Genomic DNA, 234328 nt, shown 5'->3' with positions numbered 1-234328 from the left:
AAAATCATTCTTGATTTTCAGTCAAGGTAACTGTGACTAGAAATCTATCCCATTAAACCATGGAGATGGTGCATAAGCAGTACCTTATTGACAACGGTTCAGCGGAGTGGTAGATGGCAGCTTAATGAATTAATGTATATATTTTTATACATTTCCACATATGCAAGTGCATATGCATGTTTTTTCCTACATAAAATGAAATATCTTGCCCACAGATGGCTCTTGGGATTAAAAGGATTGGAAGTAATAACACATTTTTGTTTTCAATGAATAAACCTGTTTTGCAGTTATCCCAGTCGGCAACATCCATCTGTTGAACATTACTTGGGCGCTGCCCCCTACAAGAGAAAACTTACAGGTGAAAAGATGTTTAGACTGTGTCATTACATTAATTAATTATCATTAATTTTCATTATATGTCGGTTTCATGCTGTTTATAAAACAGTTTGTGTAGAGAATTCAATAAATGATCAAGACTTAATCTCCTCATAATACCACAGAAAAGGCTAATATGAAGGAATATATTTTATGCTTCTGATTCTTAGAGAATAGCATGCAAAATGGTGTCAGTATTAGGTGTAATATCTCAATGTTGGCATAATAGATACAATATCCTATAAACACATCTCACTTTTAACGGTCTTCATTGTACAGGCCATGAACTGACATTGTGTGTTACAGGATCCTGAGGAGATGCAGAGCTGGTTTGGATGGCTGGTCATACCCCAGCCTTCATTGCTTTTGGCCTCTGGGCCCCTTGCCCAAATACCCACTCTGGTTTCAGCACCAGCCTTTGTGGCTTGCTAGCCTGTGGGGTCTTCGACCCAGCTTTGAGGGAGATGTTACAGAGCTCTTCTTCTACAGAAGCTCCTGTGTTGAGGTTAGGAGAGGTGTGCACATTCTTCCCCTCTATGGTGGCACAAAACTCTGATTTAGGAGGAACAAAAGGGTTTAAGTGCTTGCCCAATCACTTTGCATCCTGCAGTGGAATAAGAAAGGTCAGGCAATAACTTATGCTCTAAAAGAAGACTTCAGTAGAATGGATTTAGTTTATTTAATAGTAAAGAGAAGGTCATGTCTTTTGTTCTTTTATTCTCACATAAATTGATTTTGTAAAGTTGAAGTTATGAAGAACACATAACCATTTATGTTCTATGGCTTTGTTATTTTGCTACTGGAGAAAAGGTCATCATCTCGGTGGGTACCTTATACTCCATGGTCCATTAAAATGGCATTATTTCTGCTGATGCTGAAGCTCTTTTTTTTCTTGCATTTGTTTTCTCTTTTCTGCTTTTTCCCCCTAACTTCACCTGTCCCAAGTCAACCCAGCTCCAACTGGGTACTTTGTCGTGCAGTCTAGTATATCAGAGGTGCTTGCATGTGATTATATCTTTGTTTTATTTGGGTTATAGCAACTTGAATGTCTTGGCTGTGCTAGCCCGATATGCCACTTAGATTCACATAGATGTTTTTCATGTTTTGTTCACTGTGCAAGAGCTCAAAGAGATTTCCACTGTAGTGTCTTTCCTTAGGGGAATGAGTTGCATTATCTGTCTCAAAATGAAGTGTCAGTAGAAGGCAGTGACCAAGAATTGGCATTCTTACTTTTTCATTGACCTCTAACTTCTCAATATGAGGCTTCTCCAAGAACTGAAAGCCTTTCTAACAACTCAGTCTATTCCCTCTTTTTTTTTTTTTTTTTTTTTAATACTCCCACACACACCCTGCCGATTTCTACTAGAGCTCTAACTAAGAAAATATGAGGGCATCTCAGGAGTGAAAGCATCTGAGAGGAAGGAACCAGTTTGGGGGCTTGCAATTCAGCATGCTGAAAAAAAGCAAACCAAAAAAGTTGGGAACCCCAACCCAAAATCTCACAACCCTTCCATCTCCTCTAACATTCATGTTTCTCTGTATACTCAGAAAATACTACCTGGAATCACAGACCCAAAATACAAAATAAAACTATATTACCATTATTAGCATAATGATATTCAGTAGGATGACACTTTAGTTCTTATTGAGAAGCTTTTTAATGTAGCATTTATATACTGGAAGAGGATTTGTTGTTATTGTTTTAGAGGCCTTTTTATTGCTTTAGACATAGAGGGGTAATACTAACATCTATAAAAATAATGGCAACAGATAAAGACATTATGCCAGTCTTGAGCAGTTTACAAACTGAATAAACATTAAATCTTTTTTCACCAGAAGGGTGGCTTTTTCTGTTCTTAATGCAAAGTGACTACAATTCCAAGTTCTCTTTAATTTTAGATGTAGTTCAAAGTATAAAAATTGGTGAAAAAACAGTACAATCTAGAGGAAAATTATTTGCATACTGCAGTTGAAGCTGATAGTGTTTCTGCAGTCCTTCCCTTTCCCCTTTCTTTTTTTCTTTTCCCTTCATTCTCTCTCCCTGGCCACCCCTCCCCCCCCCTCCCCCTCCTGCCTCAGTTTATATACATTTCTGCTTGATTTCTTTACAGGTCTGCAAAGAGGTAAGTATCTATAATCTGCCTCGCAGACCAAGACAGAAAATTAAGTCTTTGATAAAGTAATAGCAATTAAAATGTCCAGTGCAGGTTAAAATAAAGTCTTCCTTTCTTTCATTTAATTTTCTCTGTATCTTAGTAGTTATCTTTTGAAGAGGTAGGAGATGGCATATTTTTGCGGACAAAGGAAATGCATACTAGGTGTTTGTGCAGCTGGCTCAATATGAACGTAACTTATAACCCTTATGGTAATCAGAATAATCTGCTAGAACAGAAGGCTGTCAAAGCCTCTGCTGGAATGGGCCATCAACTGTGGGCAGCACATTCTACAACCAGGGATCTCTGGTGTGTAGCCATAGAAGAAACTGATACAGACCAGCAGTAAAGTCTGTGTATATTACACAGTCTTCTGCTTGTAACTCTATGAATATATTACATCCCCCTCCATGTAGCATGTCCACTAACCTTTGATCAAGACTGTCTGTTGTAAAAGGTAGTAGTTATATTATAAGATTACTTAAGAGCGTCATGAAATAGAGAATAATTTATTTGAAGTATCTTTAAAAGCCTATATTTCACTACGTTTTAACAGTACAGGTTTTGAATTTTTGATAGAAATGCAGGATTTTAGTACTCTGGGGCATTTCACAATTTTTAACCATCATGAAATGTTTCTTAAAGTGATAAAAGGCATTTATACGTATTTTGGCCTTATCATGGCCACTTCCATTTCAGATAAAGCCATGAAACTTCCAAATGTCTTCTGTGCACCTACCTTTAACAGATTTTTTTTCAGCTTTGTTAATATACAGTAAATGTATTTTACTGAGAGGTAACATAGTCCTTGAGAATTCATTCTTTATTCAAGGTAGGTGTTACCCCTGCATTCTTGTGAGAATGCTGCAGGTAATCATACACTGATAGTTTTTATTTTTAATTATTATTATTCCTCTGGCATACAGGGTTTCTAAATCTCATGCCAAAGAAACTAGAAGACATCCTTGTGTATCCTCTGAATTAAAAAAATAATTCCTAACCAGGTGTTTGAAGGTCTTAGCATGAACAACTTCTTGTTCTCAGAGCTGTTGACTTGAATGTTTCATTTCTGTGTTGATTCCCACTATAATATCCTTTTTCATTAATGTAGTGTAGCGCTTATAGACACTTTCGTAAGCATCCTTTCTCTGAATCTATCAGAACCAGCATATGGAGCTGATACTGCTAAACTGGAGTATGAACCAATGGCTGGAGAGCATGGTTTGGTCATTAGAGTGAAAGGATTAAATCATAAGACAGCTGTAAGTACAAACAGCGCGTCATCCTTAATAGAGCTCAACAAATCATATGCTGAATATTATATTCTACATTAACCAGGAGCCTGAAATGCTTAGGTTTACATTGCAACTCGTTAACTTATAGTTTTACATGGTTTTAAAGACTACAGAGGGGTAATGGTTTTGCATATAATAAAGAATCATGTGCATTTTTTGCTGAGCACCTCAAAAGCTGTAAGGTTAGTGAGGTATAGAGTTATGGTTTAGGGCGGAGATTTTATGACATGAATTGCAAAAAGAAAGTGTGGAGTAAAGAAGGCTAAGTACAAAGCAATTGGTCTTTGACTCAGACAATATTTTTTGCATGAAGTAAGAAAGAAAATAAAAGGAAAATGTTTAAAAATACTGAGGCCTGACATGAAATTTGTGATGTAACTCTTCTGCTAAGGAAACAGCATTTTCTTTACAGCCAGCTCATCATTGGCCATTTGTCTGACTTCAGTTTTACTCCAGCAGTCTTTGAGATGATTAAAGAGAAACTAAAAAAAGACTTCAATATGCTCATCAAACCAGAGGTGTTAGCCAAATGAGTGTCAGTGGGGAAAGGCTTAATTTTAGGGTAGTGGTAGAAAAGAAAGCAATCATCTTTGTGCTTCCTGTGTTGTCATAGTAGCATAAAACAGTGGCTTGAGGAGTTGCCTGTCTTTTTATCAGAAATTACCATGCAGTTCTTTGCATAGTTGTCTTGAATGTAGTGAATGCCAGCACCATAATTACGTGTGAGCACAATTTTCAAACTGCCAAATATTTTTGCTGTGTACCAAGTACAAGTACTAGTGATCAGGTGCTAAAGGCTGACATGAATTCACATATAAAAAGTTATCCTGTGAATTTTTCTCTTTGAGGTGCTTCAGTTTCCTCTGTCAGCAGCACCTGTGTGTATGCACTTTGAGGTTAAAAATCCTTGTGAGGGGATTATCAAATCTTCTGAATAAGTGTCAGCTGGGGTCACTCCCCTCCCAGATCCAGCCCAGTTGTTCTCCATTTCTTTCTAATTGCCACTGGTCTCAGGTCACTCACGTTTCATGCTTTTTCCGTATCAGTTCCTCTCATCCTCTCTGGAAGCAGACTTTATTTATACTTTGGTTATCATTTAGGTATCATCATTGGTTATAATTTAGTTTTTATTTCCTTTCTTTTAAAAGTTTTGGTGAAGAGATACATGATACTTGCTGCTGCAGAGATGGGGGTAAGTAGACAAAACGCGTTGCATAAGACCGGTGTCAGCCAGCAAAACTTCTGCTTGATTTGGAAAGGGTAGCTTCCTGGGGTCAGAGCTTCTCTGAAGCCCTGAAGAGCGAGAGATACCTATGATCTTCAATAGATTAAGGGAAACCATATTGCTAAGTCTCTCTTGAAAAAGCAGTAGCTAGTACTTTATGAATATAATCTGACATTTTACTTGATATTTATTGGATCTGATGACATAAATATTCTGATAGCACTGTGTGTTTATTTTTCTCAAAGGAGAAAATGTTAATCAAAATAATACATGGCTGTAGACTTCTGATCTGCAGGAGCAGCTAGAGATTATTGCTCTTTGGCCTTGTTTTTGTTATGAAGGTAGAGAGTGCTCTAAAAGGGAGATATTAAATCAATGGTCAGCATATTCTGTAGCCTTCATAGCACTAATAGCCATTAACACTACAAATCATGTTGTCTTCATTAGGATTTTGCCTTGAATCGGCTCACTGAAATGAAAAGGCTTCCATATACCTGCCGGTTAGAAGGTGTTGCTCCAGTGTTGATTGAATTGAGCCTTTTGTAGCCTGTCTGTATAGGCAGCACAGACAGTGTGTGGGTCCCTCAGGAAAGAGGGAGATAACTGCATCAAATATATACGTATACGCTAATACCTATTTGTGTTTTGGTTATGGTGTGAGCAGATGCTGGACACTTTGCTGTGTGTCCGCCCTTCAGAAAGCTCCAGTTCGCTCCCCTGGCCCATCCCTGCCCTGTTCAGTTCTGGGTGGTGGATTTGCCAAACTCCCATCTGCTGTGCAAGGTGAAAGCTCTTAACAGATGCCAACTCTGAAGTGACAGCATATTATCGAGTAAGGTACTAGAGATTTGTGTGTAGTTGTTCATATTACCTGTAGTAGTTTGCTGTACGGTCACAATTTAAAGCGAGATCCACGCAGAACTGGTCTGCATAGTCACTGTGCAGGCAATGTGAATGGAATGATAGTGACTTTGTCAGCATGGTTCCCGTGCACAAGACTTGCTAAAATCTTTGATGAAATTACAGTTTATATTATTTTGTGTGTGATTATTGTGGATATATATTTGTTGCTTTCCCAAATGCCAGCCACTGCTGTCTTGCTTTTGTCACCTCATCTTTCTTGCTGGTTGATGATTTCCCCCCCCCGCTTCAGTTAATTCAAGATAGGCTTCCCACCCATGCGGTAGATGCCAAATGAGACCATTTGCTTTCTGCTTTGAAGGCACAGTGGGAAAACAGAAATTGTCAGCTTGTTGTATTGAATGGTGACTTACTGAGCATGTTAACGCTGACATCCATCCAGGCTGGGTTTATTTGTTTTTGGCTGGAGTGAGTTTAAGAGAACGTGTTCTTATGGCTTTGCTTTTGGTAAATTTGACCATTCCTTGAGTGCTTATTAGTGTGTGTGTAGGCTGCATTTACATATTATGCAGTGCTTGGGACTTGGGAAGATAATGGTTAATGTTTAAATTGGTCATAACTCTGATGATGTGTACTTGTTATAGCTTACTTGCACTTTTATGGTGTAAGTACCTGTGACTGCCCTGGGGTGGTACTTCAAACCATGCATTGTTTCACTTAAGAATTAACGACCAAACATTTTTTTACTATGAATTATAAGTGCATGTGAAGGTTAATCTGTCTTATCCTGTTGCAGAGACATAGATTTACCTGTGTTCATTTCTTCCTAAATCAGTAAGGCTAGGGGAATCTAGGAGAAAGTTTAGTGGGTTTAGTCCATTCTTCCTTGATTTGACCAGGCTTTGTTGCAGGGTCTGAGGCAGCGTGGGTAAGGTAAAACACCTGCTGCTGTGAACAGGAGTACATTTTGACTAAATTCAAGCTGTGTTTCAGATGCATATGGGGAAGCCTTGCTTCAGTTTCTTGAAAACCAGGGAAAAGCTTGGGTAAGCTCACTGTGCGGAGCTATAGCTCCCGCTCAGCTGTTTTTTCCTGAACAATTAGCCCCATATACCTTGTGGCTATGGGGAGCCTTAACTGTAACGAATTCCTAGGATAGTGTAGCTGAAAGTCCGTCCAGAGTCATGTACTACAAACAAAAGCAACAGCACTGCCAGGTGCTTCTGTCACAGCTTCTCAGTTAACCTGTCTAAGTCTACAGGTGTGCCCACATCTTGTCTTTGGTTGCATATAAATCAGGCTTGGGGTGCATCCCTATCTGTGTAAATTTGTATTATTTTATATTCAGGTTCTCTGAATCTAAGCCAGTGATCATACTTTGAATATCATACCTTTCCTAATGTCATTGTTTTTCTGCCTTATATATTGTAGTTATATGACCTTTTGTAAACTGATAACATGACTGAAGAAAAAACCAAAATGTTCTGTATTTAGTGGCTGTCCAGGTAAGTTGTGATGCTTAGAACATCACTGTTCATTTGTAGTTATGTCCTGAGCAAAGAGTGAAAGCTAAGGCAAAGGAACAATCTTAACTGTAGTTTGGGATTGTGAGCCAAAGCCCTGTGGTTTTGTCTCTTAGTCTGCAAGAGTATTCATGGTCAGAGTCACTGATGGTTCTGAATGGGTTGTTCTTAAATAGACAAAAAAAAAAAAAAAAAAAAAGGAAGAAACAGAGAGGTGTAGTTTGGAGAGTTCATGCCTCACCACACTGCGATGGAGCTCAGTCTACTTAACCCCAAAAGGGCAAAAGGATTTGAGATTTGGCGTTTTCCTGCAAAAAGATCAGTGTTCATAAATGAGTTTGTTGAGGCATCTCATGTGGTTGAAAAACAAACTTATTCTCAGAGTGAACTTGCTCAGCTAGCTGAACTATTTAAAATTTCTTGTTCTTACAGTGCTTGTATTTATGGTACAGTGGTACAGATCTTGGAAGCTCATGTTTATCTGTCAGTTTTGGAAATGAAAATAATTGTACACAGTTCTTTAAAATCTTTGCTGTGCATGCTCAACCATGTTTTGTAATGTTGAGATTGCAAAGACACTGTCTCTTCTATTCCTTTGAGTAAATAATGTTCTTTTTTTCTCAGGTCCATTGCCCTTAAAACTCAGTTGTTCCCCTTTGCTCTGTTAAGAATCTAGTATTGATAATAAAAAGGCCTGTGTGAACAACAAAACCCTCTAAAATACCTATTTTGAAATTATTAACACTGATTAGTTTAAAAAAAAACACTCTTTGTTTGTTAGGCACTGTCAGTCTTAATGCCTGAGCAACTCTGCATATGTCTTTTTGGGTGATGATGCTTCTGTTTTGAAGACTGCTGCTACTTCTTTTGCAGTTTGATAGGACTGTCTTAAAAGTTCAACATCCCGGCCAGAGTTTCTTTCTCATTCAGCTCATAGGGGTATGATTAACAATCCTGTGTGGTCAAAGCAACTCTACTGAATGTTGCCTTTTAAACAAAGCATATTAAGTATTTATTGGAGAAACGTGCTCCAAAAGAACCACAGGAGGCAACTGTGAGGAACAGAAAGGCAGGCACAGGTGTAGAAGTGCTACTGTGATCTCAATGGCAGTATGGAGGTAAAAGACTTTTGCTCAGGTGTTGCCTGAAAAAGGTAAACTGTGAAGGTTTTCCTTCTCCTGTAAATGTTAAGGAATAAAGGAAGGAAAGGTGTGTAACTGTCTGGTGTGGCTCTGCATGAAACCAGAGCTGCCCTTGAGGTCCATGAACTGCTTTGTTCATATGGACAATATGTCTGATAAGCTTCAGTTATTGTATTTTTTATAATTTTACCATGTCCTATAGTAAGGAAGGCAATGGTTAAAAAAGAAAGAAAAGCAAATATGAGAAACTACTAATCTGATAATCAGGAGTGTCATATGGATCAGACTAATTCCACTTGCCCCATCTCCTATCTGATAGTATCTAGTAATGGATACTTAGAAGAATAATTACATCCTAGTGCTTTTTCTGCACCATTAATTATTTTATATATAGATATTGTACATCTTCTCAGTTGTGTCCTTCTGAGTTGAAGCTTTGAAAAATGTAGAATTTTCCTCAATTACCCTTATTGACCTTCTCAGTGTCTTTTCTAGCTGTGTTAGGCCTTTTTTCAGATGGGAAGATCAAGGTTGTATGCAAAATTAAAAATATGTATTCACCACAAGTTTCCTCTCCAGTAATAGAGGTCAGGCTTTAAATGCAGCACACATTTTGGATATTGCTAATATTATTGGAAATTTACATTAAATTATTTTCATGTAAGTTTTTCATTATTACAGGGAGTCTAAAAGTCAACTTAGCCTTTGTAAGAAAATTCTTGTCGTCAAAACGTAGACCTAAACATTACTTCTCATGTACTGTTCATCTTCTCAGCATTACTGCAAGGTGTACTCTTTGCTTAGATCTTATTTAGGTCTGTGCCTTATTATCAAAGTACATAGATTCAGGCATTTTTCTTGAATGTTTGGTCATAAGTCTTTCCATTACCCTTTATGTGTAACAGCTTGAATTAAATGAATGTATGTGCTTTCAGCTAAGTCCCAGTGGGGGAATATATGCACGAAGATAAATTACTACAATTTGAACTAATTAATTCCTGATTGGCGGACTCAGCAGATAAAATCCTGAATAATGTGAAATGTCTTCATTATTTAGTCTCAATTGTACCTGGCCAAGACCTGTAGTTATAAACCTCTCCTCTTTCACCTGACTTTGTTACCTGCACGCAAGGACTGAAGAACTGAACTGGCTGCTCATGGCTTGGGTGGGTGTACACTACTCTGGGTTAAAAGCTGGCTGAATGACCAAGCCCAAAGAGTGGTAGTAGATGGAGTTACACCTGGCTGGCAACGGGTCACAGGTGGTTCCCCCCGGCTCAGTATTTGGTGCAGTTTTATTTAATATCTTTATTGACAATCTGGATGAGGGGATCAAATGCCTTTTCAGTCAGTTTGCAGACAACACCAAGTTCAGCAGGCGTGTGGATCTGTGGAGGGCAGGAGGCTCTGCAGAGGGATCTGGGCAGGCTGGATCGATGGGCTGAGGCCAGTGGTGTGAGGGTCTTCAAGTCTCAGTGCTGGGTCCTGCACTGGGGTCACACCAGCCCCACCAGTGCTACAGGCTGGGCAGAGCGGCTAGGAAGCTGCCTGGTGGGAAAGGGCCTGGGGGTGCTGGTCAACAGCCAGCTGAACATGAGCCAGCAGTGTGCCCAGGTGGCCAAGAAGGCCGATCATGTCCTGGCTTTCCAAAAGAGCGTGACTAGCAGATTCAGGGCAGTGACCATCCCCCTGTACTCAGCACTGGTGAGGCTGCACCTTGAATACTGTGTTTGGTTTTGGGCCCCTCACTTACAAGAGGGATGTAAAGGGGCTGGAGCGTGTCTAGAAACAGGCAACAGGGCTGGTGAAGGGTCTGGAGCTTCATATTGATTTATGAGGAGCAGCTGAGGGCACTGGGAGTGTTTAGCCTGGAGAAAAGGAGGCTCAGGGGGGATCTTCTCGTGCTCTACAGCTGCCTGACAGGAGGCTGTAGGCAGGTGGGGGTTGGTCTCTTCTCCCACGTAACTAGTGACGGGGCAAGAGGAAATGACCTCAAGATACGCCAGGGGAAGTTTAGACTGGGTATCAGCAAACATTTCTTTGCCAAAAGGGCTGTCAAGCATTGGAACAGGCTGCCCAGGGAAGTGATGGAGTCACCATCCCCGGAAGTGTTTAAATACAAGAGATGCCATGCTTGGGGATGTGGTTTAGTGGTGGACTTGACAATCTCAAAGATCTTTTCCAACCTAAATGATTCTATGATGTGAAGACAAAAAATACTAGTATCGGTTCAGCCTTTGCTTTGCTGTAATCCTGTGTCGGCCACCCGTGTCACCAGGCTAGGGCCCATCGAAGTATTGGGGAGATTTGTTTGTTACACTTAGCACAACTTCTGCCTCACTGCTAAGATGGCTGCCTTATGGCTGACCACGTAACAAAGGTTTCCTTAACAGTGTGGAGGATTTAGCAGGCAGCTGTGGCTAAACCCTTAAGAAAATGTTCTTCCACTGAGGTACACAGTAAAATTTGAATACTGCAAATAATTTGAAAGAGATTATTTTTTTTTAATTGTGTTAATTCTTATTCTGCATGTTGATGCACAGGTTCAGATACAAGTTAGCATACTAACCTCCTGTTAGAGCTAAGAATGTAGCCTCAACTGGTGCTTGTTGGTTTCTTCTGGTAGATGCTACCACTGTGAGTAGCACAGGGAGAGATTACACAGCAATTACTGTCACAGGTGAAACAGACTCAACTCGTGAAAAGTAATTTATTACCGAATCTACATCAGAGAAGGGTGATGAGAAATAAACCCCAACGTTAGAACACCTTTCCCCACTGCTCCTCTCTTCCTGGGCCAGACCTCACTCCCGGTGTCTCTTCTGCCTCTCCCCCAACAGGGCTGGGATGGGGCTGTGGCCAGTCCATCACCTGCTGTCCCTGCTGCTCCTGCCTTCGATGTTTCCCCATGGGCTCTGTGGGCTGTGGGGACAGGCTGCCTGGCTGTGGGGACAGGCTGCCTGGCTGTGGGGACAGGCTGCCTGGCTGTGGGCTTCCCCACGGGCTGCTGGGATCTCTCTGCTCCATGCTGGGAGCAGCTCCTGCCCTCCTGCACTGAGCTGGGTGCCTGCAGGGCTGTTCCTCTCCCCAGCTGTAGTTGCTGTTGTGCAGGGTTTTTTCCCCTTATTAAATATATTACCCCAGAGTCACTAAACCCAGTACACAGGGACTTCAGATTATTTACTTAAATGCGTGGCTCTGCATATTTTTGTCCTGTGACTGGGATGACCGGTGTGTGCTGTTCCTCCATCTCATTGCAGATTAGGGTTCAGTCTTGCTCTTTACACGCAGGAGCTCACGGTCCTGTCCCTGGCACAGACTTTGAGAGCTCTGGTTCACCCCGGATTTACCACATTGTGCCTCGTCATGAAATGACAGTCTTGGCTAGGACATGCCTGCTGCCATGCCATAGGAATGATCGTTTGCAAGCTGTTGCAGAAACACACTGCTGCAAACCTGCAGCCCCAGTTTTTGTCATCAGGACAATCCACAAGAAGCCCAAAACTACAACTGGAAACAGCTCTGTCACCTGGGACTGCACAGATACAGTCATCAACCAGGGTGCTGTTCCCAGGGCACCCTCAGCCAGCACAAAAAGTGCTCCTGTTACAGCTGTCTGGGTGGAGGGCACCAGGACCTGCAAAGAGCGAGGGAGTGTGCGAGTGTGGGTCTTTTGTTAATTAGTGTTTTGAGCTGGCCACTGAATACCTAGCATGTTAATGTGCAAATGGATTGCGGCTTGAATCTAAAAGGTGGCTTATGTATCCTGTATCTAAATTCCCTGTCTCTCTTGCTGTCGTTCTCCCTTTGAATCCTTCCAATGCTGATGCTGTGCGTGTAGGAGACGACCAAAATTGGCACTACTCCTGCACCGAAGCAGTGAATGCTTGCAATAGCCCATGGCTGTAGCTCCTTTCATGAAGGCAAGGATGTAAGTTAGGAAGGCAGGATTAAGCTGTTTCAGAAAGTTAAAGGGCTGATTTGATGAAGAACAAACACAGTGTCAGGAAATGATGCACACATACTCCTGCAGAAGGCAGAAAGGTAACAGAGTTACAAAGGAATTTAGGAGTATGTGTAGTTGTACAGCATTTTAATGAAAGCAGGCAGAAGAGTATTACTAGGGATAATCTCATACAGTCACTATGTTTAAAAAGTGAAAAAAGTACAATTTTACTGCTAATACAGCATAGAGTTAAAAAAAAAAAGGGGGGGGGGGGGCAGGAGCGGGAGATAGCTGTTTTGGCAGGCATGCCTCAATGCCCTGGGCAGGTTTGGGACTCTCTTATGATGCTCTTTCACATCTTTTCATTTGTGCTGTCCTCTCCGTTTGGACCTGGAGGTACTGTTGTTGTTGTCAGCAATTTCTCTATTTGCTACTGTATCACTCTGCTAAAATTTTTAACTGCAATGGAGAAATATTTTGGAGTAAGAAAAACTTTTTTTTCAGTTAAATAGAAAAGTAAACCACCGGTATTACCAGTACCGAAGTCTACATTAGTTTGGTAATAACTATTTGTGTCTGAAGTGTTCGCTGTTTGGCAGGGTTCCTTTAGGGACAAAAATAGACTGAAAGTTACTTTCAATAAATACACTGCTTCCCAGGGCTTTGTGACACTACGTGACAGTGAAAGGTTGCCTTGGCTTCGGTGCTCTGGTTGTTAATGCTTCTTTGAGTATATCCTGCAAATTACCTAGGAAAGAGAACGGTCATTCAATACACAATTGTATTGTCTTGGTTTTCAAGAGGTACATAGCAGTGGATACTGGTATTTATGGCCACTTTATTCCCTTGGTGCTGGTAACTTGAATTTTAAGTGAAGTTGTGCAGTAGATGTCCCACAGAGACAGACCAAAGGGGATGTACAGCCATACCTAAACGAGGAAAAGTCTTTCAAGCATTCACATGCCTGCTCAGGCTTCTCTCTGCACAGGGAAATGCCGTATGTAAGTTCATATTGGACCCAAACCAGTCAGTCATGTCAGAAAATGGTGCCAGTCGTCCCTCATTGTTCACAATATCCTTGTTTCTTATCTAGAATTTATTTTTTACAAGAGAAGGGGCAGAGAGAGCAAGCTCACTGCACGTGTACTTCTGACTCGCTTGTGTCTCCAGCTAAAGATATCATTGTACTTCTAGTACAGCGGATCTCATTTTGGCTTTGTGTCCAGAGGGGATTGTATGTTTAAAAACCCCAAAAGGCTGCCTGCTGCGATTCCAAGAACAGCAGTATTTCTGCCTTTCTTTCAGTATGGCAGAAGAGTGCATGTTTGGTTGTAACAAGTTTTTCAGCTTCTGTAGATATGCTTTACCAAAAGCTGTATTAAGAAACAGTAGTTTGCAACTAGTTGTTGAATAGTCTAACATGTAATAGTTCAGGTTAAAAACTATACCAGCTTTGTTGTATGCACCGTTGAGACAATATTTTCTCACAGGGGGTAAGGATCAGAGGACTTGTAACTAAAATAAGCGAGTAAAACTTCCAGTGACACATCAGTGATGCAGTTGTTCAGCTCAAGGAAATAACGAACCCTGGACGGTTCTCAGTGTGATTTGAAGGTGACCAAAAGCAAAGTGGCAGAGAAAGCCAATTCAGAACAGAACCCTCTGTTCATTCACAGAGAATGAATATGAGAATGTGAACTGGTTTTGGTGTTGCTACTGTAAAGCTGCAGCTGAACAGCTGCACTACACAACAGCATTCCCAAATCCCACTTTTGGGTTTGGACAATGAAGAGTTAAAGAAAACTCAGATCAAAATATGATTCAGTCCCAGGTCTAGGACAGTATTTTAGGCACTATGAAGTAACTACTTCAGTAGTCCCAGATAAAAAAAATTTAATCTTTCTATAGAAACTGTGCAGTGTTTTACAAATGCGTTTCATTTGGTTTTCAGTAATCCTTATTGATGTCAGTACAGCAAGTGTTACACAGAGCAGATCCCCCCCCGCCCCTCCCTGGTCCTTTTGTCCATAACATAAAAACTTAAACACAAAAGGCACCAAGCAAGAACTTACTCTAACAGAACTTCAGTATGACAAGACAGAGATCAGAAGTGATTACAATGTTAAATATCATCCTAACAATCTGAACCATTATTTAAAATAATTAATTTCTTAAAAAAACAAATTTGGTGTTTGACTTCTCAGTAGTTATTTATAAATCTGTAAAGGCTGAAATCAGCCCTGCACATTGAGTTCATTTACAATAGTTTGGAAAAAAACTGTAGCCTTTTATACGTGGTTTATACAGGTTTGTTTGTGTGTGTTCTTAAAAAAGTATCAAAACTGTAGAACTTTCAAATATATTTACATTCGTCTGTTAGTTACAGTGTTATCACATACAGCCTTTTCCTCAGTTTTTTTCTTCATGCACACAGTGCATGGATTTGTACAAAGAGCTTCATACCTTAAACCAATAATTGGACATCTTATTTTTTTGCGGCCTTAAAAGCTAAAATTTGCGTAGAAGGATGCTTGATTATTTATGCATTGTCTGTGCAGGCCATTTTGAGAGCATGTATTACGTTTGTAAAGCATACTCAGTCTTTAGACACTTTCTTCCTTTTCTTAGTCAAGAATCAACTTCCAGCTCACATCACACCGAATTTATTTGGAAAAAATCCCAAACCTACTCAGGCTGCGTTGCTTCTACTCACTTGAATACAAAAGCTTGGACTGGTGTAAGAACACCAAGAAGATTTCCCTAGGTTTTGGTACAGTTCAGGGAGGTACTAGTCCATTACGCAGTGGGAGGTTAGGTGTATTTGCTTCCCATAGAATCCACTGGGAATCTTACAGAATGAGATGAGAAAAAAGAAAGTGGTTTTTTTCTGCAAGGTGGAGGATGACCCAGCCAAAGATACTGAAAAAGCTCTGAATTTTTCACCTCCTCTAACCTCCTTGCCTAGTTGCTCTGTGGCACGGGAGATTTGCCGTAGTGCAGGCTGCTCTGTTGGCAGTAACGTGGAAAGGAACTGCTGCACTTCAAAGAATTCTACATACTGAATCAAGACGCTGCCCCACAGCATCTCCTAAATTTGGACTCTTAATCAGTATGAGTAGGCGAAAAGGGCAAGGAGGGAAGGAATTAACCTTTGTTATTGTGTTGAGTTTTTCCTGATGAACCGGGTGACAAGGCTGATTTTGGGTGTATAGAAGTTTACAGCTAAATCTTTGTTTCTACTAATTCTAAGCTAATTTGACAGGTGCAAGATTCCCAGTGGCAAAAAGCATTTATATTTACATTTAGAAACAAATGAAAAACCTCAATCAAATTTGTACCAAGCTGTAAAAAGCAATAATGTAAGACAAAAAATAATGGGGTGCTGTAGGAGTTTCTCCTGACTGAAATGCTGTAAGCCTTAGCTCTTCAGAGCACTGCAGATGAATCTTTCTGGAAAATTTAAAAGCGACCACATGAGCCAGTCTGGAAAGGAGCTCTGTTCGTTACTGCAGTGCTTTATCTGTCAGCTGTCTTACCTACAGCTTGTTCTTATGTAGTGTCTTTAGATTTCAAAGCAAACTTCTCAAACATCCTGTAAAAATTCAATTATCCCTAATTTTCATAAATGTCGGCTAGTAGTTTTAAAATATATGTATATATTTTTATATATGTATATATTTATATGCCTATATATCTATCTAGACTAGATAGATATATACACAGATAATCTATGCACAGCAAGCCAAACATACAAAAAATAAATACTCTCACCCCTCTACTATATTTACAGAACAGATCTTATAATCCAGATTTTGTTAATAAATATTTCTAAACTGCCTGTACAGAATTTGTTTTACTTATGTTGATGGATAGCCACAAAGCATATTCAACATATTTACAAAATATCTATAAATATAGTCTTAAAATAAAGCAATAGCTACTGAACCTTCAGTCTGGCTGGTTATGTACACAGAGTTAGTAGCTCAGCTGTCGCTTATTCACTATCACAAATGGGTAGTGCAACAAGTTAAAATGTGTATAAAAGATTATACATACAAAACTCTCACATCCTTTGGATGTTTGCAGTTCATTATAACTTTGTGGTTACCCTTCTGCAACATAAATAACCATCAAAAAGAGGAAGCAGGTTCTGTGATCCAAACCAAATTTGTTCAGTGTATTGTTTGGAGCAGGAACTTCATCCTCATGGCAACCCGTCATCTTCTAAGCTTAATGCTACACGCTGTGAAGGGAAAAAAAAGCACACTTGAGAAAATTTGTGACTTGTGATACTGTTGCTAACTTGTATTTCTTGTTAAAAATCTCATGGTTTTTCCTAGTGTATTTGTGACAAATCTCTTTTATGCACTGCTCTCCCCCACCCCGGGGTCACTCACTCAAATGTGGAAAAGAAGAGGTGTTGGAAAGTTATTTCACTTGTGTATTAGATAAAGTTCCTTGTAAGGGATGACACCTTTTCTAGTGTGATCTTTAGCAGGATCTTTAGATAATATAGGACATTACCTACATGCCTGCCTATAGAAGCTATATCGCCTTCACTCATTACTTACGGATCTTTATGCTCTCTTTAAAAACACAATGCTGTTTTAACTGCCAGTGCTGCATCTCACCAGGGCTGCTGCTTTCAAGGAGGCTCCTTTGCAGACAAACTGCCACGCAGAACAGGTTCTCTCTCTTCTGCATACACAGGGCTTGCTACCCAATGTTTGCTTTCTGTAAAGCTTAATATTGCCGAGGCAAATTTCCTGAACTCCATACTGAACCCTATTCACGCCTCCTTGTGAGGGATCTGACTCTTCTAATATGGACCCTGGTTTGCAGAGAAACGCAAGTTATCCTTAAGACAGTTTAGACACTTGGTAGCAGTCCAACCTCAGATACAATGGAATCCAGTGGAGGATCTGCTGTCACATACTGAGCTCTTGAGGTAGCATTACACTTGCCAGCTTACTAGGTATGTTGATAAGGACACTTGTTCTTCATTTGAACAGAGTATTTTATTATATGGACTACTCTATTCTAAGACAACTTCATAAGCCATCTAGAAGTTTAGGCTTCTGCCTAGTCAATGATTATTAAAGTAAGTTCTAGTTTTTGTCATTATATGGCAAATAACCAACACTAACCAGCTGGAGATAATTCTGCGTCTAACCTCGCAACAAAATTTATCTTCTCTGTCAGCACTTTCCTCAGATACTTACTGCTGGGTAGACATGTCCAATTTGGGCAGTCCGCCCAATGTGGATTTCATCTTCATCTTCCTCTTCTGTGGTCTTCCTATACACTGGATTATCAAAATTCATGCTTTTAGTATTCTTCCGTTTCCAGTTTCTCCAGATGAGGTATCCCCCCATGCACAGCAGGCCAATGACCACTGAGGAAAGGGGAAAGAATGGCCTGTTAGCCAGGCATGAATCTGCTGGGGTGTTCCCATGTAAATATCCAACCTTGTACAATTTCTCAAAGCCAGGCTGCTCTTCCCTGTCTCAGCAGTTCCTGTACTCATCTGCACCCCCAACCCTGAAAACCAGAGGAGTGTATTTACACGAGCACTTTGGTATGATCTCCCTCAAAGGTTAAATCAAATCAGCTTACCTACAGGTATGACAATTCCAATAACAGCTGCTGTCACAGTGGAATCAAAGCCTTGGTCGTTATTTGCATCTGTAATTACAGAAATAATTCTGATCATTTAACTCATTTGCTGGTTTCAAAGCCACACATAAAGAATTTTTATATTAGTAACTATGCTGTTCTGCCCATCAGAAAGCTTTTGTAATCCAAGAGTCTATGAAAAGTTTTGTGATAAAATTATTATGGAGAAGATAAAAAGTGTATACACACAAAACTGGGCTAGGCTGAGCTGCTACTTCTTAGGAAGGATAAACAGCCCGGCCAGGAAGCGCTGCTGCCCTTGCGGAATGACAACTACACGCCAGGAGAGTGCGGCTGCCGAAGGGAAGGGCTCAGTACAGTGTTAACCAGGTAGAGAAGCTCTAACCAGATATGAGTAAGTGACTGTACACGTGTCTCTTAATTTTCAAGCATAAAAAAAGAGACCAGTTTTAAAAAAACATGAAATTTAATGGAAATTCCATGCATGGATCAGGGGATGGTGAAGAGTGCTCTTAAAAATCCACAGAAGAACACTTCCTAGTACTGACACAATTAATGATTTATTTAGCTGTCAGAAAAAGAATGTACTTCAAAGCCATCTGCACAGCTTTTCTTTTTAATTATTTTTTTTTATTTATTTACAGCTAAGGAGCTAGTCAACACATATATCACTCATCGCTGCAGTCTGCCTCAGCATGCAGAAGTAACCCAAAAACTCAATATTGTACTTACCAACAGAAAAAAACAATTCTAGGGAAAATAATTCTAAAAAAATTTAAATCAATATCCCTTTCATGTTATATACTTAAAAATGTTTGCTCTGAGGTCTTATAATAGAGGATCAGCAAAAAAAATATTTTTGCTAAAATATCAGGAACTGAGAGAGGAGGAACTAACTGTAGTTTTACTACTGCCGTTCTACTACCAATTTTGCTACAAGGCAATTTATCTTTTTAAGTATCTCCCTGTGGCAAGTTGTTCTATTACAGAGTTATTTACTTAATAAGCCAGACTATTTAATATGTGGACAAAAGAACCTTGCTTCCATGGCTTATTAAAAAGTTAATCATTGCGTTTGAAAGAAATTTGCACAAAAAGAACTCACAAGAATGAATTTTAGAAATCAAACTCCGCTTTCCCACCTGCAGTACGGATGTGCTGCATCACTATTCCTACAAACAGGCACCCCAGTCAAACAGGGATGGTTTAGTTTTGCTTTCCAGATACAATGGAAACTGCCTATTCTGCTCACTGAAACATTTATGGGAAAAAAAGTATTTTACTGTTTTTAAAGCAATGTAGATCCGTTTGAGGTCTTGAATGGTGACAGTCCTGAAGAATAAGGTCTTCTCTCTGGACTAGATTTTTTTTTTTTTTTTTTTTTCTGAAAGGCAGTTCAGCTTTTCTGCTTTACCTTGGCAGTATGATCTGAAGGGACTACCTGTTAGCACTAGAGGGTAGGGTGGTGTTCCATTACTCACTCACACAGGGTGAACTTGAGGAGAGCCTGTTAGCGCTCTCTGTTGGGATACTTTCCTGATATGCAGTGCAACTTCCCACGTAAGTCACAGATCAGGCCACGTTAATGTGCAGAGCACAGCCATGGAGAACAGATGCAGCTTGTTTGGGGCCACAGCGATTCCAAACGTCCAGCAGGGCTAAAGCTGGACAGGAGGCATTTTTCACCAACAACTTCTGCTGGATCACATTAATCATTAAACAACTAAAATAGGTGAAGCACCTGTAGAATCATCCATCCTATGGTATGCAGTACTACCGACAGCACTGAAGCTGGGATGAACTAGTGTTAGAGGCCCAAGGCATGGACTTGGGTGAACTCTCAGGGCCTTATCTCTAGGGTCCATTTCATGTATGTTGGACGAAGACCTGACATAAGTTCCTCAACATCCTGAGTGACTAGAATCACATCAGCTATCGTAACACGTCTGTTATGTCTGCAGAAAGCGTACCTGATGTAGTGATGGACATGGCAGCCCTGCGTTAACAGCTGCACTTGATAATCTCAAAGGTCTTGTCCAACCTAAATGATTCTGTGTCTCCTGCTGTGCAACAGGACATGCCTGCATCTGACCTGTTCGTAACTCAGCTGTTAGGTCAGCTGCCCCACCAGTGCATGAGTGTTTGTGATACAGTACATACAGAAAAAGGAGAGAGGAAGGTAATTCACTTACAGTGCTGTGATAAATTGCTGTTTCCAGTGGTCATCTCAGAATCTATCAGGATGGATGTGGTGGAAGGTAAATGAAAACTCGGGGTGGTAATTGTAGCTTCTGATACAGCTTTGGGGACGACTTCAGTAGTGTTGCTGGCACTGCCAAGTACAGTTGCAATGGTTGTGGTACCAGCAGTACGGGATGCTATGGTTGTAGAAACTAGTACGGTAGTTGAAGTAGTTGGAAAATCTGAAAAGCAAGAGCAACAGTGAAATTTGTTTAAAGTACACAAAGCAAATCATAAATGGTGATGTAAATCGGGGGAGGATGATGTTGAATGGTTACAAGTAGAAACCAAATTCCAATTCTATTTACCAGGTAGTCAGACTATCTCAATAGTTCTCTGCCTAAAGCTACAGAAATAATTTGGAGAAGTCAAGCTTAATTTATTAATAGTAATAAAACACTCTGGATGGAAGGTAGTTAAGAAGTTCAAAAACTTGTGTGTTTTTTCAGTACCGCAGAGGATACTGAATTTGTAGCAGGAACTATTTGCATGTTAGGGAAAACTACATTGAAACCACTCATCTCTTCAGGATACTATCAGCAATGAGTGTGCCTCTCCAGGTCCAGTAACTGTAGGGCAATAATGTGGCAAGTTTTAATGGCCTATTGACTGTTCACACTTCTAGTGCTGGGCCTTACTCCCTTTTCCCCCTTTCTGCTCCATTTCTGGTTATGCTTTCAAAAATAAGCATGCTTTCAATAAAGGACACCACAGTGCTGCGTTCAGAAGGCAGCAACTAGTGGAATACAAAAGCTAGCGTTTATGTTCCGCCCTCAGGAAATGTATCCACTGTACGTATGGTTTTGTTGGAATAGTGAAACACTGATGTGATTGTGTTTACCTTTGTAGCATTTTTTCATGTCAGGACCCAGCCACATGTTGTCAGGACAGGCACATGTATACTTGGGAGAATGGGGAGAGATCTGAGGTGCAGGAAGACACAAATACTCACAGCCTCCGTTTGGCTGGGGGCTGAGCTCGCAGGAATCTGGAGCTACCCGAGGACAGAAGAAAAGACAAGTTGTTTTTTAAATTAGTTCTTTGCCAAGAACCACTAATAATAAATATCAGGTCCTCTAAGAAGATGCTCTTGCATGCTGTACCTCCATTAATCGGGCTGCTTAGCATCTTTACAGTTTGGAGTGAAACCTTACACACTACTATAAAAACTGCCCAAATACAAAACAAATGGCAAGCATCACAGTGACGAGAGTAACTCACTGTTATCAAAGATGCTAATTAGCTATTAAATTGCAGGCTTTCAGTAAGTGTTGCTACTGAATTAATTATGCAGGAACTTCAAACAGTAGGCATTGATTCCACTTTATTACCTGTGTGTTCTCTCTCATCAAGAACCATCAGGAAGCATTTCATTTACTAGCTCAAATAAGCTCGGTTTAGGGCCATGACACCCTGAGGACATCTTACCTTTGGGCTGCTTTAGTTCATGAAATACCACGATGTCATGAGGATTATTGAGATTTTCTGCCAAAATGGAGATGTCCAAGCCATTCAGCCTGTTTGCGCTGAAGATTGCTTCGTTCTCCAGGTCAGTCCAGAACACTCTGTCCTGCAGGAAATGCACAGAATTTCTGACCTGGCCCTGCTCAAATCCAGCTCAAGTTGGATTAAATTCCAGTAGCTGCAAAGTCAATGCACTGCGTTCCTACTTTTTTCCTTTTTTTGGACACTATCATTCCTAATGTTCAAAAGCACAGCAATCTTACACGCTTCTAAAGGGTTTAGTAATTCTGAGTAGCTATGAGACCGAGAAGCAGAAATTTGGTTAAGTGCAGAAGAGTAGCATCCATTCTGTTTCTGAACCATTTTTTTTAAAAATTTATTTTTTTTTAAAGACTGGGTGGATCATAAGCAGAACCAAAGGACCACACTAGAAACTTTTGTTATCTCTGCTGATTATTTCTCCTTTCCAAAAATAAGACCTGCATTAAACAGGTATCTACGGAGAGGCCAGTACCTAGAGCACACCTGGAAGATGAGTATCTATTTATTAATGTCATTTGCCTGGCATACTATGATTGAAGAAGCAAAATAACTGGTCAAAGAGGTACACAGGAACTGCAGTTACCGGTCATCGTTGCTCAGTCAGCTATGCATGCTGCTGCCTGCTAAAAACCACATGTAGTTCAGTGAGGAAAGTCACACTGCTGGACAACAAGGGCAAATTATCAAAAGCAAAAGGGCTGTCTGTTTTTCTAACCAGCCACTCAGATAAGGAAGGCTGTACAGAGGTGAAATAACCCAAGACATCCTTCCAAACACTGCTGATGAGGATAAAACTAAAAAGCAGCCATGTCTTGGGGAAACTCGGGCCCAAAGTTAGATGTCTTGATATCACACACGTTGCATGGGAGGAATAAGGGTTTTGCTGAGTCAAAAGCCAACCTAGTTAAGTGAAATGAAGAGAAAAGAAAGGAGCCTGACACATACCTTGTCAGGGAGCCAGCCAGACACCTTTCTCTGCTATAGCTTACCTAGAGCGAGGTGCCAAATTTGAAGCTTTTGTTCCCATAAGCTTTAAAATAATCACAGAAAGGAGCTTAGCTACAAAAGAGAAGACTTTGCTGCCCCAGGCTAGTGACGCTTGGAAATCCTCTAACAGGGGAGGAAGAGCAGAAGAGCTGGATTGTCTCTCTGCTTCCACCCAGGCCAAGGAGGGATTTGAATTATGTCTTCCACACCCCTGGAGTACTCCTGAGCTCGGATGAGGAACACAGTTTTGAACACGTCTTTTTAGATCTTAAGCATGAGAAACAAACTGCAAGGAAGCTGTTAGCCCTGGGCCCTGCCGCTGGGTAGCTGTGTAAAAACTAATGGCAGAAACGTGGATGCCCATTTAAATAGTAATTTCTGCAGATCTCAGCTGGCCTTAGTTCTTCCTTCATGACAGCTGAGGGTCCGAACTGTACTATTTAATGAATTACTGCACTGCTTTTAGTAAGGCTGCAGCGTGACACTGAATGGTACGTGAGTACTGAATCTATAAGACTAATTGGGTTTTCAATGGAACATACTCAAGTACGAGTTTGAAGCCTTTGTGAAAATAGCCTTATGTCTTTGTAGGATCAGAGCTGTAATTCTGGGGACAGGGAAGTTTCTCTGACGTGTGTCATAACTGGAGCAGTTCAGCCTGAAAGAGAATTATCCGACCCTTTCAGAACTGGGTGAACAAGCACCTTTGTACTGCCAAGTCCCCAGCCTCAGCAATGCCGTGGTACACACCGACTGCAGGGGGAGTCCTGCCGGTGCCTTGCTGCCACAGCTATTCCCAGCTGAAGCCTTGACTCCTGAGACAGGTGAAAAAGTCGCTGAGGGTGCTTCTGCAGGTGCTGGGAGAGGCAACAGAAACAACTAGCCAATGCACCAAAATTTAAGGGGCCTTCCTCTCCTGAGGGTTCTGTTGGCACCAGAAAATGCAACACAGCTATGCAAAGATGGTACGAAATGAAGCTGCTGAGTGCAGCAGAGTGCTCAGCTGCAGGCTGAGAGGCTGGCTGAGTCCTGGAAGCTCCCCTCAAGGTCTGACTTTCAAAAGATAAAGAGACATCCTGAAGTGTCACTCGGGCAGTTCCGCCTGCTGATCACGGTAAGTGGCTTCTCCCTTCCCTTGATAATGGTTTTGGCCTTTGGGCAGTTGGCTTAATTCAAAACAAGGAAAACCCATTACCCGTTTTCCAGTTCTGTGGGAGGTGTTATGCTGGGCACCACCAGAGCCGCATGGCTGCACTGGTACATAAGGTAAAAGCACGAGACAGTGCACTGCTCCTGACTAAAGGGCTTTAGAAAACAATTTTCCCTGCTGAACCCACACCAGGTTAATCGGTTTCTATAGCAGCGAACGCCCTCGCTGAGCTTTCCGTGCTATGCAAAAGGCAGAGCTTTTAATCAAAAAGAGCTCTGAGACCTCTTGCAGTCTCCAGTCTGTTCTGCATCCGTTTTTGACTCTTACCTCAAACACTGCTAAGCCGAAAGGATGGCTCAGATCATCAACAGAAGAGATCAGAACTTTTCTGTTGCTGCCATTGAAATCAATGCAGGACAGCGAATGCAATTTGGAGTCTACCCAGTACAGACGCTGATTCAGCAAATCTGAGAAGTGAAACACAATGAAGCAAAATTACACACAGCTCCTGCAACTCTTTTTCTCTTGCCCAGCATGTTTTTCCTGCTGGCAGCATGACTAATCTCTTTATTATTGGCCCCCTTTTACACTAGTTCTAATTTTGAATCAGTGCCCAGATATGCTGGGATAAGACCCTATAAAATAAGATTAAAAAGGAAGAACATTCTGTGTGTGTGTGTGTGTGTGTGTGTGGGGAACGCCTGACTGACAGCTTTGTACGATGAGGTTTTTTTGTTACCAGGAGGAGCAGGCCAGCAGCAGTTTGGGCTTCCCAGAATCACTCCATCAGTGCCTGCGCGAGAAGCTTCATCCCTGTCAAGGCTATTCAGTCCTGGGCCTTTTGCTGGAGAACAACAACTGTGATTCAAATGAAACACCTCTCTGAAGGAGCTGTGTGATCTACACATTTTCAGCGAAGAAGAATCCTGGGTCCAGAAACCCTTCTTGTGCTGCTGGCCAGGTTTTGCGGGGGTGCAGGCAAGTGGAAGGGAAGGATCCAATGTTATTTAGAACGCTAAGCACTGACTTTCTCTTCCTGGAGTAAGTTATCTCATTTTGGATGAGATTCACTGAACAGAATGCAAGTGGATGAGTGCCAACACAAAACAAATTCTGTAATTAAACAAGTCATTAATTAGTTTCTTAATTACTAAAGGATAACATTATTTGTTCACAGCAGTAGCACTTCAACACTATGCAATGGTAGCAGGATTTTCTCCTATGTCCTTGTCAGGGCCAGAATTTTCACATATAAAACCCACCAGAGAACCTCCCATCTGCAGGGCGTTAGAGCAGATACAGCTGTAACTCCCGAGGAGGGTGTCCCCTGCTGCTCCCTGAGGGCAGGAAACCTCCTTCCTGCTCCTGCAATTTGGTGTGGCAGTGAGGAGGACCACAGCCCTCTCTGGGCCTGCAGGATGCAGGATATGAGCCAAGATGGTTTCCATCTTGCTACCCCCTCCCGGAGCAGCTGGGCAGGCTGTGTCTCATTCCTTGACGTACCGTGCATTGATCAGCCCAATGAAGTATCCTGAGACAGGTCCAGGTTCAGACACCGGCATCAAGGACTCTCTGATGCTTCCTGGACTTCCAGAGGGTTGCTGCAGCTCTGCATCCTCCCCCAGAATTTCCCTGTGCTTTCGGGCATACCTAAAAGCAACTCAAAGCTGCTGCAGTATGAAGTTCTGACTGTGGCAAGACTTACTGCCTGTGCTTGCTACTGAAATCAAATTGCTTGTGCTGGTGAGCAGTAAGTGACGGAGGCTTTTTGTATGCAGGTGCCTTTGCGCATTTACAATTTAGTTAACGATAAAAATAAATTTACATCAGTCACAGTGGATGCTGTAGCTTTAACCTGGGCACTTACCGAGTGTGATGCCATTTGGCCACTCAATGTTGTCAGTCACTAGCACTTGCCGCCCCACGCCATTCAGGCCAGCTTTCTCAATCTTAGCTTTGTCTCCCCAGTCAGACCAGTACATGAACCTGAAAGAAAACAGTAAATTGGACTCGAGGCTAAGCAATCTGCACTACTAATTAGAGTAGGAGGTGCCTTTTTCTCGCCTTAGTATAGCAAAGCCCCTCAGCCACTTCAGTTAACTCTGATACGCACCCAGAGGAGCCACGTACTGTCCCATGGGGTACTCTGCCACAAAACGTGCACCAGAATGCAAAATCTCACCTTAGTAACCCCATGCAAACTATCTCCTGGTGTGTCTGCTAGGTACGTGGACTTCGCTTATCCAAGCGGCCCATACATATCCAACAGGCGACCTCGGTTCCCAGAACAACCTATATGCCTGGACCAGCTCAGGCCCACTGAACACACGGCCTGAGCATTCCTTTCAGAACTTTAACAGCAGTGGCCTTGCAAACAGTTGAACCATCTCAGCAGTCCCATTTAAGTTCAATGGATCTATCTATCCTGAAAGGTATCTCAAGTCTTGATGAGAACCACCCACAAGTTCGTAAGAGAGACAGAGATGACTGGAACGTCTCTGTTGGCAAAGGGAAGTGTTTGTGGTCTTTACACCTACCTCCGTGTAGGATCAACAGCAATGGCTCTTGGCTCGCTGAGGTCACTGTTGAAAAGTGTCCTCCTCCTGCTTCCATCTGCAGTGGCCACCGAGATGGTCTTGTTTCCAGAATCCGTCCAGTAGATATTCTTATGAACCCAGTCTATTGCCAGTCCTTCAGGAGAGTTCAGCTGGCTGTCTATCAGAATCACCTGCTCAGCTGTGTCACTCGCTTTGTCAATGTAGGCACTGCAAAGACAGGGCTGGTCACTGGACTGGCACACGGCACAGGGAGGGCCGCGCACATGTGCGTGGGGTTGGAATGCAGCCAGCTGAATGCCAGGCAGCACCACTGCATCCCCACAGAAAGAAAGTGCACGTGTGGCAGCATGATTGACATAGAAACCCTTATGGCTGCAACCTTCCACTTTCTCCTACAACTTGCTCTTATTTCCCTGTATCTGGATGGCAGGCATTTCCGGAAGAGGGAACTGTCATTTTATTTTGCTACCTGCTTCCTGCTATAACTGCACAATTCAGCAAAACATTTGACTTCAGGCATGTTAACTTCAATAGCATCGCTTCATGGGATTTATGGACATCAGAAATATAATCTCCAGTGCTCTGCTGAACAGAGTTGAACTCAGTATGCAAATAAATGTGCTTAAATGTATTGCAGAATTAGGACCTGTGTAACTAATCATGATTCATCAAAGGAATTCATGGAGCTGTACTAATTTGGCAAGTGATCTCGTTAGATACAAAGAAAATGTTCACTAAATATCAGTGGCAGCCTCAAAATCTTTCAAAATGCTAATGAAAGGCAGCAAACTCTACATCATGTTTCATAAATAACTCAATGTGGCCCCTACAAGCACACAGGCTGATTCTGGTCTTTTGCCCCTGCATCAATATCTGTTGCAATGCATGGACTGAGATGGAGTTACTCTGAGTTTGCATAGGCGTTTCCAAGAGCTTAGTCTGGCTCATAGAATAACTCGGTACATCCTAAAAAGTTATACAACAGCAGAAAGTTTTGCACAGCTCAGTCTGCAGAAAAAGTGGGACTTGTAACAAAGCTAATGGAAGCAGGACTAAGAAAGAGAAAACTTCTGCTGTTTGGAAGAAGCAAAAGGCTTGGTATAGCCGTGTTCAGGATATGAAACTGTATCCCCAGCATCCCAGGGCACTCACTGTCAGAGAGCTGCAGAAGGAGCCGTGTGTCTTGAGTACTTCTCTGTGCATGAACACGAAGCCCTTACCTACTCCTGCCTGTGCCTGCAGTGAAAGCAGCTTAACACTCAGCCCAGCCTGGGCAAACCTCCCTGCCGATGGCACGGGAGCCACCACAGCCTGCAGAAACCTTGGCTTGGCTCCCACACACTGAAACTAATCAACCTTTGCCTGGTCATTAGCTAAAACCCAGAACAAATCACTGTAGAAGCTGCAATAGGGTGCAATAGCTATGCAAATCAGAATATACATGGGGGATTTTCAGCGCATAAATTAAATGTATTTTTGACCGGGCACACTCACAAGCCCCAGTACATACTGCGATGGATGCCATAAAAACAGCTGAAGGAGAAGGGAGAATGAGAATCACAGAACGTGTACCGTGGTCAAGTGCTGTGAATTGAAATCCAGTCTACCAGAGATGACAGTGGGCAGCTACTCCAGTGGGTATCTGTGTTGCTACCTCCTTGCTCCCACCCACCATTTGCCTCCTGTGTGCTTTCAGATGCCAAGTCCTTTCTTGATTTATGAGCAGCAAGCACACAACGCAGCAGCAGTCTCGCTAAGCATCGCTCAGCAACGCTGATGATGATTTAGTGTGAATCATTATTATGACTCAGTAAACGAGTCTAAGTATAATCAGTATAAAAAACCCAAATGCAGCAGCATCTATTATTGACGAAAAGCCTTCCTGTATTATCAAAGCAGGTAACTGCACAAGCTCCTGATTTATCAATTCCTAAAAAAGCTTACAAAGTCTGGGGCACAACAGGTAATCCAGTCAGGGAAGGAAAGCCCTCAGGTTCGCTGTCCCCTGCACTCCTCTCTACAGACTGTCCTTATGGGGTACAGGTTGAGCCACAGCTTTGGAAAGACATCAAACACACCCCCTTTCTTGCCCCCTACCTGTAGATTTTTCGGTAGAACAAATCACACCAATATATTCTGTTTGTTGACACCTCCACATCCAGCGCCACGACGTTCTTCAGCATGGGAATGATGCGAGAGTAGTCCCTTTTCACCAGGTCTATCTTACGAACCTCATGGCGATTGGTGAAAATCAGGTACGGACTCTTGCCTACCACAGAAAATCAGCGCATTTGTCATTTTAGCAGCTGACCCAAGGGCTGGATTCAGCTTTCATTTCTCAGACAACAACAGAGCCATCAGTTGCTGCTAGTTCTGCTTTGCAAGGGAGCTTTACACCGCACCAGAAGCAAGTGTAAACCGCTCCCAGAGGCAGTGCTGTCACATGCGGACAGGGAGGACCGCAGCACCGCTGTGGTCGCCAGATGCACACTGGCTGCTGGTCTCCCTATTCCACTAAGCCACAAGCAAAACTCCGGGGAATGTCCTCACCTCCAGTTACACATTTTAGATACAAAATACACGGGCCGGATTTTGGTGACTCGTGACCAGGACAGGGAAGAGACAGCCCTCTGGGCTGGCTGGAGGGAAGGGAGGCAGCCAGACTTGAGGCATGATAAAACCACACTGAATCCAGCAAAGCCAGGACTGGTTGCCAGGGAGGAGTTTCAGACTGTCACATACATGCAGAGCTCTCACAGTCCACTTGAGCACTCGGGCTCAGGCAGTTCACATCTCTGTTTGCAGGGCCAGAGCCTGCAGCCTGGGTGCTGGCGATACTGCTACTGCAGTCATGTTCTCAGGCCAGTGCCTCTCAAGCAGCATAAAGTAGACCGGGACACATAGAAACCACACAGTTATTTTGCTTAGAAGACCACAGGCACCAACTTGGTCTCCACAGTTACTCGCTGTGGGCCCTGTGGAGGCCGGTTTCCTACGGGAGGAGGCAGACACCTGTGTCTCTAGGCTCAGACCAAGAGGTGCCTGTCCTTGCCCTTTGCAGGTAGCACAGCATGTGATTCTCTGTGTTCTTAAGTGTCACTAAAATCAGCTCTGAGTCAAACAGCTAAAGCTTTAGTTTGCTTTTTGGGCACCTTCCTGTCTGAGGCAGGGACAGGATGGGACGCTCAGAACGAGTTTTAGTGGGTTAGACTGGTTTGTCTCCAACAGTGGCCAGTAGAAGGTACTAGCGAAGAGGGTCTTTCCATTGGGAAGGACAGAAGGGTATTGAGGAACATGATACTGAAAGGAAAGAGCTGGGAATAAGGTTCTAGCTCTGGAACACACTGTGCTGCAGGGCTCCCAGCACAGACTCTGGAGCACAAGAGAATTTTCTGATGAACAAGCAGATCAGTGTCCCAGGATTCGGGTCAGTCCTAACTCACTGCAGGTGTGAGACCAACAGTCTTTATGAGGACAGCAGGACACTGTGCATACCATATAGAACCTGAGAAGAAAGAGGCCATGTGGATGCGCAGGATAACACTGGAGAAGCAATTCTGTGTTGCAGGTAACTCGTCCTTCCCCAAGAGACCCACTATGTCCATTAAAGAAACCCCTGGCCGCCTAATGCTCAGCCTTGCACAGTTCAACTTTCTGTGCCTCTGACATTAACCTTCATCTTACAATAAGGTCGAGCAAACTGCTGCTGTTCATGTTGGTATCTGCGTGGGAGGGTGGAGAGGTGGCTAACCTACCATGTTTTAATCAGGATGTTTTCTTCCTTTTGTTACTTCTACCACTAAATGTTTTTGCTGCACTGTTTTTAAAAACACCTGTCAAGAGACTTTCTTTTCTAGTTTCAGCTTCAAACAGCCAACTAGTGACTGTAATCTTGCTCTGTACACTGTTAAAATATTCTGATCTGCGTGATCAGTAGTTCTTGCCTACAGACGCATCTGCTATCACTGCACCAGTTCCGTGCTGCTCCAAATGAGATGTCTTCGCTTGCTTGCTTTGCTAGTTTCCTTTTGTTTCTGTCCCCCTGGCCTCAGCCCTGCAAGCATGTTTTCTTATCAGAGTTGTGATGTTGAGCAAGCAGCGCTGAAGTGCCCGTGGTGGTGTCTTACCTACAGCTTTGCAGTTCTTGGACAGGGTGTCCATCTCATATCCCTCGTAGCACTCGCATTTGTAGTCTCCCTTGTAATTAATGCAGATCTGGCTACAAGCGTCTGGATTCTCACATTCATCTATGTCTGAAAAGAGTGTTTGAAACCCATCAATAACTTGAAATCAAACCATCTGTGATGGAGCAATGCTGAAGTGAATATAATCACGTCTCTGTATGGTGAAACACAAGGGACTGCTGTTTGCATGTAAATTACCTCCACACGTTTTTTTATCCAGAAGCTTGTATCCGGGCGGGCATTCACATTCGTAACCAATCTTCAAGTCTTTGCATATGTGTGAGCAACCACCGTTGTTCATAGAGCATTCATTAATACCTGGAAGGGGTATACAGATTATCCATGACAAAGCAGGGCTTTCAGTCGTAAGATTGAATAAAATTAAAGAGATGTCCTCAGAATTTTTTCCCCCATATCAGCTTTTGGTAGCCAGAAGCTGGCCGCAGAGACCATAAGTGACTTCACAGCTAGGAAGCCACCACCATATCACTTTCTTGCACTTTATTATTCCAAACCAACACTGTAGGATTGTTTGGACTGAAAGCTAGTGGCTAAATGAACAGGGAGCCCTGGGGACACGGCGTATGTGAATCTCTGCATCTCATCCCATCAGAGAGCTGCTGCTCTGAGCATGTTCTGCCACATGTGAGAAACTTCAAGGGACCTAAGGGCTCTCTCCAGGAGACTCCTCCTTCCCTATGCGCTGGTTCATGTTGACTTTTCTGAACAGTCTCTCTGAGCTTTAATAATTCATGCTGGGGGAGTCTCATCTCTCAGGGGCCAGCTATTTTGAAATACTGTACTATTTTCCCATCTAGTTCCAAGGAACCATCTATGTGAAAATTCCAGAAAACACCAAAGCACAGTCTGTCCGAGAATCTCCATTAGCACTGAGATACGGTCCTCCCACAAACGGATCCCACGTGACAGTCTCTGCTGGCAGCCTGCATCAGCCCAAGTGTGCAATTTATGAAGCAACAGCCCCCATCCTCTCCTGGATCCCTGTTTAATCCAAGGCCATCGCTCTGATCCTGCTTTCAAGTGCTGAAATGAAAAACAGACTAAATGGATCCTTGTAACTAGAACTGAATGAGAGGCTGAGGAAAGCTACTTTCCTGTTTCTTGTTGTAATTAACCTACACAAGGTGAGAGAAAGTCCTCTAAGTAAGACTGCTGAACAGGGAGTTCAGCAGAACAGAAGCTGTGGGATTTCAGGGATAGTGGGCTCACTAGAACAAGTGAAACTGATTTGCTTCAATCTATAATGGAATTAAAAGGCAAATTTTTCATTTATCTTTTACTAATTGCTTCCTTGCACACTGCAGGTGAGCAGTACAGCAGAGCCATTAAACCAGTGCTCTTGGAAGAAAACAAAAACAACCACAAGCCAGTTAAGTCAGTGAGACTAGGAAAATACCATGCCAGAAGGAATCCCATCTCAGCTCTGGGATGCTTTCGCCTTCCTATCAAAGACACATACCCATAGATGTCAATACATTATTAATAAAGCAGGTTCACTAGGCTCCAACAAGGTGTCCACAGAATTGCACTGTGCGTTGTCACTGTTCAGTGATGTTTATTAATAGTATCACCGGTTCCGAACGTGCAGAGGCCTCTAGCAAACTGGGTCACAAACATGCACAACTGCTCTCTGCAAAACACTACAAAGGCTGTTGCAGCTAACAAGCAAACCCTCACCTCAGATGAGTCCAATGGTTTCAAAAGTGCTTTGCGGAATGGATTTAGAGACTGTAAGTCAAGTGCTGGTTCACTTGCTGCACTTCTCAATAGCAGCTGAGGAGAAGCCAGGCACGTTAGTAACTGTTAGCCTGTTCTCTTTCTGCTGGGCAGCTGCTGCCCATTACCCAGACTTCGGCAGTATGTTCACTGCCCGCCTAAAATAAGACAAGTGATGTTCTGTCTTCTGCCATGCTTTTTTGGGGGAATCTTGGAGGGCACTGCAGTGTCTAGCACACAGCTAGACAGACACACCAAGATGAGGAACATGCCCTGCACCTCCTGCCTTCTGCATGGATTACTTGTGCGTGGGCATTACGTTCGCAGCAATCCACATCATTCTGCACTCTTAAAGAAACGTGTTTCCTTGGGGGTTATTCTCTGCTCAGCTTCCTAACTCAAACAACACTTCGCTGCCCGCCTGGGCCTGCACCAAGTCAGCCACGGCATCACTGTAAGGTTAAGCATCAAGCCCAGCTGTACCGTGTCACTGCCCAGTCTCCTAAGACAAACTGGGCTGCCAGCGTTGTTAGGAGACCTCCACAGACAGACAAGTTGCAACACCCACTCAGAAAAACAGGGAGATGGGGATTAGTGTGGAAGCAAGCAAGGGTATACTGAAAGCACAAGTTAAAGGCATCCTCGCTAGGCGTGCACACACGCTTCTTGTCTTCATACAGAAGGAGAGACCGACAGTTCTTCCTGAATGTGAGTTATCTAAGAGGCAGGCACTGAGCTCCACGCTACTGGTGCTCCATGATGTCATGGAAAAGGATGCTTGCCCGAGGCACTTCTGCACTGGGGAAAAAACCAACTGTGTTTGAGTAATGCTCCGGTTTGGGGCGGGTGCCCACAATGCCTGCTGGGAGAGGTGGGAGAGGGGCTGCCCTAGGGAGAGCGGCGCAGCTCTCTGGCCCGGGCTTTCCCTTCTGCTGACCCTGACAGTCCCGGTGCAGACCCGGCTCTCATGACTTGCGCATGCTCGCTAGCCCAGAGCTGGCAGGACGCTGTCAGAGAGCAACCTGCTGTCATTCTAAGGGAAGCAGCAGCAAGATTTCAACCCCAGAAATGGCTGAAGTAATCTCTCGGTGATTGCTGCCACCCTCTGTGTTTACACCTTCAAAGCATGTTCCCAATACAAAATTTTTATGATGCTATCATCATCTTACAATTGAAAGATAATTTGGGCAATGAGGCTAAATAAACTGGTCTGTGCTGTGGAGGACATGAGTAGCTGGGGAGAGGGGGAATTCCTGGTTCCTAGTCCCGTGCTCAGTTCATATATCCCCCTCCAAGAATAAAAGCTGAGCTGAGAAGGGCACAGTTCAAACGTACAGATGATCAGATTAGGCTACTAATTATATTCATATGAAGGGTGATGAGAGAATAAAGGCAAGGAAAGAGGAGAAGAGTGAGAAATAGCATTAGCAGCTACATGTGGTTACACTCAAAGCTGTGAGCACCAGATGGAGGAGAGGGGAAGCAGTTACAACAGGAGCAACACGTAGAAGGCAAGTACTGTACCACATTCTTTCAGAGGCTCGTCAGACCAGTCCCTGCAGTCTCTATGTGAATCGCACACTTTGCCTCCGTCAATGCACTCTCCACTCTTACACTGAAACTTGCTGGGACTTTCACATGCTGACTCTGTCGTGTTGGGCAAGAGAGGAAAGCAACTAAGTTAGACGAGACTCATGACAACAAAAAGCCTGACATAAAGCTTCAAGAGGGTGTCGTTAGCAGAAATGGGATGGGATTAAGAACATGAACATTAAGTCTGAGTATCATGCGAGGAACTTCTCAAGCCATGCAGTCTGCCTGATCAGCACAGTCATCACTCCCAAGCAACCCCGCTGCCAACAGCTTAAACCCCTGCAGGAAGCAGCCTGCCATGGCCTAGAGGAGCAGCACAGGCCTCTTCCCTTTCCAATGGCCACGCAGCTCTTGCAGGCTTACGCCAGGGAGCGCGAGGAGCGCAGAGTGGTCTGTACCTACCTTGGACGCAGCCTGCCTCGTCACTGTTGTCAGGACAGTCATGCACCTTGTCACACTGCTTTGCTCCATGGATACAGGTCCCATCGCCACACTGGAATTCATCCGGCCGGCAGGTCACCAGAGCTTTAAGACAACATTCAAGCATTAGCCACAGAGGACGTGAATCTTTTGTGTAGCACCTTTTACCCACGTACCTCTGACACTACTGGAATTTTGCACCCTCTGTCAGCAAATGTCACAGAGCACTGGCGGCTTCCATTGCAACAGAGGCATCAGCTGCCTCAGCCACTGTCCTCCTGTGCCGCTCTGCCATCCCAGATCACCCTCTATGTCGTTAGGAAAAGAACCCCAGAGCCCGTATGAGCAGATCTAGTCAAAACAGAATCAGTGCGGGCAGTGAAACTTCTCAGGTGAGACACAAGAAAGCAAGCAGGCAGCAGAACTACCGGCAGTGGAGCCCCTCTGTGAGAGGCCAGGCTGCTTTCCAACTATGAGTGCAGAGTAGCACTGGGTAGGCAAAGGCAGCTGCTCCTCAGCTCTCCTTCCTTCAGAAAAAAAATGTATTTAAGATATATTTCAAAACGTGCTCAGGCTAAGGGCACGGGCAAGAGACATGTATTGACTGTCTCTGCCAAAGCCAGCGCGGTCACACTAGCGATGAAGCTAGCCACACAGCCACCATCATGAGGGTGGGTTACGAGATGCCCATGAGCCGAGAGACCACTGGAAGGCAGAAGAGCTCCACTATGCTGTAGCTTGGTGTTTCTTGGGGTTACAGGCCAAAACCATCTCCACAGTGTCAGGCCACATTTCAAGTCTGAAGCTCATTTGCCCAGGTCAAATTATTACAGACTCAGAACAGATCTGATGAACAGCAAAGCTGGAGAAAAAAGGAAACGGGCAGCTGCACTGACCATACTAAAAGCAGTCGTATTTCCCTCCCCAGGGTTACACCAAGTGAGAGACCTCTCTAGCTGGGACCAGACTCGTGCTGACAAAGGGTACAGGCACTCACCAGCCAGCGAAGGGCTGCAGCCTGTAGTTCACTAGCAGAACAGCTCCTCATTCCCAGGACATGGTCTGTAGCTTGCTTCTGAGGGGCCTGTCTTACAGATGTTTTCTTAAAATCCTATTAAGGCAGCGTACCCTGGAGAGCTCTTGATTCTAGCCTTTCCATCTTGCTGATTGCGTCCTGGTATCATATGACAGAAAATTACTGCCTCTGAGTAGCTAGAGGAGGCCAGCACTGATGTTACTACGTGGGAGGTGAAAGCTATGTGGCAGACCTTCCCTGACAATTTGAAAAACTAGTCCTAATACAAAAATTACTACTTTCAGATAACCCAGGAAGAGCCACAGACATGAAGTGAGCTAGCATCGATACCCTGAAGTATTAGTTGCACAAAGGCTCAGCATTAGTGGTGACTGCATCCCACAGGATGCAGGATCCAGATTCATGCCTGCTTCACTGGACTTAGCTCTAGCGCATCTTCAGTCAGAGAAGGGCACAAGAGACAGGAAAAGCCACAACTGCAGGGCTGGTAGAAGGGAGAAATCCTGCCTTTAGAAATATACAGTATTCACATGAGGGAAGTTTGGAAATAGCACTGCTTCTTGGAGAGGGAAGCCATATGCACTATATTCACAAAAAGCTGCAAAGCAAGAAAAAAATCCCAAGCAATAAGCATAGTTATGGGACCAGCTGTGTCACCACATTTCAGCTAATAAACTCAGGCTCAGAAATGGAGAACCTCAGTGGGATATCTGGGACAGCAGCTCCAAAGTAAGCATGCGGGAACTGCTGCTCTAAAGGGAGAAAAATGAAGGAAAGGAAGAAACAAAGTCGTGGCCTGGGAGAATCACAGACCACAGATCTGGAAGTGGCACTGAAAGCTCCTGCAGGGAGGCAGAGACACTCCTGCTCGAACCATTCCTGCCAAGTACAACCACCTGCCTGGAGAAGCCCTGACAACGGAGAGACCACTTTGCCCCTAGGCAATCCTGGCTTGTCCAAGCTAAACCTTGGCCATTGCAAAGCTTTTCCTACTGGCTATCTGAAAATCCCCTTGCCACAATTATTTCTCATCTTCACCCCCAACATGTGAAGCATGTTTACTTCACCTTTTCTGTAGCAACTTCTATACGTGGAAAGGATGGTCCTCCATTGCTGACTGTAATTATTAACCCCCTACAAATGTGTAACACATAATTAAAGCCACTGGGGGCCCTGTCTTTCCTGGAGCAGGAACAGGTCTCCAGTTCATCAAGTAAATCTGCATGACAACAGCTACAGATTTGGAAGGCAGCTGTTATAAAACCTACTAAATGTCCTCAACTGTAAAAGCTCTTCCAAAAAGCAGTTATAGCTAGATGCTAAGAATAGAAATGTTTCTAATCGTAAAACAAATTAAAATGAAGGATAATTTTGCAGGAATTGCAAAGACACAAGCACAAGCATCACAAGACAGAGAAAAATGACAGCACAGCCTCTTAGCTGGGTGGCTACAGGGACTGCAACACACAGACGTGGGACTGTACAAGATTTCTGCACAGAGCTTTTGCTTCAAAAAGAAGAGACAGAAGTTTGGAGACCAGGCTTGGTTTCCTGGCTGAATTCTCATTCCAGCAGAGCTGTGGAAGTTCAGACCTTTGAGGAATGGCCCCTGAGCCTCCTAACAGACATCTAAAAAGAGCAGATACTGTAAGAACTCTTACTAATCACAAAGATATTCAAATACATATACAGCATTTCTATTTTCTGGTGTGTTTTTCAGTAGGAGGAGAGAGAATGCTATATTTATACCTGGCCTGGAGAACATAGTTTGAGGGGAGTGGGCCAGGAACTTTGCTATCCTGAAGCTGGGACACAAACCCATCTCAGCACCACTGTCAAGAGTTGACAGCAGTTTGCCATCGGGGCCCTTCCCAAAGCAGAGCAATATCCCAAGAAGAGGGAAGAGCTGTGCTGTTTATTTGCAGAAGATGTTCAGAAAATTGCTATGCTATTTTGGAGGATTTAAATCAGTGAAATCTCAGCAGTATTATAGCCACCTCTTCTGCTCCACAAATCAAATATGAAACAATTTACCAAAGCTCTGCTAAATTAACAGGTGCACTCAGACACGCTTCCCATTTGCAAATACTGGGCACAAAGCTGTATTGCTCAGATTCAGCAGATATATTCTAGAATACAAGTCTGAACGTGTGTTTCTTCTGTTGTTCCCCCACCCCAAATGAACTTAATCTCAAGAAAACCCCATCATTTGCAAAATGCATCAATCCCATTTTATAGGTGGGGAGACAGAGGCACAGAAGTGTGAGGTCAGGTCTCAAGGGATCTATTTTCTAGCTGTCAATTGTAAGCATTATTTAGTCTCCCTCCCGGATGCCCTAATGTGAGTTGCAAAGGACATTTTAAAATATAACCATTCCAGATTTGGAGACTAATAAATCTAACCCAATGTTCATTTTATAAATATATATACATATTTGAATATATATGCTAGGGAAAAAAACCCAACCACTCAATGTTCTCACACAGCTTTCCTGAAATGACTCATTCCCTCCTATTTATTTGCTGTCTCGCTGCCAAAACCTGTTCACCAATTGTCACCCTTCATTTCTGCTCTGCTCGTTCTTTCCCCCCAAAATGCTTATAACAAACGACTGGTGATGGCCTCATGACTTTTTTTTTTTTTTAAAGCATTAGCTCCCATCCCTCAATTTTGTACAATGCAAGCCCCATATGATTCCCCTTTCCTCCAAGAGAAGATGTAGTGCTGGAATCTGCAGTTTTAAATAAGTCAAACCCAGTGGTACTTGTGCCACCCCTGTTGCTAAGAGAATAGAGCAGTGTCATACACCTGTAACTCCCTGTGTGCCACGCGATACTGATCTCAAAGTAAGAATTCCTGGAGAGGAAAATAATAAAGGTCAATCCCTGAACTCTTCAGTCCAACAGATGGACACTGATGCTGAGTTTCCAGAGCTCTCAAATGTCACTTTCTTACTGCAGGCTTGTGCATCCAAGCAGCGGCTGCATTTAGGATGGGGAAGCAACATCGGTTTTCACTCTGGCCCAGTCGACCCATCAGCTACACAAGCACCCAGTGCTGCAAGTCCTCTCCTGGCTACTACTACTTTGGAGACTTCCCTCCTCGCGGCGTGAACAGCAGCCGGCTTGTGCGCCTCTGTGGCACTGGGGTGACTCCTGGTTTGCCTGGTCTAAAGGGCAGAACCAGGCACGCCGTACGGAGGAGCACTGCAGCAGCTGAACCATGGGGCTTTGAATCCCGCTGTTGCCTGGCCCACAGGGCTGTGCGCAGCAGCAGCAGCAGCTGCTTACGGGCTCGTTTCTCCTGGGGAGATAAGCTTTACGTTGCGCTGTACAGAGACTTACTGGAGAAAACCTCGGGTGCTAAACCTCCACTAGTCAGAGAGATATAATTGTCCCAAGTCACTTCTGCCACATTTCCTCCTTCCTCCACTGGTTGTCAGCACCGTGCTGCGCTGCGTCCTCTGCCCCAGGGAGGCTGCCCTTGGCACATCTGGAGGTGCTACTAGATGAAGCCGCTCTGTAGCCAAGGGATGCTGTCAGAGCTGTGCTCCTTTTGGGCCTCGCTTCTCGGCAGTTTGAGCTCGTTAGTTTGAGTTTCATTACATCATCAGCTGGATATTGCTGGTGTCTCCGAGATCAAGGAAATAAGCTGGGGAACAGAGTGCTCCTTCTGACTTGGCAGGGTACATGGGCACAATCCTGCTCCCCTCACCCAGCACAGTGTCCAAGTAAATGGTGCCTGTGGACTTAAAACAACTCCTTTCAAGGAGACAACAGGGACTGAAATTTTAGACATTTCATTGGAAAGCACCACCGGTAAGGTGCTCCCCTCTTTCACCACTCGAAAATAGAAGGGGGCTCGCCTTTCCCTCTCCTGAGCTGTCTAAACTCAGCCATCCTGCCAGGCTGCCATCACTGCAGGGAATGCAGCCTGTGGGACAGGTACCAGTTCTTCTGGGAGCCTCCTGTGCCAGACACCAGTTCTTCACCTGTGTTTGTCACGTGGGCCTAGCCACTGCCTCCTGAGTCAGAAGGGACAGAAGTACAGCATTGTCTGCAGGAGGTCTCAGAATAAAATCAGGCACCAAACAACACAGGCTGTCCCAGCCAGCGGTGCACATCTCCACTGGATGTGCTCCTGCCTGGCTTTCTTACAGTCACTTCGTACTGCAATGGATGCCAGGAACAAGCTTTGTCTCCTGACTCCACTGTCCCTGTGATGCTTCAGACCCTGGCAGCACTGCCTGGGTACCTGCTGCCCAAGAGCTTTGTCAGCTCCTGTACCACCTTCTTGGAGACGAAGAAGAAGACATTTTACCTCATCCGTCCCTACTTGGAAGGGGGTTGACAGTGATGACATACTTGTACCCAGTGGTCAAGGTTACTCTCTTCCTAACAAAATATTTGGCTTCTCCTATTCTGCTGTCACCTCTCTCTTTAGGAGTCCTTGGCTCTTTTAAAGGCACAGCAGCTTGAGGGTTACCCGTGGCTCATCTCCCTGCTCTTGCAGTGTAAACAGTGGTGTCCAGGACTTACTACATCACCCTCCTCTTGTTAAAGAAGCCACTGAATTTACATCTGTCTCTCTCTGCCCGGGAGAGAGTCTGATCCCCTGCTCCTTGAAGGGCTCTCCCACATAGCTGCTCTGAGCTCACCAGCCTGGACTCAAGTGTTGTCATGGTTATGAAAAGATGGTGCTGGCAAAAGCAGTAAATTTTCTTAGGTACCTTTGCAAAAATGTCTGGTTTCTGCAGCTGGTTGCTGCCTTCCTCCCCAGAGGTGGCCCAGTGTCAGAGCTGCTAAATATATACAGCTATGTAAATATTTTATTTTATTTCAATCTTGTCATTATGAATATTTTAGAAAAACATTTTGCTCTTATTTTCTTGTCTCTCTCTCTTCTTCCTCAGGTAAGTGACCAGCTTGAACAGTTTAGTGGCTAAAAATGGATGAAACATTCGAAATACCATGCACACCAACACCATGTTAAATGCATAAAGCCAGCTGAAAAGACATCCATTATTTATTAGCTCTGTGCCTTTATCAAGCCAAGCTCAAAGTGCATTTCAGAGGTACTGCTCTTGACTGCCTTGTTCAGTATACTCTAACTTCAGAGGCAGAAAATTAATTATTTTTTTTTCTGGTGATCATATATTCCCTTTAGCATTGTGGCTTCTAACCTCCAGGCTGTGACCCCACCATGCAGCCTGAGGGCTTTGAACATTTTTCCCATTTTCCATTCCCTGTCTTTCTAGTGAAACAAATCTCTTCAGAAGCACAGTACCATCTAACAGCTCCTGCACCTCCTCTCTGAATCCTCAAGGAAAAAGCATAAAAGGAATCTAGAATACACCTGACCCTGCTGGGCTGGGCACCCAGCCATGCCATCTGGGACACAAACGCTCCTTGTCAGGCACACAGTTGCTGCACAGACATCAAAGACTTGCCTTAGAACATGGCCCACAGCAGCCCTCTGGCCCCTCTCCCCCACAAAGAGAAGCCCTCGGCCCTGCCCTACCCCTGCAGACACTTACGGCAATCCTGCTCATCAGACTTGTCCTTGCAGTCTTCGTCCCCGTCACACTTCCAGTTCAGGTGGATGCATTCCCCATTGCCACACTGGAACTCATGAGCCGCGCAGGTGTTGAGGGCCTTGGCATCATAGCCACACTTCTCAACGGACTCGTCCGACTGATCCTCGCAGTCCGGCTGGTTATCACAGACCCACAGCTCTGGGATGCACACGCTGTTGTTGCACTGGAACTCATTGGGGTTGCAGGTGAGAGGGGAGCATTTTCTCTCATCGCTGCCATCCCCGCAGTCATCGTCGCCGTCACACACGAAGATGATGGAGATACACGATTTGTTGCTGCACTGGAACTCATTGGGAGAACAGGCTTGGGAATAAAAACAAACAGGTGAGCTGTGAGGTCTCCAACCTACCCCTCTCCACTGTGCTAGCTTTAGTCAAGAATGTCTGAGACAAGGGGGAGGGCGAGGGCACAAAAGCATTACCTTGCCTGTCCTAACCCAAAACGTTTTTCCCAATGGCAACCTACATGGCAAGGAGCAGGTGAGGATGCATCTCCCCAGCTGTGCCATCGGGCGAGTCCTCTATGGGCCATGGGCAGCCCTGAAGGAGAAGGGGCAGCAGGGCTGAGAGAACTGCAGGTAGAAGCTGGAGGGGTGCGCAGCTGCAGCGCTGCTCTGGTGTTGAGGCAAGAGCAGCCAGGCAAGCCCCAGCGGACGGGGTGACAGCACAGAAGGAGCAGGGAGACTGCAGGGCAGGCTGGGGGTGTACTGGCACACACTGGTGGACTCGCACAGCGCTTCGCTTTGTTCCGCACTGACATTGCCAGCTTCCTGACTTTCAGAAGCACAGAATCAGGTTTCAGGATTTCACAGTGTGCCTGGTTTTGGACATATTAAGTGGGATGTGTAGGGTAAATATTTAGTGAGTTGAGCATCAATTTAGCTGCAATCTGCCAGTAAGGCCCTTTACAACACACTGAATGTCTTCCCTGAAAATCACAACTCAACATTAACATACAAATGAGGCGTTTGTCAGATAGGAAGCTGAGTGGAGTACTCTCCTCTGCAAGCTTAATGGACAGCTGAACCAGAGAAGCCTGCTGAAATTAAACTTTCAGGTACTCCAACAATGTGCACTTCACAGTCACTTTATTTCATCACAGTGTGGGGGAACCAAAACCCTGGAAGAAATTTTCTGTATGTACTTTTAGGTAGTTACTTAAAAAAAAAAAGAGTTCTGTTTCTGCAGTTTCAGTCATCTACAGGAAAGTTATGGCTTTAATAAATTACAAGTACAATGAATATATACAAATAAATTACAAGAAAACTTTTTTTTTTTTTTTACATTGCACTTGGGAGTCTTTTTGTCTTCAGATGCAGAACTATTTACTGTCATATCTGCAGAGCCCCTATGATAAACCACACAGTTCAGCTGGCACAGATCACTGCGATGGCGAGTGCATCTGGAAAGCAGCAGAATCTCTGTAAGGCACTTGTCATTACCCAGCTTTCATCCAACGACAGGAACCTAGTGGCATTCTACTGAAATATTATGTCTGAAATACATGTTTTATCATAGAATCATTGAATGATTTGGGTTGGAAGGGACCTTAAAGACCATCCTTAAAGTTCCAACCTTCCTGCCATGGGCAGGGACACCTCCCGCTAGACCAGGTTGGTCTTACACCTGGGAATGAAACTCTATCTAGCAGTTACGTATCTAGCATGTTCATTTGTACATGGACACTTACTTACATTCTCGCTTGCAAACCTGCTGGGCTCTGTCTGTTAACCTAAGCAGCCTGTAGTTTTACAGCACAGCGTGACAATATATATACTTTTCCCCGCCTGTCCTGTGCTCTGTCCTGTTTAGTCCCAGGTTTCCCAGATGTTACTGTGTCTACCAGAGTACCAATCTGCCTAATTAAAAGAGGTTTGTCTTCCCTGGTGCAATACTACCATGCACCGACCATGACCCAAGCTCCTTCCAACAGAGGTAAATGTTACAAGAGAATCTCAGCTGCACACTGCTGTGTGCCTAACTTGACATCAATAATTAAATGCAAGAGCGTGGTCACCAAAGGAGCACCTAGTGTTAGACACTGAAGTATCATCTAGTCCATTGCTCAAGCTCCTTCTGTACTCGGTAGGGTATTTTGGATACAGAGAGATGCCCTGAACAGGCAACTCCTGGCACCTACCTTGTGATAGAACTGTCCTTTGGAGGGGCTAATATTTCTCCTCTCCAAAGAGAGGGAACTGGGATCAGACCATTAATATTAGCAGATAAATCCCTCTCGTAAGGACCCAAAATATGAGCACAGTCTGGCAGAGAAGCATCTGAAAAAAATCCAAATCTCTTTCGCATGGCAGAATTGAGACCATTAAAATGCTCCGCTTTTCACCCACATTCTGCTCTTTTTCTTCACTGAGCATACTTTTCTATCCTTACCCCATAACTAGAAATAATTAACCTCACCAATCAGTACACAGCTGTATAAACTAGCACTCTCTTTAGATGATGCATAATATGGAACTGCCAAGTGGAAATTTAAGGTAACAGTTATAATCTTACTAATCTATTCAAAAAAGGAAGCAAGAAACAGCAATATTTCTAGGGCTATGTACAATTTCTGTAATAGATCAAGGCTGAGAAGAAGAAATGCTTTTCTGGCATTATTTTGATGAATCTCAGAAACAGATCAGTGAGCAAAATTTTGCACAGTCCTTTGATCCCTAATTTTTGGCCAAGGTTGTAATGATTTGCACACTCCAAATGTGCATTAATTTCCTTTCCCCCAGCTGTAATGAGCCCATCTTTTTTCCCTTGCTGTTTTCCTGGTCCCACCTCTACCCCTCCTTGTGTCTCTATGCATTTCCCTTCAGAAATCTGCTGCATTGGCAAATTAGCAACTGATAAACATGTGTGGGATACAGACAATGGAAGTTTGCACAAAAGCTCCTCCTCTGCACCTACAAATCCCAGTACAGATATAAAATTACCGATAATCACAGCCAGAAAACAGAAGCAGTTCAGCTTTTGTAACCTCTCATGAGGACTTTCTCAGTGAAGCTTGTGAATTACTAGCTAGAAATATGGCATGGTCATGATTATTTTATTTTATTTTTAAATTAAATTTAGTATGATGACAGCACTAGAGACTACAAGTTCTCCCTCCACTGAACACACACAGCAGTCTGGCTGTTGCTAACTCCCCCTTCCCACCATGCAGTCCTTAGGTGGGGATCAACCTCTGCAACTCGCTCAGGCAGCTAAAGCCAGGGGCAGTGGCACCAGCACTGGCAGGGCATCGCCTGCACTGGGACAAGGCCTAGGAGGCAGAAGAGCAGCTCTTTGCCCTTTGTGCTCAGGTCTTCCCACCTGCAATTATAGCGGCAATTACAGGACAACCAGTAAGACTGACGGGCTGCTACCACTGTGCCGTGACAAGGAGGCCACTGGACAGCCACCAGAGCTTCACAGGGGCCACTGCAGTGCGTGCACCAGCAGCACCGCATGGGAGCATGTGGTCCCTCACTACAGAAGGCTGCTCTAGGCACCTCCTGGTGAACTCAAGAAGTAAAAATGCCTTTTTCTTCATTTACAGACCCAAAGGCCACCTTCAGGCCAGCTCAAATGGGACAGTTCCTTCTGGGTCACGCATGACTCCAGCAGGGACCCCCATCTCCGTGTGCAGCTGGCTCTCCTGCTGGCCATGGGAAGGCAGATAACATCCCAATTCCTCTCACCCTTCCGTTATCCTCTCTGACAGCTAAAATCCGCAGGGCACACCAGGATAAAGCAAAGTCTGCAGCTTCTAGCCGCTCAGGGACTTGCTCTGGCACGAACAGGCAACAGCGGAGAAAAGCTGCTTACAATCCCGCTGCACCTAGGCAAGAGCCAGCACACTCATGCTTTTTGGGGTCCCTGCTGCATGGTTTGGTGCTGGCTTCAAGAACCTAATAAAAAGCAGCATTACAAATTAACTTACACAGCACCTGGAGAGACGAGAAGTCAAGTCCCAGGAACAGTTTACTTCACATCTCCTTTCATAAATTTGTCAGGGTACCTAGACAGTCCCATACAGCATTTCACTGCCTCTGGAGCATTTCAACAGAAAATGTGCAGATAGTAATTAAATGATCACTGGGGTATTTTTGCTTCAACTTGAGCAATTTGTTTGCATTCTCTGATTTTGCTACCTGTCTATCGTAAGCTTATTCGTGCAAAACAAAGGAAACAAATATTAGCTTGCTTTCCTTAGTGCCAAAGAAATTAATAAATGTTGTACTCTAGGGTGCAAAACCTACTTCAAATGTGAAGTGATCCCAGTAGAAATCTTGGAAATGTTTGTCAAGAAGTATTTAACCAACAGGCTTCAAAGCAATAAACAAGCCTAATTACAAAAGCAGTTTTGTAGAATACTGTAATCCGTTAAGGTTCTTCACAGTTTTAAGAAGCAAAATATCACATCTAAATGACAGTGTACATGTGCTTTGGCCTATAGACAATATACACCAGAGGTGTTCTGCATTAATTTCTGCCTTGTACTGTTTACATAGAGGACAAGTGTCACAGTTTTTGCCTCACAGCCTCCAGCTGCAGTCTTGTCACATCTCTTGAGTGGAGCAGAAGCAGTCTTTGGATAGAGGAGGTTAAAAAAAGAAAAAAAAAAGGAGGGGAAAAAAAAAAAGAAAAGAGAGAGATTGTAGTTGTGGATTTAGTATTTCTGTACTGGCTGGCTCGCTTTTGCTTGGAGCCAGGATTTAACCACAGGCTTTAGTGAGCAGCCTGGTGCAGCAGGGAGAATCTTAGCTCAGGCGCTGCACCAAAAAATTAAGATAATTCTACCACATGCTTTTTAAGTGCTTATAGAGAAAAGCAGAATGTTTGAAAGGCACTCTTTGAGAACTGTAATTTCCAAAAATACATATTTGTACATAACATTTCTACAATGGACGCCTCTACCAAGCATGGATCCTCAAATCTGGATAAAACTCAAAACATGAAACAGGATATCCATCATTAATAGGAGCTGGGAATTATGTACAATGGACTATAACTGCTGTCACTGCTAATCTTTAATTAAAGTTTTCTAGCTTTTCAGGAAGAGTCAGATATTTAATTCATCTCTCTCCTCCAAAAAAAAGTCAGTTCCTCTTGAAATTACATGAATGGCTTAAAGGAAGATAATTATTCAGTAAAGCTTGTGGTAAAGTGGATAACAGCAATTACTGATGCTGAAGACAAGAAAATAAGATGAATTATTACACTGCATTTTTCTGACACCCTTACCAAAGTGACTTTAAAAAAGTGTGGCTCAAAATTTTGTGTTTGCTTAAACCTGGTAACAGATCTCCCAAAGAAGGCAAAGGACGATTTGCACATACTAACATTTGCACTAGGGAGGGAGAGATCTGCTGTTGATTTATCGCTGCTTCAGCACTGGCAGGAGAGGCTGGTGGACTTCAGAAACTCTCCTAAGCTGTGAAGTTTAGGATCTGAGCTCCACATGGCTACAGGAGCAGAATGCCTGAGCTCCACCTGTCCAGGTATTCTGCACAAAGTGCAAACCCAGCTACCACTGCCTACGAATGAATCTCTGAGCTGGACCATGGATAAAGAGGTCACAGAGTCCAAGACAAGCTAAATTAAGTTGGAACTCCCAGGCCAGTTACCCATGCTCTCATCTTGTTAGCTTTATTTAGCTAGTATTTATTTTCAGGCTTAACTGTATCTAAATTGTTTTGTCTGCAGACAATTGGTGTGCTTTACCAAATACCTGAATATTTCATACAGATCATCGGTCAAATGCCAGTCTCTAAGAGCACGGATTCATGCCTAGAAGGACAAGTTTCCCACGGAATGCTGCCCTCCAGGAAGGGCAGCAAAGGAGATGGAGGTAAATGAAGATGACCTTGAAGTGCATTGCTCTGAAAAAATGACAGGCCTCCCATGGAGGGAATAATGCAGCTGAATTGCAGTCTCACTACTAACAGTGGTTGTTGCTATGGTGATTGATACTGAAAAGCCCATATAGACGAAGACTGCAGAAGGAATAGTAATTCCTGATATTGTTCAAATCACTAATGTAGCTAAGGAGCCATCTCATGCACTCTTGCAAATTAATATTTCCATGTGCTCACTGTCTTTGTCACATTGCTCCCCTCAAACACAAATGAGTTATTTTTCCATTCTCTGCAGCAGTATTTGCATAGTATTAGTTAATTATAATGGAGCAACCAGATGCCAAAGCCCCTGCTGATAAATAATAGTTGGTTCAAAAATGTATTTACTGATTTAGCATATATTTCCTGAGAATCACATATTCATTCAAAGTGGCTTAAATTTCTGAAAATAGAATTAATTATGACCCCACAGTTTACAGAGAGAAGCAGCTTACATACAAAAGGTATGCACATTCTGAATGTCTTCCCTGTCTTTAATCTTACTTACTTGCAATGAGGTTGCTAACTCACACCTGCTGTCTCCTCAATTTCACTTCAATCCAGGAAAGTGTTAGCAAGTTTATCACAGGTTCTTCTGGTTAAATGACTGAACATGACCCCAAAAGAAGAAAAGTGAGGCTGGGGTAGAGGGTTTAGGAGTAAAATAAAGCAGCTTGGGAGTAAAAAAAGGGATGGTCAGAACGCCTAAGCTTGATACTGTGCTGCTTCTTGTTAAAATCCAAGACACTCCATGGGGATCAAGACATTATTAATACTCTTTTGTGTTCTGATGGGAATATAATCAGCTGAATCAGACTGGAGATGTTTGGTATTAGCCAAAATTTAAATGGGAAAAAAATATGCTGGGATGTGTTTAGTGGGTTTCTTTTCTGACTGAAAATTGGAACCTGTACGGGACAAGCTCACTCCTACTCCCTCAGACATGACTTGCTTCTTAAACTGGCAGTTTTACAAATTACACCAATTTGGCAAGTCCCTCAGAAACATCTGATAATATCCATGAAACCAACAGCTGCTCTAACACAAAATTCTGTGTTTCTCAGAAATATATTAATGTTCTTCTAGCAACCAGAACACAGATTACTGAACAAGGCCCTTGATCCTGTGACATTACACACAAAACCCACATCACTCCCCATTTACCCAACTGCTGCTCACTTTTCTCCAGGAACAGCAATCCAAAGTGAGTCTGAATATAGGTTCAAAAATTAAAAAGATACTCTTGAAATAAAACAGTTTGCAAGGCAACTGATCTGAAGGGAAGAGTACCTTAAAAAAAGAAGCACTGAGAGAGAATACAATGAGACAATTGGCAGGATTCAGTGTAGCTGGATTCGAGGTTATGAATATAAGCACATGTTATAATTGACCACGTCTTTAAAGACAAGACCACTGTGGTGGTTTTGGGAGGGGGAAAAGACTAACAGACTTTTCAGGAAACAACCAGCCCCTAATTATTTTCAGTTATGTGATATTAGGGAGCATAGCTATTATTTGATGTAAACAACGTACAATTCCACAAAGAACGGCCATCATTTTTAGAAAAAAATGTCTGAGACTGTCTACTCAAATGGAACATTTAATCACTGAGTGACACTGCAATTAAAAGTGTAAAGGTTGTGTGCTAACTGCATTCACTTTAACAGTAGTGAGATTTCTATAGCATTAGGATTTGCCCTTCAGTTTCTACAGCTTTGAAACAGAAGGCAGCGCTTTGCTGGATTTGGGTACAACATGAACAATTATTTTAAACTTGTTGGAAAAAAGTGTATTGAAGTGTATTTTATTGTGAGCTAAACTTTCCCTGTTATATTTTATCAAATAGAAAAATTTCTTTGCAAAACATAGGCAAAGTTAATCCAACCATTAGGTCTTCCTCTGTATGGAAACAGTGTTATTTCAGCCACTAAGATAGCTTTCAGATGTTTTATCCATTAACACGACTCATAAAACTGGGTGTTTTTTGCTTTTGCATCAAACTTTACATGGTCCTCTCTTGCGTAGGACTGTACTGAGTCCAAACTAGCTGACTTTGACTCATATGTTCAGGAAGCATAACTGTTAAGCAGTTGTTAATTAGTGTAATGCATATGTACCTGTGGCCACTGAAGGATGGAACTCCTACCCACTTAATCTGCCATCACAACACAACTGCTGGCACTGACAGCTACAGAAGATTTCCCTTACTAAAATCAAACCGATTCTTGCTTTTTGGATGAACAGGCTCAGAATTATAGCTCTGTTCTTATGAACAAAGCACTTCAGACACAGAAAATAATCATATTTGGCAATAAGAGATGCAATTTCTTGGCTATTTCAACTCCAAGAGCTCTAACTGCTTAAAGATAGACTTCCCAGAAGATAAGCATTAACTACAGGCCAATTTTTGCTCCTCTGACAGTATAACATGTGAGACTGGAAAGAAGAATCAGAGGCAACTTCTCCTGCTAAAGAGCAGTGGAGCAAAGCTTTTGTATGTGTGCACAGGTAACATGCAGTCCACTAGTATTGGACTTTCATTGTAATTATCCATAAATCTTTGTATAAAACCAGCTTTTTCACACCACTCTTCCACAACTCTGTGAAAAACTGTCATTTGGGGTGTGTAAGGCTTGTGTGCGTGTGAGCGTGTGCTTGCAGCGTGTTCTCTGCATCTACTCTTTTCTCCTAGTGTACGTTCAGGGAAACATTTTTCAAGTACCGAATTCTAAATTGTCTTGTTTTGGTATTGCGTTTTCATCTATTGTGCTTTAAAGAATAAATTATTAATGGGACATACTGATACAGACAATTTATCTGTAACTGAGGGATCAGCACAGAGTAAATGTGCAGAGGCCACCACCAAACCCTGCTGTCGTGAGCCAGGCACTGCTCAGTACCAGGAAAATCCATTTTCAGAATGTTACATGTGTCTCTTCTTTTTTAAAACTAAGCTCAAGAGACGTAAGTAGGGACAACAAAGCCATTTTGCCCTAACCTTCTGCAGGTAGAGCCGTGGCACAGCTTAGGCTATGGCTTTAGGGTTTAATGATTTGAATTATGCAATGACTATCTTACCTTTAACCTAAGTTCATGCAGTATTTTACATTTAATTACAACAAGCATCCAACGTATTAAAAATGCAACTACCTTCATTCTTCCTGTAAGAGTGCAATTAAAGGTAACTACCAATCTCTTTTTTCTTGCTGTTTTGTTCTGAAGGAACTCAGGACAAATATGATTATGGGCTGAAATTTTTCCTAAGTAACAATGGGGATTTTTCTGCAATTACTACTGCTTTTGAAGGAGCTCTAATACTTTAAGCAGTGATAAAGTGGCAGCTGTACATGTTTAATTTCTGAGAGCCCAGGCATAATGCAAAGCATTAATCCCTCCAGCTGTCCAGTAATTAAACATCATGTAAAGCCCAGAGGATATCATTGCTGTGCTACCTTATCTTATTTATGAAGGACTTTCATTTGTTAAATCTACAGTAATTTTCTTTCCCTTCTTGGAAATAATTGTAGATTCCTCCACCATGGCAAGCGTACTCAGATTACAGCTACTTTCTATAAAATGACATGAATTTCAGGCTAGCCTTTCATCACGTGCTAAAATAATCACGACTAGTGATAGTAGATAAATATTACCCCTACAGGCATAAATGCAGTACTATGGGCATTGACCCTATTAAAATTGGTGGGTTTCTCAGGTAGAAAATATGGTAGAATCTGACCCTTTGGGTTTGATTTCCCTCTGAGCTGACTGAGGAACACTACACCACTGTGCACCTAGCCTGTTAATGAAGATAATGAACAGAGTTCGTAACTTTGATGAAAGCATGCATTGATGAGGCTGCAGAGGAAGACAAAATTATCACCAAGTACAAAGCTCTCAGCAGGTTCTGTGGAGATTTGGAACAAACAGAATCAGTCTGGTCAAATGCCCACCAGTAGCACTGGAAGTGTGAGTGGGATGCAAAACACAGGTACCTTTTACTGCGTGAAGAAAATGCTGCTAAGATGACATGACGCTCCTCATTGCTACAGGATAATGATAAAGAACGATAGAACAATTTAACTGTCAACAGAAAAGTCACTTCATGTGAGCATAGGTGCAGGTGCAGTGTGGAGGAAGGTGGCTTTAAATCAGCTTTGTAATTTCCCTGTTTCAGCTGGCTCATCACCAGGTGGATCTGCTGGAGGGATCAGACCAGCTTTAGCCTGCTCTAAATTCTGCCTTCTGCCAATGGTTCTCAGGTGACCTGAGGGTTATTGAGCAGGGCATTGGAAAGAGTTGACTCTGGAAGTTTTCTGCACTCAGACCTTCCATGAAAAGCTCCCCTCACTGGTAGGCACTGCTGCTTTTTATGGAGAATCACACGTGTGCCTGGAAGTTTGCCAGGAAACAGTAAGTGAAAATCTCCTGCCCTGAGGATCTTGTATGTGGGAAATACGAAGGCTGTGAGCTACCATGGCAAGGACATGTGGCTTACAGCTCCGCAAGACTGTACTTACTGTTGTTTCCCTTATTAACTTCAAAAAACTTTACACAGTTAATTCAGTTTTAATCTGGCATATCATATCATACGGCTGAAAATCTAGAGCTAATTCTCAGCTACATGGTCAGCAACAAAAAGCCAGAAGACCAGGGTCCACAAGAAGATGCTCTAGGTAATACTAGGCTGTCACTATCATAAGATTCCTGCAGGAGTTCCTGGCTCTCACCCTTGGACAACTTTATGAGATAAGCACAAGTATGTCTGTTACAGGCATAGGTTTTCATGGATCGCTGTCTCTATACTGGAGTTAAGCAGAATAAATCATGGTATGGCAAAATAGCTTATGCTACCTACGTATCAATGAATACATCACTTCACTGTATCCGACTATTGGGAAAGGGCAAAACTGTGTACTTCCAGCTCTTCATCTGCAAGACACAATTGCCATACTGGGTGCAAGAAGTGGTCCGGGTGAGAACGAGTAACACAATCAAAGAGATGAGGCCAGAATCTTGCTCTCTCTGTTGAGCACCCCAGAGTCCTGTCAGGAGGAACAAGTGATGTGTGCACTAAAAGGGTTCAATGCCCATTTCAGCTGTTACTGGGTAGTAGCTCTTCTGTTCTAAAGCCATGCTGAAATGCTCTCTGCGTTTCTGAGCGGCTGACAAAACACTGGTTAATATCTCTATTAGCAGGAATTTAACAAGTTCTGCAGTAGCTAGCAAAGTCCAGACCGACTCAAGTTGTGATGCTTTAATTGCAGTCTCTTCTATTTAATTTCTCTTTTTAGTCTCAGTAAATGTGTTCCTAAGCTTGTCCAATCGATTGTGACAAAGGTTAGGTACACTGGGAGCAGAAAACCTTGAGGGAAGTAAGAAAAAGGATGCCAGCACCTCCAAGCCAGCGAATTCAAGACTGCTCTTACATTATTAACTGTTGATGCCTATTTTAGAGGACTAAACCTGACCTATGACTACAACACACTTTGTATTATTACTTCTGCTCCAAAGAACTAAAGAATAAGTTTCTTTTATATACTCTTTTATTTTAAAAAGGCAGATGCCTGCATTTTCAAAAATTGCTTGTGCACTGGAAGTTAGCAGTGGACTTAAAGCCTACCTGCTGGAGGTAAATTATTTAGGCAGACAGGCATTTAGCTACCTACATGCAAGGATTAATACCTGCAATTAATCCCTGATGCAATTACAGTCTGTGCAGACACAAATCTGGATCCCTAATCACTGATGCTTTATCCACTGCAAGTTAAAAAATTCACAGCTTCCGTTGCTTCTTTGGACAGTTCTTCCACAGGGTAAAAACTGCACCATTTTTTCCATCTTCATGGGTGAACTGCAACAAGAAGGTGCCTTACCATCCACGGATACTGGCTTTCAAGTAGCACGACAGAGTCAGTGCCTGGACTCCTTACGAAAATAACTGCTTTTCTAATACTGGTACCAGACCAGGCCTAACAGGCCAGCAAAGGCTGTTTTACACACCTCTGTAGAAGTTTTTATTTTAATGGGTTTCATCTATCAAATTGTTGTTTCTCACTCCAGACATGGCAAACAGGACTCTTATTCCAGATGAATACAGTCTGCTTTGCTTACTCCTAAGGCCAGCTTTCTGTAGGGCTGGATTGTACAGTGGAGATGAGGAACTCAAAGGAAATATTTGACTTATCCATTGTTTGAGATGATGCATTTTTTTTTCAGCATACCTGCACTCAGGTAAGTCCCAAGCTTGCTAACTGCATCTGATCCCTTTGTCTAAAGAGGGTTACACAAGGACAGCATACCAGACTGCAAATTGGCTCCTTCCTTAAAGAAAAGATATTCCGAACATTGCTGTGACAAATCTTTTTCAGATCACACAGAGTGCCCATCTCAACAGCAAGTCTTGAACCATGACTAAAAGTAAATGAGTGGGAGGTAGGACACCAGTCTGCTTCTAGTCGTGCAAGATGATGCACCAAAGATAAGGTTGATACAAAGCACAAAGGGGCACCCAACCTGAACAGAAGATGGTCTTACTACTCATATTCTATACTTCTGTCCCCAAATTTCTGAACAGCAGCTTTCTCTCTACAGCTGGCCGTGCCAGTGCCTACACTGACTGTGCTGGGTAAATTCCACATTGATTAAACAGCAATTAACATAACTGTGAGAAGAAAAATCCATCAAGAATTATCAAGTCTAGAACAGCATCTGAAAAGCAATCCTGGGAGGCCAGAAGCAGACACAGCAAAGAAGAACCACAATACACTTGCACTGTTCTTACAGTTTTGGATGATTTCTACTACCAGAATCATTGCTTTCCTCTCCTGCAGTAGACTGTCCCTTAACTTGGGACTATGAACCATTGTGACCTAGGGACAGGCGCTTGCACAGCCTCAGCACAACCAAGCCCTGCTCTTGGATCGGAATGTCAGCACAATATTGCTAGTGGTACAACTTACTAATGCAGGAATGCGGGCTCAAGTAACGTTCATGAATTTCATATTAAGTCCTCTTGAAGATTTATAATACTAAGAGTCAATTATTCCTAGCAAGCCATAGGAGTATCCACAGTTTAAATGTTGGAAGTGTCACATTAGCTTGAAGTAATAGCTTTATTAACATGGATTTAGAAAGAGCTTAGGGTTTTTCTTCTGGATGCCCTCACTCACAGTATCTGCAAGTCATCTTCCACTTGTTTATTGCACATGCAAGCTCTCACCATAGAAATTACCCCCAAGCACAAATAAAACTCCCTTCCAAACATGTATCCAGAAAGATGTGTTATTTACAGAAAAGTTCATCATCTCTGTGAGAGGTGCAGCCTTAGCTGTGACAGGGTGCTCTGGTCCAAGGGGCTGCGCTGCAGATGACAGTCAGTGCTGAAGCTTCTTTTAAAATGAGAACAAAAACATGAGTGCAGAGGTTAAAAATAAAGAAAAAAAGAGGTCTGAACCTAGGAACAGACTTTTTTTTTTTTTTTGTCAGGATACTGCAGTGCTGCTGAGATAAGAGAAAACAGATAAAGGAGGATTCTAAACAGAGAAGAAATGGGAATGTTAACAGAGTATCAGTGGATAGGCTTAGTGAGGTTTATCAGATTTGGATAAAAGAAAGGATAACTATCAATCCTGTGCAAGCTCTGAGTTTAAACGGCTAACACATTTGTTCTCATCCATGAGGAAAACACCTTAATTTGACAAGCAACCTCACTGAAAATGCTCCCATTCAGCAATGCCTCCTGTTTCCTTCTCAAAGTGAGATTTAATGCCTCTGAAAGGTGCCGAGTCAACAGATCTTAGGACTGAAAGCTTTTGTTTGCATCCACCTAGGAAGCTCCAAGTTTCTGCCTGGTCCTATTGCCAGAGAATGGCCCATCCCATGCTCAGACTCAGCAATGACCCCTTGGCAGAGACTACCAGTACACACCTGCCGAGGTGGCAGCCTATGTCGCGACACATTCAGCCATAAGGAACTAGATGAAAGTCACTAACTCATTTCACATGAGTTACCCAACAACTGTCAGAAGATGGTAATTTGTCCTTGGATTAAATTTCCATTTTAAGAACCCGCATGTGCATTAAAAACATGGAGGATAAGCAAGACTAGAGATGCTGAAACATTCAGAAGAGAAACACTCAGCTATTTCTAAATCCATTAATAGCATCATTATGCTAAAACTGTGTGGCATTCAAACCATATTTACATTCATTTGGGGGGGTTACCTACAGCCTTAAAAAAAAAAAAAAAAGAAAAGAGAAGTTCAAAGCAATTCCAAGTAGATTTTTATTATAAATAAAAGACTCCATGAGACAACTCCTACTGGTGTAAGCAGCAGCATTAAATTAGTGGAGACAGCCACTAGTGTAAAAATTGTTCTAATTTCAGTAACTCACATTGGGAAAAGAATAATTTTTTCAATAGCAGTTACAATTATCTTCTGAACTTGTCTATAATTCAAGCCTCCCATTCAAAGGAAAAAAATAAATGCATGTGCTAGAGAGAGAACACTGACTTTCATACAGAAAAATAAAAGACTTCTGAAAACTTCCAAAACGTCATTAAACTCAGAAGACACAGGACCAGGGGTCTAAGCACATCACCAACTTACCATATCATAATAATTTATTACTTAAGAATTGTCCATGCACATGCACTTAATTCTACATGAAACAGGAGGCAACATAAGGCAACCTATGTCTTCTCCTTGCGAGCCCACCCAACTGGAACTATGCTGCACAGGCTCACACAAGCACCTGTTACTGTTAGCCCTGGACCTCTGGGTCATGTGCAATATGAAATGGAGATGCTTTGAAAAACTGCATGTCTAATCAGTAGTTAATTGAATTAGTGAGTTGCATCAAACCTTCATACTGAGACTCGTACTTAACAAACGGCACACTGGGTTTCATTAGCAAGAGTGAGGCCAGCAGGCTGAGGCAAGTGGTTACTCTCCCCTAGCTGGTACTTGTTAGGTCCTATCTGAAACACTATGTGCAGTTTTGTGCCATCCTGACAGTACAGGAAAGGCATCTGCAGCCTGGAGAGAGTCCAGTGGAAGTCCAGGAAGATGGTTATGGTACTGGAGCACATGATACACAACAACGGGCTGAGGGAAATGCATTTGGTTAACCTGGAGAAGGTTAGAGGGAGATCTTATTGCAATTTTCTGGTATTTAAAGGGGTGGGAGGCCAACTCTTCTCAGAAGTGCACAGCAAAAGGAGAAAAGGCAATAAGCAGATGTTGTGACAAAGGAAAAAGTAGAAAAGGACAAAGAAAAAATATTTTCACAGTGAGTGGCTAAACACTGAAACAGGTTGCTTAGACAGTAAAATCTTCAGTAAGATTTTGTTTGATAAAGCTGTGTGAAAAAAATAGGTTTATCTACAGTGTTTTACTCGGAACCACAAAATGATCACATAAAACGTAATTAATTACACAACTCCAGTGAAAAGATATAATGTGGATTGTGAACTGGCTAGGTATTAAGAGCCCAAAATTCTGTTTTCAAATGAAGAAACATCAATGTGTGCTTGTGTGCAATCATTCAACCCTTTCATCAGTAATCTGGAAGTAAAACTAACATTGCTGATATCACATGCAACATCAGAAATATTGATGGATGGGTGAATAACTACACACAGCATGAGATAGCTTCTTAATAGCCTGGGATCATTTGCACAAGAAGAATTTAATAATGACAGAGTTATATAAGAACAGTATTTAGAAAGGTGATTTTACGTCTGCACAGACTGGTAAGACTGATATTCCCTAAGTTCTAGTGGTCTGTTTAAAAAGAAAGTTGGAAAATCAGCTGGGATACTGAAGGGAGCCACAAAAATGAGTCAAGCATTCACTCAAAAGAAAATATCTGACAACAAGAAGCATAAAGAACTAAATATATTTAGTCTATCAAAAAGACAGTTTGAGAAATGGCTTGATTGCACAGCGTAGGAGTTTTCACAGAGGGAAAACACTGTTAAAGAGCTCTTCCATTCAGCAGAGAAAGGCCCAATAAAAGGCAATGGCTATTTAGGGACTGAATTTAAAACAGTTACAGTAAATAGTATATAATTCTCTCTTTGTCCTGTGAAACCAAGAAGCTATTAATAAGGAAATGTCCAAGCCTATCTATTATATCCCAGAAGAAGCTAGCCTTAGTCTATAAGGCTACACTCTGCAGGAGGAAGGACACAGTGGTAAGCTGCTGAGCTACCACTGAGGAAGGGTTCAACATTGTTATTTAAGGCCTTACCACACCATCTTGGTATTAACCCTGATAATCATGTTCCAAACTAACTATATTTTGCTACAGTAGTAAAAGAATACTTAATTGTCCATGGAGTTGACTTTGTATTCTCCAGCCAGCTCCAACTGGAGAATCCCTCTTTCCTCTCTTTTTTTTGTAATTTACTACTTAGCATAGCAAATGTAGAGTGAATGAATTTGTTGGCAGGAAAAGTCATCCCTTTACATGCAATTTGTAATAGTCGCTCTAGGACTTTTATAGTCCTGAAGAGAGATCTTGCATACGTATTAAAGTATTACTAACTCACCAGGAGCGCAACCGGCCTCGTCAATACCACTTTCACAATCCCTCTGCCCATCACATCTCCAGGATGCTGGGATACATTTGTTGCTTAAGTCTCCGCAGCTAATTTTTTCAGATGGACATACTTGCTTGGCTGGAAGAATAAAATAAAGAAAAAAACCCAAAGTTAAACATAATCCTAGACATTGCCAACATTGTTTACACTTTTAAAAGTTACTTTTATTTTGTATGGTTCAATCCTGAGACATATTGTAACGAAATCCCAAGTCAACACTGATGTTGAGGTGTCCTGTACATGTTCCTCAAATGAGATCACAATGTTTTTACATTTAATTAAAAAAAACCAACACAAAAACCCAAAAAAAAACCCCCAGAAAAAGGAGGTGCCACTGTTTATTTTAACAAAATCCCAGAAACTTAACTTAAACTCAAAGGAATTAGGGTAGAGGAACAGAAGTCAGATTTGTATGCAGCTTCTTCTACCTAGCGTTTCCTTGCAGGCAGGGTCTTGCTTCTGGCCATCCCAGTCACCCTGCGTTGCAACAAACTGTGCACAGTTCCCGTGGCTCTTGACACACTCTTGGCCCTTTCCCACCTTCTCCTTGCTGTTTTGGCCTGTGCATGGGCTGCAAGTGCTCAGCTTTGTGCTGCCACAGCTCTGCAATATGCTGCTGCCTCTTGAATCAGGTCTCCTTGCACAGGATTCCCCAAAACCAAGGGCCTTCCTGTCCTTCCAGCCTGTGCCTGGCCCAGCCGACCCCTTCCAGGAACAGAACTGTACCGGAACATGCAAATAAAACAAATACCACCCCTCACTCTTATTTTCAAGCTTAACTCTACCAAAACGAACTGACAAGAGTTGCTTCAATAATCAACAGGGATTTCAACGAAGATCTTAGGGCTGGTTATTAAGTAGGATGCAATACTCTGTGTGAGTGATGCTCAACACAGCAACAGCACTGCCTGTTTGTGACTGCCTCAAACCCCCAACACACTGTGGTTTTGCTATTAAAATGCTAGCACCCTGCACGCAGCAGCAGTAGTACTGGACCAGCTACTCTGAAAATGCTACCTCAAATTAAGTCAGGAAAAATGAATTGCCTAATTTTAGTATAAGGGTTTACTTATATGTTTGGTATTGCAAGGCAATTTCTAAATTCAACGATCTAGGCAGATTATGATCAGTAAACTTGGGGAAAAAGTGGTAAGCAAAGCGTGAACTCACACATGTTAAACAAATGGGCACAATCTCAAACACAAGAAGTTCCTTCTGAATATAAGGAAGAACTTTACCTTGAGGGTGACAAAGCACTGGAACAGGCTACCCAGAGGCTGTGGAGTCTCCTTTTCTGGAGACGTTCAAGACCCACCTGGGACACAACTCTTGTGCAACCTGCTTTAGCAGGGGGGGTTGGATTAGATGATCTCTAGAGATCCATTCCAACCCTGACCATTCCAGGATTCTGTGAAACTTAACGGTAACTGCCTAAATTAAAGGAGATTGTGACTTGAAACACAGAGACACAGGAAGACCCACAGAAGCAAAACCCCCAGTATACACAAGAATATAACTATGAAATAAAATCTGCCAAATTTCTCTGGAACCAAGGAAGCTGTGAAGCTCATTCCCTTACAACTATTTTGCATTGCCAAAATTCCTTTTTTTTCATACTAGTGTAAAGAGCAACAGATCTACATTTATTGCGACAAGTCTGCTTGAATGCATAATGTTCTACAGTTTAAATAATTGTTTGGTATTCTGGAGTCATCATCCAGTTTGGCAGGATTAGCTTTTTAAACAGACCAATTTCTCTCTTTAAAAAATCACATGTTTTGAAATAGTTCTTCCATTGGTATTAATGCTGATAATGCTATATATGGCTGCAGGTCTACTGAAAAAGGAGGAATCTTAATTCTGAATTGAAACTTTCACATTATCCTGCCTTGGTAAAGGTACTTATGCCAAGTCAATCAGCTTCCCAAGTGCTGAGCAAAAGAGGATGAAAATTATACCTCTCCCTTTCCATCTGCACAAGGAGGCCATAGAGGGGCATCTTACAGCCCCAAAGCATCAATCAGCCACTTAGAAAAGCAGTGCCATTTAATCCCAGGATTTCTCTGTCTTAGCACCTTGAAGTGATAAGAAGCAGTTTCTAGAAGCTGTGGGCAACCAATATATCAAGACAAATTAGGTCCTGCCACAGACAGACAGTTAATAATAGATGTAATGAAATTTTATAACCCTGAGGCAAGGCAGCATTTTTGTTGAAATTTGCTCACTGCATACCCAAATAACATTTACGAATGTTGCATGATCTACAGAACTGGGGGGGAAGGAATCATTACTTAGGCTTCTTAATTATTTTACCAGCAGATCAGTAATAAAAATCACTTGACATTGGAAAGGCTCCACAACACCATCCCACCAGGATCAACATGTCTGCCAGCTCAGACCGGTGCCCTGCCAAAGGCGTTGCATCTTCCCCTCCGTCCTGGTCTCCCTAAGATGCAGATTTAAAATACACAACTCCAGGGACGCTCGGTGGCGCTGAGCACTTGGGTCCTTCCACAGAAGTCAGACAGCATGTCTGAAAACCAGGTCACTTGCCAACTGTGCAAAATGGTGTAAAACAAGGTGCTTGCCCTCACCCTCGAGGAAGCTGGCACGCCTCACTGCAGTCAAACTGCTTCACAGACCATCCCCCGAGCTGTAGGCCAGGGCACACCGTCCCTATGCATACACCAGGAATTCATGGATGCAGAGGGAAACAAATCCTGCGGCAGCTGATGGGCTGCTCCTCAAAGAAGAAAAACACAGAGCTAAAATGGTCCATTTGGCCTAGAAGCCCCATAGCACAGAGGGCTCGCCTGCCAAAAATCCTGCTTCTGCCAGCCTCACCCAGCCCTCGCATGCAAAGGTGCGAGCCTAGAGAACGCTGCGTTGAAAAATAAAAACATGCAGCCAAGTCACTATAACTTTAGTTCTGAAAACCAACCAACAACCAACCTCTGCACAGAGCCACACAAGGATTACAGCCTGCAGGGGCCAGGGAGTGACGGTGCCGAAGGGCTCACCTCACCACCATCCACCCCTCTGAGGAGAAAGGTGGCGGCTCTGAGGAGAAGACAGCACCTTCTGGGAAAGGGAGAGGGACGGCCACAGGCCACGCGTATGAGGCAGCACAAGAGTCCTGGGGGGCTGCGAAAGGCACAAGCCTTGCTGTGGGGAAGGGACCCCAACCCCAGCAGCAGGGCCGCCTTGTTTTCTGAGGGAGCTGCCAAGCAGGGTCAGCAAAAGCAGGGTGCTTTGCCACAAATGGCGTACAAAAGGATGACGTGACTGGCGTCTCCAGCAGCTACCTGGGCTTTGCCTTCCTCCACCAAGGCCCCCGAAGCCTCTCAGCTCTGAAGTGTGCAGCCCCATGGCCACCGAAAGCCAGCTGCCCCCTCCCAAATGCCACCGCCGCCACCAAAGGTGGGTGCTGAGGCACCGCTGCGGAGGGCTGGGCGGGGGGAGCTCTCTGTGGGGGTGAGGGGGTTGCAGCCCCCCGCGTGGCCCCTGCACCTATGGAGCCCTTCTCCCCCACACTCAATTCAAGGCTGCTTCTAGGTTTGCTTCTAGGCTGCTCTGTGCTCTTACACAAGTTTTTGCCATAAGCAAACATATGCTTAAGAGTGCCCGAGATAAAAATTACTTTCCTCGCTGTATTTATTACTCCAAATGGATTTCCATGCTTTTACATTTTAAAAGTTTGTCTCCTGACTGCATTTGTGCGGTGTGTTCAGGAACAAGGTGTGTATTGGACTGATATACTGGGAGACCCAAAGCAGTCACGTAGATGTTTGTTGATCAGGTTATTGGTCCACTTCCCAAAAAATTGTTCTAGTTCTTCTTGCTCAGGCTACGGTGATGGAAAGGTAAATCTGTTTTGATGCTGAGAAGAACCAGCACTCTTCATCCTTATAGTATACCTCCATCAAGAACTAAGTGGACCAAGGCAAGCGAGAACACTTTCCACGCACCAGATTTTGAAGAAAGTGAAATACAATTAAAAATCGTCTTCTATCACAGTGGGATCATTAACCTCCAAAAAGGTTATTTATTTATTGGTCACAGTTCAAGTATGGGCATTACTTTTGCTTGGCTGCTCTGGGCAGATACTTAATAGCTTTGGGAAGCTGAAAGGTTTAGAAAGGTACAGACAGAAGGCTCCTATTTATGGAAAGCAATCTCTGTGTTAATCATCTCACTGACAGAGTAATTACAGACATTTAAAAAACGTAAATCAAAGCTTGAACTTGCAGGGATGCAGCCACAGAAGCTGCTTTTGGTCACAGTTCATCACATTTCTGTATTCCTGTGGTTTCTGCACCCAAGCAACCCTTGCATGGAAGCTAACAACTTGAAAGCACTGGCAGATAACAGGGAATCTTGCATAAAACTCCAAGCAAAATTTTGATGCATTATTTCAGCAAGCTGTTTTTTTTCCTCCTGCCCAAGACGCTGCAGCAGTGCAAGTGGACTCAATGTCGCTGTCCATGCTATGAAAACAGGCTTTTAGCAACAGCAATCCAGACTTAAAGTTTCTGTTTCTGTACACTGCTTATACAAACCCTGGCCTTTTGGGCTTACGTGACCAAAATGTTTACTTCTTACTTTCGTCTCCATCCACCCAGAAAGGAAAGGGTTAGCGCTGTATGTGATGGTGAGTGCTCTTACACTGGATATATTCTGGACCAACGCGAGTTATAGCAAGATCTGCCTTTTCAGAAAAGCACCATTAAACAACTTGGTTGAAATGTCAGACACATCAGGACCAATTTATCACAATGAACTGCAAATGCCAAGGATGGACAACAATGGTTTATTTGTAAGGAGACAAGAGCAAAGAAGGCAAGAAGGTTCCATTTACTCACTACCGCCAATGGCACATTCTTCTTTTCCTTTATAGGAGGCTACAAAGTCTTTCAGAGAACCATAGAGCCTAACTGGCGCCCCACTGTTTGCTTCCTCTTGTGCCACTGCTGTGCTTTTCAGGCTCCGGACATCATGTATATTCAAGAAAGCCCAAGAAAACAGAATTGATTTACTTTCAGAAGACCATTTGTCAGGTTCTCACCAAACAGGTACTCTAAGAGCATGCACAAAATGTAATTAAGCAGCTTCTGCTGGTGGGAAACCCACAAGACTTTTCATCAGCAGACTGAAAAGAACACCCTTTGTGGAAATACATCATCTTACAGGTCTGAACAGTTTCTCTATCTCTGCTGAAATAATTCCCCATCCTCTCCAGACTGCCCCCTGTGTTTTTCCCAGGTTCTTCAGAAGAAAAATTCCAACCTGAAACTTCATTCTGTAACCGAGAAAATACCATACTAAAATGGTTTAATTAACTTCTGACATGCCAATAAATTGTTCATGCAAAATATCCACTACTACTATTGTTATGGAACTTAAAATTCCTACCCCCCTCTTTTCTCCAGGAATGGTTTAGTTGTTGGCTTTTTTTTTTTTTTTTTTAAAGGAACGGTTTTTAGAAATGACCTCCCCTCCTGAAATATAGTCTTTAAATCTTCTTTTGTGACAGCTGGCAGTCCTATCTCAGAGGTGTATACTTGCCCATGTACAGGACTAGTACCTCTACGCTTCCAGCCAAAACAAGCACAATTGTTAAATGAGCAGCTGTTCAGAAGAAAGGAAGGGAGCTGACAGAGATTGCTCAGGGAAATTCAGAACTCAAGAGTTCCCAATGCCTAGAGATTTGCAATTCAGAAAAACCATCTCAGTCACAAGTTTGCATATATAGGATTTTTTAAAAAATATATATGCATATGTGTGTGTATATGAACATATATCCCAGTGTACACTCACTACTAACTTACACCTCAGTTCCCCACTGAAGTATTTAGGGTGCATAAGAAGCATTTCAAAATCTGTCTTGTGCTTTTCAATTATCATCTCAGCTGAAGGTGTGCCTGCACTGGTATTTTCCATCCCTTGCCCCTTCTTCCCCCTTAGTGTGGATGCTAGGAACACTTGCTTCTGCCCTATCACCCATCAGTTCACTCTGTAGCTCAGGACAGGTTGCTATTGCCTTAGTTTACTTCACTTAACCTTGCAAGACACATCAGATTTTCTGCTAAAGAGTGTTATATAATCATATATGTTATATTTAGTTAATCTCCCTTATGTCCTTCTTGTACCAAGCAAAACCCAAACTAAACAGTACCAAACAAGAGCCTCATTTACAATGAGAAGTATTTGCATGGGGGCAGCAACACCCAAGGTGGATGTGTCTCAGGAATGTCTTTGGCATCAGCGTACAGAGAACACACGCTGTGACTACACAGGAACTCCCCTACACCCACAGCCTCGCTGGGTGCCTGCATTTGGATCTACGTATTAGCAACACGCAAAGACAGAACACGTTATAGGGAATGCTAATAAAAGAATTGGTTCCAAAGGTTATGACTTTCTCCTTCTGTCACGTAAAGCAACACGCTATAAGCATCAGCCTGCTGGGATAGAACTTGCAACTTCTACTAGCCAGCGCAACTGCATCCAGCAACAGTATTTGGTTTGCTCACTGTATCTGTATTATGCATACACTTGAGATCACTGAGAAAATAAAGGCAACTTTATATTTCCAGTTGAAACCAGCCCAGGCCAAAATGAATGCCATGACTGGTGGCTTAAGTGAACTAAGATTATGGCACTTGGAAACTTGGAATGAGACTAAACCACCACCACAGTTGATGCTTTTGTTGACAGAGGAGGATACAGCTGCTAGCATGGGATGGTCTGTCCAGATCAGAACTGGCGCATGCTGACAACGCTGACTCCCAGGACCTGGGAGCTTGGACTGCTGCTACCTGAACTTGTATTTTTGAATGTGAAAGTACATATTTATGTGCAATAACCATTGTGGGATCATGCAAAGGCAAAGAAATAGTGAAAATCTATTCTTTCTGCACAAAAAGGTGATTAACTTATGGCCATTACCTTTAAACTTTGAACATAAGTTAATAAAGTGACTCAAAAAACAGATTAGGAAAGGCTACTAAGAAACTACACTACAAAGGTCAAGAAATCATATCATAAATAGTATAAACCATTGATACACCTGATAAAAAGTTATATTCTGTGGTATGATTTCTTTGATGACGACTTATGTTCAGAAGTTCCCAGGGGAATGGAAAAGGATTTACACAGCTCCACTGCACTGCATAGTACAGCCCTTAAGTCCATCCTTGTGTGCTTGTAAGAACGGCTTCTTTACAACAGCACGGGTTAGGAGTTGTCAACGCAACTCCTCTTCCTAGAAACTGGAGGGAGAAAATAAGCTTAGCATACAAAGGGTTCAGCATGTCTAAAATAGATAGCATGTACCTTGCTTTTGTGCAGATTATCACACTGGTGATTATCACCTCTGAGATCAGAGTGAAATAATCAGGAATTCAAAATCCCAAGATTAATCCTAATTACTGAAATATAGACTCACTGTCAGAATGAAAGCTGGGTAGCTTTTATATGAAAAGCATGTTTCAAACACAGACACTAAAAACAACATCAATGAAGAAAATTATTCTCAGGGCTAGTGCCAATAGTTTTTGTAAGTAATATAAACTATATCTGAGCACAGTGTAAAGAGGCAAAATGTTTCTATAGTAGGCTGAAAAGACAAATGGCATCAGGTTTTATAGTAACTAATAACTAAGCTTCATGTCCCACAACTTGAGCCATCTGCATGGGTCAGGAGGGGATTCTTTACCCAAGTTCAGAGCTATCCTGGCACACTCACAGTTTGTTTTTAAATCTTTCCCAGAATACTGAATATTGGCACAGCTCAAGACAGCATGCTGGACAGAAAGGGTTAGTACTCCTGGGCTTCCAGCACATCATTTTTCTTAGATTTCTGAATGCTATGTCTTACTCACCCACTTTAAGAATCAAAACTACCATCACACTTGGATAAGAAAAGCATTTCCTTCCCCCAGTCAGACTGGCAGGACTTCAGCCGATTTTGTCTTCCTGTAAACACAGCAAACACTCACTGCAATCATCTGAGCATGTCCCACCTAATTACTTTCATAACTTTGAAAGATATTGTTTTGACGGCACTTCTGTTCTCTACTTGACGTGCCCAACAGGCCTGCTGCTGAGAAACAAAGTCCTTTAACTCAAGTCACTTGGCTCATTTCAGGTAAATCCAAGTCAATGTTAATGGCCCACAGTAAACAGGAGGTCAAACTGGATGATTTCATGATCCTCCCTGTCCTCAAAACAATAGGAAACTTGCAATACTTTCAGTAGGAGTCAGGAAGATTTTTAATTGTTTTTAACCTGTCCTCACGGTCATACTTTCTAAAGCTTCAGAATTTAAAAACTAAGATCAGATGTTTGACAACAGTCAGCATATAGGATGCTGAGCATCACTAAATTCCCTTTTTGTTGTTCTAAATGTTGAGTACTTGTAAAATGACAGTACCTTAGTGGTGTCTGTACAACGTGCAGTGGCATTCCCCCACTGTCAAGTCTGCTTGAGCACAGAGGAACCAGTTTCTAAGAGATCATGACAGGTTTTTACATACGAGAAAAACCTACATGATACGATAAAGGTTTTCTGCTCCCAAACAAACCACATTTCATTACCTGCAATTACACACATGAGAATTCAAGAAAATACTGTAAAGGCTCATTCCCTACAGCAGCTTTTATACTTAAGCAACTTGTTACAAAAGTTCCCGTTCCCAGGGGACACTTAACACCTCCACACAGAGCTGTAGCAATCCCTCAACAAGGTCAGTCCTTGGACTGTCCTGGCCTTTGTATTCCACCAAGCTCATCCTGCCCAGCTTCTTATGATCAGTAGTACCTAGATGTCTCTTAGATGTTCATTAAATGTCTCTAACCATTGATTTGGTCAGGGGTGCACGAATCCCTTAATAAACTTGAACAAGACATAACATAACCCTGGGACTCCAATCCTTACTACCATTTTATATAGGTTCTGGACCACAACAACATACACAATCAGCTATGGTCACCACCTATTTGTGGGGTAACTGCGCTGAAAGGCATTGATCCTGTGGCAGAGCTGAGCTACAAGGGGAAGACTCCACCTGGGAAGGCAGAAGAGAAACAAAGTTGGTGTAGTCCAACTTCACCTGAGTAAAAACACTGTTACACTGTGTGTAGCCATGTGTGTACCATGAACCACATGGCACCTCTAAACGCTACAGTTGTAGCCCTTCCTGACACCGCAGCCATATGGTCATAAGAAACGTTTACTCAGATTAATCCAGAGAAGAAATTAATGCAGCCCTGTAATGACAGGCTAGTGCCTAGTTTAATCACTATGGAGCACAGCCCTCATCGTTTAGGGGAACAAAAGGAATTTTGACAAACCGAAGTCTGAGGCCATCTGCCAACTTTCCCCCCTACTTCTGCTAACTTTGGCTCTTTGCATGTCTTCTCTATGGGTGAAACAAGTCCTTGATTTACCCTGGATTCAAAATGGAAAAATGTTCACACATTCACAGCCAAATCCTGGCCCAAGAAATATGCTGCTGAGTTCAAATGGACCAGGAATAAAGTCACAGGTCACAGTGAGTATTTACCAGAACAGCTCCAGCAACTGCTCCATCCCAGCCAGTACCCTGAAGGTTAACATTAAATATGGACACCAACCAAAATATATCCTTGCCAACTGTCCCATTTACTTCCTTATATTAAGTCACAAAAGGATATTACTGCAACAGTGATTTTTAAGAGAACAGCTATACAGAAGGTTAAGTTTTGCACTTTTATCAACAGCAGCCATAAGGCAGACTAGACTTTTTAAACTCAAGAGGGATAAAACCTTACCTTCTATCTGCTTACAGGAAGAGTTCAAGGAACTCATTTAAATTAGCACAAAAGTAGCCCCTCTGTATTTATGGGTAAAAAAGTGCAATGTCAGAGACTTCAAAGAGGCTGGTGTTACAAATGCCACTGAAGCCCAGCATGTGGCCAAGCAGGAGGAACGGGCACCCAGTCAGAGCAGGGGGAGCCTCTACCCTGCCCTGCTGAACCCTGACACGGTCCCTACTTGTGAAACCACCAAACCTTCATGCTCTTCTCTCTGCTCCACCTCGAAGCCAAGGCACAACTTGTCTTTAAGAGGAGCTGTGACACTAAGACATAATTCTGGCTACTGAAAACCTAAGTTTCCATATTAAAGTTCTTCAGATCATTTTGCATGACTTAAAAATTTCTCTTCACTCACTAATAAGCATCTCCGATCTCAGGGATCAGCTGGTCATGCCCTTAGCTTGTCACAGAGGAATGGAGAGAGATATTGGTCATAAACATAGGGGAAAACTTGGACATCAGAGTAAGAAATGGGAAGAGCTGAAGAACCACTTGTTCTTGGTGTACCTACAGCAGCAATATGCACTGCCATTCTCAGTTTAATAAACTGACAGTTTACTCAGTTAGTGAACACACAGGCCTGTTTGCAAAACCTAGGACTTGTAATTTTCTTTAGCGAGAGTTTTCTAATAGCAAAGCTATTAAATATTCCCTTTTGTGAGAGGCACTTCTCATGCTCCATCAAAAGCAAAGATTAAAAAAAAAAAATCCAACAATGATATGACTTTGTTTTGGAAGGTCAGTTAAAATGCTCCCCTTTTTTCTGTCCTGAACATAACATCTTTTTAAAATTCTATTGTTTTTAGAGCTAGCTTGAAAGCGACTGATGTACAACATTGTTCTGTCAACCCCCCCATCCCGCCATGGTCTACATTAATAACTACCCTGTCAGTCTGTGTACACGTTGCCAGTTGCAATGCAGTTCAGTCTCCCCTCCTTTTTTGCATTAGCAGTAATGGGTGACATCGGGGAGGGGGAAGCAAAAAAGAATTGCCTTTTCTTTAAGCCTGGAAATCAAACTGAACTCCAGTCTATGGCATGGTTGAGAGCAGAGCTCTGTTCCTCAGCACAGATCCTCTACCTCTCCTTGTATCCAGGGATGCCCACTGTGAAAGCCTGAGTCTGGCTACAGACAACCTTTAAAATCTATGATCATCCACTGTGCTCCCCCATGATTAGTGATGCATGATGCTTTCAAGGCAATTCTGACTCAGGCAAGCCCTAGGAGAATAAAACACTCAAAGGTAACAGCTGACCCAGCACAGACTGGTAGTAATGTAGCTGGGAATCAGTGAAGTTCAAACACAGATATGCTATGTGAAGAAAGAAGAGCGTCAAGGAAGAAATAAGAGTCAGGAGGTTAAGGCAGCACAAGCTAGGCATGAATGGATGTCAGCTAATTAACCCTGAGAAATGCAACTTTTGAAAGGAGAATTTGTTCACTGCCCTAGATCAGTGATTCCAAAGCCTTGTGGGCAAATAGATTTTTGAACAACTTTCCAACTTTCTCACGCAGCCACAGAGCTGACAAATTGATGCATTTAGCTCCTCAGCGCAGCTCCCGGGGCCTGTGATGGCCCTGCTGAGCAAAGGTGCACAGCTGGGGAACAACTGCTTAGCCTTCCTCCACCGAAGTGTGACTTATTACGAGTCTTTTGTCATCTATTCAGGTATCAGCCTGGCCATGTCAGCTGTGTGCCTAAGTAGCACAGCTTAATTCCCCTTACCTCGGCATCCCCCAGGACACCAGACACACTCTCAAGCCTTAACTATGAAGCCTATGCCTCATGGAGCGGCGTAGCACAGACAGTGCAATGAGCTGTTCTCTACAGAAACACAGGTAATAACTATATTCTCCCAATCTGTACTAATACAGTAACACTTCTTTCTTTATTCCTAGGCCTTTGGTCAAATATGCTGCAGCTTTATTAGCATCAACTTTCTTCACCAAAGATTCAGTGAGAAAATTCTCCAGACTGCAGCATACAATAAATCAATCGTACCTCCTCGTGTGATTTGTAACTCGGCAGTTTGAAAGCATCTTGGAACAATTTCTGCACAGTTAGACAAGAGACACATTTACTTTTTATTGAATCAAACTTAATTTGACTGGTTTTGGTTTACAGATACAAAAAATGGAGAGTTTTCTAGACTCTCTTCAAACCTGTGGCCTTGTGACCCTGAACTGTTAAAGATTAATTTAAATAAAAAAATACATTCTTTTCACTAGCAGTAATCTCACTTAGTAAAAGCCTACCAGCAACAATCACCTTTGCTCACTTGTCAAATTCTTACACAAGCAGCTGAGCACACCACCAGGACCAATTTATTTATTTCTCTTCCTATATATTAATTTGTAGAATTCCCCATAATACACATACCAGAGTTTTCAGTTCCTATTACAGCAAAACCAGAAACAAATTCCAGAAGGCAGCTTATTTCAAACATATTCTAGCACATTTAAGCTCTCAACTTCTCCACTTGTTTTGAAGCAAATTAATACTCAACTCAAAACTAGGTTTATAAGCACAGTTTAAAACAGCTCACCAGACGATCGCCTAATTAACAAAAATCAGTTACCAGATGTCAGGTTGAACTTGAAAACAGAAAAAATATTGTACTTTGTAAGTACTTTTGAAAGTAATTACAAAAATCACTTCAGATCGAGAAATGCCTCTGCAAAGGTAGCTCTGTTTTATGGGACCAGTACAGAGACTGGAGCTGACACTACTGCACAGATCAAAGCGAACACCCAGAGTGAAACTGGGATGAACCCACTGGCCAGCCTCAGCAAAAGGGGAGTTGTGGGAACACAAAGATATGAGAAAAACTGTAATGATCCTCACAGTAAGTGGCTACACACTGTGCTCATTTAGCAACCACACAAGCCAAGAAATATATGGGGACAACTTCCTGGTTCTTCCCAGCAAACCCCACATCCACCGAGGCAACAGGTACTGAGCCTGTACTCTGAGATGTAAAAAAAATATATATGTATATACGTAAACTGGCAGACAACAGGTATGTAAACTGTATTATATACATTTTCCTGTGGCAGTTCTTGTCTCTCACTCTTACTACTTAAGCAATAACTAGACAATTGTCAGATATTCCAGCACTATCCTGAAGACAAGCACAGTTTGATATTTGATGAACTCCTACTGTTAATTGCATAACCTTACTCCAGTACAGTAACTTTTCTGTTCATCAAGGGCATGGATTAAACAGCTTCTCTGCTTTAGAGCATCCTTGTAATTAATAATATATTCTTCCTACTTCTAAATATAACCTATAATGAGATGCTTTAAAGAATCCAAGCTGCACCTTTCACCATGTACTTTTGATCAGAAGAAAACGAGCCAGTTTGCTCAGACAACAGAGCCTGCTTTAACTGTGACTGTCAGCTTCCCAGCGGGCCTGATCCTGAAAGGCAGCAAGCCTATTCAAGCAGGTCACGGCAGCAAAACCTGCCAGTGGCAGAAAACACCTTCCTCTATCCAAAACATCTGTCTCTGGGGATAGTCTGTGCAGATCAGAGAGGACAAGAAGTATATATAGATACATTAGATACAGATAGTGTATATATAAGATAGTATATATGGATACATATCAGTGAAGAACAATTAACTCCATGAAAACTCTGCCATCTATCTGCCTATCAGGCAGCAAGCTAACACACTGTGCAAAATCTCGCTAATTATGTTTTCCACCCATGTGACATGTCTCATCTCAGAGGTTTCTCCTGGGTTCCATTTGCTGAGGAAAGAGACCTCCAAGGACCACAGAACAGAAAAAAGGTTTTGTGATACCTATGACTGTCTTTAGAGATCTATGAATGATGATCCATGGTTAGGGAGGAAGGAGGAGAGCGGCTCTCCTCTACTCATGAACAAACTATTTTTCCTTAACCGAGCATGGCTATTTTGGCCCTGAAAATTCCTTCCCAGTGATCTGGATACCCAACTAATTCCCAGATACAGTACCTCCTGGTGTCTGGGCTTACTTCAGCTTGCAGCCGCTGGGTCAAATATCTTTTAACTATAAACTCTGCAGCTTCACCAATGCCTGTTTGCACCTGCTGAGAGAGCTTCCCACATCTGAAAGCTACAGGACCATTACAATCAGGCAAATGCTTGTACAGCAAAAGTTTGTCTTTCTACATCAACACCCCATTTAAATGACACCATATCTTTAAGACAGGTGTCTACTTTGATTCAAAGACTTCAATTGATAAAGATTTCTAGACAAGTCAGTTCACTTGTTTATTTACCACTACTGTTAAGAGCTGTATCTTATCTCTAGTTCTAGTCCTTATCTCTAGTTCTCTTATCTAGTTTCAACTTCTGTTCACTGGATCAAATTATACTGTTTCTTGTTAAGCTAAAGAAACAACTGTGTGATGAAACCTCTTCTCTAAGGAGACAGGTGTAAATTGATAAAGTCAGCTCTCACCCCCTCTTCAATAAATCAAATACGCTTCTAATAAGGCCTGTTTTTCATCTCTATAATCATGTGAGCCTTGTAAGATTGTTCACAACCCCTCGTCTTATAAACTTTTGACTTTACAGCAGCTACCCATGTCTTTTACCACCTCTCAGTCACTTGTTCTTCAATTTGTTTAACATGGGCTCTAATTATTTTGTAAACTACATTTTTATAACCTTTATGCTTAAGTCAAATCACATATCATAAAATACACATAGTATCTTATTAACACACAGAGTGTCTTATTAACAAGGTCATGATTCAATCAAGAAACACTGAAGTGAGACAACTCTTGTTTTCCCTAACATGCTGACACATTTTAATTTTTTTTTTTAATCATGATCTATTCAATTCCATCATCAGCCTTTCTATGGTTCTGTCCAAAAGTAACAGCAGCATGATCAGCACATACAGCTCTTGGAGCTGAATTGTGTATTGTTGTAGCAGTTAGGAACTCAAGTATTAGACTGCAGACCTTCTACAGCAGGTTCTATACAGCGCTCTGTTTAACCTTTTAAACTACCATGAAAACACCAGCTTTTACTAACTTAATGAAACTTCCACCAATGTTCCAACATCTGTAAAAAAACAGTAAGAAAAGGTTTTTTTTTAAAAAAAACAACAAACAAAAGAGATCAGAAAAGTCACTGCATGTGTCTTTCAAAGAGAGTTTGCTAGTACTTCTGTTTTAAAAAAACAAAACTTCAATAGCTGCTGTTTAGTAGCAGGCATGTTGTTAAATGTGCAGATGTATCTTCTTCCTCCTTTTTCTGAGCAGAAATTAGAAATACTATTAGTATTTACTCATTTTCTGCCACTGCAGCTTACCATTTTACTCCCACTGACCAGCATCACACTATATGGATTTGCTTTTCATACAGCTAAATTTTTCCTTACAATCCTCAATATATTTGGCCATAAACTTTTCAGGCATACTTCTAGCTCTCCTTATTCAATGTCTTTATTATCTAACTACCCCTTGTACCTAGACTGTAATTGCTTCAACTCTCAATACTGTCGGTTCTTACACTTATTTTCTGTGGAAACAAAGTTTCCATGTACAATTAAAAACTGCCCAATAATCTATTTCTCTGCCCTCATAATTTCTACATGCAGTGGCCAAATAAAAAAGAAACAACAAAAAAACCAACAAAAAGATAAGAGGTCTCCCTGAGAGTTCCTATAATTTCAGTGAAAATACATGACTGGGCAGAACGCTCTGACAGAAAAAAATGTCGTATTGTAAGCTCAACCTATATTGGATGACAAAGAAGCCATGTAGGAGAAAACTGGGAAAGCTGGGGAAAACTTTTAACTGGAATTCTTACCCCCTTACGCACCAAAAAAAAAAAAAAAATCAATCCCAGGAAACAAATGAGCAGGGAGGGGGGAACGGGAAGATATCCCACCCCCATGCCCCACCAAACCAAGAACCACCAAACCCAAAACACTAAGTGCTCCCCCCCCCCCCCCCCCCCAAAAAAACACCACAACCAAACAAACTTGACTAGTTCTGGTGCTCCTGAAGCTATTTGCTAACCCAGTGAACAGATTACCTTTGTTCGCAAGACTATGACCCACATAGCAAGCAGAGGAAAAGCTCACAGAATTATAATACAATGTGCTGGTTCTTAAGGGCTGGTGCATGGCTTTTCAACAGAAAGACTTCTTTTCCAACACAGCGTAACTAAAAGAGGTAGAATAGATCTCTGAGACAAAGTTCTGTCACCTGTAGAGCAGGTAAGGTTGCATTTGGTCTAGATAAAGTAATCTTCATGACTTTCAACGTTAAGGTACACCTCATTTCCTATGCAGGTCAGCTATAATTTCCTATGCAGACACCTAAGGCTCCAGGGAGTCTGATGTCAGAACTCTAAATAACTTGCTGCACTCACAGCACCTAGCCTTTCCAAAACTTTCTCTAACAACACGACAGTTCTCTATATATAGGTCTTTCCACCTGCCAACTGCAGGAGAGAAGACATGGGGAGCTCAAGGAGAAAGGGTCTAAGCAGACTCTAAGACCTTCTCTGTAAGACTCAGAACACCTGCCCAGCCCCGCTTCACAATGAAGACAAGACTAGCAAGAAGCCGCCATCCCTGCCTGCTAACATCAGGGACATGGGATGGCTGGCAAACACATATGCACCTTCCATGGATTACCCTATGTCTTGCAGAAAGGTCAGCTATACCACTGTGAGTCAGCTCCCCTGCAGCAGGGGCATCTGTGCCATCTTCCCCGAAGAAAACAGATGCCAGTCTGATAATCTGTTTTTAGAAGAGGGAAAGGATAGCCTGGCAGAGATTTTGATCTGTGCCACAATTACAGTCTAGTCCAGGAGCAACACACACTTCTGATGATCCTAGGCTGGAGTTAATAACAAAGGCTGAGCTGAACCAGTATAACCTTCAAAATGTAAAGCAAAGAAACTCTTATATTCTCCCTGAAAAGCAACTGGAAGTATCAAAACTGTGAGGAGCTATAAAATCCTTCATGCTGTTGGGCTAAAAAAACCAAACCACAAACCAAAACAAGCAAGAGTAGCCATGTGAATCTGGCAAAATCAAGTATCCATTTCTTGCTGTTTGAAATAACCCTGATATCCTGACTGCCTATGCCTGGAGAAGTGTGCTCAGAACTGTTTAAATGTATTACTTGATTACACCAGCCTTTTCAATAAATGTTACACTGTGAGGCCACAATGAATGCTAAAACCAGCCTATAAGTCTCCCCAGCAACCAGATTCCAGCACTCTTTTGAAATAACGCCCAGTCTCAACAAACTACCATATACAGAAAATCAAATGCAAATTCTGTGGGCATATTCAGGAAGAGCATATAGCATGCTCCTGTTGCCCTTCTATCAACAGAACAGCCTTACTCGCTCTGTCAGTCTCTCTGCTGTCTAGGTCTAGCTCATACTATGCTTTTAGCTGACAACACCTACATACTACATGATGCACAGGAGGTCCAGGTGTAGCATATGTTTTTTAAAAGACAGATTTGTGCATCCATGTATTGTGTGTGCTGGCATGTGCCATCTGTGGCTGCCATAATGGTGCATTGTGTCATCACACTGAAAGACTGCATGCTACTGTTGTTCCTCCTCCTCCTCTCAAACCTCTCCATTCGCTCCATCCAGTCAGTTCTGATCTCTAAAGATCGCTGAGGTTTGGGAAAGTGGTGAGGGTAAATTGCAGCACAGAGGAAGTCAGTCTGTACATCTGTGGGCTTAAACTATCAAAATTTTTTCTTTGGCTCAGTAGAAGAGAAAATGTGTCTTGAAAGCCAGAAACATCAGCCCTAGTTCTCATAATATTTGACAAGCAGATAGGGATGTATTCACTCCTTCTGGGACATATGTTACACAACAGCTTCCACTGGCAGCTGCGTTACACTCTTTGGAAAAAAACACTCTTCCAAGCCAGGAACACAGGAGATGAATGAAAAAAATCCAAGTGAAGGAGAAGAATATGCAGAATTGTTGTTAGGCTATGAAAATGTAAGAACCAATCCTACAATTGTGAAGTTTCTGATTTTGCATAATCACTGAACGCACTTTTCCTGTGAGAAACTGGAACCCCAGACTTCTCTTTTTTTAAAAAATTCTTTTGCACAATTTGAGAGCTCTCTCCTGCATTTTATTACGTATAACAGGGATTACTTTTTTTATTTAGTTTAAATTAGCCTTTTCTAAACAACATTCTATAGCTTCAAGCTATTTCCCTTTGAAATGTTTTCACAGTGGTTGTCTCCCTGGTATTTAGAAATCACCATGACTAACTCCTCATACCTTCTTAAGTATATGCAAAAAGAAAAGGACTTGGATTTATGTTACTAAATACAGTCACATCACAGACCGTCTCCTGAAGCCACCCTTTAAAAACAGTAATAAATACTTTATAGCATATGATGAAAATATCATGGGCTCCCGTCTCAAAGAACAGTCACACTCACGGAAACTCCTTGCTCACTAGTCTGTGCAAACAAACCGTAATGCAGAACTTAGACACATGTGTACTGAAGCTGGCATGCATAAGCACAATGCAATGGCCACTACTAGATAAACAGAAAAATCTTGCACGTTAGGATTCAAACTGTGCTCAGAATTCAGGCCACCAGAAAACTGAGGCCGCCAGCACTTTGTATCTGTTACTTATTCCATTTTTCATTGCAAGTATCCTTTAAAAGGATAATTCTACATTTCAAATAAAATAAGGTGTAATGTTTACAACAGCAGTGTCTGGCAATGAAAGGAAGAAAAAAGAACAATAATAAAAATTCTGCTTTTTCTCCATAATCCTGACATACAGTAATGCTTCAATATATCTCCTTAAACCTTCACAACCAAGACAAAAAGTAACAAGGAATAGTTCAAAACACACTAAACAATAGAGCATGACATGACTAGTCCTGAGACAATGATGAGCTGACTTCCAGAAAACCCAAACACCCATGTTCCCAGTCCAACAATAGCTGGAACTAGCAGTAGTGACCTTTACATTTCAGGACAATAAAGTCCAGTTACAGCACGCATTAGAACAGTGACATGCAGAATCTGAGAGCACATATTGAAAGGATGATCTGTGCCCAAAGGCTACACAGATTCAAAACTTTTTTTTATTTAACTTTCACACAGGTGGTTTTGAAGAAGTTGCTTAAGCTCAGTTTTTGTCAGAGGCTGTGCACCTCAGTGCCCTCACTAAACTACTGATGCATGTACACATGATATTAGAGCATAGGCATGGCCAGATGCCCACCTTCCCACCAGCACTACAGAAGTAAAGTCTCCAAAATAAATTGATTCCTAGAAGCCATTAATTTATGGCATTCATCTTAGAAGACACTGCCGATAGTGAAACATCCAGAAAAGGTGCATTTAAAAATTAGCAATCTTTTTCAAAAAACACATTCCAGAGCCTACAGATATTTCCTTGTGCACTTCTGAACATCTAGACTTTACTCCTTGTCTACACTTCTTAGAAAATGCTAACTTCAGAAAATAACTTACTAAAAGGTGTGTGAAAAAAAAAATTAAGTAAGGGATCGCAAAAGAGCAACACTCAACTTACCATGTTCCCATGTGCTCAACTTTTACTCAGTTACTAAAAAAAACAGGCAAGAAATTATACCAAGAAGTGTATCAGAGTTAAGAACTTTTAACTCTATGTAAAATCCCACCACAATTCATAGCCCTATTATTAGCTATCAAAGAGGAACGTATCCAACAGATGTGCTCCAATCACCTAGCAAGATACAGCAGCACCACTGTGAACAGGTTTGACAAAATTACACCACTCTGCTTTTGCAGATGATGACACTTTTAACCACTCCGCTCACCAATGGTCCCAGCACAAGGCAGCAGCAGAGCAAAAACAAACCCAGGTTTCTTATCTGCTAGACCTGCATCTCCACAGTTTTCCTAGGCTATGTCATGCAAGTCCCCTGAGAAACACATACTGATGTGTCAATTTCCTACCACTTCCTCAGCGTGGAAAGCAGAAGCAACTGTGCTCCACCACTGGCACCAGAGTCCTGTTTCTCTCCTCCGTCCCTTTTGCCCTCCTACCTTAGCTGCTGCTTACCCTGCCCTTTGCACAGGGCATCCTCTCATAATTCTTGCTCATGCTCTTCCTCAAATCCACCCTCAGAGGTTACTTTGGCCAAATCTGTAATAATCTTGTTAATCTATATAATAGAATTATCTATCTATTATATATCTCTGTATACATAGGGGTAACACTCAAGCCATGCTTGGCATCATATAAGGGACCCTTTTGACCTTATTACCATAATCTTTATTCCACTCCTGCTATTACTCTGTTTCATTAGTCTCATTGCTTTACTTAAGTCTGTTCCGATATAAAATCCACTCTGCAAGGTCCCATGTGAGTAACATCACCACAGCCAGAAACCCTGTGCTAGAAGGCAGATGCACAGGTCTGGGCAGAACCCCACTGGCTTCAACAATGCTCTGCTGCAAATGCAATTATAAAGGAAACTGTGAATGCTATTCCAGGACCCGGGTTTGATCTGCTTTTCTGAAGCACCTCATACACCTCTTGGTACTGAAATAACTGCCAAGTTTAATTACAGTTTGTAAAGTGTTTGGTAGTTCTCAGATAGAAGAGGCTTAGTAGAAGAGTAGTTAAGCGCAAAAAGGATTTTAAAATGTGATTTGAAGGTTGACAACGTTTCTTTAATCCTTTAAAAGCAGTTTAGCTTGCTGTTTGGCTTGACTATAATGAATCAGAAAACGCTCCTCCAAGTTTCACATCAGATAAGCAGCTAGGTAATTATGGAAACAGAATGGAACTTTAATTATGAGAAAAACCATAGATTGTGCTATTGTGATCTTCCACAGCATTGCTGTTTCTTATAAGTGAACATATTGTGCAAGCTGGGAAGAAACCATTGATTACCATAATCAAAAGCCCTACTAGAAACTTAGACATGTTTTTCCTTTGTAAAAACCAAAACATTGCATCTGACTGGTTGAGAGATTTGAATTACCTCTTCCAAAGCCCACTTTTCCTCACAGATTAATTTAATTAAATCTATTATTACAGGGTGGTTTTTTTCATTTTACATAAACTATATAAAAAGCTTGGTGTACTCTGGGAAACCTAGAAGATTAGAACATTTTACCAATAGCTTTTTATCTTTATTTCCTCCCAGTCAATTCCAGCTGAAGCAACCTGTTTGACTAACATGCTGTTTTCAAGCATGCCAGCAATCAAATATTTTAAAAGTGAAACATCAGTAGTTGGCACTTGCAGGTACCTGACAAACAGAGAAACTTTTCGGTTCCTGATCTGAGAAGCTGTAACATCATTCAACACATAGTCAGAGAGATCAGACTCATAGGGAGAAGTCCATAATTGGAGTTATCTACCATGTCAGGTTACTAACTGAAGAGTTTCCACCTTTTCCCCAAACACCTGTGTTTTGTCAGGTGCTCTGCAGTTGATGCAAGCCCAGGACAGCCACATATGTACCAATATTTCAAGTGAGATCAGGTCCAGTGGAAGCAGCACCATTTCTGCTGATGCTCAAGTACAAACCAGTGACTGGGGGGTTCATATACAACTGCACGTGTGCACGCTGGCTCCTTCCCTTTCTTTCTCTGAGTAATCAAGAAGCAATTCTGTACCCGGGGCGCCGGGAGGAAGGAACAGGCTGCACGCTGAGCTCCATTGAGAGCCCGTTGGTTACAAACAGCGATTAAAAGACAGCCTCTTCAGAAGTCTCTCAACTGTGGCTAAGAGTCCAGCACACACCCGTGGGGCTTGCTGAGCCTCTGTATCAGCAGCTGCTCTTTCATTTTCCCTCTTCCCAGGCTCATTTTTTTCCTCTCTTGTTCGCAGAGATTACTCAGATTCTAATCAAAACAGGGAGGAAAAAAACTCCACAGAACGCTAGGGGGACAAAATTATACAAAGGATAAAGGAATCAAGCAGCACTGAGACCATACCCATTTGTAAAAGAGATTATGGTCACAAAAGTGCTTCTTATCAATAGGGAGAATAAAGGCACAAAAGGTCCCTAGATGAGCAAACATAATGAAACCTGCCAAGATGAGTGATAAAAATCATAGAAAGAAAAATTACACAGGTCTCCAGGAAACTGCCAGAATTCATCGTAAAACACTTTTTCCTGCTACCTGAAGCCTGTATGTTTTTTTGAATTCAGATGAAAAGCTTGTCTAAATTTGTTGCAACATTGGTATTACACCTTGTATCTGCCATTATCGTGTCTCCTCTCTGTTCTGTCAAAAGGACCAAATATACCAAACAGCATGCAGGACCTTTTAAAAATTCATACCGTAAAGGTAAAAATTAAGTACCATGTCACACCCCATTTTAGGCCACCTCCAGCAGCCACAGCAGCTGCACCACTCCTGCACCATTGCTGGTAACATCTGCATGGCCACAAAGAGGCAATTGCTGCATCAAGATCCCAGCATGAAAACTGCTTTTTCACGCTCAGGTGATTACTCTTCTGAGGTGTTAAAGGTACCAAAAAAAATTAATTGCTGCTCAAAAGGACCAACAGAACATGAAGAACTCAGGGCAAAAAAAAAGGATGTGGTAGATAAGTGTAGATTTAAATTTCATGTATGTCCTCACTCTTACATGTGCTGAAGAATAAGTCTGAAAAGGCTCTGCTGCTATTAAATAATTGTGTTTCTTATCTCAGAGAGAACATTTCATCTTTTATATACACACAATGAACTCCCCACCTGTTTGATTTTTCAGAGGATGGAACAGGCAGCTTAGATGGCAATTTTAATTGAATGTGTCCAGGCTGTTGCACAGAACTGTGGTGTGTAGACCTGTGGCTGAGAAGAAAAGGCTTTCCCCTACCACCTACACCTTTACTTCGTTACAAATATCCCTGCTGGTTCACACAGCTCAGCTCCAAGTTTGACAACATGGCTAGAGACAGGAACTGAAACAGAAACATACACATTCTATCAGAATTCAGTGTGTTAATCACCATTTCTCATTCATGTTCCATACAGGGCTGATATACCTGATGAAATGCTTGAACGCCATACCAGTATTGTGTGTGCGTGCACATGTGTGTTTCTAAATATACATGTATAATTTCACCCATATAAATGCACACAAAATTATAAATTAAGAAATTAAATTGGTGATTGTCAAACATGGTAGACATGCTTCTCCCTGTAGAAAAAAAAAAAAAAAAAAGGAGAAGCATGGTTTTATCTTTGTGCTAAAATGACTAGTGTTATGCCAAACCAGAGAATTCACAGTCTTCACACAGTAATTTCAGTCTTGTACAGCAATATACATAGAGAACTCAAATGACATGGTCAGATGACTACCCTAGCAGCATAAGCCAGAAAAATGGTGCAGTAACTGGCATGAGCCCACTCAAATGGGAACATGTAAGCATGTGCAGTCTAACAAAGGTACTAATCTGGGTCCTCTGTATTTTAATGCAAAATTTTCTTAAGATGTTTTAATATGTTAAAATAGAAGACAGAAGGGGGTGAGCTGAAATATGCCACTTCAAATATAGCCACTGAATACAGTACCCCTACACAGAGGGCTGGAAGCTACTGCTAAAGCAGAGCCCTGATTAAGGCTCTCAGCAGCTATGGAGGCTCACTGCATCCCACAAACGCGCATGGTGATGATCCACACCATCCTCACACGTGCAGATAGTGCCGTCAGTGACCGTGCCTCACCCCAGAGCACAATCTGACTGAAAGCATTTCAGAGAATTAAAAATCTCCAGTGCAAGGTTTAAATTACATAAATTATCTACCAAAGCATGCAGAGACTGCATATTAAGCCAGTCTTAATCATGCTCCTAATCCTCAAGGAAGCAGGGTGGAGTATCACGAGACCCTTATTAAAACTGCAAATGATTTCAGTGGGAGTTGGTCCTGAATGAAAACATGATCACACAACTGTAGAAATGGAGAACAAGAGAAAAAAATGCTTATCAAGGAAAAGGCGGTGGAGCTAGGAATCACAGCTACAACACACAGTTCACTATGATACTAAAACACAGAAGCTATTTAAATGTGAAAAATGTTAAAATAATGTTATTTGATATTCTCTTATTTTCCTCGTGCTGTAATTCACCCATTTATGAAAGGAGAAAAGGGTTGCTTTCTGTGTTCTTGCAGTGGGATACTGCTTCATTCAGTTAGCAAAACATTCCAATTTTCAAATTATGTTATGCCTTTGACTCCCAGAAATTACTTCATTTTCACAACAGCCATAGTAACTAAACAAACCACGATCCCTGACCCACCACCACCCCCAATAAACAATAAAAATATAAATATAAAAATCAAGTAATCTGAATTTCAGAAAGCAAACAGCAAGAGAACGGAAAAAACAAAAGCACTAGGCAATGAAAAACTGCTTGAGATTTCTGAAAGCCTCTTAAGTTTTTACTAGTTTAATATTTACGGTGTGTTAAATAATTACATATACAAGAACTTCATATGCTCAACTTTCTTTTTCCTGCTATTATCTCCTACTGAAATAGCTGCAAGATTAATCATAGCCATAAAAAGGCAGCATCAAACTCTTTTATGACCATACCTGTTTATGAACTGCATGAAGGCATTAAACCAATAGGAAAAAGTATTTAAATGCCAGCGTTTAAGTCTTTGTAGCAGTCACCTATCAAAAGCTCAAAGTCGAGCTGAAGTAGAACCCTGCAAATGTCAAAGCTTGGCAATGCTACATGAAAAATGTGACTTTCTTGCAAGTAACATTGCTTAAGAAAAACACAATAAAAACATCAGAAAAGACCCAATAGGTATTTTCTATTGGTTCTCCTATAGGACTCGGCCCTCTGAAAAGGTCATTTCTGAGATAAAAGCTCCAAACACCTTCCTTTAAAGGAAAAGCACATTTTGTTTTGAACAGGTATTACTTAAAACACTTTAGCACTGGTAGAACTGGAGCACAATCATTACATACCCTAATTCATTTACAGCTCTAGGTAAGTAAAGTGCTGAGACCACCAAAGCCATGTAATCATCAAAAAGGAGATGTAATTCACTCCCCATGAGCCACAGATGAAGTTATCCCACTACCAGGGATAAATAGCTAGGCTTTGAGTTTGCTGAATTTCCTTTGATGTAAAAAGGATAATTTCATGCTTCAAGAAAAGGAACAGGATGCCGTAAAAACTGGATTTGGTTCTCTACCTCGTCAAAAACTTCCTGTGTTAGTCCCCACAGTTTTGTGTCCTTTGGGATACTGAGGTCAGCTTGGGGCTGCTCAGTAAGGACACACCTGGAGGCATTCAAAGCAGTTACAGTGGTTAAGGAACCAGAGGCACTTGGGAAGCAAGTATACACTGGCTGAGACAGGATAACTAAATCATGAGTTAAAAGTACATCTGTGAGAATTTGCAGAGATACATACACATAGGATAAACAGGCCTTTAAAAACCTGCATGGGACTACAAGCCATGATCTGCAGGGAACTACTAGTTTGCTAACAGGCTTCAAACAAGTCTTGTCCACCTCCAGCGTCCTGTTAAACACTTCCATGGAAAGGAATCTTCAAGAGTCTGGAACCCTCTGCTAAGTAGACCTGGAAGCTAAGTAGCATACTAAAGACATAAACACGAATTAATTTCTAAGTTCTATTTTGGATGTGCTAAAGCTTTGAAAGAGGTGAGCGAGCAATGCAAAAACCTGTATCCTAGTTGTACAACTGTGTCATTTCCAATTATTTGACAAAATAAACTGAAATGAGAGACTACATACAAGGATAGGTTGAGGGAACAGCATTTCTTCAGCCATCAGAAGAGAAGGCTAAAGGAAGATTTTATTGCTGCCTTCAACTACAAAATGGGAAGGACTAGAAAAGATAGAGACAGACTGCTCTAGGAGATGCACAGTGATAGGATGGGAGGTGACAGACATGCTGTAACAAAGGAAAGTCTGGCGAGATACAGGAATTTTTTTCATTAATAAGGGTGGTCAAACACAAGGACAGGGGTCCCCTTTGAGCAGAGCATTGGACATCTAGGGACCCTCAGAGGTCCCTTCTGTCTTAAATTATTCCATGACTTCATGGAGAGATGATCATGGGCTGTTTTCATTTTATTCTGTCTCAATAAATTTGATCACATTGACAAATCAAAGCTTTCATCATTAGCCCTACAAACCAATCTGGGCATCTGGAAAATGAGACTGCCTCCTTTGTGCCTTGTCACTGTGAGGATCCTGTAACTCTAGAAGCATTTCCACATCTTGTACTTTGTCCTATATTTGTTTTACATATGTGGTTCTCAGCTGCTGTAATTCAGCGGTGCTCCCAGTGGCCCCAGGGACAGTGACAGGGAGGCAGTGAGAAGAGTAGTGAAGCCGCTGTATTTTAATGCTGGCAGTAGCCAGTCAGTACAGTGGGAGTGGTAAAATGTGCATCTGTACATCTGACATTAACATCACCTTATTCAATGCTCTGAATGATCTGTAACAAATTAAATCCACAGAATGATCTTTAATTTACATGTTCCACTGCATTTACAACCCCCCACCATCTTATCACATATATACAAACAGATCTGCTCTTAATGTTGGGGGGGGGGGGGGGGGGGGGGGAGAGGAATATGAAAAGAAAAAAAAAAAAAATCTTCTTTGTTACTGCCCCAGGTCTTAAAACTTGGTATATGGCCGTTCCTTGCTGATCTGGCCTAGTTTTTCTTTTGCTACTAAAAGTTCAATGGCCTGGTGTATGCGATGAACTGAATGAGACAGTCCACCCTCCTCCAGGATAAACTGTTCCCTGCCCTTGGAGAATTTATGAAGTCACTTTCCACAAAAGCACAACAATGCCACCAAACTAAAGTCATGCAGGAGATCTGTATCAAAGAAGAATTGGGGTGAATGGAGAGCTAGGAGAGGACTGTACATCTGGGGGCAAGCAATACCATCCCACTACTCATAATTACAGAATTTTGCATTTGGGCAACTTACTAGAAAGCGAGAGCCGAATGATCAGTGTGAGAGATCAGCATACACAGCAGCAGCACACAAAGTGCCTAGGACTATGGAAAACACCCATTAAAAATATAACTGTCAAGTCTGGATACATCTCCCTCAATGGCTCGTGACATGTACTTCAAAGTTAAAAGGACTGCATGAACTGGTACTGTATTTCAAACCAATATTCAGGATTTAATTTTATATTCCATTGAAAAATCTATTTCCAGGACTGCTGCTTATTAAACCTGCCCTATTAAATCATTCCCCTATTAAATACAGTATGAATTTAGCTTTCCCCTTCTCTTTTTCTTCCTCATAACACCCTACTATACCTTTCCATATAATAATTTCTGCTCTTAACTAGGAGAATGTCACATATCTCATAAAGAAATAAGTGGTAAGTTTATGCTGCCTGCATTCCTTGATCTCATTATATATACAATGTCCTAAGGCAAGAGTTTGCCAGCTTAGATTTTCACTTGCTCTATCCCTTTAATTTGTGTTCCCTCAGTGCTCTTACTGTTTATGAGCACATTTTTATTTTTCTCTGGAGATTTTTTTTGTTTAAGTCACTGGTTAAATAATCAAAATACTTCAGAGGGAAATTTAAGATTTCCTTCCTGTAAAAAACTAGAATGATTCAGTACCTGTGCTGGAACAGCATTAGGTAGATAACATTCATTTTGCTGGAGGTCTCTGTTAGCTCAGTAAGAAAAATGATTTCCCTTCCCCCTCTCTCAGCTTCAAGAAACTGGATAGGAAAACAGCGAGAAATCTTTTTGTATGCATAACCAAACCCTGTGTATGTCAGCAGCGGCTGCACCACAGCTTCAGGGTGATCACCAAGCCACACTGGGATGCTTTTAGCAAGAGCAATGAAAAATAAGTCCAGGGCTCTGACCATGGTGGGCTCTCCAGTAGGAGAGTACATGTAGGCTACTAAAGATCTCCTGCAGCTGCCAGAGGCAAGCTGCTGTATAACCCTGCAGCAAACAACTATAAGATCCTCACCGTTCGAGCCTACTCTGAGGTCAAAAATATTTAGTGTATCTCCAAACAGCTGCTGGTGAGATACGTGGGAGTTGCAGGTGTCACGCTGACAGAGGCACTAACTCTACTCCTACAAGTTCCAGATACTTTGCCACCCTTTTTAATGATCTGTGGGGAGCTCCTTGCATACTAACAAGCTGGCACGATGGAGATGAAATCCATTATCATTTCAGAGCACCTTCCAGCACTGGCAGTTTTGCACCCACTCTAGACTCTCCCTCACGGCAGGCAGGGAGAAGCAGCAATGGCTGATGTCAAACAGGACAACAAGCCGGCTTCTCCCCCAGCTATTCCCTTGGCATGTATCCTTGCAAGGCCAAAGTGGTTCATTTGATTTACACACAAGCAGCCAACCTTCCCTGAACAGAGGCCTAGTTCAGGCAATTGCCGAAGCTAAAAAGGCTTTGTTCAAGGAAGATGAGGCTGGACATCAGCACGTCCAAGTACTAACTCTTCCACTTCCCCAGCAGGAGCACCACTGCAGCACAGCTAAATGGTGTTTCTTTGTTCTCTCTTACCCACTATCCCATTTATTTTGTTTTATTAAGTATGTTTCGCAGTATAACTTTCTTCTCTTCAATAGTAAATTCCTCCTCCTTTCCTCCCTCCCTCAGCCTCAATCAGCACAACTTCTTATGAATTTGGTCCCTTCTGTGCATTGTGGATAGCACTGATTTCTGAGTTCACATGATTTTGCTTGTCTTGATTTAGAAGCTCATTCTGCTTCCACACAGAAACAAAAAATACAATAAACACCCTCTCCCCAACTGATAATATTTGATGATGACTTCAGAGAGAACAGATCCAGCCCACAAGATGCCCCTGAAGAGATCTGCTCACAGAAAAGGGGGACACGTTTCATTGAAATCTTAAGATAAATTAAATGAGACAAAATAAATTCAGCAGCCAGATAATAGCACTGAAAAACTGACAGATGGCAGAACACTGAGGTTTAGCGGAGACTCACACGTTACATGAATAATTCAGTTGGACAAACCTATATATGTGAAAGCATGTTTAGGTTAAGGATCTGGCTTGAAGAAAAATGCAGAAATATGAGCAGTTTCTTATTCATAATGACCTGTTTAAATCAAAAGCCTGGATAACCATCTTCTCCAAAATCAGCCCATGCTAGAAACTTTCAAATAGCACCAAAACCCACAACAGGAGAAGTCCTACAAATCTCATCAGTTGAGAATTCAGTGGGACTCAAAAGATACCCTTACAGTTACTGCTCCCAGCCACATTCAGCAGCTTGAAGGAAATGCAATTTAAAAAAAAAAAAAAAAGTTGCACGAATAGCAGAAAAGGCCCTAGACATCACAGACACAACATAAGTCAGGCCAGCTGCAATGTCATCTTATCTACCCAACAGGAGACAGGTCATGCTGTCCTGAACACCTGGGGATGGATAACATCCCTAGAGAGGGTATTGTTAGGTACAAAGCTGAGCAACTTCAGTGATCTAGGAAACAGAAAAAGCAAAGCACTGTTTTAGTTTTGCAGTAGGGTTATCTTAAATAAAAAAAAAAAATTACCACAAACTGCTACCTTTAACTGAACATTAGTGATGGGGACACAACATCCCTAACTACCAATATGAGAGTGCAAAACATATTAAAAAAAACCCCTACACACCACAAAAGCATTCAGAAAATAAAAAGCCATTTACCAGGTGGCTAGATGTTGAGAGGAACTGCCTTGTTTTCATCACATTCTAAGCTGGAATAGTCCTGAAATGCAACAGTCAGCATTATCAATGCTCTTAATCTCCCTAGCCTGAACAGGCTATGGACAATGTCCCAGTGTTGCATTAATTGAGGAATAACCCTAGATCCTGGCAGAGGTGCTGGCAATTGTGTGGCCTGTCTGAAAGCAATTGATTTTATAAAGCAGTTTGATCTTGCCAGAGGTGAGAAATCTCCATTTCCTAACCTGCCCCTTCCCTAGGGAAACTCTGCAGTGCAGGCTCCTTCAAAGGGCTGTGCTGCATTTCTGAACGGGAAAATGAGACTGCCATGGGGGCCTGCAGTCACTCCTCAGCCACGGCGAGAAAGCTCAGTTGCCTCTTCATCAGGGAGAAAGAAAACGGAGCTGGAGGCAGGGATCATACAGGAACATCCCACTGTACATTTTGCCTCTCACTACATGTATGTGTCATTACAGCCTCCTCTTTGCCTTTAAATAACATCTGCACACACAAAGAGCTTGGCCTTTTACATTAAGGGTACAAATTAAAAGCAAAGCCTAACACTGCAGTTTCTTGTTTAATAGTCCACCAGGTTTATAGCTGTCTTGACCAGTGGTAGTAGGAAGACCAGCAAACATATGTGAATTAACCCTACAACCAGCACTGTGCTTATGCATTACCACATTGATTCTGTTTCCTCACACAGCAGATTGGATCAGCCTTTGAGATGACACGTACTTTGACAAGGATATAAAACATCTGGAAGGAATGTCCTTACCACCACACAAATTAAAGCCTATAACTATCCATAGTCATAAGATTAAAACTAGTTCATCTTCATCTGATGAAGTGCAAACTTCAGATCTGAATAATCCTATAAAACAAGTGAAGTTCCAAAATTCTAGTGTCATTTTTAAAGATTTGAAGGCAAGTTTTTAATTGGTACAGACAGAAACATTGGCTTTTCTTGTAAGCTAGCTACAAGTCAGACACAGGCTTGCATCAAGCATCCTGTGAATGCTGAAACACAAGTTCAGCATCAACCACACAAAAATTGATCTATTTTGGTTAAAACTCATAACAAAGCCTAAATATCTTATGCTGAGGCAAAGCATGGTAAGTCTGCTTGAGACAGCTAGAAAACAAAATATGGCATGGTTATATACCACAGTCTTTGAGCTGGTTTCAAAGTCCTTTTATTTAAAGAAACAAATTAAATATTGGTCCATACAGGTACTGCTACTTTCACTAAGAATTCCTGGTTCATCTGTTAGGCATATAGCACAGAATAAGAACACTTATTTCTGCGTCGAGGTGACACTGACCCACTCCCATTAGCAGCAGGGAGATGTTTCAAGGGCAATCTACTTTTCAGAACAGCAGAACCACCACAGAAATGCAGATTTCAGTCTCTTGGAAGGTTGTTCAAGTGGGGGCGGGGGGGGCGGAACCAAATAATCATACAAAACTGAACAAATTACTTTACTCTCAGGACAGCAGTCCTGTCCTGTACTGTAACAATCAGAGGCTCAGGCCAAGTCTCTTTTGCGATATTTAAGTTATATTAAGTTATAAGGCTTATTTCCCCAGAGGATGAAATAAGTGGGGGAAAAATGGAAGGTGAAATGGCTAGAAAAGAAATGGAAGATGATTAAGAGAAATCATCAGGGATCTTAGTGCTGCATGTCAGAGACCATAGCATGGGCTGTGTGTAGGCCAAGAGATTTTCTGACAGAGACTGCAGGGAATGGAGTTATTCATCCCCCCTCCAGACAGACAGGTAGTGGAAGTAGCATTAATAAATATAGCTTTTGACTAAGGAGGATGCAGGGTGAAAGACCAACAAATACAGTTCATAAATATGTTAATGTAGTTACTGAAGTAATTTTTTGTTGTAGCCTGTACATGGCTGCAAAAATTATTCCATTCATTTTATGCGAGAGAAGCACATTAATCTTTTCTTAATTGGGGAGAAAGCAGGAGTGGTGCTAGGCTTAAAAATAAAAGTATGGTTAATTCTCAAGTCCTCTATATGCCCCATTCTGGTGAAATCTGATAAAATACTTGCTCCAACACTGCTTCTGACTCATGGGAACGTATCTGTGAAGTACATGACTAGAAATGCAACAGAATGGCTTGTACCAGCTTTTTGGTCTGCCCAAGAACAAACCTGCAGACATAAGTAAGCGCACAAACAGAAGTCTATGTAATTAGCGTTTTCATTAAAATATCCCTGGGATTCCCTTCAACTCAACATCAGACAACCCTTCACAGCTCTAGAACAATGGAGCACAAATGGACCTCCTCAGAGAGTCAAACGAGCAAGATCAAACGTGGTACATGAACATCAAGCATGTCCTTTCACTTACTGAATCAATGTTTTTTTTAAAAGGGTTACCTGCAGTTAACATCTGTCATACTCTCTGCTTTAGTTATTTTACATTGTTCATTTTTCATCTGCTACTTTTTTCTTCATTTGTTCTCAGAGGCACCCCTCATCCCCCAAAATTGAGCAATATTCTAATGTTGCAAAGTTCCTCTGTAATGACAGAAATACTACATGCAGTGATGATAAATCCCCAATATCCTACGATACAAACCACTGCAAATACAAGTTTCCAAAAGGCCTGATCCCAGGTGAGTGTGAATCTTCATGCACTGCTGCTGTTCATGAGCTCTATGACCAGATAAACTGTAACAGAGCTAGAGATGTCTTTAATTACGTTACAGGCAGAAACATACACCAGTGCTACCTGTATCATAGTCTGGAAAACTGGTATATTTGAAAGTTTGGAAATAATCTGATTTGAATGACCTGAATCAGTTTCTGATCCGACAGAAGCAAAAGTTGACAGATCATCCTGCAAGTGCTAGAAATAACACCGCCGGTTTCTTTATACTGTGGTAAGACAACACATCTGAGAAATACCACTTTTCTGTGCTACTCACTGCATGCTGCTTCTGATTCATCTGACCCATCAGGACATTCTTCTTCACCATCACATTTCCACCTGGCTGGGATGCAGTGGCCATTGTCACAAGTGAAATCTGACTCGGCACAAGTTTTCTTTGCTGCAAGAAAAAAAAAAAAATTTACTCAGCATGAATATAAGCAGTGCAGAAGACTTCCATGGCATCCAATCCCACTAAGGACAATAGTGATAACCCTGTTTTGTGAGGATTCCTTTCACATTCAGTATTGCTGCTTCATGACAGAGTTACACCAGCATCAAAGATGGGTGTTTCTTCTCGCTAGAACTCTTATCCCTCCACTTTTTAACACTGATTCACTCTTTTATATCTTTTTCCAGATGTTCGAAAACCACAAATGATCTTCTTCAAAATAATTTTTTAAGGCTTTTACTACAAAAAGCTGCTGCCTACATGGAACTGGAAGTGTGCTGCATGATTTACAGACAGGTAAGACAAACAAGTCTCACCTTCCAAGTACTATAATCTAAATAATAATGTTTTTATCTATGCAATCTATTCATCTGTCACCATAGTAGATGATCATAAAGCACTCCTCCAAACACTAAAAATCATTTCATTAAACGTCAACCACTCTGTGCTCTTTGCTATGCTTGCATTAATCTAGGGCTTGAAAAAGATGCAAGACATGAACTCAAGCAATTAATTGTCTATTCCTCTGTGCTAGTGGCACAGCACAACCAGCACCCTATAATACTAGCCAGCATCTTTCTGCTGCAGCAGAAAAAGTCATCTACAGATACCTGGCCCCTTCAGTCCGTGTCCTCAGTATCAAGGTGATCATCAGTCACTCACCGCTTTTGCGATGGTGACTTGAGTAGCTTTTCTGTTAGGAACTGAACAGCTGCACCGTGAGAGTCGTGAGCAATGGCTCACCCTTGAAGTGCGACACCTATGACTAGCTGGTATCTACCTTTGTTAGTGATCAATCTGCATATAAAGTGGTGATGGGGAGATTTGTTTCTTCCCTCTGCAAAGCTGCTCACAATCTAATAACGATCACAGGGAACCTCGGGTAGTAAAGGACCTCAGGAGGTCATCAACTCCAACCTCCTGCCCAAGAGGAGGTTGCTCTGAGATCTGACCAGGTTACGCCAGGTTTTATCCAGTCTAGTCTTAGAACTTCCCAAGATGGAGACAGCAGAACCTCCCTGGGCAATCTGTTCCACTGCTTAGCTGCCCTCGCAGTGAGGTTTGAGCTTGATAGCTGTTCTCTGATATAATTCATGTGCACACAACATTGCTACATCAATATTTCTTCCAGCAAACATTTTCAAAGCATTAAACACAAAAAATAAGTCTCCAGGGTTTGATCTTTTATTTTCCTTTCTTTTTTTTTCTTACATGAGCTGCTGTCAGGGAGGGAGCCACATTAAATACTGGTCATGTGCCCACACAGGGAACAGGAACATTACTGTGTGAGGTACTGAGGTAGTCTGCACGGCTGAAATCAAGTACTTGTTTTTGTGTTTTTTTTGGTACACACAAAACGTGCAGCTTCCCTGAACAGGCACCCAGCAGGAAAACACTGCAGAGCATCACTAAGCAGCTGTACAATCTCTCAGGATGTGCTTATAAAGAGAACATACATTTACTCCCCTTCTGCTGCTAAACGGGCCAGATTTGGGGCAGGGGAGACAGTTTTCAGTCATTCAGAACCATATATGATGAACTAATATAGAAAAAAACCCAAACCAAACAACACAACCACCCGATGCAGACCAAGAGTTTTACAAGAGACCAGTCACACTAAGAATCCAGCGGATCTTTCAAAGATGTTGCACATCTGTTACCAGAGGGAAAAGACTTTCTCCTGAACATCTTTGGTTAGAAACCAGAACTTGTGAAAATGGCTATCGTGCATCCCTTCTGGTGTATTTAATGCAAGTTTGATTTAATTAATCTGACGTATTTAATGGTCAGAAGCTCTGACCAGATACTGATGGGATATGCATGCATAACCAGTTGGAGCACTCACCTGCTCACTGTGAATTTAACTGGGTGAAATGTTAGTATCTGCTCTTACGGGAAGGTTCATCCAGAAAGCAGAGACTAGTATAATACTGGAGACATAAGAAACTTAATTTTAAAAAGGCATTTAGTTTTATACTAGCTCTCTCAATGCCCTAATGTCTTGTTTTCCATAGGAAAACGGTCCTTTGACTTACTCTCTAGAGAACCAAACAGCAATACGACTACTTTTTGCATCTCAAAATAAACCTCTCCTTTTCCCATCAGTCTAACACTCTGATCACTGTTATTTCCGGGACATGTGGATGCAAGCATCAGCGAGGGGGTCAGCCACAGAGCGGAGCGTAACAGGCATTCCCTTCAACATGGCCAACCTGCTCACAGCAGATGGTGGCACTGATTACTTTGTTCCCCTGACACTACTCTTCGGCAGCACAATTAATAGATTGCCAGGATTCACAAAAGAGGGAGAAAAGCACTATTGACAGTCCCGGGGTGTCATTTGGAAGGCGTTATTGCAGCTCCTCTTTGCAAAATGAAGTTGGGCACAACCGCTCATCAGCATTGGCCTAACCAAGAAGTGTTATCCCCGTCTGCACACCCACCCAAAGGCCCGACAGTCCCATGCCAGATAGATCAGCAGGATAGAAATGCATTTGGTCCTTTGTTTGAATCCAAGCTGTCTAATCTCTTAAAGGAGCAGGATTAAGGGAGGGGGAGCGCAAATCTTTCCATGATCATTATATTTACTTCTGCTATTTCTTTTTTTTTTTTTCCGTTTCTGCTTTTTACTATTTACATTTTATATACTATATTTTATTTGTTATTATTTTTACTACTATTCCTCTCCAACACATTGCATTATGGATCTGCAGACTGTCTTAATTCCAATAAATTCTGCTCTGTGTTGCAAACAGCAACCCAGATTATTCAAACTGTGAGAATACTGAAGCACTATCTCATTTCTCACCTCTAATACAAAACTGGAATCACTCTATTTCCAAGCAGATTCACCTTCTGGCACTCAGTCATCATGTCTCTGGGATCACAACACAGGCAGGGAGCAGTTAATTAAAATATCAGCTCTCTGTCTTTTTCTTCCTTTTCCTTTTTCAAATCCGATAACCTTTTCTATTAATCTCTCATGTTATACAGCTTTTTTCTATCAATTCTCTATTAAAAATTCATTGAGGCTCACGCCATAAATTGTCAGTGGTGCATTAAAATGTAAAATAAATAAATACATCCCTTTTAGACAATGGGGAGGACACAGGTTCATTTTATGGTTTCACCTGGCTCAGAAGTAGCCAAGCAAAATTAATTGTTCCCCCGAGATCCATTTCCTTTGCCGTAAGCAGCCCAGGCAGCTCCATTCACATGTCTCTTCAAAATGAACATAAACAAACAAGAGTAAGTAGTCACAGCATCCCTGCGCCTCTGCTCCTCGGGGGGCAAACCAATACCTGGAACAAGAATAGAGAAGGCTACTGAAGCATACACAGAGCCTTTCATCTTCTCCCCTGCTCAGATGCAGAGAGTGACACCAAAGAGACTGCCTTTCTTTTGACTCTTGCTTGATTTGCCTTTGGTATCTGCTTTTCCTTTCTCACATGTGCAGCTGGACAGATATGCCAGAAACTCCAGGGTGGAACTCTGCGCCCGTGTGACCTAGGGGCTTAGCTCCCATGGTGGATGAGCCCTGGCTTGGGCAGCTTTCCAGTGGAAGGCTTGGTCAAAGAAAGGCATTCCTGCTTCACTTCTCCAGGAAGACAGACAAGGGGGGAAAAGAAGGCTTCAGCTTTATCCAGCCATGACAGAAAAATACTCCAATACACTGAATTTTAAACTAAATTGCATCAAACCAACACAGCCCCTCATTTTGCAAAATGTTCTTTTCCTTTCCATTACTCATCTCTTACCCTGAACTGCAAGTGAGGATTCAGGGTTCATCCCTACAGCAAATTAGAAGCAGCGAACCCAGGGAGACTGGTTTAGAGTACGAACATTTATAGAGGGAATTAATAAAAAAGCAGTCATTTGGGATACGTATAATTAGACTGGAAGAAATAAATATATACTAAAAGAAACAAACCTGGCTAGGAACAGGGACTGGCTGTGTCTTCTAACAAAAGTCTCTCTCTCTGAAAGGTGAAATCCCTGACACTAAACCCAAACAGGTATCTGAATCTAAATGAGAGGCCCAGGATTCTTTATTCCTCCTTCTAACAAAACTAAACACCCTCCCACCCCCCTCATAAGCCCTCAGTCACTTGATTTAACCTCACTTAACTTTTGCCTTGGTTCTAGAGGCTTTATGGGACAGGAACATCTTTACAGTTACTCATAAAATACCAGCCCCTCTGTGATTTAATTTCCAATTCATGCCTCTTGTTTATTCCTATTTTGCACATCTGTAATACTAAGCAATACACCACTCCACAATAGCTTCATTTTTTGCTGCTCCTAATTTTCCCAAACCAACACAGCTGAAAAGCAGAGGGAAAGTATTTCCTCTCTTACCATCAACAGTTTTTTGAGAAATGCTGTAGTTGTGCCACAGCAGCAATGGTGTAAAAGCACATAAACCAGCACATTTTCTGATTACAACTTGCCTGTAAAGGACAGTTTAAACAAGTTTTTCTCCTCCTCCCCGCCCCAAAAATGAAACCCTATGTAATAATAACAGACTGTGAACATAGGATTTTTAGATTTAGGGTTTTGTTCAAACTCTAGATTGTGTATCCAGACAGAAAACCAGGCTGATGAGAGTGCATCCTTGAGCATTAACCCACGAAGGCCCCTCAGACTGCCCTCTCTCTCTGTTTTTCCTCCTCAGTAACTGTTGGCCAATTTCCAACAATTCTGAAAAGGGGGAAAACGTGAAACATAAGTCTACTCCTACAATTTTTGTAAAATTGTTTGCTGAATACAGAACAATCAAAATTACAGCTCCGCAAAAGCAGATGAGGGCAGAAACTGGCCACTGGGCTGGTCTGCAGCATGTGCTGCCAGCCAGCTGCAGCTGTGCAGCTTCTGCATCTCATACCCATGGTAGGTTTATTGCAGAGGGAAGAAGGCAATTAGGGATTAAAAAACAAATGCCCAGAAAACTCCAGATACCACAACCATTGAAAACTGGTTTCATTTGCTCCACTACTGTCATTCCTACACACAGATCCTACTCCTACTTTAACTTCCGAGTCAACACCAGACCTCCCATCAAACTGTGTATCTGTTCTCATTTGAAGGCTGAATGCTGGCTGCTTGCAGAAACTAGTTTCACCTAAGCTGCTATAAAAATAAAATAAAAGTAAAAAGCCATACAATAGAAAATTGTGCTGTGATCCTTCTGCAGCAGTAAAATAGTACAACACCGCAGGATGTGAGAATGGGAAGATGATAGTAGGCCAGAAAGAGAAATTGAAATTCATAGAATGGGGTTTCATTTCATGCTGGGAAACTTCAATGGCAACTTTGATCAGTGGCTTATCAGAACCGCTGTCGAGACTCCATATGAGAAGAAAAGCAGCACCACACAAGTTCAGAAGCCTAACACAGACCATCGCCATCACTCAGCCCTGTGAGGTACCAATGGCAGCTTAAAGTGTAACACAGGACACAAGCTAGCTCCTCCCAGAACAAAATATATTATTATTATTATGGTTCATTCCACACTTCTTAAGGACCTCAATAAATCTAGTCCCGCATTGAGGAAAATACACCCAAGCGGAGTCATTTGCTTGGCCCAATGAGGTTTTCTGCTTACCAAGAGAAAGGTAGGGGCTGGGCTCATCATTCAGCTCGATAGAGATTCTGGGCTACACAAAACTTGACAGCAAACAGTTCAGTTGTCTTCAGTCAACTCCTGATCACAAACACGGCCACCATGACATTGTAAATGCCACTCCCAAACAAAACTTCCTAGCAATATAAGAAAGCAAATATATATTTTTTTAAAATTCAACTTATGTTCACCAGAAACGTCTATATTGTGTGTATATATATGTGTATATATATATGCACATATATTCTATATGTGTGTGTGTATATATATATATATGTATATAGTTAGGAGTATAAATACTCCCAAACCCAGAAAACTCTTGGAGCAGGAGACTGAGCCCTAAACGCATACTTCGTCAGTGTCTCCGCCCTTCAAAGAAAGTCTGTGGTATTGATCCCAAATCCTTTGGCCAAGTTGTATACCCAAAGGATGTCTTAGGATCTCCTCTTAAAGAGATTTGAAAATCCTAGCCTATGTCCCACAGCGCTGCAGCCCGAATACTCTCAATTTCTGCTGTTGACTAAGATGGTATCGATTTTGCAAAGGAGGATGTGTACCAGGCAGTGTAGGACAGTCCACCCTGCTGTGGTTTCCTGGTCACAGCAGGTGGGTGGATGGCACTCCAGCCCTGGCTGTGCCCAGCTGCACCTGCTTTAGGCACCCAAACACCAAATCTTGGGAACCCAACTCCGCCAGCAGCACCTCTGCCAGGGCTACAGCCCTGTGCTGCCAAATCCTCAGCATGGGAAATCTCAGGAATGTGCTGGTTTGCAGCTACAAAATGGCAACAGATAGGATTCGAGGGTTGAAATGTCAGTAAATCCTAGTGGATGTGGACTGTCAAGTCAGTTTAATTTTCAGACAACTAAGGACACCTTGAAGTAATGAAAGGAAATATTTAACTCTCTGAATCTGGCCACTTTTTTTGATGCTGCCATCTCAGCAGGCAATTACATTAATAAAGCAAGATTAATCAGATCACCTCAAACAGCCAGTGCTCAGGCACAGACCACTGTCCCTTTGATACTCCACATGAAACACATTTTAAAGAAACCTCTCCCCAAGACCCCCTGAACTGGCCCCAGAAAACAATGCCCAATTGACAAAAACCTAGTCAAAGGGTTTATAACTGCTTGAAGCTGCTATTACAGTAACCAAAACATGCAGCTGCTGAGTCTAAACTAGTCCCTCTGATCAATCAAATCTATTAAATTAGAAGGAGAAAGAGATGTCACCTGTGATTTTTCATTAATATCAAAGGTATCCACCTTTGTGCACTTTAAATGGTAGTATGTGCAAGCCTCCTATTTAGAATTATTTAAATACATTTTCATGTTTAATGCTGAGTTTAATGTGAGGAAAATGGCAGCACCCAATTGCAGCTATGGAAAGCTACGGAAAACACACAATGCTGAAACAGCAGTTTGTTCTCATGTATGAAATTAAAGTGACTTCAACTAACAAATCCATGCCTTCGTTGCTAAATTTACTCATGTAATCAAGGCAAAAACTGAACAAAATGTTTCCCCAACATATCCTCCTCAGGTTGCTGCTGCCATTTCAGACTTCAAGAAGGGTCTGTACGCTCAAAAGTTGCTCTGTTTTTTGCCAAATATACAAGCTGGTCTAATGAATGCAGTGTTTGTCCCTACAAACCAAGCTTTACCAGCAGGAAAAGCAGGAATCCCAGAAGAGAGTTCAAGGACAACATGACCACTTGGACTGGTGTGCTCCTTCAAGGGCATTAGAGGTCTGTAAAATGTACTACTTGGGTATTCAAGACAAGTTCTCCTTTGGAGTTTGAAGGCTTTGGCAAGGCTCTGGGGCTTTCTCTTGGGAAGCAGCTTCTCTTTGCAGCTGGGAACAGCCCAGGCAGAGAGCTCAAGTGCTGCCTCACTTCAGAGGAACATGCTCCACACTCCTTCGGGCAAGGCTCCCTCCAACATCTGCTCCCTCCAGTTTTCCTTCAGCTTTCTCAGTTTTTTTAAGATCCACTCGTAAAGCATCAGTGATCTTTTAAGCTATACAAAATAAGGTTTTGTGACAATTTCTTCATTGCCATTCTCCAGGAACCCACATCACCTCAGTGTTCAAGTCTCCAGAATTAAAAAAAACAACCAACCAACCAAAACCCAACCAAAACCAAACCCCAAACAACAAGCCCACAAGAAAACCAACCAACACCCCCCCCCCCCCCCTTCTACTTCTAAAATGGAAAATCGTGTCCTTGTGCAGAGGAAGGAGGAGAAGGGACAGATATTCCTACCAGCATCTTAAATACATGCCCAGCTTTGCTCAGAAATAGGTTGACAACCCTGTCCAGCCTGCAGTCACCTCTGGATGCTACCAATCAACCTCACTACAATGTGACAAGTTGGCAGGTGTGAAGAAGTACCTGCCATTCAGTGCCAAAACACGCTCACCGACAAAATCTCACTGACACTTATCCTCATACAGCAGCAACAGTGACAAGGAGGCTGGCAAGCATACAGACAGGGTCACGTTTCAGAAAATGTAATTTCTATTACGACAAAGATTATGCAAGGTAGCACTGTATGAAAGGACTATCAGAAAACTTGCTCCTCCTAAGAGATCCGAGAACTTGAAATGCACAAGTTGTGCATGTCCTCGGTTGCAGGCACATGGGCACAGAGACATTAAATGACATGCCAGAAGTCATGAAACAAATCCACGGTATAGCCAAGGATCTGACCCACATCTTTCAGCCACATCTGCTAGAGCAGTTATCTTAAGGTCAAGCCAAAATTTCCTCTTTAAAGAAAACAGCAGCCATCACTGCTGCAGAAGTTGAACATGTTTCCAGAACTCCACACTGCTGCAATCACAACCTCTTCAAAGGATTTGGTATGCTCCTAGTTTCCAGCTTCTAAATATTTCTTTGACTAAAACTCATACGCACTGATTTTTGCTGACGGAATTGCCAGCTTTGTCTGTTTGGTCTGGGTTTTGTTTTGCTTTCTTTTAACAAGCAGCAAGACATTGTTGCAAGACACAAGCTCTTGGGTGGCACCTACGTGTATGTTATTTCACAATGAAGAATGTCTGCAAATTCCTCATGAGGCACTTGACATTATTCTGTCTTTCTATTTCTGGGAATCAAACACTAGGGGCCATATTCTACACTGATGAAACATCACCAAAGTCCATGAATAATTATTGGCCTCAGTGACCTCTGTGCAAAATTGGACGCAGATGTTTTTATGTCACCCTCTGATGTCTGTTTTCAATATAGGTTTTATAAAACTCAGCCTAAGTCAACTACGTGCTTCAAGCAGGCACCTACAAATACTGCTGTTCAACAGAGATATGAAAACATTGCTGAACAGAAACGTGCAAACAGTGAAAAACTCCCCAGACTCTGAAACTTGGGAGCGATTACAAGCCTTGGACTCCTCAGCAAGGCTGATAGTGTGTTGCAGTCCCTGGAGCTCCAAAAGTCTCCATACGCCTAAATTATTAATGGCTATCCCTCTCCGCGGGGAGGTTAAACAATCAACCCTCCGATGAAAAAAAGCCAGGCTTCCCAAGGTCAAAACATACTGGCCATTTCTGCTAGCAAATATATTACAGCAGAAAAGCAGAATTTTATTTAAGTTCACAGAACAGTTCTAATTTCTACCTATAAACATGCCTGTAGCTTGTCAGACAGGTACCAGGGAAAAAGAACAGCTGTACTTCTAGGATAAATTCACCATCAGTTATTCAGGAAAAGGAGAGAAAGGAGGAGACTAAGACATGTGAATGCAACTCGTCACTAAGTGAGACAGGACTGAGAAGGGATACGAGGAAAAGAAGGGCCTCCCTATATAGTCTCTACTTAAGATTTCTGCTCTATTTGATACTTTTAAAGTATTACTCTTTTTTTCATAGGTGGTGGTAATAAAAGTCTCTGAGCCAGTGCAGAGGATGGCAAAGAAAGCCTCAAAAGACTGAAAGGCTGCTACTTCTTGCCTGGGTTATGCTGTCATATCAAAACATTACAACACGGGGGTTTATAGGGGAGACACCATGTCACAGAAGTTGCTTTTCACAGCTTAGATGCAGCATTTAAGTTCTCGTTGCCTGAATTTACTGTACATACTGTGAGGTTAAAGTACACCAAAGCAAAACACGACACCTTCAGCAGAATTTCACACCAAGTTTGCTGAAACTCAAGTTTGCATGCAAGAGGTAAATCCAGGAGTCCTGAACTCTGTGCAGACCCAGTTACAACAAACTCCTGTCATGCTCTCAAAGCAGTTGCTTGATCTACCCTGGGGTTAAAATCAGCGTGAAGGCATTTCTGGCAGTCCTCAACCCCGGCTGCAAGTTTGCTGCTTCACTGCTAGAGTCTGCCCTTGCACAGCTGTGTGCACATTTTGCAGCCCAGATCGCTCAGCCAACATGGGCTGCGAGAGCATAAAACACATCTGCCAGGAAGCAGCAGCAATTTTCACCAGTCACCTTTGCCACTGAAAGCAGAGCAGTGTGATTACATGCTGGGAATGCCCAAAATTGCAGACAAAGTCACTTCCTCTGCAACTCAGCCTAAAAACAGACCGAAGAGAAATATATACCATTTAAGCCCTGTTTTGCAAAACTTGGCATGGATCCAGGCTGCATACTGTTACTACAACTGTGTGCAAAAACAGTAACCTGGTATTTACACCTGCAAGCTCTGTGTTTGTAAGCATGATAAAACACACACTGACAACATTCCTACAAACAAACACACATTCTCAAAAACGCGCTAGTTGCCAACAGCCCAGGTACCTCTGACCTGTAATATAAATTACCCAAATCTAATGACTTGCTGGAAACTCAGCAGAACTCAGTGCAAAACTCACAATCCCTAACAAAACAAGAAAGAGAGAGGGGAAAAAAAAAAAAAAAAAAGCAACAACCAACAAACCCAAAGGCCCTTCAGGAGTCAGGATCAATGACCTGAATCACATACTTGAGGACTCAATCCTCTCAGTAGCAAAAGGATGCCTTCTGCAGGTAGGGAACCGGGAGAGGGGACAAGAGAAGTGTAACAGACATGGGATGACCGAGAAGGTATTGACAGTTCTGTGTACAAATCTGCATGGGTGGCCAGTAGGGAAAGGCAACATGGGTCTGTGCTCCCCATTAGGGAATTTCAAGTGTAGCAACACAGGTGAGCATTCTGTTTGGCAGCCAACAGCAGGTGAAATGAAGCTGTTACTTTGCCTGGTTCTCCTGCATTTACTATCTTATTAGAAACACCATGTTTTTTGCCACTTCTATATGTGGTCCAGTTGTTTAATATTGGATCAATGTTTGCTCTTTGTCTCCTGTTCCTACTTTAATCAGTAAGTTGCAGGGTAAAAAATGCAAGAAATGCTCTATACAGTTAAACCCACATGCCACGGTTTCCTTTTCTGGGAGGCTAAAATGCTACAATTAAAATACCCACTGCAGTCTTATAAGAATGAATGCAATGAAAGGAGCAGGGATTTTTCTAAAGACTTAATCCAGCGTTTTTAGCTTTATCCTCTTTTTCTATCTGATTTTATTTTAGCAAAATTATGGCACTTTATGGAGTAAATATGTATTTCTGGGATTATGAAAAGTTCCCCTTTCTGACCATACATTTATTGTCCCAAATTCTTTAACAGCTTCAGACACCAAAAACAGAAACAGAAAATGGAAAGTAGCAATTGGTAAGCCACAGAGAAAAAAAAATAGTAAACCCCTGTACCATAATAAACACTACTGAAAAGCATTTCTATGCCATACCAATACGTATGGTATAGAAACACGCATTGAATTAACTGGGTAGCAACACATAAGGAACATCCAAGGTGATGAAAAAACCCCCCGACACGCAGACCCTGGTTCTTAGCGATCTTTAGTCAGACCAGCGCCACAGAGTCCCTGTGTGTGTACCTGTGAAGATACCTTTTCTACAGCTCTGTAAAGATGACATGAATTGCATCCAGTGATAATTTGCCAGGAATCTTGCTTTTTAAGACCACTGAGTCAGAGCTCTGGGAATTGTAAGGAATTGCACACAAAAGCATTTTCAAAAACGTCTCCAAAGCCAGCATCGTTTCAGACTGAACAGCAGGTTCATCCTCTGATCCAAGTCTGTTACGGCGGAACAGCGCCAAACAAACGTCTATTAATATTCTGCCAGGAAGCATGAGCGGATGGTCTCTTGCGTTACATTAAGTGAAGTGGTCAGGTTAAGAGTTAGGCATCGGTCATGCAGTTTTTCCATTCAAGCACAAATCTCTTCACCCATCATTGTGTGTTGTCAAATGCTTTTGTGCATTGCAATATTAAATACCAGTACCCTGGGGATGGGAAATGAATAGGCACAACACGGAAATTATGATGCATGCAACAATACCCTTTAACCTATTAACAAGTATGACCAAGCGTACTTATTCTGAGCTCTCTAATCATCAAGGCAAGAAGACATCAACAGCTACTGTGTCACACTGACAGGGCCTTCAATGGCAAGTGGGGTTCAAAGGTCCACAGGAAGCACAAAGACGCTTTGTCTTTTGATGCGAAGAACAAAGCTACCATGTGGCAGAGCATCACACATGCAATTAGTCAGGAACGTTAATACAGTAGAAGCAGATGGTGGAACCATGTCAACATTTTTAGTGGGCACATTTCCCCTTACTCTCAAGTTGCCGTGAACTGAGGTCATGGGGGAGCAGCAGGCAGACTGTCGATAAGCCAGGCCACACCAGGGATCAACATTACCCTTTTACCTACCCGTCTGAGGTACCTGTGCCCTGCCACCTCTCCTGGCACAGCTCCCATCTTTTAGACATCTCCTCTCCGCCACATCTCCACACCACAGGGCAGCACCACGAACCTCACTGCGTACAGAGGAAAACTGAGGCAAAGAGACAGAGTCTCTAACTCTGGCTGTGCTGGGACATGCTCGTGGGGAAAGGCATTAAAAACACACCTTCAGAGCCTCTTACACTGCTCATTCTTCTCATTTCTGCAGCCAAATGAGTTACCAAATAGCTATACGATTCACTTGTACTGCGCAGCTATGGCACGTGTAACTCCAAAGTACTTTACACATTTGCAAAGAGCAACTGCTCCTCTGATGCTTTTCACCTGCCAGCCGTAAAGCTCAGCTAACACAGGACAGGAACAAAAGGCTTCTCTCGTTTACCACCAATCAAGCTGGATGTGCAGAAAATGCAAAACCCAAACCAGAAGGATCACACAAAGAAATACAATACAGGAAATGCTGTGATTCGTATGACTTTGAAGTAACAGCCCTGCACATCCTTCAGACAAAGCCTCCTCTGCTGTTATTGTCAACCAGTTCTGCCCAATTCCCCAGCTCTGTACTTCACAGATTTCAATAGTACCCAGGTGAGGATGGCAGGAGCTTTCAGCTCTAAAGTCATTTAATTAAAATAAAACGAACAACCAGCAGTTAGTCAAACCGCACGTACACTCCAGCCACTACAGCTGCCGAATTCTGCAGCCCTCAGTCCAATCTGATTTCCTTTAAAGCTCCTGGCAACCCGTTAATTAAAACACATTATTTACAGCTTCCAGGGGCTTGAAACCATGGGATGCACTTGATGGAATTTATACAATTACATACAGTCAGTCCTAGCGACAGGCTCCATTCTTGCTCTTGCTCTCCTCTGCTCCCACACTTGGCTGTTTCCTTCCCTGCAGCTTGTCCACGCAGCGCCATTCGGCCTGGGCCTGCCATGGTGCAATCAGCTGCCATGGAAATGAGCAGGAAGCAACAAAGAAACCGCAAGTCTCTCACTGGAGATGGAGGAGTTGCAAGGCAATAGCATAGGAAAGCCAAGACAAAGAGAAACCAATTTGCCTGCTGCCTCTAAACACAAACAACCCTCCCCCTTTGTGCAAGGAGATGTTGATGAACAGTCTTCCCCCGATTTAAAAAACTAAGCCCCTTCCAGCCAAATGCAACTGGGCTAGGTGGATGCAGCATCCTGCCTTTCATCTTAACACTCGTTAGTGCTTTGTGGCAAAACACCACCAACAAAGTGATCCCAAAGCAAACCAGAGGACGTGTAGTTTAACTTACTTAATAAGCAACCCCCACATCACTGATAAGCAGCATCAGCTGCAGACCGATCGTCTCTATTTTGAGAAATATTTTTTCTTTTTTTTACTCCATTATTAAGTAGTCACGCTCATCAGCAATTCTCTTAACTTTGTAAGAAAAAAGCATTTTAAAACATACATTAAAAGGTATGACTGACAAGCATAACAAAGTCTACTGTGTCTTTGAACTGATTTCCAAAGGTGTTTGAGAAGGACTGAGAGCAGCCCTGCTGAGGAGGACCTGGGGGTACTGGTGGATGAAAAGCTGGACAAGCAATGTGTGCTCGCAGCCCAGAAAGCCAACTGTATCCTGGGCTGCGTCAAAAGCAGCGTGGCCAGCAGGGCGAGGGAGGAGATTCTGCCCCTCCACTCTCATGAGACCCCATCTGTAGTACGAAATCCAGCTCTGGGCCCCTCAGTACAAGACATGGGCTTGTTGGAGCGAGTCCAGATGAGGCCATGAAGATGATCAGAGGCTTGGAGCACCTCTCCTATGAGGAAAGGCTGAGAGAGCTGGGGTTGTTCAGCCTGGAGAAGAGAAGGCTCCAGCAAGACCTTATTGAGTACTTTGAGTACATGAAGGGGGTTTATAAGAAAGATGGGGTCAAAGCTTTTATCGGGGCCTGTAGCGATAGGACAAGGGGTCATGGTTTTAAACTAAAAGAGGGCAGATTCAGACTAGATATAAGGAAGAAATTTTTTTTTACAGTGAAGATGGTGAAACACTGGCACGGGTTGCCCAGAGAGGTGGTAGATGCCCCAGCCCTGCAAACATTTGAGGTCAGGGGATGGGGCTCTGAGCAACCTGATTGAGTTGAAGATGTCCCTGCTCACTGCGGGGGGCTGGACTAGATGGCCTTTAAGGGTCCCTTCCAACCCAAACTGTTCTATGATTCTGTGTGTTTTATGAGAATGAAAGGAACATAAAGGTCTATGGAACAGTGAACTTTTTCTGCTTAGGGAGTCCCACATAAACACTGCTGAAAGATCAAGCACCATAAGCTCAAGACATTCACACATATAATCCTCCCAATGATTATTACTTTTCCCCCACCCCTTCCATGTGTTTCTCACTTTTTTTTTTTCATGAGGCCAGTGACTTACCTGTGTAAAGCCCATAGAAACCATCTCTAATGAGACATAAAAAGGAGAAAACTGTGAAAATAAGCCTCTATAAAAGCCTAATAGCTTTCTTTCAGCAATACAGAAGCAGATATTGGCCTTATGCTCCAGTGCTTCATTCACAATAGGAAAGGCAAGCAAAAAGCAGAGAAAGCATTTCTTAGATGATGCTGAAGCAGCTCCACAGATTTCAGTCTGTAATTCCAAATACCCCGCTACCTGCACCATGCCCTCAGCTGGTGTGAGAAATGGCTTACCTGCTCTCAAGTCACTATAGCTACTATAATTCAGATTAGCTCTAAAAGCCTCTTTCACCAAGATGTATTGCAGTAGTGCACTGATGTTATTTAAGTCCAGATTTAGATATACTACAGCAGAGGTGTCTTTTACCACAAGAAGCTCAGAAACACAGGAGTTTGTATCAATATTTGGCTCCTGATTAAGCATTTTATCACTGTGATTTTCATAAGAACAGTTATGAATGGATTTATATGAGATCAGTGACCATAAAAATGTCTCCAAGCTGACTGTTTTATTATGTTTTATCTTTTTTTCCAGGATTGCCCATTCTGTACTGGGTCCTTGTAGGTGATGAAGTACTAACACTTTTATCCAGGACAACCAGAATGAGATGCCAGATGCTTTCTACAAGAAAGTCAGAATATGTTTTCAGACTGTTCAAAAGAAGAGTTTTAAAAGCCTAGCCACTAGAGTATGGAGTCCTGAACCTGCAATACTTCACTAATTTTCTGAGTCCCCAGACTTAACCATACACTAAAAACATCAATCTAGGTGTATAATTTTAATTCAACATGATTTTTTAAGTTATCTTTTAAGTCTGTTACATCACATATACTGGTGATACTGCATGGCTACCACTGCAGCAAATTATTTGTACCCCCCAGCTATCAGTACCCTCTAGAAACTAAGAAGTAGCATCAGAACCAAAAAATGAGATTCAGGGGTGAAAATTCTGCCTCCAGCAGGAGGGAAAGCATCCCCAAACTCAGCATATCAGAAACTAAGGAACAAGCAGAGGAATAGAATATTTCTGTTCTTCCAAACTCTTCTGTAAATAGCAACACAGGTAAGACCCTATGAAGACTATGGTTAAAAGGTAAAGTTCAAAAGTTTTGTAACTACTGAACACCATCCAGCCTGTCATCAACAGAATCAGGGCCGGTGAGCAATATCGGAATTAAACTTCCCCTCTGCAAATGGTTTCCAGTCACCTAGGCGTTGCCAAGACAACTCCAGCAACCAGAATACAAATTACTTTTGGGGTACCACCATAAACTTTGAGCACTTACCAACTCTGCATGCAAATTTAAATCACAACAATTTAAGTGACAACTGTGTAAACAGCAGAAACTATTAAACTATCACAGGAGTCAATGGTACTATAGTCAGGGAAAATGTTACTGAAGGCAGCAACAAAACAGAGCAAAAGGAGGAGGAGACACACATTAAGAAGTTCAGCCTTGTAATTCATGAGTGCCAGACGAGGGCTTCTCATTCCCTAGGAAACATCACTTTTTCTTTGACGACTTCTTGTCCTGGATATCAGCTATAAATAAGTCCCAATGTTGGGGCAAAACTTTACATGTAAAAAAGCCAGGCAGCTTGGGGTGCCAAGAGATGCCTGGTTATAAACAGTCCTGGAACTGTACATTTCCATTGGGTTTTTTTCCCAACAACTGAAAAGAAGGAAGAAGAAGAAAAAAAGAAATACACCTTCTTTTGCCTTTGGCAATGATGGATGAGGCAATCTTAAAAATCTGAGTGTTAAAGACAATGCTTTGGATGCACAAACTGTTTTGCAAAAATACTAATAAACCAAGCACAACCAGCAAATAGCAGTATAAGTATTTAGGCAACATAACTAAGAACTTTAAGATGTATGACAAGCTCAGAGACTGAAGGGAACAAGGTTTGAACCCCAAACCCTCTCCCCTCAAAAAAATCAAACCAAACCACACCACAAAAAAAACCCCAAACCCCACAGCCCTGCATTTTGATGGGAGTTTGCTAAACTGGATCTGTCGAGAACAAGCAGTGGGGCAGTAAGAATGAGAAAGATAGGTAAGTGAAATAAACCACTTGGCTACCATCATCAACAGCCTGAATATATGAATATATGAAGCAAATAGCATCAACAGACATTTAAGTTGTTACTTGTTGTGTTAGGTATGAACAAATAAAATTTATTATTAGGCTTCATATTCCTCCAGCAAGACTCTTGAAATATTCCTGCCTGGAGGTCTGGACCTTCGGGCAGCTTTGCAGATCCCCCACGCAAATGAAAGCCAGCACAGAAGTCCTGCTGTCCACAGCTAACACAGCTGCTTGGGTGTTGCTGAAGTGTTCACACACCTTTATTTTACCTCTTACAGTGACACTTTATCAAGTGAAGTGCTTGGCTACAAGAGGATTATTGATTAAAGTATTAAGTGCAAGCAGCTCAACTGCAGAGTGCCAAAAGCAAGGCCATGTGAGTCTGACTACTTTGTTCCACCTTTCCTTTTGCTAAGGTGAAGTCCTTTCTACCAGATTAATAAAGTGCAGCTTTTAAGTAAAAATTCTCATTCTCCTGCCAGGTTAAATCACTGTTGGATAGTCTGTATGACCAGGCAGGAGCCTCTGTTAGAGTACAAAACCTGGTGGCAAATTTTCCGTGCAGCTACAATCACTTGAGATGTTGATTATCCTGTTGTTAGGCCTTTACTTGCCCACCTGGGCACAACTGATTAAAACCCAGAAGAGTTTATTTAAAAAAATAAAGGGAACTCTCTTCGTGTCTCACATTTCACGAACACTCAGAAAAATATTTTCTAGAACCTACCACGTGTTGCTGGCTGGCCCAAAGATGCCAAGGTATGCTAATTGGAGAGGACCCCAAGGGTTTCATAGCACAGAGTCAAGAGATGTCAGAGACACACAAAAAATTTAGTTTTCAAATAAAATCCAACTCAGTGGACGTTCAACTTGACAGTAAAAGCATTAGACTGTATTTCTCCAAATTCTGTAAGCTCTGGAGCCTTTGCTGCTTGTGCGAGGAGCCAAGAAGTGCAGATGTACCAGCACACAGTGGTCATCGTAACAGTGGATTTGATGGAAACCTAGGTTTTTTAGTGACAACTCAAAAGAAGACAAAAATGGGATCAAACTGCCATGCTGGGCTATGTGAGCTACACCGTGGGCTATGTGAGCCCAGTTTTACTTGGATGTCAAGTGCAACTGGGGAAGAGCAGTACAACAGAGTATGACAGTCATCAGTTCTAATGACAATGTGCTGAATCGGCTGCGCCACACGGGCCTTCCCCTGCAAACCCTGCAGTGACTCTTACCTCGTGTGGTCAAAGCTAGGAGAGATGAACAGAGGTTTCAGGCCAAATTTGCTGAGCAATTACCCATTCCTTGATGGCAACGTTATAATTAAAAATAATAAAACCCCTGAAGATACAGAACTCAAATTTTCCAAAAGATCACTCCCAGTTATTCACCACTGTCAGAAGTGGCCCATTGAGTGGGCAAGCCCTACCAAAGCCAGGTGCAGGGCTTTCAAGGGGCTGAACATCTAGATCAGTGGGATATTCAGAATCTACCAATAACTTTCACCATCTTTTCATCTTTGAATCTGACAGCTGACTGGGGTTATAAACCTCAGAATTTCCCTGTCTTTCAATCTCCTAAACAACTTGTCTGCTCCTTCTCCCTCCTTTCCCATTTCAAATCAACCTGTAAGTTTTAACCGAAGTAATACAGTCTGGCCACATCTCACACTTGCATTGGTCATCTCACTTATGCCTGGTTTCGTGAGACACTACACTTCACAGCAGAACTGAGCCGATACAGAAAGCTCACAACTCCCAGCCAGATGCAGCACAGGGGCCTGCTGCGTGTGGCTGTGGTTCCTATTTGGTTCCTAGCCAGCCAAGTGAAGTGAGGCTCCCTGAAACCTCCTAGCCACCTAGAATATAGGACAAGAAGTTAGGAACGCCTAAAGCAGCTCCAAGGATCACCTTGTATGCAGACACACTTTACTACTGGAGTGGCCACTACGAGCAGACAAGATCAGAAGAGCTCAATGGCACTGAACAGCGACCAACTCCGGAGAAAAAAAGGTGGTCTGATAAACAGTAATTTCCACCAGACTCCTTAAGCTTAACACACATCCCCTGTAACTCCAACTTCAGTAAAACCACAGCAGGACTTAAATACAGCCCTATCTATGTCATCCCTCAACAATCATATACACAGAAATAACTGCTGAAGACTGGCAGCTTATTACTGAATTCATAACCCTTAGTTTCCTTATAGTTTTACCTGCCTCTGTCACTCTGAGTTAGAAGCATTTGCAGTCTGAGGTTCTGTGCACTTTACCACTTGTTCAACAGCCTCAGATCATAAAATCTGAAGTCTGTGTAGCTCTGAGGAGAAAACATGCTGCCTTCAATAATTAAGACTCCTTCATAAAGTTACTGAAGCACTAAAACCAAAATAAAAAAATAATGGTTTCATCACTGTCTTGAATGTAAGAATAAAGTAAGATCTGCTTTCAGAGTACCTGTCCTACTGCTCTAGGAGGCTGAGTCCATGCTGGCAGCTGGCACTGAAGTCACAGCAACGCAGTAATTGAACACTCAGTGGTGTGTGATACAAGGACGTGGAAGAAGTCTAACCAAAGGAATCACCTCTTTTCTCTATGCTGGCACATTCTTCATTCTCAGACTGGAGGCATAGTGGAGGCACAAGGCACCTCTGTTGCACAATCCCTCTGCAAGTAAGCGCATGACAAAACCACAGAGTCTCTCACTTCTCCGTCAAGCCCTAAAAACTACAGTAATCAAAGCCAAGATGGAAGATGAAAGAGCATCATGCTCAGCTATAACTTTCCTACTCAACAGCCATTCCCTGAAAGCCACAGTCCCCTCTGATTGTTTTAAGAGGGGAGCGGGAAAGATTTTTTCCAAGACATCCTGCTTCACACCATGGGAGGAAGATGCTGTTCCTGCACATGCACAAACCAAAGACTTCCCTAACTTGGTGGGAGTCAGACAAAGCTATGACATAGTTAATACATGTACCTGGCCCTGACTGTAAGCCAGCGGCAAGAAAGTGACTGACTTTAGTACCAACTGGAACTAATGTATAAAAGTACCAAGGGTTTCCTGCAAACTGACAAATACAGGTGAGACTTAACAGAATCAATGAGAACCCTTATTCTGAAAACAAAAACAAAAGTGGCATAAAAAGGTCTTTATGATCCTCTACTACTATGCAACAGCTACAAGGAACAGCTGTTAAGTAAAAGCTGCGTGATGTGGCTCATCTCATCCCCCCATTACCACATGCTTGTTTCCCTAAAAGCAGAAGATGGGAATAAAGAAAAACAAATCCCTCAGCCTAAAGAAGTCAAGAACCACAAATCACTATTGTTAGAAATAATTTTGTTCTAATGACACTGTCCTACAGTACTCAGCATTGGGAAGTTCAACCCCAATACTCAGTGGGTGTTCCATTTTCACTCTATGTGCACATCTCTCTGTTAGTTGCCTCTGGGAGAGGTAAAGGAACAGAGGGAAGGGTCCATCTGCACAGGGCAGGGTAGGGGTAAGAAATAACTGCACACTAGCTTTGATGCCCTTTACTTCTCACCTGTTTCTTTAGCTGTTATGGGCAAAAAGTAAGCAAAATAATGAATTTCCAAGTCAATATCAGCTCAGTTCCATCCAGGTCAGGTAATTACCTAACAGGTACCCCTCTGACATGCATGTGGCAATTTATGATGAAATGAATTATTAATGAGTACAATGTCTAAAAACAACCACCACCACCCAACCCTCCGCAAAAGCAACAAAACCCCCAAATCCCAACTGATATCAAATATGGAGCAAATGCAGCTGCAAAATTTAGAAGGCAGAAGTTTCTCCAAAAGGCCATATGTTTAACAGTCCTATTCCTTGAAAATAGAGCCACTGGCCAACAGGCATTTCCCTGCTGAAGGACAGTCATTCACATGTCCAGTCGAAACAGGTAACACAGACTCACCCATCTTCTCTCGCCTGCCTTTAGCGCTTTATTGGGAAAGAGGTGGAAGGAGGAGTAGGTTGGCAGAATAATTATTAGAGAAGGGAAGGGATCTATGCATGAACGTACAGCAACTTGCAAACTTCCTTTCTTGTGAATGACTAAATGATTCAAGGATGTGAAACTGCCAACAGATAGCAGAGCAAAACCACTAAGAATATTTTAGTAAAAAAGCTCCTATCCCCTGCCTTGGGGAGGGGGGAAGTTTTGTTTCTCATACAGCTGTCTCCACTCTTTTCCTTTTTTCTTCTTGGCTGTTGGTCTGAAGCAGTTCACCATAAGATACAAACATTTCACTTTGTTCCTGGGTCAGCTAGGTCCTGTCATACAATTCAATTGGCAGGTGAATTTTAAATGGGTCAGAACTGATAGTAAGCTCTTAAAATGAGAATAAGCTGATTGTCCCTGAGAATAGAAAAGAACAGAGGGGACACTCAGAGTAGCTGTGTCTCCAGATAACCTTTGTTATGTAATGGAGCTAGCTGCCTTACGCTGATTTTTTTTTCTTTTTCTTTTTTTCTGCCATGGAAGCAACTATGTCAAAGCTTGCTGACAGTGGAATAGCTGTTTATGAAGGAGGAACTTGGTAAACAGATATATTGCCTGGAAACTCTAAAGGATTCTCACGCTGCGAGAATCACAGCCTCTGGGTCCTGCACGCAAGTCAGATCCGCCACTGGGGTTGTGCCCTGTGCATATGCAGGCCAGGGGCCTCTCACAGTCCCTCCAAGGCTGTGCTGCACAGTGAGCAAGGACAAGCCACATATCTAAGGATACAACACACAATAGTGCCCAAATCCAAGTTAAGGACTGCGAACAGTGACCCGCCCTGCATAGCAAAGATTTACTGGTTTGCTGGCAGCCTCCTGAAGGTTAGATTTGACTCTCCCCTAAAGCCATATGCACCGTGTAATACAAGGGCAAAAAGTTATTCTGAAGGCAGATGAATTTATAAATAGTTGCTTACAAATCTTCAGGCTCATGCGAGTTTTCTGTGAGGACATCAAGTCCTTTCCTAACTCAATTCCAACACAATCTCTTGATTTAGAACAAACCCTCATCATCGTCTCCATAAGTCATCCAAGGCCAAATAGAGATGAGTCACTAATATTTAAAACATAACTGATGACGCCTACTGGCTGTGTAGAGGCCACTGTTCAAAGCTATACCCTCCTCTCAAGAAATCCTCATCAAAATCCAAATCAAAAGACAAAAACCTCCTGCTTCCCCAAGTCAAGCTTTGCTTCCAAACATAGGCTGGAAGAGTAGGTTAATCTGAATTTATGTAAACTCAAATGGAGAACAAAATCTGGTCTTCTGTGTTCTAGCTGCAGGAAACCAAGAAGTGGACAGCCACAGACACCTGCTGTTGCCTTTGCAGTCACAGTTCACAGTCTGGACTGCTTCTCTGCTTTGAGACCAGAACGGTTAACAAGTTTTTAAACAGCAGAGCAACAGAAAAACTGCAATTATTTCAGCTTCAGGCCTGTCCTTAGAGATTCAATATTATCTAAAAACTAATAAAAACATTCAGAACAGACACATACAAAAAATTTACAATATGAAGTATTTTTCCATAGTCAGCAATAAAAGACTACTTATATTTGATTTATGTAAACATAAAATTGTGGAAAATATACAGGCTGCAGTGGTATTTCTGTCTCTTTCCCAATCACCACCTTGAAAAGAATATATTGTTTTCAGCTTTATTTTAATTTATTCTTAAAACTGGACGTTTATGTCAGGTTTTATTAGTTGTTTTCACTGCTGTTTCTCAGTGTGGTTTTACTGTAAAACTTGTCACACTGCAGAATTTTTTTTTTATTCATGCAGCAAAGAGGCTGCCAGGATGAAGCTTTAGTTTTCAGCTTAGTTCTTTTATTATTGGTCCACATTTTTGTGATCTTCTTTTATAATTTTATAAATTGTGATCCCTCTTTTATAATTCTTATTTAATCAATAAAATCTCTTACAACAATGGAAGTGAAAAAGAAAAAAAAAAAATGAAAACTGCCCTCTAACCTTGCAAGGACACAGCAGAGTCCTAAATCAGTGTTAGCTGAGGTGCATCACATTCAGTAAACCCCCATTCTGCAGTTACATCATCCCACAGTTTCCTTCCTTCTCTGGACTCCAGGTGTCCCCAGGCAGAAATCCCAACAGAAGATAAAACAAGTGCATGAGTGCACACACACCAGCCTATAACCTCTTGTGGAGCAACGTGTTGCCAGCTCCAAAATCAGCTGGGAGAGGTGGAAAAGAAAGAGAGTCAATGCAGTCTCCACATTCCCCGCCACCTGCATTCCTTCCCAGGATTCATATGTAACCTGTCAGTTACAAAATCTGCTCTCTGCAGCGACAAACCTCTGGAACAGCTACATCCCAGATGTCTCCAAGCTGACCACTCTTCCAACAGCCACAGCCACACTCAGCAGCTCTCAGTCCCAACCGAATACTCTATGGGGCTGGACAGAAGCAGGGTGAGATGCCATTCCCACACTGTAGCACTTTGCAATCTATATTATGACAAGATACGTCAAGAGCGTCGTAACACCACATTCAAACAGTGACAATGCTCTCTTCTTCCAGCCCCCAGGGCACCTATATATCAAAATCCCTTTTCCAGAATGCATCTGCCTGTAATTTTACAGATTCAAAAGGTCAAAACTTCACCTGCATTTACTTTAATGCTAATCATACATTATTAAAACCATTTAGGAATCACCCACTTGCTCCAGGGCCTCCCACAGGGCTGGGTAGCAAGGGCATGTAGCTAGGGAATTATTATATATTCCATGTCAAGGACAACAATTCAAAGTCAAGCACAGAAAAGAAAAACAATAGATAAGGTAGTGTCTTAGTTTTTCTAGTTTATCTCTAAAATAACCATTTTTATTTAAATTTGTGTGCATTACACAACTAACACTGGAATCTCTCATTTGAACACATATAGCCCTTCAACCATAAGTAACAAGATGCTCTAGAAACATTCCCACATGAATTTTAATGAGCAAGTAAAAAAAAAAATAAAAATCAATCTACCCATGCAAGAAATTCAGTTGCTTCTAATCTATTTATGAGAGGCCAAAGCACCAAACAGCCTATGGAGATGGAATAAAATCACATTCATCTGAAACTCTGAGAAAAGGTTGATCCCAAATAGTCAGTCCTCTTTCCTTCTCTAGCTGTATGTATCAGGGAGCCAACACCTGCAATAGATCTACACCCTCTTGCCAGTATGAAGGAATACTGATTTTTGCCCAAGGGAAAGGATGAGGAAAACAGACACACATAAACAATGTTTAACAGCATTTCCTAAAACAATTTTTTCTTTCTTTTTTTCTCTCTTTCTTTTTTTAAATACTCCCTTTAAAGATTAGTAACTAGTTCATTCCTGACTAATTTGGAAGATTTAATTCAAAACACAGCAGAAGGCAGCATGGGAAATCTGATGTTGAGTTTAACAAAAAAACCCCAGCAAACCAACCCAAACCCAAAAGCCAACTTTTCAGGCAACGTCTTATGCAAATAGCATTACACTGCTGCCAACAGGTCTAAAAATGCTGTAAACTTTAGCATGGAGGATGGTCAGTTTTGTCTGACAGCACTGTCGTTATCATGCATGTGCTTGACACACACATACTCATACACATGCACAGTTGTTACAACCCTAACATGCTCAGATATTTAGAAAGTATTTAGAAAGTATCCAACTCTTCAACTGCTACAACTATCTACGTAGCAGAAATACACCTTTCCAAGCACCCTCAAAACCAGAAATAGTATTTATGTGGTTTTATCTTGTTTTCCAGGAGACATGATTTACTTACAAGCCAATAAACACATACATGGTCACTGTTTCTAACGCTGAAGCACCTGTTACTATTTATTGATTCAATGACCAAGTGGACAAGAGTGCAATTTATGACCAAAGGATGTACAGATGTTATGCAAAGAACCTCCCTGCTACCCTACAGCTCCCACACCTTGGAAGATCCTCCTAGTCACTTCTACAAAGTCATTCTTTGAAGAATAGACATCTGTGCTCCACTGAGTTCTCAAAACTTGCTCAAACAGATGCATGCAAAACAAGTCAGAACCCAGCATGTAAGAATATTCAGTCTTCCTGACACCCCATTAAAAACTTTGCTGGGGTCTTACGAGCCATGCCAGCATGCCACCCTTCTGCAGCAGTGAACAGCCTGATTTTTAACAATACAAGCGAACCTAAGTGACACCTGTAAAACTTAATTTTTAAAAGAGCTGCCAAAAGCCTCAGGCTGCTGCTAATGGCAGCAGGTACTTGAGCACTGAACAAATCAGATTTCACTAAAAATCTCGGTTCGGGGAGGCATGAGGTTAGTGCTTCCTCCGCCTCCCTCTCTCCTGTCTATGGATGTACACTGGTACCTCAAAGGCAAGGACCGTTAGGCGCCGCTGTAGCTCTGGTCAGTGCTTTATGAAAACAACTAATATCTGAAGCTAGTTCCAGACCACATGCTGCATTTTGACCACCCTCTCATCCATTTGAAATTGCAGATGGCAATCCTGCTCCTTAGGAAGAAAAATATTTCTGACAATAATGAGGAACAGGGAAGCATCTGGCTGTCTTCCCCTATCCTAATCTCATGGGAACAGTAGCTCCCACTCAATAACCTGACCTTTCAACTGGGTTGTGCTTGAAGTGTTCTGGTAGGTTCGTTCACCTTTTCAACCCACCTCCTGCTTTCAGTTCATCTTAATTTATTGCCTGTTTCCATAATGTGCTCCCTTTGGTGACCTGTGTATAAACAACAGTTGCTTTTACAAATCAACATTTTTAAAATTTGGTTCAAATGCTTTCATATTTACCTGACCTCTGCATAGCATTTTGGACTAAAAATCTCTCACTTCAGATGTCCCAGGTCTTATGCTCATTTTATATTTCCTTCTTATTTGCTTTGTAACATTTGCAAGAATGAATTATGAAATAAATGAAACCGTTAAGTTACAATGCTGCTTACGTTACTATGCCTGGAATAAACAGACTTTATCATCACAACATGCTAAGCCACCTAACAGCTGCCAGGACATTGTGAACTCACCACAGTGCAATATCACACATCCATCCTGAAGTGTACAGCTGAGGTTTCTCCAAAGCCTGAAAACTCCGAAGATACTTTACTTCTTAACATCATTTGAGAGGTTACTGTCCTGGAAACAGTTCCTATGAATAGTCAATACCAATGGCAAAACCAAACAGGTTTAATTCCACTCCCAAGAATGTTCTCTGCTTTTAAGACATTCATTGAAAGCATTTACAGAACTCACAGGACACCCTGAGTAATGGTTTGATGGACACATTGCCAGCAACGGCTGCTGCCAGCAGAAATGAGTGATGTTTCGACTTCCATGTTCTACTAAGTAGTAATATAAATTATGAGCTCTTGTACACTTAGAACCTATCATGTTCACTGGTCTGTACTTGTAAATGAGTAAATTGATCATTAATGTAGCACCAAGGCCAGATTCATAGCTTTGCTGTAGAGAAGGACAGCACAGCATCTCATGTCAAAGCAATAAAAATAATTCCCCAATGAAATCAAGCAAATAAACATGTTTCACAGAAAAGATCAGATCGCCCCTCCCCCCAGCTCCATGATCCAGCCTTACTGATGCACATTAGCTCAAGTTTGGAACCACTCATCTCTCTTTCTTACCCTCCTGCCACACAGTATGTATAGCACTACTTGTGCATAGGCACCAAGATACCACATGTGGCAACGAGCAGCTGAGTTTAAAATACAACCACAAGAACCTATAACAAATAAACCACAATGAAATTCTGGGTCTGTCAGGGTGAGTGTGCAGATCGGCTTGGGTTGTGCTGTGAACTACACAGGATGCTTTGTGTATTACCTTCTTTCCTATAGGTAGAAAGCATCTCGTCTTCATTTTATTACCTATTCTTGAATAATTGAGGCTATTTGCTCAGTGGTGCAGCACCTCAGCACATTAATAAAACTAAATACATTTACTCCTAGTGAATGTCCACTAACATTATTACTTTATTACTAGGTCTTTGGCAGAAGTGTGAATAAGCATGAATCTCATGTTGTAGGTCCAGGCAGCCCGGAGAGTCTCCACTCTAAGCTGGCTCTGATCCCAACAACTTTCACTGAATCACTTAACATTTCTTCTTGGTTTCCCATCTTTCATCTGGAATCTTAATATATACTTCACTGATTAAGAAAAACCAAAACCCAAACAATAAAACACATTATTTAAAGTTTGCACAGTGCTTTGAAGATGAAAAGGGCTAAGTTTTGTCACTAGCACAGCTTCAGAGAGACATGGTTTATTTTTGCTGAGGAAATTTCTGCCATTAAGTTCTGTTTGAAGAATGTATTTATCTCAAGAAAAATCTACTTTATATGAATAAGAAGTATTGTATTTAATAAAGTGTCTCAGGGTGGGGCGGGGGCAAATAGAGGAAACATGGTACAACAGGAAAAGATCCTGGATGTTAAATGCCGGCAGGATCAGAAAGCCATTTTGTCTCTCCAAGCACCCTGGAGATATAGGGGATCCCTGGAGTGATCCTACGTGTCCATGACACAAGCCAGAGCAGGCAACCATATTGCAACAAAACTCTGAGGGTCCTAAGCTTCAAGAAAAGCTTGCCTCTTGCTTAGCTGCCCTTACTTCATACTGAAGATAATAATGTAGTACAGACCTGCCCTGCGCAGTCAGAACCTCACCTACACTGATGTCAAAAAGGTTTTCCACCTGGATGAGCAGTTCTTGCTTCACTTCATCAAAGCTGCATCAGTATATACTGCTGTAATAAAGTGCATGTTGCAGAACATGACCAAAAGGAACATCTTATATGTTCCCTTGACTTCTTGCTGGTCAGAGGCATATGACAGCTAAGGCCTGAAGCAAGGAGACTACATGGATCTAGACTTGCCTGTTGTTTCCACACATCGACCCAATCCTGCTGCACAAACTGCCAAGTTTACGCTACTTTCACAAAACATGACACCACGTGACATTTTATTTTACTTTTCTTTCTTTTAAAGAAAGAGGGGGGTTGCTTTTGTTTTGTTTAATTAGTTGTAGCTGCTGGCATGTGTGAGGAGAGCAGCATCCCGGTTACAATAGTTTTGGAAGCCAGATTCATTGTGTTGTGACGGGTTGCTCAGGGTGCTCTCTACATTTTTTCCATTTCCTTGGCAGAGCTGCAAGCAGTACGATGTCAGAAGACAAATTACAGAGGCATTTACCCAGTTCTGGGGCTTGTTGTTTGCTATTCAGCCTTGGCCGAACTGGCATGATGTACTGAGTGCGCTCCGCTGCTTGTGGGACAATTTTCCTGGCACTGCAAAGAGACTTGTCATCATATCTTTGGACAAATGCACTGTGCTAAACATACCTAAGTATTTTAGGCCACAGTCCTATTTGATGTAAACCAGTGTAGCTTCACGTAAATCATCACATCTGTTTACATTCACTGGTGCTACGGATTCAGTCCTTTAACATCGTATCAGTTTGAGAACAGGGACTTACACATACAGCACTGCAGGATTTGTGTTTGTTTATTGCTGTACAAGCTTTAAAATTGTTGTAAAAGCTTCTGACACAATTATCAACCAACACCATTCATGCAAAAGCGGTATGTGGACTTTGTCAGCCTATAAATAATGAGCATTTGTATTATATGTGCTGTTACCAAGTATGTTTGTAAAATCGCCCATAGCTCAGCAACAGTAAAAGTCACACCAGGGCAAGTTTGCCAGAGAAACCCACTTCATACGCAGTAACCTGACCTGCTCTCACATCTCACAGGGTGTTACATCTCTTCCAGTAGTCGTCTTCCCCGTAATGGTCTTTCCTTTTCCCCGCAAAAGCATTATTCCTCTATCACAACAGCCATTTCAGCTTCTGATTTCAGCAGTGTTACTTTTGAGAGCTTCTTTTAACTCGCCAGTTCCTAGCTACCTGAGGTCAGGCAGGTACCTGTGTATTTCATGCATAAGCAGCCTGGTCATCTCTCCCTGCCAGCTGTCAGGTCTCATGTTCCGTCTCAAGTTTCAGAGATTCACTGAAACACTACCCAAAGTGTTTGAGCTTGTTCAAGGACTCACAGCTTTGCAGGAAGACCTTTAAGTAAAAAGGAAACTATTTTTCATGTTTAAATGAAATATGTGAGAAATAAAGACAGTGGAAACAAAAGCTCAAATTCTTCCCACTTCCACTTATCTCCTCTGGTTTAACCTTTCCTGCAAAATCAAGGCAGTGCTGCACCTAAGGCTGAGGCAAGACACCAAGCACCAGAACAAGGATTTAACTCACTCTCAAAGCACAACGGAGCTATGGAATATCTCTGGGCAGATGCTGTTATTTCATGATCTAGCTATTTCACCCCTAAAACCATGCAGGAACAAGGAGAACATAAGTCACAGCTCACCTCTCATGGAAGAGGGGATTATTCTGCTGCTGCTGCGGAGCATCCCCTAATCCAGGAAGTGCTGTTTGGGCTGGACAAGAAAAGAAAATCCCAAGCAAACTCCCTTCCTCTTTAGAACAGAAGAGCAACCAAGTACAAGTGAACTTCCTTCTAGATGCCAGGGTCCCTTCCAGCACCGCAGGGGTGGGGGGGAAGCGGCTTTTGCAAACTAGTCATGCTTCTAGGACAGTAACAAAGCACCTGGTGGAGCCCTCAATGCCACTCACAAGGGCTTGGGTCTAAACAAAACTCGTGGAGATGTAATGGACCAAATCTACTGTGGCAGGTGCACTTCTACAAATCTAAGCTGAGCTATGCTCTCTTATAGCAACCCTATGTTTACACCCACATCAAGAAATCTCGTCAGGCATGCAGCCCTGATGCAAGGAAAATACATTTTCTCAAATATGCAGCACTTTATCTATTACTTACTTCAAAGCTGCTCCAAATATGCTGTAAGGTTCTGGAAATTATTCCTTGAACAGGTTAATTCATTGAACAGTTTGAATACTTGCCGTTATTTGGTTACACAAAGAGTTTATCCTGTGTTTTTGCTTTAATGATTATTTGTAGAAAACATTAAATTGATAGTAATAGAGAATTTAAAGAAAAAATATATTGGATATATTTATTATAAATATATAAAATATAATTTTCCACTTTGATGGATGGTGTTATTGGGTAATAGGGAATTTATGGAGGAGGAGAAACCTTGCATTAGCACAATACAGCAGTGCATAAAGGATTCAAAAAACAGCTGCACTGCTGAATCTGGAAGCAAAGAGGAAAAGCTGGTCTTAGAAGGAAAAGCCATTACTGATTGTAAGAAGGAACAATCTAACTGGGAATTCAAAGCAAGGGTAATGGTCACTGGGCTTACCTTTCCAGCTGCCTCTTTTTCATGGAAAGGTTCAAAATTAGCAAATTCTGCATTATCTTTAAAGCCCTCAGTAGCACAAATACAGAAACACAGGGATTAGGAGAGAGCTCAGTTTTAATGTGAGCCTCTCATCCTTCGCTCTCTTTTCGCTTTGCCCCCCAACACTCCCATTTACCTGAGTTGTTCAGTTCCTGCACCCTGTTCCACCCCAGCATGGTCACAGCTCTGGGACAAAGACTACCCTTAGCACATGCCTGCACGAACCCCAGAACTACAGGGTCCTAATACTTTATGACAGTTCCCTTGGGACCTGCCTTCATAAAAACTAACAGTTACTAATCACCAACAAATCTATTAGGCTCCTAGATTCCATGCGTATGGGCACACATACACATGTGTACATCAAAGAAAGACATATCCTTTTTTTGTTCTTTGCTGAAACATAGTCACTGGAGACATTTCTGTTTGTCTGAGCAACACTAAGACAAAAGATGAAGTAAAGCAAACATGTCAACTCCTCTTAATTTAAATCTTTTTCCCAATTCTTTCTTCTAACAGACAGTGTCACTTTGCACCTAAGCAAACCCGAGCAATCTCATGGAGTCTTTCTGGCAGAAAATATTAAAATAAAATCTAGATCATAGAATTGAGGAAGGAGGTGCTAAAAAGCAAAAGCTATAGAACTGCACTAATGACTCAAAGCCCAGAAAATGGTTCCTGAGACTTCAGCAAGTCCAAGGAGACCTCGACAGAGTAACACTAACAGGGATGCTTTCTGAATTATCTGAAGGAAAACAATTGGAAACCAGAAGTACAGAGGCACCAAGTCTTCATCTGAACAAGTCTAACGTCTGGGATATCTTCTCATCCCATGAAAGAAGCAGGAGGAAAAAAAAAATAATCCTATTTTCTTGGAAAGGACAGCTGGAACCTGCAATGGAAATTATGCTGTTTACAGTCTGAAATGCTTCATTTTCACACAGGAGACTTTGCTTCTACACAAACCCTTTCCTATGCCGGATCTCCCAGTCTTTCAGGGGCCATCTACATTGTCACTGCCATGAGACAGAGACCATCATTTCTGTGTCATGCATATCCACAGCAAATAATAACTAGGGCCAGCCAGTCTTCCCCCATCAGACTGTGTGCACATATCCCAGGTTGAAAGTCTCATTTTCTTATGAGAGTCTATTTTCCTTCAGGCTAAATCCTTCACCATCTTTTATGTGACTCCTGCCATATGCAAATGTCAAAGGGTCATATACAAAACAGTGCGATGGAAAGGAATGTGGACATAACAGCTACCCAGGGTGGTGCTGCCTGCAGACTCCTGGTCCCAGACCACAGCGGTTTTCTTCCTTGCTGTTTTTTCAGCATATAGACATAACCACTGTGCAAATACACAATGATAAAGGAGATCCTGAGAGGCAAATGGATTTTAATGACTGGCTTTCACTGGGATCCTGGTGATGCTTTGCTTGCATTACTCAACTTGTTTGGAATAATCCTGCGTCATTTCCATGACAGAAGGAAGACTGCTGATCTTCTGGATTCATTGAATCTTCAAAAATACAGATTGCTGTCTTCCAATTCAAAAAAGTGTCAGTGACAAATTTTCTAGCAGCTATTCAGAGACTTAAAAGAGCAGTTAAGCTTCCAGCTTCCACACTCAAGTATATCCCCTTCCCTAAAAAGATTTTGTAGGCCCCCATACCATTTGTGTATTTGGAATGGATTTCCATACTTTCGAACTGGAACAGATGGAGATCAAGTGACATGCATAAAGGGCCCAGAAAATTTTCCTCTAGCAATCATAGCTTCAGGAGTTTTGAGGACTAATTCAAAAAGTACTAAAGCAGCCATGACAAGGCCAATGCCGTTGCTGCCCGTGCTGGGTCATGATAGAGCTCACTGCTGAAAGTCAAGACATCCTTCGTGAGACGGAGCTTCCCAACTTCAAAACTCAGGGTTGTTTTTCCTCCTGGGCTTCCCCCCTTTTTTTCACATCAGACAGCAAACAGAAGAGAGAGCCTATAAATTAAGTCATGCCTTCTAGAGGTTTGAAAGAACAGAAATAAAGAACAGTAATATTGATAACTGCTCAGACTCTACACTCATGGGCTGAGACACTTGCTCTTCTCCTCGCATTTTATGCCAGAACGTTACCTAGCTGGACGGCATGAAATAGCAGAGATACCATGTCTGCTCATCAGAAGAGCAACAGCCTGTTTAGCCAGTGTAACTTCACCTTGTTCCACCGTGATGCTACAAGAGCTCCACTATTTCTACATGACCTCCATGAACACCATTCCTGGAGACCAAATCGCTCTCTGGCTTCCCTCTTCAGAGCCTTTTCTGCCAACCTTCACACTTTGGACAGGCAGGCTTTACACCAGCAGCAACCAGCCACAACCTAGCGGCATCTGCACTCACTGGTGCCTTCCCTTTTCAGTGCCAGGTTATATTACAAGACCCCTCAGGAACAAAATGTAAAGGCCCAGAGGAAGATCCTTTGCTGCAACAGGGCAGGATTTCCCACAAGTGCCGATTGCTGTGACCCTAAAAGGAGTCTTGTTTGAAATAAAGTTGGGTGAAGAAACACCTTCAGCAAAGGCTGCTTGGGACTGTATAAGAGGCCTTTGGAAAACAAAGATCCATGTGAAAACAACATGTCATATACACGGCTTCAGCTAAAGGATAGAGCAGCTGTCCTAATGTATTATGATTCAGTGTGGGTGCTTAGGGCTCCTTCACTGACACTTTACCCAATGTTTTATTTCACATTTGTTGCAGAGCAGGCAAACGCATGCTAAGAGTCATCCCACAGCCCTGACACACAGATTTGCAATACCAGTGACATACTTGTACCCTTGGATCCTCAAAGTTTCCAAAGAGACACAAACATGACCAGGCTCTAGTTCTTGTATCCTCCTGGAGTACAAGGAAACCTGTACATCCCCCAGACCCTCATGGGAATCCCAGGCATGAAAAAGCAGCAACACTCCCCAAGCAGAGGAACACGGAGGTGGTTACCTCTCAGAGCTGCCCAGGATAACTTTACCCCCCATGCTGCTGGCTCTGAATAACGTGACCGGGTCTTTTGAAAGAGTCTCCACAAGTTTAAGAGCAAGTCAGGCTGAGAGCAGCTGTAGAGAAGAATAGAAAAAGGTCTATTTCTCAGGAAGATCAGCCTCCTGTACAGGAAGGACAGGGTGCCCAGCGTGCCAGAGACAAGTTCTTTGCCAAAACACCAAAAAGAAGCAACAGAAAGCCGTAAGTCAGTCTGCCAGTTCCACAAGCACAAACTGACCCCAAAGCTAACACGGGATTAAAAGAATTACTTTTCTGTTTGTAGTAAGCAACCCTCTCCAACAACACTATAAAGCTCACTATTTAAGCAGTGAGTGTTGAGAACACCTGACAACTATCAGCAGAGACAACAATAGTTAAAATAAAAACCAAGTAAAATTAAGAAGAGGCAAGCACTTTGGTTACAAGTTCCGCATTTCCCCCCCAGAAATAGTGTTTTCTACATAGAGAAACAAGTGTTCTGGTTATGGCATGCGTTAAGCAACCATGGAGGAAAAGAAAAAAAAATAATCAGAGCATGGAAATCACAAAGCAAGCTAAACAAAAGCAAAGAATTTTCAACATCCTAACACAAGAGAAAATATTTAGAAGTTTAATTAGCACTGACCACTGTACATTAGGCTTTTTATTTCCCAAGGGACCTGACATTTTGGATGCTGCAAAACACTGAGAAATATCAGCTTTTGCAGAAAGTACTGTTGTTAGAAGTCTAAACCCCACTTTGAAATACAAAGACCATTTGCACAGCATTAAAATAACAGCTGGAACTGTCAGTCTAGACTCAGTGAGAGGAGAACTACTCAGAGGAAGCACGTGAACCTGCTAACCGATGTACTACGGAAATTTTCGCGGGATGTTGCCTCGCATCCTTGTGCCTACAGCCAAGACCACTGACAAGAGCAGAACGGCATCTGCTTCAGGGCAGCCACTATTAACTGACCTGTGTTTCTCCATCTGCCTTCAGAAAGTCTGCAGTACAGTTGGCCAGTTCTGACCAATAAAAACTTTAAATCCCATGTACTACTATTCCTTCATCAAATCTTCTGTCATTAAGATCTCCTGCAGTGTAAACAAAGCACCCTGCAAGCTGCACCACAGCCATGGCTGGTCTACAGGCAGGCAAGGCATACAAAGCTGCTGCTTCCAGATTTGGAGAAGAAATTCCCAAAGGATTTCCTTTGAAGGGCAGCTGAAACTGCTGTCACTCTGTGGACTATATAAAACCTCCTGGTTTCTTGGGAAGGTTTTCTCTAGAGTGAATGTACTGGATCATGTTGTATTTCACCACAAGTGATGCACAGCCTCCTCCTCTCTGCCCTCGTCCGATCCATGTTGAATGCAGGCACCAATACCTCCATGCAAGCCTTGCTGACCAAGTCATCCTTTCACTGTGTTTTTGCACCAAGCAGGTTTCCTGTCCTTCCTTTAATACCTGGCTATCAGAGTGTTTGCTGGAGTCTCCTTGTCTCTTGGCTGCTCCAATATGCCAACAAGTCTAAGGAGCTTGGGTACTATTTTCTGTGTTTCCCCATTTCCATGAAGCCTCCCTTGAGTCACTGCCTGCTATTCCATTCAAACCTCTCCCAAAAGCCCCAGCTCTATCACAGCCCTGAAGAGAAACCTGGTAGAGGCCACTCCAAACAAGAGGTTTTGTTGTGAACAGCAAACTACTGACACTGAAACCAAACTTGGCAACAACAGAGACTTGCTTGAGGCATTCATGACAATAAGTTGTGTGGTCTTCTGAAATAAATGTGGCCTCAGTCATGACAAATGCTCTCAGTGACTGGTATCTATGTTTTCATGTAAATAAAAAGGGGGTTGATCTGCTTAAGGTCAATTCCTAGCATATCAGTTTATATTTGCATTGGTTTTATTTTCTTATCCATTTATTTAATGTCCTTTGTATTCCTAGAATCCAAGGTCTTCATGACAAAGACCTCAATGTCTTTTTTTTCTACAGAAATAAACAATAGTGTTCACTTCTGCTGGTGCAAGCACAAAGCCATAGGCACATTCATCCAGGGGAATGTTTCAACGCTGTACAGCTCTCCACTGTCACAGGGGGTCTGGATGCAGTCATTACTCCTGTCAATTTTTAGGACCCAGAGATCAAGAAACAGCTTTATCATTCTACTCTTTGATGAGCTTAGATATGGTGGCCCCTGGAAGTAATGACGACCATCTGTGTTTGCCTAGGGTTATTACAGGGTTACACTGTATGAACAGGAGGTCACTGAAAAGGTTCACTGACTTCAGAGCCTGTACAGCAGGTGAGAATTTGACTCTTTCTTTGTCTAAGACAAAAGCACAGAGTGTCTGCTCCTGAGCCTGTGGGACAGAGATCTCTGCACCTTGGCTCTCCTGATATTTTCAGTTGGCCGAGTGAGCTGCATTCACGCTCAGAAACAACCAACTCCCCGCCCCGAAAACCAGTATTTGTTCACATTTATCATAGAAAAAAGGGACCAGTTATAAACACACACCTTTGTCCAGACAGCACCAGTGACAGCTGTAGTATGACATGCACTTAACTCCATACAGAAAGCATCTGGCAAATTTTGTACAAAATCCAGACAAATTTACAAATGCAGCCCCAATACAGAAGAACAAAATCTGTATGGAAGCGATTCTGCTTTGAACTGTAAATGTTCTCTGAAAGCAGTGCATGTCAGTGTAAATCCACTCTGCATGCTAACTATCACTCACAGAGCCCTCTTAAACTTTGAGATGTTTGCGTGGGGTTCTCCCCTCAAGCGGCCTTTCAGCTGCTAGGATAAAACCTTAACAAGCTGCCTCCAGCCCCTTTTGACTCGAGAGTAAAACTGAAATTGGAAGTTTTATCACCAAAACCAGAAGCAACCTGAAGCTTTGCCAGATCCATTGCTGCTGGTAGTATGTTCTGTTTCCACATAGCTACTAAGCTAAGCTAACATGTGACACCTACATACTGTTAAGTATTATAGAGTATATACACTAGAAAAGTAAGTTCCTGTATGTCTTCAATTAATTATTGAATTCAAGCAAAGAAATGCATGATCTTTCTGGTAGATCATTCAAATAGAATACCTTTTTTCCTTCCCAAATACAGCACTGTATTGCAGTGGGAACCACAGTTGTTTAAATCAAATGCTTATTTATAGAGCTAATTTAGATTATAATAATTTTTCACACATAATTCATACTGCACAAAGACACCAGGTTCAGAAGTTTATCATAACTAGAAAGGGGCAATGTTTATTTACACTGTAGCACCCTAGAGATTTCCAGTTTTCTCACAAAGCACCAAAACCTGTGGGAACTATCATCATGCAGTCACTCCCTCTTGATCATGTGTTAGTTAGAAGGGAGGGAAGAAACGTGCTTGCCATAAGCAACAGCGAGTAATTGAAGATAAGCCCATTGGATGTGCAAAAGTACTTTAAATGACTAGTTAGAGAGAATGGTGGTTTTCAGCCCAACTGACTGCCAGCAAGTCTTCGTAAGTTAAGACATTCTAAAACCAAAGGAAGTTTTTCTCTCAGTTCCTTCAGCATTACCCAAAGGAGTCTCTGTGGTCCAAAACCAAATTTGGCCATGGTTCCAAATGAACAACCGCCCTTTACTATCAAATCAAGTTATACCTGCTATGAAGAAATCAAGCAACATCAAATACACATTTCACCTTTTAAATCACTTGGACCCAAATGAAACTGCAAGGTGCATCCAACAAAGGGTTAAAAACATGTGTCTAACTCTTGTCCCTGTAAGCTTACAGTGCTCTAATTTTGATTATTTTTAGAGTGCACAGTTTTTGTCACTTACAAAAACAAAACTAAAGTTATTGGTTTACAGATTTTCATTACTCACACTGTAGTAAAAATAGAAAAGCATTGTTTTTATAATCTTAGCATATCGATGCCTTATGATGATCCAGTACATTACATTAAGACCAAGAGAATTAAAAGGCAATAACACACTTATGTCAGAAGCTAATATAGGCATCTCCACGTACTAAGCGCTGTTATATTTAAGTGGTCTTCACAAGAACAGCCAAATCTTCTTTATACACAGTACAACCCTTGTTTACATGTCTGCTCAGAGCAGCATGATTAACTTGACTGGGCTTGGTAACAGAGCAGCACTCTAGCCCGCAGAGTGAGATACGATATAAATACTCTCTCAGGAAAAGGCTAAAGGCAAGCCTCAGAGCTGACCTTCTCAGACACTCACATACAATTGTGTCGTAGCATTTAATTAGTCTGATCTGACCTGAAAACCTTTACTATCACATCAGTTCTGTGAAAGAACATGCAGCCACAAGCCAAAGTAGCAGTGACTCAAAACAAACTCAACCTACTGCTGTAAAACATTCAGAATTAAAAATAAAAGATATAATAAGTGTTTCAGTGATTTTTAAAATCACTAAGTGTTGTCAAATACTCATTTCTGCCAAGCACTGAGCAGAAGACACTGAACTACCTCTGGGTCCCAACAACTGTAGAAGAGCTCATTAAAAATGCATCCAAGAACCAATTTTCTCATGCTGCAAGTCAAGTTTTATTTAAACAAACTAAAAGCCAGACAACTAAGAAACTACAGGGAACCAAGCAGCACACACATCTCAGAATCTCCGAGGCTTTGTGCTGGAGAGCAATCACTCAGCTCTGAAAGCCCAGCCTGGACTCTGTACAAGAATACGAAGAGCTTTCTGCTTCCCCCCTGAATCCCTAATTCCTCAATCTGGGAGGAATTCTGTTGGGAGCTTAAATGATGGGCATAAACACAAAGAAAATGGAAGTTTCTAATACTTGGTCTTCTGTCTTGGTTCATACTTTGTTTCCGTAGATATGGCAGAGAATGGTTACCTTGTACTCGGAGTCCCATAATGTATGAACATGAACCTACAACGCCACAACTCACCCAGGATGCATTATCTCTTGAGTTCCCCAGCTCCTCAGATTTTCCTCCATTTGCTGACTGCACTCACCTCCTAAAATGTGACCCTTTGAACACTTATCCTAAATGCTCAACAACCCCAATTCCAACCCTGGTCATGTTCTTTCACTCCCTAGGTTTGCTCCTATGCAGCGTTGTGCAGTTTATTTTGGGTTACAGTCCTTCTCACACAGCCTGAGAGCTACACTGAAAGCTGAGCAGCGAGTGAACGTGGTGGAATACGGAGCAAGGGAGGTGTGCACGTGACTGAGGAATCACAAAGCTTTCTATGGTGAAGTCAGTCAGTCTGTTTCTTGGTTCCTCCTTGCAGATGTTCAGGTGTTTCTAAACCAAAACTCTTGATCTTTACTCCCGACCCCTCACAAACTCTTTTCTCAGTCAGTCAGCAACTACCCTCATTATTATACTACTCACCTGTAGTCTGTGTCTCATTTTTTGACTCACGCCTTTTTTACACGTACCCCGTCCAAACAACACCTTGCACATCCTGGGCTCCTCTCTGCTTACAGGTACTCTTCTGGAGTCTCATCAGTCCCAGTAAATTGTAGGATCTTTTTCTCTGTCCTTGAATAGATGCAGCCATTGCTTTCAGCTATCTACCTCCAGCCAAGCAATGGTAAAAACAAGAAAAACTGACCAGCACTTTGGCACCTTAGCCCTCTGCGTGCATCCCTCCGATGAACTCACACTCCTATCATATTGCAGCAAGGGACTAACCACCTTATCTCTAGCCTATTTTCAAAGTATTTTTTTTTTTTTCTTTCCTTCACATGGTCACTAATGCTTCAGAGGAGCTGCCATAACCATGTGGAACCACATTACTGCTTTCAAATACTTCCTTGAAAATGCCATTTGCAACACCACCTAAGAAAAACTAAATACAGGTAAGTTTGTAATGTGCTTGTTCTAGCAGTTATTATGCTGACCTTAGCACAGCAACATCTCCTTACACTTCCCCGTGCACATACTATAACCTCTGTCTGTCAGAAATGGTCTTTTTATCTGCAGTAACACAATAGCAAATACAACGCAGTCCCAACCACATTAATAATAAGAACTCAAATGACAAATTATGTTACTATAGTCAGGCTAGTCCTTAGGTCTCTCACCCAACTTGCTGGTCCATCTACCTACCCATTTCTAATACTACTTCAAAAATGACAAACAATATCTTTTTGACTGGCTAAAATAAAAAATGCTTGTCAGCCCTACTATGTTTGCATCCACCATAAGTTTGAAGGACTTCCAGAAGCAACAAAGCCAGGACTGACTGAAGTCCTACACAGCAGTGCACAAAACTCCAGGTAAGTTTCATTCTGCTTTTACTTTTGCATCCTCATTTTGGTAGGACAACCCCCAGAGATGGCTATTCATATGCAACGTGAGGTCTCCTTTTCGTTCCCTGTGCCAAAAATAATGCATTACCATCTGTTCACAACTAACAGACATGAACTGCTTCTGCAATGATCCTGTGTAAGAGCTGGAAAACTCACACCAATCTCTGCCCAACACAAACACACAGAGACAAAACTGATGAACACACAACAATGCCATCCCCTTAACCATGCATGTCCGTCCCCCTTCTCATGTCACCAGCAGAAAGATGAGAATTAATAAGAATGCTGCTTCCCAAGAGCTTTGCTGAACTGAACAAGGAATATATCTGTCTGGTTCTGTTTTATTATTTATAACACCCTAAATCTCTCTCGTAACCAGCCAGTGCAAAGGCAGTGACAAGAAGTGAATATGAATGGAAAGCTTCATAAACATACAAGAAATAATGTCAAAAACCCACAACAAATTTCTTAGAAATAAGAACTCAGAACTTCAAAGTCAAGTCAACCAAAAAGCAACCTGTCAGGGCAGTAACAAAAGGAAGCTGGTGCCATGCACACGGCAATTACTCCATCTGCAAATTCTGCTGAAGAGCAGAACTGACTATAAAAAGAATCACATCCTGCAATGGAGGCCCTCCCTGCTAGTCAAGTGAAGGAAAGGCACCCTTCCAAAGACAATATAAGCAAATGAGGGGGAGAAAGCTAAGGGAACAGAACAAAAGGAACATCCCAAAATACTTCTTACAGTCCATCTCCTGATTTTATGTGAATAATTGAGAGCTACCAGAACTACAGAGTCACTATTACTGCATGGCCATCATTAGCTCAAAACATTTCTTGAAGCTACTTGACTCAGAGGGAAGAAAAAGATCAAGGGCACACACGGTTGTGCTGCTGGCATCAAAATGCTGAAATAGCAGTAGCGTATAATGAGAATTTCTCTTGGTATACCAAACACTGCCACCAGTGGGAATGGAAATAAAAAGAATTTGAGTTACCTATTGATTTTAAGGCCTATACAAAATAATGGCAATTGTTTTGAATTTACTTTTGCAGAAACCTATGCTCCAAGCAAAGGCTTAAACCTATATTATTTTTTTCCTAGGATCGAAAAGCATGCTGCAACTCTCATGCACAATCATAGGACTACCCAGTAAGATTTCTGGTTCAGAGCACTGACGATCTATCACCAGTCCCCACTCCCCTTTGGTGAAACTGAAGATGAACCACAGAATCCTTTAGGTTGGAAAAGACCTTTAAGATCATTGAGTCCAATGATTTGACACTATCCCAGAAACAGGAGGATGCTTACAATACTTTTAAGGCCACCAACCAGCCTCTGCAGGTTTCCACTACAGAGAGCCTGCAAGTTCAACTTCAAGGAGTTACCTGACATTCACTTGTGAAAAAAGCATAGAAAGAAATGCAGTAGTTTCATTTACCAGCCTTACACACCCTTCTTACCGCTCAAACAGTGGTTGACAAGGCAGGCACCTGACTCTGGTTTTGGTGCTTAAGTCACTGCTCCTACTGCAGACTGAACTTCCAAATACATCCTCAAAATGGAAGACAAAGGGCATCACCTCTTCAACTCTCACTGGGACTTCTGGGTCACGCGGAAGACAGGTTGGCAGAAGAGGCAGACAAGTGCTCTTCAAGAGTAGCTGGCATTTACTACCTTGCTGTGCATTACGCTTACCTCAATGTTCAAAACAACTCTTATGCAGGGGTCTGCCTCGTTTTGGATGCTGGGATTTGAAGTTTTCCTTATTGTTTCCTATCCTGGAGAATCACTAGCAAACATCAACCAGTTCAGGGACCAAAGAGATGCATGACAGCACTTGCTTGGTTTTTAAACCACTTTATGGAGAATTTTTATAAGATCAGCTCACAGGGAAGACCAACTGTGTTTTCCTCAGCTGCCATTACGTCTAAATGAAACAAAGCTCTTTTCCAGATTAAACTGATAAATTCATATCCCCGACAATGCAAGTCATATCCCTCTTGTTTACTTCAGCCCTCTCAAGGTTTTACCTAATATATTCATGCCTTCATCACCATTTGAGCTTAACAAGTATGACTTCGATTAGGAAGCTCACATCTTTTTAGGAAGGCAATGAAGGGGAGATTTCCACCTAATCCTGCATATACTGAAGTAGAAATTAGTTCTTTTGCTCCATTAAAATGAAGTCTCAAAATACTAAAATTGTATTTTTTTTTCTTAATTATTCCTGCTGTTGCAAAACGACCAGCACATATGTCACTGGAATAGAAAGATCAGTCTCGTAGGTAATAAGTTTTATTGAGTTCTCGCAACCATATCATCCGTCCACCAGACTTTAATTTGCCACATGAATGGTTCAGCCTAACACCAGCTCTTGGAGTATTTGGGTAGGACAGAGTTCACGCTGAGTGCTTTCCTGAGCCAAACAAAAGTATCCTCCAATGTGTACACTGATTAGAGAACAGTTCCTCCCCCCACCCCCACCCCTCTCCACAGCACTATTTAGATCACTTTTTATCAGTTTAGGAGCAGATGGCTAATTTATATATGGCTATTTTCATGCAAGCTTTACCCACATCTTGTTTGACCACACTAAAAACAAAAGGAAAATCTCCAGGGTTGACATTCTAAAGCATGATGGGAGGGAGTCAGTCTTCTATATTGGTGAGACCAATTACTGGGGAGCCCACATCACAGCCCTGTAAAAACCACACTCCACTTGAATGGAGAGTACTCAGGGCTGAGGGCCAAATCTTGTACTTGACAATCTCAAAACAAAAAGGTGACCTATCAAGGAGCTAAACTCGGTCAAAATGAAAACAAAGAATGAATCCCAGAACCCCCCAGAGTCTGACAGATGTGAGCCCTTGCAAAAGCCTTCAGCATTTTCCTTTTTACCTGCTTGTTTGAAACATCACTGCATAATCAGGACAAATTCCTGCTTATTGCTCCATGCATGTCTCCATCCAGAAGAGATCCTGGAGTGAGACAGTATAGCAGGCAACGGTACAAGGGGACAACAATTAGTGGCAGATCTGACAAGCTGTGATATCTTTGGAAGTGATAAATCCCAGGATTTACATATATATCCTGTATTACTAAGAAAAGCCAAGCATTCTCAGACTTAAGCAACATCTGAAATCTGTGTCTGGCTTAAATGGCCATGGCTTAGCTTTTGGCCATGGCTTAGCTTTACTTTTCCATCATACCACTCCTCCCAAAAATTTTAGCCTAAAAATATAACCAAATACAAAGTTTGGAAGGAAAAAAAAAAGTATATAGTCAACTTGTCCTTCCCACCATCAGTGAAGTCAGTCCACTCAAAATACCCAAAATATCAAATAGTACCTGGTATTCAAAACCAAGAGGTAGGAACTTCTTTCTTTTCATGAGTAGATTCCTGATCCCTCTTCCCCCCATCCCCATCATCTTCAGTTTCACCAAAGTTTCTCACTCTTTTGCTTTAAAATGTTTAGATGAGTCTTGTATCAATATTCTCAGTATAAAGCTGGGGGGGGAGGCGGCCATGGGGACAACACGGACAGGGATGAACAGGACACGACACCCACTTAACTGGACATTTGTAATCTTGATTTTGCTGTATTTTGATTATATTCAGTGAGGAAATTATTTAAACTCCATTAATACAAGCCACATTTAACTCAAATTAAGGACATAACCACAAAATTCTGTAACAGTTGGCTAAAGGGATTTAATTGAAATTGATGCAACTTTTGCCTATGCATAAGCAGAAGGGTAAGCAGAATACCTGTGTACTAAGTGGAATATTCATCTGGAAAAAGGGACACATTTAGTGGTATTAATCCTAAATAAATGACAGAATTGTAATCAGTTTTGTGGAGGAAAGAAAAAGGCAATTAATTTCAACTTACACTGAACAAGATACATGAGGGTAAAATACTGACAAAGCAGATGATTCTGTTCTCCTATACAGAATGCCAACTGGCACCCAGTTTCAAAATGCCAGTTTAAAAAAGAAACCAAAGAAAAAATAAAGAAATCAACTATTTGAAAGGCTAAATTGCACATAACTGCATCACAAGCAAATTATTTTCTCTGCAGGAATATAAGAGGAGAAAAACTCTACTGTAGTTGAGGGAAGCAGCCACCTACTTTTTTCAAAACACGTGTATAAACATGTAAGTATCCACATGTTTATGTACTCCCCCTTTGTGGCCAAGACCTATGTGACCTCAGGGACTGAGTACAAAAGTCAGAAATCTGACAATTCACTAGTCCTGTGTTCAAAAGACAAAACAGCATGATACTTGGTGGTGCAATACTTTTTTTGGTATTCTGTATTATTCTGCAATAACAGAACTCAGTGTTACTAATGATTTGAAGGGTATCACCCCTCACTACCCTTCCAGCTAACAGGCGAAGGAAACCCACAAAGGGAGGACTGGGTCCCCGTTTTTAAACAACCCACACAGTTGCAGCTAACACAGATGCAGCCCAACATACCTGTCACTGCAGAGTCTTGAAAAACAAACAGCCAGGGTCCTCACTCACTGTCTACAGATGTTCCTCCCAGGGAGCTGTAGCCAACTGCTGTGTGTACAGATCCCTCTGAGCTCTGCCCAGCCATGTCTTGCCAAAGCTGTGACATTAACATTGCCTTAAATCGCTGCTTTCATGCAAGCAGGGATGATCCAGGTCTCCATCATTTGTCTGCACAAGGTTTTTAAACTTCCCTCCCAGATGGAGCTGCAGCAGCTGGACTGTGCTAACCACCTGGTCCCTGCCACTACCAAAGGTCTACACAGCAAGTCCCTTTCACGTGCACTTTTCCACTCCCAATACTGCCTACAAAACACAGGCACGTAAGAACAATGACCTGCCTGAATAAATTTAGTGCTGAGATTTCTCTGCTCAGCAGGAACCAGGTACGATCAAGGAGCACACGATGTGTCCTCTCCCAATAGCCAGAGACCTGCGTAAATTGGCGTTGGTGTTGGACATATTGGCCTCCAGCACAACACAAACATCTCATCAGCATCTTGTGAGAGCAGTCATCATGTGAGCTGAATGTAACCCACAGTTCTTGCTTGCAGGTTCCCCCCAAAGTAAGTATAATATACACTTCTTTAGAAAATACACAGTAGTTTAGGAACAACTGTTCTAACTGAGCATTAATTTTACTAAAATCACATATTGAAAGCAAACTGTCAAGCAAGATTTCCTGAACACCGTTAACTGACCTCCCTTGCGCATTTACAGTATAATATAGACTTCTACATTCCTGGGCTATTTTCGTTCCCTACCAGCTAAGCCTCATATACAGAGCACAGAGTTACTGAATTTCTCTCTTCACCATTTTAATTCTATACATGGTTATTCGATCTTCAGCAAACATTATCCAGTCTCTCCACAAAGCTCACAATTCCCTTGTGACATTTTACAGCACTCTCCCCATAGTCTCCAACTCATTTTAACCAAAAATGTATATGCAGTAAATAAATAATAAAGGGCTTGAAAAACACATCAACTGCACGCAGAAAAGGTCAGACTAAAAGGTCACAGTTTGGCAAATGTTAAAACACAGGAAAGCTTGTCATATAAATTGGAAGTGTTGTAAAAGTCCTTGCTACAAAACTACTACCAACTTTGTGTAATTTTGAAAAATTATGAACTCTGAAACTTGAACTATTAATTGTTGAAGGCAGACACAATTCCTCTTCTTGTGCAGATGCCTCCTGAGCACCCCTTGCCTGGTTGAGACAGCTGCACCCCTATGCCCACCGGAGATGCAAAGGGACTCTCACTCTACCCTCAAACCCAAGAGGCTCTCAGTATCATACAGCAGTTGAATCCCAAAATACACAAAACAACATGTTATTTCCATGCAATTCAATGTCAGCAGTTCACACAGTCACTTGGGATTCCTTCTTCTCTTACTATTCAGGTTGCAAATAAGTTTTTTTGTGCTCTTTTTTTCTGTAGTCAGCAGTATGGTAATCCTTGGAGAGTTACCAAGCTGTAGTAGTTAAAGCCCAGTGTTCAACAAACAATATTCTTGCTATAGGTCATAAAAAAAACAAAACCAAAAACAAGCAAACAAAAAAACCCCAAATAAAACCCCCACAAATCCCAGCCATACACAGAAAGCAAACTTCTGTAATAAATTTTGACAAAAAACTATACTGTTGTAAAAGTATAATCACATTACTGTTGGTAAATCTGCAAGTATTTTCATGCATTCTGCTTTAAGATGAGCTGTAAAGGAAGAAAATTTATTACTGCACCCATATTCTATCTCTGCTTGGTGTTATGAAATGCAAAGGAAGTTTTCTCACATGAAAATAATTTCTTTCTGCTTTTTTTTTTTTTTTAATCAAACATGCAGGTGTCATCTCCCTCTGAACATGTCAGAACTAGCAAGCTTATGTTATCATGGGTAGCAAACAAAATCTGATTAACTGAAATGGGGGGGATTTTTTTAATAGTATTTAAACCTATTAGATGGCAACAAGAAACTTCTGTTTCATTAAAAACACTTGAGAAAAAAAGCTTGTTGTTAAATATTCAGCAACATTGCTCTGTCAGTAATGTACTGAAAACTCTTAAACCATAACCATGGATCACACAAAGAAGCTCTCTCACAAAGAAAAGATGAAGCAGCAACAGCCCTGCTAGTTCAAGTGACATGAGCAGGGAAAGCCACAAATCAGACAATGAAAAGGGAAAAAAAAAAACAAAACCCAACATACAAAATATTCAAAAGGTTGGTGGTGTTTCTTTCCTCCAATCACAAGCAGAACTAAACTAATTTCTATTTTCTAATGTGCTTCCCTTTATAAAATGTGTTCCAATTTCATCTGTTTTCAACAGAAGTGCCAATAGGCTGTGTACAGAGTGGAAGCACACATATCATTTAGACATAATGTAGCAGCTAAATTATCTTTGTGGTAAGGGTCTGTTACTAAAACACTTCAATGAAAAATTAATAATAATGAAACAGTTATTAGCATCCCTTGGACATATATGCCATCCTCAGCATGTTTTTGATAATAAAGCGGTCCTTAGCCCTGTGCCAGCTAAGTCAGTAAATGCATATTAACTTGCTTCAGAATACACAGGACACTTTGCTTGACAACTGCTTAGAAACCAAAGATGAACTGAAATCTTTGCCTCACACTTAAAGCCTAGAACATTTTATCTGATGTTCATTTCATGGTGAATAAAAATGCAGATTCTGTTTTTAAAGAAAAAATCCAACCTACACAGAAGAGAGGAAAACCAAAAAGCAAATTGATAGTAATAAACACAGGGCAGGAACTCTTGAAAGCAGCGTTCAAATAACATGATACAAGAAGAAATTCTCCAGGTAGCAAAATTAAAGGACTAAAGACGTTTGAAAATACGCTACAAGTGACAGTAATAATGTAGAAAGTGCTCAAAAAAAGTTTCCATTTCACAGCGGAAGACAACAAAAATACTTCAATTTTAACAAGTAATACAAGGCTGTTAAATAGCAGTTATGAAATTTATACTTTTTAAGGCAAGTAACCTGCACTCAAGTGTTTAAAAGGCTGAGGGGAAGCAATAAAAAAAAAACCCCAACCTCCACCCTGTTTATTTTCACTAAATCTTAGAATAATCATGTCATTCCAGGAGACTTAAAGAAAGCTAATGTGATGTCAGCATTGAAGTACAATGAATATCAACCTAATATCAGTTCTAGCTAATCTAAGGAAGTGAATTACATTTGTCTTTAAGGCAATCCACAAATTTATAAAAAACGAGATCCTGGCAAATTAACCAGTTATTTTCTGTGCCTTACAGAAATAACAGGTTTTGTAGCTTATCAAAGCAGATGTGAAGAGCAATTTGATTACTGACTGGGAGCACCTACCTGGCAAACAAAAATGGGGTATTAGAAGATTCGTTTAGGCTAGCAGGCAAGTCTACTGTGCTTCAGTGACTTTAGGTTGAAGGTAAATTCAGATTGGAAGTGTAATATCATTTCTAGGAGGTAATACATCTCGGAACAATGTTGCAGAGTCCACTGCTGGTTCTGCAGCAATAAACTGTTAAATGAAATTCGGATTTTTGAAGGGATGAAAGGAAGAAGAAAAAGGGGAATTACCTGTCCATGAAGCAAAGAGCAAATCCCAGGCAACCACACAGATGACAGCTTTGCTTTCACTTGTGCCCAAACCCATTTCAAAACATAAGAATAAATGTTCAAGAAAGATTTGTATGTCCGCATGTGCTTCCTTTGTAGGCTGCTCACACCCTGACTCAGGGCAAGAACAGCTCCCCCCCCGCCCCGAAAGAAGGACACGCACTTCAGTGAAAAACAGATGCTAATGCACCACTAGTGCTGCCAGACTACTGGTATTAACCTTCTAGAACAATTATTAAAGCAATAAAGTGAAAATGAATAGTTATCTAGCTACTGCAAAATGGTATTATGAAAACGAGTCCTGAAGTTATGACAAAATTTCACATGCTTCATAAACCATTAAATACTGAGACATAATGAGGTAGCTATCAAAGTAGTTGGGAAATGATCACTGGAAAACAAACTAACCAACTGTTTAGCCCAGGCCCTGACCATTCAAAGCAGCAGCAAGCTAAACTTGTCAAGCAAAAGTCACTGACCATCACATCAAAATGCTCAGGAAACACGAGCTGAAAATAAATAGGTGAAAACCCATCTCCATGGGCACGGCACACAACAGTTGTAACTGCAGTACCTTCCATCAAACATTATCAAGCAGAGCAGCACCGATACACCCTTCGATGTTTAGAAAGGCAGAAGCGACAGAGCAGGAGTTATGCTAGGCTGGGCAGAAGACAGAAAGCCCCCGCAGCAGACCATAAACCATAAAATCAACTGAGTGAATCAGGCTCAAGCAGCACAGCATCCCAACTGAAATGAAATCTCTGGATACTTGCAGGCTAATGCAGAGGGAGCAACACAGCAAGAGTGACATGCAGAGGGAGAAGGGGCTCTGACTGTTCTGGGAAAACAAATGAAACATGATGTTAACATAAAGAAAATATTTCTTGTTAACATCTGACAGTAATTCAAGAGGTGATGCAATTAGCTTAGTTACACTTCCTAGATTACCCTTAAAGAACACAAGTTTGCAAAGGACTGGACCATTTTTGTCTCTGCTGAAGTCATTTACGACAGTATTTATGACTGATTTCAGTGGGAAAAGGCTTGCAGTCACTATCAGTATTACATGACTTCTGCCTACTTAGAAAGACAGAAGCAAGCATGTCTTTGGGTTGGACACAAGCAAAAGGTATCATCTCTGTACCACCTCCCAACTGCTGCACTGCCTCTCTTCCAGCTTCAGACTACTTGAATCCCTCCAAAGTATTTGCCTATGTACCAGATACAATGCAAAATTTTCTCAGACACTAATCTCAGCAGAGTTCAGGGCTGTTTTGGCAGGACAAGAGGCACATGGCTCCAGAACAAAGACCGGGCAGCCTTCTTAACCTACTAACTAGGTAACATTGAAGAGCTTCTGGGGAAAGGTGAAATAAATACCTATAGGTACCAATAGTGCTCGGATAAACAGAAACAACCAAAAGGCATGTCTGAAGCTTTGCTAGCTTTGGGTTACATTTTGCCTCATCTTTCAATGTGTTTGGAACATTAAGGCAGTTTCTCTCCAACATATATAAAAACTTGTGAACACAAGTGGGTATCTTACAGTATAGAGTTATTTTTACTTGAACTTGTTTGAAATGGCCTACATAACTTATGGCTGATGTATTAACCGTTGTAGCTTTCCCAAAGACATGTTGATAAAACCTTGACGTTTCATCATGTGCAGCATATGTATTATGGACTGGACTTTCTATCATTTACAACTTTGCTAAACAAATAATTCAAACTTAACTGTCCTACCTATGGTCTATAGCACAGGCTGCACATCTTATTCCACCACCTTGAAGTCAGACAACACAAAGTTAAGCTACACTAGTCTGTAAAGTCAGAGGAAATGTGGTTCTCCCAATTAAATGTTTTTAATTCTAACATTTAACATTCCATTTTAACAATTGTTTTCTGTGGTTTTACAACTACTTAAAATGAACAAAGGAGGAAAAACAGATTTTCTTGCTTCTGCTCCTCTCCTTGCAATAGCGGGGAGCTGATTTGGGAGATGTTACAATATACACAATTAGAGTCACAAATATTTGCATAAACTAAAAGGGCAGAGTTCAGTGTGCAATAGTCACTCATGTTCCATTATTCATAAATACTCTGATAGCATTTCCACAAATGCCCAGTGGTTAACGAATCCTGAAAGCTTTTAGTTCAAACAATTATTCCTCATGAAAATGTGTACCAAAGCATATTATTTGTTACTCTATTTGCTTCTCCCCATTTAAATTTCAATTGCTGAGCAGGAAGCAGAAACAAAAACTTCACTGTTAGGTGACAGCCACAGCAGAACAAATTATGAAGGTGAAGGAGCTGATGAGCATACACTAAATGAAAATAAGACCTTCAAAGTACATTGTTGTGAGCAGCACATATTTCTATAGAATAAGGGTCAGCTTATGAATTATTTACAAGCCAAAAAAGGGATATGACCGATGAAAATTATTTATTTCTAGTTCAAAACAGCTGCAATTAACTCTGCCTTTGCTATTACCTGAACAGTTAACCTACAAAGCACTGACACTAGGGGAACACAGTGATGCCCAGCTCCAACTGAAAACCATGGGAATTGCATTACAAAAGTCACTTTCAACAGTGTCTCGATCCCTGTCTACTATAGGAAAGGGCTGTTTTCTGGGAATGCTGCAGCTCAGGGCTTGCAGCAGCCATATAACCTCAAAGCCCTCCACACGGCACCAGCCAGCAGCAAAGATAGATGTTCAGGAACGCTCAAGGCAGATGCTCTACATCCTCCCAACTGCTCACAGGGCAAGCAGGTCATGGCTTGATAAGAAACGCGTTTTAGGTACAGAATTTGGATTGAAAGAAGAGTGGAGAGGTACAAGTCAGTCCAACTGGCTTTGAAGTCCAACCTGCCTGATAAAGCAGTTTCTACCACACCAAATAACAGTCTGCGCTCCCCCAGGAGACAGGCCAATCTTCACTCATCACAAGGGAGAAAAACCTGGTCGTTGTGCTTGCAGTCCTCCCCTCACCACGGGTGAAAGGTGCATTGGGAGATGTTACAATCTGTTTCCATCTGAGTTACTTGAACTGATAAGCATTTTCTAGTGCTTGAGTTTTGCCTCCCAGGGAGACAGGATCTGGGAGCTGCCCCACTATATCTGCATGCTCTCTCACATGCATACATCCTCCTCCTATGGAGGAAACATTTGTTGTAAACATATGGAGAGGCCCTGCTGGAGGCCAGCATTTAATGCTCCAGTTAATAACATTTTCAAAGAAAAAAAAAAAAAAGGAAAAGGAAAAAATAAAAGGGGGGGAAGGGGAGAAAACCTGAAAAAGCTAAATTCAGTAGGATGTGAACACAAATCGGGGTCTCAGGTGTAACAGGATTTGCCAAGGTTTGGGCAAGCAAGCTCAAAGACATCCTAGGGCTCTAATAAATAAGGGACATGGCCCCTGTACAATACACAAGATAACTGGCTGCATATACATACAAGCATGCACACACACACAACAAAGGGATTCAGCCTGTTTGCTGTTTGTGGTCATTTTGAGGCGTGCTGACAGCAATTTGCATTGGGCTGGTGTTTCTTAACATTCTCAAATACAACATAACAGTTGTTTTTAAATGTCAGACAACATTCAGATTACTTTTCTTGCATGGTCCTCCTCTTCTGTACAGGGAGTAGCAGCCGTCTGGCTGATGCTCTGGGTTGTTTTCCTCCTGGCTGGATTTCTCAATTTAGCTGCCAGCATTTTTGTTCTTCGATGACTGGGTTTTTAAGCTGGTACCCACTGCTAATGATAATGGCCAGTCAGGTCTATTACAGCACAGTGTAATACAGACAGCCTACATCCCAGAATGAGGAAGAAACCAAGAGGATTGGATCACAGCAAGGCAGAATGTGTGGGTATGGATTTCGCTCCAGGATCAGCTGTGCCTTCCTTGACTAATTAATCTGCAAGATTTGAACAGTCGGTAGAATGGAAAAAATGGGTCAAGTTGGCAGCATGGGACTTAAATAAATAAAAATGAGGCAATAGTTTAGACTGTATCTGTGCTTGGCCCAGGTTTGAAAATGCCACAATATAAAATATAGTCTTAGAAAATGAGATGAACTGATGACAAACCAGATCAAGGTGCACTCTGTGAGGCAACTTGTTCTACCCACAGGAAAGACAGCATCAGTACCTTTACAAATGACACTGTTAGGATGCAGAGATGGACAATGTGTGCTTAATGTATGAAAATTACACAGGCTTCTCACAGGGAAGGGTAACACCTAAGAGATAAAGGCAGATCTAATCTATACAGTTACAGTTTTACAACAAATTTTAAATATGTGTGTTTCTTTTCCAAAGTCTGGGAAGCTTAAACAGGCAATCCTAAAGAAGGAAGTCCAGCATCCCATCCTGTGCGTTACTACCCATTTTGCTTCTTCGGTTTGCGATTTGTGGAAGCAGAGCTGAAGGACTGACCACCACTGTGAATCTTGTCATTCTTTACTGCAAAACAAGCTGGTGTCTGACTGGGGTAAAGCCAACTGCTCACCACTGGGACGTGGATCAGTGCTCACGAACAAAAACTTTGGTTTCAGATGCAGAACACAAATTAATCTCTGCACTTCCTGGAGCTCAGTTTTCAATGGATTTGGTGTAGAAAATGTTCAAGAGATGAATGCAGTGTTCTCTGAGACTAGAACATGATTTCTTGGTGCAGATACTGCGATGTCTTATGTAACTGTATAAGACTCTTTCTCCAATCCCCTAAAAAACCCAAGAAACTCAAAAGATAGAGGCAGGAGGACCTACTTCCTTACAGTTTTGAGTCCTCCATCCCTCATTCAAATGCCATGAAAATCAGTTCACAAATAAAAGAAGCCAGACACCTATATGCTGAGAGTGAGTGCATACCAGTCATGGTTTTTTACAGGAAAAGGCAGAGCTGTGTGTTAGGCAGAGCTCAACACACCTTGTGACAAACTGAACCTAATTCTAATCAGATTCAAGGCAGGTAGACTGCTTCTTCCAAGAAGGGAAGCGGTAGAGTGTATCGAGTCAGTCAGAGGATGCCAGTCATGTTCATGTCTAGGCACTAAGCTCTTCTACCTCTCACAAATACCGCACTGGTTTAATTTAAGAAGGTTTACAGAAAATAACTTGTTCTCATCATTCTTCACAAAGTGCCTCTTTCCCACTTACCTCTGCCCACTCCCTTCCTACCCTTAGAGCGTGAGCAGACTTAACTCAATCTGTTACCAACTCTCATTTGGGAGATATCTTGCCTTGTATGAGGTACCAAAGAGTAGGAGCTGAGGACTCAAGAACATTTTCAAAGGATGACTGAGCAGGATGACATTGCAATGCAAATCCTGGCTCCCAGGCATGTATGCAAACAACTGAGCCACCTGCCAACATTTAAAGCAAATGAGTAGAACAAATTCCTTTGTGAATTTACTAACTTACCTCCTCTTCCACAAAGGGAATGCTGTGCTCAACCCTGCCCTCTTTGGGCAGCTCACTCCCATCCTCTGCTCAGGATTTTATTTCGGCCTTGTAATTGTTGTCTGCTACAGAAGTTACTTAGCTGCTTTTGCCTGCCATTTGTCTTCTGTAGCTGTTAAGAACCACTGAATTTGTCCAAAAGCATTACATGGTATATATTTCATTCTGTAACTTAACCAGGCAGCCAGAATAAAAGCCCCAGACTTCTCTCCTTGTCCAGAAGCAATTCAGGCCCTGGGGAACGATCATGAGTAGTGGCTAATGTGGGTGATGCCATCTCTAATGCAACAAGGTCAAAATATATAATTAGCATTTTTCTCTCAGGGTTTCTTTCTCTTGCTGTAGATTTCACTCAGCTTGCTTTCCCAGGCTGGGGGCCGTTCTCACTTGCTGCAGGGTAAATTAAGAACAAGCTCCAGCAAAGATAATAGCACTAGCCCAGCAAAAGAGAAATCCAGCTCTCAATTTCCAAGGGCAGTCAGCATTGACTAAGGCCAACTCAAATGTTACAATGAAGACTCAATTTAGCCATCCAAGAGGTTAGCCTTCCATTCATACTGGATATTATCAGGTCAAAATTTACAGCAAAAAAACCCACCATGCAACTTTGATCCACATTAAAGCAAAAGCTAAAAGTAGAGTATGCGAACTGGGTGAAGGGGACCTCACAAGAGCCATTAGCATACCAGGACCACAGCAGTGAACTTTCACTTAGCAGGAGCACAGCAATGAACTTTCACTGGGATCTTTGCACTTTTAGTGGAGACATAAAGACACTAAAAGGGTAAAGAGTTGGCATGACAATGAATGAGAAAGATACGCGTGTGAGGCAGGGCTTGGACAGAGGGCACCTGCTACTGGTTCTTACGGAACAATGACTGTATTCACCTCCCTGGTTAAAACTACTGCCCTCCTTTCTGCACACAGCACTGGTTATAGCTATTCATTTATATATTTCATCAGCATCACCAAAGAACAGATTCCAAATGGAGGGTGCTGGAAAGGCAATCAACACTTTATGGCACAGTCCAGGTTCATTCTTTATATGGAAGGTTGCTATTATCTTTAGTAGGCTCACAAGTTGCAGTGCTGCCCTTCCATCTCATTTGCCTGCAGATCTACTGTGTCCCTTTTAGTGGGGTCAGCCCACTGGGTGCATTTTGCTGTCACTTCCTTGGCAGGAAGAGGCAGTTAGGAGGTCACTGCCCATGGCACAAGAGACTGTAATGCATTAACACAAATCTTCTGCATTGTCGCCTGAAGCAAAGAGCACATCTTTAATTCTGTCTCACAGCAAACACCACAACCTGTGATATCTCCTTGATTCATATATGTCTCCTCATGTTTCCTTCCCTGGCGTTTTCTTCTCTTTTCCTCTACTTGCAACTCATAGCATGTTTGAAATCTGTCAGATGGTTTCCATTTGTATACAGAAACCTCAGTATTGATATGTTTTCACACTACTATTTCTATTTTCAGTGAAACTTCATAACAAGCTGATAATTTCTACTTTATAAATGCTCCCATGACAGGTTTTCAAAAAGCCTGGATAGGACCTAAAGCAGCGACAGAAACCGCAATTCAGCCACACAAGTCTTTGCTTGGAGGAGCGATGCTCACATCCTTCATTGTCATACCTGGGATTTGTTGTCATCAAGTCACTCAGAAGTAGTGCAAAATGTGCACATTTCAAAACCCAGTTACTGGGGGAAGGCAAGTTGAGCTGTCTTCTGCTCAGAGAGGTGAGGAAAAAGCAGAAATCACCTGCTTTCTTCTCCATATAACAAACAAGGCAATAAAACAGGGTAATACTGTCTGTCTCTAGAGCAAAGCAAGAAAAATCACTTTCCCTTTCTTTCCAGCCCTGAAAAAGGGAGTGCAAAGCAGCAAAAGCAAGAACCAGCAGCCAAACCTGCAGGACAGAGTAAGGGAGACCTAACGTGACAGAAGACCCTCCAAAGCACATGGCTAAGGTGAGTGATGAGGCATTACAGTGCAAATGATGCTAGGACTCTGCACAGGTGACAACTTCTTGTGACACAATATAAAATTCTGAGGAACAGAGGATTAATTATATTCAGTCTAAAACCAAGGGATCACAAAAAGCGAGGCTCAGTCTGGAAGGCTGGTCAGATTAAATTCCATGTTCAAAAGATTACCATTCCAGTCTTTTTTTCTTTCTGCTCTTAAACAAAGCCCCTCAGTCTCCACAACCTATGCCTCTGCCTTCCAGCAAATCACAGTGATCCAATTTTATCCCATGTCCCCATCTTTCTTACTGCTCTACCCCAGATCTCTAGCCCTCTACAATCCTGCTCGATGGGGACGTGCAAAAAACTCAACCCCTCCTCTCCTCCTCACCTTCCACAGTGCTGTATTTGATAATACTAAACTTGGGTTATGTAATCTGTAATCACTGTTCCTGGCAGAACATTTCCTTGGCTGCTCCTGCACTGACAGCATTGCCCACTTCCACTTGCATAAACTGTATTTCTCCTCTCCTCAAGTTCACCTGACTCCTTCCCGTACCACACGCTTTGAGCGGCCCGAACACCCATCAGCTCCACAGACATGTGATTCCATGACTCACAATTCGAGTCAGCACTTAAGCTGCTTTCCCAAACCCAAATCCAAATCATCTGACCAAGCATGCTGCAGAGTACTAACACAATCCACCTTAAAAACATCAAGTTCTGTGACCAGGCATCATTTGCTGAAGGAAATTTCTCCTGTGCTACTTCAAAACACAGCAGAATTTCTAGACAATTTAAGCGCTACAAAAATGCCTCTGTAGTTTGAGTCCATCCTACTGCTTCAGCTCTCCTGCCATGGAAACGCTTCTCTTAGCAAGATTTACTACGTTTAGTATCCCATGTGATACTAATAGCAGATAAGATATACACATTAACCTGTTACTGACATTAGAACTAAAAAAGACAAAGCCAATTGTTGCTGGCAGCCAGGTTTGACATTTAAGCATGCATGATGCACAGCTACAGTTGCTCTTTTAATACCAGTACAGATGAGAAACCCTTACTGTGTGACAGACCCATTCAGCAGCTCCTGGGGCAGGTGCAACTGTAAGTGGATTTTGGTGCAGTCCAGTCCCGTGGTACAGCAACAACAGGGGATGTGCAGAAACACAAGCTAAAGCAATGGGAATTCCTAAACAATTGGAATATCGATAACTGTGGGGATACCAGCAGAGCTAAAAAGCTGTATTTTGGAATCATTATTTCATCAGTAAACACAGGGGGCCTAATTTTGTTCTCAACTACAGTGATATAAAAAGTTACAGTGGAATCAGAGCAATCACACTGCAAGAAAAAAATGCTAACAGAATCAGGTCTGTACTACCTGTGAACCAATGGGCAACTATGTCTGCTGTGCTGCTCTATCTTATTTTGCTTTAAGATTGGTGGCAGTCCACTTACAATGGGAGGAATGGGAGGTACAGCAAACAATCGCTTCTGTTGGTAGTAAATGATACCCTCTAGCAGGCGCTGCAGAAAATCTTACAAAAAACTGTCTCGGTGCTTCTCAAAGGGACGACAGATATTGATTGCAGTTTAGAAAAAGAAAAGCCAAGTAATGCAATGGCTTTGTTTAGACATATCCTTCATGAATAATTACCAGTCAAAATTATAGGAGGGTGGTGTTCAATGTGTTCTCTATTTGAGGTTTTAAGTAATACCATCCATTATTAAAGAAGCAAAGGTATTTAATGAATTGCTAAAATTTCTTTACAACCTGGACCGACCTGCAAGATTTTGGACTCTGAGCTCATCTCATTGCCAGGCCAGAAGCACAAGCTGCTTGCTTGCTCCCAACATGTGCTACCTACCACAAGCTACAGGTACATTTCCCTTTTACAGTGTAGTTTTTTAAGTAAGTGTCACCAAAAATGTCTATTCCCCTGCCGCCGCCCCCCCCCAAATCATCTGTCACACTTTCTCTATTCTAGCAAAGTACAATTCCTTTTAAGGAACCAGAAATTGTGGAACTCTGCTTCCAGGTTCAGATCATATGTAAGATATTTAATGTGCAGATAAAGAGTTAGATTAAAATAGTATCAGAGGTTGCAAAAACAGCTCCTACTGTCAATTCTGACAATATCTAATTTTTTAGTGCTTGACTATGGCTTCAATGTTCTTTTAATATAAATCCTTGAAGATTATTCTCAGGTTTTGGAAAGAGAAGAAGAAAAAAAAAGACAGAAAAATTAGAATTCCAGGATGGAAGCTAAAGGTGCATCTACAGAGATTTGCACGAAGATTTATGCCCAGCCAAATTTTAATGGTGCTATTAAAAGCACATCCTCAACACAAAGGCAAAGCCATGACAGATTTCAAGCCCTTAATGACTCAAGTTCTTCAGTAAAGACTAAAAACCACATACATAACTGAGACTATTTTCCTTAAGTCTGTGATAAATAGCTCATCTTTTGCTTTATCAACAAAACCTGTCTGAAGCAGATGTACAGCGTATTTGGGTCTAGATAGCTAAACTAGGACAACTGAAAGCTGGGTTTTAAAAAGGGAAGCTTTGAACAGTGTTCACACACAATCAGTACTTCTGCTATAACCATTTTACTCTAATACGGTTCCTCTGGCAGTGATAGACAGTCTCCAAGCAAACCCTACAAAAGGGAAGGAGAATATGTCTTTGTTAAACTATCTATGAGCAAAGAAAGAATAAATTGAAAAGGTAAACAGTTCCTATACCTTTTGTGAACTAAGCACCAAAATGCTGTGAATAAGAATAGAGTATCCAGCAACCTCCATGACACTCTCACTCTCACCATTCCCTTCCTATGAGAGCATGCAGGAAAGCTGTATGCAAACTGCACGTAAAACCTCAAACTTACAGGCAGCTGTGTATTTCGTGAGCTTTGTAAATATCCAGCAGGATAGCTAAATACCTATATAGCATGCACCACCTAGGAAAAATCACTGTCCTGGGAAAGAAAGACACATATCAATATAGCAAACACTTGTACTCCTTTCTTCTCAGACTGTAAACTCACTCCTTAATACTATCCTTTTCTCTTACCTTAACCTTTTAAATCAGTATGTTTGCAGTATTGGATGATCACTTCATTTACACAACCTACAATCCACCAAATACTATTATCAGAGATCTCACGTAAACTCCTGCAGCGAAGGGTACAGTCTGGCATTACATTATTACATTTTCTCCAGTGCTGTTTCTTTAAAAAGAAAAAAAAAAAAATGAAAAGAAAACCCCCACAAAACTCCAAAACATTGTTACTGTGCTAATCCAGTTATAACACTGCACCAGAGTAACTGCAGAAGCCCAAGGGAAGGGGCTGCGGACCAGGGCGTGGGGTTAGCATAGTGGGTGGAAACCTGGGAGGACAGGAACTTCTGAAGGTAATTTTTTCCACCTGTGGAAACAGAACATTTAATTTGGTGGATTAGCTTCCAGTGTATTTCACACATAGAGAATATCCATTACCTCAAGTCCTAAACAACATCTCCCAAATTAGGGGGAAATGAACCCCCACAACCACACCTAAACCAATCAAATCTACACACCATTAGAGCCGTATCTTTCCACCCTCCCCCTTCCAATTTAGTTAGTGTCAAAAGAGTAACAAGTAATCAGGAAAATTCCTGTTAGGCTTATCTCTCAGTCCAGTGGGATCTCTAAATCCTTTATCAGCATTCACAATGAAAAAATAACACTCAGTCGTTTAGCCCAGATTATGACATACGCTGATACGTGTTCACTGAGTGACTGGAATTTACATCTTGCAGGAACCCACTTTCCCAGGAATCTTCCTGCACCCTCTGTGCTGAATTCTGTGTGTAAGGTATGCAAAGAAGCAAAAGCATCTCACAGTTTGCAGAGACCTTCAGTGAGCCTTTTTATAATCTACGTTTCAACCACGGGTATATGACTCCTGCCCCTTCAAGATAAATGTGTTACTGGTCTACAGCTCAAGACACACAAACTGCCGGGCTACAGAGGCTTCATGATAATTCTTGCATTCTGGAAAAACCCTTGTGCCACTTAAATGCGCACAAGACTGCAGCTTTTGCAGGTGTCACTGATTTGTCTGGGAGAGATCAAAAACTGTTGCAGAAGTGCTACTCCTTTGCTGACAACAGCTGCATCTGCACCAAAGGTTGCCTGGGCTCAGCTGATGAGTCACTCTGACTCCACAGAGCCTTGGTCGGAGGCTCCCAGATGGCCACAGATTAAAATCTTTTATGCAGACTGGTATTCACACACTCAAGTAACCTCTGCGAATGAAATGTTGAGACCTCTTGACTCTCAGTGAGTGAGTTTACCATTATTTCTAACACCAACATAGCTGATTTAGCAAGCCTTCCATATGGCAGGAGACAGTATGACTTGGAGAAAACTAAAATTCACTCAGCTGGGATCCTGCAACATCACATGGCAATAGCTGCTTCACATCTTTCTTCCCGTACGCAACAGGAAGGCAGAATGGTCACAATGCTAAAGGAACAGCAGCTTTTCCCATCACACACCATCCACATGGTGAAACATCCCCTGCATGGATACTGCCACCAGGAAGAATGCTTTGCTCTCTTCATCCCTTCCATACTCACCTGCTCAAACTGAGACACAGCACATCCCATGTGAACCAAAATACAGTTTTGGCTTACCATTTTATGCATCTCCAGATCACAGCTGTGTAATTAGCTGCCAGCAGTCAATGCCTAATTAAATAGAAAGTGAAAATAATACAAAAAAACCTAACAACCTAAACCAACCTGAAATCATTAACAAAAATTGCAAGACTGATTTGCACAAGAAATATTCACAAGAAAAGGTGAAAAGGAAAGAGTAACAGGAGCATAAATATTCTGGAAGCTTTCCAGTTGGTCACCTATCAAATGAATTTCCACTAGGCAGGCACAAGTAAGCATTTGGAAGACCTGGAGAAACCACAAATTTCAGGAAATGCTGAAGAGACCAAGTCTCCTGTTAAAAAACAGGGAAAAAATAAGCGAGCTCATTCATCTTCCATATTTTGGCTAGAAAACATAAAATACAAAGTTCCTGGGTTAACGTGAACCACAGCAGAATGAATGAGCTCACAGAGGAGTAATTACTCTTCTGGACACAAACTGGCTTCAACAAAGCAAGAGGGGGAAATTTTGCGGTAACAGCTTGTGCATATTACTCTGAGGGCAAAAAGAAATATATTATGCACTAATATATCCAGCACTGGCTACTGATGGAGGCAGGATGTCAGCCACAAAGGGCCAACAGACTGATCCAATATGACAATTCTGTATTTCTGTGGATTTAACCATATAATTAAAACCTTCTGCTGCTACACATACTAATTAGATGGACAGCATTTATTTCAACAATCAGCACACCCTTGACTGACAACATGGCAGCACAAGGTGACTACAGCAGCTAGGCAAACACTAAGCTCTTTGGAGATGTCAGCACTGGTTCATCAGATGACACCCTGGTAGGGCTGTATGAGGAGTTAATATGCATCTTCTCCGGACTGCATAAGTATCCTTAAAATCATCAAAACCTTAACTGCTCCAAGCGTAAAGAGACACTGCCTGTAACCATCTTGCAAAGAACCAGTGAGAAAGCCAGATCCCAGGGAACATCCACGGGAGCCTCAGCAGAGGATGCTCAACAGTAAGTCTAAGAAGCCGTAACTCATGAAATGTAGCTAAATGAAGCTCGACATACCTGCTTCCAGTGACAGTACAGTATCCAGTTCTGATAATTTCTATAGACAGTGCTATTTGAAGTTTAGCAATGCATCCCAAAGCAGATAAATCAATGCATAAGAAAATCTGCACTGAGGAAAGAACATGACTTAAGCTGGTATAATTTACCCACCCTCTCCAACAATGGTCTCCAACAGCACAAGTGCACGTCCGCAACCAAATACAGAAAAAAATTCAATCTTGCCTCCAGCTGTGCCTTATTAAGCATGCTCCCCACCCACCCACAACCTCAGCACCAAGTGCAAGACTCCTGCAGACCTTCAGCTGGTCCTCAGACTTGTAACTACCACTAAGGTTTACAATTAACCCTCCCGGTTCCCAAGAAAAGACCAAAGACCCTTCCACATCAGAAACAGTAGCCACAAACCATACAAAAGTAGCATTCTCTGGGTTGCAGAACAAGCATCAAAGGCTCAGGGAAATTTCACCTTGTGCGCATAGAAGCTCTCAAGGTAGCACCCAGCCTGAGTGAACAGTCACCCTGACCACACACATTCATTTACACATCATCCAATGCTGTTAACCTAATTGCTTTCTGCGTACATTAACTGTTTTTCCTTTGAATTTATCTCAGACCTTAACCTATCACAGCACCACCACACTGGCCACCACAACCTTGTGGGCTCAGGCCAGAGCTGGTCTGGCTGCTCAGGAGGTAGGTCACCTCCACACTGCAGTACAACCTTTGGTCATTAGATGTAGTACAGTTGCCTGGCTCTCGTTAATCCCTGCCACTCAGCTGCCTTCAGGAAATGAATGGCTGCAATCATCACACTGCCTTTTAACTGAAAAGACAGCATTAGATTTCATCAGCCATTTCACTGTCACACTGCATTGTCCACAAAGGATAATGAGCCCAAAGGCACTGCCACTCCAACCGCTTTAGTTTGATAGTGAACATATTACTTCATGGCACACAATGACAGGAGGCTGTCCTGGAGTACAGGGAGACCCTGCAGACACTTGTAGAGACAAGGCACACCTGTGTCTACCCTCATGTATTTTTTCTTGTAGATTTGTATTGAGGCTTGGGCTTGAATTTTCCCACTTCTCATAGCAGAAAATTGCAGCCCTCATGGGAACAAACACATAGTACCATTCTTTAAGGGTTTTTCTGGCTAAATAAGTAACAATCATAAAAAAGTATTCCTTAAGGAAAAATAAGTATCTTCGTTGTGTTTAGTAGGAACTCCTGGGTATCTGTAAAGGAAGTAATTTTAGGTTGTAACTTACCTGACCACATCTTGCATTTTTTTGCTTCTTTTTGGTTCATCCTGGGTATAACAAAATCGTGCTGTTCATACTCTATATTCGTGCTCACATTCTAAGAACATGCCAATAGCTGGGCTATAAGCACTGCAGTGAAGTGTTAACTGAATTTTTCCAGCACCTCCTTTCACCTTTCCACTCTCCACTGACAAAAGCCTTTTCCAGCTGAGTTCAGCAAACCTGTGTTTCTGAGCTAAGGCAGGAAGACCTCACACTGAGTCAAAACATGTTTAGGTACAAACAGTTCCAAAGCAGAATTAAAACCAAACAAAGACAATAACAAAATCTCAGATGCTTATTTAAAGCTACAAACTGTTGATCTAAAAAGTTGGTGTTGATTAGGGAGAAAATGGAGTAGAAACATTTTAAATTTGCTAAATATTAGCAAAATTTACTGATGGGGGATACCAAACTAAGCTACACACAATCACAAGGCACTAATACACCAGTAGAACAAGCTAGGCTCACAGCTCAGTGAGACTGGGATAAATTCAGTTGCAATTTACAGTGGCATCACTAGGAAAGCTCTGTCCTCCCAAATCTACCTAAAAGACAGCAGAAAGGATTTTAGCTGCAGAGAACAATGAGTCAAGGAAGACACATCCGTCTGTACGCTGTACCACTCCTGCCTGTTCTGCCTGGATACGGTTTAACTGGATACATTCGCATACTGCAGTCACCCCCTTTTTTGCACTGCAACATAATATTACAATTATTTAATCCTACTTTATGTCATCCTGAGTTCCCTGCCTACACATGGCTTCTAGAAAGCAACTTACATGTAAACCATACAGCAACCATTAGTCTATAGATTATGTAAGTAATGACCTGAAGATAAAAAACCCAAACCATCACACAACAAAATCACAAATCTGCAACATTAGTAGGATGGCTAAGTGCCCCATATTCCAAATAAATGAAAGTCAATTTGCTGGTTACCCGAACTGCACAGGGATTACACCCATGCTGACAGATGGTATTTTACAGTTTTGATCCACGATGCATTTAAAGGAATGCATTCAAGAAGCAAGACATGTGAGTAAAGGACCAGAAACTGGAAAAAATTGGACTGTATTAAGCATGCAAGGTTTCACTCTGCTGTCACACCAGGATTGATCCCATTATTTCCACGGGGACAGGCCTGATATACTCAATTGTAAACAATCAAAACGAGGCCTGTGGATAGAGTCCAACAGAGCACTTCATTTTAAGCACGGCTGGCTCCATGGGCTCCGCCAGGTCCATACCCTCACTTGTGGCCAGGCACATGCTGCCGAGATTTGCTAGTGAGTCGTGGTGTGCTCAGAGAGGCCGCCAGCATCACAGCAGAGCTCCCGTATCGACCAGCCTAATCCCGCTTTCACTTTATCCAGCTCTTTAACAGTAGTATTATAGGATGAATAAAGTGACTTTACTTATGATGTGGGAACAATTAACTAGCACTGAGTCCAAACTGTCCAGCTCACTGCTTAATTATAAATCATGAGGGTAATCAGAAGCATAAATTACACTACCTTACCGTTTCCTAGGCAGGTAAATATCACCCTGACAGTTGTTCCTATCCAGTGGTGAGTGTGCAAGGGTGGACAGAAAATACAGCACCATAAAGGACAAGATAAAATATGTGAATTAAAAGCATGCTACAGAACATCACATCCTTACCTGACAAGGAAAATTTTCAAGGTTCCTGTTTGACATCTAAGCAAAACACACCTTTATTTGCACTTAATTTCACTGTCTCTCCTTCCTCTGTATTCTCAATGACTGTAGGTAAAGCTGCTGGCTATGAACTCTGCTCTCATGCCCACTTTCTGCTTACTTGGTTTCACAATAAGTTTTGTCAATTTTATTAGTTTTATATAAGCCACAGTGATCAGTCTTGAAGTAAAGGATATGAAGTAAAACTGCAATAAACATTATTGCTTGACAGCTGCCTGGTGACCCATGTGAGACTAGCTGATGGCATTACTCCAGGATCTAATAGAGAAGCATATACCTTCAGATTAACATTAATTGGCATCCTTAACAGCTACATGAGCAAGGAGGCCAAGGACCAAATGGGCCACGAAAACTCAGCAAACCACTTCTCCCTCAGCTGATGGAGGAGGCAGACAGACAGCCTGCAACAGAGAACCTTCTTTGTTATTCCCATCCAGAGGCAGATACACACAGTGCCCTGACAGGCCTCTGCAGAGGGTGACAGATGATTTCATAGATGATGAAGTTTTAAACAAAACAAATTAAAATAATATAGTAGACAGCGAGCAGATTGCCTCTGATGTGACCAGAGACATCCTTTGAGGATGCTAATAGAGTAAAGAATTCATTTTAAAGCTTGCTTTTTTGCACCACACAGAGTAAGGACAAGTTCTTGAATCAAACATGAGCATGCATAAAGATCCCTTTCCCTGGAAGACAGTTTTAGACTCTGAATTTTTGGCAACAAGATGTGCAAAACACTAAAATATTTATCAAACAATTTTGGGCCAAAGACCGTGGCACAGGCTCTGCGCTATTTTGACATGGGTCTCTTGTGGCAGGCCAGAGAGCTCTCAGTATATTCAAAAAGATCAGCTCCTCAGAGATTGGGCTCTCTCTGTTAATCCCAAATTAGAGATGCTATTTGTCCTTGCTGACAGAATTCATTGTAAACGCAACTGTTAGGAAGCTAACAATATCAGTGACTTCTCATTCCCTGTTTATTTGGAATTAGGGGTGTGTGTGTGTGTTTGGTTTTTAATCAGAATACTCTGGCAACTTCCTCCTCTGGACAGGAGGTAGCCCAGTAGTACGTGGTCTTGTGCATCAACACCCAGGCGTCACATGGGATTTCTCAGAAAGTCAATCTTCTTATGCAAAAATCTCCCACATATACACGCAATAAGCTTGTTATTAATGCATCAACTTGAAAAAAAAAAAAAAAAAAAAAAAAAAAAAAGTTCCAGACCTCCTTAAGCTCTCAGGATCCAGGTCACACAGAAACTGTCTATCACACAATTTCCCAGCTCCTGACATGTCAGCATTTAAATGCTCATGGCAGGACCCTGCTTGCACCTGCTGCTTTCTTTACCCCCTCGCCATTCCAGAGGTGGTGCCAGACTTGGCACTGTGACACAGAAGCACGAGGAACCTTTTCCTTGGAGCCAGCACCATGCCACTGCTAAGGACAAACAGGAAAAGCTGTTCGCAATATATTTACTGCTTGGGTTCACACTTCACAAGTTAAGCTAGAACTACGAATTCAGATATATGACTCGCCGTATTTTAGACTGGAAATTTTTACGTAATGCATGTTCCCTGCAAAGGCCGCAGAGCGCAGCCAGAGGCAGCACAGTAGGCACCTGCTCCCCTCCACACCTTCCTGTGGTCAGCTTGCTACCGATACCAATGACACGCAAAGAAAAAGGGCAGCACAAAAAAAGGGTGTTGAACCCAGAGCAAGTTTATCACAAGGCTTGTCACTGATTCATACGACACTCAGATAGTCCCATGATGTTTTCAGTCTGGTAATGAGGGACTGGATATCTTAAAGAGTCTTGGGCTCAGTGAAGATGAGATGCATCAACCAAATGCTTTTAAGTGTAATAAATGGTCTGGGGGAAAGGCCTAAGCAACCTTCTCAAGCTGTGCAAACAACACCACCTCAGCCACCCCCTCACTGTGTCCTGGTCTTGTTGGGAACAAAACCCTAGTATGTGGGTACAACGCTGTGATGCAGGCAACTGAAAGAGCACACAGCATGGACGTAACTGTTATAACCAACATAAAAGTAATCCTCATTACCTGAGAGGCCAGGCTACGTGTGCCAATACAACAACAACAAGATGCTGGCCAAGAATAATTCTCCAAGAATTACTTTGCATGCAAATGTGTATCAGGATCCAATTAATTTAGTGGATGGAGTACACCTTGCAAAGAAAAGTGCTACCCAGTCCCATGGGTAATGATGCTTGTACCAAGAGATCAGCAGGGTATGTGGGGGGAAGAAAGGGTCAAGAAAAGTTGCCAGGCTGCAGTTCAAGGAAGAAGCTTTGATCTAAGACAGAAAGAAAAAAAAAAAAAAAAAGAAAAAAGAAATTAAGAATTCTTTAGACTATACTAGCATTGCTTATTTATCAAGCTAGAACCTATTATGACTGTACCGATTGCTTTTAAGTTCCCTGGCCTATGTCAATTGTTTACTTACGATTCCATAATTGAGTTATACCAGAAGTGCCAGCCTGGGAATGAGAGTGCTTCCTAAGGGACAACAAACATGAGTACATTTTAACTCCACAGTCCTTCAATGTGTGCTGTCAGGATGCACAGGTTTCTGTTCCAAACTAGGCTCCTCTTCCCTAAGGGCTGAAAGATGTTAAGCGCTTCATGACAATGACACTAATAACTTGATTGAGAGAGGAAAAGACTGCCACTGTAAAAACCAGCATCTGTCAGACCATGCGAAATCAGGAATGCCCATTTCACCCGTGGTATCGGGAACATATGGAGGCTGATGCCGCTGGTCAAGGGTGGGAACTGAGCTCCAGCAGAATTTGACACTAAGCAGCGGCAATTGGAAGTGAAACATTATGCGTTTAAGAACAACAACAAAAAAAAGTTGCCTGGATTTTATCCTCCTACCACACTCCAGCTGCAGGGAAAACAAACACAAAAAAACACCTAAAACCTAACCCACAAAACAAAAGCAAACCCCTTCACACTCAACCCACAGCAAAACTCACCTAAACTGAGCCCACAAAAGATCTGTTTCTACAGGTGATCCGTTTCCACCACTGCTAGGCAGCTCCCTACAACACATCCTAGGGCTTTTTACACTCCAGCTTCTGACTGAATAGTTTAAAATATGCTGTTCTCACAGATTTTATTTCCCATTTCTTCTTGGCAACATATTTATCAAATGCAACTCAATCATTAACAATCTAATGCTCTTTCCCACTTCTGGGGTAGTCTTTCACAGAACTATACCCACTCCTTCCCTCCTTACAACATACGTTAAGACAGGCATTTTCTATTCCTCCTAACCTTCCTCTTCCCTCCCCCAGCTTTCATATTGCAATCTGCCTCCATTGCTTCCCTTTTTTCCATTCTGTACTTTGACCAAAAAATCCAAGTACAGGGAACAAATACCATACCGTGTAAAGCCATCACTACTCTCTCTTCTTTCTCCCTTCATCATTCTCCAAAGACACTGAATACTACCAACAGACTCCAATTTTATTTAAAATTCTGCTCTTACTCTTCCTTATCCGGTAAATCGTGCAGTTCTCAAAGTACAGTATCTTTTTTTTTTAAGCATGAAACCATTTCCCATTGAGTTTTAAAAGCCTAGTTATTTTTGTTAGGGGTCATTATCAACAAGGTATGAGGGATGTGCAATCACTAGTGACTGTGCCCCAAAGCATTCTTGTGATGTAGAGGCAATGCATTCAATTTCTAAATGAGAAACTGGGCTCAGAAAACAAGGCACCTAAGCAGTGGTGTCTTATACTCAGGAAGGAGCCCAGGGATCTGTAGCCTGAAAAGAATGCTGAAAACAAAACAACGCCCCCACCTTCACAAACAAAACAAAAAAAAACCCCAAACAAACAAGGAAATAATCACACAATTTTCTCTCAAGCACTTTGTGTTCATTAATGAGACACCCGTTAAAATACCCGACTTCTAAGTAAATCCACAACATTAATTTTAACTAGTTTCCTCCTTCAGTGTGAATATGGCTTCTACTCCACCCGAGTCCTATTTCCAAGGTACCACGTGATCAGGGAATTCAGTCACTGGGTATCACACTAGCAAGGGAAGCTGAACATGTTACATGCAGCTCTTTTAATTGTGTCTCATTCAGTCTTCAAAGTCCACATCAGCTGCCAAATGCAATTTCCTCTGGGCTTTGAAGTACTTATATCCTAACTTCAAAAATATCTCTGCCACAAGCCCTCACTGTCAAATCATGGCTCACCAGAAACAAATGTCATTAACCTGGCCCTCCCTTCTTCAGATAGCATGGCTTGACACCATGCTTGTTTTTAGCTACCATCATTAAAATCTCATATTGCAGATTTTTAAGTATTTCAAATTCTCATAATTAATTTTTCCCCCATATACCTTTCATTTCCATACAACATTTCAGTACATCAACACTTTTCTAATTCATCTTTCATTAAAAAATAACTCCATCTTCAGTCTATCTTTCTGTAAGCTGTAAGAGGAAGCTGCCAGAATTTAAAAGCTCTCTCCTCTCAGCCAATTTAACAGTATATTTGATGAGCACTGGCACATCCAAACCCAGCATAATGCTTTGAGCTTGAGACATTCTAATATTCTAAAGTGTAACCTTGAGTCCCACAACCCTGGGCATCCTAAACCTCATGTTTTCTGTGCTAACAGTTAGGTATCCAGTATTCATCACCTCCTTTCTTCATGTATCTTTGACACTAGAAACATGTCTGAGAAAACTGCCCTTTTCTTAACCATATGGATGTCATTCCATTGTTTCTTTCCTCAAGCAATCAAGGGAACTCCCATCCAACCTTCTCTCCCTTTTCCAGACTCATGAGTACCTCTGTGCCACACCTGTACACTTAGAGAGCGATTGGTTCTTCCATTCGTGATAGCAAGCACTCAGAAATGGCTCTGCTCTCTAGGGCAGTCTTGCAGAGCAGAAATGGTGATGAACTAGAATTCAATTATGTAATGAGAAATTGCTTTAATTAGCCAGTTAATTGACTCCTCAATGGCAATAAGTAAACCCACTCAATTTTACAAGGCATGGTATTTTTTTCCTAAGGGCTCCCAGGAACTGTTTTTGCATCTCCCCCCCCCCAACCCCAACTAAAACGAAAAAGGATCCAAGACTGCTGGCGTGCTACTGGAGGATCACACATCTGATAACTGTTTCAGAGCAGCCCAGAAAGAAATACTTAAAAGGTGGGCAGAGGTGCAGACACTTGCCCTAGGGTAATGAACCAGTCTTCCTCTGATGAAAAGAAGCCCGAATCTGAGGCAGGATGAAATTCAGATGAATTGAGCTACCTTAATCCTGACACCTTTTCATTTTTCTTCAAAGCATCCCAACTCAGAAGGACATGGACTTTCCAACACAAGTGAGATCCAAGATCCATACACATGATCCAGATGTCAAAGAAGTGGTACAGAGTGCCTTGGCAGATCTCCCGAAGACGCAGCTCAGGGCCAGTTAAGCAATGATGTAGTTCCAGTGTCTCAAAAGATGAACAGGTGAGGCAATCTATGCCACTTCTGCAGCACACTGAACCCAGTGCCTCATCTGGGATTAGGCTACTGCAAGTCAAGACCCAAAATCGATGGCAGAATTAAGCCAAAGAAAGCCAGCTTCAGTTTTACTGCAATTTTGGATTTGGCAACATATTTGATGGGGATGTAAAATTCTACTCTGAAACAGAGAAAAAGAGAACATGACTTGTGAGTCAAGCAGTGTATTAGCACAACAGAATTACCTAATCTGGAACAGGAGGTATTGCTAGTGCAGTTAGTCACCAGACTTCACACAGCAATGCCAACCAAGAAAAAAAACAAAGGGTCAGACTCAAATGAACCATCAATCTCTCTGCCCCAGGACCTCGCACTCTGGTTATCACCCTGGAGAGCTACAAGGGCTTAAGAACAACCCATCTTGTAACACAGAACCATCTCCACACTGGTAGTTACCAAAATTTTCCACCTTCTTTCTCCTCTCATCCTATCCCATAGTTTCTGTGACAAGGTTCCCTGTGTCTCACAACATACACCTCTGCCTGGATGTCTTACCCATGGCGAACCTTCACACGACAAGCCTCTGTCCTTGGGGTTGGGCTGCCTGCCTCAAGGGACAGTTTTCCTGCTCACTGAGAGACTGCAGACAAGCTTTCAGGCTAGTAGGGTTCTCCAGCAGCTCCCATCAGTAAGTCTTTTAATGCTCTTGCTGTGCTACTGACCTTCCATCTGGGAGGTGACCTTGGGTGTCATGAAATTCACCCAGTCCCCTTCCTCCCCAGTCTTATAGCAGGTCATCACCGGAAGGAAAATAAATACTCATAAATGAACTGGGCAAAATGCAGGCTGGTGAGTACTGTGACATTTTAAACAGCTGTTTAATAGCAAGGGACAGAAGCCTGGATGAATGCAAAGCAATAGGGCAAGTTATCTGGATGGAGAGCTGAGTCTGACAGCACTGCTAAAAAGCCAGAGAAAACATCTTACCTCGGTGAAAAGGGAGGGGAAGGGAATCAACGGTGTGGTAACTTTACTGGAGTTCACATAGGACTTAAACAGGAATTGCAAATATTATTTATAAACAAACTGCTCTTGTAGGAAACCTGAGATACAATCAACATGGAGCATCTGTGTGTTTGATTAGGGCTGACATTTTAAACTAAAGCCAAACACTCTGTAATAACACTAAAATCATCAGCAGCGTAGCAAATAAGTCCCTGGTTTTGATGCAGATATGCCAGGAATTATTTTGGCACGGCGTTCTGCACCTAAAGCAAGAGCAAGTATCACCAAAAGAATGCCTTTCAGGATTTGAGCAGCAGCAGCAGCTCCTGATGGAGTCTGGCAGAAAGCAATACACTTCTATGAGTGTCTAGGAAAGTAGGAAAGTAGGAAAGGATTCAAGTCAGATGAAATTCAACAGCAGCAGCAGAGTTTGCAACAGAAAATGGAGACACAAGCAGAAAAGTTTGAGAGCCACTTTTGTCCAAACGTTCCACTGAAAAAAACTGACATCATAGCTCAATTAAAAAAGCAAAATCCATCAGCTTTGAAACATAATTCATTGCAAAAAACCTGGAGAACTGGCCTCCCAACAAAGCACTGGATTTTAAATGAACCAGCCAGCTTAGGGAAGCATATGTTGAAATGGATGGCACAGCAAACCAGATACTTACAGGACCAGCACAGACTGAGGAAATAGACCTGAGGTACAGAAGTGTCCAGAACCTGCTTGATTCCCTCTCTAACACTGCTGTCTGGGGGTCCATACCATATCCAGCTGACACCAAAGAATAAGAACCTTCCTCCTGGAAGACTCTGTGACCAAATGCCCCAAATACATTATATAGCACTAAACTGAGTAAAACAGGCTTAATATACAAATTGCTATTAAAATATGTGGCAGATCTTAAGATTTTTTTTTCGGTTTTGCCTAATGACACTCCTTTGACAGCAGGAACACAGAATTTCCACGACAGCATTATAGTCATTACAGTTTTCCTTCAACTGAGAATATACTGTCAGGACCAATTCTGCACTAAGGCAGTCTTTAGCCTTTATACTGCCAGATACTCAAGGACGGACTGCAGCAGCCTTTAAAAACAGTACAGACATTGACATAGAAGAGTTAGAGACTGGAATAAATGTCACATCTGAGGTGGTTGCATAGAAATTTAAAATAGGCAAATCCAATTACCCATGAGAAATCTAGCCTGAAACTCTGACCTGAATCTGGTCAGAAAGTTTGCTTTGTCTAACTTACTCAAATCAGGAGCTAGGCATTCAGTGCAAGACTGAAAGTTATGAAGGTTAAGAGGATAGAAATGACAAAGCATGCAGGGTAATATACAGAAAGCACTATGCCAAAATGCAGAAGGTGCAATACTGCGTATGTTAAAATCTAGCATAGGATCTCTGCAAGAGAAAGGTGTTTCCAAGAACCCCTGCAATAATCTGGGAGACCAAAGCATCCAAAACAATTGAGATTCCCTGGGTGATCAGCAAGGGATTAACAAAACCATTGCAATTTAACAGAAGTAATACAGAGTAGAAAAATAATCTTGAGAATCTTAAACATGGACAAATTTCTTCAGTAATAAGTGTATGCACGTACCAAACCAAGCCTGAACCTTCAATAAAATAGCACTGGCACTTTTGCAAGGGAAAACCTATTAGATGATATCAGCCTGACTTGATTAATAGCTCTGTGGTAGGGTCAGCATGTAAAGCAGGCCAATCCACACCATGCTACTTAATAAAGTAGAGGCCCATCAGTTATGGGACAAGCCACGGTGTTTGAACACACATAGCCAAAGGCCTCCAACCTCCTTAAATGCAATTTTGCATAGAGCACAATCTCTCCCTATGTGTACACTTCTCTGTTGTTTGTTTACAGGCAGCCACCAAGCACTGGGGCAGCTCCTCCTGGCAGACCCCTGGGGGCTCAGTCATCCATCCTGCCCCTGGCACTAGGGCACAAACAGGCAGCAGCAGAGAAACTGAGCCTTGAGGAAGAGGAATGAGTATGTGTCCAGTTCCCAACAAACATTTCTAAAGGAGCAATGATGCTGGGTGCACAGACGGCGCTTTACACTCCACAGCAAAGCCCTCATCTGGAAAAGGAGAGCTGACAGACGGCATTGTATGTACTGCAAGGGGCCACATTCATGGAAACAAGGAAAGAGAAGCAAGCGACCCCTCCAGAGCCAGCAGAGCCGTCTGCTCATTTCCCTGTTTGTTTGCTCTTTCAGACTTAAACGCTTGAGCAGATTTACACAAGTAAGTGCACTCAAGAAGTGGGCAAACTGAATATGAACACTAGGCCAACTGGCTGCAGTGTCCAAGGAACAGAAAGTGGTATTAATCCTCTGAATTGGATACCAAAGCACCGCCTGTGCCCCATGGAGCTTCCCCGTGCAGTCCCCTCCTTGTCCTTCTGCAGAGCTGTACGGCAGGGAGGCCGTGGGGCACAGCAGCCAGCCAGGCTGGCTGCAATACCTACCAGGTCTGTGCACTGCCCATCCCTGCCACCCCCCAACTGCCCTTCCATATGCAAGGGATGGGCGATTGTTAGCAGGAGCCTAAGGCAATTAGTGGAGAAGGAAAATAAGATAGTCGGAAGTAATCTGCACATGGAAGTTTATCGCAACAGCTCTCCCAAAATTCTTATTCCAGAAGAATTGCTCCAACAGATATTTTTTTTTTTTTTTAAACACACAGCCTGCCCCTTAGCTGGGCAAACTCTGGGTTACCTTGAACACTTGCCTCCTCTAGAGCCAGCCAGCAGCCAACAGATACCCCTCCGGGCATACTGCTGCCTAGGGCACCCCTATGCTACAGAAACTCTGGTATTGTTTGAAATGCGAACAGCACAATTTTAGACTTCTAAACCATCAAAGTTGGAAACTAGTTTGCAATGGGAACGCTGCCTTCAAGGGTATTTGTGCACATGCAAACAAAAGAAGACTCAAGAGTCCAGAAATGAAAATGAGGTTTCAAAAATGCTGAAATCCTGCAGCTTGCATGTCCTCCCCTGTCTGTCAAACTCAGTTTCTTAGGAATATATTTACAATGCCTAGACAACTGCTCATCAAACCCAGTGCATGTTTTTGCAATTTTTGACAGTTAGAAGAGCATATATTTGTTAAAGTTTATTTTTATAGTGTTCAACACTATATACCAAAGACTCTGTAGTATGGAAATCAACAGCATTTTCTTCTACCGAGCTGTAACTTTTACCCTGCCTCAAGCCTGCACAGGAGGATGGAGAAAGAGATACCTACTCACATCTTCACATCCTTTTGCTGTCTTCATGCAGTTTTCATGCCAACAGAGAGAACAGAACTTCTTCTGTCCAACCAGAGAATACCAGTGAGAGCCAAGCTGTTCTCCAAAAATGAGCCATCTACAGCTTTCTCTCAGACCAATGAAGTTACACGATAGATCCTCATCACTGACAGAAGCAGTTCCGTCATGGTAACTATTAATTCATGTAAAACTGAAATTAACTAGAAGATAAAGCACCTGTACCTGTTACTCACCTCTAACCACAGGCTTCCTCATAATCCACCAGCATCTTCCAGATCTGCTAGCAGCAGTGAAGAGTTTGCCCATTTTGTCATTCCTGGCAAGGATGCTGTAACCTTTCCCTTTTACACATGCCTGCTTTCAAGTGCCAATTTCAAGGGATATCAGGGTCCACCCAGACTTGTCCCTATCATTTTCAGCTCTCTCTGCCAGCAATGACACACCCCCTAAACATAATAGCTATGAGTATCTTCTATGTATCTTCTACTTTTGCATACTACAATCTGCACATTCTTATAACCCTTCCTGCTCTTATTGCTCCAGGCATAATCCTGCAATATTTCTGTTGCCATAAATACTACATCCTACATTATCTAGACAATATATTTTAAAACTAGTTATGTTGCAGCATCAAGCACACAAAAGAGTTGTACAATCTTAGTTCTGCCCTCTTGTGCGTCCAACATATTCACCACTGAACACAGGAATTTTATGGTGCAGATCAAGGCACATCATAATTGAAGAACATAATCCCAGAACAGGAGAACATGCAACTGCAAGCAGTATTCACAAGCACACATTCTTGCATATTTTTTTGTTCCTTTGGCAGTAACATTGGCCAGTATTTTAGAAACATCCTGCTAGTCTTATAAAACAACCCAACAAAAGGAAAATACAATTTTTATATCAACAAAACCTGAAAAGAATGTTATAGTTGGACTTTCATGGTCTGCAAGCTTTCTTCCTGTTATATTTCAAATGCCCGCCACAAACAGAGGAAGAGGGAAAGGTCATTAGCACCCTTCCTGCAGACCACGGGAATCCTTTAAATTGAGTTGAAAAGCATCAAGCATTCAGAACAGAGGAACTACTGCTGGGTTTCCCCACAGCAGACTTGCAATGTTCTCCAGCTTTTTTTGTCCAGCTGCCACAATAGATTCTCCTTCTCTGCTCTTACGGTCCAGTACCAGACAGCTCTCTGTAGGCCACAGTTTGAAACATGCTACCCCAGGCAATCCAAAATCATCAGGTGTTTCACACTGTCAGTGCTACTACCTTTGCCTGTCTGGACTCTCCTGGAATAAACTCCTTCCAGTAAATCTTAAGGCTGGGCTGTGGATCTGACAGCAAACAATAACTTGGTTCCAGAAATGTAACACCTAGCAGTTTCTCATTGGCCTGGTACAGTTAACTTGGTATTTCCAAGGGTCTTTTCAAATGTTGGTCAAGAGTTGTACCAAACGCACAGTACCACAAATGCAACTTATCTAATTCTCAAGGAAATTTATAAGAAGGTGGGACATCAAGGTACAGACACCATAGTGCTCTACCCATCCCCTCCTACACCCTTGGCCTTTTCTGCAGCTCCTGTCTTGCTGTGTCTGTCTGCTCAAATTTCTTTCTGGTTGCCAAAACAGTCTCCTGACACAGCCAACTTCCATTCACACCATCTGTCATCAATCCAATGTGACGGACTCCCTGAACTGAAACCAAGGTGTCCTCTTAACTTTTCACTGAGCTGCACTTTAAGTCCTCTCTTGCTGCTCTTCCAAAACCATCATTATCCGATTCCAGTCAACCAAGCTCAGTCAAAACAGTTAAACCCCGGCTTGTGTCCTAGGGATGCCCAGAAAGCTGCTGCTACCTCCAGAAGCAGGACCTGATGAACAAGGACATGGAATTCCCTCAGTACTTCTCATGGCTCCAATTATCATGACAGATGTATGTTTAACCTCCCTGAAGGGTCAACAGAGTAAGCTAGCCAAGGGAAAGAATACCTAGAGACCAGCAATCCTGCAAACAGACTAACAAATATAGTCTGCACCACAGACCATAAAACTCTGCCCATCCTAAAGCAACCTTTCAGTTGAGTTATGCCAGCTTATCCCAGCAGGGGCTGAAGACAGAGGATTGTCTTACAGCCTGAGAGTTCATAACTTGCACATCCACATTTCTGTGCAGCTGCAAGCACACAGCTGCTTGCACAGAAGTAAGGCTTTCATGCCTTTCAGCCAAGCACACTTAAACCAGCAGCGTTTGAAACTCCATGGCTTGTTTTTCCTCAAAAAACAAGAGCTCTTGGCTTGACTATAGTCTTAGCAATACACATCAAAAATGGCTTAACTGAATTAAACGTATGTCAGAGGAGCACCAGATATACACCGTAAGTATAAAGATAAGGTATGATAAAAAAAAGTGGAATAAATAAAAACAACAAACAAAACATCAGGCACCTTTTCTTAAGTCTTCTGAAGCCAAATTCTGTAGTTACTGGCCATGTTTTGAAGCACTCACTTAAAAAAGGCAGTAAGATCCCAAAGCAAAGGACAATGCTTATAAGACCTACACAGCCTCTAAAGTCATATAGTAAAATGAGTAGATGTATGTCTGAGACTGAGGGGGAAGCCTGAAATCAAAAAGTCATTCTTCTGAATATATAGAAATATTTGAGAAGTGGTATAAAATCTAGTAGGATTCCAAAAGCTATTCACTTCTTCTGATAGTTTTCCGTATCAAAACCTTTTTAGAACAGGAGTGTGTTCTGCAGTGTCCACAGAGAGCAGAGCATCATACAGTATGTTCCTGGAACTTAACCAAAAGTTTTTCTGCCTAATGGACAGCCAGGAAACAATCTGGTTGCTAAAAGTTGTCCTTTCAGTTAACAGAAACAAGCAGCGCACAAAAAAGACAGACCATAGGATACACTGTGCACTGGGGTCCAAGAAAGGCCTCTCCTCCCAGGATCTCAGTCACTGGCGACCCCATACAAATTATTTTACCAGCTCTGCTAGTCGCTTGCCAGGTACAGACTGGGAGGCATCTTTACCCTCTCATGATTCATGGTGGGCTTTCCTAAAAGCATCAATAATTTACTTCACAGAAAAGAAAAACTAAAAACTGTTGTGGGATCTGAAGATTCCCTGGGGATCCCTGCAATGCCCCACTCACATGGCATTCCTCTGGTAAGCTATAAACTCAGTCTGCTGTCTTAACAAGCAATATCATTATATGCCTGTGTTTTAGGATCCAAGTATATTTACAAACAAACAAAAACACCCAACCCCACAACAAAAAACAACTTTAAACATACTGAGTCTACAGGCAGCAGTAAAGAGCTCCTGGTAGAAGAACCCTAGATACAGTATCTAACCTGAGAGAGCTGTTAAAAACAATCCCTCAATCTACCTTGCTTTTATAGTTGCTAAAAAGATAAAAAGAAAAAAAAAGCACAATGAACTAAGACAATATAAGATGAACAGACTTGGTGACTTTTAAACATGATGACCCATGAGAGAAGGCTCACAGCTGTTCATGCCCCACTCTCTTGCAACACAGACGTACACCCACAAGCTCCATTTCAGGAGTTACAAAAATTGTGGGTTTGCCTTTTAAGGATCTGATTTTCTACATATCAATTGTAAAAGCCTCAGTTCCACCTTCAAATAAGAAGTCAATCACAGTTTCATCCCAGACAGGCACAGAGCATCAGGGGGTTACACAATTTAGAGCCATCTGCTCCCACTCCCGCTTCCTTTTGCTCCCAACCAGGAAGAAGCCACCCGTCTCATCTTATTTCCATTACGGTTTTTCCAACCCTCTCAAGCTTACCTGGCTTCACAGCTTCTCAGGCTCTACCATAAACCTCCTATGCCTGTGGGCTTTTTTCCTCTCTCTCCACCCCCTCCCACTGATCTGTTTTATTAAACACACCTGTCTTCCCCTTCATCCAACTGTCATTTCCATTTGTATTCATACAAATATCCAGGCACACATGCTGCTAGTTAAGGCTAACTATATTAAACCGCTACTGGTAGATACACTGATGAGCAGGGAAGAAAATAACATTGTCTAGCTGGGATAAGACTTGCTAACCAAGGACTTTGAAAGCAATTCATCAGCACTGCATTCACAAGACACTCCTGGGAATCTGGGTCACCCTGCCACTGCATGCTGAAAGTGGAGCCTCAAACAAGACCGGAAGAGCAAAATAGGATTCAGCTCCTCACCACTGCCAGAGCAAAGGCAGCTTGAAATGCAGCAAGAGAGAGGCATAAATTATAAAGGCAACTGTTTGGTGATGCATCCACAGAAGTTTTTCTTTCCTAGATGTTTTCAAATGAGAATACGTTCTCTCTATGTGATGCATTGACAGCTTATGCCCTAAGGTAAAGAAATCTAAGCATGACACAGAACCCGGTGAGACATTTGTTCAGAGACTTTGCAGACCCTCCAATCTTCTCTATACTGTGAAGCGTATAATAAAGAATTATCTAAAGAACAGATTTCTGTCCAATGTGTCTTTGCCTTTACTTCCCATTATTTTAAAACACACTTCCCTTCATGGTCTTATCTAAAACTGGGGAAACATTGCACAGTTTTCTTTGCTGTCAACAACTGTTCAAAATTTCACATTAGTAATGTTGACAGCCTTAGTGTAACAGCTCTCTCTCTAATATTTTAAGCACTGGAACAAGATTAGGTAGCATAATACAAACAACAGTGTGCATCAAAATTCCCAGTTCTGCTGGAGAAACTGATGGAGCTGACACTGTTCTTAAAAACTGGAAAAATCTGCAAGACACACCTGATAAGGAAACATTCATTTGTTTTGTCTTTCTTTTCACAGCTCTTCTTTTTAAAAAGAGTTCAGTCATCAATCTGCTATCACCCTTTTCTTTATAACTGCTCTTAGGAAATCAAAATAGTGAAAGTCGCAATAAAGATGTGTATCCACAAGAAAAGACAAACTAAATTAAAACAGAACAAGGAAAAACGCATGTTCAAAATCACTCTGAAAACAGACTGATTAGATAATTAGTGTATGTGCGCATGTTTATGTTATATATATATATATATGGATAGTCTTCTCCCTTATAAAGGGAGAACAGAGTTTAATACCAGTATCTGAAGTATGTGACACAATTTTCAATTTTAAACAGTAGAACACAGAAAGTTAGGCTTAAATGTGGGAATTTAATCCATACCATAAATACAATTACAAATCTGAAGTAAAGGTGAGATGGTTGGAATATTTTTTCCTTGCAAAGAAAGACAGTTAATAGAGGACACATTTCATTGTAAAATCTGGAAGGGCTTAGTCTTCCCATGAGCTACATTAATCAACTGCATACATAAAGCCTGCCTCCCTATAAAAATGAATGGTGCCTTGTTGCATTAAGAAACCCCAAACCCTGCTGTGATGCAGCCATGAAGTAAAAGGCAGTACGAAGTTGTAATCTGCCTCAAAGGAAACTCAGGGAGGCCTGCTCGGAAAGGTTGCTTACAAGAGGTGAGTTAACAGAAAGTGTGATTTAGCTCATCCAACAAAGCAGCACATACTGCTTAAAAACAGTGAACTTTGGAAATATATAAAACTCTGGCTATACTACTACATTCATCCATTAAATGTTTTTAAAGACTAGAAATTATATTATACGTAAGGCTGTAGAATAATATTGTTGGTTTCCCTCCAATTTGGATTTTGTTCTATTCAATGTTTAAGATCTATTCTGTTAAATACAATCTTTTATTAAACCTTTTTAGTTTTAAATTAATTCTTTAAAATATTTTCGTGAAACTACTGCAATACATTTACAACATAAGCATCAACTTGATACAATTTTTCCAAAGATGTTCCTGGATTTTTTTATGTTTATTTAATGCTCAGTAATTCAAATACATATTACTGGTTTGAAGGATTAAGAGTGTTTATTCACATTACATGTTTTAATGGTATATTCCACTGCATGAAGGACTTCAAAACTCCACTTTGAACAATGTGAAGTCTCTAGTAGTTCTGCAGGGCTGATAAGCACTGCCATGGTGTGAGGCCTGAGAGACATAGAGTGGTTACTGGCTGCCCTCAGCTCACAGATTGGCCCATTTGTCTGAACCCAAGTCCTCTCTGATAGCTTTCATTGTAGCAGGCCACCCAGAGAAGCACAGCAACAGATACTTGCAACCCCAGACGGGAATCATCTGCCTGTAAATGATTAACACAGCTTCACAGGGCTGGAGAAGTAAAGTTTCAAATGGGTATCTATAGTGTCTCAACATCCTTGTCTAAATTACATTAACTGCATGTAGCAGTACCAGCCAACCACCCTATCTCTATTTTGCCTACATTCACATTACTTACCTTTCATTTAGTATTTAATCCTCATTACACATATATAACAGGAGAGGTTTTCAAAACTTTCAATTTATCATCAGCAGGCTATAAACTTGATATATTTTGCATAAATTTTGCATAAAGACAATCTGTGAACTAAAAGGAAGAATACTCATGGAGAAAAACTACCTGAGATATATTAATAATCTCACAAGAGGAGCATTAGGGTAGTATTTGGAGATGGTTTTGCTGTTGTTATGGGTTTTATTTATTTTTTATTGGTTTTGTGTGTATCATATCTTATGCGAAAAAAGTTGCACATTATGTTATGGGCAAATAGGCCAAAGACATAAAGACATAGGCTCAAAAACTCCAATCTCATTGACTGAGATGCAAAGTCACCATTTTATATGTGTTTTAAAACGTGCTCCAGCCTGCTCTCTCATTTGTTGGACAGCTACGTCTTCAGGAACACAATAAATAAAAAAAAAATATTGCTTTGATATATTGCTATATATGCCATCATACCTGGAATTTATTCTGTATCTTTTGGCATATTTTGTTCATTTCTTTCTATTACCTGCAGTAAAGACATTTGCACATTTTTGAATGTACAAGAGATGTCTGTACACATCTCATCTGACTGCAGACTCCCATGTTATAAGTGTGAATACAGCTGAGGGACACTTGCCAGTCAAAACAGATGCTCAATTCCTATACGAGGGAATAGAGCACAAATACAGGATTTGCTTTAACGTATTCACAGTGCATCCAGTCCCAACTATTTCTGAAACTTCGGTATAAATTGCAGCAGAAACTGGCTTAGAAATCAAGTTCCCATTTGGAAACTAGCATAAAGCAAGGTACTTCGGAGACAAAAATCTGTCCTCTTAAACACAGAACATGTTCTGCACTAGAAGAAATAACTAGGTAGGTAAACAATTTTTCATAGTGACAGTTTTCTCTGCCAAACTTTACATGCTAAACTAGAACAAGTCACAGTAAACAAGCTTTACATCTCTAAACGGGTCATGTCCAAGCACAGTTCAGTAACTTTGGGGCTGACGTGCACTATGGCAATGGCTGTGGAGTCCCCTCAGGAGGAGGGGATCAGCTGGCGAAGGGAAGGAGAAGACCAAATACACCACAGATGTGCAAGGATGGCATTAGACAGCACTACAGTGATTTCTGGCCAGCAGACTGACTTTTCTAGGTGGCACAGAGCAGAGCAGCCCTCCCCTAAAGGGATGCCAGCAGCCAGCCAGGTTTTGGTGCCACTTGAGGATCAGTGTAACATATAGGCTAAACCCTCCCTTCCCAGAGCATGAGCAAAAATGCTTTAAGTCAAATCCAACTTCTGCACTCTATGCTGGGGGCACTCAGTAGAATACACTGAGAGGTTAGAATCCAAAAATACATCTGGCAATAATTTCTAATAAGTATCTTACCCTTCAATGAGCTATGTCAGCCTGAGCCTACCTATTTTAAAACTGGCATTTCTAGATCAAAGGATTGTGATCCTTGCCAGACAAGAAGATGATTTTTCACCTCAGAATTTATGGCACATTCCCTAGATTATAACTAAGGTTAACAATTTTTATGTTTATCATTCTATGCTTTGTCCTCAAACTGGTGCTACAATACAAGAACTTGTACTATACTAACACTAATATTCCTGGGGGAGAAAGTGGGGGTGCAAAACATCAGCTAGGATTAACTCTTTTCCAGCCACATTCACAGCTCTAGGATATGAACCTTTGCTTTGTCTCTGAGCACAACTTTACAACAAGCTTTATCAGTGCCTAGCTGATGCTTTACAAAAAACTGTTGTCATTAACATTGAGAGCTGTACTAACAATGCAAGCTAAGTCACAAGAAAAAAAGAAAACCCTTTGATTCTAGCAAAAAAACTTCCAATTAAAAACAAACCCTTGATTCACAAGTGCTATAGTTGCAGAGGGAAAGAGTCAAGACTAATCTACCATAGTAATTGGATTGAAAGATTCTGAGTTGGTGGAATTTAGTGGCTGTATTAAAAAGCCATCTCCTTTTCAAGGCAAGGAGCCAACATAATGAAGAAAAGACAGGAAACAAGTTAGGGAGTGCCATCCAACGTTAAAAGAAGACCCTGTTATCTTTAAAATGGAAAAACAGCTTATTTCCATGAAACTGAGATTCTGTCTTTTGCAATCTAAGGCTGTTTTTTTATTACCAAAATCAGCAACTGGAAAATATATTTACCAGAACATTATTCTCGTCATTATAATAATAAAAGGGTCAATTACAACTCAGTTAAATGGTAAATCTGATGTATAGTGGTAAAAGAGAATTTCAGTTACTTCAATAAAAACTAGGTAATACCTGGCATAGCAGTGGTTAACTTTCCAAATTCTGAATCTCTACTGCTTAAGAAAGTCAAGCCTTTTTTTATATCCTTGTTCCTCCCCCCGGAATGAGCAAGCAATTCTGAACCATTTCTCAATTCAACAGTGGTGCAAGTTTCCAGCAAGAACTAATTTTCCAGAGTAATTAAACATAACTTAAAAATGTGATTTCATGTTTATATCGGGAAATAACCAAACCTGCCTCTGGTAACCAAAAAAGAAGAAATCAGGCAGATTTCATGAACTGGTGTTCACATTATGTCTATTAAATAGATTCTTAGAACTGTTGATTCCTATCATGTGGCAAAAGTAGCATTGAGGGCCTAATTTTTGCACCAATAGAATACGTAATAATATGCTAGTCATTCCTGCAATGTGTAAACAAGTCCTGAATTCACACTACATTTGAGCTGTATTTGGAGCTCAGCTTTGTACACCAACAAGCTTTGTACACTCAACTGTCTTAAATGAAATCAAAGGGAAATTTTATGCATTACTTACAAGGACTCATCCCCTTAGCTGCTCCAACACAATATGACTTTCATAGCCAAAGTCTATGTATGTATTTTTCAGTGTATTTTTTATTTCCTTTTCTACTATAAAAAGGATGAGAGAGTAAGCTTTGCAGGGTTAGAGAAGGCTAGATCACATCTTAGCTCCTTACAAGACAGGATAATGACACAGCAAGTATTAAGAACAGTGACAGAAATAACTTCTCTCCATCACTTAAACTAAAAGGTTAATCATCATGTATTTCACATCTTACCACCAAACAGCTGCTTTAAAATTCTTACCAGGAAGAGTCTGCAATACCATTTACGCTCTAGACTTCCCTAGTAGGAAGCAAGATTTCCTTTAAGTTTTATTTCACCACTTCTTTTTCTTCTCTGTCTCAGCACTAGAACGGCTCATTGGCCAAAACCCAAGAGCTCAATACTGCCAGTTTTAGGAGGACTTAAAATACACACACAAAACACCCTCTCAACCCAGGCCTGCATTCTGCAACGTGGGTCCACTTTTAATTAAAAGCAGAAGCTCAGATTACCCACCCAACCATTAAGCAGTGTAACAAGTTTTCTTAGCGCCACTTTAATAGCCTGCTTTCTAAAGAAGATTTTAATTCTGTGTTCAGCTTCAAGACACCAAATGCTGCCAGCACTGTCTGATCTCAGCATGACTGGGAAAAGTACCACTAGGTCTCAGCTCCAGTATTTCTAACGAACATGGCTGAAGAAAATTATTTGTCTGGATTACAAGGCTAACAAGTATTCCCCAAATTAATGAACTGCGTTAGTTTTATTTTTCACTCTCGTTCTTGCTGGTAAGAAACCACCAAAGCTTTCTTCTAAAAGTTCTGCTTCAACCACAGCAGGGATGACTGATTATAAGCACCCTGTCTGGGGTAGAAAAAAAAGAAATAATTTGTCTAAGCTTATGGAAATGTGGCTGCGTGCTTCACTTTCTGCCTTTTCTTCTTGTCAAGCAAACAAAGCAGAAGGGTGGGAGGGGGAATGGCAGCACAAGCAATGAAACAGCCTCAGAAATTCAAAGCTGAAAAGATGTTCCAACTGATGAAAGGCAACGAGAGGAGGCTGCTCAGTTCTTACTCTGCTGTACCAGATAAGAGAACTTAGGACAGGCAAAATCTGTTCCCTAAGCATGGTTCATCAGGGCACATCAAGGCTTCAGAAATGTTATTGCATTTTTAATAATTCAGGAATCTGCCTGTGTCCCTCTTGATTAATGTCTATGTAGCAATTGTCCAAGCTTCACTGAGGTTGTCATTTTGCTGTCTGGAAATATCTGTAATTGCTTATACCAGCTGAAATGGTTATTTCAGCTTTTCAGTGTCTTTTAAAGTTGGCATCTTAATGAAGGGGCAAATTTTTTGACAGCAGACGCCTAAAATGTGCCTGGGGGAAAAAACATAACAATAATAATAATAAAAAAAAAAAACCCAAGAGAGGAAAAAGAACAAGGAGAAAAGAGAAACATTCATCTGCATATATGGAAATGTGCACTGTACAGAAGCCTTTGAAATTATATACTTACCTCTTTAGACCTGTAATCACCTGCTTGCAAGAGTGTATCCATGAGAAGAATTTTCACAATGTTCTGGCTAGTTCAGCAGTAACCAGCATATGCATGTGCAGCTTCCACTAAAACCATAGGCAAAAGAATGAATGCCCTGGAACCAGGACTTGTTCCAGATTTTTTTTAATGACTGGAAACAAGTGGTAAAGATTATTATATACCAAAATTAGCAGGGGAAGAGATGCCATTCATTTTTCTAATAAAATTGACTGGTCTAAGCCATATATATGTTACAGCCTTCAGATCTGTTTCAGAAGTTTGTGTGTCTAGATATGCCAGGACACTTTTTGCCACATCACAGTTCACTGCTGACCTATTTAGCTTTGAATCAAGTTCTTCTGCTAAGGTCTAATTGAACTGAATAGTGGCCCAAATCCAGAACAATTAACTTAAGCCTATTTCTGACACTCTAGAGGAAGATCCCTCTCCTTAATACATATTAGATTCATTCAGAGTAGATGATCATGTTTTTCAGATCACTGCATGAAATTGCTTGTTTTACACTTAAATGAGACTATAGAGCACCTTTGTTACTCTAAATAATATATTTCCCGAAGACTGACAGGTAATCAGCACTTTGTCCCAAGGCAGCCCAAAGTCAAGACCTGGAGCCATGAAGATACCAGACACACAAAAGATGGCTGGTAAGGCAGCCTCCAGACCAGAAAGGACAGACACCATCTATCTTCAGCAGTCTGGAAAAAAAATGTTTATATATATTTTTTTATTTATCTATCTATCTATTTATTTATTTATATTCTTTTTTACCAGCTACAGCAGTCCAATCTGCCCTGCACCAGAAGGGATGCGGCAAGGTCCCTGCATTTTTACTGAGAGGCCTAGGTGGCCTTGGTGTCTCCCAGAAACAGAGGATTCACGTTCAGTTGAAAACTGCACAATGAGAACAACAGGAGCAAGACGTGAGGGAAGCAAGTTCCCCAAGCTACTAGTCCTTCGCATCCTCCTAAATCCTTGTGATTACTAAGGGGGAGACCATGACAACAGCAGAAAAGCCATTCACTGCTGACAGTGGAGGCACAATGGCCAACTAGTACTTTGGGTAAAATAAATCACCGACTAGCTGTTTTATTGATGACCCAGCCAGAAAGCTCATACTTCATTGAGAAGATGAAAGAAACAAGTAAACCAAGCTGCTAGTTGCAAGGAATGCATTAATATTCATTTAGCTTCTTATATACTGCCGGTCAGACCAGGAGAAGAGCTGAGTATTGCTGCCATGTCAGTGCTTAGCAGGTTTTAGGTCTTATTATATATTTAATTCTCATTTAAAATCATGATAAGCAAGTGAAGTCAGAAAGACACTGAAAACCACATACACACCAGACTAACAGCTATCTGCTAATTAACACAAGAATAACAGTCAACACAGAGGCAGCCTGAAACTCTGCTGTCTGTTCTTGAACACAAACAGTAAGGGGAAGCTGATTATTTCCAAAAGGAAGCCCTACCACCAGGAAGTACATACATATTTCAGTGAGATTTTCTCTAGGAAGCAAACTTTTGGAGATAGCCTGGTCCAGATCCTCATGTGTATTTGTACACACACACAAAGATTTTGCCCTCCCTGAGAATTTATTTCTGCAGCTCTTCATCCATAACCAAATTCCCATTTCACTTCTCCATAATATGACTGCAAAACAGAGGACAGGAAAGAAAAATGGAGAAAAAATACCACCAAGATGTTACGGCTTCATTATTTTTTTCCCTTTCTACAAACACTCTTCAGAGCGCATAAATTACTTTTCTCCCCCAAAGTATAAGGCAAAAGAGTCAGCATCAGAAATTCACCAGAGGTAAAATTAAAACATTATCAAGATGATTTAGTATAGTATCAAACCTATCATGTTACCCACCTACAACTCCAGGACTCAAAATATCAATAGCTCAGACATCACCAAGTCTGTCAATGATGAAAAATCAGTACTGCAGTAACACATGACTTAATTACCTATCATAAAAAGGTACACACACCCCAAGTACGGTTCTTTACTTTTAAGTGCGTGTATATGCTTAAAGAAAACCTACCACCTTTGATTTCAAGCTCTTCAGGCCAGAAGCTTCCTAGAAAGTGAGTAAGGTTTGTACTGGATAACGTTACACATGCAGACTTGCAAGTTATGATTACAATGCAACACTACTGGGGCATAGGTTTATTCCACTTCTATTAGGAGGCTATTTCTGTTTTTTTTTTTAAAAAAAAAAAACAACCAACCAAAACCAAGCAAACAAACAACAAACCCCAAAAAACCCAAGAAGCTCATGGAATGTCCAGTATGCTCAGAAGAGCCTTACTCGACTTTTTTTTTAAAAAAGAAATAAGATACTGAGACCCGCATGTGATTTTTCTGCAAAATAAAATACAAGAATCAGTATGTTCCAAAAATTGCATGTAAAGAAGTGAAATCTTTTCCCTTTACATCTACATACCGTTATTTAAGAGAATGCATTGCTCATAAAACATTCCAGAACAAAGGCTTTGAATATTTGAAAATTTAAGTTGACAGTACACCACAGACGACAGCAATTCATGTATCTTACTTCCAGTAAGCCTGTGTTTAACACTGAGAGGAGATGAAGAGAAAGCATAGGAAAGTATTTTAATAAATAAATGGCACAGGAAACAAAAGGGTATTAGGAACTCTGCAGGCTCTTATAATACATGGCTCATGGCAAACTAGGAAGCTGAAGAGCCACAAATAAATCAGGGGAAGATTTTAAACATCACATGGATTTCCAGTAGAAAACATGACCATGTATCCCAGAGATTTGGGGTGTGAGGAAGGAGGAGGTTTCTGCAGAAATGCAGAAAAGAAATTAGACAAATCTTTTGACCGTAAGTACATTCATAGCATTTGCGTTTGTTGTTTTTTTTTTTTAAATGGGAATTCTAGTTTTAATGGGATATAATGCCTTCAGTTTCAGAGCCTAAGATAATCATTGAAGGAGATTATGTAGCAGCTTTCACTGATGGTTTTCTAACTGGCTTCTGGCACCACGTTTTTAAGCCCACCACATCGGGGCTCTTCACAGGACAGAATAATGAGGATGGGCTGCTGTGACAGACTTGCAGTGACAGGTGCTGCATGTCTTGCACCACTCTGAGAATGACCCACTGATAACTAATTTCTGTAAGCACAAATCTTCCACCAGTAAGGAAAAAAAAAATAGTAACTAGAAAACAAGATTAACAAGGATTCATTATATTTTAAACATTGGTAAGCTTTGCCTTCAGTTTAAAAATCATTTCTAGGCATTTGAAAGTAAAAAAGATTGCTGTGAAAGAGGCCTGCTTGATTTGTCTTCCATGCAGTTCTCACCACTCTATTTAAAACCATTCATCCAAACACAAGGTATTCTCAGAGGCACTATTGATAAAAGACTGCACAGAAGCCAAGCGCCGCAAGCAGCTATTTTTAATTATCCAAACTGTGCACTGAAAACATGCACAGCTTTACAAGCAAACTTAAGGTCGGAGAGGAAAGCAGGGGTTAAAAAAAAAAATAATCACAGCAACAAGCTACAGGCTAAGAAAAATCTCCCTATGGAACCTCCTTGTCTGGCCTAGGACTGTATATCAGTCCAGGTGAAACATTTTGGGCTATTGTAAATGAAGATAAAACTTGTTGGCATCTGTGTGACAGACATGGCCACAAATAAATCAAGCAATAAACAGCACAGCATGCTATTTCTGGCTTTGTGCCTCCGTTTTTGTCACATTAGGGTAAAAAGTTGCATTCAAAGACCACAACTGTCTCTGAAACAAGAAGCCTCCCAACACCCCCCACCATCTCAGCAGAAAAGCAGACAAATTCAAGTGTCTGAAGGGATTACGGGATAACAGGGAAGCTTGCTAACAAAAGCAGACAGCCGTTGTGGCTTAAGGAATCAAAATGAACACCCCAACATCTTCCTCCTAGCTTAGTGAAAGGGTTTTGCGATGACAGTGCTTGGCCCAAGACAACACTGCTGGCTACTGATTCTTTCCTGCCCCAGCCCTTCCCTGTTATCCCTCTTTGAGTTCCAGGCAAACCTCAACAAGCTTTTGAGGGACAATCTCAGCCAGTCCTTGCCAATCACAGCTTGAGTCACACTACATTTGCCACACACAGTTTTTCCAGCAGTGAGAAAACATGGTTCTACCAGTACATTCAGAAGGCTCGAAGAATAAATAGCAAAGGGTCACACAGACAAGGAGATGGACTGATACTCGAAGACATTTGTTCTGCCTTATCATACCCTACTCTTACAAGACACTTGTATCTTAGTGTTTCTTCTCACTTCTCAGCTATCAGCATCTAGCAGAGAATTAAAAACCTCTGAGCCCAGCCTTTGCTATGTGTTTGCAGAGTGGCCAACATCATGGTGCCCTGGTCCAGTGCAGAAATGCCAAGTGGTACCATAATAGCCAGATTTCTCAGATGTGTTGCTCCAACTTGTGCTCACTATTCTCCCCCACTGGCCCCTTATTTCTGTGGGCTGTTTTGGCTTAGAACAGCTGAGAATCTCAGGCCACCCATTTTTCCAGAGTAACTGTGCCCAAGAACAATGCTGCGAGATTTTCAGGCCACTCTGAAATAGTGACTGTCTGATACAGGAGGATGCATCTGAACAGCACAGCGAACAATCATTTCAGTACAAATTCTGTAGACCTGAAACAACCTGGCAGTAAAAGTTACTGCTTCCAAGAACTACCCAAGGGCTGAACATCACCTCAGGGACGGAAGCAGTGCAGCTGTAAGCAGGAGGACTGGCTGATGATTCCACAACAGCAAAGCAAGAGGACAGAGTTACACGCCAGAAAAACAGGATATGGGGCACTCTCAGGTCCAGTGTGGACTGCTAATTCTAAGCACATGTGTGCCTAAAGACAGATGTCATCTTGAACAGCATCAAAGATTATTCCCACCCACCCCACCCCTCAAGGATTTAAATCTAAGGCATTGTCTTAAATTTCTGTGTTGGAAGTGGGGAGAAGAAACACCTTATCACAGGGAAATGCTACTCGTCAACTGATCTTCAGTACCTGTCCATGTGTATGCTGCTCATCCTATGTGGAGTAATCTGAAATACCTTCCCTTTAAAACACTTTCTTTGTGACAATTTGTCACTTTTCATACTAATGCTCTTTTTCTCAGTGAAGGCAACTAAAAAGTAGTTAGATACTATACTTATTGTAATTTTAAATATTATAATCACAATGAAAATGCACAGGAAGAGTTTGCTTAAAGGTAGAAGGCTAAAGACAAAGATCAAAGGAATTAAACAAGTAAGGCAGAAGATGGCTTATTTGGAAGTATGACTATGTTTTTTCTCTTCCTCTGCCTACCCAGGTTTGCTTATGATGGCTATGGTTATCAGTGTCTATGCTGCCATCTTCCTAAGCACTTTTTGAAAGCATGGCACTCAAGACAGCCTATTAGAGAAAGCAACATTCTGCTCTACATCAAACTTCAAACACTAAATAAACCCTATTTAAAATATGTTTCTAAACCAATCCCAAGAATTTATAAGTAATCTTAATTTTGGGGCTATCTTGACTCAGGCAAACATGGTAGGTCCCCTCTCACACTTTCGGCTACACTTCAAGGTAGCCCAGCTGCTTTGCAAGTAAACAAGATAAAATACATTGTAAATGATGCTTACACTTTATATAGCAATTTTTATCTATTAATCCAGTGATAGCTCACAAAGGTTGGCAAGTTCCATTTTAAGCAACGATGCCCAGAGAGGTTAAGCCATTTGTCCAATGTCACATAAAAATGCAGCTGAAGCCAAGGACAGACCAATTTCTGAAAAGCAGCGAAGCACAGACACCTTGCCTCAGTTCACTCTCTGCCGTCACATCACAGCCATTCCCACACAGTTGAGTCACATTTCTTCCAAAAGATGGTAGATACAGGCATGGCAAATTATTTACACCTCTGCATCTCTCTGTACATACTGGTACTTATTACCTTTCCCTGGTATGCAGACCTGTAACAGGACAGTGAGTTATACAACCATTAATCCTATCCGCTCATGTACACATGCTGAGTCCTATTGATTTTTCTCATTGATTACATGGACATATCACAATTTCGTGAACATAGTCCAGTCCAGCAAAACTTCAACTGCTTGATAGCTCAGACCAAGGTTACATATCCTAAATCCCTCTGTGGGATTTACCTGGGGCAGCCATATCCAGCACAAGGGTTCAGTGTCACAGTGACCTCCTAAATCCTAACCAAATTTATTAGAGAGGTTGCACTTTGGGTGATTTTGTGAACTAGTCTAAGCTTTGGGCTAATAGAACACGTAAAAGACTGGACAGAGTCACGTATTAGATTGGCTCCAGAAGCTCATGAACAGATTTGTTTCCTCCAAGGCCACAGACTGGCTGCAAACTACTCAGAAGGTAGTTGTCTTCGGCTGTTTTTAGGGCTGGGTATCCAGATTTTCTTTAGGAAATGCATGCCAATCTTCAGCAAAAAGTCAATAAAGGAACTAATCTTTGCAGAATAACCAGATTGTGACAACCCTGCATGTGGATGTCTGACACCAGCACCATCCCCTTTAATGAATACATTTCGGCACTGACAGCCACCAGAAAATCCCAGCACAGAGTCAGCAGCCCCCTTTGATGGAGCCTAGCAGCAGGCAGGCACAGCCCTGGACCCAAGCTACCCAACACCACTACCAGTCTGGCCTTTTTGAAAACTAAATTAGGACCTACAAGTTTTAATTGCCAGGGCCTCTGTTTCAGATTCAAATACAACTGGATTTTCTGTTCAATAAGCAGTCTAGACTTTCAGATTCTTACTGGTTTTTTGTCCTCCAACAGTGAAATCAGAATCCCATACATGCTTATTTTCTGAGACTACTGCAATTTTAGCATCCTTGCATTTTTCTCCCCTTTGCCTTGCTGAGTAGGTATCTGTATCACAGAATCCAAGTGTGAAAACATCCCATACCCCTGAATCACTTTTACTACGGGAGACACAGACACATCCTGAAGATCCCTGGAGAAAAGGCGGCTCCAGAAGAACTTATTGCAGCCTTTCAATATATGAAGTGACTTACAAGAAAGATGGAGAGATACTTTTTAGCAGGGCCTGTAGTGATAGGACAAAAGGTAATGGTTTTAAACTAAAAGACAGTAGATTTAGATTAGATACAAGGAAGAAATTATTTACTGTGAGGGTGGTGAGACACTGGACCAGGTTGCCCCAAGAAGTTATGGATGCCTCATCCCCGGAAATGTTCAAGGCCAGGCTAGATGAGGCTTTGAGCAACCTGACCTAGTGAAAGATGTTCCTGCCCATAGCAGGGGGTTTGGACTAGATAATATTTAAAGGTTCCTTCTGAGGCAAACAGTTCTATGATCACGTTCTCACAGCTGAGATCTGAAGCTCGGAAAGAGGAATATTCTTTTTTTTTTTTTTTTTTTTAACTGAAATACAGCAGCAATAATTGTCAGTTGAAAACAACATGTACTTTACGGATATCTAAGATTTGGTGTGTTTTTCTGTATGTAGATCTCACAAATTACAAAACTCATTAAAACAGACAGAGCAATTGCAGCATCTGAAGAAGCGTTGCATTTCCTGTAAGTAAGCAAACTTAATAGGCATCTGTCACAGTATAACCTGCAAACTCCAAAGAATAACAACTCTCATGATTTTAGGAGAGCACCTCCTTCCCACATTGATACAATCAGTTTTGTGACCGATACATTTTTTTATATAAACAACAGCTCAACCAAGAACAAAACAATTCACCCCCTCTGAATTTGGGCACAAAGAGGAAGCAGCAGGAAAATTATGCAGCCACGCCTTCCTTCCCAGCAAAGGGAAATACATGAAGTAGGACAGAAGGGATTTTGAAATGTCCTCCTCGAACTCTTGAGCCAAGACAGGATCAAATGCCTTGAGTGCCATTCCTGACAGAAGTTTGTTCTTAAAATTTCCAGTGACAGACATAGCCCCTAAACAGTCCATACCACAGCTTCATTGTTACCACCCTTTGGACATTAAGGTCTAAATCTCCTTTACGAAAAATCTGAATGTCCAATACTAGTCTCAAAGTACTTCCTTGGAAAGAAGCTCCACTAGAAAGGTTACCTTGCATGTCTCTCCTGTGACACCATTATTCACACTCCAAAATGCATTTTTCATCACTGTGATCACACTACATTTCTTCAGCAGTTGTTGACTACCTTACCTACTTAACAACAACAAAGGATAGCACATAAATAACACTCCTTGCTTAGTCTTAATACCAACTTCTAATATTTCATGAGCATCAAACTGCATCTGCAGGTCAGTAACAAAAAACTCCAAGAATACACTTGACTTCTGTCAGTCTCATCCTTGGAATTACCATTTGCAGCTTCGATTCCTGCTATAAGAAACCACACATTTTCCAGTCCAAGCTAAACAGCTAACACAGATTAAAATGCAAGGGTTTGTGCCCAAGGGCTTGAATTAATCGTTTGAAATTAAGAGCTCCATCAGCCCATCACAAAAGGAGGACGTGTTCAGAACTTTACACAATCAGGACAAAAAAAAAAAAAAAAAAAGTAATGCATGGAGATCCTCTCTACCTACAGCTTAAGCACCCTAGCCAACGCTGCAGCCCCATTGTCAAAGGTTGCACTTCTGAAGGTCTCCAGGGCTGTGGAAGCCAGTCTGCACAGTCAAGGTGGACTAGTGAGGCCTCTAGCAAGCACATACCAAACTCCGTACAGGGGAGAGCAGATGAAGGCTCTTCTTTGCAGAGTAAGGAGAAGGAAAAACAGCTTGAAGAAATCAGATTTCCATGAGGAAATCCAGATCAATGGAATCAAAGAAAACAAAATAAATTCTTTGCAGTCAAATAAGGTAGTTCATGGGAACAGTCACAAGCCTGAGACTTGGTACTAATGAAATGGTACCAATTTCATAGCCAGGGCAAAGCCTCTACTGCCAGAGAGGCATCACAGACACCAAGTCTGAGCCTCAAGGCAAATATTCCGGGATTAAAGCCAGAAACTGCCTAAAAACTGCTCCGTCCAAACACAAACATCAGGTCTAGATCACCTCACAGCAGACTGACAAGCGTCCTTTGAGCCAACATGGGACAGCTGCACTTCACGGCTAAACAAAACTTCATCCAAATGTACATGAAAAATATCTATTATGAGGGTAAAATATAATATGAAATCAAATCAGAGGAAGAAAAATGTCTGTGGTTTACAGAAAGATGAACATTAAACATCTATCTACAGCACCATGTAAACCAATTAATATCCCATGCCAGAAACTCATCGCCTTCCTCTGATTCCGAACTGCATTTCTTATAGCAACTTTAAGTCCTGAACTTACCAGTCTACTTCTCTATAACAAAGACCAACAACGTAAGCAATAAATCTGCTCCCAGTTGCAATCTACCACCTTCATGGGTATTTACAGGGGATTTCTGTATTGATTCCACTCTGCAGAGCACAACCAACTGCACCCCTGAAGCAGGTCAAATTTTTCATTATTCTGGAGCTGTAAACATTGATAGATCTCATATTCTGGAAGTATCTCTCCTGTACAGCATCCACACGGAGCCAGGATCTGCCAGTGGCACCTCTATTCGCAGTATGGTATTCAGCCACTAGATGTCTGTGTTATTTATCTCGAATTTATCCCCGGTACTGGCAGAGACAAAGCTGCAACTCCAGTTTAGTGGAAGCCCAGTCTGTTTGTAAACTGGTATTGTAGAGACACAAGGATTATGTGACCATGCTGTTTTTCTGTCTGTTATACCTCTTGTTAATATCCACTAATCAAACCAGCTGATTAATTTCAGTCAAATCTGAAAACACAGTATAGGTCTCAAAGATTATTATCTTTATAGGAACTTACTCAGATTCAGAAAATGACAGCCTGTGTGAGAGCACTCTGAATTAGAATCCTCATGGAAGGAAAGCAAATCTCAGCCTTTGCACACATCCTGTTTGGTGGCAGTCAGCAATGCACTGACAATCCAATCAGAGTATCCATAGCTTCACACAGAGTACCTGGCTTTTTCTGTTCTCTTGAAAGCAGGATGATAGAAATCTGGCCGACTCCTGGGGGCTAGGAGGGTGAAAAGGCAGGTAAGACACACAGTATGTGGCTCAGATTTTATTAAGATGAGTGCTTATGGAAAGTCTTGTTTTGTATCTAACTGCAATTTTCTTCAATAAATGCCTCCTGATTAAGAAAAAAATCTAATCTCACCAATCTTCTCAACTATGAGCTAACAATGTATGACCAAATCAAACAAACCAAGCAAAAATAGAGACATACTTAAAAAATGAGAATGGAAGATTCAGGACTGAATTTCAAACCTACAATGAGAGCAGAAACTTAAAAAGAGCCAAATTATTTTTAAATTTTGTGAAATGGAAAAGATTCATTCTGTGTTGATGTGTAATATAAAGACTATGCCTCCAGCCAGAGCCAGGGTGCTTAGAGACCTGAAGAAAAGCCAACAATTGTCTATGGCCAAACTTTGAAAGATTAAATTCTAAAACTTAATTAAAATATATAAAAATAATAATAAGAAAAAAAAGCAGTAGCCTGAAACATTGCTAGGCTGGGTTTGGATTTGCACGTGAGAATGCTTTAAAAAACACTCGCTAGCCATAATTAGCGGCATTAGTGTCATGGACTCATTGTGCTTTTCAGGTACTCATCTCAGAAAAATACTGAACAGGAGGTAATCAGATGAGGAATCAGACCAAAGTTTTGTATAATATATTGCAAAATACAAAAGTCAAATGACACAGAAAGCCATTAGAAATCCTAAAAGCAACCTTGCTGTGAGTAATAAAAGTTGGAATGGAAAGATAGGGATTCTACTGAAGACTTAAGGAAACACCAAAATGGGATAGCTGGATAGCTCTGATTCCGTAACTGCCTGTGAAATATTTAGCACTTAAAACCCTGCTCCATCTCAAGCCAACGTAAGCATTGATCAAAATATATTATTCCTACTTGAGAGGGAAGTAGTCAGAGTCTGAACTCGCCCAACAGCTGTTTATTTTGTGACTTCTGCCACCATGCTTGCACCCTTTCTGCAGGAGGATTTTCAAGACAGAGAAAACAAACCACATTTTTCCTCTGATTTTGGTGCTGCCAAAACAAGTCTGTAGAGAAGATTTTGTCACCACTCTGTTTGCAGATGTAGAGGTCAACATGGCACAAACGCCACACAAACCTAAGCATGAGAATTAAGCAGGAAACAAGAACAAAGCTGTACTTCTTTGGGCCACATGTTCTTTTCTGTTCTGTCTACACCTGGGACTACCAACACAAATCACACTGGGCCACTTGACCTGAATTCCTGGCACCACTAGATCAGAGGGTAAGAGGAGAGTCCTCCTTTTGCCTTTTCTACAAAAGATGACAAGCATTTTAAAAAAAAAAAAAAAAGTCAGATCAGACATTCAACAAAACCACCAAGTAGTACCCACCATGATGAAATGGAAAAACTGAATGTAAAATGTCCCATGACTATAGGACAGTCATGAGCCTAAGAGGAATGACTTGATAGGAATGCAATACTGTGCCAAAAACCTTTGGGAGAGAGAGAAGAGCACGAGCATTTGCCTCACATTAATGGAAAAACCAATGTCCTCACAGCTCCTGCATAAACCCACACCAGATGATCCCACAGGAGTAGCAGTGCTGCCTTAAAAATGTGAAAGCCACATGAGTTCAAATTCTGACCCGAGGATTAAATTGAACTTCTTACACTGACCAGTAACACATCAACACAACAACAGACACTGCAGAGGGCTCAGAGGTTAAATCAAGGTCTTGTCTACTCTGAAGATTAATGATCATATATCTGGAAACATCCCAGTGCCTTCAAAATCAGTTAGCCTCAGACAGCTTTGGCTGCATCAGTTTTAAAGTTCAGCTCTTGGTGCTGATGATCAGCAGCTGACTTTCCAAATTGTAAGTGCCTTACAGCTTGCTGAGACTTTTCTGCCTCAGAGGTAAAAAGAAAATAAAATGTCCCAGCAGGTATTAAAGTATTACAGTGCCCCTTACAAGATCTTCCTGCTGTTGCTAACAGAAGGAAACAGTGCACTGCTCCCTCTCCGCCTTGCAGCAGCTGCTGTTGCATACGGGAAGCACTGTAGCACTTTGGTTTTTGCCAGTTCATCCAGTATCCTTGGAGCACAGCCCTGAAAAGATATTAGAACGTTTTGGAGGATTTCTTTGGAAAGAATCAAGGGAAAACTGAAACAGACTTTGAACTTTGCCAGCAACACAAATTGTATATGCATAGCAGCCCTTTGCCATATTTATTGCTTCCTCTCTCTCTCGCAGCATCTGATAGATCACTGCATAAACTACTGGAAGTAATTGAGAGGAAGGAATTGAACATTCCTGTGCATCAGGCATGAGAGGGATTCATCCTGTATTGAGGATGAGAGGAAAGTCACTCAGATGACTCAGTTGTCAGGATGTCTTCCTAGTTATTGTGGTATTTAAAGAGAAGAAACATGCAGCCCTCAAACATGATTCTGCCAAAAGCGATAGGAAAATTAAAATCCTCAGAACCAAAGAATGCCACGACAATGCAGCCTCTGGAGAAAGAAAAAAAACCTCCAACCAGCATTTTGCAGAGACTTAGATTTCAGGTGACTCAAAATTGTGACTGCTGTTGCAAGATCAGCATTAATTTTGAAAATTAATTAGCTCTTCTGTGATTTTATTCTATACATGCCAAGAAAAGAACAAAATATTGATTGAGTGAGCTGCAGGTTTTATTTACATAAGAATCTGATTGCCAGGTTCGTTCTTATGCAAAGTGAAGACAGAAAGCTTTTTCAGCAGGCATTTAAAAAAACCCCAGATCTAAAAATAACGTTATGCTTTGGCTTTACTTGTAAAATGCCTGAGAGTGCATATCCATGTTTCTTTCGTCAGTAGTCACTATGCAACACAAGAACTAGATCAAGGAAATCCCTACAATTCCCATTGACTTCGAACTGGAGATGAGTTTGCTCAGAACTGCAACGTAACTGACCCGAACTCTGTAGCACTAAGATGAAAACAAGAAACCAGTATCCATTTCTGATTCACAGTTGAAAGCATACACCCAAAGAATCTCCCACTGTATTGCTTTGGATTTTTCCCCATACATGCACTCCTGTGAAGCTTTGAAAGCTTTTATTTTTTTAGTGCTATGTCTCCAGGTTCTTCCTTGAAGCTACTGTTGTTTCTCATATCACATCTTTTTGAAGTTGTAAAAAACAAACATGTGTGCTGTACTGAACTAATGCCAGAAGGAATGACCTAGGAAAGTAATTTTTGGAGACCTGTCCCCTCTGGAATGGAAGCAAATTGGTGGCCTTTGAAACACAGTAGATCAGCTGTCCAAGCCCTTGTCTATGAAAAAACAGGCATACCTGAACAAAACAATGAGAGAAAGCACATCTGCATATAATATTGATCTGTTCTGTAAAAAGTCAGATGTAACTTTTTGATTAAAAAAAAAAAAAAGAAAAGTCTTCCTCAATTTAACAGCTTTTTGCATTTAATGCTTTTCAAAAACAAAACACTGCCTTTTTTGTAACAGCTACACTGGGAGAAGCATGCAACCCTGCATGATATGATAAAACTGAGCAAAACCACATCTCCAGACCAAAAAGTGTCGTGAAGAACGTCCCATATTTTATAAAGCTAGCCCTAGGTCACTCTTAGCATACATCCATATTCACAATTCATATCCTTGTTCCTATCTGGTTATTTACAAAATCACATTTGCTCCTTTAACAGGCAGCATGGCACAAGGTAACACAAAACAGAATGCAATTCTGGGATAATGGTGTAATTCTACTTTCCCTGGGGTTTTGTTTGTTTTGTTGTGTATTTTTAAATTGCTATGCCTCAGGAGAATGGAGTGAAAAATCTCACGATCATTACTTCTTTGCAAACACTTCTGCTCATTTTGAAAAAGCTACAACACATTTCAGTGCAGAGTGAAAACTCAGTACTAAGCAGCTGAAATAAATTGAGAGCTAAACTTGCTTTCTAAAGTTCTTAGTGAAACATTTACTGATTAAATCTGGTATGAGATCTTGAAGTCCTCACTGGATACAGAAGATTGTTGGGGTATTTGCTGTTCGCCTACATAAAAAGAAAACAAGTGCACCCAGGGGTAAATCTTTGTAGCCAGAAACAGCCAGGCATGCTGCAGTACAGGCTTCCAGAACATCTGCTCTACAAATCTAACTATCTGTCATTGCACAGATGCAAAAACCACTGGAAATGTTAGCACCTAAGACACGGAGAGCCATGGAGATGATTAAGTCCCTGTAAAATGGACTTAAAAAAAAGAAAAAGAAAGCCATGCAGAAATATTTCTGTAAGCTAATGCACATTCTGTAAGTCAACAAAAAATTATCCCAGTTCATTCCAGTATCAGATAAGTCACATTCTCACAGCTGTCCCATAACAGGTGTTGACTTACTGCACTTTAGACTCAGTTCTCAGTGGGCTGATATGAAACTGTGGTACTATAATCTACTACACTACAGCCAGTTTTTCAGGATTTGGCAGCTCCTTTTGAGTTGACAGTGCAACAACTTCATTTAGTCTTAACCTGCAGTAGAAATACCCAAGTCCTAAAGTCTAGTAAGAACATCATCTTCAGAAGGAAATGTTAAATCAAGCTCACTTTCTAATAGCTACAAGGGCACTAGTCCAACTATTGGTGGACCTTTTCTTTGCAGATTCCTTCCTGAAACCTTATTACATGTGAAATTTGACAGAATTTTTAAATGGGTTTATTTATACAAATGTGGCAAAGAAATTTATATAAATGAGGCTGAGATACGTGGCTGTACAAGAGTAGACAGCTTAAATCATTTAAGAAATGGTATCCACAAATCTCTTTGCTCAAGTGAAGACATCATTCTCTTTGTCTCTCAGGAACTCTATTTTATCTCATTGCTCTTGAATTTTCACTAACAGTCAAATGGCAAGCTGCCAAATAACTCACAGTTGGCTAGAAGCATGGTCACCTACAAGCTAATTGATGCCACAAAACTTCCCTCCAGGACGCCATCTGGATTGCATGCAATATTCTTACTGGATTCAGAAGTCCGTCCCTCTAAACTTGAAAGCTGCTGCTCTTGACCAAATGCCAATTTGCTGATTTTGTTTGCAAGCACACATATTTAACTAAAATTTCCCCATCTCACAAGCAGGTAAATGGGTAAATCGAAAATGAGAGCTGAAGGAGCTAAGGACCTTGTTAATGCAAACTTAGAAAGGCACCAATATAAAATAAAAAAAGGTATTTTATACGAAGTCCCTGCCCTTGCCTGAATAAATAGCCCACTTAGATCTAAGTACCCAGCATCTCTGGATGGCTAAACTGAGACTTCCTTGTTTTCATTTTAAGAAACGAGCAGTTACTGAATAACTTAGGCCACAAAAGTAATACTTACCTGCCCCACTAATAGCCAAAAAGACATGCAGTTGCATCCTTCCAATTCTTGGCATTGACAGTGATAGTTTTCTGTATGCAAAGCCAGTTCCACAAGAAATAGCTACAATAAATCAATGCGAAGGTTTCCTGCTTTCCTGTGGTGCATCTGCTGCTTGGCAAGTTTCAGTAACTGTGCTGTCAACCCATCAGACTTGGTCATGAGATGGAGAAAGCCACTCACCTTTACAGCATGACAGGTGGGATCAAACTAGCATCATCTGATGCTGGAAGACAGTTATCGACTCCCAAAGAACTGGTGAGTTCTCCATGATGCAGAATACATCATCACAATTACTGACAACACGCTGAGGCTAAGGAATGAACAGCCTCAGCACAAACAGCACTTCATTTCCAGATGAGGACTTCCTCTGATGACATTTGAGGTTAAGTTTACACAGTTTCTGTGGGTGAGGAGGGGAAAGCCTGCCACAGAGCCTGTTGAAACAGGGACGTTTTGTCAGGCTTTCAGCCTGCCTTTCCCATAACATCCTCTTTCTGCCCTTTATGGGTTCTCCATACTGGGCATATTTTCTGAACAGCCATCACACAGGCTTCATTTATTAAAACCACAAAATTCAGGCGCAGCTGAGTCTCTGGCTGATTCACCAGACCTTGCACAGGGGTTTCATTCTCAGCCCTGGTGACATTTTATTTCTCTTTTGGTTACCCTTGTCTTCCAGTGCCTGTGCCCAATCAGGCATGCTTACTCTACAAGCTGTGTGCACAGGGAGGCACCTTTCCAGTGGACAACTGCAGATCTAACTGTCCAAAGCACCCAAATCACCCTTCAGCAGGCGTGGCTCTCACCTGCATGCTCCCCCAGAACACAGCCCCTGAACACTGTCCCCAGAGGGGCTGCATTAAGCCTTTGTGAGCAAGGATCCTGGCAAGAGCAGTACTATTTTACTCTATAGTCACCTTATGAGAAAAACTTGGTAATACAATAGGGAGGACTAACTATGACTACCTGCTCTCCATCTGGAGGAGAAGACAGAATCTGGAAAATGCAAAGGCAGCTTGACTCACTTATTCAGACATAACGCTGTTTGAACAAAAGTTCAACCTGGGAAAAGCTCATCAAAACAAATCTCCATCAAATTCATATAAACAAGTGCACATCAGGGACAGAAACTTAAGAGTGCCTATTCACATTTGGAAATTCTTCCTGGCCATTTTCTGCAGTCAAACGAAAAATCTAATACCCTGGAAGTGTTTTAGTATTTATATATTACAGGAAAATCCTATTATTACTAGCTGCGGAATGGGTACTGAAAAAGCAGGATGTAAGTTACCACACTGTTTAACAGAATTAGAGAGGTTTACAGTGACTCACTAAATACTCTCACAGCAACAATAAACGCACTTTGAACTCAACAAGAGTTCTGTGTGCAATCTAATATCCTGCGGCTTAGCAGGAGAAACCATGTCTCCAAATGGTTCAGAGTTGGTTTTCTGGTTTTGTTTGGCTTTATCAGTTGAATAAATTGCACAATATCTAAAACAGAAGATGAACGTAGAAGGTTTTTTCCATAAGCAAGTGGACTAAAGCAATAATATCGAGGCTTTGCAAACCATATCCAGGCCAGGATATGAGACTGTCAGGCAGGACAAGGAGCTTCAACTGGAGATACTCAAATCAAGCATTGGCAGGAGCATAGCCTGCACACCACTTTGTGGGACTGAGAAACACTGCTTATTTCCCTTGGGTCCATCTCTGCTGTCATACGTAAGGTTGCAAGCTATGGGCCAAGTCTGGAGAAACCTTAGGCGCTGCAATGTTCATTGTCTAAGGCAGGATGAACACCAGCCACTGGCAAGTCAAAGCAACTGTGAGGATTCTTTTACTGCCATAAGCAGGCTCTCAGTACAATTTAAAAATGTTAACCCTTGTGATTTCTTGCTCTTTTAGCCTTCCTGTGTTACACTTCAGATCTATGCACTACACCTATACTCCACTGAGAACTCTGGGTCTTTCTGCTCCACAAAACAGAGACCTGTAGTTCAGCACACGAAGAATCTGCTTCAGCTGTATGAATAACACAGCATCTGTTGGAGTGAGCTCGGTCCCTTCCACAAAAAAGCAGAGCTGTAAATGCAGACTAAGGATCCTACCAGCAGGTGAGAGGGCAATTTTACAATCTCCAAATTGAAAGCAAGATCATACTTCGACTGGGGATATTACAAGCTAAAATATGCCTGTGATTGATCTTCCCTTTGCCTGGACACTGGAGAACACAGGCAAGAGAAGTACTGGATACAGACTGAATGAATAATCAATAAAAAATGGATGGCTTCTATTTTCATGGCTTGCCTATGGCAAGTCCTCACACAGTGATGTAGCTGGGGGATGTATAGGATCTGGAACACAATAAAACTGTATTTTCTTCTCCAAGGCACAATTACAGAGGAGTTAATTCTCATTTGGAACAAAACAGTGGTCCAAGCCCAGAAATTGCTGCCCACTCATCAAGCCTACTCTGCACGTAACTAGGTGGGAACTGACAACTTGACTGCGACCAAGGAGTAGTCATCAAATATGGTATCTCCCCAGCAAGCCTCCTCTTCTTCCTGCACACCATTATTCCTGGCTGCAGTACTGCAGAAACCACTTCAATCTGTACCATTACAAAGCACACATCATGGACCAGGACTGATCTTGATTTTTTGTAGGTCCATAATAATGGTCCATACACTTCTGGAGGCTAAAAGTAACCAGGGTAATACCCTAGCAAAAACTGCTGCAGAAAACATTTTAAGTGAACAAAACAGGACTGAAACCATTGATTTTTGAGTTTGAAAAGGTTCCTCGTTGTCAGCTGTGAATGTTCATAACTGTGGAGGACAAAAAGAACCCTTGAAACACCATTTAAAAATGGGACGTTTCATGCAGCGTACTCTCATAACAACATTGCTCCCCTCACCATTATTGCACAAGGCATTATTTCACCTCAGGAGATAAAACGTACCCAAGGTAAAACTCTGCCTGGATGGGAAACAGTGTCCCTGTGTACACTGGAGGAGCCCCTGCCAGCACAGCTACGTGGGTACAGTCCCACAGAAAACCCTGACCAGGGCTCTTCTCTCAGCAGAACCACATGGACCACACAAACCTGTCTCCTTTCAGCCCTTCTGGGCCCACAGCAGCACTTTTTCCAGCTAAGAGACATCAGTCTCAACAGTGCTACACCAGCAGAGAGAAGGTCAGGCCTGTGCTATGAAGCTGCAGGGCCAAGTTGTTAGTCAGCAATCTGAAATAACAGATCAGCATTTCCTCAGAGGCTTCTGCAGCAGCAAGATCAGGCTGAGCCATCAGGCAGACAAGATGTTTTCCTTATTCAAATTTCAGCATCAGGGAATGGTGCTGTCCATAGATTAAAGTAATAAGGAAACCCCACCAAACGCCACAATTAATTAGAGCAGAACGCACAGCAAATATATTCCCCAAATCCCGAGACACGTATCATTTAATATTTTGATTTCTAACATTCTAACATAATAGAATGAAAGCCTCGATCTTCCAATACATATCCAATGAGAAATACAATACTCTCTCTGTCACACACACAGAGCACTAACAGGTATGAATCTTCCCCCTCCCATCTACTGATAAGAATTTATCCAATGTAAGACAGTGAAACCACCATTCTTATATGTCAAACTGCTGTAAAAATCTCTGCTATTATAAAAGTGGAAAAAAACCCCAACACAGTAACAGATAATCCCGGCTGATTACTGTAGAAAAATGACATTTACACATGCTCTTTTTCTATATTAAAGGTCAAGCTGATGCACCAAAAAGCTTCATCTACAGGAAATCCACCCCCAACCAGCTCAAGGAATGACACCAGCTTTCAGGTGTACCAGTCACAAAAAAATGGCCACAATTTTAAAAGAAAAGGTTTAGGGAATTTTGGTTTGTTGTTCTAGGTCTCATCAGGCTTGTTCTTTCCCTCAAGAAACCTAATCCCACAAGACTTCAATAAAAACAAGCAGCAGGGAGAAAACCATATTCAAAAACAATACAGCAAGATTCTGCCCTAAACCAGTCATTGAATATGTTTCTAATGCCACATTCAAACTCACACTCCCCCACAGAAAGAAAAAAAAAAAAAAATCTTGTGGGAAGGGGGCAAATTCGGTCCTGTACTTGGCTGCCTTCCTCCCCCTCTGTGGTTTTCACTGCCAGAGAAGCATCTTTTTTGCACTCTAAAATTAACCCTGTGATATGATAATGAAGCCTGCACAACATGGTACAGAAAAGGAACCTGTTAGTAACAAAGATCACTCGCTGCTCAACCCTTACTATTATGGACAACCCACTGACAGCTATCCAGCTTGCATGAAGAAGGAAGGAAAGAAAACAGTCTCCTAAAAGGATATTTTGGTTTCAAGTTTTCTTGAAACACTCCTACCGTGTGCTGAGCCGGCAGAGATTAAGGTGCCAGGGCAACAGTTCCATAAGCCAAGAACCCTGTCAGCCCCAGCACAAACCTGACTCTTGCTGCAGGAAGGCAACATTTCCCATGGTGCTGAATACCTCAGTCCTGACCTTGCAAGCTGGAGGATCAGAACTGCTCAGTGACAGGTGATGGCTTTTGTTCTACGAACACACGTCTGCTGGGTTATCATTTGCCAATACACTTCACAGTATGCCCAACAATTTGGTGCGCAAATGCCATGAACTTAATTGGAGTCAACAGCAGGCAGGTGTGAAGCTCCATGTCAGCTCCAGTCTCTCCAGCACTGTCACCCTAGCAGCCTCAATCTGGATCTCAGTCTCAAAGTTTAAAAATACTGTAAATGAACTAAACAGGTCTGGACAATGTGAACTTAGAAGCTTCTAGCCAACAGAAGTACATCTGTGCAGAAGCTATTAAGCCTTTCTACAAGTATTTGCACAAAATAAGGCTGGTTGTATTCACATGATTGTGTGCATAATCAAATGTGAAGAAATGCCTGCTGCTCTCTGCCAAGCTTTGCAGAGTCTGCTTCAATGCCTGAGCAAGAGAAGGTGTTAACAAAGGCTTTGTGCATTGCTGCTGAGGACAGGAACTCTGCAAAACAGGGCTATGAGAGTTAATGGCTAAACTCACGTGGAAGGACTTGAAGGAAAAGGATTCTAGCAAGACAATGAGATGCTGCGCGCAAGCCAGGGAAAGGCTCCACATTGCTCAGGCACATCCACAACCATGAAGAAAAATTAACTATGTTCTTTATCATTTCCCTCTAGAAGAGGGTGCCTGGATTTATACCGCAGGCCTCAGGATTTCTCCCCTCTCTGCACCGACACTCTTTGAAGTACCATGCCATGATCTGAGTCCCCCCAGTCAAGAACTGGATGGATGTGATTCTTTTCAGCACCTGTCAATGCAGCTCCTTAATCCTTATTTAACTTCAGGGATCAACATGCACTGGCACCTTGGGCAAACATACATAACACATTATTTTATAAAAAATAGGACAAAATCCTTTGTTAAAAAGCTCTTGTATAAAGGGGAACAGAAATCACCCAGTAAAGAGCAACTCCTTGAAGTAAAGAATACAATTTCATTACTCCAATGTGATCCTGGCAGAGATTGTTCCAGAACTTCCCTTTGAAACTCATTATTTATCATCCACCAAAGAATTGTTACACAGTTTAGAAGGGGTAACCTATATGGGCACAAGTCCAGTGGGATCACCCAGTAGTACCCAGCTAATTTAAATGTTATCTGTTATTGCCATCAAGGTAAGGACACAGCCCTACTTATCAAGTTAGCAGAAATTAATATTGTTGCACAAGCTTAAGAGAGTTGTACAATCTAAATTGTACCTTTATAGTTATACACAAGAAAGGAAAAAGGAAGAGAGGCAGCAATAAAACATATAATTGCAAATTAAACCTCCCTAGTCATCTTGGTTATAGCCAGTCAAGGATATGTTTATCAAGGCAAGTGTGAACTAGTAATAAATCACTTCAACAGTCAGTGCTCAGATAACAGCAAGGTGTGGGCATGGAGGTAAAGAAGGTGTGGTGAGACAGTTTTGTCCATGAAACGGAAAGAGCCTCTTTAGCAATGAAAAAATCTGTTGTGTGCAATCTCAAAACGGGGACTTCCAGCCAGCTGAAGAGGCGGCTGCAGTGATGACTGACCATATACATGCTGTGCTCTATTATAAGATGACTGTTTTGAAAAGCAAAAGGAATACAACGTTCCCCCTCAAAGACCTGTATTTTGTCTGTCTTTGATATCAAACACAAGTGATTCATTTGAAGTATCTTGCACTTGACCCAACACTAAAATTTTGAAACCGAGTTATCTCAACACTGGGATTTTTCTAAATATTTTAAAAACTGTATATGTCAAAGGCAAAGACTAAGCCCTTGAGCAGTGATTTAATCCAAGGAACAGGATTATCTGTGTAAAACAATGTGATAATGAACCAGAAAACAAGAAATTGGGAACATTCTTCACGAGTCACTAATGTTCACGATGAGCTGCTGAATCACTATCCTGGTTTCAGCTGGGATGGAGTTAACTTTCTTCTCAGCAGCTAGTACAGTGCTGTGTTTTGGCTGTGATGTGAGAATAATGCTGATGACCGCACTGCACTGATGTTTTTAGTTGTTGCTGGGTGATATTTATACTAAATCAAGGACTTTTCAGTTTCTTGGGCCCAGCCAGCGAGAGGGCTGGAGGGGCACAGGAAACTGGGAGGGGACAGAGCCAGGACAGCTGACCCAAGCTAGCCAAAGAGGTATTCCATACCATGGAACGGCATGCTCAGTGTATGAACTGGGGGAAGAAGAAGGAATGTGGGGACATCCTGCATTATGGCGTTTGCCTTCCCGAGTAACCCTTACGCGTGATGGAGCCCTGCTGTCCTGGGGATGGCCAAACACCTGCCTGCCCATGGGAAGTAGTGAATGAATTCCTTGCTTTGCTTGCATGCACGGCTTTTGCTTTACCTATTAAACTGTTCTTATCTCAACCTTGAGTTTTACATTTCTTTCCAATTCTCCTCCCCATTCCTCTGGGTAGTGAGCAAGCGGCTGTGTGGTACTTGGTTGCCGGCCGGGGTTAAACCACGACAATCACTCTACAGCCTTGGGCAAAGGAAAACTTCTCTGAGCATCAGTTTTCACATCCTTAAGATAGTAGTTAGTTCATTTGTATGGTGAAGATTTATAGAAAGCTTAACTGCTAACCAGCCACTAGTGGATGACAGCATAACACAACTACACTAACAAGAACAGAACCACTCAGTTACAGAGACAAGTAGTATATTTCTTGGCCTATATCAGTCAGCACTGACATTTGTTATCAAAGAAACTGGGGCATTTCTCTGTGTTTCTAAGTAGCTGCAGAGATGCAATTGTGATTCAGGATGAGCAGTCTACAGGAACAGTTCTAAGTTGACACCTGAAATTCTTAAATTCTCTGTGCAAGTGTATTCACTACTCCTGCTATCACTGATTTTCATGCTCTTAACTATTCCCTGGATCACACAGAGTAGCATCATATCTGAATGGAGTAAGTCTAGAAAATCCAGTAAGATTTATTGATTTACAATCACTGCTAAATCAGCAAGCCAAGCAGCTGGTATCATAGGAGCCACATGCCAGAGGAAAATGGAAAGATACCTATAGTGTTACTCATCTAGATCAATGAAAATAGAAAAAGCCTGAAAAGCCACTAAAGAAATTAATCACATTAACTTTATACATGGAAAGCAAAGACGGACAGAAAACCTCTACCGGGTAATGCACAACTGAACAAAGACTCAGGATCAAAAGAAAATTTTAATTCACCCTTTGAAACGAAGCAAAATTTCACCTCAATGCACATCATACTACACATTACATCTCTAGGATGGAGGCATGAAAAAAAGTACAAACCAAGACCAGTTAAAATACAAAACAAAGTTAAAATCTGGAATCAGAGCAGTTACCTAAATGATGAAAAAAGTACAGTTAGGAGTTTAATATCAGTTGTGCACACTAGTTTCTTCAACGATTATTTTTTTTAATTGCTAAAACTACACTAAGGCTACTCGGAAAGGGAGAGAAACCTACAACAAAACATTTCAAATTTAACCAAATTCAAGAGGAAATTTCCATCTATTTCAATAGATTTTAAACACACTTTTTCCCCTCTTTCAAGGTTTTGCTAGTAAAAGAAATCACACATACAAAAGCTACAGAAACCAAGCTAGAACTCCAGAAAAGATAAAGCAACTTACAGCAGACAAAATTCTCACCCAGGATGGACAAGATTCTGCAGCACTAATGAATTAGATTTTTAATTATATATCTATCTTTAAAAAGAAAAAGTAATCACAGCATAGACAGCAGTTGCCAAAAAGAGCCCTTCTGGTTCCACAAGTACAGGACTGTGCTCCTGCTGCCATGGAAACTGAGTCCCTGACTGCTCTGGTCCTGGTACAGTGCCACACATGCTCTCAAGCATTTAATAAATATTAATAATGCAAAAATAATGTTGATCTATCAGAAGCAGAACATCTAAAGATAAAAATTGGCAATAAAACTCACTTTACATGGCCGCAGCCCAAAGACTACTAGCCTTACTCTAAGTCAACTACAAATCCTGTTCTCCCCTAGTACTTGCTCTTGACATTAACTGTAAGGTTAAATTGACTGCTAGGCCTTAGCTTAAGACTGGAAAAAGCCAGGAAATCTGCAGGAAAACCTGAAACACTTTCACTAGCCTGACAGGTACCTCCGCAGTAAGCAATATGGTTGTACTTATCGAGCAGTGGATGCAGGTAAAAGACCTCATTTCTGTTCTTGGCTCTGCTGCTGGCTGCTTGTACAAGCACAACTCACTCAGGGCCAGCTCCCACCTGCAGAGAACTATAACACCATTTATCTACCTCTTCATGAGAAGCAAGGCATAGGGCGGCCAGATCAGCCTCAGCTCTGGGAAGAAATCACAGTCCTTGCCAGGAACGGAACCACAAATCTACCACAGCATCATTATGAGGGCAAGACACAAAGAGAGACCAGAGATGGGAGCTCACAGCCTCTCTTTAACAATCTTCTGGTTTCTCTTAAGTTAAAATCTGGGGTTTGAAAATCCTTCAGTTTCATGGGTTTAGTTTTATTTTTCAACTAGCTTACAGCATTATTATAACTTTTAAAGTCTACAGTTTGGTATCTCTTGTATTTCAGTCAGAATTTTCCACAGAGCAGAAAACATGCATTAGTTTTATCACAGGGCCTTTTACCCCCTTCCTTTCCCTTATGGCTATCTAAATATTAATAATTTTAACAGGAAATAGAGTTAAAAAAACTACATTCATCATTTTCATTCCCTCACATGCACCGTAAAATAGTGTAGGCTTCCCTTTAGCTAAAACCAGCTGTCTGAACTGGAAGCAGGGTACACTGGAGCAGGCAGACTACTTTTCTACCTATGGCATGCCATTGCATAAGAAAACAAATAGCAAAACAAATCCTCATCCCCATCACTCACACTCAGCTTACCGATTTGTTTTCCCGGGCAAAGCAAAAGAAGAGAAAATGACATCTTACAGCATTTTATAAGTCATGTAACGACACTGAAAAGCAAAGCTGAGCAGTAATGTGCTTTGGGAACATCTTTGCAATTACCAGGGAAAAGCTGCAGGTAAATGGGAAAGTTGTAGAGACAAAAAGGACTCTGAGAAGCAACAGTACAAGGACTAGGAGAACTTCACACCAAATCCAGTCTACCAGAAACATCTCTCTAATACAACATCACAGCCTCTGAGGCACATCAAAGACACGGTAAATTTGCCGATGATTTTAAAAAGCTGGTGCCATTAAAAAAGGTGGCAGAAACAAAAGCTGGGTGTCTGCTCTGTTAGAAACAGCGAAGAGAATCATTAATTGTCAGACATCTTCAGGTGTTAGAGAACATTTAATGGTCCTTTAGATGGACAACGGAGTCAAGAAAACTCATTATTTCTAGCACAGGCCATCTCTTAGTCTAGGCGTGTCAGATAAATGCATTCACCAACACATTACACTTGGTTTCTCCGTTCTCATAATTGCAATTTGTTCATTTGAATTAGTCTCTAAACATTTTCTGATTAATATTAAATTATCCTAAGTGTTTTCCACTCTAACATCATCCAATAATAAAACACGTCTCAAACCTGTGCTAATCTTGGGTCTATAACATTGCAGACAAAGTGGCCTACATTTACTTTTATCTTTTTATACGTTAAAATGCTCTGGATGAAGCTTGCCCACCTTGGCTCAAAATGTGGAATATGTTTATACCCTCTGAAAGGACAGCTCTGAGCTCTTTGATAAACAAACCAAGTGACAGTGGGTTTTGACTGCACTTTTGTAATTTTCTTCTTTAACTTAATCATTATTTTCAGTCTTTCCATTCTCCTTGACCTCAGGAAAGCTTTTCAGATCACAGCTTGTTCCTGTAACTGTATGTAGAGCAACACTTGTGCTTTCTTGCTGTAACAGAGCAGCACTCCATAAAATCAAGTACTCTTCCCTCTGTACCTGTGTAATGCCCACAGTGGCTATTCCACACACCCAGGTTCCCTTCTGTGTCTCTTCAGTGGTCATATTGCGGTTCTCTCTATATATCTTTCCCAGATCATGAGCAGGAGTGACAGAAAAACACAACCTCCTGGAAAGCCGTTAGTATCTAGAAATAATAAAACTCCTCAAGCGAATGTGCCAGGAAATGAGGAAATGGAGAACATATTTCCCACATATACTTCATGCTTGAATTTCTACATAAAGGATGCAGCACAGGGAAGATAACCCACACCCAAGAAATACACAAGTTAGTTTTCTCAGAGCAGACAACAAGAATATAATGAAAAAATGAAGATAAGCAAATAACATTCACTGTGGAACACAAGGGATCAGTAAACTGGTTTTGAACCTAGCTTGCACATTATATACAGTGCAGACCAGGACAGGCAGGCAACAGGCACACAGGCAAGCAAACAAGCCCTACCTCTCTGCACCACTCTTTCCAGTGCTTCCAGTTTTGGCATGAGCATGTAAGCTGGCCACGCAACTCACGAACTATCACAGACATACTCAAGAGCGTATGACCATGCACATGTCGATGAAACCTAAAACTCTCCACATGGTGATGTACACATATCAAAGATACACCAGCATCTCAAGAGTAACATGCAGCTGTCACTCAGCACAGAGAATACTGTCTTACCACTGAACATTAAGAAAAATTAGAGCAACGGATAACAGAGGACAAAAAATTTATAGAATAGATGTAGCAATTGTGACCGCTTGCTGTCTCACCTTGCCATGTCCCAAAATGTGCAAGCATGGCACACCATTACACTTCCGTGTTTCAAAGCCACTCAGGCCGCATTTAACTCTTCACAGGATCCAGATTTTAGTTCTCAAACAGGCTTTTCATGTACTTTTATTCCCAAATTCCAGCTCTAGTGAAACTTGAACTGAAAAGCAAGGAGACTATCAGGCTGCCTCCTGGGCTTTCACAAAGGCAGCAGGAGACCAACTCTCTGCAGATTCTTTATGCACAAAGCCAGCAGGAGAACAGCGGTCTCTCCTCCTGCCAATAGTAAGGGAGGCATGTCTCGGCTATACAGTCACACACTGAGGCCCCAAGGCAGGGCAAGGGCTGATGCAGGAAGAAGTTTGCAGATGCCACCTGTTTACCCTGAATTACGGATGCATAGGAACAGTCTTTGAAACAGTAACTTTCTCCAGACTGCATCTCATACCTGAAGCAGCCTCAATCCTGCCCAGTATAAAATACCCCTATGAACAGTACTCACCAGCAAGCAACACCACAGAAAGGATCCCAATACAAAGATGGAAAATAGAGCTGTAAAAAAGAAATAGTAATTCTGCATTTGGCTGTGTCCCCCTGCAGGCAGGTATACAAAGCTGAAGTAGCCTTGCAGCTTGTGTTTCATTTGAGGGAACTGGTTAAGCTACTGCTTGCTTTTTGCAGCTGTACTCTTTGCCCCATTTAAGGATTAATCAACAATGAAACATTCAAACAGAGGTCTTCCAGTCTCTTTTACCCACCCTCAGGTCTGGGTTAAGATAATGTGAACCCTACTTGCCACAGAAAAATAAAATCCTATCAAACACAACCATCAAACTAAGAGCTCTTATTTTATGTTAAAACTATTGTGTCTGGCTACAATTTGAAAATTCTTCCTTGTTTTCTGCTGGCAGCAGTGCCAAACAAGAAGAAACTTGCAAAACTGGGCAAACAAGAGCCACTCCCCCATCAAAGCAGCTCTCTAGGATTTTCCATTCTGGGCAATGTGTCACACAGCAGTAGGCACCCTGGGCACACAGCCTGCGGGCCCAAAGGCTGACCTGGCCCTGCAGCATCCACCTACCCTGACAGCGACATAGAAAAAAACTCAACCCACATTCTGAGTATCTCAGCAAAGAGTAATCTTTGCCAAAACACTGGTCTTCATAAAATGGACATTTTTCTCACTATAAAAATAGCTTTGGTGGTTTATAATATTGCTGCTGTACCGTTAAGGACAAGTCTTGATGACTGTGTATCTGCAAATATTCTCCAAAATAGGTTATAAATTGTGTTGACTTTCCAGAGTTTCCTGAGAGGAAAAAAACATCACTTGCTTGTACAGGGAAGGAGTAAAATGCATCTAAACAATGTTCAAAACTGCCCTAGAGCCCTGCTCTCATTGTATGGATCACATACAGTGTGGATCATGACAGTACAAGCTGTAAATTGTGACTGGGTTTTTGTCTTGTCAGGCCTATGCAAACTGGATTGAGCTCAAGTAAATAATTTTGCATAAAGCAGAGTCATTAGTCTTATACAGATTTAAACCTTGTAATAGCTAGCCAAGATTTCTAATTCCAGAGCTTAAGACTTGATTTCCCCAGCAGCTCAAACACCAGAACTTTCACTATTTTGCTCCTATGAGTTTAGTTTCCTTTTAGTAGATACACAGGAACATTTTAAGGAACTTCTTTTTCTTTTCTTTCCTAGAAAACCCTAACTTTCTGAAAACATGAGAGAATAGAGGCATCTTCACATTTAAGCAACCAGCTTTATGCGTTTCATCTTATATATACAGCTTTATATATTTCCACCATGCACACAAATTTTTACCTCCTCTTCCTCTTTTGTTAACACTTCACAAGCCACATGTCTACAGACAAATGAGCACTGCCTCCCTTCTTCCTCGTAGTCTCCTTTGCTACCAGGATTTGTTTCCTTTTACCTCTTGTAAGGCAGTAACTATATTCATACTTGCTACCTACATGTATTCGGTTCCTTTTTTACCTTTCCCCAACAGACGAGGCACTTTCTGCAATCCCTGTTTTCCTGCTCTTCCATAAGTCCTCAGCGCTTTGTCTTCATACTGTGAGAGTCATCTATTTTTTTCTGTTGGCCCTCTGACTGTTTTAAATCATCAACACTACTTAAAGAACTTGCTAATACTGAAGTGTGCAATATGAATTATGAACCATATGTAGAACCGATACTTGCTCAAATGAGGAAGACCAAGAAGGCACGATGTTTCAACTTTAAAGATGCTTCCTGGAATATGCTAAAACTCTGAAGATAACTGAAACCAAAGAGATATACATACTCTAGTCTGTATTGCAGTGGGTACCTTACGAAAATAACCAATGCCTAATAATTCAAATAGTGCAAGCAACAAATCTCAATTCTCTAACACGCGCCTAGTCTCTACTGCCTGTTACCATAAGTGAGCTATGTGGCCAGAGCGCTCATAAATTCTGCCTTGGTCAGCAAAATCAGTTGAAGAAAATGTGTTAAACGTTTTTTTTTTCTTAAAGAAGAAAAACAAACTGGATTCCTTTCATTTCATTCATTTCCCACAAGTAAAACCTCTGAAGTCAACTGCCAAGAATTTGGCCCTATATTATAAGGAGGTTACTGAGCAACCTAGGATAAACTTACACACCTTACAAACCAGTACCAAGTAATCTGAATTGTGTAACAGCTCAGATCATTACTTTTTCATGCTTCAGTTCCTACACCTGCCATATTAACTCACACATCAATCCTATGGCAGGTAACTTGAATGGCCAACTACAACAGAAAAGAATTACTGAACAGAAAGCAAATTCCAAGATGATGATACAGGATGATTACCAAGACGCCTTCCTTAGAGTCTAAAATTCCTTCAAAAAAGCCAAATTATACCAGCAAAGCCCTAAAGGAAGTGGGAGAAAAAAAACAGAAACATAGAAAAAAACCCAAAATGTCAGTCTTAGCAAAGATGGCTTCTAGTAGGAAGCACATGGAGTACTGCCAGAAAAATTGTCTCCTTCCAGAACTATTTAAGATACTCTTGGTTACAAAATCTTCCAGTGTATATAGACCGTCTACCGCAAGGACAAGCTTGTTTCATAAACCAGTTTTTAACACAGATGAAGACCATCCTTCTCTTCAACAAGGGATGACATACAGAAACAGCAATGAGCTGTTACAAATATGTTATAAACTCTGGAAAAGTGCATCAGCAAGTAATTACAGGGATTATCAGGGTATGTGCCAGTACTTACTACCAGCAGCCTACCAGCATATTCTTCTCCCTCTCTGTCACCACTCTGGCATGCTGAGTTTTCCAGAACAGTTTCTTCCATTGAGTACGTTCATAAGACAGTTTTTAAATTAATATCTGTTTATGACAGCAGTGATAACAGAGGTGATATCTAGAAGCAAAAACACGTGGAACATATTCTTTCACCCACTGAGTATAACTTGAAACATTACATACGCTGAAAAGCAGTATGCATTTTTAAAAGAAAACAGTGTTCAGAACAATATAAGTGAGAAAAATGTGTGTGAAAAAATGTGATGTAGATGTCTCTGCTGGAGAAGCAACTGCAAAGTCAATATATATATGAACTAAATTAACAGTCCATAAGTAATTTCTGTAGTCTGTTCACCAATCAATAATATGCGAAGTTCAGATTAAAGCAAAGAACACTTTCTGATGTCTCCACATCCAAAAATTCTTTTTCCTCACATCTCAAAAGTCACCATTCTACCACAATCTAGCCATCACATTTTTACCACCCCCAAACCCAACAACTGTAAAAACTCTCTGAAATAAAACTAAGCCAGATGCAATTATCCATCTAACCATCCCAACACAGCACAATTCACAAAGAGCTGACATTCAACGGGGTATTGTTTTACACCCTCTTTTCTGACAGAATGCTTAGAGGGCAGATCACAACTTGACGGGGGGGGGGGGGGGGGGGGCGGGGAGAAGGCAGCCCAGAAGCTCAGATACTAACCCACCCACTCATGCCAGGCAAGGAGCTCAAGCCACAAACCTATTCTTCAATGTGGAGTGCGGGGTGCACAATCTGTTCCTCAAGGTGCTACTCTAGCCATGATCCCAAAACAGCTCCCAAAGCACAGCCCATAGGCTACCTGCAGCTCACTGAGCCTTTGTACAACAGCGCACAGAGGGACTTTTAAATAGGAGGCTTCAAGAATACCAATACCAGCCTGCTCAGAGACTGCTGGCACTTCTACAGGTTAGTGTCTCTCTCTGGAAACTCGAACACTTACAAGAAAACTTGCCCCAGTTATGACTACGCAGAACTCCAAGCTAGTTCTCAGTCAGCCGTGGCTTCCTGAGTCTTCTGTAATTTGAAACATTCCAAACCTAAGTTACCTCTAACTAGTGCAAATGTAATTCCTGCATAAACCATTTCTACATCTGAATTAAGTAATGCTGCTAACTCCTCAGATCATAAACTTAGGCATATATAAAACCCTATCAAGTCATCTGAATACAAACCCACCCAAAATAAATCTTATGTTTTACGTTACAACATTGAGATGTTTCCCATGAACAAGAGTTTGGGAATCCCTGCTCTCTCTAAACGGGTCTATTTAGACTTCACTCTAAGCATCACCTGACAGATTTATCAGTGAAGCTGTAAACAGAATAGTCACATCCTGAAAAAAACACATAGCCAGTGACTTTTCTTGATACATTCTCTAGGTGTATGAACTTTCAAGAGTTCATTCAGTGAATTATAGCCTGATGCACATTCAATGTCTATTATCTTACAGAAATAATTCAAGAGACTTGATACAATATTTGCAACTTAAAACTTAAAGACAAGTATCTTTTATTTGGAGACTTGGGCTCTAGAACTTCTTTTACAGAGGCTTCTTACACGCCATGGTTGAGACAAATTCTCCTAGGCTGTAAGCAAGATAACAGGGAGGTAATAACAGCACAACCCTACAAACGATCCAAAGTTTACTGGGTGCCACTCACATGCACGAGGGCCATACCACAGGAGAAGGCAAGACTGCCATCTTCTCAGGACTGAAAGTATAGATCTCCTTGCTCTCTCTTCCCTTACACCACCAGGGAATCAGTCAGTGTTACGTGGCTGACAATGCAAAGCAGCGTTACTTGTTCATCTCCCTTCTCATCATGACTGCAAATAAATATATATAAACACAAAACTGACACCAACCATCTTGTAGGATACTCGAAAGCAGCGTTTCACAGGAGCACCTGTCACTGGCCCTTAGCACTGCCTCCCCCTGCGTTAAACATCGCTCCCAACTGCCCTGAGGGCACAAAGTGTGCCGTCCGCGTTAGGCGCTCTGAGCGTAAGGGCTGCTGGAGGCGAGGGCGAAACCTCACGGGTGTCCCCGGCCGAGTCAGCGCGGCCGGCAGCGAGCAGCCGCGTCACGGATCTGCTGCTCCCGGCAGCCAATCAGCGCCGGAGCCGGGGACGGCGCGACTTCATTCATTCATTCATAAAAAAGAGGCGCAGCGCAGCTGGGAAGCGCGCCCTTCCAGGCTCGGCGCGGGGAGGGCCGTGTCCCCGGCTCTCCGCCCCACCATGCCCGGGGCCGGACACTCACGGCAATCCGCCTCGTCGCTGTTATCCGAGCAGTCGTCGTCCTCGTCGCATTTCCAGATGGCAGGGATGCACCGCTCGTTCCGGCACTGGAACTGGTCCTCCTCGCACTCCTTGACGGCGCCTGCGAGACACGGGGCCGCGCCTGGGTCAGCGGGGCGCGCTCCCACGCGAGGCGGCGGGGGCATCGCGGGGCCGCCTCGCCGCCCAGCCCCGCAGCGCACCGGCCGCCCAGAGCACCGGGAGCTGCCGGCCGAGGGTGGGGGGACTGGGACTGGGCTCGCCAGGGCACAGCGGCTCGGTGCGGGGCTGGGGGAGACGCGCCTCCGCGGGAGGACGGCAGTGATCCCGAAGCTGCTTTGTGCAGGATAAAAGGGACCGTTCCCGTGCTTCCCCGCATTGTTTTAAAGGCGCGGGGGGAGAGGAGCCTGGGAATGGAAGACGGTTAAACCCGAAATGCAAAAGACAAAGAAAAATTATGAAGCACTGCGATGCTAGGAGCTCCTGCGCGTCCGTTACCGGTGCGAAACGCGCAGATACCTGAGGACGCGGGGGGGGTAACAGGCACCAGCGCCGTCCCGGGAAAAGGGAACTGACCCAACTAAAGTTGAGGGCGAGGGGGTGGGGTGGGTGGGGAGGCGGGACAGCACGGAGCAAATCTGCTTTGCAGACACGGTGCAGCGCCGCTTTGATGAGGCACAAATCCCCTCAGAAAGGGATTAAAGGTGGCAGCTCCTGTCACCAGTGGGCGGGTTGCATTCGCCGGCTACAGAGCGCGCCCGGCCCCCGCAGGTCGCAACCCCCGAGCGCGCCCGGCCCCTCCGCAGATCCCAAACTCGCGCGGGGCACCGGGGCGAGTGGGCGCCCGGGCAGGCGGGTCGCTCGCCCCCTCCCCGGGAGCACCGCGGCGAGGCTTGCACTTGCCGCGACCGCCCCGGCGCTGAGGGACAGCCGCCGGGCCGCGGCGGACCCACCTTTGCCGAGGTGCAGCTTCAGCAGCAGCAGCTGGAGGAGCAGCAGCCGAGCGAGCGCTGGCCGGCACATGGTGCTCGCTCCCTCGGTGGCAGTGTGCGGGGTGCGCGCTGCCGGCGCGCCGCTCGCTGCCCCGTGCCGACTGCGGCCGGCGCCGCCCCCGCCCCGCCGCGCGCCGCCGCCGCGCCGTGACGCGCCCCGCTGGGCGGGCCCCGCGCGCCGCCGATCGGCTCGGCTCGGCAAGGCACGGCACGGCACGGCCCCGGCCGCCGCCCCTGGGGAGAGCGGCCCCCGCCCCCTCGCTCGGCGCCGCGGCGAGCTCCGAAGGGGCCGTAGCCGGAGGGACGCTGCGGAACGCCTCCCTCCGTACGCCCGTGCCAACGGCGGCAGCTATCGAAAGCCCCGCGGACGGCACACGCCGCGCTCGGGCCCGCATCCGCGGGCCAGCTCGCGGGGGACGGTGGCCTTGGTCGCGGCGGCCGGGCTCACCTGCTGCGCCTGGCGAGGGACCGCGTTCCGCCCCGGTGGCGGCGGCCGGCATCGCCGGGCCCCGAAGGAGCGGGGCGGGCCCGGGCCCGGCCCCCTGCGCGAACCCCGGCGCTCCTGCCGGGCCAGGCCTGCGCCGAGCCGGGCCCGCCGGTCACGGGCCTCCCTCCATCTGCCCGCTTACAGGGACGGCAGCGTTCGTGATCTTAATTTTACGAAGCCAATTACACACGCAGACCCTCTTCAATGGCCTCGAGTCGCAAATTGCGTGCGCTCCTCGTTATTTCAGATTTCCCACTGAGGGATTTCATTATGACCATCCTGATGTGGTCATCTCCACTTAATTGTGTTCAAATTAGTGAAACACGTGTGAATCGTGCTAAAGGTGGTAACCTCCCTTCCCGGGAACGCTTTGCCCTTGCTGCTGCTGCTTAAGCTATGCAGTTTGATCAGTAATTACAAAGGAAACGTTTTACAGGCTATCAGGGGCCATGTTTATCACTCTATTTGCACAGTGCTGATGAGAAAACGGTTTGCTGTCTGTAATTAACATTGCATCCTTGTTCATACAGTCAGGATGAAGAGTATTTCAGTAATCTTACTATGAATTTTTTTTTTTCTGGAGTAACTTGATTCTAGCATCACAACGGGATTAACATGATTATATGTGGAATGGTATTAAAAAAAAAAGCACTAATTTTACATAAACCAATGTAACAAAACTTTTCCGTTTCAAAGCTTGAAATGCCATTGACTTCAGAACTGTCCACCATTTAAAAATGCACCTGTGCCTTTAACAAAAATGTTGCAAGTCATTAGTCAGTAGCATCACTAATGCGTTTGAATCATGTGAAGAGGAGAAGAGCTCATCATAGAGCTATTTCACTAGCAGCTTATAGAGTATTAACAATTTATTCAAGCCTTTTTGAACAACTTTTTAGCATGCAAAATGTAGCGCATGTTTGTGTTGGCTGGATCAATGTGATAGATTACAATAATTGCTTAAAGCAAATGAGGTATTTATAACACATTAAATCTTTTTTAAATGTGCCAAAACATAGATTCATAAAGCTACTATAATTCCTGGCCTCATTCTTCTCTTTCCAAAATTAGTTTAAATTGGAAGTGGCTCCAAAGACAATAATGAAGCTATCCATTATGAGAGAGGTGTGAGTGTGCAGAGCATCAGTCACAGCAATGATTTGCTACAATTCCTGTCAGGATTTTGTTTTACTAGAAAGTACCAAACAGGTATTTTTGCCTGACTGCCTCTCACAGAAAACATTATTAATAAGTTTTGGGGGTTTGGTTTTTTGGTTTTGGGGGGATTTTTTTAGTTAAATGCTCTGATGACACCTCACCAACAGCAATTTCAACAGCCTTCACTGACCAGCCATTGCAGGGGCTACTTGTAGCCTAGTACCATCTGGTGGACATATGTGTCTCCAAGGAATTGCAGAGGCAAGAAAGAAACTAGAGGTGCTAAAGGGGAAGTAACTTGGCAAGGGAAACCATTTGGTTTGTAAGAGAAATTAAATCTAGTTTTATCCATTATGTTCCAATAGTTAATTAAGACTGTTAATTTACCTCCCAAGATGTGTCTTTCAGGAGCTCACCTCGAGTCAGAAACTGGAACAGGAACTCCTGCTTCTTTTATCCAGACTGTATGGAAATCTGTAAAGCAACAGCACACACGTATTTGGCCAAACAGTAAGTCTCCAACAGCTAATATGCAACGTGTAGTAACCATCATATACAAAATACATGTAACACACTGCATTTCCTAGTTGGCAACTGAGTTTTTTTATAGATTTGACATACATAAACCAGTCTGTCTCCTACCTCAAGACTGGTCATGGTAGATGAGACCAAGGGTCCCTTCTAGCTCCTTCTGACCCACACTGCAGCTGATAGCAGATGCCTGAGAGGGAATGCAAGACCAGAGCCAGCATACAGCAATGCTTGCCCAGAACAGTTTCCCATCTTCCAGCCATTAGTGGCTCAAGGACTTACTGGACATTCACGTAGTCCTGAATAAGTTTTCATGAATATCAGTTTCTTTCCAAATATAAGTAAAAGCTTTAGCAGGGGTCACATCCCGAAGCAAGGAGTTTCCAAGCTCTACGTGTTGTGTGACGTACCTCTGCTGCAGGTTGCTCTGGTGTCTTCACTGGCTCCAGGTGTATAGCACAGAACATGTGCTCTTGCCACACATGGAAATATTTCAGCTTATAAGTAATGTAAGTAAACGTAGGAACACAGTGCCATCCTAATGATTTTTAGAAGACCAGCACAGAGTTGAACTACGTGTTCCTTATTTTTGATTGATCTGTAGCATAAAGGTGACCCAGCTTTATTCAACACTTCTCAAGCTAGTTAGTACAGGGCTCCTGCTGTAGCAGACTGTCTCCACTGGCTGTTATGTATAGTTTTCATTAGGAATTGGGCTTAGGCTGCTGAGTCAACTCTTTTCTCTCCATCTGAGTGACTGGTATGTTCTACCTCTACCTACTAACTAAACATTCAAAGTCATCCTAAAAGTTCAGGCAGGCCAACCAGCAATGGGTCAGCCTCAGCCCCAGGGCACAAAGAAGAAGGGAGCAGGAGGCTCTCAGACCACATCAAAGTGCTGTGAAGGAAGGACAGTTCAATAACCTGCGCTATGTGTAGTCTCCTAATTTTCTTCTACTTCTGGTCATACACCGCTGCACATAAAACAACATGAACCAACAAATCAGCCAGCCGCTAACAGCAAGGAGGTACCTCAAAACAGTGAATGCTGTTTCTATAGAGCTTCATCCAGATGGAGCTTCCCATCAGCTAGCTCTGCTATGTTCATCATCCATACCATTTCTTTGATCTATTTAACAAAATTATTTTTATAGCTGGAATTTTTTTCCTAATACAGGTATGTTTTTCCATACTTACATCTTTCAACAATTGGTCACTTAAATCCATATGTATCTCATTATAACTATAGTTCATACACCAGAAAAGTCTCTTCAGTGTCATGATGAATAACTGATTGATCATGTTAGCACATGCATCCATAGCCTGCACACTGGATTTTCTGCAGGCTCGTATTAGTATAGCAGGTTCTTTTGTTGTTTACTCACACAGGTATGCAGATGCACACCCTTGTAATCACAGATTGTATTTGAATTGGAAAAATCATTCAGAAGCATGTAAAAAGCAGTGCACCAAATGGTTGGAACTAGATGATTTTTAAGGTCCCTTCCAACCCTAACCATTCTACAATTCTATATTAGTGAAAGTTCATCTGCTGTTTCCAGCTTTTGTCCATTGTATACACACTTTTCCTTCTTTTGCAGAACACTACTACACAGGTTCAGACCAAGCATGCTACGAGCACTTCCACCTGATGTACAATACCCAGGACGTTCTAGTATTCACCACATTGCAGCTGAAGAGGCCACAGACCACCTGTGCAAGATGAGGTGACCACCACCATCCATGCCGACTTAGGGACAGACAACAGATTTCATCTATTTTAACAATGAGAACCTGGGCACGATCATGCCAAGTTAGAGTGGTAACAGACTTACCCTAGTTTATTTACTGCCACTCACAATCAGGAATGTCAAGAAGCCATGGACCTCCCCAGCTTCCCCACCCTGTGACCACTGTCAGAGAGACAGCTCCAACCAAAGAGAGCTCTCTCAAGTATGGCAAAATGGTGGATGCCTAATTTTTTTGTCAATAAAATCTTTGCTAGATATTTTTTTTTTAAAACAAACAACAACAAAACAGACTGTCAGGGAAGAGAAAGAATGGGACTAGTGTACATATACTTCCATACTTCCACTGGGAAGCCTTCAGTCCATCTGCTGAAACTCTTCAAGCCATGGAGACCACGTTTCTTAAGATATTTGTGTTAACATCCTGCCCCCCCATTTCCCTCCAAACATCTTAATGCCCTCCTACAATATATTTCTTTTTTTTTTTCAAATGGGAATTTAAAAAACTGTCCTCCTCTATTTGTATAATAACCTTTAAAAATATCTCCCATCCCTTAGACTGACTTTTCCAGTCTTGTCTTTCAACTAGACAAATCTAATTCCTTCAATCCCTACATGGCTTTTAGATATGCTAACATAATATGTTTTGCAAACAGGTATTTAAATTAAACCTTTTAATTAAAGTTAGTTGAACTAATGCACTAGCAGTCACATCCCTTAAACTACCAAATGATACGTCAGTACCGGCAATATTATTTACATTTTAAAATAAAATTCTCTTGCCAAAACTACTGTGAGTTTGCTGCTATAGGTAGTATTGTATATTACATTTAAAGCTAAAATTCATTTTCTGCTGCTTTGACAAAGTCAGGCTCAAAACAAGCCACAAACCCAGTGGAGCATAAATACATGCTCACTTCTGATCAGAACTTGTCCCTAAGACTCTTAGATAGCTCCTGATTTTTACCTGCTGTGCTCAAAATTACTAACACTTTTCACAACCTTCTTTCCTATTTTTGGGATTACCAAGCCTATTTTTGTTCATACTTTGTTCAACACTGTTTCAAAATGTTCTACTTACTGTTTTTATCTGTTAAGACACTTTAGTCTTCTGCTTTTGATGAATTTCTTCAAAATCTGCCCATTTTAAACTGCACAGGACAGTTTCTTCTATTTCCCCTCTTTTCATAGTTTTCCCTGACTGACTTCCAGGATCTGCTAATTAAAAACTTTCCCCTACTAACTTACTTAAATACTTCTACCCTTGTTCATGTGGCTAAAGGAATTTTCCCTAATTCATGCATTTGACCACTGACTGTTACCATAGCATTAGTGTTCATTAACATTTTACCCTCCAGCCCCCTTCCTGGGGCCGATTGTGACCATCCCCACCTGCCTCTTCCTAAGGGCAGTTTTAATGACAGGTGATACTACTCTTCATTTGCACACATCCTCTTCTGCATGTGTGAAAGCATGTTAGGGCTATAATTCTTGAGGGTTTTTTTCCACATCGTATTTTTTTTGTATCTGACTAAATGGTGTCCATACCTTGATCTCCCCTTTCTATGCTCTTATTTTTGCAACTTTTATTTTTTAAAATGCTTTGTTCAATATCTTTTATAATCTCTTTTGTTTCTCAGCTTAATTTTATTCTCTTTTAACTTCAGCTTCTTTCCAGAGGACTCCAATCTCCCAAGTCAGCTGTTTGCTGTTTTGCTTTTCATATTTCTCATTTAAATCCACACTCTGTATACTCTGTCTATTGGATGCATCTTCCCCTTTCTAGGGGCCACATTCTAGGGACCTTTGACAGCCACTGGGACTTTCTTTTTCCTTGTTTCCTGTCTAAAAGGTCAATTTAACTGCCTTAGAACACTCGAAGTCTTCTAATGATATCCTTATTTTTAGTTAGCTCATGGCCTAGTAAAGAAAGGAGGACATCACACAATCAGATTTAAATCAAACTACAAGCCCCCTCCATTTATCATCCCAGAATTGTCTCTCCTACAAGCCAGAATCTCTCACTTCCATAACCATAATTCTTCTTTGCCCTAAAACTGTCACTCAGTTCTCCTGTATTCAAGCATAAGTAGCAGTGTGAAATAACACCGCCACACTGCTGGCCAAACAGAATCTCAGTAGTACTTATTGTTCAGCTATGAGACTACAACACTTAATGACCGAAGCTTCCCCTTAAATGTAGAACAAACTGCATCACACATTTACTAACTGCATATATACATGCATAGATAACAGTCTGTATCTCATGCTCACAGATTCTTCAGAGCAATTCTTACTTGCAACCACTCTCTTAAACTTTTATAGAGATATAGAGATATGTAACTGCAAACACAAGTTAGCCCACTTTGACTACCTCCTCCTGGTTTTCCTTAGCAAATCAACTGAATTATTGCCCAGTGCCATTCAGCAGTACTCTGGCCATGTAAAAGCAGCTGGGAAGAGCAGCTCCCTGGGAACCTGGCTTCCTGGAGAGCACTGCATTACTCACAATACTTTTCAACTATGGCTTCAAATTCATCTTCTTCCACTTCATGCTCTTGCTCCTGCACGGGAGTAGGGGGAAAATAAGAGATGCTTTGCAGTCCATTGGTAAAGTTTTTATTCAGCTAGAGAAGAGTTAACACAAGGCTCCTGCCCTTCTTTCCCATCCCAAGGCTGAACACCCTGCCATAGCAGTATCCCTAGATAATAGATCTTTGAGTGCAACCAAACCTACAGTCACAATAGGGACCTTTCCCATTAATTTTAATGAGCATAAGAATGAAGGGACCAAGAAGAAAAAAAGTGAGGATTAGGTGTCTGGCAAGATCTTTTGCATGCTAGAGAAGCACTGCTATAGACTGATCTACTCTTTGCTGTCATACAGTGACTAATCACCGTGAAAGCTAACAGAAATGCAGACTTGAGGCCATAGTTAGTAACAAGTACAGTGGGATTTTTTCAAGATGTTTCACTTCAAACTATTTATCCTATTACTACTAACAAAGGAATCATGAATTGGAGCAAAACTGAAGTTGACAGTGTCTCGTGTAACTCTACAGTAACCATATACCAATGCTGTAAAGCAGCAGATTAGTACCACAGGCTGCTGTTTGCTCTATGGCTCCCAAAGGGCTTAGATACAAACAGTGAAATCTAGTAGCAGCACCAAGCCTGGATTTTATTTTTTTTTCCTTTTCTCTTTCTTAAAAATTCTGTGAGCTAGGGCTTACTCCATTTTTCTCCCACACCTTATTTGTTTAGGCCCCAATGCTGCAAAGAAGTGGTATATCGTGCATGGATGGCAGAAGCGGAGACAACGTCTGGTTCTGTGAGGTGCAAAATTCCCTCAGCTCCTAGCAGCCCTCTGGAAAGCTCTAAGCATCTTGAAGACTCACAGACAAATTATTTTAGCATTAATTACAACATCAATGAGAAAATAATACCCAAATGGGAATTTAGGATGATGTCTGCATGGAATGTTTCTCATTATTTTTGTATGGATTTTGTATGACAGCAGAACACTTTAAAACCCGTCTTGCTTTCAAGCTAGTGCTGAATCTACTGCGTTCATGCTAAGTGGCGGGCAAGGTCTAAGTCATCTAATTTGTAAATTGTTTTAGATACTTGACAAGGCTGTCTTTCTTTATGAAGGAATATGAACCCAACATTTGTTTTACTTTTTAAGTGAAAGCTCATTAAAGCAAATTTTTCAAGGTTGGATTCTGAGTGCTTTTTTTTTTTTTTTGCTTTCTCTTTTGATTTACTAGCTTGTCTTTAATAATTTTTTTCAAAGCTATCTCATCAGATATTGCCATCTCATCACTTTCAATTCCTAAATAACAAGAGAATGAATAGATCTGAGCTTGGTCAGAGTGGAATTATTTGTTTTCAGAGTGGATAAACATCAAACTTGTTTTTAAAATCCCCCCAAAAGAGGAATGGTGGGAGGGGAGGAAAAGAGAAACATTAGGATGTCTTTTTTCCAAGAGAGAAAAAGAATCCAATTATTGTCTTGCAAATGTAGGCCTGATGTTCAAATATCTCCTCACTTTGTACGGTGTTTTGTTCAGTCAATGACAAAATTCTTCTGGGTACATAGGTATGTGTATATATAATCTATGTATAGCTTCATTACAGATAAATTAGTTACACAAATGCAGCCTTGTTTACATATGTTTGAGAAGAGTTATCAATGTAACTGAGTTGTGAAAAACTTGTTTCTTTGAAGTTGAGAAACCTTTTCTCACAAATGTTAGAACAGAGCTCATGCCATGTGTTGAATCCATGCTTGTATGAGTGATAGACATGTTTATGTGCACTCCCAGAGCTACAGTTCTTTTAAACAAAGTTTCAGAAAACATGTCCTTTCAGATTTACTGCCTGTTATACCATGTTGCAACAACAGCAACTGATGGATCGATCCCTGTGGCGTTTTGTCATATCACATAAAGCATCAAGTGATAGATGCACTTCAGAATAACATGTCCTAGAGACATAGTTTCTAGAAGCACAAAACAGCTCTCCTCCTACCCTTACTAGTACACCCTTCAAAATATTCCCCCATCCCCAATCCTTTCTTCCAAAACAAAATTGTCTCTTAGTTCCACACGTTAAGATGAATCCTGCCTGAAAGAGTACAAGCGTATAGATACTTGTAGCCCAAACTAACCTAAACCAGCTCCTGCTAATTCAGCTGGTCCTGATTTGCTGCACCTCTTGTGCTTCAGCCCTGGGTTCTCTTATGGCTCTTATAAAGCACAGTATTTATGCATTTGTATGTCTGTACAGGTCTTGTCGGACTCATACAGTGTGAACTTCCACAAGCACTTTCCACAGCACTTGGTCAAAGCACTTCAATTTTTCCTCTTAAGACTCCTGTTACTGTCTCAGAAAGACCTTGTCTCCCTTTCATTCACTCGTTAGAAATCTTAAACATGCTCAAACTAATCCCAGAGTTACTGTTTTTTTAAATAACTTTTCTATTTCAATATAACCTGTGCCACTCAGTAGAATTGCTAAATATTTGTTGTCTGCTAGTTATCAAAGGCAGGTCTTGGCATGTGGGAAGGGGGCCCATGATCCCTAGGAGGACAGAAGGGCAACACTAGGCCAACACAAAGCACTGGAGGAGAGCACTGAAGGGCTGCAGCCGACATCACAATCCTGCACAGCGGTTCCCTTTCACCTGCAAATGATACATCCCATGGCCAGATCAGGTTAAAGCAGCTCATGTTCTTCAGCTGGTTAAAGGGCTAGGACCCAAACCATGGGCACACTCACCTGCTAGAGGGCACAGGTCTCAAGGACTAACATGGTTCCCAAAGATCATGACAAGTGCTTGTAGTTCGCATGAAACTTGATCTGGGAAGAGGATTGTTTCTCTTACAAAGCAGACACTGGAGAAATTCAGATATTCCCACCCAAACATTTGGACTCTGTTTCAATTTAATACCAGCCAACTCTGTGGGCCCTAAAAACATGGCATAATGCTTGTATCTCATAATTCAGTGTAGAGTAACACCTGCTTTCAGTCTGAAAGTGAAACTTCAGTTCAGCAAATCACCCAGCCATCACAAAGACACAGAGGGAAGCAAAGGCCACCTCCCTTTGTACAGGTTCACAATCTTATCTTTGCCTTGCCAAAACAAAATCAATAGAACAAAACATAAGGTTTGGGCCTTTTGTTAATCATTTGACAACCAAAGTCTATAAATTCATTTCCCCGTTTCATTCCTTTATTTATCCTGCTGCTCTGAAAGTCCTGAAAGGACAATGAAAACTGGCCTAACTCTGGCTCTCTCAGTCAAATAAAGCTGGCATGGACATGGAGTTACACTTAGCCACCCACCCACACAATTTTAGTTTCTCAGCCATCAAAGCACAATCAAAACTGCATTTTCCTGACTGTCAGTTTCTCCATGCATTTTTTAGAGCGCAGATGTAATAGGTTTTACAGGGAGTCCCTTTGATTCATGCCAACCCTGCACATTCTCATTCTGCCCCTAATCTCTCCTTTGTGGCACGCGGACTCGGAGCAGTGGGCATGGATCCCAGTGGACACTGATTACCATCCAAATTCCCTTTTGGAAATGATCCCATCTGGCAACTGCAGAACCCAAAGCTTCGACCCTCAGCCATTGTTCTTCTCCAAAATGAGCAGATTCAACTTTATTAGAGATTAAACACTTGCTGTATTTTATGTTTAAAGCTAATTCCAAGTTCTATGTCAAAACACAGAAGCCTTCCCTGCTAACCCTCCTGTAAGGTTTTTTATTTTAACGATGAATAAAAATTAAGCAGTCCAAGCCACCTTTTTTTTTCCAGAATACATACAAAGAATTGCTCTCCAAGCTTAAATTTTGCATGTCAAGTTTCATCTGGGAGCAGATTCGTTTTTACAGCTCAGTTATCAGCTGTGCAAACAGGCTATTATTCATGTTCATCTAGGGTCTGACAGCATTATTGGCCTCTCAAAAATTTGCCAGGCCAGGAAAATTTATGCAGGACCCATTTTAGAGAGGTAAGAAAAATGAGACAGGGCTGAACAGGCCCACAAAAGGCAACCAACAGCCTTGTACATCTTACTCACAGTGCTGGAAGCAATGTCGTTACCTCCTGTTGCACACTTCCCACAGTGAGGCTCAAATCCGATCAAATCCACATGCAACTCTGCACTGTGACCTTTCTCTCCCTGTTTGTGGTCACATATGCAGGGTGCAGATGGTCAGACTTCTCTCCACTGTGGAGAGGGCATAGTTGATACATAGGCCATGGCACTGCCTTGCAGCTGGGGAGTATACCAGGTAGTAGGGCCCTGCATGCATAGAAACCCTATCAAAAGCCCTGTTCCCCATCAACTGAGCCCTTCTTCTTACCATTAAACCCATCTAGCATAGCTGATGGATGGATGATGATAGGTCTCAATTCATAACTCAATGCCCCCCAAAAATAGCCAAAGTGCACAAATCCAACCTTGAGAAAACGTGTCCAGTCATATTTCTTGCAGTGGTGCTCATAGTGTAAATGTTTCATGGATAAACATCACTCTTCTTAAGCAAGGACAATCTGTAAAGCTAGGCTGTGAAATAAAAAATACATCGGTATTACTTTGCCTTATATCCTTGTGTTATGATCTATTGATCATAACACGTATCATACACTTGAAATTTGTACCAATGGTAGCAGTAATCTTTTCTTATACATTATATTCTTAAGAGTTTAGTAACCTGAGGTTATTTATCTTTCTGAAACAAATAAAAAATTCTGGTAATATAAAATCAAAATCTTCCCTTAACAAACATATCCAGTAGGGTTAAGGTCTTTCTGGTTTTATCTGCAGCGTGGGGTGGTATTTCCATGGATTTTATTATGTTAGTTTTTCACAGTGTCAAAATGATTTCCAAATCAATTCTAAGAATCTGAAAGCATTGTATAATGTGTCTGCAAGTCAAAAGTAATCTTTTGACTTTTATGCAGCAACACTAGTAAGTGTATCTTTTAAGACAGACTGTCCTGGTATCCTTACCATTAACAATTAAGTTGGTTACAGTCCTGTTGTAAAAGTTTGTCTTTCTAGGTAGCTTAAATGACTCTTTTGTTAGTCTTTTTATTAAAAATGCAGAAATATAGTATCATGCCTTATCAAAAATTAAATCAGCATGGTTGGCACCCTTATAAAATTTTAAAATTGTCGTTATTCTCATGTTAAGTTAACCCCTCTCATTTCCTTTAGACATCTCTGGGAATTCATCCATCTTCAAAGGAAACTCAAAGGGCAAGACAGTGTTCCTGTGATTAAATGCAAGAGTAAACAACGAACATAGTAAAACATGGTGGTTTGGTGTTGTGGTTTTTTTTAACCAAGTTTACAAGGATTCAGATGTAAAAGACATCAGTATTTAAGAGAATTTATCTTGAAATAAGCCAATGTCTGAGTTCTGCACAGCAGAACAGGAATTTGTTGGTGGGCAAATCCCTGAAAAGTACCCCTAAAAAGGCTGAAAAGTAAAATTTAAGTTGAATGGTAGCCTGTCTTTAGTTATTGCTGTGGGCAGAGGAGCTTATTACTTAATACCCCTGAGGCTGTTCATGGCTTTCGGCAAATCCCAAATTCTCTGTCTTCTGCTATATGGGAAGTCAGACTGACCAGTATCTTCTGACACCTTCCTCTGTGTCACCAGCACTAATATTTATCTAGGCAGCAGTGAACTCGATATAAATCCATCCTCACAACAACCTTGTGAGCAACCTGAACACCTCACAATTCACTTCCACCTAGCTCAGAACTCTATATACTGCATTACTCTCTTCCACATAGAGTACCCTTGAAATCCTATTGGTGTTAACCAGTATTTGTTTACAAAAACCAGTTATGAAAATGGGCAATTCATCCTTGCCACCTGGAGGCTAACCAAACTGCTCCTCTATCCTTGAAGATGGATAATTACATGTTTTGGGTTTTTTTTTCTGTAAGTAACAGCAGCATAGGACATAAATATAAATAAGACTGATTACTCCACCAAGGAAAAAACTAGTCCGGCATCTCCAGTCACTACTGTTGCGAGGTGCAGGAACCACCACGTTCCTAAATAACAGTGGTACAACAGGAAACCCTGAAGTTACCAACGAACGTCTTAGCCCCTGCCCAATACTTTCCATGATCAAATTATGTTTTCATTTACAGTATTAATAAAATTCATTGTGAGGTACCAGCACCAGGCTGACTCTTTATTTTCTTTCTTAGTTTCAGACAAAACAGTTCACGTATTTCAGACAACTAAAGCAGGGAGAATATATTGTTCCCCCACATGAAGGAATAGAGTAACCATAGTACCATTTAACTGAAAAGGCTTCAGAACCTTCAGATCTTGAAATAGGGACTTCAAATGAGTTAAAAACCATGTAACTTATTTATTGCACACAAAAACTATGCTATGCTTACATTATAAAGGCTGCTAATCAAGCACATAAAATGGTGTGGTTGCCTGTGAAACAGTAATTCAAGTGCTTCGTGCACAGGCACCACAATAGCACTGTAAATGACACTGTCACATATTCTCTTTTCCATAAGACCCTTACCTCATTCAGTACGCAGAATGAACAATGTTCAACTAATGTGTAGCTTTCAATAGTTTATTTTCCCTTCATTATTCACTCTCACCAGGCATTATTTATTACACACTATTCAGATTCTGCTTTAAAAACAGAATTATTCATTTCTTCATAGACTTTTCTGTAGTGCTTATCAGAATAGTATGAATGCTTCAGACATCAATGCATTTATTTTTATAAACTTTCTGGGATGTTAAGGTTACAGTTTTGCCATTTTTATGGAACATGAACTGAGTAAGAAGTACCAGCTAAACTCGGGTACCTAACACAAGCTGTTTAAAACCTGTGTTTTCAGACTACTATACAGTACTTCATATATTCAAGATTAAGATCCCAGTGGCTTCAGCTGGAACTGCTTGCTTAACAATTACCCCGTTTACAACCCTGAGATCTTAGCTGTGTACCACAAAAAAAGACAAACTCTCTTTAAAAGTTTTGTTTCGTGCAAGCAGGATGCTTAGAATCAAGTGTTCTCTGGCACATGTGGAGATAAAATTAATTCCTCTGCTATTTACTTGCCACAAGAGAAAGCCATCACAGCGCTATCATTTTTCCTTCTGCAGATCCTTGCATCACTGGCTATGTGCTCTTCACTTTCTGAACAGGAGAGGCTTTGGTGCTCATTCACTACAGACTATTGATTTATCTCCAGAGCAAACTCCATTATGCTAGCTTTTAAATGAAGCAAAGGTCCCAAGCAAAATAATATAGTGTGGAATCCTGTAATTACAGATTAGCCAAATTCAAGTGTGTAAAATAGCTGAATTAATGCACCATAGGAAACATAGGAAAGCTCATCTTTTGTGAACTTAACTGTCATTTTAGTGGTCCTTTGTCATAGGTTTTCTAAGCATATGTACGTAAAGTCTGTTCTCTTTTTTGGCAAAAACCATAGACTCAGCTGATATCTCAGACTGTCAGTCAGACAGCTTGCTTTTGCAGTTGTTGGGCTGTAAGAAGAGGGAGGATGGGTGCCTAGCCTCACTTAAAGTATCCCATGATTGCAATTAAACCCTGCTCAGCTAGAGCAGACCATGCTCACTGCACACAGTGACTATATGACTATAGGAGGTTTCAACTGTGATGCTCTGGCAAGCCTTTTTGGACTCAATCCATATGGATGTTGGGCTGTCAGCATGCAGATGACTATCCACAGGAAAATTCAAACATGTAAAGATAACGCTCCAGCCAGACTTTAAATGATGACAGCAATACACTGATCCCTCTATGTCTCTACAGCTTATATCTATCTCTGGATCCTACCGTTCTCTCTGTTCCTGGGCTGAACGCAGAAACAGGAGTAGTTGAGTAACAAGAGGCTTTGAGAAACTGAAATGTTTTTTTATGATGAGTTCTAGGATTGATTGTTTTGTGTGTTGGTAAATCAAGTCAGTCTTCAGCGTAAGCGAGTTTTCTTATCATGCAGTCCATCTTAATATCCAGCCACAGGGAAGTCTGGACCACATAAATGGAAGATATGTCTTGGTTATGTTGGCTGAGAGCTTATTTTAATGAGGAGGAGATGACTGAGGCAACAAACATGAAGATAAATCCTCATTGTGGGAGACTGTTTGAGGAGTTGAATAACTGTTACAGAAAAGGTCCAGCTGGGTGCATAGAGAACTTGGATCTGCTCTTGTAAGCATTTGCAATTGTCTAACTATGAGTCAGAAACATGTATCTTCAGAAGTGCCCTAGGCTTATGGAGAGGAAAGATTCCAACTAAGCTTGTATTATACACCCACCACCGTCTTCTCAAACACATTCATTGTAAAGTAGCACATGGGCAACCAAAAGTACAGCTCAGAAATGCCAGATAATTTCCTCTTTGCACATATATTGGAGGGCTCCTGTAGGGAAACACAACAGCAGCTTTGAGCTTGATCCAAATAGCACTTGTTGGGAGATATCAAATTGCAAAACGGAAGAGGGGGGTGAAGACACCCAAATGCATCAATACCACTTCCCTATATGGCAAATGAGTCATTTAAACTAATCACATCAGCAAAGCTTAGCCTTCAAAGCCTGAAGGATTCTCACCACTTCACTAGTTACTCTTTCAGAAATACCTTTCATATTACATGAGAAAGAAAATGAATTCTGGATGCATTCTTCTGCACAGCACAGATACAGGCTGTTGTGCATATGAGCACAAGATAAAGGGATATGCAGCACCAGGAAATTGCACTTATATTAATGGAAACATTATTGTGCAGTGGTGTGATATTCCCAGACAGTAGCTGGCATGAAGCACAAAAAGGGAACGCACAGCAAGGCACCTTATTAGGTAGGTTGGTGTTGTTGCTTAAGATCAGAGGAGTGGGTGGGTGTTCAGAGAACTATATGGAAGCAAGAAACTCTGCTCACAGTGCTCTGCCTAGAGAGTGAGGGCAAACAGGACCAGTGACCAAACAGCACAGAGCGCCCATCTTGGCCAAGAGGAGCTTTGTTACATCTTCAGACAAGGGCAGTCAGAGAAAAGGGGCTTTGAAGTACTGCAGCACAAAAAAAAATGTCCAGGTCTGGGCATCCTTAAACTGCTGCTCATGCTTCTCCTAGGATGTGTAATTTTGTCCTGACTGAGCTCACTACAAAATTGTAACTATTTCAGTGGAGGCAGTGCACAATCAGACTCCTTAAAACTGTGAAGACTAATGTACCTGTTGAGTGGTATTACAGTATGTGCTTCCCTGGGACAATATTTGTTTGCACAGATGTTGACCTGCTTGTTCAAGTAAGAACTTATTTAGACCCAATGATTTTTTCACACAAGGATTAGTTTCTCTGGGTGTAGAATTAGTTAAAAATCAATTACATGCTGTGAAGTACTGAGGTACTCAATGATTCTTACTTATTCTCCTAACTGAATTAATTCAGCCATCTTTATATTTCCTCTTTTTTCACAAAAGAGAGCAAAAGCTTCTCTGTCTTATTGTATTTCTTATTAATGGGTCTGAAAAACCACTTTTTTTCTTTACTATTGGTGCTTTCACGTTGACAAATACTGATTTTTCCCACACTTTCTCCACTCTCCACGGGTATTTCCTTTTGCTACTATTTTTACTGTTTTGACCTAACTGAATATAGCCACAATTAACACAACCAGAGAACTATGTGTTACAGTCATGAAACAAGGAGCATTTAAAATTAAACCGCTGGCTCAAATTAATTTAGATCACTTGAAACAGGAAGTTGCCCTCAGCAAGCAGCTGATTTGAGGACATCACTTCTGCACTGGCCCAGACAAGAATGTGCATAGCAATAGTATCCTCCTCCCAGCAGTGGTCAGCAGCAGGCACCTGGGAAAAGAGTATACCTGTGCGATCCTCTTCTGACATATGCTTCAGCAAAACAGTACTTCAGGGAATTCCTGGTATACAGGAATCCCTAGATCATCGTAATTAATAACACCGGTGGATTTACTTTTAAGCAGAACTGTTAATTTACACAGTGTTAGATAATGAGGCCTTGTATGGTGGGATTGGATGTTCCCACTGATACTAGAAAAGCACCTGAACTATGGAAACTGTTTGGCCCCCAGTTGGTATTAACATTTGAAGACTCTGGACTACTGTGCAAGAGGTTGAGGATATCCATCATCACTGTCCACACTATCTGATAAGGAAAAGATGTATAGTGTCTAGGACTACCCACTACTGTTCATGAATAGAACACATGCTTACAGAGAGATTTATCAAATCAAAGAACATTTACTGGTTTGTTGTCATAAAAGTACCCCTAAGTCACAGTGAAGGATGAAGCTGGGTGAGTGCAGGAGGCTTATGACAAGAACTGAAACAGATGATGTTGCTACGGACTACACAACCCATTTGATATACTGTGCAGAAAGCATTGTGACTAGTATGCAAATCTTAGAGCTCAAGTGCAGGAAAATAAGGACACAACCAAAGTGCGATAGATTATTTAGGCAGCAGGAGAAAAGGAAAACAACATCTTATATATTACTTTAGAACCATTTCCTTTCAGACTGCAGTGTAACATCCCAGAAATTCAGTGTAAGTCCATGCCACTGAAGCATATCTGACTTTGAAATAACCTACTGTTACAGACCCGCTAAGAAACAGCAGTACACAATTTACTGGAGTTATTTCAGTTCAAGGCAACAACAATCTGCATTGCACACACAAACATTTAGCTCAATATGAATGATTCAACAGTTAGCAGGTACTCTTGCCAATGACAATGTCAGCTATCTGCCACACTGGGTTCCCCAATAAAATAGCAGAGAAAACACCTTGCTCTACTTCCAGGTACATTACTTCCAGATGTTCCAGTAACATAAAGTAAATGCGTATGAACAACTCCATATGCCAACACCACTCTCAGGAATTAAGCAGCGCAGGACTGGCAGTGAAAAGGCCAGGGACTGTTTTGCTTCAGATACTGCAGATACCAGGCAGGGTCTGGGCACCCTTTCTAGCTTGGGTTCAGCAGGTAAGGCTTGCTGCAGCTCTGAAAAAAGATGCTCCTACTCTGCAATTTACACTATATTATCAATCCAATGCCTTCAGGTTAAGAAACAGTGGTAGATTTATTTATTTGTTTGAACCATAGTGAAGCACTGACTTCTAATCAGAAGTCTGAATGACAAATTAACTCATTTAAAACAATTATTTGCGAAACTGAAAGTACAGTTGTTAAGAAACACAGATGTTCCCTATCAGTATATCTCTGATAAAGTTACAGCAAGCTGTTTCAGATTAGCCTTTCTTTCCCTGCTTTATCATCCTTTCTATTTAATAATGGCCTAGATCTCATTTATATGGGGTGGGCATGTCTAGAGACTTTACTGCATTAAATTAGAAACAGTATTTCCATATTATCTGTGACATTCAGATGCACCTCTATTGATATTTTTTCCTTGGTTAATTAAGCACTGACTTGAGTATTAGCTGACATCCTGGCCTTCCTCTCAGAGGTAATAGTAAGCTCTACATTCTCTCTGGGAGCTAATATACATCAGCTGTGATAATAAGTGTGTAAATTCTCTCTGCTATATCTTTTAGACAGTCTATCTTCTGTCCTGTATTCACATAGTTATATTTAATATTTCCATAACATTACATAATCTGTACCAAATTTTTCTTCTCTGAGGAATCACAGAATAGTTGAGGTGGGAAGGAACCTCTGGAGATCCCCACCTCCAACCCCCTGCTCAGGGCAGAGACAGCTAAAGCAGGTTGCCCTGGGCTGTGTCCAGTCAGACTCCAATCTCAAAGGATGGAGAAATCATAGCCTCTCTGGGTAACCTGTTCCCGTGTTCAACCAATTCATAATAAAAAAGGTTCTGACATTAATGTGGAATTTCCTGCAGTTCAGTTTGTGCTCATTGTCTCTTTTCCTGTCACTGGGGACCAGGAAGAACAGTCTGCTTCTGTCCTTAAACAATAAGCACTCTAGTAAAAAAAAATAAAAGGAGGGCGAGCATAAAAGGGAGGGGATAAAGGGGGGGAGAGAGAGAAAGGAAAGGGAGGAAAGGGAGGAAAGGGAGGAAGGAAGGAAGGAAGGAAGGAAGGAAGGAAGGAAGGAACGAACCACCCCCCTAAATCCCAAAAGCAGATTAAGTAGAATTTGTGCTAAAAAGCATCTTTGATGATATGACTAGCTCCTGGGTACCTGGGCATGTAACTTCAAGCCTCTGAGTACCATATGCATTTGTTGCTTTAAAACACAAAGCCTGGTTGGGTATCGAGAGTCCAGGTAAAGTTTAGTATGTCAGTACCATTGTTCTGGCATTTCCTAATGTTATTAATGCATAGCTACATTGTGCCGTAGGAAGAGCTGGAAATGCCTTTGGTGTGCCTTATAGTTTCGTTAGTAAAATTATATGACACTGTTAATCTCCCGAAGGTATACTCCACAAAATTAGCAACATATTCCAGTGCCTTTTAAGGGGAAATCACCATCACTCTGAAATATTGCGAAAAGAGGCACTGCACATAAAATAAAGTGCTATTTTCCTGAAGAATTGAAGAAACTGATACTGATCACCATTTCCCTAGGTGCCAGCTGGCATCAGATGTTAACTAAAGCCATACGTAGCAATACCAGCTATAGCATCTCCTGAGGGGATGCAAGTACACAGCTGCCCCTCACACTTGCAGCTAAGATGTCTGGCATTAGGCTCAGCTCATTGTCATAGTGCTTTAGAGGGAACTAGAACAACTATGGGAATGGAGGAGGACCTCATTTATGAAAACTTGGATGACTCACCTTTCCTACAGCACAATTTAGCTATGCATGAATCACAAGACAGTACTATTCAGCTATGGTTGTCTTTAACAGTTATATTTGAAGGATTAAAGTTGAAGTTCTTAACAGTGTTTTGGACAGGTAGGAATGCTCAGTGTGCATGAAGAGACTTGTGATGTAAGGCGGTGTCAGTGCCACTGCACTGACTCAGGTAACTTGTCCCATGCTGTACCAGAGGTCTGCAGTAATAGAAAAATGAAGAGTCCCTGCCTTTTCATCCAGAAGCTCGTTGACTAAAGAGAGCATGACCAACCCACCTGCCATTTAGTATCTCAAATTGCTTGTAAGAATTCCTATAAACAGACATAAAGTATTATTAATAACATTTTCCTAACATAATAATGACCAAAATCTGAACGCATTACAACATTAATGCTTTATGATTTCCCTGGCACTTAATTACTGTACTGATAAACTGATCTCTGTTAGACCCCTAAGGGTTTTGTATCAAGATGTCAGCAGTGAAATGACCATGCAAGTGGCCTTGCTGTACAAGTTTTATTTTTTTCACACAAGTCAATGAAGCATAGAGTGACTGTCATAGCCCTTTGTTTGAAAACAGCAGCAATAGGGCAGACTACATATGCAGATTCACAAAGCATTAATCAGTTGCTTGCACCATTTAATTACTATCCATTATTTTATGTTTTTGATAGAGTATTCAATGGAATTAAATCCTGAGCATCACTTTCAGCCATTGTTAGCCAATTTGGCTTTAGCAAAATTGCATAAACAAGTACACAGTCTCAACATATTTCAGCACAATTTATGGCTCCAGGGATGTAAGTTCCAGGAACAATTTAATAGAAAATAAACATGATTATTAATAGAAGTGATAAAGGAGTGGGATGATAAAGCAACGTGACTATCACACAAATTACCTAATGGAATAATAAAGTATCCATTCTTTTAATCCAGCTACTTAGATTTAAAATCTCTTTTTGTCCTCTGTACTAATAATCACTACAGTTTGCCTGCATGTTCCCCTGAAGAGGAGAGAATGGGGATTTTATTGCTCATGTTTTTCCCAGACTTGTACAAAACAGGAGGTTATAGAAAATAAATTTACAGTGATTCCATAAGCAAAGGAATGGAGGAGATAGAAAGATGAAACTACCGTATAACACATTAAGGAGCAAGAATGTAAAAGCAAACAGTCCAGAATAGAGCACCCATGGCTTCTACTGTCAGAGCTATTGATACACTGAAAAATGAAATTGTTCTGAAGGAAGAAAAGCATGAGACTGTATGACTGGCAAGCTCTTAACAGGGATTATAAATATATAGCGCTCTCTGATGAGATATTCAGCAGTGAATGTGTTTGAAGATATGACTTCAATGGGACTGAACTGGAAACAAAATATATTAATAATGCTAATAAAGCACAAAAAGGACACTTCAAGATAATTTGTATCTTTCCTCTGAAAAGTGATATGGAAACACTGCTCAGAACATAAGGTTGTAGAGTTTAAAACTAGATGAAGTATACAACATTATCAATCATGCAAAAGATTGCTGCAGTCTATTTTCTATGAATTTATAGAGAGACATCTCAGAAAAGCTGACAAACTACAAATGACTACATCTGTAAGTCCAGTAAATTGGAAATGTATCCCTCCTCCTCCCCCCTCTCTTCCCCACCACTTTGCTGAGTAAGGGGGAGAACTTGTTTCAATTCAGAACTACTAGTTTCCTTGGTCTGGTCATTTGCCAGCATGGCTGTAGGAGCCAAGAGCAGCCTCAAGTTTTCAAGTGGCCCATACAGGAAAGTACCTAAAGAATTGTTCTCTGCCATGGCCCAATCAATAAAATCTGAGGGAATCATCAGTGAGCAACCAGAGGTGGCTTCAACATGGGAAGCATAGAAGGCTGCATAGTAGCATCACACAAAACTGCACAAATTTCAGGTTGCCCTTGGTTAATTTGAAATACTTCAAAATTCTTGGAAGAAAGATCCTTTGAACATGAAAGGCACTGTCATTAGAACAGAGCACTAGTAGCAGTTCATTACATGTAGCCACCTACAATTTTAACAAAATAGTATCTTTACATCTTGGTACATCGTTCTGTGTGTATAAAACATGACCCAAGTACCGGTACTCCTGCCAGGGTACAGAAGCCCAGCAGAGCAAAGCAGTTCATTCCACATTTCCACATCCTGTTCCTTACCCAGCCATAACTGGTAACCTCATCATGGTACACACTGGATGTCACACTCACCTCTGCTGTCTCACCTTACATAAAGGCTGAGGTTGCCGGGATTTCTTGGGGCTTTAGGTGTTTGTCTCACATTAGCACTGGTCAGTGCCCACCATCATCAACCACAGCTGCAATTGCCCATCACCACCATGAGTCAGATGAGGGCTGCATGTGCCCTAGAGATGACACAACTCCCTTCATGTTTGTCTTCTGGACCATGACTACACTCCTCTTTCTCTTCTTCTTCTTCTTCTTCTTCTTCTTCCTCGTCTTCTTTCTCTTCTTTTTTTTCTTCTTCTTCTTTTTCTTCTTTGTGTCTCTTCCTAGTGTGGCATTGTGCATTCTCTAGTTTTATTTTAATTACAACTATGTACTTCTGTTTGTCATTCAAATGTGCAATAATCACAGCAGTCATTTTTAAGAAATTTAAATCAGAAAAAAATTACTTAAGTTTTTCTGGCTTTAGCTGTTACCTGATAAGTGAACACATCCCTTTGTCAGTCTTTTGTTACTAATGATAATTAGGTACACAACATTAATTCTGTCTTAGTACTACATCCTTCCACACCAACCTGCTGATTTCTTCATACATATTAAGTAGAGCAGGTATGATGTTCAGTTGTCCAGCTCTTCAGATGTACACCAGCTATGGATTTCAACAGACAGCTTCTCTCTGTTTGCCAGGCAACAGCCACTGCATATCCTTGAAAGCTTTTCAGGACTCAAACAGAAGCACTTGTTAGCCAGGCCCATTCTGAAACAGCATATGAATTGATGTTTCAATAGGGCATTGGGCCAGGGAATTCAAGATGCTTTTGCATTTACGCCAGTCTAGAAAATAAAGATTTCCTCAGTTCAAGCCATAAGACAGCCCTAACAGAAGGTGGGAGACAATAGGATCCTTTATGTCAATCATCCATTTGGAATCTCTTCAGAAGCAGAAATGTGGGGGTTTTTTTTCTTTTGTCTTTTCCTTTAAAGGCCTTTATTTTCCATTCTTTCATCTGTCTCTCTTTTCTTTGGTTCCCAGTGCTTTGGGCTAATACAGGAGGATATGTCTCTCACAGAAAATGCTGCTAATGAGTTTATTTCTGGTTTCATTGCCAGATCAATCTTGTAGGGTGCAACCCAGTTATTAGAATATTTAGAAGAAATCCTGCTCACCTCAATTTCTGTAACATGTTTGTACCAATCTGTCTTGTGTTTTCTTCAGGATTTATAAAAACAAAGTATTAAGACAGACTTTCCTCCCCCTGTGGTTTATCCAAAAGAGCAGATTTTGCCATCCTTACTCATACTGAATGGTCACTTATGACATATATTCTTTAATTGATTTCAGTGGGACTTCTTATGTAGAGCACATGGTAAAATCTGGCTTCATAAGCATAAACAAATGCCCTTCTACCCCAAGCAAGGAAAGGTTTCAAAATACTTTATGCTCATAAAAAGACTCCTGTATTCATTCCAGAAAATTAACATAGCAGGCACTAGCAGGACCCCAGCTTCTAACATACAGAACCAAGAGGTAAGTTGTATTCTTCAGTATAAGAACTGAAAGAGTTTAACGCCACTATTTCATCCAGTGCAACAGCCTGACATGTTTACCCTGCTCAATTCACCTTTATGTTATTATCCAGTTTGGTTAAACGGTTCTGCTACCCCCTTCTATCTTGATTAAAAGTTTAAATGTCTTCAATCCCCTGGACACCCAAGCCTTTTGAAAACTAAAGATTGCTTTAAAGTCTCATTGATGCTTACCCTACCCACCAACTATCAGTAAATATGGTAGGACCCACATTATAGCCCTATTGTCAATTGATACCTTTTGTGATACAATAATAATACAGGTCACTGCTACACAAATTCCTAAAAAATAAATAGCTTCAAATAGAATTCAGGCCCAAAGAACCACAGGAAACCATTATCTGAACCTCAAAGAACAAACAAACAAAACCATTCCTGATGGGTTTTGGCTTCTGTTGCTTAACCAGAAGCAGTCTGGGGTCATCAGATCAGCTGGCCAGTGGCCACCTTTTGCAGGAGATTTGGCATTCTAGCCTCCTTTAGACTGAAGCCCAGACTGGAATTTATTGCCACTGTGGCTTTCCTGAAATAAAAGCTCTTCAGGCAAGCAAGGGTTCCAGTTCTTACACCTCAACTAGAAAGGGAAAGGCTCTCCTACTATAACAACCCAGTTATTTTGACCAATTTCCAGCTCTGTTTATCAGTTACATAGATGTACATCGGGCTGAGATGGGGCTGGAGAGACAAGGAAAAATGGTGATGGCTGAACCTGCAGGGTGAAATTCTCATCTCCCTGCTTTTGCATGCTCCAGCATCCACATTCTCTGAGCAACAGGAATGAAGAAGCCTAGTTCACAGGATATATGGGAGTGCAGCATTACTTAGAGGTCAAACTGCTGCTATTTTCTTTGAATGTACTTTAGTCAGCTAATGTATGAGAGTCAATAGATAGGTACTGCCACAGTCTGTATGCCTCTCAAGCCCAAGGCTACTGATAAGCACATTTGTATTGATTGCAAAACAGTATGTCCCAAGATTTCAGTTCTGAAGGAGTCTTCTCCCAAGAAAAACTAAAATACAAAAAAATTCCTTCCATTGAAATGAAGGAAGAGGGAGCTGGAAATTATTGCTGAGTTGCACACAGGTTTGGTTAGATCATGCCCACAGCACATGTAGTATTGCACAGACTAAGTTAAGGTTTGGTTTACCACACTTCCCTTGGCTCAGTGCCAAATGCTGCTACAGTGGGGCCAGAGCACTTCTGCAGCCAGCCACAGGAGCAGGTGCACAAATGCCTGGTAGGCAAGAGGCAGGCAGGGAAGGCTACCTCTGCCCTCTCTGCCTGCTGAGCAGTTCCCACAGAGCTCCACAGCACAGGACTCACCTTTGAAAGGGGACAGGAGGGAGGCCATCCTATGCATGCTGGCATTTTCATGGGACTCGGGAGTCAGGGAGTTGGATGCATGGAGGTAAGTCTCAGGAAAACCAGCTGCAGGTGCACATCTGCGCTGTGGCCTCCTAAACAAAGTGCTCCCTAAAGGCAAGATCTGCCTAAATGCCATTGTGGCTTATCCTCTGCTGTTGGATTCCCAAGAGAGGATAAAGAAAAAAGCACAGAGTTTGCTGTGGAATATCCATATTCTGGTTCCTGCTAAATCACAAGCATCTTGTGGTAACCCACATAAGAGATGGGGAAAGGACAATTCACTGTCAGTTAAATTTCTGTATCTCCACCTGTAAAGTGCTAAGAGAGAACACACAAAGTACGCAACATAAATAAAAAGATAAATTATCTTATTCTTAGAGGCCAGTAGAGCTTGTCTGTGTACCCATCCAATGACAGAGGTAGAGAGCGCTGGCACACAGATGCTTCTGAGATGCTTTACAGCATATTGAGACTTCCCAACAATGCAGAAGTACTCTGTAAGTTTTTCCAAATCATTCTGCCTTCCCATTCTCTCAAACAGAGGATCTGGCTTCAAAAATGTCAGTTTCATGGAAGTACTGAGATAAATACCAGAGTAACAAGCTCAGTATTGTTAAAATCTGTGAAGTAGATGAGGAATATTCATGTAAATGGTGTAACAGAGTTAAAGAAGTAGAAATTAATTAGGTCAAAGTAATGTCAGGCAAGATTTTGCAGAAATTAGCAATAAGTTTGGAATACTTATATCAATTGTTAGACGCAAAAAAAAAAAAAAAAAAGACTAATTTATGACACCTTAAAAATTTTAAAGGGTGGTCACTCAGTGCTTTGCTAAATCATATGACTTTTGCAGACTTGTATTTCATGCACCCAGCTTAATTTCACAAGGCATCTGGAAGACGTTTGGAGAGATTTTTGAAACATTATTGAATAAGCAGGAAGATGCCAAATCTAACCATAAGTGGGAAAAAATGAGTAGTGGCACCTTTCAATAGCCTTGATCAAGGTTGGCTCTTTTCTTCTTCCCATAATTCATGGTAATGTTTTGTATCTCACCTGGTCACATTATACCAGAAAAAGAAGTTCCAATATGCAGCAAGCAGATAAACCTCTGAAAAAAAAGTCAGGAAAAAACAGTATTAAAATTTTGCTCAGCATTTTCCTCTTTGAGAGACTCCTGGACCAATTCTCCAAGGCTCAAAAAGCCTCAATGGTGTGCTGGTTTTGGCTGGGATATAGTTAATTTTCTTCACAGTCTGGTATGGGGCTATATTTTGGATTTGCACTGAAAATACGGTTGATAATACAGAGATGTTTTTGATATTGCTGAGCAGGGCTTACACAGAACCAAGGCCTTTTCTGCCTCTCACACCACCCCAGCAGCGAGGAGGCTGGGGGTGCACAAGAAGCTGGGAGGGGAGACAGCCAGGACAG

The 234328-nt window shown here is 41.8% G+C and overlaps 1 protein-coding gene across 3 annotated transcripts; it reads right to left on the bottom strand.

The window, feature by feature from the left end:
- Positions 1–14340: 14340 nt before the first annotated feature.
- Positions 14341–208563, bottom strand: LRP8 (LDL receptor related protein 8). 3 transcript variants are annotated; one of them, XM_056356674.1, is made up of 19 exons: positions 208396–208563; positions 207426–207545; positions 90184–90306; positions 57608–57736; positions 41107–41469; positions 34516–34638; positions 34045–34167; positions 30982–31101; positions 30727–30852; positions 28697–28868; positions 26579–26806; positions 25909–26027; positions 24369–24508; positions 21827–21968; positions 21240–21392; positions 20350–20580; positions 18137–18205; positions 17743–17915; positions 14341–16763 (listed from the first exon to the last, which is right to left on the bottom strand). In XM_056356674.1, the coding sequence occupies exons 1-19, from the start codon at positions 208463–208465 to the stop codon at positions 16725–16727; spliced, it is 2763 nt and encodes a 920-aa protein (XP_056212649.1). In that variant the 5' UTR covers positions 208466–208563; the 3' UTR covers positions 14341–16724. The 3 variants fall into 3 exon arrangements, with proteins under 3 accessions (XP_056212649.1, XP_056212650.1, XP_056212651.1); XM_056356675.1 differs by lacking the exon at positions 34045–34167; XM_056356676.1 differs by lacking the exons at positions 207426–207545; positions 208396–208563 and adding an exon at positions 111245–111338.
- Between the last annotated feature and the right edge of the window lie 25765 nt (positions 208564–234328).

This window comes from Falco biarmicus, chromosome 11 (assembly GCF_023638135.1).
Source record: "Falco biarmicus isolate bFalBia1 chromosome 11, bFalBia1.pri, whole genome shotgun sequence".
Lineage (NCBI taxonomy): Eukaryota > Metazoa > Chordata > Aves > Falconiformes > Falconidae > Falco > Falco biarmicus.
Note: the sequence above shows the minus strand (reverse complement) of the source record. Positions and strands in the feature narration are given on the sequence as shown.

What these genes read in the sequence shown, in the direction of transcription:
- LRP8 (XM_056356674.1), bottom strand. Translation starts at nt 208,465, where the DNA reads ATGTGCCGGCCAGCGCTCGCTCGGCTGCTGCTCCTCCAGCTGCTGCTG. An exon ending in TGAACTAAAGCAGCCCAAAG is followed by an intron (nt 21,393 to 21,826) that starts GTAAGATGTCCT and finishes GTCCTCGGGTAG; the next exon opens with CTCCAGATTCCTGCGAGCTC. An exon ending in TTGGACATGTCTACCCAGCA is followed by an intron (nt 16,764 to 17,742) that starts GTAAGTATCTGA and finishes TTCCCTTCACAG; the next exon opens with CGTGTAGCATTAAGCTTAGA.